Genomic DNA, 210104 nt, shown 5'->3' with positions numbered 1-210104 from the left:
ATTTGACATAAAGGAGCTGACACTCACTGTGCCTGAAAGCGGCACCGATTTACCTGCATGTCAATTTTCATTTCATTTAACGAACATGCAAGCACCTGCAGGCAAATAATTTATTGACAAATCAAAATATTGTTTCCGTCAGGATATCGATTGTGTTTTGGAAAGCGTGTTTTACTTTCCCGCACAAAAAAAGCAGTAGATACTTCAGTCTCGGATTCTTGTTGATTCCAAGCCTCAGCGCAGTAGACAAAGTATCATCACACTCCAACACTCGGCATATTTTTGTAGATAATTCATGAAACTTACAATTTTATGTTCGAATATATAAAACGACCTCCGACTTACTTCAAAATGAAAAGAAAACTGATTTAGAAAAAAAATTACCCGAACTGTGGGATGCTACCCAACATTGACAATCGTCATTTACGCAGTAAATCAATTACCTTTTTACCTTTTTACGAAGCCCCAACACCTATTTTAATGCCATCATATAAGTCCTCTACTTATCTCGAACCTATTTTGCTTTCTCTATTATTAAACAAACAAATGAATGATCGCCGCAATGCCACCTCGAACATAGTCTCCTTTTTCGTGGGGAGTATATAATGCGAACACACACCTATTCCGCCAAGTTACAACAAGGTATATAAAAGTGGAAGAACAAACTACTCAGTTAGGCCTGGTTAGTTGAAAACTTTATTTGTTACGTGTAGCACATTGGACTAGAACTTTGCACTCCAACTTCACTTTGCATGTCATTCGTACGAGCACAGCCATCAATCTCAAGTCACGAGTTTCGTGTGTTACAGTAGTATTTCAATGTCTGCATTGTAATATTTGATTTATAATAAAAAGTTTTTAAAGATAAGAAAATGAATTACATAACGACTCCGTTGACATATCGGAATGATGACCCCTGTGCACGCGTTTTGAGAAGTTGAAATTCCAACTCAGCGATCAACATCTCGTAATAAAAAAAAAGAAGATGAGCATCAACATGAAAACTAAAGTGTTTTGTAGACAAATCGTTTTCCAAAACAATAAATGATATCCAAATACCAGTCCCCCCTCTCTCTCTCTCTCTTTTGATAAAATAGTTCATCTGCCCTCGACTGTTAGACCCACCCCTTCAGCAAAATAAGTAGGTAGGCCCTACATGTATTTATTTTGAGATACATCAACTGCAAACGTTTTGCTAGAACTGTTTTGTTTACATTTGGCTCTTAAATAAAGGGATGGTACATGAAGGCCAATGGCTGAAAAGCCGTACTTTATAGACCACTGTTTTTGTCACTGATAGCATCATTATAATTGTTATTAGGTAACGGAAGTATGCTTTGATCAATATGGCTATTTTTACATTGAAAAGAGAATGAAAGGAATACGTGTTGCTGTTCATTTAGGTTAGTTTATTGACGAAAGGGGCTTACACGTAACAGCATATTTATGAAAATTTTGGCTTAGATTGACAGACAGTGTGCACTCGAAAGTTAATGAAGATATCCAGAAAATGTGGATATTGTGTTTAAAGGCGCTAGTATTCTGTGAATTGTCTCTTTAAGTGTTTTGATGGCATATATTAAGAAGGCAATATTATGCAATGTACCATCTTGCTAAAAAGACTGTTCCTACTTTCTCTTTTGTTGAAAGCCATAAGTTATTGAAGAGAATATTCTATATCAGATAAATATTTGGCAATTATGTAGACACTTAAAACGTTGTTCCCCGCTCCTAAGTTTGGTTTATAAGCAAGCTATTGCTACTTCTATTCCATCTAATAGCTAAGATACACTCCATCAGTGCTCCGAGCCTACTGGAGTTAAAAGGAATTAAATGAGAGGGATAGAATAGGGTTTCAATATGTGCTGCAGCTGCCTCCACATGCATGATGATAATGATGCCATCAATCTATTATCCATTTTATATGTATCTATTTTTTACCTTTAACATTTTTTTTACTATCATTTTCCTTCTATTCATCTTATAACCATTAGTAATTTTTTTCTTTTTAATTGTGAATTTTATAAATTCTGTAAAGTCTATTGAACATACGTTGGATTTTAGACTATAAATAAATAAATAAATAAATAAATAAATAAATAAAGAAATTATTATTATTATTATTATTATTATTATTATTATTATTATTGTGCAAGAAAACGGTAAATATTGGCCTGATCAACAATATTCATGTATGCAATGTGTCTCCGGCTTTCTGAATATTTTGTTACCTTGAAACATGTTCATCAACAATCTGACCAGGAATCATTTTGAAAAGTTGCATCTTGAATTCAAGAAAAATTGCATTATAAAAGTTGTCTTTTACTTAGAAAACGAACGGGACACTTAATATTTGTTGTTTTTGAAAAATAAAAGATTGTGAGTTACGAATAGATTAGTCCGTCGAAGAAAAGATGCTTTAATTTTGCGATACAACGAAATCGCCTTTTATAAGAGAACAAAATAATCCTTTTTAAACAACACTTTTTTCGTCATTTTGTTTACTTATAATTATGTCAACCCCTTCTGATACCGTATGCACGATGTGTGATGGAACACTTTTATTTCAAAATTCATCTTATTGACGATGGCGCTAGCAATGCACAAATCGCAGCCGAAAGAAAGCAAATATTTTCAAGCATCACTTCATATGTTATAATTTTCACCGGTGTACCAATGAAACTGCCTATAATGTAGAATAACCTACTAGTCATAATATATACCTGTTTCACAGGCCCTGAACAATCGCTACACCACAATATAAGACTCATTAATTAACACCTGGAAAAAGCAACATTGTGAAAACAAAAAAATTAGAAAACGAAAAAATTCATAACTTATCGAACTATAATTCATTCGAACTCAATCTGTAAGTCAGTCCGTGAGTTTGAGAACTATAACTAATTTTCGTTATATGGTGCTGGCTAGTAACAAGTGCACTGTAATGGCTGTGCCGGTACGTCCAGGCACATAGGCCTGTCCTGTCCAGGCCTGTCCATTAAAATCATTAATCATCTTGATTAATATACAGGAACTCAAAAATACTTTTAAAAATATCCAATGGGACGTTTTGGTAACTGGAGGGGGGGGCACTATAAAAACCTTCCTTCCCTTGTCAATGTCAATGCCTTTGGCAATCAATTATCTATTTTCGTGCAGAGTCACATTTCATGCTGTCACGTTTGATGTCCAAAAGCAATTAGAAATAAAAGAAAAAGATAATCTCAACGTTTAATCGAAGACAGTCACACTCTTCGCTGTGCTATAAAAGGCGGCGATATTTTTCAAGCAAACTGTATTCACCTTTGCTGCTGACAACGGTATCTACGCACCATTTCAACATGCTGAAGCAATTGTTCTGCCTCATCCTTATCCTCGGCCTTGCCTTCGGCCAGAAGTACGGTCACGGCTACGGTGTGGCTAGAGGCTATGGTGGCTACGGCTACCGTGGCGTTTACCGTGGTGGATATGGTGGATACAGAGGATATGGTGGCTACGGATACAGAGGATATGGTGGCTATGGATACCGTGGTGGCTACAGAAGCGGTTACTATGGTGGTTACAGACACGGTTACAAAGGCTAAACTGCCCTTTTTATATCATTGAAGGTAAGCTTCGTTTACTTTTTAATCGGGTTTGGTGCCTAAATTTTCGCCTAATGTTGGGCTATATTGGGATTATAATTATGTGTTTATGAATGTTTTATTAGATATGATTTGGCTTAGTTATTGACAATAAGTTTATTCGAAAAAAAGCAATTTTGGGTTCCAAAATGTTTTTAGGCCAAAATATTTATAAAAACGGTGTTAACTTACGAGCTGAAATATTTCTGGACAAAGTAATATTAAGAATTTTGACTTAGCATTTAATATAATGTTAAATAAGTAATGACGATATTTGACGTTTTGCTGAAGTGCATCAACCACAAAAACGAAAATATTATTGAGTTTGAAATACCAAGTTCTTAGCAAAAAAAGTCTGAATATGAAAAAATTAGGTAGATGGCATTTGCCATCAGACGACAGTTTACAGGTGACCCAAAAACAAAAACAAAAACAAGCACATTGACATCTTGACAAATTTGAGAGATGTTGCGAACTCTTTTCGATTTTATTTTATTTGTTCTCATCGGAAAAAATAAATCCTATGTTACGGGATGGATGCTTAATTGACACTTCACTGATAGCTGATTAAATTTCTTTTCTTTCTTTTTTCAGATAAATGGTTCGGAAGTGACGAGTAGATGTTCAGAAAATATTCCATGGAAACGGAGAATGATGAAATGAACTGAAACTTTGTCAACTTGAATTACCATTTGCAATGTATATAAGAATAAACGCTTTTTTAACACCAAACACTCTCTGTTTTTTACCAGAATATCGTATAATGAAAACACTATCAATTAAAGGGTCGAGTATGTATGTGAACAAATTTCGCAATTCGCGTGAGCACTATGCTTCTTCATGTAGGAAGTTCCTTGGTGTGTCTGAGCATATTTCAACTACTGTAACTCAGCAAACCTGTAAGAATATGTATTTTCTTCTCTTCGCTCTGTCAGCACGAAATAGCATACTGTAGTACAAGGGGCGGTTTTACCGTAAGAGGGAAGGCACAGGGACGACAGGTCGTTTGCTTTTTATAGATCTAGCCGAGTTTGTTTTAACAAAAAATACTATACATCCCCAACCCTTGATCCACCATTGGATCGGTCAGTTGGCCTTTTGGGAATAAAATAAGTGTGAAAATAAACAAAGAAATGAACAGACAGATGACACGCCATCGTATCAGACACTTTGGATGTTGTTCCACTGAAAATGTACCAAAAAAGAAATGGACAGCTACAACTTTTCTTGACAAATCTCACATGCAAAGTAGATAAATAAATAAGATAATATAAAAAGAAACAAAAACGTTTCAAGTCTGTTTCCACTGGAGATTATATCAAGTCATATCAGTACACAAACGTTCACTAGGACAATGACTTAGGTAATATGCGTTACTGCCCATAAAAAAATACCTAAAGACTCTGTCACACCTAGCGTAAAGAGGTATGTATGAACATAGTATGTGACACCGATTACACGCACAACTTAGAGCCTATGAAATCACCCTGTTTCCAGCATATTAAAATGAAGATATAAGCGGCGTATGGAATTGTTTTTGAACATGCTCAAAACATTTTATCTCTCGGGCATGCGAACGTACACCAACGTTTTTCTGCGTACTCGAGACATATACGGCGTAAGTCTAACGGACCGGTTGTGTTTGTCAGCGTATGGACAATTTTTGTCATGCGTTGATGCCTTACGCTAGATGTGACAGTGACCTAAGGCAAAAAAAAAAAAAAAGATACATAGCTCTGGCACCATATTCTGAGCATATGAGGGGGCGTGGGGAGGGCGAGAAATATAGTTCTTGATCATTGCCCTCCACCCCCATCCCCCAAAATATCAAACTGAATGTTTTGTTTCCAGCTTTTTAAAATACTTCAAAAATCTGCATTTTAGACTTTTTTCTTCTTGCACATAGAAGTTTTCTTCGTTTGCCTTGATTTTTTAAATATGTCACGCACCCCATTCTTCTCCCCTTTACGTACATATAGTATACATTGCATTTAAACTGAAAAAAAAAAAAAACTAATCAACTAATCACAAACAATTGTTTCCACATTTTCTATTTATTCACTAAATAATGAAACACCTATGGGGCCATAGAAGAAAGAGAAATTATTATAACATTTTTTTTAATATTCTCTCACTCTAGAAAAACAAGGCAGCAAAGCTGTCAAATGTACAGACAAAAAACAGGAAATAACTATGCACAAAATAGGCTACTGTCAATTCTGATGCAAAAATACATTATGTTAAACTGAAAATTCAACATCAAATTTTAATTATCCTCAACAGGTAATACCAATGTAATTAAAATATGTGACAAGTTTACACTTTGAAAATGTATAACTTCCAGAAAAAGAAGTTCCTTAGACTGCTTTTCCAACTCAGACTGCATTTTAGTCCTGTATTTCTTTTTTGAAAGTTTGGCAATCATAAGTAACATGGTTTTCCCATAATGGTCATCATGGCAGCAGCACCCAAAATTGTGTTTTCTTCTATTCTGATGCAATATTACATAATGGTTAACAGCATAATAACTCAATTTTAATAATAAAATATACGTATCATGGATTTTCAGAAAATGTGACTAGCATGGGTCTTCAAGCCCGTGGAACTTCAAAGTCACACCTTGAAAATGCCAATATGTGAAAAATTAAATTTTCACAAAATAACTGTTTAACTGGCAGCAAGAATTACCAAACAGACTGTATTTCCTACTGAAGCTGTATTTTAGTCCCATGTTTCTTTCCTGTAAGTTTGAGAACAGTAAATGACATGGTTTTTCTTAAATGGTCATCATGGGAGCAGTGCCCAAAATAGTTTTTTTTTTTCAAATTTTGATGCAATATTACATAATGTTTAACAGCATAATGACCATCAACTTTAATAATAAAATATTAGAATTATGGATATTCAGAAAATGTGACTAGCAAAGGTCTTCAGGCCCATGGAACCAAAATGTAAACGAGACAGCACTGTTCTGAAATGTTTTTTTTTTCCATTTTTAACAATTTTTAACATAAAACAAAATTATCAGTTTTCTGCCGTTTTTTATATGATAAACTAAGAAAATTGATGAGATGGGAAAAATATCAACAGAGCAGTGTTAAATGTCCAATCTCTTCCATTCTGAGATTCTGAACATAGTGAATGATTGAATCTGACAAACTGCAATGATATGAGTTTATTTCCATTTTTGAAACTTTATTACACAATACACGATAACAAGTTTACCATCATTTTTACATAATCAACTAATAATGTTGTAAAATTGCAGGAAATGCCAAACAAACACTTTTACGTATCTTATTAGTTCAATAATGAAACTGTTTACATGCCTAAGAATTAAATCTGAGGAAATGTGAAAAAACTGCATTTCTTTAAAATAATGGCCCGATTATGCTGATTTTTTAACTCAACCTGCGTTTTAGCAGGAATGACCACTCCTGTGAGTTTAATGACAATTGGCCTATCTGTTTTTCTTATATTGTGTTTACAGTGTTGCATAGGTGCTGAAAAGTGAAAAAAAAAGCATAACTACTAAAATAGTGGCCCGATCATGCCGATTTTCGAACTTGACCTGCATTTTATGAATATTCTTCAGCTCTGTAAATATACAGCCAAAAAGTAAAACTGCCTTCCACTTATCGTGTTTACAATGAAAGTGCATGGCGCCGGCGACAGCGACAGTGACGGCAACGACGGCGACGACAGACGCAGGTGATGGCAATATGTACAGACACATCTGTACACATTAACTGTACTGTTTGAGAACAGTTAGTGACATGGTTTTTCTTAAATGGTCATCATGGGAGCAGTGCCCAAAATAGGTTTTTTTCAAATTTTGATGCAATATTACATAATGTTTAACAGCATAATGATCATCAATTTTTAATAATAAAATATTAGTATCATGGACAAATAGTAAACGTGACTAACAAAGGTTTTTAGGCCGATGGAACTTCAAAGTCACACCTTCAAAATGCCAAAATGTAAACAAGACTGCACTGTTCTGAAATGGGTTTATTTCCATTTTTAACACTTTTTTAACATAAAAACAAAATTAATAGGTTACTGCCATTTTTATAAGATCAACTAAGAAAATTGATGAGATGTGAAAAATATCAATAGAACAGTGTTAAATGTCCAATTTCTTCCATTCTGAGATTCTGAACATAGCGAATGATTGAATCTGACAAACTGCAATGATATGAGTTTATTTCCATTTTTGACACTTTATTACACAATACACGATAACAAGTTTACCATCATTTTTATATAATCAACTAACAATGTTGTAAAGATGCAGGAAATGTCAAACAAACACTTTTACGTATCTTATTACTTAAATAATAAGGCTATTAACATGCCTAAGAATTAAATCTGAGGAAATCTGAGGAAATGTGAAAAAACAGCATAACTTCTAAAATAATGCCCCGATTATGCTGATTTTCGAACTTGACCTGCGTTTTAGTAAGATTGATTATTCCTGTGAGTGTCATGACAACAGGCCTAACGGTTTTCCTTAAAATGTGTTTACAAGGTTGCATATATGCTGAAAAGTGAAAAAACAGCATAACTTCTACAATAATGGCCCGATCATGCTGATTTTCGAACTTGACCTGCGTTTTATGAATATTCATCAGCTCTGTAAATATAAAGCCAAAAAGTAAAACTGCCTTCCACTTATCGTGTTTACAAGGAAAGTGCACGGCGACGGCATCGGCATCGGCATCGCCATCGGCGACGGCGACGACAGACGCAGGTGATGGCAATATGTACAGACACATCTGTGTCTGTACATAAAAACGACACTTGTCAGAACCTGTGGTAACAAATGGAACCTTATCTACCTGTGAAAATTAGTCAATTATTTCTTCACAGATTAAACTCAGACTTCTTATAACACTGATCTTAATGACCAAGCATACTATAAAAACAGTAACTTTGTACATTTAAGTATCCTAATCCCAGATTGAATTCCATTTCAATGCTTTATTTCAATTCACAAAACATTTTTCACATTCTTGTTTCACTCTAGCACATTTTCCTATAGAATTTGATCTTACTTAATCAATTTTTTCACTTTGCACTCGTTTTTTAACATAATTTTTGCTTTAAAACTCCATGAAACTTGTTTTCCTTTCAATTTCAATGAAACATAAATAAAAAGGTTAAAAGTGGTTTTCTTTGTTTTACTGTCATACTTCACTTTTCTGGGTAAAGTACATTTCCCAGTAGCTCGAGCTTTACCTAGTCTCCAATTTGTTTCATTTTATTTTACAATCAAAATATTCAAAGTTCCTCCTTGATGTGCTTCTTGCCCTTATGCTTTTGTTTGTGCTTTTTATGTTTTTTGTGTTTGTGTTTTTGCTTATGTTTATGTTTTCTTTTTCTAGATTCATCCACATTTTCCACATCTTTCTGTTTACTTCCACTTTCATTTCTATTTCCATCAACAAAATGAGCCTTAGTCTCACGGATTTCTTTTCCTGAGACCTTCATATCACTTGAAGTAGTTTCAATTTCTTTTTTGTCGTTTTTTGACACTTTTCTTTTCTTAGAATTTTCCACATTTTCTGTGTTCCCATGTTTGCTTCCTCTTCCACTGTCACTTCTCTGCTTGCCTCCACTTTCACTTTCATTTTTCTCTACATCATGACTCTTTGCCTCACTGATTACACTTTCAGAAACCCCCATATTGTGCTGACTTGAAGAAACTTCTGAATCAGTTTCTTTACCATTATTTTTTGACACTGCTTCTGCTTCGTTGATTTTGGATGTGGCTGCTGATCTTTCTAGGTCTTTATTATTTCTTGACTGCTCAGAGGGTGTCAAAGTTTTAACATTAGTTGCTCCATCACCATCACCTGACTTTTCTATAGTCATTGTAGAACAAGTTTCCCTCAAGCCAGATAAAGAATTTGTACTTTGTAAGCCAACCTCAGTATAAATAACCTCATTACTTCCGGCATCAGTTGCAGTCACCTGAGAAGTTTCTTCTTGAAGTGAACTTTTGGTGTGTTCTTCTATCTGTCCCTGTCCTTCTTCTAATTCAGCCATTTTTACTCTATGGTCTGCTTTATCATCAAATGCAGATTTCTCATTTGAGTTTTTCTGTCTTGGACTTCCCTGAGAATTATGATCTTTGTGACCAAGTCCACTTTCATCAACCAAGTTGTCTTTTAAGGAAACAATGGATGGCAGCTTATCATTCTCTGAATCAGGGATCAAATCAGTTTTTCCTGAAGATGAACTTTCTTTGGGTTTGTGATCTTTTTGAGAATTTGCCAGATTTTGAGACATTTCATTTTCCCTCTGATGATGTGACCTATTTTTGCTGTCCTTTTTCCAATTACTGCTGTCTTTGAGTTCTCTGTCTTTATCTCTTTTTCTCTCCCTCTTTGCCCTATAAATATGAAAAAAAATTGTCAGATGTCAGCATTTCATGTGATATTTTAACTCAAGATTGTCAAATTAATCAATCAAAAGTCTATAAAAGTTGAAAGGACGATTGGAGGTAAAAAATAAGCAGGTATCTCAAATACAATGAGTAAGCAGAGAAAAGGACAATATCCATTAGATAAAAAGGATGAGTTTTAAAATTTTCAAATCATCTTTCATTAATGAAAATTAGTTTATCCTTGAAAGTTAACAGTGGCCACCGATAAAATTTTTCGAAAATCAGACAGACTGAGACAGTTCTTAAATTTGGTTATGTAATTATGTCAAGTTCTCTGTTGGCAGCACTATCTTGCCTCCACTACCTGTGGTCATCCCTGTGATCAGTTTCCCTGCGTCCCCTCCTGTGGCCTGGACTTCTACTGCGATGTCTCCTCCTCTCGTCACTGTCCTCACTGTCACTGCTGTGTCGCCTCCATCTGCGGTAACCATTTTGATCTGATCGTCTCAGGTGAGGAGGGTTTCGGAGAGTGGACACCAGGGTATTAGCCAGAAACCTTTTGTTGGCTGGGGGAACATGGGATTTCAACCTGAGAGAGAATTTGTACTCAGTATATATCAGTATGTATGAAACCCAATACTAGTATGTATCTGTTGGGTTTGTTTGAGCCACATAATGTTCTTGGATTTTGCTGATGATATCAAAATATGTTTGTTTTTTTTTTTTTTTGCATTGTTTTGCATACTGAATTTACACCTTGTCAATGACATTTCAAAATAGTTGAATGAACTTGATCACAAATAATAATTACAGTACTAAAAAACTAACTTGTTTTGATTTAAATTTAAGTTTGACAAAATCTAAAGCATATATTGTCTTTTTTAAGGAAATTTTTGTCATAGTCTTATAATTTGGTGTTACTTACTTATCACATCAGATGTACTAGTATCTGTGTTAAATCTTCAGTGCAAACTTACCATCCAAATGATCCATAGTCCTTGGCTCTTTCTGCTCCACGTTTAGCCTCATTCATCAGTTCTTGGGTGGCAAGCCTGTAAATAATATCCAAATTATTTAGAATCCATTAATGTATCATCAAAGTTATTATAAAATTATGTATCATTGACAATAATAATTGGCGCTTTTGCAGTATCACCCCCCCCCCCACCATTTAACTGTGAGTCTGTGGTATTCAATAACTTTTCTAAATTAATTTGTTTAATTTTTTTTTTCTTTTGAGGGGGGGGGGGGGATACTGCAAACGTACCTAATAATCAAATGTAAATGATAGCTTTACACTTTTTGAGACGTACGCTACACTTGATCTCATAATAATGGAGTACATATAGTGGGATATGCCTGAGAGAATCCTTGCTGCATTTCGGTTCCTCTGGCGATTCGGAGAGCCAGTTACATATGTACAGGGCTATAATTACTACCTAACCAATCAAGGCAAAATCGACCTTGTATTGTTAAAAAGAGAGAGAAAGAGAGAGAAAAGAGGAAAAACAAGCTCACCGTTCTAACTCATCGCATTCAGAGGCTTCTACTGATTGTTCTCGTGTTCCCATCTTTCAATGCAGTTTAAAGTGGATGAAAAACTATAAATTCGCATATAAACACGCCAAGGCAACCAAATCAACAAGCAATGCATCTAAAACAGTGCTCAAAAACGGAAATAGCCGGAAGTGGGATAAATGCGCACAAAAACATGCGCAGTGATAAGAAGTAAGGAAGTGAAGGTTGTCACCCTGCTGAATGATACACTCGTGGCTGAATGAGAAGTCTAGGGAACCGATGTGGCAGGGTTACCTTAAAAATACCAGAATGCTTTCTGCTTTTTCAGTTTCTTAGACAGTTATTTTATATTTAGAATGAAATGGACTAAAGAATATTGAAATGTAGGTGAGTGCTAGAAAAATCAAATGTAACATTAACGTAAATTCTAGGAAAAAATCGTGCATGCTCGGAACTGTGCTGTGTTTGGCATTACAGCTATGATATCACATGGTAACTCATTTCTACCTGCAGCAGATAAACCTCCAAATGTCATAAATTTGTTTAGAATTAACTTGAATGCGTAACTTGAATGATTTTTTTTTTTTTCTTTTTTTTTGCTGAAAGTTGATAAGATAAAAAATCATCTTGATAATGGAAATGTTGCAAATGAATGTATTCGTGCTTTTTTCTACAACTTGTTAAGTTAATATTACATATATGATTTAATGCTGTCCAACTCACATCTTGTCTGGCTTTCACAGTCACTACCCTATAAAGAATTTTGCCAAATTGCCTCATTTTGCCCAGCAAGTAACAATAAAACAGTGTACAAAGGCACGCTCGGCTGTCACCTTGATTGGATAGTAAACGGTCGTCGTAAAATTGCTAAATGATATTAAAACCGGGTGCATAAACTTGAAAACCACCTAGGACAACCTTAGACTGCCACATTAATCCAATACAATTAATGCAAAAATAAACTATAACAAGTGGTTAAAGCCTTCAAACCGTAAATCAAAATTCCACCTCTGATGTTTATTTCGGTCCACTCTAACCTCCAATTACGAAAAAGAAGCCATGCCATTGGACAATACGACCTCTGCGGTTACGTCATTTCCTGAATTGAAGGTTAGAATGGACCGAAATAAACATCAGAGGTGGAATTTTGATTTACGGTTTGACCATGCACGGAATTTACAAACGAGCGACGGGGTGATGTAGCCTGCAGTATTTGCGGTAAGCGTGCCAAGTTTTAGGCCGCTCCGATGCCCGGCAGTATTTTATTTTGATTATTATGTTGAAAATGGTTGAGTTTTGTTTCACAAGCTGACTCTATTTTATTGTCTCTATGGAGGTATATGGGGACTTTACGACATTCGGTTTGAAGGCTTTAACCACTTGTTATAGTTTATTTTTGCATTGTATTGGATTAATGTGGCAGTCTAAGGTTGTCCTAGGTGGTTTTCAAGTTTATGCACCCGGTTTTAATATCATTTAGCAATTTTACGACGACCGTTTACTATCCAATCAAGGTGACAGCCGAGCGTGTACAAAGGCAATTTAAATAAGCATGTTGTATTCAAGGTTGAAAAAATTCTTGATTAATTGTCATTATTTCGAGATAACCCAAGGAATCCTTACATTTAAAAAGGGGCTTTAAAATTTAGTTATATTATATTGACATTTTCCATGATTAAAGTCTGTGCTCTCAAACTGCTCTTTACACTATTGCTATTTTCAGATAATAATGTGTTCTTGGCCCTGAACTCTTGTACAACACCTCAATATGGCAGCCTCGCAGCTTGTGCTGGGAAGGCAGTTACTGTTTGACCAGGTGGAGAAGGGAGATGGGGATGCTGTTGCTCATCTGCTCCTCAACACAGGGATCGTTGTTGATGACAGGGATGACAACAACCAGACCCCCCTCATGGTTGCCTGCCAACAGGGTCATGTGACTATTGCCACGATGTTGTTAGATAGTGGTGCAGACGTTAATGCCGTGGATGATGTAAGTTGGTTTAAAAAAAGGCAGTTGGAAGGATAAATATCTGTGAAATATATTCATTACGTGTGAAACTAATCCTATGTACAGTAGAATCCATCAGTAGCATGATCATTTGTTTCTCAAAAGGGCAAAGTGTGAGCTAATTCCCATTTCTAATTTCTTTGGGCCATTCAAGACCCCAGGGTCTTAGAATCTACAGGCCCAAAGAAGAAAATTATAGTGACCAGTTAATGAACAAATTGACATTTTTAATAAAGTCAGACCTGCAATGGGAGCAGTGGCAGAGGGCATGGTCTGAAATGCACCAGCTGTGTCCTTTGAACCTTGTATTCGCATGTGGTAGGGATAAACTAGATCATTGCTAAAGAAAGACATGTCATTTGACCTTTCTCCTAGGTGAAATTTCGAAATAAATTGTGTTATTTTCCACTCCAGTGCCTGGCCTTTGATGCCCCAAGTGTCCAGTGCTAGTGCATTGACCTGTGTCTTTGCGGACACTGTTGAAAGTTTGTGCTGTCTCGTTAGTTCTCACGTTAAGAACTAACTACAGAACTTCCCTTTGAACATGAACTGATGTAAAAAGTGAAAAATATATGTAGACATCTCACTTTAAAAGTCTGTCTTTGTGTGGTGGGGTAGTGGATGGGTAGGGGTGGGGTGGGTGGAGGTCACCATGATTTTAACTTAGTCCAAAACTTGGTTGTGAGGAAATATTATTGCTTTAGCTATAAAACATGTAAACACTAGCATTTAACAGTTACCAAAAGAAAGAAAGAAACAAACAAAAATGGAATAAGAAGCTCAACTTTGATTTTTACAATTGAGAATTATCAAAACCTAGGATGTATTCTTCTTTAAGCTGACAGTCTTCAGTTTAGAGTACATTTCCAGAAGTCCAAATGTGTGATGACACTCAGTGCATACTCTTTGAATAGAACAGATAAGATTATTCATTGATTGGAAAGAGTAACAATACAATAAGAATTTAATTGGATTTCTACATTTATGGAATATAACACACAGGGCTAGTTCTAGTACATTGCTTTTATTAACAGTGTCCGTTGAATTAGTCTGTGTTTTGTGCTTGACAGCTCTGAACTTTTGGTGAATGGGACGGAGGATAGGGCACCAAGTTCAGGTTACATAATCCATTGTATTCAGTTGACTAGCAGTGGACTTATTAAGTTAAGGTTATATCCAAGTGAATTTGATATATGTGGATGAGTTGCTTTATTTTCTTTGTTTGTTTTATCTCAACAAACAAGAGAAAAAGAAGAAATTTTTAATGCATTCTCTTTGGCCTCTAATAAATAAACTGACAAGCTTTGATTTCATTATTGATAGAAGGGTTTACGTAATTATTGAATAGAATTTTTTCCTTTGGAAAAGTAATTTTAGAAAGCAAATCATTTTTCAACAAAGCTAAGAAATGCAGTCATTTCACTGTGGCTCATGGGAGGAGTTTTATTTCCCTTTTTTTGAACTTACAATCCCTATCAGATAATAGCTAATATTTCTGAAAAAAAAAAAAACATTATTTTTTATAATTGTTCAGGATAATTGGAGTCCCTTGCTGAACGCAGCCAAGGAGGGTCATACAGAAATTGTCAAGGTACTCTTGGAGCATGAGGCACACATCTCACACAGGGATATGGTAAGATATGTACCTGTACTACTTAAGAATTTGTCACACCCAGTACAATTGTCTGTCACATCTAACACAATCCAGTTAACACAGCTAACACATCACTATTGGTTTTACTCAATATATGTTTCGTTTCATTTATATTCACGTTTCGTCCATTTAGCTCCTTCATTTCTGCAGTTTCCTAAGAAATTTTGCCATGCACAGCATTTGTGCACCTGCAGTAGCAAATTTGACACATTTCTCTTTTTCAGTGTTGGCATCCTCCCTCTCTCTCTCACTCTCTCAAACTTAGAATTCGAAAGTGGGTTGTAATTCTGTGAATGAATGGTTTGGGGAATGGCATACTTTTGCAATAAAGGTAGAAAGTGTTGAAATGTCCATAAAAATAAACTTACATTTCTTCTCTGAATGTCTAGTTTTCAGAATCTGTGACTTATAAGTTGTGTATTCCAGGGAGGCTGGACTGCCCTGATGTGGGCTTGCTACAAAGGACGAACTGAAATCGCCAATATCTTACTAGAGCATGGAGCCAATCCCAATGTGAAGGCTGAGGTATGGAGGAAACAGTGTTATGTTTAGGACATTTTCTATCAGATTGTTCATGGATCCAAGATCTTGAATTTAGTAAAAAATTCGATGATGGGAATCATTAACTTTGGAACATTTCTTTAACATAGACATTACACGCTACAGTTTCAAAAATATGTCTTTCAAAATAATTAATTTCCATCATCAAATATGAATTTAAGCTTAATATGTGTAGGGCAATGCTGAAAACAAGCGGATACCAGGGCAATACTGTAGAAAATAAGAGTAGATAGTTAAAGTTTATTATTATTATTATTATTATTTTTTTTTTTAGGGGGGGGGGGATAATATTTACTTTGAAATTGGAAATTTCTCTCTGGTCATTATTTTTAAATATTTTAATAAATGATAACATTTCACTTTTAAAATACATTTTAGTGCATCATAAATGTTGATGCATTTGCCATTTGGAAATAATATGATATACAAGTCTTGTATCACCAAACTGATCTTGAGATCTTATGTACCTTAGATATAATGTCATCCTTATGTTTACCTGTTGACAATTTATGCTGACAAGAAATTTAAACTAAGTTTGCAATGTAGATTATTTTCACGCATTAGAAGATTTGAATTAAGAAAATTAAAGAAAAAAAAAACTCTTGCAGATCCGCCCACCTAACAATCATGAAAGTAAATATTCAGTGGTAAGATTTGCACCCAGACCATTTGTTCCAGTAGAGTAACACATTTTCATTGCCCTTGAAGTACCTGTTAATGCTACATTTGAACCAAGTGCATCATATAACAGTGAACAGTGAAATGACCATTTCCGCATGTAACCTAGTTGTACTACGGTCTCCTGTATGTATATGTAGCTGATCAATCAAATCGCTGAATCATTTTTTCTTCTCTCTCCCCATCACCTATATTACTCTGTTAAATGTCTCTCTCTGTCTGGAACATCCTTGGTAAAAAATTATAATAATGATAAATGTACCATACCAGTTATCAGTTGAAATTAAGTTTGCTACCTGTATGCTACCTGAGACTACAACTTTTTATCAGTTCCATCTGCTAAATTCCTTTTCTTATGGCCTCTGCACAGTTTTATCAGAATGACTTTGTATTGATCTTGAATGCATAATTGATAAGGGAAATAGTTTGGCGCAAGAAAGGGTGAGCCTCTTGTTGTCAGTATAAGGAACACCATACGAACTCAGCATGCAGAATAGTTTATATTTGTGTTACTGAATTTTACTGAATGGATTGTCAGAAATGAATAATTAGATAGATGAATGAACAGACAGAACTGCTGCATTGTTGTATGAAATTTAACTTACTAACCTTACGTAATTGTTCAATCAGAGAGTAACCATGGAAACAAGACGATCCCTGAAATTGCTTCTGTTGTTGAATTATTTAATTGAAAAGATTTCTTATCATCAGCCATTGATGGTTCTTTTGAGGTTCTTTTGCTGAGGATTACCTTAAGTTTGTTTATCAAATTTGGCCAAGCAAACTTTTCTCATTAAACGTAAAATTGATTTTAAGCAGGGCTGTAGTCACAGCTGATAATGAAAATGGATGTTACTTTGAATTTGTTTTGGGATAATTGATAAAAGTTTAAATAAGTTCACAAGTTAACCTTCAGTTTTGGGTTTTGTAAATCTGTTGCATTTGAGAAATTTGGTTGTGTTAAGTGTAACTTTTTAATGGGAAGGTGTATGGTAGGAAAAGGAAATAAATGAATTGTTTATAAAGAGATTATGTGTTTTTATCTGTGTGTCATTGCATTTTTTTCCCTAGCAGCTCATATAGACACATTCACCATATGGAGGAGCCAGTTACTTGATCAAGGCCCTTTGATAAAGTGTTGAAGCATCCTGCCTCATAAAAAAAAAAACATTGAGTCTTTTCCTTTTTTTTTAACCATTGCCATATCTTATTTGAAGCATGTCTTTCCACATTTCAGCACACCATGACCTGTCTTATATGGGCCTCGGGAAGAGGGCACGTAGAAATTGTCAAACTACTCCTGAGTGCAGGAGCCAAAGTGAACACAGCAGACAAGGTAAGCGTGCTATACTCCTTGAGGCTTTTTACTATAAATTATTTGTGACTATTTGTGTGCATTTAAAACTGTCTACTTTCAATGTTATATTATTTTGCTAACCAATGTTTTTTTTTTTTTTTAATAATTATTTTTCCTAGATTTCCTTTTTTCGTGGCTTAAATATCTCATAAGGTTCTTCACAAATGTTGGTAAAATTTTCAGCATAGACAGTTATTCATGAGAGGAAAATATTAAATTTCCATCGAATCTGTATAGGAAAAAATAATTGCATTGCCTCATAATTCTTGTTAGAGATCTGCACTCTGTATTTGTTCTTTAGATTTAGATATACTTGTCTGAAATATTCTTCATAATTGCAGTATGGCACAACCCCTCTTATTTGGGCGTGCAGACGAGGCTGTCTGGAGATAGTGGAGGAACTACTACTGGCTGACGCTAATGTGGACGTGGCAGGAATGGTAATATTGGTTGCACAGGTTATAAATAAAAGTTTGAGGGGATCGGTATTGTTTTAGCAGATGTTTTGGCCTCAATTTGTGATCTTTGGGGAGAAGAAAAAAAAGAAATTCTGTAACCTCTCGGCCTGCTTTGCTGTGATGCTGGCAAAAAGATATTGTTTTGAAATGTTTCTTCTAGGGTTGCCTGGCATAATTTTTATTTGGCTAAATAGTTTTAAAGAAAAACTATAAGCATTTTGAACTAAGCCAGTATTGTATGATCAACAGAATTTTGTAGGGATGATATGTGACAAGTAATTTTTTTATTATTGTTTCACATTTTTGATCATCTGAAAATTTCAGTGTTGAGTCAGTCTGTGCTATTAATATTTTCAAAATTTTTATCCCAAAAGACATTGTTCTCTTTCAGAATGCCTGGACTGCCTTACTTGTTGCTGTTAAGGGAGGGTTTGTGGATATAGTGTCAGCACTGCTTAACCATGAGATAGTGCCCAATGTAAACTGTGTCGACAAGGTAACTTTCACTTTCATTCTCAATAGTAAGACACTTGCTTTTCATGTTGTTTTCACTCGATCACATTTAAGCATTAAAACTGATGCTGCTCAATTTAGAAATAGTGCCCTTTTCGGACTGGCTAGTTTTTCTCTTCAGCTTTTGGATCTACATGGTCAATACAGACTTTTCACATAGTTAAATTGGAAATTGAATTTGTGTACATATGATTTTTGTACATCATGTTTAATTAATAAGAAAGGAGACATTTCTGTTATTCTGGATGGTCTATTTTAGGATGGCCTCACTCCATTGTCCATAGCCGCCAAAGATGGCTACTTTCAGATAGTGAAGGAGTTGCTACAGCATGGCGCTTATGTCAACATTGTGGACAAGGTAATGGGTAGAGTGAATTTAATCAGCATAAGTTAATTTTTCATCAAAGAATGCTTTATTAGATATACTTAGATTATATAATATTTATTCAAAAGTTTTGTTAAGTTGGTTTCGTGTCAGAAAATGTTGTTTTTTTTTTCATTTAGAAAGTACAGTATCCAAAAAAATTAGGTTTTTAGAATTTGAAAGTAAAAACCCTTCTGTAATTTCAGTCTGGTGACAGTGTTTTGATCAGAGCTACCAAGAGTGGGCATCTAGAAATAGTCCAGGCTTTACTGAAGAAGCATGCTGATATTGACGTGCAGGGAGAGGTAGGTACACATAAACTGATGACATGGTGTATATATTTCAATGATGTTTTACACATGTACTGATGACATTATGCACGAGCATTGATGACATAAGAACATGCACATCTGCATATGGTTTACCACTATAACTCATGCCATTTTCTATTCATATTAAATTTTCCTTTATAAACATTATTGTGTTAAATGTGTATTTCATGATTGATTCTGTATTTGATTAAGTTAACTTCTGGTTGTTTTTCTGATACTGTTGTCACAATTGAAAAAAAAAGGTTTATTTTGATCACACGCGCATGCATGCACAAACTTATTGTTTTGCAAATCAATCACATGCTGATTTTTCTGTCGCTCCTTCTCTAGCTGGCAGTATCTGTTGTAACCTTTATAAATAAGTTTCAGACCCATATTAATGATGATGATTTTTTTTTTCAGGACAACAAAACTGCATTATATTTTGCTGTAGAGAAAGGTCATGTGGAAATTGCTAGGGCCATTCTGGAACACAAACCTGACAAAGAGCTGGCCACGAAAGTAAGAAATTTTATGATTTATATGGTAATTGCAAACAGAAAACTTTTTCTCGGCTGTGCCAGATTTTATGATGTCAACTCTTGTTTTCACAGCATTTTAAAAGTTTTACAACATTATATTTTATGTATTTTATTTGTCATTTAATTTGGTAGAAATGTAAGTTGCAAGTATTAAAAAAGTCAGTTTTGATGAGGTATGATAGGAGCATGGCTTCTGTGCTTTAAGTATTCCGTTAACAAGTGGCATTTGAGAATGTTTAGTTATTTCGAGTCTTAGCTCTCATAGGAAAATTATTCCAATACTTTCATTTATTAATAATTTTGAATAAACAAATCCTTGGTTTATTTTTTTGTAGGACGGCACCACCCCCCTGCTGAAGGCAGTGAAGAACAGAAATTATGAGATGGTGAATCTGCTGTTAAATAAAGGTGCTAAAGTCTCTGCAACTAACAAGGTATGCTTGAAACAAATGAAGTTTCTATTCACACTTAATGGAATGATATTGATGTTTAAATTTGAACAAATAGAATAAAGGGAAAGTAATTCTAAATGGCAAACAGATAAGTTCATGTCCATGTGTTATTATATGATTTGATATTTTTTGGTGCAAAAAAATTATGGCTGAATGGTTTTGTTGTAAGGTCTTGTTTTCATCATATCATATGATCTTGTTTTACCACCTCCAGACACCAGAAAACTAAACTTGGTCGTAATTTAGGCACCAAAAGGGATGGAAACAAATTAATCTTTCTCTTCTATTTTCTAATAGAACAGTTTAAATTTCATTATCTTATTCAAGAGAATATAATTGTTTATGATTTTTATATCAGAAAGGGGACAATGCGTTGCATATTGCCCTACGTGTTAGGAGTCGCAGAATAACGGAACTGTTGTTACGTAACCCTAAAGAGAGCCGTCTGCTGTACAGAACTAACAAAGTTGGAGAGACTCCATACATGATAGATGGCAACCAGCCCAAGAGTATTCTGACATCAATACTGGGAAGGAGTGAGTACTGTTAAACATGCACAAGCACATTCACCCTTCATGTAACTTAAGTATAAATTACAACATCAGGTGTGTGTGTGTGTACACATATTTTTGTTTTGTTTTGTTTGTTTTTTTTTACAAAAATGGTTTTGTTATACATATTTAGGGCTTTGTAAATATCTTAAGGTTAGATATGAATTTCTGTTACAAGGCAGCTTAAATCTAATTACTGTTTGCATTGTTGTGGTATGTAGATGATTTGTGTGTCTATATGTGAGAGAGGGGGGGAAAGAGGAAGGAGAACTGGAACTATCAATTTCTCCTACTACGCAAGTACAAAACGTTATTATAACGTTACCATTATGTTTATAAACCAAAACACGTTATGGAAACGTGGTGATAAATGTTGTAAAACATCATGTGTTTGCTGGGATAAAACAACTGTTACAAGAACTAATCTGTCTTGACATTAGTAAAAAAAAAAACTAAACTGAATCACTATATAAAGGTATACTTCAGAATTATCATATCAAGCTCTGTCAGGAATCCTATTTACAATAATTTTAATAGTATTAATTTAATACCAATACATTTAATGCATGTAGGAAACCTGAACCAGACGGAAAGAGATGAGAACTTTGACCTATACAGCAGTGCTCTGGCTGACTGTCTCAGTGAGCCCACCCTGCACACACCCATCACTGTGGGCCTCTTTGCTAAGTGGGGCAGTGGAAAGTCTATACTTCTGGAGAGACTACAGGGTAAGTGGAAAGTCTGTACTTCTGGAGAAACTACAGGGTAAGTGGAAATCCTATAAATTTGGAGAGACTACCTGTTTTAAAAACATTTTACCTTTAAAACATTCCTGAAAAGATTATATGTATCTTTCAGGTATCTTGCATATGAAAACATTCTCCTTTCAGATGAGTTAGTTCAGTTTGCCCACCGTACCTCCGACCTTGTGGTGGAGTTTTCTTTTGGTTTGTTCTTCCTGGTCTTCATAGTGAGCAGTCTGATAGGTCTGACCTTTGGTCTGCCTTTGAGACGCTGGGAGATTGGAGTCGGGATTGGAGTCGGGTTGTTTGTAATGCAGTATGCATTTTTGGGTAAGTTTTAAATGGGAGAGGGGTGGGGGGGGGGGGGGGAGGTGAACTAATTGAAACAGTTGGAGATAAGAGCCTGGTTGTTTGTGATGCAGTATACGTTTTTGGGTAAATTTCAAGGAGGCATGGACTCTACAGTTTGATATATTATCTGATGTGTGGTCAAGTAATTTTGAAGGACAATTGTTTGTTATTGATTATTTTGCAGAAATAGGAAAAAGCATGAAATTTAAAAAAAAAAAAAAATATATATATATATATATATATATATATATATATATATATATATATATATATATATATATATATGCACACTTGTAATGCATAAATAAATAGAAAAGTAGATGAGAAAATTGGTATAAGAAGTGAATAAATAAATAGGTTTAAAAATAAGGCATCCGTAATGAAACAAAGATTCTGTATTCCAGGCATTGTGTGGGTTGGTTGTAAGAGGAAACAATGGAGGTGGGCACTTCACATTAGTAGTCTGCTCGAGAAGAAACTCAGCTTCCTCTTTCTCCTCGTCAAAATGGTCTTCTGTAACCCACCCAAAAACATAGACCCTAATCAGATGCCTGGAATAAGGTGGGATATTTTCCATGCCAGCAGTATTAGAATTATATTATTTAGCTTGGTTAGTCCCTTGATGGTGTAGTCATCAGCCTGGAGAAGGGCAAGGACAATTAGAAATGTGTGAAAGGACTAGAGCTGGTTGTTTATAAACTGACAGTGTACAAAGATTTTCAGGATGAATAAGTAGAGTGATGGCTAATATCAACCAGTGTCTTCTTTTAAGGTATGTCCATTCTGTAAAGTTGTCTTTACTTGCATGTCTTCTGCTTTTTTATTGTTGTTTTTATTGATAAAAGTTTGTATCTGTTATTTTTAAATAATATGCATGATTTATTTGGAATTTTAGGTTCATGTTCAGTGACTACATGAAGCTGACCAGTGTGGGGGCAGAGAAATCAATTGCCATGATGGTGGCCTCCCTTTGTGAAGCTATGGAGGAAGAGTACGGAATGCTCATCACAAGACTTTACAGAGTTTTCAAACCTAAGGGTATTTGTCATGTTTCTCATACTTAAATTAAGTGTTTAAATCTTAATCCGGAAGTAAGATTACAAAATAAGACTGTAAATCATTCCACCTGTTTTTACGCACACCAATTAAATTCCTTTTTATTCCAGGTCACACATACGGCCGTTTCAAATCCGTTTGCTGCATCCCAAATTTCCTTATTGCTGCACTTGTCTTCACATGTCTCATTGTGGGGGTTGTGTTGGTAAGCATACACGGAATAAGTGCTAAACTCCATGACAACTTAACCATCAACGCCATCTTGATCACCATAGTGTGCATTGTTGGGGTTGTCTTGATTGCAAACATCGTCACCTGGTGGCAGATAATAACGTCACTTCTAATCTCCCAACACAAAAGAACTCTGAAGACCGCCGACAGCTTCGATTCTCTGAAACTGGAGGGAATGCTCCAGATGTTAAAATCTGAGGTGAAATTGATGTCCAAAATCGTCAACTGTCATGATGCTTTCATGGGAAACAAGACCAGGTTGGTGGTGATTGTGGACGGTCTTGACAGCTGCGAGCAAGATAAGGTTTTGCAAGTCTTCGATACTGTGAACAACCTGTTCTCGGACCAAGACTCGCCGTTTATACTCATTTTGGCTGTGGACCCCCATGTCATCATCAAGGGCATCGAGACCAACCTCAACCTGGTGTTTCACGACTCCAATATCACGGGAAATGACTATCTGCGAAACATGGTCCACTTGCCCTTCTACCTCCAAAGTCAGGGAATACTGCCGAAGGCTAGCAAGAATTTAGAGAATGGGAGTGTTAGTGAATTCAGCTCAAATAATGATGTGCGATTTAGGGTAAGTGACAGACTTTTTTATTTCAAACCTGATGTCATTAATTTTTTCTTTGGCTTAAATATACATGTGTTGCTGTTAGAATTTTTGATGATATAGTCTCTTATGCCTTGATTATTAACAGTTTATTTCAAGTGTGTCCCTTACTTCTGGAGGTTTGTTTCTTGGTGTGTTGTGCTTTTAAGTTATTTATAAGACTAAAAAGAGTGTTGGTTGAAGTGGACAGTACTAGTATAACCACTCGTGATTGAAAAATTGTTTGACTTTATTTTGCAATTTCATTTCAAGATAGAATGCATTTTCTTTTTCTCTGAGCTTAGAAATGGATTGCATGTTTGCACTAGAAAAAAATATCATTCTGTAATACAATGACCCTTTTTGGGAGAGGGGGGCAAAACTTTTTTGCCTCTGAAATAGAGGTATGCTCAAAATTGTACTTAGTTTTACAACTTGTACGACTGAATTTGACAACTATCAATCTCTATGTATACGTTCATATTATATATATTTACGTTACTAATCAGCCACAAGAAAAAATATTTGCATATCTGACCCAGAATTGAAGGTTTAAAACATGGTTACTATGGCAACTCAACTTCTGTGTGAAGCTGTTTCATGAAATATGCATCCAAGCCCATGTACTTGACCTAGCTGGGATTGCTAGCATAATGTGAATATTCAGGAAGAATTACATCAGCTGTGACATACCCTCAAGGTCACATTGAAGGTTTTTTCAATGACTGTAGTACGTAGTTAAACTCAAGTTTTTGCAATCCAATATATACGGCATTGTCTTACAAGATGCCTTCATATTATGTAACAACTGCTGGATAAAGTAAATATTGTACATGTAGGAAGTTACCTTTCTGTTTCATAATTTCATCATTATTTTGTTCTATGAAAATATACGTAGCTCTGTCATCATGGAGAAATTTTATATGACAGTTATGTGTGTGTATATATTCTAAATTATTTATCGATAATCCAACCTTTAAACAGATAAATAAAAAAATTATTTCAAAGTGTCAAACAGAGTATAAATTAAACTTACTGATTTAAAAGTTACAAGAACATTTGAGTGCATGGTACTCTGAGTAGAGCTGTTGTTTGAAGAAAATCTGACTTAGAATATGAATTTTCATCTTTGTGCTCTTATGCTGTTATAATTATTTTCATCGACTGCTACAAAAAAATGTTAGGTCAGGTCAATAATGTTGTTTGATACAGTTCAGAAAGTCTGTAATAATACTATTTGTTTAATTGCAAGTTCTGAATTAAATTGAAATTTAGAATGTATTTGATAAAATCATATGGTTATAAAACATACACAAAGGTTGATAGTGGGAAGAGAATGAAAGTCCACAGGAATATCACAGTTTTATATTTCAGTTTCAAAGCATAATAAAATTATTTACCATGATGGACAGGAACTGCCTATGAAATAACAGATCTGTTAAAAATTCACTTTCATACTATTTAAAATATTGCTATTGATGCAATGAACCAATATTTTTTTTAACTCTAAGCAGTTGTATATTCCATCATATTTTATATCTTCAGATTTTCTCATTAGTTACAACTTACAAACTTTGCAGTTTCACAGCATTTTTATCCTAGTTGTAGATGCAGGGGAAATAAAGCACGTCTTCAGTTAAACGGTCCTCCCTTTACCTGACTCACCTTTTATTATTTCAATATATTGTTTTGACTTGATTTTGTTTATTTGATTAGACTATATCTACCAGTGCATTTTCACTGTTAAGGTCCTATCTGATTTCACTTTATATTTTTAAAAATGTGTGTGTTTTGACATGATTTTGTTATTTGATTAGACCAGTTCAGTATCCAGTCAGCACCGGGTGTTTCTAGACGTTCCTGGAGTAAGTGGAAACAGATGTGGCGTCTGGTCCATGCATCTATAAATTCTTAATAATTTTGAGCCGCAAGTGAATTTAGACTTCGCAGTGCGCTGGAGATTTTTTAAAAAGGAGAAAAATATTATCTGTTTGGATTTGACACTTTTCCCTGAGAAGTTCTGTTATTAAAATTGAATGATGTTTACACAAACAAATATTTTTGTATGGTTATAATTATAGTATTTGTCATTATATTATATCATAATGAAGATTTATAGAGAAAATTGTTAGGATTTAATATATATAAGATGCGTGGACCTGCCAGTGCCAATATTTGTTGGGGTAGAATTAGGGTAAAAAGTCCTGGTAATTTTCACCTTTTTTGTAAAGCTTAATTAATAATGGTGATCAAATTGATCAAATAATGATTTTTGTTAAATCAAATAACTAAACTTTGCTTTGCACGTCCAATAATAATGAATTGTAATCGCAGTATTAGGATATTCTGTACCTTTATGAAAATGGTGGTGGCTGATTCATTATTGAATTGATTTAGTCATAATGCCTTTTTTGTTTATTTGTTTGTACATTTGTATTGCACATGCAGTAAGACCTACACCATCCCAGATATGCATGCATACTAGCATATAATAACACATGCACAGTGACACCAGCGCCCCCCCCCCCCCTTCCCTTTCCCTGCTGCCTTGTAGCTATAGGTATTCATATAATTGTGCTTGCCTTAGTCTCTGTATGTGGACTAACAGCTTTTAGCTTCAGCTGATAATAACCATTGATAACCAATAATTTTCATGATACCACTGGTTGAAATGATTCATTTTTTTCTTTAAATTCAATTTATTAATGATAGGCAATAGTTTTTGAAGTATAGTTGTCCACTTTTGTCTAATACTAAATTTGTGTATAACTTTTTGTTATTTTTTATTATGTAATTGGCTGAAAAAAAACATTATTATTGTTGTTTTTGTTCAATTTGATCAGTATACAAGGAAGCCAGTTAGGCAATGTTGGCAACATTGTTAAATTTTATTAATGGTATATGCAGAAGGACAAGAGGGTTTAGATGTTTAATAAGTAAATATTTTTAGTTGACATGAAAGTATCTTCTTATGCTTGTTGTTCAGGCTCAAGCATTTTGCATGTTAAATGATTTCCTCATGCTCTGCTTGATTTGAAGGCAAATTCTGATTTCATTTCTAAATATTACCTTTTATTAATTTAATAAATAAATTATTTATTTATTTATTTTATATAACACTACTAATGATGATTCATTTTAAAGAATTTGTAGAATACTTTTATTTAAAAGACAATATTTTTCTTGATCAGTCAGTGACCAAGGCTTGTTTTTCTGGGCTGACTAACTCATACTTCCCCCTTGAACAGAATAGGAATTACTTTACTTGTACTTCAACAGTAATTTAATTTAAAACAACCTAAATGAAAGCACTTCATATGTATCACAATCAGAATCAACTTCATTTGACTATGTAATTTTTATTTTGTTTAATATTGATGGTTTTGATTTGATCTTGAAATGCATGATTTATTTATATGACTACAGGTAGTGTAACAGTGAAGGCAATAGTATCACGAAAACAGAACACTTGCAGAGCAAATTATGACATTGACTGTTATGAATGATTTTGTTTATGGGGTTGTGTAAAATGGAATTTATAGAATCTGCTTTTATCCCCTCACTCCACCCCACCAGAAAAAGAAAGAAAAGAAAAGGCAATTTTGTTTGATGTTCAATCAGGGCTTTTCCCAGGATTGGGGTACAGGCTGTCCAAAATGATCGTCTGTAATTTCCTACAATATTTCAGGGAGTCCAATGCCATAATTTTTCAAAGAAGTTCATATTCTGCCCAGCCAATTTAGAAAATGTAGGCTGTCCAGTGATGCTGACAGCTGTCCAAATGACGGCCGAATGGTTCGGTGGGAAAAGCCATGCGTTCAGTTCAGTGAAAGTGATTACTGAATAAATTGATAAAAAATAAAATAGCAGGAATCTTTTTACTATTGATTTGAGTTTCCCCCAAAAGAATTACAAGTGATTAAACAATATATTTTTGATATTTACTGTAAATCTCTATTTGCACATAAATACTATCCACTAAAAAATCTACCTAAAATAAAGCACAGTACATCCTTGCACATACCTTAATCTTTCTATTGCTTCACACACCCCACCCCATGCATTTTGCCCCACCCACCCGGCCAAACATTGACAGTAGGGGGTGTCAGGAACATTCAATTCAAAGGGCTTTATACCATTCCATGGTGAGTTTGAATTGGTCACAATCAAAAAAATATCCTTTCAGTAAAAAAAAAAGGTTCACTAGGTAAGTGCTGAGGAAGCATTTACCCAACATGGGGCAGAGAGCAACTAAGTTCATGCATACTCATGCATATACACAAATGCATTCAAACCTGCAAATGTGAACACACATACATACACAATATGTATCATTATAAATTATTGGATCTCTAATTTCTGGTGTTTATGTGCTTAGACTGTGGTGTTATTGTCACACTGTCATTGTCATTTTACTGTGAAACCATTGTCATGTTTGTAATTGTCAAAATAAGTCATTTGCAATTGCATATAATGCAGCCTACATAAGACACAATTATGTACATTGTGTCTCATTGACAAATAGAATACAATCCATATTACTCTGTCTTTTTGAAACAGGAAAATTTGTTTGAGGTTATGCATAGATTTGCATTGTGCAGCCTCCATTAATATAAGTTTCAACTAACTCGATCCCTAAAAAGTTTGTAAATGTGGATGAAGAATAAGACTTGTTCATTGAGGAACAAGAAAGTATAATTCCTTATAAAGTGATGAGTTGTGTGGAGACTAAACTGCATATAGAATATCAACATATTTAAGAATTGTAATCATCCTATTAGATATATTATATCTTTTATATACTTTTGACCCCTCATTCTCTCTCTTTCATTATTTAGAGACAGGACTCCAGCTTCTCTCAGTTGTCAGTTCCCATGCACTCCAAGACCTCAGAACGCAGGCGGGCCTATTCTATGTCTGGCAATGTGTTCTCATCTGTGGGGAGTGTCGGTGGGGGCGGGGCAATGTCACGGCAGGGGTCCACACTAGACCTTGCCAGACCTACCATTTCGGGGGACTACTTCAGCGATATCAACCCACGCAGTATGAGAAGACTGGTGAATATTGTCGCAATAACAGGTATGAGCGCATGTTTGAAGCACGCAAAGATTTATACGTGCATGCATGTATATAGGCATGTACATAGCACATCTCCCTATGAAGTAGGAGTACAGTTGAAATGGGAGGGGGAGATTAACCGACATCCAAAAAGTGGATATAAGGCAAACTGGGGCTCATGGTCAGTCATCTGACTGTCATTGTGAGAAAGACCAGTGACAGTAATGGTTGTACATAAAATGTATGATTTTCATACCTTGGGCTTCAAGGATTCTAATTGTATTATACAAATACCAGCCTCTCCAGTTGGGAAATTCTTGTGGTTTTTATAATATAAACCTATAATTTAGCTAATAACCAATTTTTATTGAGCAGGCCTGCATCTGGTTCTAATCTATGGCATCTCCTTCCCGATGACAATTTTGACTTAAACAACATACATTTTGTTTTTTATTCATTTTTTCATCTTCGTCTGTTTCTAAAACTGATCAGACACCAAGTTGAAATGATATTTAAACAAATTAAAATTTTTTGAACCTATAACTGGATTTACAAGTGTACATTGTCATCAAAATGTTATGCAATATTTTTCAAGTGACAAAGTACTGGTAGGTGATCAATATGTAACCTGTAGGAATACTCTCAATGGGGTCTTAACATTGTCTCTGTTGTAACATTTTTCTGGCCAGCAATGAATTCAGAAACTTGTCTATACATTTGAACATCTGTCTGGTCATGGTAAACATAATGCCAGTTATCATGAGTGATAACTCAAATATGAGCAAACAAAACACTGTACTAGTAGTTATAAAACATCATACTAGCTTTGGTTGAAGAACAATAGGTGGATATTTTGTCATCATTATTGCGACATGCAAAGAGCACAAAACCCTATTTATATTATGAAATCTCAAGAAGAAGAAACCCTCATTGCACTAGCTCAGTTTCTCTCCTCCGCTTTTGCTAGGAGGGATCTAGAAGACAGTGCTGCACCCATTGGCAATTTAGTAGTACTGTAGTAGTAATAGAAACTCGAGTTAATTTTTTTAGTAAGTTAGTAAATAGTCTTACTCAGTGTAATTGTTTAATAACATATTCACTAAAATTATATTTATATTGTCTTTTTCATCCACCCTGGTAAATAAATCCACCCTGGTAAATAAATCCACCCAGTGAAGTAAGCTATATTAGCTCAGTACCTCACTAATGCCCTTGCTAGGAGAAATTGTAAAGACAGTGCTGTATCTACCAGCAATTGAACACAAGATCTAGAGTCATTCAGGCTCAATAGTAAAAATCTGCACTGTATGATTAGTAATATACTATATTGTATCTTTATTGTACATTTTCATCTTCTGGCGTAAAATTATACACTACAGTGGACAAGGTATATGTCTGGGTATGGATGCTCCTGGGGAAGGCAACATCCATTTAGGATTGAACAGGTTCATAAAGATGAGGATTTTAATCAGTTTAAAATTTGTAAAACCAACAAGCTTCAGGTTTTTATTAAAACCCACAGTTCATCGGTACCTTGCATAATTAAACTGACATCTGTTGTAATGAATATAAATCATCATTATTCATATAATTCATTATAATTATTGTCTGTTTGTTCATCAGGTCGCCTTCTGCGTGCCTACAATATAGATTTTTGTTGGTATCGCCTCTCTCACTGGGTTAATCTGACGGAGCAGTGGCCATATAGGACCTCCTGGATACTGTGGTACTTTGAACAGCAGGAGAAAACTGCCCCGCTGGATGACAAAGTCACTCTGAAGGATATATATGACAAGTAAGATCATTGTAATTTTGATCGCCCTGACTCCATGATTTTTTTCCTGATGATTGTATGATCATATGCATACTATGAAAATTACTATATTATATGTTTTTTATTCAAAGTGAATTGGTGTTTCAGTTTTAGCTGCGTTCATTGCCTCATCTTGCTTTTTTCTTTTTCATTAAAAAGCAAAGGAGAAATGTCAAAGACATATACCTAAATATATTGAATTATGGATAGCCTCCATGGCTGTTCTTGCCACAAACCGTAGTTTGTCTAGATTTCAGACTATGACTCAACATATCTACCATTCTTCAGTTTTTACGACCAGACATTCTTAATGGCTATAAATCTTCTGATTGTCTTGACTGCCCCTGACTTCACAATCACTGTAGGCATCCCTTTGTAACTGCCAAACTGCATATTCATTTTACTTCAAATTTATGAGTTTATTTATTTATTTTATTTTATTTTTCATTTTATTATTATTATTATTTGCATATTTTGGAAAAAAAATTGTCCCAGGACGACTTCTCAACCAGATTTTTAAAAATTTTACTAAGAAGCTTTATTTGATAAGGCAGACAGAGGATAAAAGTTCTGCCTCATTTCACTCAAAAAAAATAAAACTTAAGGTTTTGTCTCATTATGCTCTTTTAAGAACCCTACCCTTTCTCCCCCTGAATCAGTCATCAAAAGTTCTATGGTGAGAAGTGTCCTAAAAAGTGCCAGTTCTTTTAGTCACCCACCGAAGTAGATTTTGGTTTACTGTTCACACTTGAACTGTGCAGTGAAGTAAAAAACAATACAGTGAAGTGTGAAGAATTGTGTATTGAATTTTACTAGGATCACACCTTTCCTACCGCCAAAGGAGCTCCATCCTTTGATAGAAATTGACCGCAACCCTCAGAAGTTGGAAGTGTTCCTTGCAAGCTTCACTCCGCAGCTGACCGTTGGCGACATCAGAAGACTACTGCCTTGTAGCATTAGTATAGACCCCTACCTCAGGAAGCTGATCAAAGGTAATTTGCAATTGGGGGAAAGATGATTGCCAGGGAATGTTGGAGTTGGTTATGATGGGCGTGTCTAAATAGATCTGATCCAAGAGTGTGTCTGCATATGTTTGAGTGTGTTAGTGTGCATAAAGATTTGGGAGTGTTTCATATAAAAATGCAGTTATGGTGAAGACCTTAACTCCCAATATGAATTTTTTTAAAGTTTATTTTTGAGTAAACAGTTCCAAATACTTGCAATTTCTGTTGTTATTTGTATAGATGAAGGTTATGATTTGGCCAGTGAATTTTTATTTATAGATACAGCATAGTCCATACATAATATCGGCACCTGGCTCTGTCCTAGTGACCAGAGTTGATGACACTGAAATATCTGTTGTGGGAGTCAGAGCTGGAGCCTCACACATTTTTATTTATTTATTTAGTGCTACCGCAGGCACTAATGTCATTCTGTTTCAAATTAATGGTGATTACTCAGTGTTTTTAAATACAGGTCAATTTTGAAAGTGGACATGGTCTGGTGACTCAATGATTTTGGCCTTGTGGACAATGTGTTATACAAATGGTGACCCTGTTAAAGCTGGAACCCTTTTTTTTCTGTTTCTTGTGGCCCTAAAATGTTGGCCAAGTTCAGAACTAGGCACGATGCGATCATTTCTATTTTAATTTTTTTCTTCTTGTTTCTCCTGATATCAAAATGGCAATTTTCCTTTGTTTACGTTTTCAGAGTTCAAAGAACAACAAGACAACATCCAGACGGTCAACATGGACTATTCAGTTCCTTTTCGACCACTGGCAACTGCATGTTCAACACCCCAGCTATTGTCTTCCTCCGACCCTCGAGCTACACAAATAGGGCAGCTCCGTAAACGTAACAGAGCTGCCACAGTGGACCCTGGCAGCCAAGTATCCCCAGGGCCCTATGGGTACCCAGTGATGCCTTATGGGTACCCTAGTCCCTTTGGCCCCATGCCAGCCATGCCTTATGGCATGCCTGTGCAGTATGGGAACATTACCCCATGGCAAAGCACATCCAAAAGGACCCATACAAAAGTACCTCAAGGGGTAAGTGTAATGGTATAAACATTGGTCTTTGGGATTTATTGAGAGCATTGATATTAAAATTGTTTAAGTTTGTTTTTGCAATGATATTGGGTATGAACATTTGTTTTGAGCTGCTATTGTTTTCCAATTAAATGAATAAACACTACAGGTAAAACTATTGCTTTAATTAGATTGATATGTGGATAGCAAATTTATACCATGTTGTTGGCATGGTTCTTAATGTGTACATTTAACTAAGAATTTTTCTTTCTTTTTGGATTTTTAGATCAAATTAGCAGCATTAACAGTGGAGGGTGTGTGTTTGTTATTGGAAAAAATAGAGGGATTGAATGCAACAGCACTTCCAGAATACCAGGACAGAATTAGAGGAAACAACATCACTGGTATAGTCCTCATCAACTGTGATCTAGATGAGCTAAAACTGGTCATGGGAATGACTTTCGGTGACTGGCAGCTGTTTAGGGCAGCCATCATGGCAATGCGTGACCAAGAAATGTACTCTTCAGATGAAAATGAGGGTGGAGCTGAGGAGCAACTGCAGACACAGTACAGAGGAGATGTGACGGACACGGGGCCAACAAAAGAGCATGCAAAGCTTCTCCACCAGAAACTTCAGAAAGTGAAGTATGACTTGGACAACAACCCAGGAAGTCACCTGACAGCGCCACTTCCATCCATCTTGGTTGATCAGGCCAGCAGTGTAGACAGTTTACCCAGGAGTAGCACAGAACTAAGTCCAAGGGCCCTCAGCCCTACCAGAGACTTCCCTTCTCATCAAGGAAAACTGGAATCTGTTGGGGAAGAACCAAACGAAGAGGAGGAGGAAGAAATGTCCAAGACCCCATCTGCCTCTTCACGCCCCATCCTGGCAGAGACTCGGCAGGATTCAGTGACATCAAATAGCATCAGTCCCCCGAGTGGCATGCGTAAGAACGACAGCCTCCTACAACAGTTGGTGAGGGAGAATCAGATGCTGAGGAACATGATGGATGAAATTACTGAGGGAGATGCTGCAGAGACAGAGTGGATCCAACAAGATGGTCTCCTCGATCCCATCCTTGAGACTGAATTGCCGCCCCAGCGTGGGCGTTCAGCATCCCGAGGCTCTACTGATTACAGCATGGTGAGTTTTGATGCTCGTCGTCATAGTGATACCAGTGATGCTGTCCTAGCTCTTCCTCCACAACGTATGGTGACGTTTGCCAGCAGGGACGAGGTGCACCAACTGAGCAAAGACAATTCTTTAGAAATGACCAGTAGTATATCAAAAACAGATGGCAATAGCAGTAGTAGATGGAATGGCAGCCCAGAAGTAGAAATGGGTAAAACGGAAGTTACCGTTGGAAAATCAACTTTCTTTAGAACCTTGTCTGATGATCCTGCTGATTCTGAATCCTCTTCATCAGCACTGGCTTGTCATGACAATATGGTCATTACTACCACCACCCTTGGCGAACAATCCGTAGAAACATCCAAAACATCCCAGCAGCAACCTGTAATGGATGATGAACGGGTGTTCATTGAGACAGAGGCTGTGGAGAAAAGACAACCGAAGAAAACATACAAGAAGAAAATGCGTGCTGTAACCATCGAATCACCATTGCTGCGCCAGAAAACTTTTGATGACAGTGATGACGACTGGGAGCCCGAATGGGACTCCATGGATTTTGCCAGCAGAGACTACACCCCAAAAAAGAAAAAGCCTAGAAAGCTTCGCAAAGGAAACTCCTCAACACCCGTGAGAGCAAGCTCAAGCATTGAGAAGTTGACCAGCAAAATCACTGCAGCTGTGTCAGGCCACAGGCATCACCATGCACAGGTGGAGGAAGATGACTCAGCAGAATTGGCCGCTGGCCAAACCAGGAAGAAGAAGCTGAAGAAGATCAGAGCCTCCCAGGATAACAGGGGAGAGTATGTCACTGTGAAAGATGGGAGCCTCTCCTCTAGTTGTTCCAGCACTCCAACAACAGATGGCCCAAAATATTTAGATGCTTTGCAACTGTCTGATGGCTCGGATGTTGCTCTCTCTCCTGGTTTGGAATCTCTGGGCCTTTCTCAGATTGATGTGGGCAATGGTGGAGAGGGCTCTCCTACTGATGTGGCCTCATTAAAGAGTGGGTTGGCATCACAGCCAATTGTTATTGAAAACTGTCATGGCGAAAGGGGCAGCAGTAATACTTTGATCGATCTAAAACAAGCGATTGGTGAAAATGACTGTTATGTACAAGTGGAAGATGAAAAGGAGGTTGTAGACAGAGAGACGAATGTGTAGAAAAGCAATGCTCTGGAGAAAAGTATTTTTTAATGTTAAAGAAATAATAATGAATAATGCATCCATTGACAACTGAATCTAGATGTAATAACGATAATGATGTTAATATTAACATTGGGTATATTAAAAGAATATGCAGTAATTTTCATAATTATTTAACCTTAATGATTTTATTCCCGATCCTAACTTTTGAGATTAATTGTGATAAATTTGAGACACTATACATAAGGTACTAACATATTTTGTCTCCAGGTATTTTCTGTTGTAATAAACTTTTCTTCAAAATGTACTAGCTAGAATGTGAAGAGGAATGTTTCCGTGAATAGTGAGTCTATAAATCCCTGAGATGACCTCACCCAAAGTCAATATTTGTATATTATTATCAAAACTCCATGTTTTTTAATTCGGCATATATCTGTATAACAAGGGTGTTTGAAAAATATAAGTAATAATGATATCAGCTAATGATACAATAAAAACTGAATGAAGCCATTTGTTTGAATATATATTGTTTGAATATTATATATTGTGTGCATGCACCACCCCACCAAGGGGGGCATGGAAAAATAATAAAAATACTGAAAAAATATAAATGTGTTTTGCTATCACCAATAAGGTGGTACTACAGTGGGTTACATTGTCCATGTATCACGCCGTTCACGTTGTATCAACTATCCAAAGAAAGTCCCCCAAACTTCAATTTGTGAAGTCCACTTGGTATCCCACATTGTCTGTTACAGACTGTGGAGCTTACGGGCCATTCGCAAACGGTTTCTCTACTCAAAATGGTCCGAGGCGTATTTAGGCTTAGGTTGTTATTCATCCTATGGAAGAACAAAAGGCCTGTCAACGGAATTGAAAAGACGGCTCTCCTGTCCTTGAAATGCATTCCAAAAAAGGGGGGTTCCCTATCCTTTTTGCCAATTTTGATATCTTTTGACTCTAATATTATACCAGAATATTACCACCAATCGGAGTATATAAGGATCCGTGTGATATAGGGGGTTGTTAATATTTTTGTTTTATTATTTATCTGGGTTAAACATGGTTGCACAAAAAGGCCTATCCGACTGTTTCGATTGAGTTTAGCCATTCAAAAGAAAGCGGAAAACGGGTTAAATAAGGCATGCGAAATTCATCAGATTCCATCACCAAGCAATTATCAGAGTGACTTTAGACATGGACAATAATCTAGACTAAACATTCTTCAAACAAAAAAGTGTTTATGGATCGTAGTTTTATTTATTGTTGAATATGGTGCATTAAGGAAAATTGTTGAATATGGTGCATTAAGGAAAATTCCCAGAAAATTTTGAAACCTGCAAAATACTGGTTCCTTTGACCACTACGACCAAACTCTCTTCAACTCAAATTTATTCATTTATTGTCGGTCTAGTACCGAAAACACCATTCATGGACCGTGGAGTCTGAAATAAGTTTAATCATGTTAAAATTTTTGAGTCTTTATGCTGTCAATGAAGCTGAGGATGGCCTTGACCTGTAAATTGGTTTATGTAATAAAAAATTAACCAGACTGTAAGTCCCTAAATGTATTTCCTTAAACTAGTTCTTCGCATAGACCATCGCCTCTATGATATCTCAGCGGCGCCAAGTTGAAATAAGTGAATTATTTAACATTTCTATATGGCAAGCGAGATCGTAGGCGCAGTAGGAAAGCAATGAAGGGATCCTGAGTTTAAATAAAATATGACGCAGCTGGTGCAGCGCGTGTCACGCAAATTAGCACGCTGCGAAGGTAACGAAAGAGAAAACTGATTAGAAAACTGCACATTGGGACGAATCTCCGAGGCTGAAATATTGTAAACATTTGCAGGTATGTGTGCTAAGTTCAACTGCAAGGTTTGTGCTTGAAACCTTTACTGTTGACATTTTATAAATATTATACAATTATTGAATTTGATGGAGGTTGCCCAACGGCGATATTCGACTGACGCCGAAGGCCGAAGGCGTCGGTCAATTATTTCAGCTGAGGGTCGAATATCGCCGTTGGGTGACCGAACCACAAAGTCTATAACTGTTTTATAACACAATCAGCAAATTTGAAATTAAGACACAAGAGTTTGCCGCTGTACAGGTTCAGGTATCTTTATTCATCATTCTCTCTATGCATGCCTTCATGCAACAATTTTCGATTAATTTATTGTCGATATCCACCATATCCTATGATGTATTAATTTTAATAAACCTTCATAGAGGGCCTGGTTTATCTTTTTTATGTATCTGGTGCAGCACTGAAACCAAGTACGATCATGGGACCTTCACTTCAAAGCGTCTTGATTTTGGGCTTTGTATTCGTTCAACTGCTGGGCAATACCCAGGCTCAAGGTATGTAATTATATATATTTCACTTGTCCATGTTTTGATTTTTCTATTTATTTGTTTGTTTGTTTGTTTATTTGCTCGTTTGTTTATTTATTCTCGTTCGAGAATAAATAAACATTTTTTCAGTGACTATGGCATATGTATTTAAACTATTGTATCTACCTAAAAAACTACATTAACAATTTACAAACAGATATTTACATGGGTTATATTCAAAGATCATTTCTATGGTGTTGGTTTAGTTAACTAGATGGTGTTGGCATTATGCACCTTTTTGGTGATTGTGAGTATTGGTCTTTTTGTGGTATTAAAATTTTAACATAATAATAATAATAATGATTCTCAATATATAGGTACATTTAGCTTTACATTAATTAAACATTAATTAAATCTTCAATTCAGTTGCATTCATGATTAACTAGACGATGCATTATCAGAGAACACTGATGATGTTTTACACGAAACACGACAAAACTGCGTTTTCTTAGAAAATAATTTTTAAAATCTTCGTTACCCATCATTGTGAAAATATTTACTCGAAGTTGAGGACAAAATGTTAGTCTATAATATAGATTCAAACTATTTTCATAATTGGCATTGTTATTTATGTTTATAGATTTTGTTTAAAAAGTCTAAAATAATAAATATTGAAGACGGCTAACCACGCTAAATGTGCCAATTTTTCGCAAGTAGTCAGTAGCATAATAAAAAGCACAACTTTTTGTCCTTTGGGAAACAATTTATACTTTCTAACCTTGCCAACTCGCCACGTTAATGGAGAAATTTTTCCAGTCTAGATGTTCAAATCATGGCATATTAGCAAGGAATATGAAGTAAGTGGATCGAAAAGTAATTACTTTGGGACATTTGGGGTGTATAACACTCCAAATAATATTTTTACACTCACCAAAAAAAAAAAAAAAAAAAAAAAAATGGAATAGCGTGCTCATTTCTAAACGTATTTCCCGGCCAGACCTTATGGACTATATATCCGTTCAATAAACGTGCATTTCGTAACATCCCTTTAGCGCAGTCTAATTTTTGTAAGTGTTAAAAACGTGCAAATGTTAACTGAAAGGGTTGCTATATTTAAAACTTTGGTTACTCAAACCTTCTTTACCGAATACGAAAACTGTGCATACCAACAAGGCATGAAACGGAGAATGTTTGCATGTCGTGCACAAAAAGCTAGATTTATCACTTTCTGTCACTAGAGTTTTAGAAAAAGTAGAATTCGCAAATATGTCTTTAACTTCATTTTCTGGTTTTTTAAATGAACCTGCTGGGGTATATATTGAGAATCTCTGAATAATAATTATGATTATAATAATAACATACATATACATATATGTAGCCTATATGTCTATGTGTGTACATAAAGCTTTCATGTGGCACAGAACTATATTGCACTCAGCATACACTCAAATATTCGTTTTTAAATGAAAAATGTGTTTAAACACTTTGCTTAAAACAAGATGATAAACCGGCTGTATTCATTTGAATAATGTATAAACCAATGATATCTAATCATAATGACAGCAATGTTATACATGTATTAACCAAAATCAAACTTTAAGACTCCAACTTTGTGGTATCAATATTGGTTTGTATTGTACATTTTAAGTCTTAAACGTAATATACTTCGCTTGGTTAATGTATGTCATCTCAAGTATATTTCTAAAATATATGGATGGTTATATAGTCTAATGGATAGCCTTTTTCTTGCTTTTAGACTACTCCTCGTACTGCGAGGAAATAGCCCTGAGGGTAGATGAGACCAGATGCTTGACACGCCAAAATTCCGAGAGGCCCCAAGTATGCGATGTTGCCCAATACTTGGACAATTGTATAAGTTGTGAATTGGGTCAGCAGTCAGACCAGTCTATCAAGACCTGCGTCCAGCAAGTACCTACTAGTACAGGAACCATCCGAGCCTCTTTCCTTATGTGTTGTGAAGAACCAGGTAAATCTCGCCTATTATTAGCTATTTTTAGTGTAAAAAAATGGAAATGGATAAATACAGTTTGTTTATTTGAATGATGTTGAAATGTTGTGTAACTACAAGAGGGGTTGCATGTATACATAGTTCTAAAATATTTTACGGATATTAGTAACCTTATGTGACGATTCTCGCTTCGAAGCAGGATTGAGAGTTTTTTAATTTTCCAATGCGTTTTGGGCTCTCAGTTCCTCACCTTCCGGCTTCCCCTTTCCTCATATTGTTTTTGTCCTCTGTAGCCCACTGCATATTCAGTAACGCTGCTCTAATTCTGAATTCTGTGAATTCTTTTGTTCGCCGTTGATTCGCAACATGGTACAGTTTGGTCGAAAGTAAATTTGTTTAAAATTTGGTACGCCAAAGGGTTAAACATATAGTATAATGCAATCATCTTAACAAAATACAGTATTAACACTTTTTACGCTCATTAAACAAGCAGGTGTCCGAATACTGAAAATCAATATTAATAAATCTTAATATTCGTTCTTTGTTTGTGCAGATTATACAGGAAAGGCCGACTGCTGCAACGCAGGAAAACAGGCTACCAACTGCGATGAAGATGCTGAAGCTTACGGCGATGAGCAACGTTGCAAGTCGACATTTCTAACCTGCTGTTACTGTTCCCAGAGGGCGGCATTGTCTGATCCGCTTTCTCGATCATGCAGCGAACGAGCAGATTTTGGGAGTAACCTATGCCAAAGTGCCTTCCTTGAGACATGTGAAAACCAATAATTTTTTTTTCAGAAGAGGAACCAAAAATACAAAATTTTATGGGAATTGGTTTCAAAAAGGTTCCAACTGGTTCCAGTCCATATTCTTTTCTTCAAAAACCAGTTTTATCTCTATAGGTCAGGATATTAAGCCTAGTTAAACCTGTTCAATCATACATTAAGTAATAAAACAAGCATGCGGTACTTACCTGTCCCAAGTATATAAATTTCATAAGTGTATTTTATGGCCAGCGGTAATAAAAAGATAAAGTCTTTTTTTTTTTGTTACATCTAATTGAAAATCCGGGATTTAATAGGCATATGGGTGACTTTATGTATCAATGCATGTTGAGCGTTATTATAAAAATATTGACTCAGATACACCATATAAAAAGTATGTGTAGTTGTTAAGAAACACTGAAATTCGTTATTTCAGACACAGGTTTAGCTATTGAAGGGCAACTACATTTAAAACCGTTTACTTTTATATAGTTATCATAATTCAGTTATTTTGTAAGACCAAAAAACTTCATGCAAAAAAGTTTGGATGCAATGTTTTGAACTAATAAGTGAGATGGAACTGGCATCTGGAGGAAAGTGTCCAGAAACGTGGTCAAATATAGTTTCAATAATTCTCTCTCTCTCTCTCTCTCTCTCTCTCTCTCTCTCAGTTATAGCCGCAGTCATTCAAGTTAATGTTTTAATTTTAATTTTAAATTGAAGATTGAACGCTTGAATGTATCATTGGTTAAGATTTGACAGTAGATAAGACACGGTGTGTAAAAAAAATTAAACTGATCGGTAATAAAACAAAATATTGATATTAAAATGAACAAAATGATCAAAGAGGTGTCCGTTCAAGTTTAATACCTGTGACAAGCAAAGAAAAAGCGTGTTTGTACCAATAACAATGCAAAATGTATATCAATCTGTTTTGAATCGTAGCTATTGCTAAACGTTAATCATGTGTTACTGATTAAGATTGGTATGCGATTTATGTGAAATTAACAAAAGTTATACCACTGGGTAACCAAAGGATTTATATTCGACTTTTATTAAATTATTTCATGGGTTAAGGGTTTTTGTTCCAATAGCACCTCTATGTCGTTCTTGCGGGAAAATAAAATAATTGCAATTATTCTAGAAATGTTATTTATTCTTCTTTTTTTCTTATAACACACTAAATAAGTTACTTTTGTAGCAACCAGGTGCCCTTTCTTAGAGATTCAAACGTTATCAAATGTCTTTTCAAGTTGAAATAAACACAAGTGCACCGGCTAATTCAGGATGCAATATCTCCCCCCCCCCCTTTAATTCTTGCTATCTCCCAATTTGGCCACTGTTGGTCGTACCCATTACTAACTTCAAATAGCTGAAATATGCTTTATCAAAAAAGTAATTTTAGCGATTTATCCTAAAATCCATACAAAATTCTAAAATAAGTTATGTTCTGATCTGTTTATTCAAGTCTTGTCAACACAAAGTGAAACTTATATAATAATTTTTTATATCCCATTTTTGCTTTGAATTAAGGTGATTATGCCCATAATATAAGTTTTTGGTCTCCTTGTTATTGTGTTATTATCCCAAATATTTGCATGCTCATAATATTAATCAATTAGTCTCTTATACATTATTGTGTCTTTTAAGTCTTACGTAATGTGTGTCCCTTCTTTAATGTGTATTGTCCTTGCCAGTTTTATTTCTTTTCTTATATTTTAATGCGATATTGGCCTGTGGCTGAAATAAATTATGTATGAATTTGAAACGTAAGACGACAAGCCCCTTTTGGCAGCATAATCAAAAAGGAAACATTTCTTTGTAGGTTGCATTGCAAAGGAGAATGCGTGGCTTGATCGATTTTTTGAGGGAGTGCTCCAGCACGATAGAAGTGACATCTATACTGAATTCTTTAAAGATGGGTCTATTAACGTGGTGGAAAGAAGGTTCTTATTAGAACGTCTAGATTTTTTTTTCAAATTATATCTAAATCACATTAAAGGATTTACATACGTTTGAAATATCGAAAACTGGATATTTGATTATTGGTCACATTTGAACCCGCGAGAAGTAAAGAACTGTTTCTAATATGCCTCCCTTTTACCCCTTGATTAAAAATATGGAAAGAAATGTGGCTAGAGATATGACCTATATAACTTCATGAATATTAACTGTTATCGCTAATACCGCACCTGTTACACGCAGATATATCTTACGACGTCGGCGACACAGTAGCTCCACAACTAATCCTATCCATTGACGTTATAACAGAGGAAGAAGACTCGTTCTTGAAAGGTAAGCAGATTGTTTATGTATACCATGTAACTGCTACAGAACGATTATAACTGTTCCAAATATTAAATGGTTTAGGTGCAGTAGGATCCGTTTTTAAGATATTCATTTGAGTGGTGAAATTCGCGAAGCAAGGATTAAAAAACCTGGTTCATGCAATTTTAATATTTTTGAATGTTTTCAAAATTATTGCAACTGTTGTCGCAAGTCAATCTTGGGTTTCAGACTTTCAAGTGCGCTTTAAACGAGACAATTTTGGGTTTTAAATTTTATACAGACACCTTGTGTTTGTAATATAGGTCTCATCGTGAAGTTAATTTTTTTCTGCAAAAGATCCCTTTAGATAAATAGTTCAATTATTCAGTTAGATAAGATTTTTAAGATTCTTTACAATCATTTCACGGTGGATAAAACAGACTCTCGTTGAAGTCAACGGAATTTTGAAACTAATATGAATTCTAAAAAATAAATGACCCGAGAAAGAAGCTGACACATTCGGTTCTTTGCTCTGCAACGTGGCATTTTTTCAACATGGCGCATTTCTAAATATTTTCAAGAGCTCAGGATTCCACAAAAATGCCAAGTAGTCAATGCATTATTAATGGAGCGTTGGTGGTATACAGTGTTACCCCTATTTTGAAGTCCAAGACAAAAATTTTAACAGAAGATATAATTTACGTAGCGTTTCTGTTGTGGATTTTTTTATAGAAAGCTTCAGGATATTTAATTTAATGTCATAATGAGTAGTGGTGTTATAGGAACCGGGGTGTCCAGCATTATGCTACAGGGAAGGGGTATACTGTTGATGAAACTGTTCCCAACGGTTTTCGAGAGTTTAAATCCTTCTATTTTTCAACCACTGATCGATGAATTTTGCTTTTTAATTGTTTGGATAATTTCAAAATGCACCTTAGCTACTTTTGTCACTCCTTTATAGTGCATGTACCACCCGACTTTAAGCTGCAAAACAGAGCTGACATTCAATTACTTCAAACTTTACGTATTTTTCTGCGTAATAAATGAAAATAAAGACTTGAATCATATTTTAAAAAAAAGCTTTTATCATCTTTTCAGTGTTATTGTGAATTCAGTTTCTTAAGTGAGTTCATCGGCAGAGCACTGCAAGAATACATGACTGATTATAAGTTTTAAACAACCATTAAAAGCCTTATTTGGATTTCCATATTTTTCAAATTATCAGCTGTTAATGAGTGCCACGCCCCACCATATGGATGTCTTTATCTAACAACCGTCAGTACCTTTCTCTCGTGGCATTCCTTCTGATAGGTTTTGGTATGGAATAGCATTGTTGGCATCGGTCGGGGTTTGTTTAATTATGTTCGACTTTTTTTTCGTTGGGCCCTTTATTCGGAGAGACATTAATCCCAACAGATTCTATAAAGTGTTTATATGTGGCGATCTTTATGGTCGTTGTAGGGGTTTCAACCAAAGTAATCTGCGATTGTGAGTGCTCTTTGTGAAAGGGCATTATCAATTTGCAAAATAAAATAGGGTGCCCTTTTGCAAATGGGAGGTTGGTGGTTTCCGAAATATTTGCTCCAAACGTCCTCTTTTTCCTTTGGAGCCTCTTCAGCAAGCCTCTTCAGGAAACCTGTGAACTTTAATTCGACCCTCTCGATAATTCGGTAAATTTATAATCAGGCCATCGTCATCTGTGAGAGCCACATGGCTCCAGTGTTGAACCCAAAAACGTTGATGGTTTCCAGCTCGTTGCATAATAGACGACGGTGTTTAGAGAGGCTTCCCCAGATATATCGAAAACTGTGAAATCCAAACTGGTGGACACCCTTGGGTTTTTAATCGATTTGTTGATTAATTTGACTGTAGCCTGTGATTCTCAGAATAGGTGGACATATTGAAGACCATTCCACCGATGCTTCTCTATTGTTTTGAATTTTTGATTCTCTGAGGGTTTAAATTTTTTGTTTATTTGTTTTTCGCTAGCTGTCATGGTGAATGGATGATATGAAGTTTATATATATATGTATATGCCGTTTTTATGAAAGCTACATTAAAGGTGCAAAAATCTGTATTGGAATTGTAGTCCTTCTCAATAATCTTTTATTTCTATATATTTGTATTTGTTTTTTTAGGTAAAGTCTACTGAACATTTTAAGGGGCTTTAAACTTAAGATAAATATATGATTATATTTTTATAAAACTTATTTCATCAAAATTAAAATCGGTCGAATTCTATCCATCTCATCAAATATGTCTAGTCTTAAAAATAAGCTCCTGACATGTGCGTGAATCTGTATTCCCTATGGTATGAGAGTTGCGTGAATGCGAACCGTATGTTTGTTTGCATTGGTGTATTTGAATTATGAACAGCACAGTTCCATTAATCTACTCCCATGCATTTGTCAACTTCTCAGAGTATTATATCAACAAGTTTTATCACGTCGACATCTTTTTCAGGAACTAAAATACGACGAATGTCGAAAATGGCTGACAACATTAGACTGGTACTAAAGCTCTTGGTACTCTTTGTTCTTATTGACGCAGTTGGCGCCGTACATCCCGAGCATCCACGTAATTATAATCTTTTATTTAATTTAGCATAAAATGCTACTCCGTTCAACAATGAATCTAAAGTCATATATTTTTTTTACAAATGCTGCATGTAGTTTTTCTCTGAACTTGCATTGTGATACCAATGCTAAACTAAATTTTAGCATAGTGATGCAAACATGCAAGCAAGCAAAGAACAAGATGCAACATCATAAGCCAAGAATGATCATCAAAGAGGTGCATGTACCCTTTGGCATTTTAGTGTAAGTGGCGGTGGGGGGGTCCCTAGGGGTAAATGAATTTATTCATCACTACTAAAACATGTACATGATGATATAGCCAGCACCTGCATTTGTCGTCGCCGTCGCCGTGCGCTTTCAGACCGAACGCGATTAGTGGAAAACCCTTTGATCTAATGTTTCCAAACTTATATGAATTCCACGAATAGCTAGGAATTGATACAATTTAGAGATAGCGAGGAATCGTGTAATTTTGCACCTTTCCGGTAGATATCTTGTCCGGATTCAGTTACAAATTTGGACTTATAGGCATACTTCAGGAATATTAGGATTCAGATAAGAGAAAGCTAAGTATCTGCCGAATGCACCTACGACTAATGATGTAATCTTGACTATTTTTGAAATTTCGAGGGACTATTGTGCCCCCAGGACAGGTATAAAAAGTCCTTCACCGCTGCTTTACAAACTCGTAGTCAAATCGTGATCAGACGAATGCTTCATGTTTCCAAGATCCGTTACAATATCTAAGAATATACCAAGGATTTGTTAAGAATTAAACAAGATTTTTTACTTTCGGGAGTTCGGGACCAAAATTTTGAACAACTCAGAACTTTTGTCCAGATTGCACGATCTCTCAAAATTGTAAGAACTGACTGAGAAAAAATAAGAATCAATTAAGAGCTTAAAGAATTTATCACGATTAAACGAAGAACCCTTGGATTTATCAATTCCTGGCGGTTCGTGGAATTCAAAGATGTTGGATATAAGGGCTTTGTTTATAACAGAAACAGAAGTCATATATTAGATAATGCTAAACTTAATCATCATTATTGCAGAAAATGTTTTTGTATATCGTTTTTATAATAATATTGAAAAGTACTACATAACAAAAGTTTGCATTGCATAGAAAAGACAAACATGAAATTTATGGAACGTATCAATTAAATATATTCAAATTTTTTTAAAGTCAAACAGTTTGTTTTCAAAACCAATAGTATTTACACGCCATTTTTGGATATGGTAGTTGTGCGGTGAGAGTGTGGGTGTGGGCTTGTCTTGAAATACTGATGATACATAATTGTGCAATCATGTAGGGTCTATTCAAATATACTTGTACGTTTTTAGGGTGGGTGGGTGAAGGGGTGGGTGGGATGGGGGTAGGGGGGTAAGCGTATAAAATATTACTGTAAGGGAAGGGAAAATTCCTTAGTTCCCTGCCCGCCGTCCTTTTTAATGACGTTGTTGGAAAAAAGTGTGGGTGGGATAGATTCCTACAGCCCCTACCCCAATGATATTGTTTCGGATTAAGACAATTACTGGTCATTGCTGACCGGCTGTCATCCGTTTTCTCCATTTTATGAGCCCGGTCACCAATACTGATGATACTCTATGTTTGCGCTCATTTCTGCTTTCTCAAATTCAGCCGACTGCGGCGAGTTGGGAGCAATACCGTTGCTAAACCACTGTAGCATGCGTGGCGCTGCTCTCGGCAATAACAGTTGTGCAGATGAATACAGGGAACATTGTACCGGTGCCGGTAAGTGATATATATATATATATATATATATATATATATATATATATATATATATATATATATATATATATATATATATATATACTTCAGCGTTTTTAGGGTGGGTGGGAAAAGGGGTGGTTGGGATATATATATATATATATATATATATATATTGACACAACCACATACGAAACATCGCGTGAAATAAGTCATAATGGACATACAATATTGTCTCAGGGAACATATCAATTTAGACAACATGTAAGAGTATCTGCAGCGAAACGTTGAAAAACCAAATTAAGTAGTTATTCGCTATTTACTATCTTGCCTGGTTTTCAGAAATCTATTTATTTGATGTTTGCTATGTATGTTTTTTTCAATTTCTTTTCAATTGCAAGCCGCAATTCTGCGAGCCGCGTTGCCTTACGTATTTGTTAGAATTAATTAAGTGGAAAATAAAGTCAGTAGTAATGTTACAAGAACAACTTACATAAATCTGTTTAGTTGCAATATCGTGGTGTACTCAGCACCATAAATTGCCAATCTGCATAATAAGCATTTGTACCATATCCCCACGTTGCCTCCCAAAAAACTGGATTGACCTAGATTTAGTAAAAATCCACATCAGAACAAATTGCAAATGGGCAAAAATGTTCATTAGCTTAATGTTCATAACTGACCACCTAGCGGTCAGTGAGTGTCGACATCTACTCACATCAGTCTGATGAAGGCCTACGTCCAGGTTGGCCGTAAGTGAACGGTATGAATGTTTTTGATAAATTTTATTTATAAAATTGCAAATGGATTTCCTCTGCTGTTTTGTGTAGAAGACCATACCATCACATTACAGATTTCTCTAGACACTGGTATCGTGTCTTACCTTATCACAAGTTTTTAACACTTACAGAGGAACTTTGCTGCGAAATGGGACTGAAAATTGACAGTACTAGTTGTGATGCGCGAACTTCTTCCCAGGCACCTTCATACTGCTCCGATAACAATACCTTCACGATATGTTGTGAGTGCTGTGAGACTGCGCAGACTGGCCAAGGAATATGTGCTGAGAAGGCTGCAGCGCATCCAGATTGCCCCAGAGCTACCATCTTAGCTTGCTGTGAGGACGACACTTCAAACTTAAGTAAGTGAACAAAAATACTGGTTGATTTAAAAGAAAAGGAGAGCAATTGAAAAAAAGGTGTTTATGACTAAATCCAAAAACGTTGTCACCCCCAACAGCTAAGCCAAAACAGATGTTCCGTTATTGATCCAGCCTGAGCGCTGGTGATACTCATTGTTTTAGTCCCGACCCGTCTCGTGCGGCTTAAGTCGGCTTCCGCTGGCTCCGCGTCTTGTCGGCGGATACAAGTCGCCGTTACCGCTTCTTTTCTTACACTACAAATGCCTGCGTCCCAATTTCTGGGATTTAGGCCACATATAATCTCAACTTGATCCCCCTAGATTTGGAGTTCTGTCGGTGCATTGGCCTAGGTGTGACGCTCGTCGCAGTGCACCCTTGTCAAAATTTTGGAAAATTAAATGCCAAATATCTCCTGAACCGAAGTATTTATGGGAAAAATACTAGAGAAATCTGATTGAAAGTCTTATGTACATATTTTAAATATGATCTTGAATTTGACCTCTGATCGTTATATCAAGGGCAAAGGGGCCAAAAATTGTGTACAATTTTTTGCAAAGAAAGATTTGTTTGTACCACTTTTCAAAAACAACAAAAACAAGACTTCTATGCTTTCATATTATGGTGAGAAGGTGCACTTGGGGCACCCTGAGCTTCAGAGATAACTTGACACTAACCTCTTCACTATAGCCTATCTTCGTCGTGTCAAGTAACTTTGACCTTTGACCTGCTTTTCACTAAGAATTGTACTTTTCAATTTGCAGCCCGCACATTTCCATTACAGACAAAGATATACCCATAGTTATTATTGAACTTGAATAAGAAGTCATATAATGGCAATTTGAATTTTGCTTTACTTTTCACCATAAACTGAATTTTACAAAATTTCAGACCCTCCTATCGCCAAAACTGGCAGAGATACACCCATAGTTACTATTGAACTTGGATAGAATTTCATATATAAGAATCTTACTGTGGCCTGGAATTTGACCTCTGACCTACTTTTCCCCAGGGTTTTGTAAAAAAAGCATATTCCATAAACAATCACGCATTTAACATGCTAATCTACATTTGATTTGACCTTTATTCTACTTCTCCCAATCCCTATATTTACCCAACCCTACTTCTCCTCAACTAATACGCTATCATCCATACCTTCCTTCCTACTTGAAGCGCCTACTCCCGCTGGTGGTACAATACCAGGAGGAGGTGGAGCCTCTCTGATCCTCTAGTTTTTAAGTGTAAGTGTGCGGTTGTACGTGTGCATAAGTGTGCATATTAACTGATAAATTGAAGGACTGGGTGATGGTGAAAGTACAGGTATATAATATCTGTAGAATAAGTTTCTTTTAACCAGTTCCCATTTATTTCAGCGGCCAGTGATATAGAGGCAGCTCACACAGCAGGACTCACCGAGGCATTGAACGCCGGAAGCTGCACCGACGATGGCACCATACAGCCTATTCTGAATTCGTTAAGTCTAAAAGCTTGTGAATGTTGCCTTTTGGGAATGATACCGTCAGAAGAGCCTTGCTCGACGCGCATACCGAGAATTTCCGAAGATAACGACTGTAGAACGTACTTCAGTCAATGCTGTGTGGAATACCGTAAGGATATTTTTGTTTTGTTGGAATAGCTTGTATTCTAGACCAAAGCAGATTTTATCTAAAGTGCGTTTTCAAACTACAAATCATTTAATCCATGGTTAGATTATATCGTTTAGCATTTTTTACGCGAGTCTTCATTCTTCTAGAACGGATGATGTATAGATTTGTTACAATGCCATTGCACCTAATCTGACCACTCAGGGCAACCAAAATGGGATTGATCTTGAATTATTACTGAAAGATATACCCAATGAAATCACCGCAAATTACATAATTTAGCAGTGCTAAGTCCACAGAGTACTGTGCACGTACTGTAGGTTCCAGGGGCGGATCCATGATTATTTGAAGGGGGTCCAGTTTTTTAAGAGAGACTAGGCCTCGGATGAGAAGACGACACTTGCCCCCTTGGTGTGGGTTTCGGTGTTTTGGTGGGCAAACGGCGCCATTTGGTGCAGTTTAGAACTATGATTCAGATCTTCAAAATTCTCATATCAAAAGGAGAATATAGTGGTGTGATTTTTTTCCAGAAACCGAAGGGGGAGGGGTGTCAAGACCCCCCTGACCACCCCTGAATGCATATTTTGGACAATACAACAGATTTCGTTTGTCCGTTAATTATTTATTTTTTGTTTGTTTGTTTGTTTGTTTGTGCTGTCATCATAGCTGTACATTCTGTCGCTATATATATTTTGGAGTATACTAATATTACAAAAGCTTTCACTACGCTATTATTAGTAACAGTTTATCGACATGAGCTTTAACAGATATCGGTTGCATACCGTTACACCGTACCTGTGCAATTAAAATCGGCCGCATTCCCAAACTTCATTCTTGTTTTCATTTCAGCCATAATAACGATTAACTATGTCAAAGGCTTGGGTTCAAGTGATGAACATCGTGACTGTGCAACCCGGGCACAAGCACTGGTGGAGGAGGGTTTTAATGAGACTGATCCTGCTGTCGAGTCGTTCATTGACGCCTGTGAATGTTGCGAGGAAGGGCGTGCTTTTATTGGCACCCACAGCGCTTATGTAGCCCATATGGACGCCATGACAGATAGTTGGTGCAGAAGGGCTTTTGAGATATGTGCGTCTCCAGGATGTAAGTTGTAGTGGAGCATCTGTTTAAAATGCATTGGTTTCAGTAACAGAGGATTTCATGGCAAACTCACACGACTAAAGATCCTGTCAATCTAGCAACGTATGAGTATTGTGTGTGAAACCGATTATACGCCCAACTTTGAGCGTGTGCAATCTCCCCTTTTCCATCATCTAATGGTTTACATTAGAGTATAACGTTTACAACCGTACGTATACATTATTTCAATGTACTCATGCGTTGATATACAGTGCATACGATACAATTACATTTACGCACCTTAATCACCCATACGGTATTCAAACGCACGGTATACGCTATTTCTACACTGCTTATTCGTTCTTTCTTACTAAACGCCCACAATTTGTGTAAAGTATAAATACTGACTCAAGTTGATGCTTAAGATTTCGATAGCTAGCCAAGAGGGACTGTATGCGATTTTTTGGTCAACTGTTTATTGTGTTTAATAAATATACATGTATAGGTAATGAATTCATTGTCGTTTTGTCTATAATTTACGTCGAGTAACAAATTAAAATGAATTTTAATATTGTTTTAGCCGATTCAACACAAGATGGCGACCCTCACTTCGTTACCTTTGATGGAGCTAGGATCACTTACAATGGACCTTGCCGTTACACGCTCACTCAAACGGATCCCCGCTACGCGGTAAGTTCCAAGTGTTATTGTCTTTACGACAAACGACCGTATGATACATTAATATAAAAGGTTCTAAGCAGTGACAAAATGAAAACAAAAGGAGCAACAATTTACTGAGAAAACATGATGGACGTGAGATCCTTTGTGTCGAATCAGTGCTGCAGTTATCGAAGTGAGTGCATTCGAAATCCAAACAAGACTGATTATAAACTCTTGCATTTACGATGGAAAAAGAATGTCAAAACGAAAGGAAAGTTTATTTCTTAATATCTGTGCAAAACATGATGACTCTCATCACTGTTGATAGCAGTAAAAGCAAAGACACGAGTGTTACATTATTTAAAATTAAAATTTTATCTTTTTTTCTTTAATTCCAGGGTTATCTTACACCTTTTACTGTCACTGCTATGAACGCAATCCACAAGGCTGACCTTGCTAGCTATCTGGATGACGTCGAAATGACCATTGGTCAACGACGAGTAAGGATGAATGTTCGTGGCGAATTATTTGTAAGTAATCACGTTAAACCTGCTCCTTTCCCCTGTGGTTTATAATCGCGCCGATTTGGCATTCGAACTAATAAATTTATTGGTATGCAGTTTGCTGCTTAATGTATTTTTAAACCAGTAAAACTTACTGTCATAGCTTATGCCTTCAAACATTCACTCAGTCGCTATTGGTTGTATTCAAATTGCAAGATAAATGTAAAGAAATTAAATAATAGTATGTAGCTTATCTTTAATTGGTACGGGGCGAAACTTACAAAGAACAAATATTTCGGCTATGAAAGTATACAATTATTAATGTTTAAGTTATATTACTTTTTTTTCTTCGTGGGTTTTGAACAGGTTGATGGCCAGCCTCAGACAGCCCCCATATCAGACGGGATGTTCAAGGTCAAGCGAGACGTTTTGGCCAACGTCCTTCCTTTTGGTCCGAAAAGGGCCCTTGGAGAACCAGTGCTTCGTCTTGAAACCGGCATCTTAGTTAACCTGACGGTAACTGTGCAGCGCCCTGACGGCAAGGGGAGATATTATCTTAACATTGAAGTGCCCAAGATGTACCGAGGAAAGCTGACTGGTCTCGGCGGGAACTTCAACGGAGATCCCATGGACGACTATAGACTGTCTGATGGAAGAGATGTCAGGAATATTTGGCCAGAAATTTTCAGAAGTCAGATGATTGCTGATAGCTGGCTCGTGAAGGACGACCCTGTCAACCTGAAAACTGGGTAAGTGCATAGTTACAGTTTGATAATTGAATCAAATCAGTTTAGCTGTTCTCTTCCTAGTGTATCGTAGCATTTCATGTCACAGTCTGACGATTTTTAAACTTATTAGAATAACATAGCAATCCCTGGGTTGTTATCTATTGAGATTAAAGCTTTATGCTTTGATTTTCGGAGTACATGGTCCAAAAGAACTCGTAACACAATGCAGTTAAATTAAACGATTTTTAAGTAAGCGTATTCCATGTATAGGCTCAATCAACATGTGAATATGTAAGATATAAATATATTGCAAGCACAATATGTTTTTTCTTTCAGATACCCGTGCTGAGGTGTCCGATGATTCGCTTAGATTTGTGTAGAACTACCGGAATACGGACTTATGATACACGGATATAACGCAATACCGCTTGATCTACATAACCTGCTTGGGAACTGTGTGGATAGTGTTTACATTTATGCTTGATTATTATTCGCGAATACAAAATTGCAATGCATCTTTGGTGTTGTTTAAGGACAGTGGTATAAGGGATATAACGTATGAACTCGGCAAAATTCTTTGAACGGATTTGAGCACCTTTGAGCATTTCCAAATGCTCGCGGACAATTATGATATCTTTAAGGACTATACTTGAAGCTCAGCGGACAGTTTCATGCATTCATTGCATTTGATAATTTTTCTGCCTAAAAGTTTACACCTGGGGTTTGGATTTTGTTCATAAACTGATGTTAACGTTAGTTGAAAAGTGAATTGGAAGAATTCTGTGAACTATTTAAAAAGCTGTTATATCATAATGACACTTATTGTTATTATCACTGATATTGAAATATTGCTATCTGGGGGATTCTATGGGGTTTTTTTTAATGTGATGGTTTTTTCTTTACCTAACAATCACTGTTCTTACTTGGTCTGGATATTAGGAACATTTCTGTACAAATTGCTGTAGAATTATCTGAATCGTTATCAAGGAACTGCAGCTGGTATTATATTGCAGAAGGTTATTGATAATTGATACTTGAGAGCATTCCAAACAGCTATTCAGGTTTCTTACAGTTACAGTGTAATACGCATTACATGTACTTTATTGTTTCTTGAATTAGTATTATTTTCTGGTGATGGGAAAATTGTGTCTATGTTTCATTGTTACAGTTAATAGATCATGTAGCTGGTATGGGAGTACATTTTTTGACAAAATTGCCAAAAACATCAGGTCTGATTAATGCAGAATTACAGTTTGATAGAAATAACAAAATTAGAATTTTAAAACAAAAACGGTACTTTAGATACCATTTATGCTGTCAGGTTTGTATAAAAAAGATAATTTTGTGTAAATTTTTATAGACAAAATTTTGAAATTTCACAGTACAGACAAACTGTGACGCCAAAATCCGACATCAGTGTTGCGGGTTAATCCATTTTCATTGGAACTGATTTTGAATATGCAGAAATTATTGTTGTTAAATATTCTTACAATAAAATATTTGGCTGACAGTTATTCGCCTTGTTATTTGTCTTCTGATGCCAGGTGGTATTCAATCGTGCTGGCATTTTTTTTCACTGCAGTGTTCACATTCTTTGTGGGTACCCAGTACGCAATCCTTCCTTACGTTTTGAGGTGCATTTTTTCACCACCCTCTTCTCCGTTAAAATAAAGAAGAAAGTATAACAACTGAAACTAAACAAATTTTTCATTCCTGTGCCCTATAGATTATAATATTCTTTCCCTCAACGAAATTGGATCCGCCGGTGTTTATATATATGATTATCTGTCTGTATATCTTTCTTTATTATTCTAACTTAATATCATGCAATTGATTCTATTTTCATCAATATTCAAATGATTAAGATATGCTAAGGGTGTACTAGATTTTCACTCCAAATTAAATTTCTTTGGAGAAAGCAGTTTTATAATTACCTTTTCACTAATAATTGCTCGATCTGTCTCTGTAAGTGGACTTCTTGTTTTGTAACATTTTTTACTAACCGTTTCTAGTCACACCGATCGTGGAATTGCAAAATGGGAATGCAGTTTGTTAAATGGGACTAAACGAAAAACTACAATTAAATTTCCCATTCTTCCCAGGGAATCATCAAATATCAGCATAGCCTAAAGCAAAATTGCAATAGCTTCTTGCGTCATTGTGCTTGTCATATCCTTTAACGATACAGCAAAGCAACACGCTGGTCAAATAAACCGTGCGATTCGACCCATGTGGAGATTAATAATTTCTCAGCAAAGAATCGGGTAGACAGATCAATGTCAGCGTAAAGAATTAACCGCGTCTGTCAAACAAACTGCGCCTCTTGTTATGGGTCCTATCATTTTCAAGTGTTTTTACCCATTCATTAAAATTTGAGACTAGAGACTATTTGCTTGTGGTGCACTTAGATATCCTGATTTTCCCTTTCGACGAATAATAAAGGGTTTGAAAGCAAGTGTCACCACCCATAAATGCATAACGTTAATCAAATTAAAAAATCAAAATGTGGCACGTCCAAGGTGGAGAAATTCTTTTCACCATCTGGGAATTGGCGCATATGCCTTAATTGGATAATACGTTGCAAACAGATGAAATGAGCGAAATTGGATTCGGCTCTGCAACTTAATACTCCTAATTGTATATAAATATGCATTACACAAACATAGGTATACCGTGTCATAAACCAAAATATTTGTCGAAGAGAGAGACACTGTGAATAAAGATAATAACATCAAATAACTGATAATGTCACAGTGACCTAGAAGTGGTCATTTTAATTCAGCATGTACCAGTACCAATGAAGTTGGTTTGGGAGGAACTATACAGTGGTGAATTCTTCTATGACAGCATCACAATAAGCCTGGCACATGTTATGATTCAACGTTGACTGGAAAGTGGCTAAAAACATGGTATCCGTTCGTGTATGTTTTTTGGGACTCCTGAAAGCTGCAGGTAAGAAATGGCCGACAAAACTAATGATTAAAAATAATTAAAATGATTAAAATCTTTTCAAAAGAGATTTTGGTGGAAGTCATTTTTTCTTAACAGAAAATTAATCAAATTTTCGTCTACACATATTAATAACATATACCCACTCGATTCCAAACTATTTGCGAATCGAAGAAAAACGCGCGTAACAAAGTGTGGAGAAGTAAAAAATGGCAAATCGAGAAAAGCACATTGCGGTGACTGTTTTTGACTGTTTTGATTAGAATATTTCATTTGCAAGTCATCCTGTGAGGTACCTTAGACAACAAAACAGAGATGAGGATAAGGATGAGGAATCCTCACGTTTGTTTTCTAAAATTTCACATCCCTATTTGCTGTATTGCTGGTGCTCATGCAACCAGGTGTGTTTTTAGCACTAATTATTTTCCTTGTGTGTGTATACATAAACCAGTTTTTATCCTCATTAAAGAGCCTTTTTTCTCCAAAATATTTTTTTTATTTTTTTATAGACGCTCTGTTGTTACATTATTTTAACGTAGACTCATTGTATATAGTGAGCGAAAAGGACAATTTATTACATTTGTGCGTTCCCCTGGAGCATCTTTTCATTAGAGTTCAGTGGTTGGCTCACGTAAAATATAAGAACAAATACAAATCGTATACATCTCCAGTGAGATACAGAGGGCGCTTTTATCTTACATCCTTAGAAAATCTTTAAGAAATTTGTAGAAAGTGAAATGAAGGTGAAATCAACCAACGGAGAGAGTCAATGGAACTTATGAAGCACGTTTATTTTCCATATATGTTATTATTTTGAATAACATTTTCTTTTTTCTGACAAACTTTGTTGACTGCAAGAGGGTATAGTCTTTAAAAGTATTTCAGTGAAGCCTTTCCTACATTTTAATGTTAAAACGTTCCATTGAAGAGGTAGTCAAATGAGGCCAGAGACACCAAGACCCAGTTTCATCAACACTAAAGCAGTGCAATAAGATACCGCAGACCAGTGGATATAATTGTTATCCTCTGGACAGTTATCATGAAGATAAAAGTTATTTTCAACCACTGGCTACCAATATCAGAGATAAAATTAAAGAAGTATCCAGAGTTTGTGAAACATTACTATTTTCACAGAATAAGGCTTCGTTCACATGGAAAGTCTATTTTCTAAAAATCTATTTTCTATTCGCGGTATATCTTGTGATCATGGTCTGTGCCCTGAATATCCCGCGGCGTAATTACTGGCAGCGCGAGCCAGTTACTTCCAAAGCAATTCTCGGCTGTGCTCGGAGGAGATCCTGATACCTTGACGCATGCGCAGTACATGTAGGAAGTTAGAAAGTTAATGGTGGTCGCGGTTGCTTTGAAAAATGTGTTTGTGGATTTTGTGCAACAACAAGACGAAGAAGATGAAGAAGCTATACACACGACATATACGAGTGCGACCGTCATGATCCGATGGCAAGCGATGCGGCAACGGAGGATGAGATTTTATAGAATGCGAGCACAGCCGAGAATTAATTTCAGCTTTGTAAAAGTAACTGGCTCGCGCTGCCAGTAATTACGCCGCAGGATATTCAGGGCACAGACCGTGATCATAAGATACCCCGAATAGAAAATAGATTTTTAGAAAATAGACTTTCCATGTGAACGAAGCCTAACTGTCCACCGAATATCAATTTTATCTAGCGGATATTGGTATCAATAGGATAGTGCTATCCAGTGCTGATGAAACCTAGAGTCTAAATCTCTCTAGTAAGTTGGTGACATATTACTAAATTTACCTGTATGAATTAAAAATAATACTAGCGAGTTATTTCAAGTTTTAGGCTCATGTACTACAACGCAGCCTCCAGTCCCTGTTGGTTTATGGCCGATCAACGCTGTATCTCAGGCAAATGATGTATCTGGAAACAGCAACCACATACAATTCCACGGTAGTGTAGATTTCAGCACCGGTCAGGACGGTAATGACATGGAGTCGTTACAGTTTCCCCTCGGTTCTTATATCACTATACCTAACAATAACGGCGCCTTAGATGTCGGAAGGAGTTTTACCATCATGGTGGACTTGTATCCGACGACTGGAAACAGGTTTCCTATATTTGAGTATGATTACCCGTCAGGTTCTGTACGGAACGGCCTAATGATTTGGCAGTACAGTGGGTTCCGCGTTTATCCCATTGCGCGTGGCGCACCAGGTTATGCCACTTCTCTTGGAACAAGTTCACTGCCAACAGATCAGTGGACGAAATGTGCGGTCACTTTTGACCATTCGTCCAGGGCACTCAAATTATACGTCAATGACATACACGAGGCTCAAAGGACAGTGAGTCACGACGATATTGAAACGACCTATGGTATCCACATTGGAAGGCGATTAGATGGCGCCTGTTGCATGAGCTCCTCCAACTACTTTGAAGGCAAAATTGGATGCATTCAAGTTTATGACGTTGAGCTTGATCAGCAAGGTATCTCTGATGCATGGGAACGATGTGCTTACACTGGAGGCAAGTCGACTGTATTTATTTATTTATTTATTTATTTATTTATTTATTTATGGGTAACTAGTATTTAAGGACTACAACTTGCTTTAGACCTTTCTATTGCAAAAATTTAATTTTTTTTGCAAAATTGCGATATATGAACCTTTTGTCTAATTTTGAGTCACTCTCGTAATGTTTATTGGAACCAGTGAATTTCACATTGTCGGTAAAGATAATTAATCAAGAACTCTTTAACGAGTTTGTAAATCATAATTTTGTCCATTGGGAAATGTAATTTCCCAAATTATCCATAGAAAAGGAATTTTATCGATTTCCGCTTTATAATAATGTTACTGACACACCATGAATGTTTAAAAGCTTCACAACACGAAAATGTAATACATGCAGTGAGGTAGTTGGAATGGCCACAGTGCTAAACCCAGAATATCACTGAAAAAAAGCAGGGGGACGGATGCAATAAATATGGGTTTTTCGCCTTGCTCGAGCCACGGCAAATACATGTACGATATAACAGAAATGTCCAAGTGCGCGATCCCCACCACCCACTCACCCCTTGTATCCAGTAATCTTCATTCTAGTCTTGTCTTAACTGACTCTTGCAACTTGGAAAACTGTGGAATGCAGCATATTGCACCTTTTCAGTGACTGATAGTTGATTAATATTGAAAGGAAAAGGTGTTCTAATCTATGGTTAGAGATTACCAAATTCCAGTAAACACTTTTTTGTAGATTATACACCAGCGGTATCTGGTGACAATGTACAGGCGTTGTATATATTGATGTTTTTACCGTTTCTGCTGTTCATTATACAGCACTAAGGTCATATATATGCAGTGTGTGTGTGTGTGTGTGTGTGTGTGTGTGTGTGAATAAACTGATTTCTTTCAAGCACATTATGCAAATAAAGAGCATAAAAGCGGATGCGTCTAGAGAGACCAAGTAAATAAAAAAAATGAAAAAAAAGCCATCGATAAACATAAAATTGCACTGCGATTTCCTCTCACCAAAAATACTTTTATAATATTGAATCACGCTGTACAAACTGTAATTGTCGCTTTTCTTGCAGATGCAGCAATAACATCATCTGCACTTTCAAATCCCTCATCGACGTCAACAACAGCGCCATCTAGCGTCACCAGTTTGGTCACTCACTCATCAATTGGCAACGTCTTCTCGGTTTTCCAAAATCCAACACGGCCTGTGTCGTCACGCACGCTAGATGTCGAGCAAAGTCAGCCACTTGGAGGCAATGCGACAGCTTCGAGCAATGATAGCCTCATGACGTCAACAGTTGTTATGAATGGTCCAGATTCTTCTGACACACCCGGTCATTCTTCTGCCACACCTTTACAACCACATTTGTACGGCATCTTCACGACATCGTTACGTCTAATGACCAGTGCATCAGTCGCAGGGAGTTCATCGGAGAATGCTCTTGAGCCCGAGTCTCGGTATTCTTTTACATCATTCTTAACCCCTCAGGTGATAAGTGAGGGGGCATCAGAAACATCCAGTGGAAGCAAAGACTCTGGTCTGTCATCGCCAGTAAGTGGTGTGGCCACAGAAACATCCAACGGAAGCCAAGATCCTGGTCTGTTATCGCTAGTAAGTGGTTTTACCATAGGAACATCCAGCAGAAGCCAGGACCCTGGCCTGTCATCGCTTAACACATGCTGTGGAACAGCTTACGCACTGGAGAGCGTGCAGATGACCCTTCCCTTGAGCCAAGGCACATTGGTAGCCGTGGAAGATCACTCCTCTTTTACCGGTTTAACCACCACCTCCATCGACTATACGCTTAACTCTGTTGCAGGAACGGGTTTAGAAGGTTTTTCGCACATCCAAACAGTCGTTGCGTCAGACTCGTGGACGCACCATGAATCGCAAGCTGGGAATCAACACTCCAACACCGCAGACGATATAAGCACGACACAACCTACATTCTCTTTGAACCCTTATTCGGTATCTTTATCTTATGAACCAATTTCGCCAAGTTTTTTACAATCAATTCATGGCTGGTCCAACGAGATTACACCCAGTTTAATGTCTGAAAGTGAAAGGGTTTTAACCGTGTCCTCGAATGGTGTAAGCAGAATGACAAGCACCAGTTCTGTAGCTTCAACGGAATTTCATGCTTCAAGCTCGTCAGCGGCAGTTCACCAAACTCACTCCATAGTTGGTAATTCCGGTGTACAGGAAAGTGAAAACAGTTGGTATGCCACAACTGATGTAACGGTTAACCAAAGTAAGTTTGCTATGTAATTAGAGGTCATGTTATGTGTTCAAAATAACCAAGACGTTTTTGCGACGTTGGTTAAGTCTTTTTCGAAAATGCAAACATGTATTCCTTTAACATTGTAGGATTTGCCCTGGAATGTGAATATGGCGTTTCTTGCTAAATACACAAATAAGGACGGACTTTTTAAAAAAATTTAATTCAAGTGTCAAATATCAATTATATGATTTTTGACAAATTCTTGCATAAAGTACAAAGCATAAAACATACTGCGGAGCATTAAAAGTTATGAATGTCCACAATACAATTGTTGATTTTAATTCATACAATGCCATCATCATTATCATCATCATACATGTACAAATGCTATTAATGATGCCATCATTTTCATCGTCGTAGCGACCAGGTGCAAACTCCCAGAACAAAGTACTCTGGAAACACTGAACATGACAGCCGACGTGCTGGAAAGCAACAATACTATTGCATTCAACTGCGACAACGGAACTTTCTTCCCAGATGGCGCCACCGTGCGAAGAGCCACATGCCTCGATGGCGGGAAATGGTCTGTCTTTGACATTTCAGGATGTACAGGTATTCCATACCAACTACGAATTGATTAATCTCAGGGTTCTTAGTTTAATCTTTTTAATTATTTTAAGCTCTTACCTGACTCTTTTTCATTCTCAGTCCGTTCTTGCAATTCTAGAGAGATCGTGAAATCGGGACAAAAGTTCCGAACCAGTGAACTATTCATCACCAGTTCTACTCTAGCTGATCTGTGGTGAACATCCGTTTTGGAAGTGAGCAGGGAAAAGATTTCTACCAGAAATGTGCGAAATTCCACAATTCTTCACAATTTCTAAAATCTAAAAATACTCAGCAGGAATGCCAACTTGACAGTATTTACAGTATTTCCATGTGTAGAACATATGTTAAATAGTCTTCAATATTGATAAAAATTGAAAATAAGAGGAGGCAACACTAAAATGTATAGGATAGTTTGAATGGGCTAGCCCCTGTCAGAAAATGAACCTTCATGCACGTGGCATGCTGCAGTTATTAAGTATTGTCGCTTGTGTAGTTGACGAAAGGAATCGAGGTAATTTTTGTCTCTTTGTCCCCGACCCTTTGCACCAGTTACCACCAGTTGTATTATGATCATTTAAAGGTCTACGGCGTTTGAATGGACATTCTCCATTACTTTTCTTGACTCATAGCAATGTCCCACCTTTTTTATCAAGAGTGCATATTGCAGGGATGCAAAGATGTGAAAACCATTGAGAAAGAAACGCTTTAAATAACGGCCAATCCACGCAATATGTAAAAAAGCAGCTAAGGCAACCTGACCATTAATCATCTTTACAATTTTTCTTTTAAAACTATCAAATGACATGGTATTGGATTGTATGTTTTAATCGTCCTTCCTATACAAGTGGTCTAGTTTTTAACATTCACTGAATTTCATTTATCACCGCAAAAAATTATTTTGATTATTCCCCTTTTCCAGGCGCTATACCAGCAATAGACCTTAAGAGCGCACGGAAACGCCGCCAACCAAAAGAGGCACCGTTGAGCGTCCTTATTACTGCCGGCTCATTTGCAACCTTTGTACTTGTGGGAATGGGAGCAGCAGTAGTGGTGTCAGATATCCCCGTGTTATATAAGCAGCTTCGACGTGCATGGACAAACGTTTGCCGTGGTCTTAAGAGCCGGCTTTCGAGAAAATCAGCAAAGAAGAAAGCTTACAGAGTCGACAAATAAGTACTTGATGCTTTTGTTACGAGAATGTTTTGACACTATTAAAAATGCTTATAGTGTGGCATGGATGTTTTTTTAGATTGGAATGTAAGAACAGGGAATTGTTTGTAATAGATAATATTTGATATTCTTTTAACTAGTGAACTGTAATACGAACACCTACTCGATAAAAAAGTAACGACATCTAACTCACGAATCATTAATCTCCCCATCCTTGCACTTGAATTCGGTGCCTGATATGAATTCTAATCAAATAAATGCAGTAAGCTTTTGGTGTCTGAGCAGGCATTTAAAACGACCTGTATTTTTAAAAGGAAATATCGATCGATAATTTGAGTTTTATCATTTTCATGGTCTGCATTAGGAAAGATACGGTTAAGTAACTTTGGTTATTTTATAAAAAATGACATTGAGTGAAATATTCAATACTAGTATGTTTTTTATCAAGTCACATAGGTTCAGTTGGTATCTTGTTACATGTAAGTGTTAAGTGGGAATAGCTGTTTGGAATGTTCTCAGGTATCTATTCAGATTTTAATGTGAATTAAAACGTCTTGCAATATATCACTGGTCGCAGTTCCTTGATTAACGGTTCCCGAATATCCAGACCAAGTTGGACCACTAATTGTTACGTAAAGATACATCATCACATTTGAAGAAAATGTCTAGATAAGAATTCAGTCCTATAGAAGTCCAATTTTCTTTTCAGATAGCAATATCTCAATATCCAGCTTAAGTTGCTGTATTTTCTATTATTGAAATATATTCAACTACACTTAAAGAAAGTCCACAAAAGTCTTTAAAAAATATCAGTTTACGTTTAAAGAACAATTACGTTTTTTTGCGTACCGATAAAACCAAAGCCCTCGCCAAAGTGAACATTATAAGCAAAACGAATAAACAATGAATGCGTGAAACGGCTCACTTGATTTCAAGTTGTGTATTATAAGTTAGCATAGCGGTCCGCAAACACCCAATTCTTTAAGAAGTTAAAATGCGTTAAAAGAATTCTGTCGAGCCAATCAAGTCCTTAATACTGCTCCTTGCATCAAAATTCCATTTTAGCTTATATTGACCAACTTCCCAGCTCGAGATAAACACCAAGCAAGTCACATATATAGATTCATCTGTATATGGTTTTCTCCGTGATTCATTTGTCCATATTCAGGTAGTTCTGCATAATTTTATGCGAATCGTTCCTCTTCTGTACATGGGTGTCTTGAAGGAAAAAAGGTTTAGTCTTAAAATATGTGTATAGTGCATGTTGGTTTTATCGAGAAGATATACGTTATGTGAGGAATATTCTGAATACTATTGGACCCTGTACAATCGGAGTTTAAGGGGTGCATCACATTGTGTGATAGCCCGGTATATATAGAACAAATGATCATGAATTACCAGGCTGTGAAACAATACAACCACAGAAAAAGAACAGTTGAATTCTAATTTGATTAAATTATTACCCTGTAACTATGCACTTACCCAGTTTTCAGATTGACAGGGTCGTCCTTCACAAGCCAGCTATCAGCAATCATCTGACTTCTGAAAATTACTGGCCAAATATTTCTGACATCTCTACCATCAGACAGTCTATAGTCGTCCATGGGATCTCCGTTGAAGTTCCCGCCGAGACCAGTCAGCTTTCCTCGGTACATCTTGGGCACTTCAATGTTAAGATAATATCTCCCCTTGCCGTCAGGGCGCTGCACAGTTACCGTCAGGTTAACCAAGATACTGGTTTCAAGACGAAGCGCTGGTTCACTAAGGGCCCTTTTCGGACCGCGAGGAAGGACGTTTTGTAAAACATCACGATGTACCTTGAAGGTTCCGTCTTGGAAGGAAGCACTCTGGAGCTGACCGTCAACCTGGTCAAAATATATGAATCATTTTATTAGAAATTTACAAAAAAAAAAAGAAAATTGATTAGGCTTTATTATTTTTACAAATCTGCAAAACAAATCTGCCTATCCTAAAATATTTGTCAAAAATTGTGGAGACATTTCTAAGACAACATGTCCGTTAAGACAGACAAACGGTCGCCGGTTATATCACAACTGCAACTTTCGTTTGCAAAATTAAAAATAGTCACGGTTATATAGTTATATCTTTCATTCATTAATGAGCCTGTCCCAGAAGAACACATCAGTGCAATGCGTTAATTTACTCACGAATATGTTCCCACGGACATTCATCAGAAGACTGCGCTCCCCAATGGTCACTTCGACGTCATCCAGATAGCTGGCCAGGTCAGTGTGGATAGAGTTCTTTGCAGTGATAGTAAAGGGCGGTACGGATCCCTGTGAAAGCAAAAATGGAAATAATGGTGTTTATCATTTTACATTAAGGTTGTGTATGATAAAGTCACTGTATTTTCAATTCAAAGTATGGTCGAAGTCAGCAATGGCAGCAAAATAGTTTACATTTCAAAGATTACATTCACATTCGCATAATTTCTGCTTTTTGAAAATTCTCCTCACTTGTCCTGCAGCCTTTTGAGTGATATGAAACAAGTACGGTAAAATAGGTTTTCGTTGTTTCTTGTGTTAAGGTGGTAAAGGGGTACTCATTTCTAAAGAGACTGCACGTATTTTTACCTCTGTGACATGGTGCTACAATATTCCAAGAAGTGTTAACAAGGTCGTGGCGCCATGCATCACAGGTAGAAACATGTTTAATCACATTAGAAGTGGTTTCCCGTTTTGCCAAGACAAAAATATAGTTCATTAATATTGGAATAACAGCCGGACCTCTTCAAGAATGAATATCTTGAATTTCGCACATATTCATTCACTAAGCACTTTTATCAAAGTCGAGTAATACCACATTAAAATTGTAGTCACTACCATGGGCAATTTTATTCATTTGTAGGAGATTGTTAACCTTCCACTTCACTGATATTTAAATAAGGTAATAGAAATACTAGCAGAAGGTAACAATCCACAAACGCTATTTTGTTGATGACAATGGCAATGATTTTAGTCTCATAAACAAAATCACACTGTTGAGAAAAAATGATAAATTACAGTTTGATATGTCTGCCTGCTGTAGAAATTATAATAGTTTATAATAGTCGAATTTTTACCAAGTAACGTGGATCCGTTTCAGTCAGCACATAACGGCATGGTCCTTGGTAAGAAATTTTAGCGCCATCAAAGGTGACGAAGTGAGGGTCGCCATCTTGTGAGCTTCTACCATCGGCTGTGAAGTTCAGTAAATAGGGGTTATGTTTATTAAACACGTTTCCTTCATGTTAATGAATTATAGAATAGAATATACATGTATATCAGACGGGTCCTCAGTATTTTTTTTACAATTTGAAAAGCGCCCATTATTTTTTCAATCAGATCCCACCATATACAATACCAGGGAATTGCAGGTGTAGCCTAAAAGTACTGGCATAATGACTTTCGTAGTATGGTTGAATGGCCCACCACAGAGATACTACGAAAGTCATTATGCCTGTACTTTTATGATGCACCTGCAATTCCCTGGTATTGTATATGATGGGATCTGATTGAAAAATATAGGCAAAAACCACACGTTCAAGACACGTTCGCTTTAATAATAACAGATTGTTAGGAGGCCAGCACAGTCGCTCTGGTAAAAACAGGCCGTACGATCAGCAAAATCGCTCTAGTCAGAAAAAAAAAGCGTAAGGTAACAATACGATCAACACAGTGGCTCTAATGAAAACAGAGGGCAAGGAAATTATACGATCAACGCAGGCGGTCTAGTAAAAATAAACCAGAAAGATAAAGAAATCTTACCATTGCTGCAACAGGCCTGAAAGGCTCTTCGGCACCAATCATCTTCAATAGACGCCATCTCCTCTTCACAGCTTGGGGATATGTCATTCGGTTCAAAGGTTCGGCCACGCTCACAACAAGAGCAAGCGTCGATGAAAATTTCAGAACATGAGGATGTCAGCCCTCCTAGAGCTTGGGCTCGAACTTCGCAATCGCGATGCTCGTCAAAACCCAACAGCCCTTTCAAAAAGCATTGTGTTGATTCGTCTGAAATGATACACTGTTTAACAAGCAAATGGTTCATAGGCATATCTTATAGTCGAGTTGTCAACAAAAGCAAATTACCAACCATTGCTGCAACAGATATATAGACGATAGATTTAATTTTGACCAGGCATTTTTTCTGTATTTGATTTGTATGCGCCCTTGATGAGGCCTCCGGGCAGCTGTAGGGTAGTATTAAACATGGGGAAAACAGACTAACTTAATTTGTTCTCTTTATATATGTTTGTATATATGGTTTTATGTTTCTTCGTTCCGTTTTTAAAACAGAAGCTGAAAAATCAAATCTAGGAAATAGGAATTTTATTGTTTTCCAATTCAACATACAGGTAAAAATTATTTCATTTACATGTAAGTACCTACCCGGGTCTTCACAACAAGACTCGAAAGCCGTTCTACATCTGCTGTTCTCCGTAATACGAGCGACACGAACAGTACAAGTTTCCTCAGACCGTTGCTTCGCATACAAGCAACACTCACAGTAGGTTCCTGTTATTGAGTCGGTGTCCGAACCGCAGTTTCCCGTCAGTGCCAGGTTGAGACCCGCCGTTCTATACGCCGCTTCTGTCGCTATATGAAAAATAAGCACAATTCATAATTTTTACTGGACCTAATAAATGTGTTGGGGAAATAATTGAAACCATCAGATTCTTAGATAAAATAATCCATTTTTTTTTTTTGCTCACGTCGCGAATGCTATAGCTAATGAGCCAAACCAGCACTTAACAGTTTTTTGGTTTAAGAGAAAGAGGGGGAACTCGCCTATGTTATATCACACCATTTAAAACTGCGATCCTAAGAGAAATTTATGACTGCCAAACAAAGCATGATATAATTTTTAATTTTCCTTAAAAATACTGTTACCGAGTTAACATACAGGAATCCACTGGTAAATTTTCATCTGCTGTGCAACAAGCTAGGACGCTAGCTCTTGGACATCGAAGCTCTGAGTTCTCTGCCACGAGAGATGCCTCAAAACAGTTGGTCGATTCCACGGCCTGTCCAGTTTCGCAGCATTCACAGCAAGACGTAAAGGTATTGTCAATAAGGCAATAGGAAATGGCGTCGGAAGTGACCCGATCTTCACAAGTAGAACCATCAACTAGGAATCCCCTCTCACAACACATGATCTCTGAAATTAGATTTTACATTTTTTTAAAAGGACCTTAAAACGTACACAGCTGGCCAGACCTTTATGTTGTTAAAATTTAATTCTCCTGAAAATACAGACCACCAAGTTTCTGTTCGAAATGAAGAAATGGTTTCTGTTTGTCACCATGACAACCCTATCCTTGAATCCTTGAAAGACGTACGACCTGTAAACCCATTTCATCTTCTAAATTTCTCACTGTTGGCGTCACTAGCGAACTTCATCAGTTTATAACACTATTACAAGAGTGGCCCACAAACTAGAAACTTAAAACTAAAAAATGGGATGACGAATATTTAGCCGATATGCAAATAGTTTTGTACGTGGTATAACTTGTTGACTAAGAACAGAGTGTCTGTATATATGTTTATATTCTGATTGTTTTATGTTCTGACAAAGGAAAAATCAACATGATACCTGAATTTTGACAGCATGTTTCGTATTCGTCTGCACAGCTGTTATTCCCAAGCGCTTGTACACGGGTGTCACACGTCTGTATAAGCGGTTCTTGGCCCAGTTGGCAACAGGTGGCTTGAAACGAAGTATAAGAAATACCATGTTAGATCGCAAAATCTCCGCAATTATTTGATGATTTATCTATACATGTATACGTGTTAATTTTTATACATTGCTACCTTATTACGAAATGGACAACAGAAGTTATATTATTTTAAAAAACATGATCTTTGACTTAGAATAAGTAAAAAGTAGCTCTTTCTAAACTAGGACCTACATAACATAGATACACATGTACGTTGTTTAGATTTAAATACAATGCAGTAGATTTAATTTGTGTATGATTCATAGATCTGTTTCATTTTGTACTCTGTCTTATTTACAGTATTACACATTTTGTTGACAAAAAAATAATAAAAAGCGAAAGAAATGAAATTGGACTTTACGAGCTGTTGTCAAATGATTATCGGCTACGGCAACATAAACAAGGAGGAGCAATGACCACATCTTCAGCGTGTTGTTTCTCATTTTAGCGCCGTGAATCCAAGAGTCCTAGAACAAAATGAACACGAACGTTTATATCCACCGGTTTAAATATTGTTTATTTCTCCTCATTAACCCAATCGAAAGGAAGATTAAAAGACAAGCACAAATATAGTGCTCGAAATTTGGCCGATAGCGGCCGCTTTTATTGACAGGTCCCTCTAGTAGAAAATGGTGTTAGTTAATTTATAGCATTAGATAATGTCTACTTAATTAAAATTACGTAATATTATATCATAAAAATAAATATCAAAACAAATAGTGCACATATTTTCATTTGTGGGGTTGCAAAGAGGCCAACAATGGCAACCAGAAAGAGAGTGAAAAATTCAAACCAAAATAATGCAATTGCAAGCCAAAATATATGTATGTTAATATGCGTATATATATATACAAACAGAAGCCAAAAAACAAAAATATTTTACATAATGAAGGAATGAATTAAAGAATGAAATGAAAAGTTTACTTCAACACTTAAATATATCTTGACAATGTATATGTCGACACTAGTCGTGCTTTAGGCCCCGGCCTACTCTCAAATCAGTACGATTGCACATGCATGCAAAGTGTGTGCTCATAAGAGACCATTTGGGCCTGACATATACTGATCTTGTAAATCTGTGGATCATGTGGACCATGCGATAAATATCTAGACACCAGCGTAGAACAAAGAGCTTGTCTAAGTATCTCAATACACAGTTAACTTGTGCATCAACGCACTTTGACGCCTACCTTTCTGTTGCTTGTTATTCTCACTGCACTTCGTCTGGCTGTTATGAAGTTTGTGTATTTGGAATCCGGTTCTGATCAGCTTACCTGTTGTCAATAGATGCACGATTCGTGATGGTGATTGCTTATTTAAATAAATATGCACCGCCTTGGCACTTTTGCTATAGGGGGAACAGGGCGTCACCGAAACACGAATTTTCTTTCCTAATACACCGCCTTTTGCTATAGGGGGAACAGGGCGTCACCGAAACACGAATTTTCTTTCCTAATACACTGTATTTTCTTTCCTAAGTGCACACAAAACTAAGATGATGTATTCAATTTTATTTTCTCTGGATCGCTATTGTTCTTAAAATATTAAGGGGGAATATGTTGAAATGAACTCAACCGTACACGGCTATACTTCCTGCACTAATGCTGTACTAGTGAGCCCTTTTGATGATATGGACCATAGATGGCGCTGCTGGTACATTTTAGCACGCCCTCGTTGCAACCGACTAAAGTCTCATTCCATGCAGCATTATTTGCCTCTTTTTTGTAATAAGAAAGTATGCACTTTCATCCCAAAGTGAATTATTGTTGAAATAGTTGCAAATTCTAAATGATTCTGCAATATTTAATTGGTTCTGGCTATTGCTTTTCGGAAATGGACTTATCTTTTAAAAACACTCGTGAAGTGTGATGTGTAGTGTGATTTCTTAGTAAATACCCGTTATAATCTTTAAATATAATAATACTCAGAGAACAATACAGATATAGAATGTCCTCTCTCCTTCTACACCTACTCTTGATAGAATCTTTTATCGTCCGTTTGGAGTTGCTGTTTGCCTTAAACTTTCCGTTTTCAATATACCGTAAACATAAACAGAATGATTCAATACAATTTTCTGACATTCCATTCTAGCTATATGATAACCGTTTCATACATGCCAAGTAAAGTCCGTTCTTTTATTTATTTATTACAATTTGAATTATTAACAACGATTTTTACATAACTGAGGGATGGCGCCGTGGTCAGAGAATCAGTCCATGACCAGTAGGTCCGATGATAACTGCTGGTATATGTGTATATGTCTGTTTATTATTTATGATTTAAATATCTGTTCTTTCGAGCCATGAATATTTCATGCTATATTTTATATAACTTTGAATTTTTATATAACTTCGTGTCTTACGTAACAAAACCCTGGTGGAGAAATACGCTTTTACTTGACTCTCGTCTACAGAAGAATTCTTGTATAAAAGGTTTTCATAACACCCACAGCAAGAGAGAGAGAGAGGGTTTGAGAGTAAGGAACGCACACACACATTTTGAATAGAAACACGGTGGAAAATTTAAATGCTTGACATTACAGACTTTTTTGGTTGACTTAAGTTTAGAATTCGGAGCGCATTGCATTCGTCCACTCAATATTTTATTAATTACTTGCCCCCGTTCCAGCCAGCGTCACTTTATAATAGGGACGTGCGTGTCTCTTGCAGTGGAGAAAATGAAATGTTTGAACTCTTGGATTCACCCTTTTTAATACCTTTAAAATTATCTGAACAAACATGTACCGTATATGCACCGACTTCGACAGTTTTCACAAAGCGTTTACCTTTGTATTTACCTTTATATTTAGAAACAATGTTTACGCTTCGGAAGGGGAACAAATCCGTCGATTAATGCTCAACAGGAAACTGGAGTCGTATTCTCTGTGATGCAGAGTTGAGCAGAATTAATGGTTACACGTACATTTATACTTCACTGAAATTTAGAGGTCAAATATACCCCAAGAATGAATTATGCATTTTGCCTATAAGTACTAGTACATGTATGACCCAATGGCAAAACAGATAAAAACACCACTGGCTAAATATATCTAAAAACACTTCTAGCAAGGATGCATATTAGACCATTTTAAGACAGTTATCCAATATTTGAATGCTCTCTGATCGAAATACTACTCTATATACTCTTCCTGTGCATTATAATATATTGGTGATTATATTTATTTAAAAATGTGTACGTTGTTTATTAACGTTTTTTCTCTTGAAAGAAATTGCACCATACTACGGTTATTGAAAAAACTATTTCTTCAATGTTATATAGTTGATCATGATTCCCTGAGATAATGTCAAAAACAAGATAAGATGAGTGATTCACAATGTTTAAACTGATTAAATTTGAAAGATGCACAAACAGGCAAAGAGACTAAGAGCTCTACTACAGACGTTTTATTAATAAACCATAAACTATATACAGTTACCTTTTTTTTAGATGCTCCATCTTTCATCTTTACTTACCCCCCCCCCCCCCCAAAAAAAAAAAAGGAAAAAGAGGGGAAAAGAGAATTTAAACAATCATGTGTGCCACAACCCCCCTCCTAACCCTCCTATCTGGATCCTCCCCAGGAACTGAATGGAGAATCGGTCACCTTAAACTCTTCTTTGTACGGCTGCACTCTTATCTTATTCATCAAGTGATCAGAGCGGGGCATTAAGAGACGATTCATTTGCTTCACATGAAAATGAGAGATTCTGCGAAGTTTAAACAGTAGACTTTTAACTTTTAAAGGCAGTAAACGCTTTTTAATCAGCTTTTATCCAAGTGCAGTGACGCATTTCAATTTGATCTCAAAACCAAATTCTTAATTTATTAATTGTATTATTTTACTATTTATATTATCAAACTTGCTCCAGAAGGAAAATGATTTCCGATTTTTATAATTGGCTAAATAAACTCTTATCTTATCTTATCTTAACCGCCAGTTTAAAAATCAGCGTCTTACACCCAAATATTCCGAACAGTCTTTATGTGACGTCACGCGCAATCGACCAAAGGGTTTACTTCCCAGTATGACGTAGTAAAGAACCTGCAAACACTTAAACTTTGAGTCCAAACAGTTTCCATAAACTCACGCCCAGAACAAAGTCCACTATTTCAGCAGCTGTCATCAAGGTGCTCCCCAGCACGAGACCCAACGCTCCCCCGATATCTGCGAAGAGGGTCAGCGCGCTGTACGCCTCCTGTTGCACAACCTCCTCGACGCTGATGTCAGAATAGAATATATTAAGAGCAATCAGGTTTTCCGCGTAAAACGATGCAGGTACGTTGTACTGCGCCACCATTGTGTTCATAAACAGTACTGATAATTTACTATGGGAGATAGAGGTTTCGTAATGAGTTCTTCTACAGGCCTCAGTGCAGCCGCAATTGCGTGCTTTGATTTCTGCGGTTGAATTCACGGCGTCACACACCCTAAGATCCCTGGGGTTACAGACACGAACATCACTGACGTTAGCAAAGTGATGCATTCGGCACTCACATTTCTCAATGGTGCGGTTAATGCTGTAAAACAAAATCAATGAAGAATTAATCGAACTACAATTCCATGTTAAGGTCAATTTAACATCTCTTATCCCGTAAATGGAATAATTCACTCTGTAAAGTTGAGATGATAATGTATAAATTAAAGAGTCACAAAAACTAAGGAAAGGTGCGGTTAATGTTGCTGTTGTTGAGATTTGATAACCAAATGTGTCAGAAATAGTGACATGATCTTTAACATGATTTTAGCAACGTTATCATTCAATTTCTTGTATAGATTTCTCTTCCAGTATTTCCAACCCGTCGCATAAATAACAAGCATTGGTATTCTTACTTTTTTATCATTGGTATTATATCTAAAGTAACACAATGGGCGTTAGACCTTTACAATAGCTATAAGTGAAAATTTTAAAAATTATTACAAAAATAAAGACGTAAATCATAGTCTACAATGTTTAAAGAGAAAAAGAGGCCGAGTTTATAGAAATGTTTTAATAATCTACTTACCCGCATTCAGCTTCACAATTAAGTTTGGTATATTTGGGAAAATATTTTAGTGATTTGTCTTGACACTGGCCATGTGGGGGAGGGAGGTTCGACACCTATATAATATAATATAATATAATATAATATAATATAATATAATATAATATAATGTAGTTCTTCGTGAACTACGAGAAAAGAGACCCAGTGTAAGGAAATAAAACCGTGGCAAAGCTGTGTCTTATTTCCTCTCGCTGGCCCCTATTCTTTGTAGTTCATACATATACCTGTCAAGAATATACAGTCATTCGAGGGGGGAGGGACAACGTAAGTACTAATTCTGATGTGCATGGCATCCTTCTGTAGACTTAAACTCACACAGACTCCTAAAACCCATAAACACGACAGTATCAAGCTGACGTGCTTGCTATGTACGCCCCGTAACTCAGACCGTACCTCGTAGTGTGCGTGGGCCCAAGGAAAACGTACCTTAAATTGCTTCATGGCGACGTTGACGCTTTCTCCAGGCGCTATCTGCAGTCCCAGACGAGACAGTTGCGGCACTTCGCCCCGGTCGTGAAGCAAAATCTGGTAATTGCACAATATTTGAATTTATAAACAAATTAAACGTATTGGACTACTTGGCACAAAACACCACTATACTGACAAACTGGAAATATCCGCAGGGGCACATTTTTCTAGGAAGACGATAGAATAAAAATGTTTATGGGCACATATTCGTGAAGTAATGTTTCGAGCTAGCGAACATCAAAAGTGAACGGTTCCAAGGTTAATGTCAGGGAATCATTTAGGGACAGTGTACATGAGTTGCTCTTCGCGGGAGGACATGGGGTAAATAATTTTAAGAAAAAGTAAATGGACGAGGGTAGATCTTGTCATTCATGTGTTGTCATGGCAACTAGACTTACTGTGAATCCAGCAGTGACAGTGAAAGGAACGTATTGGTACTGATTGGCGAGAAGAAACGTTGTTAAACCATGGTGGATTCCTTCTCCGTCAACCATCTTCAATTCACCCTCTAAAAGTGATAAGAACAACACAAAATGGCAATTAATATTTTTTCTTCAGGAAGAACAGAACACTGTAAAATAAAATTGAGAAACTTTTAAGGTAAAACAAAGAAAAGGTATTAAAACAAAGAAGAAGGAAATAACAGTAAATTCCATTGCTACTTAAAAAGATAGCAAGCCATTGATACCTCTTTTTCAAATAGCTCTGTATATGCACGCATCTTTATCAGAAATAATTTTAATAGAACCTTCGATCTGAAGTTAAAATGGTGATCAAATATCAACGACAAAGCTGTTTATTTTGAAAAATGTTGAAATAACTGATTAAATCAACACTAATTATAACGAAAAAACCTGAAGTTGTAAAACATTCTACTCTCGCGGACCTACCTCCGTTAAACTGGAGACAGGTCCCCATTTCAGTTTCGACCAGAGACAGGTTAGATAAACACGGTTCGCTATTGAACGTACAATACTGAAAGGAAACCGAAGCTTCGTGAGAGGTTAGGGGCCTAGTGCAGTCGAGTACGGGGCCATGGAATCGAGACACTTGCTTACGTGAGCACGAGCGCAACATAGCGAACCTTTCGAGATACGGAACCCTGTTCACCTTCACCTGAACAGGTAATTCAGTTGTGACCAAGTCTGTCAGAGTGAACAGACGAAACAGTCAACAGGTAAATCAAATTTCAGGATCTAGCATAAATGAAACCTTTCTGACTATCAAAACTAAGATCCAATGAAACTATTTTCACACAGGAATTGTATTTCTTGCATACCATGAATGGTCCTTAGAACATGTTTTTACCTCTGTTTAAAACCAAGCGTGTATTTAATATAGTATTTCGTTTTCAAATAAACATTAAACTCACCGATGGTGCAATGTCCACCATTGTGTATTGGTTATTAATGTAAAACGCTGTCCAGTTGTATGCGTCCATGTCGTACCCAGTGAAATTGGGCGTCACCGCATAGTCGAAGAAACTTGCCAGGTTGTATTGACCGTTCTGAGAAAGTTTTGCAACGTTGAATCTGTTGTTATTGCAGATAGTAAGCGTGGGGAACGGAATAGTGTCGTTATAGTTAAACCTCACGTCCACTGAGGCTGGGTTCTCTAGGTAATAGGCAATCCGGTTCCAGAGATGGAAAACTAAGAATGCTGACCCTGTTAAAACAAAAGCTAACCAAATGAGACGTCGGGCAGGCGAGTATTTGGTATTCACAATTTGCTTCATCCCAAGTATGCTAACGTTGTTGGCAAAATCAACCATCTCTTCTTTCAAAGTTGGGACTACTTCGTCTTTGTGCTTTTCCGGGCCATTGGTCCAGCCGTGCTCCTTTTGTGTATCTCCAATGCTTTGTTTGTTAAAGGCTGGTTTTGTCTCCGGGTAATCGAGTGGGAAAGGGTGGACAGCAGACATTCTGATTACCTTTGCAACCCTGTTTGCGCCGGTTCTGCAAAAAAGCATAACACGGTGAGTTTTATGGTAGAAGTCGTAAAAATGCAACATTTATCCACCAATATGCATTCATGGACCCTTAATCTCTGCTTAATAAAAGACCTAGATCGAACTATTGAGCCAAAAGCAACTCAGAAAATGTCCTGGGTAAATTAGCTAAAAATACACTTTAAATCCGACCCTAACGACAACACCACAAATGCAAGCGATTCAGAATCTGTATCAAGTTTCAACTTCTCGTCGTCCGTAAAACTTGTACTTAATCATGGCAGCTGTAAGGGGTAGACCGTTTCATGTGATATAGGCCTTTACCAAATTTCAAACAAAGCTGTTCATGTAATGTAAATCAATTATTTCCTCCTCTCTGAAATTATCTGTCTACTACATTAGTTTATGACTGATTATATTCCCATCTTGCCCTAACAAAATCTGACGTCAGTTGTCTTTTCAACGTACTCTAGGTATTGATTCAATCAGTTTTGAAAATCCTTTTTATACCTAATCTGTATGATATGTTTTTTCTCAAAAAAAAGGAAACACTGATTTTAATATTTGAAATCCAGGAGAAGCCCTTTGTAAAAAAGGGGGTAAACATATGATTCCCGGTGTAATACAGCACGTCACGGCGCTGTGGACCTATCTCTTCCTACATGTAGGAATCTACACCAAAATCATCACTTATCTAATGATTGAGACACAACTGTAACCTTCCAAATTTAGAATTTTTAATTTTTTTAAAACAGTTTATTTTACCTTATTTCTTGTACCTCTCTCTACTGCTAACGCTGAGTATAATAACTGCCGCACACCATGTATAAAGGTAAAACCATTAAGTTGTCGACCCAGCATTTAAACTATATTGATTTATTGACGATTATAATGTGTAAAACATTTACAAAATCGACCTCTCTCTGTGTCAATAAGATGACAGTCGCAAATGTGGTGCACTGTTAAATGGTAAGAAACAAGATGATGGTCGGCTTGTCAAGTACGTTGAGCCTACGCTTTATTGAGATTTCTTGTAATGTTAGTAATTGACAGCCACGAATGAATGAGGAGCGGAGAGTGTTGTAGAGTAACTTGAGTTGATCGACATGCTCTTATAATATTTATACCACTCCGCGTTATGTGAACAGAGAGAGAAGGCCGCTAGAGATTGCATGAGGTACAAATAGAAATGAAGAAAGCGGCGCGGGTAACAACTGGAATGTAGTTAAATAAATAATAAGAAAGATTATAGCTGAGTTGTATTTGCTACTTCGCGTATCAAAAGATGTAGTCAACAACTTCGAATTCGTCACACACCCTAGATGCCCTCGAAAATTCAACGGTAATTAACGTAGTCAAAATGTGGAACCCATTACTTATGCAGGCCACCTTCCATTAGTCATTATGTAAAAATAAATCGAGACGATTGAATTTATGAAGTTCATTGGATTACATAAAAGTTTCCTCGAGGATTTGCTGGGGGTGGGGTAATGCAGCGGACCCCTAACGTGGATATAAAGTCCCTTTAATACACGACTTCTTCTTGATAGATGTGATGCATTTAAAAATAAGAATGCGAATGGTTTTTGAGACTCGGTGGTGAGAAACTGTGAAAGAACATCCTTGCGGGACTACATTTTGCACTATATACATGCATATGCATACATCGTACATTTATAACCTATTTTTCAATTGAGTTTACGTTGAAGGTTTTAATTCTGTGGGACGTCTTCTCTAAGTCATTCAATCTACCTCAGCATAAAAAAAATGTAAAGGCATTTATCAGGGGCGGATTGAGGCCGTCTTCTGGGTCTTCCAGAAGACGGCCAGGTTTTCAATTTTAGATTGACGGGTTTCTAAATTTTTCTGTCGGAAGACGGTCAGAAAAGGAGAATGGATCAACAAAGATAATTTGGAACACTTTCAGAAAATACATGTATCTCTGGATCTGCCCCTGTTTATTTGATATGGAAAACAGCGTCAGAGCAAAGGTAGAAGTAGCAAAAAGAATATAAGTGTAAACTAACACGGATGGATGAAAAGCACTATCCGCTTTTGAAAAAAAAACTACAAAAAATAACAAACCTCTAGGCCTAACACGTATTGGGAAATTGCATATCTTACTTCCTCGATGTTATAATGAAATGAGTATATAATTATTTACTGCTAGGATTTAACCACCATTATGTAATAAATTCACTGGATTTGTTTTAAGAAATGACCGCCATTTAGTCCTATCGACTTGTCTTCAAAGTGACCATTAATTTGTTTACTTACAGCGACGACTAAATAACGTGAGTAGAGCAATTAATGTTCACACACTATAAATAAACTAGGCTTAACGGCACCAAGATATAAATATCAATAGTTTCCTTCCCATAGAACACGACAATCACTAATCCAGGTGTGGCAATATCGAGGAAAACCTGCAAGGGCGCATATGCAGCGATGTGCCTTGGTCATCTAATTAGTACCGATAGCCCCGTCTTCCTGGCGACTGCAACTGTTTCACATCAATTCTTAATTCCTGTTGATTTCTTTCCACACTGTTAGTTATAATACAAAAGACAGCAAAAATAATGGGGCAAGTCAGAATTATGAAAGTATTGAACAATATGTGAACGCCAGGGTCACTTTTTGTGAAATGACACTTAAATCGATGTCATCATTTTGAGCCTATATCCGTCCAGGTTGGAACATAAATTGTTCCGGACGTGACGTCTGGATGCTTCCCTCATTTCCGCCCTCCCCATTCCCATTCTTTAGGAGTGCTGGATTAGGTCAATTCATTCCCGTTTAAACACACAATTAGTAGCCAAGTAAACAGAGATCTATGCATTAATATGGTCGATAGAGTAAAAACTTAAGTGCGATATCTCATTTCATTTTAACTTCATCGTCGAAGTGTCCGAGGTTGCTAGGTAAGTGTATGCGTATGTCTTCGGATCCGGAATGATGCAAATTTATTTTATAATAACGTAAAGTGCACTGGAATTGTGACTCTTATACAACTTTACACACAAATGACAACCTGTCGTACTGGTTCATTTTTATTGACGAACACGGTACACAAAATTACTGCAAAACTATGCAAAATATTAGTTTATTTTGTTCATTTAAAGTTTGATGAAATTACATGTCACTAAGTCAAAGAATGCAAGTACATGTCAAATGGTACGACTAATATTTTAATAGAAAAAAGTAAAAGTATAAGAAAGCAACAAAAAGGTATTAAAAAGTTATCATTCTATCACAGTGAGATCATCTGTATAAATAGCACTTGTAAATCTAGGTCAATTATTAAACCATTTCCTTATAAAGCAATTGCAATACTTTGATTGATATATTATAACGGAGAGTTATGGGGGAAAAGTGACTAATTTTAGATATAACGCGACAGTACAAAACATTTTTAAACTCAGGTAAGAGGATGGTAATATATATGGATAGATTCGGATAGAATATTACAGAAAATCCAGAAAATCTGTGTGATGATTCATCGTATTGTAATGTGATGGTTAAGTTGCAATCAACAATTATAAATGTAAAATACACAAAAAATGCTCATTAAAAAGAAATTACATTACTGTCTTAGGCATAAAAGAGACTGATGGAAGAAAAGGTAAAACAACAATGTATTGAAATGTCAAAAACCATGTTTAAAAAATTCGAAACAAAGGAGTAAGATTTCAATATCCATTTCGTGCAATTACGTGGTTTCTCTTTGTAGGTTGCAACCAAGAAGAAAATGTCTGGCGTATATCCATTTTTTGTTGAAGAAAAAGGAACAGAATTTATAAAACAGAACAACAATTTTCGTGCCGACTTAAGAGACAAGTCACACCATTCTGGCACCAACATTACCAAGCGTAAGCCAAACCAGCATAAGGATGAAACCATCCCAAATATAAAGGATGAGATATCTGAATTTGCCAATAACGTTAGCATTCTCGGAATGAAGCAGGTGGCAAATCCTAAATTCTCACCTGTCAGGCGATTAATCTGGCTAGCGTTCGTTTTATGTGGGTCAGGTTTCTTAATTTTCCATCTTTGGAACCGCATTTCCTATTTCCTCGAGAACCCAGCGTCGGTGGATATAAAATTTCATCACAACGACTCAATTCACTTCCCCACAGTAACCATCTGCAACAACAATATGTTTAAGCTGCCGTATCTCAAAGCGAACGGACATCTTGAACAGGCAAACTACTTTGATATTGTCTTCAATCACCCAAACTTTACTAATATCGAGCAATACAACTGGACAGATTTCCACACCAGAAACCAATACAAAATGGCGGATCTTATGCCGGCAGTAAGTAGAAATGCATGTGTACATTATTCTAAAATTGTACAATACCCCAGCATATCAGAAAAGTCTTTTTAATGTTTATCAAGGGCTTGATCTTCAGCACGTTTTAAGTATTCCATACATGTGACATATAAAAATAGTTTTTAAAGGACATTAATAACATTATCATTTCAGTATTACTGAGATTGATAAAAATTTTTGTTTCATTAGAAAAAGAGTCATAGGCTGTAGTCGTTTTGTCAACATTATTCTTAAATATATTAAGTGATACGCTTTCTTGTTGCAGGCTATTTGGCGTTAATTGTTTCAGTATCTTCTCACTAAATCCCTACAAATTTAAAACTCAATGTTCTTAATTTTCTTCAATATATTGTTCTAAACCGACACCAGTTTTAGTGCTGCTGATGGTTTTGGGGCCTTTTCAACACGAATGACACGAAGCTTCTTCTAATCCTTACATTCCATAAAATTCTATTACAGCATCGTAAAATGCATTACATTTTTCCTTGCAGCTTTGCTACTTCAAAAATGTGATGTGTACAGATGGCGATTTTTCAATGATCGAAACTGAGATGGGATCTTGTATTCAATTTAACGCAGGTAAAGCAAGGTTAATGCTGCCACCTCAAAATAGAACCAGCCCTGATAACGTAAAACTACGACGTTTCAGAGCATATTACATTAATGGTGGGAGCGTCCATTTTGGGGCACTATGATATGTTTAACATCAATAAAGCGGGGAAAACCGGCATCGAAAAATGATTATCATGAAAAGCATTATTTGTTTTTTTCTATGTTTCCTGATTCAAAGTAAATAGATTGATAAAACTATGCTACATGTATGTTTAAATATGCACAGATGATGAACAAGACCAAATGCGTGTTGTTTTGAATGCATTTATTGGGGCATTTGGATTCTGAGGTAGTGCATTGTAGTTGTTCTTGCTGTTGTTCTTGCTTCTTTTTTTTTAAGAAGGTGAATTGAAGAGTGTTGAAACAGAAGGCAGCGTGTTTGGATTAAAGCTGTATCTTTTTGCACAACAGAGTGATTATGCATCTTTCACCACAATATCCGGCTTCACGGTAAACCATGCTACAATAGCTTATACATTTTATATTAACGCTTTTAAGCGTTATTAAAATTGGAAGTACATGTGAACAAAAGGTTTCATATAGAAATAACCAGAAGATAAGAATATGTTTTAAATGTATTTATTAGTATCACATTTTAATTGCTAGACAATAGTCGTAATGATTTTTATATTTATTGTGGCCAATTTATAAAAAAGACTTGTTTCACACACACACACACACACACACACACACACACACACACACACTGTATAACCTTTAATGAAAATTCTCTTCACATTTTGGACTGATATATTATCTTGTATCAAATTATATATATATATATATATATATATATGGTAATGAATTTTAAAAAATCAAGCATTATCATTGAAACATTTTATGTCTAATTTGTATAACTTTTGTCTAATTCCCAGGTACTGATGCACGAGCGAGGCGAATTCCCCGATATGTTGGGCCTAGGGTTACAAGTGTCACCGGGAGAAAGTGTCCACATAGCTATGAAACAGAGACGAGTATGTCCGTAATTATACATAAATATTTATAGACACCATTACATTTTCTCCAAGATATAATGCATATCTAGCTGATTAAACAGAATGTATGACTTTTAAAAATATTCTTTGATTAAGTATTGCGCCGTACATTGTCGTCGTCGTTCACACTAATTACTTTGTTTATTCCGTATTCTAAATATGAAAATCGATGCGTCAATAAATTTTGAACACAAGGGTTGATAACTCACCTAACCTGTGGTGACATCTAGATGTGCCTGTCCATGAAGTAACGGATGCAACGCACCTCACATCTTTATATTATATTATATTATATTATATTATATTATATTATATTATATTATATTATATTATATTATATTATATTATATTTGCAGCTGTCGAATCTCCCTCCCCCACACGGACAGTGCAAAGAGAGAACTTTGAAGTACTTCCCCAAATATACCAAACTTAATTGTGATGCTGAATGTTAGTAAGTGAATTTTTAAAACAATGATATTTTAATATTTAATAATAATAATAATAATTTATTCAGCTTTGAATGTTACAATTTAACATTGTTTGCTGTCTAGTCTACTACAGAATCTACCATATTGTACTTACATAAAAAGAGAGAAAGTGATATTTCATCGTGTTGCTAACTGTATATACTGTGATAATGCTTTTAGTGATTTCTGATCTTGAGGGTTGAGGAGGATGAATAGTTTCTGATCACTGCCTGCTAATTCATAATTTTGTCTCACAGTGTTTGGGAGGGAACTGAGCATATTTTGTCGCTCTATTTGGTATTTACTACATGTGAGGAAGAAATGTTTCTCATCCTCTATTTCCGTTTTACAGCTTGTGCAGGTTCTTTGTTCCAGGGTGATTTTCATGTGCCTGCCTTTCTCTATCGCTAGCTCGTGGTCACTAATTCTCATTTTGGCTAAGTATTTTTTGTCTGAGCTTGTGGCGTTCATTTTTAAGTAATTTTCAAGATCGTATGAGTTTTTTATTTTTCGATATGTACGCAGTTTATTGTGGTTCTCCTTGTTCAATTCTTTCCAAAAAAGGTCTTCGATTTTTAGATTAATTTCTTTTTCTAGGTCTGATGTTTCATCCCAATGTTGAATTCCCCAATTCAGTCTAAATGCCGCCTCTGTTTTAGTCCAATTATCTATTTTCAGGAGTTTTTCTTCGCTAAATGTTTGTTTCAGTATTCTTGTATTCGGGAGATTTTTAAGTCTGGTGTGGTATTTTTGCATGGATTTAATTATATCTGTAAGGATTGGGTATCTACCCAATTCTGCTCTGCAGGCATTATTACTGGCAGTTTTTCTCACTCCTAATACCCATTTGCACATTTTTAGGTGAATTTGCTCGAAGGACGTGTTATTGATTTTATCTAGGCTTAGTGATTTTTCTTTGAGAATTTCCTGACCCCATACCTCGCTACCATATAGTAAAATTGGTTTTACAGTTTTATCAAATAGTTTCATTTGTAATAGTGGATTAGATATGTTTTGGGAGGATAAATACAAGGTTATCGCAAAGCTATAACCGACTTTATAATACACAGAATTACTTTCGGGAGTCATCGGGGTATTTCGTTTATACGCGATTATAACACTATCAGTACGTGACCTCTGACCTACTATGACGATGCGGAACCAATCAGTAGCTAGTTTCCATAACACGTGACCAAAGGTGAGTCTCACTATTGCTGTCAGGAAGAACAGACATCAAATTTCATCGTTAGATTTTTATTCCGATTTCCTGAACGAATCACAAGTGACAACGTCAGTACTATGGAGCACTACGACAGGAGACGGGTCTTACTCATGGGCCACAGCTTTGTAAAGCGCTTACAACAGGAGCCATCTCTACCAAACAATTTTAGTATTGATGGTCTCACCACTGATTTTTATTGCTCAGGGGGAGCAACACTCACTAGTTTTTTATACGACCCCAATTTTTGGCCTCGGCTGCCCAACTTCGATGTAGTTTTTTGTCAACTGGGAGAAAATGACGTCAGCCCAGCAGTTACCTCACCAGCATCCATCGTTTCTGCCGTCCTTCGAGCCATCCACATGATCCTCGATTACAATCCTCATATTCAGATTTTTTGGGGTCAGTTGTTTTGCCGCTCTCAGTCTCCTGGTGGTCGAATTCCCACCCTGCTCTACCAGGAAGATTTTAATGATCAGGTTACAGCCATCAATAGCCTACTCCAGCAGAGACTGTCCACCCACCCGCATGCCCAATTTTGGAGATGCCCTGGAGCGGTAGATGCCTGGCAGGACATACTTTCTCGGGATGGTGTCCACTTAAATTCTCGAGGCATGGTCAAATTTTGGAGAGCCATCCGAGGGGCAATACTTTATTCTCGGCCTACACCCCAGCAGACACGTAAGTTCACAGCTATGAGGCACGTTTTCATGATTATACACTCATTCAGTTTTGGCCAATTTTCTCATATTAAGAATGTCGTTCCGAGTATGCATTACATGGATACAGTTCTCATTCTTATGGGATTTCAAACATTCCCTTATTTCATATTAGAGACGCTAAAACTTCCCCGTGGGCTTTACTCGTGCCCTTCAGGGCTGGTACACATATATACTACTTTAGCCTTCCCAGGCTCAGATTTTGTGCACTCACGTTACGTTGGCCTTCCCAGGCTGTTCACATCATTTCATTTGCGTATCCTCTTTATTACGTGGGCGCCTTCCAAGGCCCCCTCATTTATTTTCTCCGTCACAATGTCATACTGCAATACAGAGCCCAACAGTGGCGATTTGCGCCTTACAAGGCCTTCATATTTCTCATGGGTCTTCCCCTATGACATGCGTTAGTTTCTTCGACGTTTCTGCCTACTCATCCTTGTGCCTTACAAGGCACTAATCCAATTGGGTCTTCCCAGACTCCAGGTATGCATATTCTATTTATAAGGTTGTTCCAGCTATTAAACCTCCACATCCATTTTAATTTGTTGCATGTTTGCATGTGCATTTAGCATGTTCTGTAGTTATCTCATTGCTTTCCTAGTAGTAATATGTATTTATCCCATATCCACATTTATCCATATAATTTTATTATAAAAAAAAAAAAAAAAAAAAAAAAAAAAAAAAAAAAAAAAAAGGCTGGCAGGGCCTACCTCTGCTCAGGGAGTCACCTTATTATTTTCGATTTTCAGGTCATGAGTCAGAGTCACATACCCTCTCTCCCTCCCCCAGGAGAAGGCTCCTCCAGGGAACCAGTTCAGGTGGTACAAAGCGGGAGAGAACTCGTAGATCCCCCTACAATGCACAGTGCCGTCGCCGCACCTCCTGCTCTGACCGATGCGGCAACTATCAACACCACCCCACCTGCCAGGACCGCTAGCGCCGTTTCGTATTTGCCAGCCATGTCTCACTCAGTGAGCTCCCATCTTCCAAGCACCACCCTATCTACTGCCGCTGTTGGTGGACCGTCCAACCTTTCGGCTACCACTTTTCCCAACCTGCCAAACTTCTCTGGTTACTTGGGTAACCCACCACCAACCAACACTCTCACAGCACCATCTGTGGGTTACATGGGTAACCCCTTACCCCCTGGTACTTTCTATTCGGGTTACATGGGTAACCCCTCCCATGCTGCACCCTCCACGTATACTCAAGGACTGCCGCCATATGGGCACATGGGTGTCCATCCTCCCTCTATGCCACAGTCATCCATGGGTCACATGAGTAACCCAGCTTTGCATGGTTTCCCTCCACAGCCTATCCCAGGACATGGAATGCCAGCTGCCTACAGTTTCTCGGCTGTAACTGCTCCTTCAGGTAATGTCTCTACTCCGCTTGACCAACACGTTCCACGCGCCACAAAAGTAAAGATCTGGAACAGGGAGCCAATTTCCATTAAAAGTCTTATCCCCCCTACCTCCAACACCTTGTCCAGAGCAGAAAAGCAGGACGAGGAGCACTTCGTTCACAGGAAACAATTTGATGAGGATGGCCAGTTCTCCATTGTCATGGCACCTGCTAGTAAAAAGACTGATGCCATTTCACCTAATCAGTGGCAGTGTGCTTTTCAAATATTTTCGGCCATTTACCTCCAACAATACCCCCTTCAGGCTGTTCCTTTGCTACAGTATGCTAACAGAATTGGAGAAATGCAGGCCAATCGTCACGCCAACTGGCGTCTTTATGATGAAAAATTCCGGGCCACACAGACTGACCCCAATTTTCGTTGGGAAGATCCTAATGGCGTGCTTCTGGCGGAATTGACCTATATCGCAAGACCCCCCTCTCAGGACATGGCCTCAACTTCCCACAGGGGTATCTGCAACAGATGGAATGAGGGGCAGCAGTGTGACGCCTCCACCTGCCGCTTTTCCCATCAGTGCTCAAGGTGCAGAGGTTCACATCCCAGTATCTCTTGCTTTCGCAATCGACAGAAATCCTCCTTTCGCCCTTACAACCGAAACCCCTATTCCAAAGGGCTTCGGCAACAACGTAAGTTCTAGTGAAGGGGCCTCTCCAATCACTCGTTTCATCCAGGAAAACCGGGAACACCAGTCGATTGACACTATCATTGTTACGCCGGTGGATTACATCAGATTATCCCACTACTTACAGGATTATGACTCCTCTCTCTCATCATTTTTGATTTCTGGTTTTAGGGACGGATTTACCATTCCTTTTCATGGCCATCTTCCGCTTCAGTCCCATCAAAACCTGGCTTCGGCGAAGGACTGGCCCCAACAGCTTCAGGACAAAATTAATTCAGAACTCCAAGCACGACGTTTATCAGGTCCACATTTAACCTCGCCTTATCTACATTTTACAGTCTCCCCAGTAGGAATAGTGCCAAAAGCATCCCCTGGAAAATTTCGCTTCATCCACCACTTATCTCACCCAGCGGGATTTTCAGTCAATGATGGCATTGACGAACGATTTTCTTCTGTTCAGTATGCATCTGTTGCTGATGCCATTAACTTAATTCAACAAGCAGGACGGGGCTCATACCTTTGTAAAACAGACATTGAAAATGCTTTTCGCATTATCCCAATCCATCCAGATTACCGCTTCCTGCTGGGCTTCCAGTATCAGGGTATTCTATATTTTGACCGAACACTACCCATGGGACTGTCATGCTCTTGCAATATCTTTGAGACATTTTCCTCCGCTCTACAATGGATCGCTACCTCGCTGTTGGGTATTCCATACATGACACATTTGTTGGATGATTTCTTGATCATCAGTCCATCCGAGGACAGTTGCACACATGCTCTCCAACGTTTCCTACTTGCCTGTTCTGATATGGGAATTCCTATATCAAAGGAGAAGACCACCACTCCAGCTACTACTGTCACGTTCGCGGGCATAGAGCTTGATACTGTCCTCCAAGAAGCTAGACTGCCACAGGACAAAATTCAGAAATGCCTAAGTCTCATCAACAGTTATTCGCAGCGCAAGAAAATAACTCTCAAGGACATGCAATCCATAGTAGGTCTTTTAAATTTTTGTTGCTATGTAATTCCAGCAGGGCGTCCATATTTGCGACGCTTAATTGATCTTACCATGGGTGTTTCCAAAGCACATCATCATATACGTCTTAATAAGGAGGTTCGAGCGGATTTGAATATGTGGCGGACATTTCTTCTCTCTTTCAATGGCAGGGGCTTCTTCCATGAGGAAGAGTGGACCAACCCCAATGTATTACACCTCTACACTGATGCATCTAGTACGAAGGGATTTGGCGCATGTTTTGGCAATTTATGGTTTTACGGACATTGGCCTCCGGAGGCTGCCACTTTGCATATCACGATCTTGGAGTGTTATCCTATTGTTGCTGCTTTTTTGCTCTGGCAGGACCACTTCCGGGATAAGAAAGTGCTTATACATTCTGACAATGGGGCTCTCATTTTTATTCTAAACAAATGTACAACTAAAGATCCAATTTTGCTTAAACTTTTACGCAAACTAATTCTCACATGTCTACAAAAGAATATTCTACACAAAGCGGAACACATACCAGGAGAACACAATACCGCCGCTGATTCCCTATCTCATTTCGATTTCCAGACGTTCCGGCGCAGTATCCCCACGGCACTGCCCCAGCCAGAACACCTGCCCAGGTGTCTCATGCCAGCCACCTTAATCTTCGACTAAGACAGACACTGCAGTCTGCACTGACACTCAACACCAATAGGACGTATCAGCAGATCGAACGACACCTTCAAGAGTTCTCCCACCTTACAGGACTATGTGCCTTTCCTGCAGACGCCACTGTAACTGCTTTGTTCACCCAACATTTAGCCGAGAAGTATAGGGCATCGTCAATCAGAACTTACATGGCTGCACTAAGCTACAAGTATAAAATGGACAGTTTACCAGACCCCACCAAATCTTTCATTGTTCAACAAACCTTGAAGGGTCTAGTGAGACAGATGCCTTCTCAGGATACAAGATTACCCATTACAGTGCCCATCCTCCATATCTTACTACAAAACCTGAGATACTGCCTTCCAGATTCCTATGAAATTTTATTGTATCAAGCGATGTTCACAACAGCCTTTTTTGGCCTCCTACGCGTGAGTGAAATTACAACGGATGCGACCACTAATCACACCCTGAAAGTGGAAAACATTGACTGGGATTACTCAAGCTCTGCATTTACACTCCGGTTTACTTCCTTCAAACATTCTGCGCCATCTTCCATTCATAGAGTGCGGTTAGTTGCACAGCCGGTTATTTGTCCGGTGATTTCTTTGACCAACTTCCTACACATACGGCCGACAGTATCTAATGCACCCTTGTTCATACACCGCGACGGCAGTCCTGTTACACGGTCGCAATTCACCAGAACCTTGGATGCATGCCTGCTTCAATCAGGCCTGAACAGTGCTCGCATACGGTCACACAGTTTCCGCATTGGGGGAGCGACTTTGGCAGCGCAGCGTGGACTGTCTGATCAACAAATTCGTTCACTTGGCCGATGGCACTCCAATGCGTTCCTTAAGTATATTCGGATGGCTTAATCTTGGTGTTTACTTTTAGCACTTGTTCATAACATTATATGGGCTTATACCAGCCCCTTGGTGCATATACATCAACAACTTATAATTTGCCCTTACCAGGGCACATACGACATTCATGTCATATTAAAAATTTTTTTTGCCAAGTACGCTTCGTATACTATTTTTACATATGCCACTTACTGGCTCATATTTGTTTGGGCGCACATTGTGGGCTGTCAGACCTATGACTTCTTTCACTTGGCTGCTGGGACTCCAATGCCTTCCATAGTATTTTTATATGATTTGTTCTCCGTTCCTACCTACTGTACTTTTTTCATGTTCCTAACCAGCACAGTATGAGGGCTAATTGCAGCAACTTTTTACATGTACCTTACTCCGTATACCTTGCCATTCCCAGGCCTCTTCTACCTGCATGTCTCACGTAAGAGGTACTTGACAGACAAGCAGTACATGAAAGACTAAATATATGTGGACTATATTTCGTTCACTTGCGTGCTGTTTCACGGAATTCATAAAAACACGCATATACGTGTGCCATATATTACATATGTCTTTTGTTTTTTGTTCACCACTCCCACCCTCACCTGCCCTTGGTCATTTTTTGGGTGGGGGGAAAAAACCTAGGTTTTCAGTGGAAACCCGGTTTTTTGTGGCGCATTTGCACCCCCACCTTTAATAATTACATGTTTCATTTTTGTTAATGTTAATTGTGCCATTATAATATATTAGCCTTATTGCATAATTATTTTTTAAATTCCATTTCAAAACATCACGGTGACTCCCTTCGCCACATAAGTTTTCCTGTAATTATTAAACAGAGCAAAAAATGTCCCTATTTCTGTAGTATTATAAATACAAGGTTATCGCAAAGCTATAACCGACTTTATAATACACAGAATTACTTTCGGGAGTCATCGGGGTATTTCGTTTATACGCGATTATAACACTATCAGTACGTGACCTCTGACCTACTATGACGATGCGGAACCAATCAGTAGCTAGTTTCCATAACACGTGACCAAAGGCCAGTCTCACTATTGCTGTCAGGAAGAACAGACATCAAATTTCATCGTTAGATTTTTATTCCGATTTCCTGAACGAATCACAAGGTAAGCACTCTAAATTTTACGCGTACTCTTATTATTACGTTTATCGTCTCTTGTTTCTGCTTCCCTTCTCTTTGTTTACTTTCCTTTTCTTTCCACCTCCCACCCTACAGCTTTTCCTACGTGGGGCGCATTTGCACCCCCACCTTTAATAATTACATGTTTCATTTTTGTTAATGTTAATTGTGCCATTATAATATATTAGCCTTATTGCATAATTATTTTTTAAATTCCATTTCAAAACATCACGGTGACTCCCTTCGCCACATAAGTTTTCCTGTAATTATTAAACAGAGCAAAAAATGTCCCTATTTCTGTAGTATTATAAAGTGCTTTTAAGCGCAAACATGGCCTTCATTGCTTTTTGTTTTAGATTGTGTATTGCTTTCTTGAGGTTACCTGTATTGGTGAAGGTGATACCTAGATAAGTATATTCTGTAACGTTTTCCAGGATATTTTCATTTATTGTGAATTTTAGGTGCTGTTCTGTTTTTCCAGCTTTGTTGAAAATTAATATTTTGCACTTTTTCTCGTTTACCTGGAGCTGCCATTTTTTGCAGTATTTTTCAAGGCGTGACAATGATTTTTGACATTTTGACAATATTTAACATTAAAAAAATCAACTTCTTTACCTAAGAATATATATATAGAGAGAGAAAAGGGAATTACCTTTTGTAAAAGAGAAAATGACATTACTTTTTATATCGTATAATGTATGTTTAGTTGCATTCTCCGTTATAACACATAGGGTTGATTAATTACCATACATTACACGCGTCTTTGCAGTTATGCATACGTGCAACGTTAAGGAACATATAACGATTTTTGACCATGTGTGTGTGTGTGTGGGGGGGGGTCATGGTCTTCCGGAAAATGTCCAGAAAAAAGCAAACATCCATGTTTACTGTGTTAATGTGTTTGCAAGTGGTGTGTGAAATGAGATGATTCGCGCACGATCAGTAGTTACAAATAATTCAAAACATTAAAAAAGTCCCTAAATAGTTTTTGACTTGAGAATGAATAATATGAGATCGAAACTGTGGAAACTTATTCTAATTAGACACTTAAATATTTCTTTTCAGTCTAAATCACACACAAACATGTGGTTGCCGCATGTTTTATCAACCAAAAACGGGCAATCAAACAATCGATGATCAGCGAACATGTAACCTCAAAGATATCATGTTTGAATGTTTCAATATTAGCACAGAACAGATGGCTGGTTACAATGGCTGTGATTGCATGGAGGCTTGTCAAAGTACCCTTTATACGCACTCAATTTCACACACCAGAATGTCTGAAGTATTCATAAACAGACTGATCGCGATGTACAACAACACCGATACATCGTTCTTCCGTGAAAATATCATCATGCTGAATATTTTCTATTCTGACATCAGCGTCGAGGAGGTGGTGCAACAGGAGGCGTACAGCGCTCTGACCCTCTTCGCAGATATCGGGGGAGCGTTGGGTCTCGTGCTGGGGAGCACCTTGATGACAGCTGCTGAAATAGTGGACTTTGTTCTGGGCGTGAGTTTACGGAAACTGTTTGGAAAGAGAGTATAGAGTTTAACAAACGCCGTTTTGGCTACAAAAGTTCAGTCACGTCTTTCTCCAATTGGGTAAATTGAAGTATTACAGGCTCCCCAGCATGACACAAATTTCGATAGCAATCAAGCCGTCTACTTACTGCAGTGGTTGTTAAAGCATCAATTAACACAGCCACAGATGTCTTTACGCAGGCAGATGTAAAACAAGTTCCCAACCATCCCACTTGGGATTTTTTGATCGATGGTCATTTGGGCATTTAAAACCCTGCAAAGCAACGGGCAGGGTTTCAAAGACATAATAATTTGGAAACTGCATAGTGTGTTTATGTCATATGTATATGGCGAAGAGATGTATCTATTAGGTGTGAAGAATCAGTATAATATGTTTATGATATGTTTTGCTCAACGAATTATTACCTCCGCCAGGGAGGTTATGTTTTCACCCCTGTTTGTCTGTTTGTTTGTTTGTTTGTCTGTCACCAACATAACTCAAAAAGTTATGGACCGATTTTGATGAAATTTTTAGGAACTGTCAGAAGTGGGCCAAGGAAGAGATGATTAGTTTTTGGTGGTGATCCGGATCAATAATCAATCAATAATCAATAATAATAATAATAATAAATTGCTGCCTTGGCGGAGGTCTGCGCTCTCGGAGTGCTTTTCTAGGTTTCATATATGATATCTGGAATACTGGAGTGGTCCTTTGCAAAATAAAAGGGGAAATAACTTTTGATTCCCGGTTTAATAGCCTGTCACGGTGCTCGGTACCTACGACAAAACTTAACCTTCCCAGGAATCTTCACCAAAAATCATCACTTATCTAATGATTGACCCACAACTGTTACCTTCCAAATTTACAATTTAACAGTTTATTTTTCCTTATTTCTGGTACCTCTGCCTACTGCTTACGCTGAGTACAATTACTGCCGCACACCATGTATAAACCATCAAGTTGTCGACCCGGCGTTTAAAATATTGATTTATTGACGATTATAATGTGTGAAACATTTACAAAATCGACCCCTCTCTGTGTCAATAAGATGACAGTCGCAACTGTGGTGTACTGTTTGATGGTAATTAACAGGTTGCACTGGTAAATTTGACGATCAGTTTGTCAAGTACGTTGAGCTTAAGTTTTATCGATATCACTCTAGATTCCTTTCAAATCCAACGGTAATTAACGTGGTCAAAATGTGGAACCCATAACTTATGCACGTCACTTTCCATTAGTCATGACGTGTTAATAAACAGATACAAGTGGCCTTTTAAAGTGCATTAGAGCATTAGATTACTTGAAATCGCCCTATGTTTTAGCTGACACCAATTTAAGTATAATTAAAATAGCACACATGATAAAACGCTAAATTGCTTCCTTTTATATTCGTGCGATTGCCAGGGGGTGTGCACCGGACCCCTAGCGAGGAGATTAATTTATATTAGAATAGTCCATTATAATATTGTTACCTTAATGCTTTATCTTACGCCTATATTTTATATAGTGATTCGATCTACATGTATAGTGATTCAGAAGAGTCCCTATACATATACAGCCTAGTCAATACCACGAGCACATTGGGGTGAAGACTAATTGCTGGCATTAAGTAGAGCTATTGTGCCTTTACAGTTAACAATAATTAGCGGTTCGATTTCTTCTCGTCTGCCACAAAGTCTTTGTCCTGTGGGTTTACTAACTTACCGGCTGACTAATTCGTAGTTATTCTCACATAAACCTCCTCATATTCGATCTCTCTCCGCTCAGCATTACAGGTAAGCTTACGCAGTGGCTAAGTATGTCATAAACTAGTTTTGGCCAATTTGAGACCGTCACAAATAAAACGTGACTCTTCCATATTTTGTGTTATATTTACGTCGCGTTTTTTAAATAAACTTAATAATTGTCAATTTCTTTCTGTATTGGAGGTAATAATCCGAAAGAGAACAAAAAATAATGGGAAAAGTCAGAATTACGCAAATATTACACAATATGTGAAAACTACAGACGTCACTCTTATGAGTCACTTTTTGTGGATTTTGCTTTAATCGATGTCATCACTGTGAGCCTATATCCGTCCAGGTTGGAACACTAATGCCCTGTTTTTGTTCCGGACACGACGTCTGGATGCTTCCCTCATTTCCGCCATCCCCATTCCGAGTCTGGAGTGCTGGATTAGCTCAATTCATTCCCGTTTAAACACACAATTAGTAGCTAGGTAAACAGAGAACACGTTTATGTCCATTAATATAAGTCGATAGCTGAAAATGATATTGTGATACAGCATTTCGGTTGAACTTCGTCGTCGATGTGTCCGAGGTTGCAAGGTAAGTGTACGCGTATGTCTATAATCGTTCCTTAATTTTGATTCGGAAAAATCAATTTTTTTTATGATAATGTAAACTGTACAGGAATAGTAGGATTAAGAATATCATTTTGGTTTAGACACCCTCACCCTCAAACACTGCTTCTTTTAACCGACGAAGACACGTTCAAAATACTGCAAAGCAATGCAAAAAAACCATGTACAACGAAAATTATACTACTATATGAAGTTCAAAAGAGAGTGGAAAAAGACTGTCACCATCTCTCACTCCCTATGCACTGGTATTGCAGATGTTTTGGCTTTTGGACGTTGAGACCTGCTTCTCTGCTTTTATTCATCATCGCCTCTCATCTCCTTGCATTCTATTCTTTTCTTTACTTAGCCGCCATTGTCGTATCATAAGCATATTTTTTCTTCCCGCAAGGACTTTACCAGATCGGTCATGGAGCCTTTCTGGGACTTCTTGCATGATTCCCTCTGCAGTGGCGCTGAAAAGAAGCAATGATACCAGGCATCCCTGTCTCATTTCAATTTCAAACAAAAAACTATTCTTTGTACTGGTTGTTTACCCGCATCACTCCTTTGTCATGATCCTACAAACTTTTCAGCAGCCACGTTAGGTGTTTTGGGGCTTCGAAGCCATTGATGGTCTTCCAGAGGGCATCGTGGTACAAAGAATCGAAAGCCTTGGAGTAATCAAAAGAACCAGACTTGATTCTCTTATTTTTTTAAATTAATTTTGGAATGATGTTCCTCGCCACTAAGATGCCTCTGCTGTCCTTTTTCCCCCGCTATATACCCAAATTGTTCTTCTGCAATAACAGTGACGAAAAACAGATTTTAATCTTTTTTCAAAGACATATGTGACTTAACGGCCTGCTTTTCTCGTTGTAGATTCTGGCACATCATAACCTAATACAAACAAAAACAAAATGTCTAGCGTCCACCCATTTTCTTTTGAAGAAAAAGGAACAGAGTTTATAAAACAGTACAATAATATGCATGGCGACTTTAGCAACAAGTCACCACACCGCGGTACCAATATTACCAAACGTAAGCCAGACCAGCCTAAGGATGAAACCATCCCATCCCTGAAGGACGAGATATCTGACTTTGCCAATAACGTTAGCATCCTAGGAATGAAGCAGGTGGCCAATCCAAAATTTTCACCTGTCAGGCGATTACTGTGGCTAGCGTTCGTTTTATGTGGGTCAGGCTTCTTAATTTTCCATCTGTGGAACCGCATTTCCTATTTCCTCGAGAACCCAGCGTCGGTGGATATAAAATTCCATCACAACGACTCAATTCACTTCCCCACAGTAACCATCTGCAACAACAATAGGTTTAAGCTGCCGTATCTCAGAGCAAACGGACATCTTGAACAGGCAAACTATTTTGACATGTTTAACTTCAATCTTACCAATATCGAGCAATACAACTGGACAGATTTCCACACCAGAAACCAATACAAGATGGCGGATCTTATGCCGTCAGTAAGTAGAAATTCACGTCTTATCATTCTAAAATTGTATATACTACTTGTAAAAATTTCCATAAATGTTTTCAACCAGGTTGATCTTTAGATGCTAACGCTGTCATAGGTGACATATTGTAATTGTTTAAAAAATAAGACTTAAAAAATATCGCATCCAATATCATTGTCAAGACTCATTAAGGTAAAGTGACGTAAAAATATTTTTTGTTACATATGGAAAAGACATTGACTGTAGTCGTTTTGTCAAACGTGCCATTATTCGCAAATTCTTTATATATCTATCTAAATACATTGCCTATTTGTTTCAATTTTGTTTTTAAAATTAAAAATTATACTGAACAAAAATATAAACACACGAAACTAAAATGGTCAGTTGAAATGGATAATCATGAAATATGCCCAGGTTGATGGTTTATTTGTGAACTGACAGATTTGTTTTGATCAATTATAGTGGTCTGGTTTCACTTGGCCGCTCCCCGTGAGTATACTCAAAGGTTCAGTTTTTTTTACACCCATAAGACTAATGGAGCATGACGGAGTAGATGTCAATCTGCAAGACCAATACTCGGACATTCTCTACCGTCTAGGCAATAAAAGGACACACCAAAATGTGTATTTCTGCCACTTGTCAACATGCCACAGATGTCTAAAAACCATTAGGGAGCATGCCATCAGCATGCTCAATGCTGGCTTGTCAGTAACAGAAGTTGCAGAAGGTGCATCATTCCACTGTCAGCCGTCTGGGAACACACCTCAGAGACACTGGTAGCATTAGGAACCACCCTCATGCACCATGTTGCCCAACAAACACCTGTGGAATGTTCTGGATAAGAGTTTTCAGCTATCATGTTCCAGCTCTCGAAAATGTTCGCCAACTGCAAGAAGCACTCCAGGAAGAATGGGATAATATCCCTTAGGCCTCTATTGACTACTTAGTGATGTCCATGCGCCGCTGGTGTACTGCTCTGCACAAATTTAATTGTGTCTGTGACTCAGGATGTTAACCCCCATGGTGTATTTGATGCCGTAACTCTTGGACTATGCATTTAAACTTCCCCTAATGCTCTCAAAGTGATGTCTATTTGTCAAGAAAAATATGCTGTTATTTTTGGCTATATACTCTAGTTCCATATATAAAAATAAATCAACATATTCTTTCGTGCATTTATATTTTTGTTCAGTATAATTTTCGAAAATTGATCGCTTCCATTTTTAATGTTGATTCACAGGGGGGCTACTTTTATTTTGATCCCTGGTGGATGTGCACATTTTCAACACGAATGACACGAAATTGCTTCTTGTAATCCTGATATTTCCATACAATTTTATTATACTAGCTTGTAATTCAGCAAGTTTTTTTTTCTTGCAGTTCTGCCTGTTCAATCAGGTGATATGTACAGATGCTGATTTTTCAATGATAGAAACTGAGATGGGATCTTGTATCCAATTCAACGCAGGTAAGGCCAATTAAACGGGACGCTGCCACCTTAATATGGGACCAGCCTTTTTCGCCGTTTTTCCCATCAGTTGACCGTTGCTAGTGCATGTAGGTGGCTTTATTGCTGAGACGACAACCGTTTCAGCGTCGTACGTTACTGATGACGCCAAATTACGACGTTTCAGAGCATATTACATTAATGGTGGGAATTTTCCTGTTGGCTCATTATGATTTGTTTAACATCAGTTAAAACAGAGGGCTACCTAAAAAAAACAATAACAAATGAATATAAAGAATAGCATAATTTTCTTTTTTCTATGACAATTATTTATTATTAATTATGTTTTAAATCGGTTATTCTGACATCGTGGTTAATTAAGTTGATTGATTTATTATCTTTGAAATGACGTTAAAAACTATTATGGCATGTTAAAAATTGTGTATAGCCAATGGACCAGACCACAGGCGCCATATTTTGAATGCATATTTTGGGGCACCTTGGATCCTGGCACTGCCGAAGTATTGCCTTTTTCGTTATTTTTGTTTCTTTAAGAAGGTGAATTGAAGAGTGTGAGCAGAGCAGGCAGCTTAAGTGGATTACAGATGTGGCTTTTTTCACACCAGGACGATTATCTAAATTTCACCACAAAAGCCGGCTACACGGTATGTCATGATTTAATATATACTGTATTAATTAATGGTAAATTGAAAGTACAGGTATCAGATGCATGTGATAAGAAAGGGTTTCGTATTGAAATAATGAGAAGTCAAGTCCATATAGTGTTCGTTGAATGATAAATTGTAAGGCATTTTTTCGACGTTTGAAAATATTCCGTCAACTTTAAAAGTAGTTTGCATGGCACTGCATTTCAAATTACAAAATGCTAACCAAATTAATGACTAGAAAATGCTGCATAGTCTAAACATCATTGTTTGTGTACAAGCAAAAACGTTTTGAAGCCCACATGATAGCTAACCTGGATGAAAACGTCCATCAGCAGTTACTAATTTAGTTAGCAATTAGTATTATGGCGGTCACGGTCCTGTTATAACGTTTCCACCACCTTGTGCCTTCCTAGGACCCTCTAAGTGACTGTCAAGAATCTCATTTTTGAAAGGTATTACAGTCAAGTTTATGGCTTGTGTATAAATTTCTATCTTTGGACTATATCTTGAAAAAACAGAAGGATACTTTTGCTTAGAATGTGCTCCATGTGTGTGTGTGTGTGTGTGTGTGTGTGTGTGAACACTGTATATATTTATATATGTGCAACCATTGCATGCCAATTTTTAAAAAAGCCTTTGTCTAATTCCCAGGTACTGATGCACGAGCGAGGCGAATTTCCCCATATGATAGGCCTAGGTTTAAAAGTGTCACCGGGAGAAAGTGTGGACATAGCTATGAAACAAAGACGGGTATGACCGCTGCTTTAATAAACCCATATTTATAGATCTAATCGCAATTTTGTCCAAAGTAATGAATACCCGAGGCTAGGGTCACACTGCGCTTGCAACCAAATGGCAACATTTTAGCGAACTCAGTCGCAAGGAGGTTGACATAGGTTTTAAAGTGGTCGCATAAGGTTGCTAACAGGTCGCCAGCGACCGTTGACACATAAAGGTCTTTTTTGTGTACCGACAACCAGTGCGACTAAAGATGAAAAATATCGGTTTCCTAATGCCAGTAGGTCGCTATAACCAGATAAGACCAGTCGCATACCACTTGCAACTGTCGATTGACCGTCTTTAGTCGCGTGGACCCTCCTGCCGGTCGCAAACAGTCGGCAGCAGGTCACTAAAAGGTTGCAGTTGCAACAGCGTTGTCGATTGACGCTTTTTAGTCTTGGTTGCTAATAGGTTTCTTTCCGGTTGCAAGCATTCGAAAACATGTTGCTGAAAGGTTGCCAGCAACCGCGGTAAAATAGGCGTACGATGGTGGCCTATTTGAGCATAGACTATATTTCATAATCATGATCATAAATCATAATATTTAATAGAAATGAAAAATAAATTGCATTAGTTGGCAAGATTTTACATTAACTGAGAAGTTTTGCATACGCCACGTAGATTCCATACGATGTAAGTACCAGTGTGCTTGTTTTTGATGCTATGTTTATTTCTTTTATTATTTTGTGAAAATCGTTGGTTGATATCCTGATATCCTCAATGTTTCATCGCTTTATCTCATTTAAAATTTGGAAAGCCATATTATCTGAATAAACACTGGAATAAATAGACAGATGCAAGAAAAACTAAAAAAAGCAATGTATAATTCCTATTTATAATCACATTTTAACCATTAAAATTATCTACAAATAATTTAACAGATCGTTAAAAATGTCCAATCATTTCTAAAAAGATTGTTTCAGTAAATACAGTTTAACATCTTTCCAGTGCTTGGTATTCTCACCTCAAGGATGAGAATGTAAAAGAAACGCGATGCGCACGACCTTCACGATTTAATTACGTTGTGTTGTCAGAGGTAAACGTTTGGGGCTGAAGAAACAAAAGGAATACCGTTCAATCAGTTGCATACCTGTGGTAAATCAATCAGCGACCTATTGGCAATCACTTGGATATTATAGATATAAAAAATCTGTTTGACAGCTAGCGTTATCATGATACCAACATACCGCATCCACCACCAAGACCGGGAAATTCCATTGTTTGTGGATAAAGAAGTATAATATATATAATAAAACGACAATACATGAATGATACCCTATCTGCATACACTTTCTAACTCTCGTTCACACTTAAGTACTTGACGAAGTCATTATTTTAAATAAAAAATTCACACCATCAATGTATATTTGAGTGTATTTCACAATAGGTGTAAAAGCTACTAAGAGCTCTGGAAACATATGGATTTGCTTAGGGGACACAACACAACACAACTCATCTGTTTATATTATAACATTATATTAGATTACTCAAATACAAAACACAAGAGTACTATTACAGGGGACAATTTGGTCTGAGTTACTTCTCCAGCAGGTAACACAACAGCAGTGCTCTGTTTTCCAGAGATCAACTACAAACTGACTGATCTCTACGTTTATTTCTCTGGCTGACAGATCTGGAGTTTCCAAAGACAGCAGGGACAATCTTGCTATCGGTTCGACTGACCAAACTCACTCTGAGCTCTAACCTACAATCTCTCTGATCTCCTCATATACTCATACACACAAAATACATCACAGTGAATCATAAAACAATTCAGAGATATTGAAGCCAATTTACAGAATTAAGGCATATGACATAATTAAACTGACACTGACTTTAACTTCAATTAGGAGATGAAGCCATAAATAAAGTTGTTCAATTTTTCTAAAACTGGAAATATCTTTTTAAAACTTGGTTACAATTCTTTCTAACGAATAAAATACGTAACCAGATTTATGTTATGTCATTATAATGGAGGCATTTGAACAATCTTTATCAAAAGTTGATTTAATTTGATTTAAATGTGAAAGTTTCTAAATAGAAGTTTGGCCGTGAAATCACCACAATAACAGAACTATTCGAAATAGCACACTGTCACTGGCCAATGTAGGTTAAAGTAAGGCAGAAACTGGCCAATCCAAGACCTACAATTCTACAAGCGTTATATTATATTATATTATATTATATTATGATTTAACTCAAAATTCTACCACAGGATCCTCAGAATCAGATTCATTACGAAGTGAATTTCAAGACAGGTGTGCCAGTCAGGGTGGTGGGCCCCAACTGAGCAATTTCCTACCGGTCTCGGAGAATGATATTATCTCTGTTATAAAGGGGATGAATTCTAAGTCTTGTGCTCTGGATCCCATGCCAACATATATAGTGAAAGAGTGCATTAGTGTGTTATCTCCAGTTCTCCTGAGATTAGTAAATCTGTCTTTCTCAAAAGGTATCTTTCCATCAAACTGCAAAACTGCAATTGTTAGACCATTACTTAAAAAGCAAGGGCTGTGTAAAAATGTCCTGAAAAACTATAGACCAATATCAAATCTACCATTTTTAGGTAAATTTCTTGAAAAAATGGCATGTTCCCAACTAAGCAGCTATCTATCTGAAAATAAACTCTTTGGGAAATTTCAGTCTGCCTATAGAGAAGGCCACAGCACTGAGACAGCTCTACTTCGAGTCCACAACGACATAATGCTTGCCCTAGATAAACAAAGAGATGTCATTTTAGTTCTTCTAGACCTTTCAGCGGCTTTTGATACCATAGATCATAAGGTTCTTCTTCACAGGTTGCAGCATCGTTTTAGAGTAAATGGACTTGCACTTAGTTGGTTTACCTCATACCTGAAAAACAGAACACAAAGGGTTTCAATAGAGTCGGTTTTATCTCAGCCAGTTAACTTGGAGTATGGTGTCCCACAAGGGTCTGTGTTAGGTCCGATCCTATTCTCATTATACATGTTACCTGTAGAAGATATCATACTAAAGCATGGTCTGAACACTGTTATTTTTGCAGATGACACACAAGTATATATTACATGCAAGAGCAGCCAGTCTGCAACAATCACTTCTATGGAGACTTGTCTTGCAGAGATTCGAGAATGGATGGAAGTGAACATGTTGGCTTTAAATGATAGTAAGACTGAGTTGATATGGTTTACATCAAGGTTCAAGGCAAATAGAAAAAATGTAGCAAATGCCAACATTTGCATAGGAGATGTTCTTATAAAACCATCTAGTTCTGTAAAAGATCTGGGAGTTACCCTCGATGAAAATGGCACTATGGGCAAGCGTGTATCTGAAGTGTGTAAATCAGCATCTTATGCACTATGGCGCATTGGAAAAATAAGGAAAGTGTTAGATAACAAAACCACTGAAAAATTAGTACATGCATTTATATCATCAAGATTAGATTACTGCAATAGTCTCCTCTTTGGTATTTGTGACTATCAGATTAAAAAGTTACAAGTTATTCAAAACTCAGCTGCAAGACTGGTTTGTCAAATTAACTACAATATTACACACCATATCACTCCCATTACGAAAGAATTACACTGGCTGCCTGTGAAGCAGAGGATTGATTTTAAAGTACTTTGTATTATTTTTAAGGCGATCCATTCACAAGGACCATTATATTTATCTGATCTCATCTGTTTTAACTTACCACGGCGGTCCACACGTTTTAATACTGAGAATGATTTTATTTTAGAACATTCTGTTTTAGAGAAGGGATGCCTCAAAAGTTATGGAGATCGTGATTTTATAATCTACGCCCCAAAAGTGTGGAATGGTCTCCCAAATTTTATTAGAAAAACAGAAGACTTTGAAAATTTTAAATCTCTTTTAAAGACCCACATTTTTAATTCTGTCTATATCTCTTAGATTTTTTTAAAAAATATATATATATTTTAATAAGATTGATTTTTAGTAGTGTAAATTTTAAATGGTTTCCAATGAAAGTTTATGATTAACATATTGTAGTCATTTTAATGATTTTAGTATATTAGCTATTATTGTAAGGCGCCTTGAGATAGAATGTAAGGCGCCATATAAGAATCTTATTATTATTATTATTATGTATTTTTCCAGCGAACGAATCTCCCTCCCCCACACGGACAGTGCAAAGAGAGAACTTTGAAGTACTTCTCCAAATATACCAAACTTAATTGTGATGCTGAATGCTCGTAAGTAGATTTTTGAAACAATGATACAGAAAATCACCGTCTTTGCCAGTGAGTATTCAAAATGTGACAGGGAGGAAACAGCGTGTTCTTAATTCATCTGTTAATACATGTGTAGTTGTATTATCCGTTATAACAAATGGAGCCGGTTGCTAACTAACTGGTTCTCATGTAGTGCGTTACGAATATAGTTACTTTATTCCCACATTAAATGAGCAAAGCAATCCACATTATATTATATACAGGTTTAAAGATGCGTGATACCCAAATTTATAGGGAGCATCTTGATGACAGCTGCTGAAATAGTGGACTTTGTTTTGGGCGTGAGTTTATGGAAACTGTTTGGAAAGAGAATATAAAGTCTACTCCACGCTGTGTTGGTTAAGATATGTACTCAACTGCAATATGTTTGCAAATGTGAAATGAGATGATTAGCACACGTTCAGTGCTTGCGAATTATAACCTAAACCATTTGAAAAGTCACTTATGTCTTTGACTACAGAATGAATAATATGTGATCGCCGTGGAAACGTCTTCTAATCAGAGATGATGTGCATTTCAAATACATATTTCTTTTCAGTTTTATTGCTATGCAAGCATGTGGATGCCGCTTGTTTCATCAACCAAAAACGGGCAACCAAACAATTGACGGTCAGCGAACTTGTAACCTCAAAGATACCATGTTTGGATGTTTCAATATCAGCAAAGAACCGATGGCTGGTTACAGTAGCTGTGCTTGCATGGAGGCTTGTCAAAGTACCCATTATACACACTCAATTTCACACACCAAAATGGCTGAAGCACTAATAAACAGAATGGCCGCGATGTATAACGTACAAGCATCGTTTTTCAAGGAAAGCCTTGTTGATCTTAATATTTTCTATTCTGACATCAGCGTCGAGGAGGTGGTGCAACAGGAGGCGTACAGCGCGCTGACCCTCTTCGCAGATATCGGGGGAGCGTTGGGTCTCGTGCTGGGGAGCACCTTGATGACAGCTGCTGAAATAGTGGACTTTGTTCTGGGCGTGAGTTTATGGAAACTGTTTAGAATAAGAGTTTAGAGTATGATCCACGCTGTGTTGGCTAAAACAGTTCCGTCACCCCTTTCTCCAGGAAGCGGTCAATTGGGTGAATTGAAGTGTTACACACTCCCCAGCATGACCAAAATCACCGATGCTATTACGCACGAAACGAGTTCTGAACCATTCCACTTGACGTTTTTTTGGTCAGAAGTTGCCTTTCCAGTAGCTTGTCACTAGTGTGTATTGCAGGCCTATATTTGGTCTTTTTAAAAGCAGCAAAACGGTCAGCGTTTTAAAGACCATTATTTGGAAATTGCATATTATAGAGTGTTAATGTCCTATGTAAATGACGTAGCGATTTATCTATTAGGTGTGAAGCAGCAGCATCATCTTGCAGGATATAAATCGATGTAACGAACACAAAACAACCACTTTTAAACGATGTCTTTATGTTTCGGATATTTCCAGATATCCACAAAATGGTACATAGGGTGTTCGTGCCAGGTTCGTCGTTTCTGGGCCACTTTTAATGGGGTTCTCGTGAATTTTGAAACACATGTATACAAGCCAATTGTTGTTCTTAAATAAATTTCTTTTTGTTTTGATGGAAACGTATGCAAAATATGGGAATATGTTATTATCAAAATATGCGGAAATATGTACTTGTAAATACCTGCAATATGGACAAAGATTAGTTTATTGTATTTGAATGATATATAGTATACAACAAATGGGAACAAAATCGTGTCAGACTTTTCCAGAACTATTATATAAAGGTATCGAAAGACATAAACAGGAAGGAGCATACTTATACTCTATACTACAGGTCAGGTGTGGGAGGAAGCCAATTCCATATATTCTTGCAATAGCAGAAGTGCACAGAATTAGCTAGAGACATTTCTGTGAATATTAAAAAAAAAAAAGTGCCCCTGTTAGAGGATGCCAAACTAGGTTGTCAAGCCGCGGCGGCAAATATGGACATCGAGCAGATGATGCCGTCATAGACGTTTGGAATGATGTAATTTGAAGGGGCAATGGATTGCAAATAAGCTACGTTTCAGAAATTCAGGTAGATATTACTTTATAGAATTTGGAGCAGAAACGTTGATAACTGGGAAATTCATACTTGGTCCACTACAGATCAAAACAAATGATTAGTTTTATCGTCCTTGAAACTGATTCCATTGCGAGTTTTTTTCCCAATGGAATTTTACTTATGGTAATTCATTGGATCATTGAAATTTCACGTAAATTTTCAGCAAACATCCTTTTTTTCAATACTCTAATTTGTTGGATGTTCAGAAGTTGTCAACAGTAAAAGATCCAACAGTTTAAATAATTTAATAAATTTCCAAAATGAATATTTTTTCAAAATCAAATATGTATAACATGCTCACATGACAATGTACCAAAATCCATCTTTTCACTGTATATTAATTAGAATTTCTATTGTTATAATGTTGATTCTTTCTTGGAAATGAACCATTAAGGTGTAAAATAATACCACGTTTAAATTTTTTGGTTGAAAAAAGAATCCATTCAACATATCTTGCTGAAAGTAAAATAATTTATTTATCGCATTTTTATGACAAAAATATACAAGTGCACAAGTGTTACCTTCTTCATGAAATAGTAAAACAATAAAAAAACCACTTGCTCTCATTTTTTACCAATTACTTCTTTAAAACAGATTAAAAATGTAGGAATAAAAAAAAAATTGAAATGATATACACGTCAAATTGCCATGAAATGTGTCTGCAATTATTGAGTAATTTAAAGATCTTTGCCTCTGTAAAATAATTAAAAAATAGATGAACCAAGCTTACAGTGCTTTTTGTCAGCTCCATTTCAATACATTTCAAAATGAAATACATAAATTCATAAAAATACAGCATTAGAAATCTTTTGAGTATAAGTGTTAAGGCCCTGCGATTGTGAAAAGAGTTCAGGATCATGGGATCAGAGTAGTATTTCAATTTTCACTTCAACTACTGGCCCCAGACTAAATATTCACCCCATAGTCTCCATTGGTCACTGCTTCAAAAGAACTTTCAAAAGGCCTTGTTGGGGCTCAGTAAAACTGAAAGTAAAAAAAAGTCCAGTTTCATTTTTGTTTCCAGTCAAATAGATATTTCAGTTTACATTATTACAAATAATACACACACACACACACAAAAAAAAAAAAAAAAAAAAAAAAAACATATGCATATATCTGCTTTTTTCATATTCCACTGGTAAATAAATAAATAAATAAATAAATAAATAAATAAATAAATAATCCAATACATAAATGGACCCATGTAAACATAAATAATAGATGTAAAAATTATACGAAAACACCATTGGGAATAGGTCCCCTTACCTGTAGTTTTTTCTTTTAAATAAGTCTTTGACAGCAGGCCTTATCTTAGCTAACCCTCCCTGGCTGTGCTTGCCGCGCCCAGTTATCACGGACAGGTGAAACTTTCTGGCATCTGGCTTTTCTCTTAACTCTGGAAACAATGAAAAAGTTACATCACACACAAATATCAACAGGCAGACAAGGAAATATCTTTCTTTGAGAGAAAACGTAAATGAAAGACCAAGTGATGGTCCAGCCATTGTCCCAATGCATTAATTGAATAATGGCCAAAATTGGGCTTTGTAAGGACTGCAAAAACTTTAAGATGTCCAAGTTACATGTCATCGCCCTCACTGGAAATCCAGCTCTCCACCATGGACATGCCTCTGCCACAATACCCTCTCATCAAATATTAAAACACTACACCTCTTAATTTCTAAGCCAATCAGATATATAATGCTTTCAAAAGTTGATGGGGAGGGAAGAGGCACTCTGATACTGGATGGGTAAAATGTAAGTACCAGTAGACAGGTATCATTTTGTTCTGAAACATGATCCAGTTCATTGTGATCTACAAAGTTTTTTTTATATCTTTCAGGCAAATGAGCATGTGTGTGAGAGTGTCTGTGTGGATACAGGCCTACTGGTGAACACAGACCTGCTTCCCTGGTCTGCATCTCTCTCTCCAGTAAAGCCAAAGCCTCAGGTACATGCAATCCATGGAGATCTAACACATTGTCCTGCAAGCCAGCATTCCTAGAAAACAGAGATAATTTTATAAGACCTAACACCTTGTCCAGTAGGCTGGCATTCCTAGAAACAGCGATATTTTTACAAGATTTAACACTTTTTCCAGAAAGACTGCATTCCTAGAAAACCTTGATATTTTTTATGATATTTAATGCCTTGTCCAGCAAGCCAGCATTGCTAAAAAACCGTGCTGTTTTTATAACATCTAATACAATGAAACTTTAACCAAATGTAACGTAAAGTTCTGCAAGCCAGCACTCAGAATCAATGGGATAATTAACCAGGTTACTCTATACTACTGTTCAAAAGACTTTAGTTCTGGAAAGGTTCATTTACTTACTTGTATTCTATGATCTTCTCAGAGGCTCTCCTGTTAGCCTCCTTCAGATACTGAGTATGAAGATGACCCTAACAAGAGAGAGACTACAGTATTACTACATTTGATATGGTTAATAAAACAAAAATATATCCTTCAATATTGAATGTGGGGTAGAAAATAACTTAAATGTGAAATATCTCTTGAATTTTAAACCCAACTTTCAGCCTTCTATGACACATAATAAATCAAAGGTAGTTCAATTAAATAAATAAATAAAAAAAGGTGACTTATGCTTCAGACCAATACTTCCCTCATCTAAATGGACTACTGTAAAATTCTCATGAAGCAGAATAAATAAATGTTGATTAAGTTTAAACCAATTTCTCTGCTAAAGTTTTTTGTGTGAAACAAGTCCCTGCTCCCATAAATATCCATCTACATGCAGACTGACCCCCAACTGGGCCTCTCATTCATACCTGCTGAGAATAATACACAGCCACTTGCTGCATGCCCCTTCTGTGGGCCTCTTGGGCTTTCTGAAAGCACTCTTGTCTTAGGGCATAGTGCATGTCTGCCTCTGCCCTGAAGTCTTGGTATTCCGGGGTTTCATAGTCCTGGTAGTCCTCTGTGTGCTTAGAGGCCAATTGACGCTGAAATTAATGGGAAATTGAGCATGGGGTTGAATTTCAAACAATAATTTACGTAACTGCCTTCATACCATATTGGATACTAATTGGAGATTTTATTTTGTTTTGAAAAAGTCTTTTCAGTTCTGTTGCTTTTTTTTCATGACAACCATTCTATGCAGCAATGACAAACTTTTTTCACTGGTACATTTTAAGCATAAGTTTGCATAATAAAAACATTCAATACGAAATTACAAATAACTAATGTGTGTATGTATGCATGCATGCATGAGTGTAAGAGCGCACACGTGTGTACATGTGTGGCATATTCAACAACAAACCATAACAATTAAAGGAGGCTAACCTGGTCTTCTAGACTTTCCTGCTGAGCTCTCTCTATAAGCAATCTCTCATACTCTGCCAAAGCTTCTGGTGCCATCACGTCCCTAGGGGGCGCAGTTCTCCCCTGGACTTCTTTCACTACTTCTATGGTTGGCCCCAGCTCATAGCTGAAAGGACAAGAAACTGGTTGGTCACAAGGGGAGGTTTTGGTTAAGACCATAGACCACTTTATATCTAAATACATGAGCTAATGAATAAATGAATGCACTAGTGACTTGATGAATTTTTTTCCTTCTTAAAACAATTTTTTTAAATTATGAATTTGAAAGAAAGGGAACAAATTGGGAGATTACAAAAACAAAAATGCAGAAACTGTTGCAATTCACAAGTGTTCAATTAATTGAATAATGTGCTAAATGACGTGAAGATGAAAATGTGACTTCAATAAGCCATAAGAATTGCTCTGGTTCATCCGATAGTGTGTCACATAGAGGGCAAAAGTATATTGGTGGTCAAGATCTCAATGTTTGATTATAAGTTTATCATTTTGTAAGTCCAGTATTAGATTTAATTTCCCTTGCATAAAGATATCCTTAAACTACACTCTGCAGATTTCTTACAAGAGTATCATAAAGATGACAATTTTGATATTTGGCACAAAACCTAAGAATACATTATTTTCCACGATCGCCTCACTTCTGCTTAATTTTCTGTGATAACAGGATATTTGGGGACTGGAAGTTTCAGAGGGCAAGTGGAGAGTATGAAAAGAACACAATATCAACCAGTGCTCATTTCGATCTAAGTTATCTACAGTTTGTATGATGGTAACCTGTAACTTTTTAATGAAAACATTTATTACTAATCTCCATATTTTATAATAGTTCAAAGTCAACCAAAATCAAGTAACCACTGGTCTATATCATTAGCCTTATCTTTTTTTTTTTTGATAAAACAGGTCCACCAAGTAGAGAAACATACATCCACTTTGGATCCAAGCAGACTAAGAAAACTGGTCTAAAAGTTAAGACCAACTTGTGTTCTACAGTTCTTTCCTGAAGCTAGGCCATGGATGGGGTCTTTCCTTACTTTTTAGCAGCAAACAGCTCATCTAGTGGTTTCTCATCTATATTTGGGAACATCTCAGCTAACTGCTGACGCTTGATCCTTGTAGCTATACTATTATCTGAACTGTTCTCTGCTAAATGGAGCTGAAAGATGAGAAAAAATGGAGATAATTACTAGATGCAATCAAATAATTGTGTTATCATAGAGAATAATCTTCAAAATGAAGCTTAAACATAACACATCATTTGGAAAATGTTATTAACTGATCAAGTGATACTGTCATAAAGTGAAAGTAATAAAAGAGAAGTTGATAAAACAGTTAATCTTGACTAAATAACAAGACTTATATACAGCATTTCAACCCATCGTCTGTAGAAATAGGTGCCCCATTCATTTGATCAAAGTCCACAGGAGGTGGATAAAAATGTTGTGAATGACTTCAGTTCTTTAGTAATCTCTAAGCCAAGAATATCATACTATCAAGATACCATGAAAAACTTTTTTCATTAAAGACAGAAGTTGCAATTACATCTTTGGAATATATTACCAGGTTAAATATTTGCCAATCAAAGAAAATTATAATGGCAGTGAAAACTTATCTATATATATAATGAAAGCTGCTTCATAAAAAATACACTGGTAACAGGCCATACAAATGACTATAAGTATTCCTTACATTTCTTTCAACCTGCAGTGCCTTCTGCTGGTCCATTATTTCCCTCAGCTGTACAGGCAGGGCTTTGGCCTTCAGCTTTCTCCTCTGGGCCTGGGACTTTCGCGGCTTTTTCTTCTTCTGTGACCCATCCATGCTGTCAGAATCACCTTTCAGTAGCCTGTCTTTGACTGAACTGCCATCTATTGGGAAGGAGAACCAGTCTACATTTGGATGTACCCCGCTGTATCTGGAGTTTTCAGCCTCTTGCAATTGTCTTGCTAATTCTTCATCTGTAAAAAAAAAAAAAATTGAAAAAAGTTACACGCGTAGTTCTATTCATCTTGCATTCTCCTTTGCAATAAGCAAATAAATTTAAAATAAAAAATATCACAAATAAAAAGGATAGTAGAGCAGTTGAAACATTTGATAGAAGCCTTCTTTGTGATCAGAATGTTGAATGTAAAAAGATAACAAACAAGGGGGATCACAATCACTTCTGCTACTAGCTACCTTCCTTGCACAAACATGTACACACACACACACACACACACACACACACACACACACACACACACACAATAACAAATCAGGTAATTATGTGAGCTCACCTTCTTTCTCCATTTGTGCAATGTCTTGTGTCTCATTCCACATGGCTCTCTGCAGTGTCTTCAGCCAGCAGTCATGTAAACTCTTGGCAACCTCATAGCTGAGGCTCACCTTTAAGTCTGCTGGAGTGTCTGGAGGAATAAATAAAATAAAATAAATTTGATGGTTAGGAAATAATTATCAAACCTAAGATGGAATGTTTTGTGTATATATCTTAAATTTAGACCTAAAAATGCCATGTCTGGGAAAAATGGAGTGAAATTGTATATTTGACCAGAAAAGTTAAAAAGTTTGCCCACACCCCTAAAAAGACTTGAAAAGTCAGACTAAAACAACTTCATTTACATCCCTGGGTTCAACTTTGATTCATTTAGTTCTCTAAAAGAAGGATTCAGATTTAACTGTGTCAAATGCATTCTTTAAGCCTACCTGCAATTTTCTCCCCTACTACTCCAAACATTTCTTCCAGTTTCCTAGCAAAAGATTTTGGCAGTTTCAGGATCAGTCCACTGTCTTCCTCATCTACCAAACTTTCTTCACTCTCACTATCACTATTGTCACTGTTGTCACAAACAGATGTCTCTCTGATAAAATCTTCTTCATAATTTGAACCAAGAGGAGGAAATCCTTCGCCAAGCCTGTCTTGTGATAGTGAAAGAGCCCCTCTGCTTGAAAAACTACCTCCTATAACCTTGGTGTTGGTTTCTCTTTTTGTTTGTAGAGCAACCCCCTCTGCTGGGGAGTCATCACAAGCAGAGGCTTGACTCAAAGCAGCTCTCTTGTCTAAATATCCACTGCACATTTCAGCAAGTGAGAGTGGTTTAGGTAACCCTGGGGGAGTTGGAACAGGGTTGACCTTGGGGGTTAGAGTTATGGACTCCCTGTTTGAGTCCAGTAAAATATTAACCGCCCAGCCTAAATTCTGTTCACATTTCTCCAACAAATCTCTCAAATCTTCCACTGGAACAGTAGGAAATAAGACCTGAAGCTTTGCCAGATTTGATTTCTCATCTCTCTCAGCCACTGGCACCTCTTCGTCTTCCGTCATGCTGCTTTTATCCAGCATAAGTCGTAACTGCCTGCTAAGTGTGCTCTCTCTGGAGTCCATACTACCAGAGTCACTGTCTGACACAGCTATCACTCTGGCAGTTCCACGTATAATGTGGACACCGTCCATTTCTTGACCAATGGCCAAGTTTGAATTAACCCTCTGCAGAAGGGCCTTGTCCTGGGCAGTGGTCTGAGAGCCTGCACTCAACATATCTAGTTGTTTTGTGTCTCCAGGCTGTAGTGCGTCTGGGGACAGCTGAAGTTTCTGTAAACCAGGTAACTGTGTATCAGTGGGGATCTGGGAAGTATCGAAGCTGGGAAGGACCCAGTGCCCCTGAAGAAGTTGTTGCTTGGTGTTCGAGTCAAGCTTGGGTGCATTCAATCTGGCAGCAAGCCTCTTCTTGCTGGGCATCCGTTTGGGTTTCTGGGACCTTGGACTGGACGGTGTGGAGCCGACTGAACTGCCCTCTGACTGGACACCATTGGTCACTCTGGTCTGAATCTCCAACTCTTTGTCACTTGATGGTACCACAGTATTCTGGGACTGGGAATTACTACTCACATCAACTTCTGAACTTTTTTGTTGCAGCTGTCTCATGTTCTTCTGTTCTTCCAGTTTTTCTCTCCTAGTCTTTGGCATGTGCCAGTTTACTGTGCTGTGGTCCTGGCTGGTACCAGGGCCTGTAGATAGCGGGTCAGGTGCTGGAGCTTCACAGGGGGACTGTTCTTTTGATGTTGGTGTTGACCAGTAGGCAGCTTCTATAGCTGAGTTAGTAGTAGTATATGTAGTAGTTGTTATACAAGTGCCAGCACTATCTGATTGTGTGGAAGTATTCGTCTCCAGTGTAGCACTGGAAGGATCCAGTCGTTTGTCTAAATTCACTTTTTCATCTGTTACAGCAGATTCAGCCTCCAAAAACCTTTCAAACTCCTTATCTAAGTCAACAGAACTATCTCTATCGTCTAACACTTGCACGCTGAGATCTGTTTTATCTGATTCATGAGTTTTGATTTGTAATGTATTGTATGGGTCATTTGAAACTGCCTGTTGGACCATCAAATCTGGGTCATTTGGAGTTGCCTGTAGTTCCCCTAAAACAAGCTTGTTTGGGTCTTCTTTTCTTGGAGCTTCTAGGGTTAAACTTTCATGAGATGAAAGTGAACTGACATGGTCAGCCTCATTCAGTTCAGCATTAATAACAGACTCCAGATCTGTGTCAGTTTCAATACTACATATATCCCCATGCATTTTAAGATCATTATTGCCTGACTCTGTTGGGGGAACATTGTCCTTGTTTATTCCCTGAGCTGCTGCTGCTGTCTTATCAGACCGGTTGGTAGTTTTTACTGTATCAGTCGAGTTGCCCTTAGAACCTGTGGCTGCTGCACGGGTTCGACCTTGCCTCTGACCATGACCTTTGCCTGGCTTTGCTTTAGGAGACTGCTGTTGCTTCCTGCAAAGGCAAATATGCAATTAACTTCTAACTTTTGACATTTTATATTAAAATTTCAACTAATATCCAGGTCATATGACAGATACATTCTTCCACTGTTTTTATGTTAAGAAAATTAAGGTTGAATAATTAGTACAGATGTGTAATACAGTTTTTAGTTTTCACAAATGCAGAATTAAGATTACAGTGTGGTCTTAGAATTATATATATATTATCAACATTGCAGCTTAAATGATTGAAGTATTTCATGTGCACATATAATCATGTAATGTAAAGGATTCTCAATAACAATTTGCAGAGAATAAAATCATATCAATGGAATGGAAATTACAGTTGCTCCATTTGGTGTAAAACTATTAAGCTAAGCCTTTTGCTAAAAGCACACCATTATCTACAAATAAGACAAAATTATAACTGAAAACAACCTTTTGAGCTTTTAAAAAGACATATGCACAGAAAATTGACATTTGGTGTATTTCAATACTTAAACATTTCTTTCTTTCCCTAGTATCTTTTATGACAAAGTCCTCTGGCCACTGTTCCATACAACTCACCCTGTTATCTTGGCTGGCATCTTTGACCCCAAAATAGACTCCACTGTTACGTTCTTTTCATATCTCTGTAACATACTCTGAATTCTTTCCTTGGGGACACCATGAGTGTTTCTTCTGTAAGTCAGAGATATAGAAGATGATGCAGTAGAACACAAATAAATGCATAGTACTACTGCATTACACAGGGGAAATTGAAAGGTTCCAAATAAAGAAAACCACAAATTAGAAATTAAAGGCAACTCTGTTTCTTTGTCAATTTTTATCATTTGCAGACACACCAAATATACCTTTTGACACAGTACAAAACCAGCTAATATTCTGAATTAGCACTTTGAGTTTTAATAACATTCAAATTTAAATTTTAGTAGAAAATAATTCATAAATGCTGTTCTAACCAATTGAGTCCATACTGTATACAAAGTTTAAAGAACAGCAGAACTTGTGGAGATACAAACAATTTGACATACATTATAACATACAGCGTGCATATATCTCTACGAAAAAAACAATTCACGATGCCATAACTCACAGTAATGACTAACTAAATTCAAATACTTCAACTATCCAACTCCTTATTCATAACTTTTATCATTTACTGCTACTGTTAATAAAACACTGGTTTGACAAGTCAATATGTGTGTGTGTGTGTGTGTGTGTGTGTGTGTGTGTGTGAGGTGTACTTACTTTGCTAATTCTTTCACATTAAACTTCCATGGCGTGTTGGGTTCCAAGATCTCCACATGATACCCATATTTCTGTGCCTGCAATATAAATATTTCAGCAGTTTAGTCTGTGCCATTAAAAATACATGTTGAATTTATGGTTGGAAATCCAGAAACAGCATTTATTATAACAAAATTTCTCTAATTACAAGTTCCTCTGAAATTCAGAAAACCATATTAAGCTTGCAATGCTGAGTCTGTTTCAGACTGGAGACACTAAATGTAGAAAATCCTCATATTACTTAACATGAAGAATATAAATATTGGTGATTGAAGGTGTGTAAAATTATGGTCCAATTTAGACCAATGAAAATATGGTTTTGAAAAAAGTTTAAATATCTTGTTTACCCCCAAATGCTATTCATCAACTTAATTGAAAAAATATTTTCACAAGTTATGTTGATTCTCTTGTTTGTATGTTTATTTGTGGATTTGTCTACTTCTTTGCATGCTACAGACCATATTTTATTTATTGATCATCCTAATTTTAGGTAGGATGATTTGACATGGGCTATGGAGGAAAGTACTTGTTAACTGGTTTTATCTGGGTCTGTATCCAGATTTTGCACCATTTTATATTTTTCATTAACATTCTGAGACAAGACCATTTTTTTTACATAACTGCTCATAACTTAAAAAAATAGCTGGAATTTTATGAAAACTTAAGAGTATATAAAGGGGAATACATTCTGGGGTTTTTGTTGAGATCAGGGTCAAAGAACTCTTGAGTATCTTTGCATGACAATTTTAGACACAGTCACTTGAAATTTTGTGTAGCATGTCAGTTCACAATTACTTGACGTAAGTTGTATATTAGAAGATTTTCAAGATCAAAAATGACTCTTGGGACTTTTTTAATGGATGCACACTACCTTTAAATAAAAGTGCCTGTTGGCGATATTTCCTTCAGACATGTCAGTAAAGCAAGGTAGTCTAAAATGTAATGAACATGTATCATGGATCCATATAGCTCTTACTTATTAAATGTGAAAAGAGTAGGAAAATTACTTTTCTTGGGGAAAATAAGATTTGGTGCAAAAAAAGAAACTTCAGATCAATGACTCTTGGAGCCAATTTCTTTCTCAACGGAAATCAATTTTTTCAACTTGCTTAACACCTGGCAAAAACCCTGAGGGCACTGTAGGCTCAAGCTGTTGAAATCTAGAGATTTTACACACAATCTGAAGTATGTATTAGAACCACACAGAGAATTGCTGAACCCAAAACATGATTTGCTTGGTTATGGGACAGAATCCAGCTAGACTGTTCAAACCTGTAATATTTCATTCTATTTATATGTATGTATATTTTTCATTATAAATGATCAATGCACTACTGGACTCATGACCCCCCCCCCCCCCTTTTCATGGTCAAACATTTATTAATAACACCATTTTACAGATTTTAAATGAACCATTTTCTTATGCAAACATTTTCACTTTCCATGTACTCACCAATTCCACATAAGCCTTCATCTCCCATCTCATTGAATTAGTATTGTCAATTACCACTGGGTTGAGTCCCTTTTCCATTGCTTCTTTTGCTACAAAGCCAATGGAAAAAAATCCAAATACATTTTTTGTAATATCAAGTACGTACTAGTAATGAATTACATCAAATGGTGTATTTGAAAAGTAGTGAAATACTACGCAGTAAAATACAATACAATACATTCTCATTAACGAGAAATTCTATTTGCAAAATTGACAAAAATTTTGACACCAATATGCATTATAATAAAGAATATTTTGCTATGGGCTAAGTTACTTGTGTGACAACACTTTTAGGTATGGTAATTACTTGTTTCAATGGGGGGAAAATTTGGAATTTTTCAGATACTGAATTTATAAACTTTAGTCAAAATTTCTTAAAATCAGAACATTCCTATTGAGTGGTAGCAACAAAGTTTAAAAGCAGGCTACTCTTTTGTTCTATACTATGCAAAATTACACCTTAAAGTTTGATAATTTTTGCCCATTGCAATGATCAAGTAAATATGGAACATTTCACAAAGAGTGCTAACTTAATGTACTGGAACAGACTGCATTGCTTTAGTATACTGATCAGTGTATAGACTGCATTGCTTTAGTATACTGATCAGTGTATAGACTGCATTGCTTTAGTAAACTGATCAGTGTGAAAAAGGTCTTAACTAACCCAGCAGTTTGTTTTTGATATGGGCTTCTCCGAGCTCTTCAATCTTGAAATCATACACCCCATTTTTAAGGAAGTAGTCGTCTGAAGACAAAATTTTTCCTTCAAAGCAAATCTCTCTGAAATATGAAGGTGAAACATTTTAATTAAAGCACTGTTAAAAACAATTGAAACTTACCATGTAATTTTTGTATATCATCATTTGTAATAATACGTTTGAGCTCAGTGCATGTTTGTGTGTTTGTTTGTGCTACTTGCTTAAGGTAAGCTTTAAAAAGAATTCACTTCTCCAAGGTTATAACAGGGGTCTGTGTCACAAGATAATTATTACTCCAAAATACATCTAATCTTTTAGACAGAAGTTTAAGTCTACTTTCAAAGAAGATCAATTAGAAGTGTTCCAATCAAATGAAACACTTGCCTGATTCCTTTAAAAAAACATGTGGGGAATGTTTTACACCAGCAATTAATAATTATATATATAATCCTTTTAAGTTGATTACCATGAATTTATCATGAAATGAGGTAGTAGTAAACCAAAATTTAGACCAGTTCTGACCTAGAGGTATTTTGTGAAACTGTTCTCCAGACAGGTATCTTAGGGTCTGATGAACAATGGGGTTTCAGTCTCTCTGCACAGGGAGGGGAGGATAACAAGGACATCATGATACACCCCCAACCCCCTCTGTTGTCAGTCACAAAGGTAAGTCACTCAAAGGTTTACAGATTTGTCCTGCATCACTACTCAAAATTTAATGCCTACTAGTACGAGTATGCTGTATTGGCAATTTAATGCATACATGCAGTATCATAATATGCCCTAATAAATAGCTGCTGTATCAGCTTTTACTGAAGAATCCATAATATCAAAGACACACTAGCACTTAATATATATATGTATATATATCAGATTGTTGAATCAGATTGTTGTGGTTATCAGAATATTAAGTGCCTTTAAACTGTGTGTCAGATATATTGCATCAGCCTGTACTGACACTTGGCTAACAACAGGTGTCTTTATTTCCTATTTCCTTATCTACTTAACAACACAATGTAGGTCATTATCATTTTAACTGGCAAAATTTTGTTTTTAAAACAAGCCATGAATATAAAAACATTCACTGTTGAAATAAAGCTTTATTTCAATTTACTGGTACTATTTTAACAGTTTTGTAACTGAAAATACTTGTTATAAATTTCTCAAACCATAATTGGCCATTTTCATAAATATAATTTGGTTTTTTATCATGAATGTCTCCCTTATGTAAAAAAGGAAAGAGAAACAAAAAGAAATAGCTATACTTCCTTCTTTCACATGACAAAGGAAAAAGAATCAACCAGAATTTCTCCTGGTTAAAAGTAATATTAGTTTGTTAAATCAGTTGTATTGTCGGAAGAAAAATTTAAAACACTGTTATCAGTATAAAATACAATGTTATTTTAATATAAATAAGAAATAAGGTCCCATATTTGTATAAGCCCAAAGTTCAAATGCATCCATGTAGATATTGTTGTTGACCTTTAAACTGTCATGATGTACATAATTTATATCAATGATTTATCTATATGACATATGATATTACTATGAGTCTATAATTGTGAAGATTTGTGGCATGATAATACTTCTTGTCAGGTGATGTAAACATTAAGGAGTTTAAGAAGCCAGTGTGCTGTCTGGGTTGGTATTGAATATATTATAAAATATAAATAAATAAAATGAAATAAGTAAATAAATAGATAAATAAAATTGTTGGCTAGTAAGTGCCAAAAAATTTTCTGCTTTATAAAATTCCTATCAAACTTGAAAAACAAACTTGGGTACAACCATTTAGATTTCTGACAGGTGCACAAATTCTGTAACACTAACTAGGTTGAGCAAACCTCATATTTCCATATCTGAACATTATCTGACCAGTCAAAACCATCTCGCAACTGATGATTGCCAATTAAAGAAAGGCATAACCTTGGCTTCAAATGCTTACTAGTAAACAAACCTATCTAGCATTTTTTCAGGGCAATTTCAGTGGCAAGATCCAGAAGCCAGCCCTCCCAGTCCCATATCTCCCCACCACCAAACTAAAGGGCTTGCTTGCCTGAACAACACTTTTACAAACTCTGCTTACGAACTTGAAAATCCCCAGTGTTACCTACCTTGCCAATGTCGACTTTCCACTCCCAGATAGACCTCTCAATATAATCAGCACTTTTTTGCCTTGCTTCAGATGCTCTGCAATTGTATTCCTAATCGCAGCATAACCTGGGCGTTGCCTGGAAGGTGAGCGATCATTTTCATGGAATTTCTTTCTATTTACTTGTACAGGTGCTGCAGGCCTACTTGCCACTGCAGCAAAGTTTGTGACTTTCGAGTCCATATTTTGTCCTTGACCCTGACCTTTGAAAAAACCTCGACCTCTGACCCCTTTTGGAGTGACCCAATTTCTTGAAGGTTGAGAGGTTGGTGGAAAAGTACCTTCTCCACTTTTTATTTGGAATTTTGGTACAGTAAAACCTGCGTGAAAAGCAACGTTTTCAGAATTGCCAAATCCTGGAAAATTTTGTGCCTGGAAAATTGGTTTTGTCCATTGACCAGATGGCACAAATTCCTTTGCAAATGGGGAAAACACGCTATTATTTCCTATTTGTTCCCTTTGACCACAATCCTGTTTTCCTAGCAGCTGATTTGAATGAGCTGGCAGTACTTTGCCCTGTTCCCTGTGATCAGACAATATTTGCTGTCCCTCAACCTGGTCCCTGTGACTGAGCACTTGTTTGGAGAGAGATGACAAAGTCTGTATCCTTCCAACAGCTGGAGGATCATGAAAAACATCCCGTTCTGTTGGCACACTTTCAGGAACTGCTACTTGTCCTGACTCTGACCTTTCCTCACATTTATTAGCAGCTCCCTCCTGCTCATTATGAATTCCTGGTCTGCTTTCATCATTGTCTTTGTGGCATCCACCCATTGTGCTCAATGCATGTACATCACATGATGGCAGATCTGAACCCCCTTTAACTGTCACATCCCCTTCATGATGGCCTCTTATTAAATTCTGCTGTTCCAAATTAAAAGAGCACTGATCCTCATGACTAGGTGCCATTAACACTGCAGCATTGCCACTGGAGTTTGTAATTTCGTGGAGACGACTCAAACTGTCATTGTTTCCATCGTTGGCATGATATCCATTCACATGACTGCCTTTAGAAGTACAGTGCAAATCGAGTGACTCTAAAGTTTGGGGATAATTAGACAAGTAATGATCAATGTAATTAGTTTTTATTCGTGATAAAGCAGGTTCTTGAAAATTCAAATAAGAATCATCTTTTGAATTTTGTCTTTTGAAAGAAGGCACATGAGCAGAACAATTGCTTCTTTGAACACCACCATTACCTGGCATGTTATTTGAATAAAAATCCAATTTGGCCTTCTCCCAATTAAACGAGCCACTCATTGCATTATCCTTAATTCTTTTAAACTCAAGGTCTTGGACCTCAGTTTTTTTCCTAGTTCCTGCAACACATTCTAGATTTTTTGACAAGCCTGGTTGTGCTCCACATGGTAAATGTTTTTTCTCACTTTCAATACAGTCCATTTCTAAATCAGATTCTATTTGCTGTCCCCTCTTAATCCCCACAGGCGATGTGTCAAAAGCCAACACCTCTCCCTCTGGGCTTAAAAAAGAATCCAACTCGTCTAAATTGCCATGTGATCTCTCCTCTGAGGGTACCACAGAGGTTGACCAGCTGTCATCTTGGTAAAAATCCCCGGAAGTTATTTGTTTACAGTGGTTCTGAAGGCTTTGCTCTTCGAAATTTTCCAATTGCTGTGATTTTTGACTTTCTTCTGAGTTTTGTAAGGACTGTGCTATCATCCTAAATGGAGAGGCTGCTGCTATTTTTGGTGGGGTGGAGGTTGTGCTGGACAAATTGAAGAGAGCCTCTACAGCTTGCTCAACTGGAACAAACAAAATCATATGGTTATGACATGGCACAGTAAATATGCAATAACCCATTAATCATAACTGAGTTTTGTTTGGGTTCCTGGGAGCACAATTATTAAATTTTGTCACTACCTTTGTTATACATGTCACTCAAACTCATATTCAACACAAAAATAAAATTACTTCACCTCTGTCAAATCAAATAAAGTACATAAAGATGTTACTTACACAACCTCCATGGCAAATCACGCAGACACAGATGAATACTAGATCATTTGAACCCGACTGATACACTAAGGCCATTCAATGGGAGATACATACTTAATAACATCTGTTCCGCATTATTCTTGTTCTATTGATAAGCCTAGATCTAACCTATATATATATATATATATATAAAGGCCAATTCAGACATAACTAGGAAGTCAGACTGATTCTATACTGTATTAAGGTCTATACTGTATTAAGATACATGTATCAGTCAGACATATCAATTAATTAGGGCCTGGAGGCAAGGGGGCGGGGGGGGGGGGGGCGGGAAGGGTTATAATACACTGTCATTTTGGTTTGAAAAATGTGTCTTTTGTGTCAAAATTTCCTGTGCCATTATAGTTAAAAAGTCCACTTTTTCACACACACACACACACCCACACACACACACACACACACAAAAAAAAAAAAATGAAATTGCTGGCTACAGGCATGAATGACATACTAGTAATTAAGCAGTCTTTGGCACAGTGGTATATCTTTTTAGACTGTCCTCTTCTCAGACCCATTTCAGACTGACTTAATGATGGTGCGATAGCTGGTAACCCATGAACTGCTTTGGTTTTCTAGTGATGCAATGTAGACTGACAGGAATAGATGCATCTGTCTGTTTACTAGTCCTAGTAAATGCTCCTTGGATTATAAAGTCTTATCTACAGTGGCCTAACACTGCACCAGTTCTCACTAAGAAAACTTCCCACCAGGAGAAGTCAATTGGGTTACGACTATGTATTACAGTGGTTATACAATCAACTTTTGACAATCCAAACCCCTCAACACTCCTGATCTTGTTGGGACTCTCCTGATTTAGGGACATATCTCTTCGATTCAGACAAAATCTCCATATCTATCAGACTTTTCTCTCTTTCCTTTCCTTAGCATGTGCAGTGACTTCATTCACGAAAATGTGCTGTCACACAATTGCTTTCTTAGATTCACTTACAGAGGGTAGTGACTGCTATAAACAATTGATTAAATAATAATAATAATAAAAGCCAAAGACAAAACCACATCAGGTCTTTGTGTGAGTAACATCCTGAACACTATGTATGTTAATGTTGTCATGGGACAAAGCCTGTTCCTTAAGGAATCAAGATACTGATCATTTAAACACTGGACACTGTGTGTAATAATTGCTTTTACAAGCAGACTTCCTCAGTTAATGTTTCAGGATACTGTTAGGGTGAATGATCATCCAGATACTGAAAATGAGGTTTTTCCTCTCTGTTATTATTCAATAATGCATCTACATTTGTGCTGACAAAATATAATTAAAATCCATCAAAAAAAGATAGATAGATAGATAGATCACCAGTAATATAAAATTGGCATAGGTGAAGACAAGTGTATGGTCTTCAATCCTGTGCCAACATTTTGGTGTAAATGTTTTCGTCATAGAGTTATGAGCCCCTGATATAAGGTGAAAATTTTTTAAGCTTACTTAGCTCTACTAGGTACACAGATGATGCAGTAAATTTGCAATATTTAAAAGATTTGGCTGATTTCTAAAATGTGCAATACACACGAGAGAGTAGTATTTCTCACCAATAATTCAAAAAGCACTATACCAAGCAGAAATAGCATTGGAAAGTAATAAACATCCACTTATTGATTTTTTGTGGTTTACTTCAGTACATGCAAACCCTTGGAACACATTACAGTGTAGCAGTAGTGGCACATGATAGCTGCCTGATAATCAGCATGCAATTTATATCTAGGGCATATGAACCTAATGACATAAATAACTCGCATTTAGCCGACCATATTAAGCCTACCAAGGATAGCATATAAAAATTACTTCCAAATATCGAAAGATAATTTGCTTTGGTTAAATAAAATGAGAAAATTAGAGTATTCATCCTGTATGAAATAGAGGCACTGAGAGATGGGGGTGGTCCCCACACATGTACCACCAGCCGTATATTTATAAGGATGATAATGGGACAATGCTACAATAAAAAGCGGTTCAGTTGTTAACTCCGTGTTTCCAGTCAAATTTTGTCCACTCAAGTTGGACCTTCGTCAAGGACTTAGCACAGTTGATAAATTGATCAATAAGATTGGTGGTTGAAAGCACATTCATTGCACAGTGACCTATTAGCACCTTTCCTGATTTAGGGGTCAGCGAAATTGGCCCTAAGTCGCAATGGTGAAGTATCCTATAAAAAATTCATGGATCATATATCACGACCAAAATCTAACAAATGTAAAGTCAGCCCATTTATCACCTATCCTGAAAGTCAATCAAAATCATTCATAAGTTTTTGAGTTAGGCTGGTGACAAAGAGGCAAAGAGACTATGAGATGAAAACATAGCCTCCTAGGCAAAGGTACTAGTAAATATTTATAGTACATGTATTATATACATTTGCCAATTGTGCAACTCCTTCACGACATCCATACCCTCTGAGCTTATAGATCTGCAAAGTGCAATGCATCCCTCACCTACCACTCTCTGATGGCTAAAATATAGATAATTTACAGGGCAGTCATATAATGGATGCAGAATCTATGAAAATTCAGCAATTCTCTCTCTCTCTCCCCCTCCCCCCCCCCAAAAAAAAAAAAAATAATAATAATAATAATAATAAATAGATAATCCTAAAAGAGGCAGGCTCAAACAGATGGCCACGTGTGTACATATAGACTACATACATATATTATCATTATAAATAAATTGATCCAAGCAGTTATTGAAAATTGCCAGCAAGATATTTTTACAGCAAAGCCACCATAACTGTATCATATGGCCATGAAATATGGATGCACAGTCAAGGCCAATGCAAGTTTTGACATCTCCATTTAGCATACAATTTTAACTGTAACGCCATGTAAATATCCACTTGCTAATACTGAAATATTATATACGGTTACCTGATGTTGACAGATTTTTGACCAAGAAAATTTGACATAAGAAAAAGACAAAATAATGATCTGTGCATGAACATCACACAAATTGCTGTATTGCCAATACGTTGACTTTTCCTTTCTGACTGGGCAACTAATTCACTTATTTGAATAGCAGAGACACTTCAGCTGTCGACAAAGGTGTAATGGAGAAGATCAAATTAAACTTTTGGAGAAAAAATATATCTCAGGATTAAACAGGTGAGCAAAGGTATATGTAATGGTCAAACCAAACTCACCAGCTGACATAAACTAGTAAGGATTACAACATTGATAAGTGCACTATTCATCACTGTAAGATCCCATTCCCATAAACATTTAGATCGATCTATCCCCCTGGGGAGTCTCACTAGATTGGTGTCAGCTTAACTGGCTTAAATGTCTGTCCTGTCTACTAAAAGGTGTAATTAACTGCCGTGCGCGCTTGGTTGACAGCAATTTAACGTGAACCCTCAGGGAGTTAGGTCGATCCAGATGGATCGATCTCTGGGAATGCACTCTTAGTGATAATAGTTAGCTACTGATCTGCAAAATTATCTGAAACTTGGTGAAGTTGATGAAATCACAAGAGCCTACAATAGAGTAGAATGTAGTATTTTTATAGTGACTGGGCCTTGAACCTATTTGTCACTAAAAGACATCATGTTTATTAGGACAACAATCCATTCCACATTGCAGTCAGTCAGTGACAACATTGCAGTCAGTCAGTGACAACATTCACTGTGATATGGCTTCTGATTAGGTTGTCCAAAAGTTAACAGTGAGAAGAAATCTACCTTGTGCCCAATAACCTTATTATTATTTTATTTCCAATGATTAATGAACCTTTTTCCTTGACAACAATTATTATTGAATAAAAATAAATTATAGTAGTAATAACAGATCAACTGTCAATTAGCTACTATAATTATAAGACAGATTGTACCTGCTTACTGATGGGTCCGTATCCACCTATAAAATGTTTACTACACATGTGAGTGGCCTTTGAAACCTTTTCTATATTTAACTTCTTGCTAAAAGTTTTCCACATCAAACCACCTGTTTTGCATTTCTGTAGATATGCTTTTTGCATAGGAAATCACACACACACACACACAAAAAAAAAAAAAAAAAAACGCCATATCTGATATGCACCCTGTCAGCATGCCGAGAGTCACTTTTGAATGTGCCATAAACAATGCTTATTTCTCACTGAGGTACCTACCAAATTTGTGAATGACATGAAAAATAATTACAGTTATGGAAAAATATTTGGAGGTATATATGTCACTTTTGCCACTCTTCCAGGTAAATGTATATACTGTGTCTACATATTAAATAAATTAACACATAAAAATTCTAAACTGTATTCTAATTCCCAAATATACGGTTGGGAAATCATTATATTATGAGCAATAAAAAGCTGCACACTAGAAAGGGCAATTATATCTAGGCATAATAAATCACAGCATAGAAGTCAAAGTGCAAATCAATTGGCTGTCAAAATGGTTGATGATAAGGCAAAACATTTCAGTCGGGACCCTAAAATAATGAAAGAAGCAAACTTAATCATCCTTTAGTTTAAAATTAGTACCTCTTAGTATCTGAATAACTGATGTTCTCTGGAGGTCTCAGATGAATTTGCAATAACTTAAAGATGACTGTCACTTTGATTTAACCATTAAACCTGCTCTTTTCAGGTGAGTGAGGTCACTCCAACAAAAATATCTTAACCAGATAACTTGAAAAGAGGAATGAGCAGGGACCACAAAATTGAGAAATGAAGTGTCTTATTGAACTCTTCAATAACTTTCAATGTCACAGTTTTTTTTATGTCACATGGCTAAAGATTTTGTCACCTTGTATCTTAAAAAAAAAAAAGCCTAGAGAGATATGCCCACATATGTTGCATCCTTTGCAGGTGATTAAACTTCTGTCCCTTGTACAAATAATAAACACAAATATCAAGTCCAAAGGTATTATAGACACAGCACACCCCATATGAAATCACCTGATTACCAGGCCAGCATCCTAAGTCAACAGTCTTTAATAAAATGCAGTATATGGAATCCAGAAAGCATTATGCCCCACAGTATTCATTAGAAAGCAAAGTAATCAAATGTGCCGAAACAATTAATACCCCGTTCACACTACGCTCAGTTATCCGGATAAGTTGCGAATTAGGTCACAATTCGAATAAATGCAGTAGTGTGAACGCAAGAGGATTTTGAAAATGCGCATTTTCAAAATCCTGCAAGCGAGGTGGATTTCTAAGTGCGATCCGGATAACTTACCGGAATCGACACCTGTACAGATCTTACTGCGCATGTGTGCAGATAAGTGCGGGTATCTATGAACGCTGGTTTATTACTTTAGCGATTGCACCAAACGTATTTGGCGGTCACCACTCACTACAACATGAGGAAACAAACTTATTTTGCCACCTTATACTTCTCAAGAATGCTGGAATGTCTTTTGAGTTGCATTTGTCGTCACAAATTTTTGTTGATATTTTAAGATTTCCTGTGCGGCGCATGCCCGAGTGTTCAAAACAGGAAGTTTAACCTGAAATTTTCAACGTGGGATTCGGATTCGCTTAGCAAGTGTGAACGCAATACCGAATTGGATTCCTTACGAAAAATCCGAATTATAGAAATGCGCATTTTGGCAACTGTAGTGTGAACGGGGTATAAGATACAGCTCTCACAATATTTGATGAACAAACTGAATAAACTGAACAAACTGAATATATTAATCAAGAGCTTTTTAAAGTTTCTACGATTTTAAAGTACTTATTATTTATTAATAATTTGCAAGTCATTGACTTTGCTCTGTGAGCAATTATATTTTAATATAAGGCCACACTTTTTAATTTTTATGGATGACTTCCTGCGTCCTGCGCGCGCACCGCTCTCCAAAAAAAAAAAAAAAAAAAAATCACCCCCAACGAAGTCGGTTGTCGCAAACGCCGTTATTGAATTTGCCAGAAAATGAGTTTTCTGCACATGCATATTATTGCCATGTGGAAATGTGGCGGCTTTGCTGTTGTAGCGATTTGGGGTGAGTGCAGAAAAATCACCGACCAGACCAGGAATCGAACCCGGGACCTCTCGCTAACAGGGCGACTGCTCTACCGCCTGAGCTATCCGGCCGGTTCTACCTGCCCTTGGCACTACACTCCTCCCCCCCAAATGCCGAAAGCTGTGAGCCCTATCTCGCAACACCGCTGCCACCACTGTAGCGATTTGGGGTGAGTGCAGAAAAATCACCGACCAGACCAGGAATCGAACCCGGGACCTCTCGCTAACAGGGCGAGTGCTCTACCGCCTGAGCTATCCAGCCGGTTCTACCTGCCCCTGGCACTACACTGTCAAAGTCATCTCTAGGATTGCTGTCAAATTACACGACAATTAAAGTCATAAAGGGGACGGGGGCCGTCGTTTTGGATTGGTATGCCATTGATATTGGGCATGGATATATCACCTTTCTACAATTATACAAAAGGCTGGCGATTGTTGCCTGGAAATTTTCAGTGACATTCTGTCCAAAGCAGCACGTACCAGTTTTTTTTTTTTTTTTTGTAGCGAAAACAAGGTCGACAAAGGCGTCAAGGTATTTGGTGTGCTGAAGGTCGGACAGGCTACCCGACAGTTTGGCTGCTTCGTGCGAGTCGAAGTAGACAAAACAGCTTTGACTGAAATGACCTTTAATGGATTTGGTAGTATTAAGCATATCTTTGCATGATTTTTAAACATTTCTGTGAAGTATTCACAATGCTTTAATATTTTGAGAGCATAGATAAAGACATATTGTTAGTTTGATACGCGTTTCTGTGATAAATTTGTGTTTCCAGCTGTGTACTGACAGCATTCCTTTACTAAGGCAGTATTTTTTTTTTGGGACGTTTTTTTTTTTTTTTTCTCGCCCTCTGGCACAGATTTCGGGTCCCCAGAGGATGTCATCCATAAAAATAAAAAAGTGTGGCCTAAGTACAATAAAAAACACTTTAGAAGTTAAAACACCCCTTTTTGTTGCTTTGTTTGCCACCCCAAAAAAATTTGACTGATCTGAAACTGATTTCTTGTCAAAACATAGTCTTCTGATGAATTTTTCAAGGCCAATGGAATTTTTAAATTTTTACCACTGATATATATTGTACCTGCCATATTGGTCCAAGATCTTTAAATGAACAGATGGCCTTCAAAAAATTTTGCCGACATATTCTAGGATGGGTATTGTCATCATTGGTTGTAACAAAATGTTTCATGCCAAGATAAACTTACACAATACAATAATCCAATGTTGGGATAGTTACCACTGATCTTCAACAGGGAAAATATTTTTTGTAGGCAAGGGGTTTCAAGACATTAAGAACTGCCATTTTGGCTACCCTCTACCAGGGCCACAGATTGACTTTTCACAGGGTATTCACAGGTATGCCTTTAGACAAATAGAAAGTCATTTTACTATCTCTGACCCTGTGCTGAAATCTCTAGGTTGATTACATGGTTGGCAAATGTTTGCATATCTGCTTAGGCACTGCCACTTATCTGACCCAAGCAAAGTCCCCTTGACAGCAATCAAGACTGTTAATTGCTCTGAATTTAATATTCTTTCTTTATTCATTGTATTGTATGCATCTACATGTGTAGATGAAAATGTACAATAGGAATGCACTTATAAATAAGTATGAATTATATCAAGTAGTGAAATGATACGACTATATGTAAGAAAAATACAAAACATAATTGGCAGAGCCCAAGTGGCTTTACCTACTCAACAGCCAGTACACTTGTTGGTAATGGGTGCAGCACAGTCCCTTTTTTTGAAAGGCTAACCATAAATATTTGGCAAGAGCAATCATCTGTTCATTCTTCTTACCAGTCATTAGTGTTATAAATTTATCCATTCTGGTAAGATGCTCAAAGTTACTATCTTGTTTTTTGTACACTGAATAAAGATCATATAGGAGATCTGTATAAAGAGGGCACGACACAAGGAAATGGATTTCATCTTCTATTTCCCCAGAATTACACTTTTTGCAAATTCTGTCTGCTTGAGGAATTTTTTCATGTCTACCTGTTTCAATACCTAGGTTGTGTGCACTTTAATCACTTGCTCTTTTGTGACAGATAAAAATAGTCCCTTCTGAATAGCTTGTTACTACAGATTGAAGTCAACTGAGGCATCTGCTGTAGTAGCTCCCTACAGAGCAATACTATGCCATCTGCATGTAGATTTAATTGCTTCCATCTGGCCAAAAATAACAGGGTGGCTTTTTCACATTTTCCCTGTAATATTTGCCAAACTGATAATAGAGGGTACATTTTGGCTATCTGAGAGTGAGCAACGAATGACCAATTGTCTTTTGAAGGTTATGAGTCACTACCAGTGCGTGTGAGTGACAGGGGTGGTCTGAAGATAAAAACTAATTCAAATTTTCTCAGTTTTTCCTGTACCTTAATTGTGCTCACCTAGCTGTACAGAGGTGAGAAGAACAGCAACTGGACATGCTTTGTAACTTAAACATATTTGTTTCGGGGGGGGGGGATTGAGGGATAGAGACACATCATTGCCTTGGAATTTATTTGGAGAACTGATGGTCCTGGCAGCTTGACCAAAGGGGGGGGGGGGGGAAGGAAGAGAAATATTATTATGCTGGAATTTGTTTGGAGAAATGATGGTCTAGGTACATGTAGCTTGACCATCAAAAATATGTTATATTTTAATAACAGGTGTTTTAACTTAAAGCGTCTGTTACTAAATTAGTAAATAATTATTATTAAGGGTATCTATAGTACTGAGCATATCAAATTAGAGTATTGGTACAACAATTAGTCAAAGCTACACAAATAATGAACCCTACCATTCCATTCATACTCCGAGAGGACCATGTGTATCACTTCAGGTTCAACACTCCCTTTAAACATATCCTGGAGGTTCTCGAACGTAGAATCACGGCTCTGTAACTGTTCTGCTTTCTGATTCATATTTTTCTATTTTTTTCTGGACCTGCAATAAATATCCTGTTACTGTACAGTAGCTATACTTGTCACATGCGGGTTACGAAAAGGCTCGATTTGTAGGACAGTCGGCCCTAGTAGTAATCAATGTTGCGTTATCAACAGATCATAGTAAGAATGGTGGCCCCTGGGGTTCAAGTAGTGGGGTAGATTCACACATGTAAATACATAAAAACAATACAAATGTTCTGTTCTCATTCGAAAAAATGGAAAATTACTTTTCCTCTAGTGTAACTGATAGAAGAAAATTGAAGTGTTAAGGAGCACTCTTATGATTTTTTAAAAGAGTTTAAATAGAAAGAAGCCGACACGCAATAAGACCACCCCTTCGACTGCCCCTTCATTGCCTGTGGTACCGGGGTTTGTGCACTTGAGTACATCCACGCATGTGCAGACATACTTTAAATTTCCAAATGGTAAAAGTAGCTTCAACTTGATTGGTCAATCATTCAGTAAACCCATCTACTTTTTATGAAATAGATTCTTTAAATAGCACCTTATATAAACATATCATGTACGACACTGAAAAAGATATGTATTATAAAGAAACGCATTTACCTAAATTAAAATTCAGTCGAGAATGGCAATTATTTTAAGAATATCTTTCTAGATATTTGACCAATAGCGTGCAAGTTTGCAAACGTCAATCACTTGGAGCCCAATAGGTTTGGCGCCATTTTGATTCAAAGATTGTTTTATTGACATTAATTACTGAAGATCTTTCAACATAGGTACCTTTAAAAAATAATCGCATTATTCTGTTAACATAATCAACCGACCTGCTAGAGCTCAGGGGAGTAAAAGTGCGCAATACACTGTACTTCACTTGATACAAGTGTTTCAAGGTAAGCGGTAGTCGGCTGCATGTGAGACATCCAAGATGGCCGTGAAATGAAACTTCCCATTTTGCATGGTGATTGCGGCAGACCCAACAAACAAAATTGCTGTGGTTTTTACACCGATTGCTCCTCATTTGTGTCTGTTGGTTTGATAGGTAGTGTATGTTAACCATGTGAGACTATTCTTATGTTGAGTGTAATATTTCGGAGCAAAGCACCGTTTTGGGCGCCTGACTTCACAAATAAAGTACTGCAGGCTGGCTTTGCATATCAAATTTTTCATTTTGGTCTCATTGGAATTACAGGGATGATCATGGTAGAATCACTTTGAGGAGCTATAATATTTGATTTGGTCGTATTCATATTGCCAGGAAGTTAGTGCTTGCTGTCAAATAGTGGATCGATTGAATGATATTGTCATTGAAGGGCTTTGTTGAAATAGGTGGCATTGATTGATTATGAAGTCAAACTGCAGTCTTTTTATTAAAAATAGCTTGGTCACATTATTATAAATTTGTAGCAAGATTTCAAACACTCAGAAATGCCTTGAAATAAAGGTGAGACAGCATTATTCTGTCCAAGTTGATTGTGTTCCATTTGCAAGAGCTGATAACTTGGTGTTACAGACATGTTTTTAGTTTCCCAGTACGTGTATTTGATACAGGTATTTTAAATTGAGAAAATATAGGCTAAGCACACACTTGATACTTACTTTAGAATGCACTGTGACTCAGGAAAATGCAAGGACTTTTCTTTGCTTCAACAAGTTTATCATTGATGTACATAATTCAGATTTGGATTTGGTTGGCACAACCCAGTTATTTGACCAAAAGAAAATGTTTTAGAAGTTTGAGGTTAATAAGTATGTGGCTTTGATTGGAAAAAAGAAATCAGCTTGATCACATTCAAAATTATCTTTTCAGTTTGCTTGAAATATGTAGATCTGTTCATACTTGATAAGTTGATTGTGTGTTTTTAATGCTGCAGTTCAGTTTGACATACATCTTTGCTTTAATTTCGTCTTTTTATGTTAGAGTGCACTTCCAGATAGTAATTTAAATGTTGATTTGAATCAGTAGATGATATTAAGATCATATCAACAACAAATGGTATATTTTCATATTTGAAGTTTTTATCTGCCTCTTGATTCTCAGGGTGTTGACTGTGGCCCCCAAGATGCCTAAAGCTGCATCCAAGGGAGCCAAGCTGGTGTACCCTGCAGGGTGCAAGGAAGTCTCTGGAGACATGAACAAGGAAGAACTGGTCAAGAGACTGAAGGTCAGTTGTGGTCATTTGGAGTCTGTATGATTCATTTTTGGGCTGATTGTAACATGGCATGGATGGAAGTTATTGTTAATTTTTTCTCCTTGTTGAATAATAAATTTTGAAAATATAAGGATGTATGTGAAATTTTGAAAACATTTTAGTGGAGAAATATACATATATATTTTTTTCATGTAAACATTGTGTTCTCATTTCTGATTACAGTCATTGGGTTGTTTTGTGTTGATCTTTTTGTCCTTGTTAACTCTTTGGTCACTTCATATGACATTTTCTTTAAATGATACTAAGGCAGAGTTCCTACCATTTCTTATGGCTTTGTTGTAATTCCAGGCATTGGCTAGGGCCTTTCAGGACATGGGACAGGATGATAATGAGAAGTACACGGAATTGGCCCTCCACCTTGCCTCGGAGTTCTTCATAGATCACAGCAGCAAGGATGTGCGCCTGCTTGTGGCCTGCTGCATTGCGGACGTGTTCAGAATTTTTGCTCCAGAGGCACCGTACACCAATCAGGATCAGTTAAAGGTTGAAAGAATTGATTTGTTTGTTTAGGATTATTCAGATATATATTTGAGATAAATCGTGTAGAGATAAAAAGACTTTCTGATTTATCTAGATATTTTGGGTGTTGCATTTATACCCCCACCCCACCCCTCAATGATCTTAAGAAACTTTTGTCTTCCAGGAAATTTTCTTGTTCCTGATCAAGCAGCTAAGGGGACTGGATGACCCAGAAGCACCACAGTTCAAGAGATATTTTTACCTGCTAGAGGTATGAATTAAAGGCTTTTCATTCATTTCTCTGCCAAATAATTAAAAGTGATATGTTGCAGAGTTCTAAGGCCTTTTTGTGGTATTTGTTTATAGGAGGGAATTCTGACACTTATGTAAGGTTCACTCTCCTGCTTTAGCATTTATCATTAACTTGGGTGAGAGCGCCTAGAAGAAAAGAAATGTGTGTCATATGTCAGACTTTTGATCATTTGATTGTGATATCCTGTGTGCTGTTCTGTACTAATCAAATGTATATAATCAAACATTAATAGGGTCCTTAATCTTTCCTTATGGTTAAATCAAATTATGGAATTCTTCATTTTTTCATTCTAAATTTTTTTGTTTCAAACCTTATGAAATGACGTCTTTTCAGAACCTTGCCTGGGTTAAGTCATTCAATATCTGCATTGAACTGGAGGACAACCAGGAAATTTTCTGCAGTCTCTTCAAACTGATGTTTGACATAATCAAGTAAGGGAAAGTTGTTGACCATATTCAGGATATAAGTGTGTTTATTTATGAAAAATATTCAAAATAAATCATTGGACTGACTATAAATAATTTTGTTTGAATCAAAAAGCTTAAGAATTTCAGTCCGGTTTTGTGAAAAAAATTCAATTATTTTATCACAGTCATCAGCAAGTACTGATTGTCTGTATATTTTTCATTACTATTTTAGTGACAAGCACACGGCCAAAGTGAAAAACTTTATGTTGGACATGATGTGTCCACTCATAGCCGAGGCGGACAGTGTGTCCCAAAAACTTCTGGACATCATTTTAGTTAACATCATTGAGCCTTGGAAGGTAAATTAAAGTTATTTGATTTTTTAAAGCTTTTGGGTTCCGGCTGAGAATGTAGTAGGACTATGTTTTTGCTTTTTACAGTTTATCTCTTGAAATAGCTTTGCCCTTATCAACTTGTTGTAAAAGACTATTATCATGTATCATTATTGATATCTTGGAAGTTAGAATAATTTTATATAAATATGCTCCTTTTGGTATATTATATTATATTATGTTCAAAAGAAGCACAATATGCCATGTACCAGCAAAATAAGTAAAGCACTAAAGCTTCATTCAGTAAAGTCACAGCTCATCTTGAACATCAGGTTTGCACAGAAGATCTTATTATTGTTTAGCAGACAACCATTGATCCCAAGTTTTGCTGCAGTTTTGTTCTTGTTTACTGTACAAATTATTAACATTACACCATGGTCCCATATTTAGTGTCATGTGATTTTAGGCAGAAAATTGCTCATGTGGTACGAAATAAGCAATGGAAACCTAAATGTAGCTGGACTAAAAATAGTAAATTACATTTTGTTCTTATTTTGATAGTTACTGCTGTGTAAATAACAACTTCCTTACTGAGTTTTTATGTCATTGTTTGTATAACTTTCCAGAGTCAGAACCGCCAAGCATATGACTTAGCTAAAGACTTGATCAAACGCACATCAAATGCCATTGAACCCTACATTCAAACTGTAAGTTATAGAAGTCTTTTTATTTTAACAGTTGCATATTACAATGTTAACATTATTTTTGAAAAAAAAAGTGCTGTTTGTTGGGTTATCCCTTTTTTGTTTTTTGCAAACACACCTGTATGTTTGTAAGCAATGACTTAGCAATTTTAAAAAATATTTACACCTGGTGTACATAATCACTTTTGCATTTGGTACTAGAAAGTTCTTCATGCTATGTGTGAACTTAAAAATTAATACTCAGCAACTGTGCTTGCACCACATTTCAGTTTTTCAACAATGCTTTAATGCTGGGCAAGACCTCGGAGAGTGAAGTATCAGATCACATCTTTAAGCTGATCTATGAACTCAACATGATATCCCCCAGTATTCTTTTAGCAGTGTTACCACAGTTGGAGTTCAAACTTAAGGTAGGATTGGCAGGGTGATTATGGAAAAATAAAAAGAAAGAACAAAAACCACTGGCTTAGTAGAAAAATGAGAAAAAAATTGAAATCTTTAACCATTTTAAATACCACGTGGATAACATTGGGCTTGCAATTGATCAGACTGTGTAACACTTTTATAACAAGAAATCTGCGGTTAGTGTTTCAGACCATTACTTCATTTATGTGGACTTGAAGAAGGCCAGATTTTTTTATCTGAAAGATCTAACTAATTTTTGTGCAATATTTCTTTTTTGAAACTCTGCCTAGTTTAAGTAAAATGAAAAATTTCAAAGTAACTAGTCTTATTTATTAATTGTAAGGTGGTTTTGATTATTTTCCATAATCTGTAGATTTCATCTTGCCACTAATTTTGATATGGGCCAAACACTTTATCAGGCCCACTAGTTCAAGTAACCTTTGCAATGGTGACACAGACTGTTTATGTTGTAATTATTTTCTATCTTTCAGAGTAATGATGAGGGTGAAAGAAAGGCAGTCACCAAGTTGTTGGCACGTATGTTTTCAGACACAGACTCGGACCTTGCTGTTCAAAACAAGCCACTGTGGCTGTGCTTTCTAGGGAGGTACGATCTCTCTTTTGTGTCATTCATTCCCTTGTTTAGTGTCTAATCATGATAAAACATTGTATAGATATGGTTTTTGTAAATTCTTATTCATCTGTAAAATTTTATTGCATTATATGTAGCCTGTCATGTCTGTGCACTAAATAAAGCAATTTGTAGCTTACAAATGGCCCAAGTTTCTTGCCCCTTTGCAAACTTCTTGTCCATGTGCAAGGTTGCTGTGACACCTTATGTAGTCACATCTATGCTGAGCAAAATAATATGTACATAATATGCAAAAGTATACAATTATATGACAAATTTCTTGTCTATTTATTGAATGTTGCTAAGAAATATTTTGAAATGTGTTTTTCATTATTTTATATATTGAAGCAAATATGTTTGGCTTAATAACTGTTCAGGTATATTTCCCTATTACAGTCTCTCACAACAGGTTATATCTCCATATCATGAATGTTTTTAATTCAGGATGACTACCAGTTTATCTAAATAAATCACATTTACATATGATCAAAATGATTATAGTTTTTTAGGCAGTTTTAAATATTTCAAGTATTTTGTTTTATCCACATTTAGATTTGTCAAGTATTTTGTTTTTTTTTCCACATTTAGATTTAATGATATCAGTGCGTCAGTGAGGACCATATGTGTGCAGTACAGCCAGCAGTTCTTGATTAACCACCCAGCTCTGAGGGGAGACATGACAGGTAATTTAACCTTCCCACATATTTTATGGCATGTAATGTGACCTTCAGGTCCACCTGTTTCATGTCAGGTAATGTGATCTTCAGGTCTGACAGGTCATGTAACCTTACTGCCATTTTCATGGTCAATAACGTGATGTTCAAATCTTTATTAACTTAATGTTGGGAATTGAATAGGTGACAGCATGAAGAATGTATATATCCACTTCTTTACTGCCTTTCAAAATAAAAAGAACCTGGAGAATACATGTCTTTGAAGTTAACAGTGCTTAATTCTTTCTCACTTTATTGTAGAAAACTTGAAGCAGCGTCAACATGACCAGGAGGAGAATATCCGCTATGATGTCGTCCAGTCCATCATTGCCGCAGCCAAGAAAGACTTGCCTGGTATCAATGATGAACTGCTGGGTTTTGTCAAGGAGAGAACACTGGACAAGAAAGTAAGAGAAACATGTTCATTTTATCAGACTGAAGACCTCTTTCGAATAAATGAATATCTTTTTCTCCAATAAATAAATAAACTTAAATACTGCTCTTTTAAAATCGTATCATTCTCTTAACATTCAATTTCAAATAATCTTTTCTAGTAATTTTGATTATATTCAGAACACATATTGAATACTGAACAACACAAGTAGGTTTAGCGTTTATAATTGTTACTAACCGCCTGAGTTAAAAAACATTAGGCATTTTTATGAAAACAATTTCATTAAAGAACTTTTACTTTGTTATATGCAGAGCATTGTACGTCTTTACCAAGCCAAATATTAATGTTTTCTAATGGTAAAAAGGTTTTTCAATTCACTGTGAAGGAGGTTCTTGATAGTCCGAGTAGGGATTTTTCTGATTTTTTATGGCTGAATGCAACACCCAGGAAATGAGCTGTATGACTTTTGTTATAAAGTTCTCACCCATGAATAGCTGTTTCATAAAATGCATTTGGTTTGACTTGTAGTTCAAGGTGCGCCGTGAGGCACTGTTGGGGCTGGGGCACCTGTTTAAGAAGGTAATGTCCAAGTCTGAAGACACTGAAGAAAACAAGGAGCTGCGTAAGAGGGTGGACTGGATGAAGGACAGAGTGATCAATGGGTACTACCAGACCAATATAGAAGACAGGTAAGAGTGGGGGTAACACTGATGAATTAAATAATTGGGAAATATAATTCTCCACTTTTCTGACATTTCCAAGGGCTATCAGGTTAACTTAAATTTAATCCATCTTCAAAATACATGATAATTTATTTATCTGCAGTTCTGTAATTGTCGGAAGTTATGAGCTAGGTATGAATTGTAATAGAGATGGTAGCCTTATTAAGGAGTTGGAGTTGATAACAGTTAAGTTGTAGTTTTAGTGTGTATTTTCTACCAGTGCACGTGGCTTTTACTCTCCTGTATTTGGAGTCACTCTAAATATATTTTATTGTTTCTTTTCCAAGACTTGTTGTGGAGAGAATCTTCAACACATGCCTTGTGCCATACATGCTGGATGTGAAGGAACGCATGAAGCGACTTTATTACTTGTATGCAACTCTAGACCAAAGTGCCATTAAGTGAGTGAAGAATGCCAGATATGGACAATATATAGATATGATAACGATTATGAAGTCATTTTTAGTGCTGACATTAGATTATATGCAGTTAAGATAAAGATAATTACCAAACAGAAAAAGTGCAAAATTCTTTAAGGATTTACTCCCAGTTAACTTATGAAATATTGATGGTATTGATATTTTTACCTCTGTTTGTGCATTTTTCATTGGGGGGTTTATCCAAAATTATTTTCAGTAAAAATTTTGCAGAATTTTTTTTCAGTACTTTCACTTCAAATTATCAAGTCTGGGCTAACTCCAGCATTGACGAAATTGAACAATAAAAAAAAAAGGAAGAAAAAAGTCATTTTCTTAAGTCATTGTAAAGTATGTTAGATGTTGGGGGAAATTTCCAAGGTTTCTGTATTACAGAGGGATTACAGATTTAATCCACTTGTCAACTTTTCCAGAGCACTAAATGAGCTGTTGAAGATGCAGTACAGTTTGAGGTGTCATGTCCGCGGCTTGTTAGACTTACACAGTAGAGATCTGCAGACAGCAGACAGTGTCAGCCTCATGATGTCCAAGGTTTATTTTCTATCAAGTAAGTAGAATATTAATATCAAAAGTACAAAAGGAGTGTAAGGCCTTGATATAAAAATATTAATATTCAGAAATGTCATATCCAGAAACATTAGTTCAAAATTTTCAACAAAAATGTTTAAGCAATATGTCAGTGGACACATTATATAACCTTCATTAGGCAAATTTTTACTTTATTTTGTAATTTGACATCACATGTATTAATACACCCCAGCCACCTTTACAGAAATAAACAAAAAATTGAAATTTTTCAAAAACATTTTCTCTGGGATTCTTTAAAAAGTTACACTATGTTATTTTTCAGGAAATCTTCCTGACAGCAACAAAGCCCTGGAACATGTAAAAAAATTTAACCAAATTCTGAGGGATGACAAGAGGATCAGGACCCACTTACAGGACTTGGTCTCTCCTGGCTGCCCATGCAAGATGGCAGAGGAACATGTGGTCAGTTTACTGTCATGGATATTATGTCCTGATAATTCTTAATAATTGCCTAAAGGCTGTGTCACAAAAAGTTGGATGCTGATTTTTAAAATTTTTTTCTTTAATTTTTTTTCTTTTTATTAAGTTGTTTGTAAAACGGGTCTTTTTTAGTTTCAGAAAGATATAATACTATGATAAATTCTATAATCTAGTACCTCTTTCAAATTTACAGTAGCTGTTTAAAAAATTTATCATTGATTTTTTAGAATTTAACTTATTAATTTTTAAATGAATTTTTATTAAGATGTACTGGAATGAAATAGACATGCCTTCATTAAAATGCCTCTCTTAACCCCCGTCTTTTACAACAGAAAGAAATCTTGAAGAAGATTGGAGGTCAGGGCCAGGTCCCCGCGGCACAGCAGGGTATCTACGGCACAGTAAAGGTGCTGCTGGAGAGAATAGCGCCTGTCCTCATAGACCAGGAAGCCATCTCCCACCTCATGACCCTGGTGGACGAAGCCATCAGGGGGCTGGGCGAGATGAATGATGAAATCAAGTCGGCATCACTGGCAGGGATGAAGCTGTTATATGTGAGTTGAGGTTAATGCAGGTGGTTTTACTGCACAGGTGAAAAATAATTTAGTTGTTTACAATGTGTTTTTGAAGTGCATTGCCTCAAGATAAATATTCCACAAAAATTATGCTGGGAAAAATGAAATAGCAAATGCTGATTTCTGTCTAGGGCTTTTGAAAGGAATCTCAGTGTAAAATTGGGTTGAAGTCATATTTGAATTGACCCTTTTACCATTATTTTACTATACATCCCCTTTTTGCCAGTGCCTTTTGCATGTGTGTATCTAAATCTGAAATAATTTTGGCTTGCTTTTTTAGTCAGTTGATAGTCATGATAAAATTGTTATCCCAACATATTTTTGTAAGTCCATAAACAGCATGGTTTGTTATTCCAGACACTGTCATATGTGTACCCTGGAGCTTACCAGACAGAAGCCACTTTTACACATTTGATAGCTCTACTAAAACATGAGGATGAGGGAGTCTGTGAGTATACTTACCATTATTTAGCTTACTAATATGCAGCATGTTTTATAGGAAGCAGCATGTATTATAGGAAAACAACTGTAACTGAATATTTATTATTCTTATTTTCCCTCTCTTTTTATTTATTTATTTCTGTGGTGTTAAACAGTTATGTTACAGTATAATACAAAACCACAGGAGAGTGATACATTTATTTTAACTGTCAGTGGATATTTGAATGTGTTAAAAATTAAGACTTTAATATCTGACATGAAATTTAAGCATTTTCTTTTTAAATTTTCAGCCGACCTTACCCTCCAGATATTTTGCAACACCGGTTATGCATTGCAAGAAAAGTTCCCAAACATATATTCGTAAGTATTTTATTTTTAAGTGTTTTTTATGTCCGAAAATAATACTTCATCAGAATATAGATGAATTCATGCCTACTGAAGAAAAGGCACACGGTGCCTACAGGCCCGTAGCCAGCAATTTCAAAAGGGGGGTTCTTTTTCTGAAAAAGTGGACCTTTTCCCATAAACCTTTTCCCATGTACCTTCATCAAATTTTACCCAAAGTGGACCTTTTTCCAGCAAAAGGGGCGGTTCTTTCGAACCCCCCGAACCCCCCCCTGGCTACGGGCCTGGCCTAAAAGATTACAGGACAAAATGCCTTTTTTTGGTGGGACAAAAGGAGTTCAGTGACATGACTCCCAGAAGTAGACCCAATTTCACATTTTATAAATTTCAGGAGCTTGCTGCCTGTGTTGACAAGCATGGTGAAGATCGGGTCCCCAAAGCAGGCCAAGCATGCTGTCAAAGGGATAGCAGTATTATGCTCAAACAAAGAAGTGATTTATGCTCAGATGATGGAGGTGAGAAAGGGGTCACACTGTTGTACTCATAATCTGCCAAGGATTTTTTAAGGGGTGGGGTGCGACATATTTCTCATTTTCTTTTAGTCAAAAGTATGTGTTAATTGTTTTCTAAGACAAGATGCTTGCTTTCAACTCCTTGCGAATGACAAAGATACAAAGATACAGGTTTATATGTAAAAAATTCTCAACTCGAACTTTCTATCCAGCACCTGAAGAAATCTCTGAATCATGAATCGGTGAACTTCCTGACAGCATTAGTTGCCATAGGTCATATAGCGTTCTACTGCCCGCAGCACGTCGCAGGAGACCTGAGGAGCATCGTATCCAAATTTATTGTCAAAGACTTACTGATGCAGGACAGGGTAAGACAGGAGACTGGGGATGCTAAGCTGTGTATTTTGTGACTAATACAGTTTGAATTAGCCTTAGATGTTTGATGATAATTCTGTAAAACGGAGTCGATGCTCAGAGTAATATGTGCTTCATAATTGTTTTCTTCATAGGGCAAAGTATTTGATAGAGGCTACATGGTGGGATTTGAAAATGTGTAATTGTTGTACGTTAGTTTTATTTTGTTTGGTCTATGTATTTGACTGTTATTAATGTTTATTTTATTTTATTTTACCTTTTATTTTAGAGTAAACCAAAGTCAAGCTCAGAAAGTTGGTATGGTGATCATATGGTGTCAGAGGAAACACAAGCTAAGGTGGGCATGTTTGAAATTTTTGGAGTAATAAACGCATTCAAAAATGTCTACACCATTAGGGAAAGCAAGTTGAGAGATAACTTTTGATAAAAAATTTCTTTTCACTGTGTTGCAGTCACATATAGCTTGACTTGTGGCTTGTACTTTTTTATATGCAGAGACAGAAGTGACTGAATATAGCTACCACTTGATTAGTTTTAGGTGGAGCAGTAGGTGGAATTTGTAGGAGTCTGCCACTTCCATTTTCAGACAATGCAAAGTCAATTAAAATATGTCTAAACTATTTGTGTCATGCTGCACACACGCGATGAAATGACTTCAACTCTATTCACTGTTATTTCAGATCCATGGCATGAAGCTGATCTGCCGGTGGCTGCTTGGGTTAAAGACCAATATGAACAACCTGGGCCAGTCTACACTCAGGTTATTACACACCTGTATCATACATGACGGAGATCTCATGGAGAGGGGAAATATCAAGTAAGTAGCCTTGAACATTGAACAGTGTATACAATGACAGAGCAGGATTGCACACTGTCAAGCATGTAATGCAGGATTCTGAATGAGAAACGAGTCAATAAAAGTTCAAATAGAACTCTGTAGCCATTATAAAGGTTTAAATCATCGAAAGATAATCACTGAAGAAATGATTACTCAAGGTGGACGTATTCTTACATGAGCCAAGGTTGATGATAAGGATTTCTTGTGTGGCAAATTATATGTCCCGTCACTTTACAGTTATCAGTATATGCTCTAAAAAGATTTAAAATTCTTAAATATTACAGCACTATATTCTGAAAAATGACTGTTCTTAGATTTTATGCTGAGGTGTAATTGATCACTTCACATGATTTTTGTAGCAAACCAGAGACCAGTCGGTTACGTCTAGCGGCAGGATGCTGCATGCTGAAGCTGGCCCAAGAGAATGTTTTCGCAGAGCTAATCACTCATGAACAGTTCCAAGCTTTAGCTTTGCTTATAAATGTAAGTATTCGTTTAGGTTGTTCTAATTCAGTAGACTAAGCAAAATTGGCCAAATTAATTGGCCATGAAGCCACAAATGCTTTCCAAAGAAAATCATTGTACACAATGGTCACATTATTTTTTCCTGATTCTGTTATGGTGCAAGAACTAAATAATTTCATAGAAATGGAAGTATAATGCTCTCACAAGTTTGTTGTCTTGCTTCCTTTAAAACCTGTAAAGTGGATAATCTCTTATTATCGTTATTGTTGTTGTTGATATTATTATAACTATATTTAAATTTCAAGACTGTTTCATGAGGGTGTGCTCTTTGTTACAAAACTCCACATTTTTCTCCTATATTTTACCATCAGGATAGTTGCTTTGAAGTTCGAGCGAGGTTCGCCCAGAAATTGCACAAAGGTCTGTTTTCCATGAAACTTCCACTTCGCTACATGAGCATCTTCTCCCTGGCAGCCAATGACCCATTCAAGGAGAGAAAACAGGCAGTAAAACAATACATCTCTCTAAACATACAGAAGAGGAGGGAATATATAAAGCAGCACTCGGCAGCCGCAAGTGAGTATAAACAGATGCTTCTCTGACTTAGTTGGGAAATCTTTTTATTTATTTTTTTTCTGGTTGAGAGTTAGGGGTCTTCATATCTTCACTATTTGAAAAAAGGGAGATTTTAAAAATATACTTTTTGAAGATAAAGCACTTAATACTAAGTGACAGCAAAGTTACAAAGGAGTTTTTCATTTTTACTTTAATATCTGAAAGGTCATTGCAAAATGAGAAAGTAAATAGTAATGGAAAGTGAAAGATGAAATAAAATTATTTAAATCTTGTGGGTATATTTTTATCATTGAGCCCGTTTTACCTGTAATAAAATTTGTTAATTTTTGTTTCAGACAAGCTGTTCTCCCTCTTGCCAGAGTATGTCTTACCTTATACCATACACCTGCTAGCTCATGACCCAGATTTGACAACTTACAAAAATGTACCAGCTCTCATTAACATCAGGGAGTAAGTAGACTAATAGTACTCTGAGTGTGTGTGTGTGTGTGTGTGTGTGTCTGTGTGTGTGCCTATGTGTGTGTGCATGCATGTGAGAGAGAGTGGGTTGGTTTGTGTACAAATTATGAATTTCTGCTAGAAGTGATCCTGCTTCTGTTTGTGTTTGGGCGCATGTGCATGTTTACACATGCACAGTGTACAGGATGTCAGTTTGTAAGCTATTAGCTATTGAACAAGTCTAATAGTTATGTACCATTTAGATGTATGTGGTCTGTCATGAAACTACTGAATAAGCCTTGTTACATGCCATTTCAGATGTCTGTGGTTTGTTATGGAACCTCTGATTAAATCGGAGAACCAGAGCTATAACTTCTTCAGGAAAATCTTCGAGATGATCAAGCAGACAAGGGATGCACAGGGACCCACTAATGAAGAGATGAATTGCGTAAGTGATTTTTTAGAATTCCCCTAAATAATATATTTTTAAAAAACTGATAGCTTTAGATTTTTTTCTAGTTTCAAATTTCTGGTGGTGTACAAAAGCATGTGAAAAAATCGTGAATTGTTTGATAGACTTACAAATTATCATGGTGTTTCAAAGTGAGCTAAATTTGTTTTTAAAAGAGCTTACTGTTTTCTTTTATTTTGTATTAAAATTTATTGGTAATGATGATGATGATAGTAATGATATTTATTTATTTATTTTTATTTTATTATGATTTTTCAAAATTTATTTCATCCCACAGAAATTGTATGCAGTGTGTGACTTGGGCCATGGGCTCCTAATTTCCAAGTCCACCAACTTTGTGTTCAAAGATGGCCCAGCCAAGCCAGTTCTGCCAATGAAGCTGTTTAGTCAGGCAGATGAGGTGAGACAAAATTTAAGAAGAAAGTTACTTTCCTTTAATCACCAACCAGTATTGAATTGTAGTTTACCTCCAATATTTCACTGTCTAATTATCATCTAATCCTCTGATGGAATTGCTCTAGATAGACACTTTATATCCAGTCCTTTTAAAGTTAACAATCACTGTACAGGAGTTCATAATATTTCAAAGGTCTGCAGTTTTAAAATGATACATTCCGTATCAGATTCTGTGGTATTATTTATTATCATTGAGCCATTTTCACAAGTGATACTTAGCGTGAGGATTGGCTTTACCTTAAGACCCAAAATTGAGTCCACTTTGATGCAAGATAAATCTGTTAGTTCAATTAAAACGAGTATTTTACCTGTTTTATAACATTTTTAAAGGAAAATGGTCAGTGGTACTTACTGCTTCATTTCTGTTGTTCAGGACTAGTTATTTTAGAATTATCTAGAGTAGACCCAAATTTGTAGTCTTAAAGTCAATTTTCAAATTCCTTTCTTAATCTGGTACTTACTAATATTCCTATAGGTTAACTTAAATTAATACTTCATTTAATTTTTATTGCAATTTAACTTGTGCAATTTGTTCTTTTTTTAAGCCTTTATGATATCCGAATATTTTTTCTTTGACAGAACTTCCACAACACCAAGATTTACCTGCCAGATGAACTTTTGGTCACTGAAGCTAACAAGGTTAGGGTTTTGGCAATTATGATTCAAAGTTAATAGTGTGTGTGTGTTTATTTGTGAGTGTGTGTGTGTGTGTGTGTGTGTGTGTGTGTGTGTGTGTGTGTTGGATGATAAAGATCTATAAATACAAATATGCATGTGTATGTTGATGCATGTTCAAAGAATCAAACAAATAGATGAATATAGTTTACAGAAATATTGATTAGGATCAATCGTTATAATAAAATGTTTCTTATTTGTGTACTGAGCAATACATGCCATATATATTCTAAACTTGGACTTTCATTTGTAACAGCTTTGATTTCCCATGCTGTATTGCCAGGAGTCCTATAAGTGCTACAAATTGTGTCTTTTTCTTATTTGCCTCCCTCCACCATATGTTTAGTTTACAGCATATCACAATATGCATGGCATATGTTTTGATGCTGATATTCAGAATGACTGTAGAAGTTCTCACCTCCCAGGGGAGGATACAGGCAATGAAAAAGAAGCTTCTGGTTATGTTTAAAAAATATCCGTGCTATTATCACAGCAGAAACCAATGAGTTGTTCTTGGTCATTGCATTCAAATATTTCTGTCATTGCAGAAGAAACCAGCAATTGCCCTGTCAACAACCCAGGACAATAAAGTCCAGTCACCAGTGGTCAACAAGAAGGCCAAAACAAAGGCCAAAGGTGACAGTAAAGCTTCCCCTGTCCCCAATGTGAAGGAGAACAAGGAACCAAGCAAGAAAGGGAATGCCAAAAAACAAACACCTAGCAGCAAAGGTGGTGGAAAGAAGGGGGCCAAGAAAAAGGTTGAAGAGGATGAAAAGGAAGTTGAGGAAGAGGAGGAGGATGAAGATGAGGAGGAAGAAGAGGATGTTGAAGAAAAGTCACAGGAGACTGGGACAAGAAGTAGAGGGAGGTTGGTGCTCGTTTTTAAATTGAACTTAGTTTTGGTGGCTTTTCAGTAAGTGAGGAAAGCAATTGTAATGTAAATGAAGTGACAGTTAAATGGACTCTCCTTCTCTAAAACTCAATTTTGAAAAAAAAGAGAGAATTAGATGATTTTGTTTGTTTGAACTAAAAGAAAAGGGGGGGGAGAAAAAGTTATTTGTTGAATAAATTGAGTATTTATCTGAATGAAAGGAAGAAAAAATTATAACTTGTTATTTTAACTTACAGGAAAGCAGCAGTCAAGTCGCCTGTTAAATCTCCTGTGAAATCAGTCAAGAAAATGGACAACACAAAAGGGAACACAAGTATAAAATACAAACAAACAAAACTGACAGACTTGAAAAATAAAAATCTTCAAAATAAGGGAGCACCGTCTCCTGCCAAGAATTTGTCACCAGACAAAAAAACTGTCAGGTCACCCGTTAGAGGTAGACCGGCAAAAACAAATGCAAACAAGTCCCCAAACAAAACTTTGAAAAAGACACCAATAGGGGCAAAACTTAAACGGAAAGTGCCTGCTAGTCCAGCATCTAGTTCAAGGTCATCAAGATCATCTCCAAGGTCAGAGGGCCCTGGAATTAGGTCATCTCGACGTGGTTCGCCTGCTTCCTCACCTAGTCCAGTGAAAAGATTAAGAGGAGCACCTGCTTCATCGCCAAAACCAGCAAAAAAGATAGCAATTAACAAAAATATCAGGTATGTTACAATACTACCAGGTTTCAAATGGTTTTGTTCGAACTTGTTTTGGGAAAGAAGATATGATAAGATAAAAAAAGACTGTTATTATATATATATGTACTAAATATAAACCGCTATCTCTATGTTATTGTCATGTTGCTACAATAACTTGAGAACTAGACACTGTAGTACTTTCTACTTGCTGGAGTAATTTCCATGGCTGAGATAGAGCTTCTAAAAGTGGATCTCATTTGATCATTACCAGAATATATACTTTTGCTATGATTCTTGCAAATTGCATTGTAGCTGGGAAATTTGAAGAAATATCTCCTTGCTATCACAAAAAATATATGATATATATTTTGATGTGAAACCAATTTCATTAAATATCCATGTTTGTGTTTGTGAAATAACTTATTGTATATCCAGGAAAGTAACCAAGAACTTGAGTCCTGATTTTACTGTTAATTCTGATGGCAAAGTGTCGTCGCCATCAGAGGTCAGCAGCACCAGGTCTTCGCCAAGAAAAGCCCCTAGTGACAGTACCAGGTCATCGCAACGCAAACGTCAGGCAGATTCTTCTCCAGTGAAAGGCTCCCCAGCAAAAAGGTACGAACAGGTTGCACTCGGAGAAGTTTTTATTATGTTGATTTGATTTTTAAAGGGATCCCTCTTGAGATTTTGAATTTGCCAATTTGAAATTGCATTTCCTCCAAAAAAAAATTTACACACAAGTTTTTGCTTTAAAGCTGAACTTGGATTAATAACGATTTTCATTAAATAGTTTAGTTTACAATATATGGCTGTGTTTTTACACCACGTCTTCCTGTACATTTTTGAAAGAAATATTGATATCAGGAACTATCATTTTGAGGGTTTTATCATTTGTAAGATATGAATTGGGAAAGATTATTGATTTGCAGGATATGTAGACATAGAAAATTTGAATTTGGGACATTTTCTAATGCATATATTATACCTATAAGTTTGTGTTAAGTTATCTATATTACTCATATAACAGGTATTATATTATATGTATGCTATGTTGTACATGAAGTGCAGTGCTGTACACTAAATCAAGTTTATAAAGTTTACATATTTTGTAAAAAGTGGCCCAGTTGGTGTGTAGTGATGTAGATCAGTTTATCTTTTGATTAATTTTTTACTTTTTAAAAAAATTATTTGATTTTTTTACCCTTTTGAAATAGGAGCCGCAATGCAAAGACTGATGATGATGATAATGACATTCCGTCCTCCGGTTCCACCTCTGCTTCTTCCCCAAAGAAGAAACTTCCCAAGGCGCTGGCCAGTATGCCCAAGAAGTCCTATCCAATGAGAGGCAACGTGTAAGTTTACATTGCAGTAGCACCTAAAGTGAACTGATTTACAACTTTTTTAATGTGCAGTCAAAAACGGATTCTTTTGAAATCTTGCAAAGATTTTAAAAATGGGGAAAAAAATCTGGTTGATATTTATGGCAGATCATGCTTTATCTCACAGTGCAGAAAAGACATACTTAACTAAGGTTCTTGCATGATATTAAATCATTTTAAACCCCTTTCATTACCCACCCTTTTTTACCTCCAAAGTCCATGTTTTATGGTTTTCAATTTAAATGTATTCCTGTGTCACAGCGCAGCAAAGATGTGCATTTTAACAGGATTTTTGTCATTTTTTATAACAATCCTGTCTTGGTTTGTGTATGTTATCAGTTTTTTTAAAAATCATTTTCTATACCAATTCTGTGTTGGTGTAGGCGGAGAGGAGCCAGGCTTCCTAACGGCAACACCTCAGATGGGGAGGAGCAGGGCACCCCGTCCACGGACTCCACCCCTTCTCCCAGGAAGAGGAGTGCTCAGCTGGCCAAGGCTATAGAGACAGCTGCGGTGGAGAACGGCACCAGGTCTCCCAGGGTAAATGTTCATATATATATATATATATATATATATATATATATATATATATATATACATACATATAGCATGAGTATTGGGCACCCCAGGTGCTTACATTATCAGTATTTTGTGAAAAGTTCCACTTTCATTTCTGATGCAATTGTTCTTGTCATTATTGTGTGGTTTTCATAATTAGACATAGAGATAAAAGCTTTGGATACATGCAGGATATCATTGATCTAGCTGTTTTAAAGAATATGTGACAAATTTGAGTTGTTAAGTGGTGTCTGTTGTTTTCCAGGGCTTGCGAAGGACAGCGGCTCAGAAAAGAAAGAGATGAATTTATGATTAAGAAAAAAAAAGTCTGGAAGGTTATTCACAATAAGAAACAAGGATTATCTTTGGAGAGAGATGTTTTGACGTCCACAAGCAGTGATTATACAAATAGATTGAAGATTTTTTTTCCAAAAGTGAAATGAGACAGAAACGAAAACCTGGAAAAGAAGATTGAAAATGGTTCATTGGAATAGCAAAGAAGTGTTTGTTCATCTTGGGGAAAAAATAACAGAACATGTAAAAGATTGTGGTCATAAGCACTGGACCTTAACCATTGTCCAGGACATTGTAGTTCCACTAAACTCCTGCTTTATCCAACTATGTCAGAAAATTTTTTCCTAGAATTTAAGTTGGGTGCTTTTTATACTCGTATATATTTGACATAGAATATATATTCTGAACAACCTGGCTTACATTAAAAGTGGAGATAGCTTTCTCGGCTTGATTTGCAGTTTTGGATATACCTATGCCCAACTGCACAATAGACATCATTTTTTTAAATTTTAGTCAAATATGTAGAAATAATCTCAATCAAAATAAAAATTTAAGCTACTTCATTGGCAATAGCCAAGTGTTGGGAATTTTATTCAGTCACAAAGTGTTTATGTTATGCAAGAATGTGATTTGTATTTCTTCCAAGTTTTGTTCCTGTTACTGGTTATTCTTGTCTAATGCAGGATTCACTGCCTAAATGAAATTGATGCACCAATTTAGTTATATGCACCTATTGGCCAAGATAATGTCTTTTATAGTGCCAGGCTTCATAAAAAAATTACTCATTGAACAATAGTATAGTAAACAGTAGCACCTTTTCCTTCCAAAGAAGGTAACAGTATATGAAAGTTATCGAAACCAGTAGTCGTTATTTACAAAATGCTTTTCGAATTTTCTTGGAGCTGCAAAATTCTCCTCGATTTCCAAGTTTGTACCCATAGCATGCATTCTGACATACCTGGACAAATTCTTGGTGTTTTGAAAAATGCCCTCAATTAGAAGCGTGATATTCTGATGCTTAAATTGCTGAGAAAATTAAACCAACAGATCAAGAGGATCCTCTGGTTAATGTGTCTTCAATTTAGCTTTCCAGTAGTTTTCAGGTTAGGTGTCCCCACTTTTATGACATGAAAAAGGAGTATATGAATTTGTGGAAAGGCCACTGTAATTTGTGCATATGTTTGTATATATGTAAATGTTCAGATTTTTATTACACAAAGTACGTTTGTATGCAGTTTTATAGACTCTTCTTACAAGTTGCTGATTTTAAACATTTATTTCATAGTTATTGTCAGTAGTTACAACTGAATTAAATATATTTAGATATAGACTACATGGCCCAGTGTCTTACATTTACGAAGAAAAATTTTGTCAATTTTTTTTCCATTTGGGTTCACAAATTGGGCTCATCTTCTTGGGAAAATCTGTGAATTATAAGCTTTCATAATGTGCAGCCGTAGTTGTGTTAGTTGTGACAATGCTCACTACCACGATGTACTAATGTTGTTAAGGTTGGCCATTTTTACTGATAATAAAATTCATATTTGCAGTATTCTGCCTTGGTTTTCTTCATTTACCCAGCATTTCGTGCTCAACTGTTTTCTGGAATGATTTTGCAAGTTTAATTTGTATGTACAGCTAAAAAGTTTTTTGGAAGCTCTAAATTACTAGTATGGCAAATTTTTATACTGCCAAAGTTTGCTCCACACTACTTTATATGAGACAAACTACCGATACTCGTTCACAAACCACTATCAGAAGTTTGAAAATTGATCCACTTTACTGTGTGCCAACTTCATAGAAAACAAATATGCACAAATGTCTGCAAAAATTATCCTCGATTGAAAGCCAGTTTATTGAAAACCACTCATTCTTGTCCAGGTCTCCTTCAGGCAGTAAGCATTTTAATGTAACTATGAAAGGATTCATCATTTATTATAAAACAAAACACCACAATTGTTTCTAACATAGAAAATGTGCACACATTTATTTGAGAATTCAAGATGGAACACATTTTTGTGTGCGCTATATGTACAGACATGATTCATTCTATATTCAACTAGAATTAACAAAAGCTGCATGGAAGTCCGAAGAGGCACAATAATAATAAAATAAAAAGAAAAAAAGGGAGGGGCAGAGATTCAAAATAATCACTGGCTAAACATTCTGCTAAAAATTATAGCTACTATCTGCCATAAACTCATCAAATAATAATAATAAAATCATTTTTATTCAACCTAGCTAAGCTAATTTTCGTGAAAAATATTATAATCATTTACTTACATTACAACATGCCTTCGGTACAAACCAACATTTTAGACTGCCCAGAAGACGGACCGGACCTTCCTCCTTATTTCATGCACTCACATATATTAATATTTTTTCTTACAAAACATTTTATATCATATCTAAATGATGGTTGCAAATGATGGGGGGCATATACAATCCAATATCTTACAGCCTCTTTCATCATATCCATGCCTGTCTTTTTTATTATTATAAAATAAAATATTTGTTATGCAGTAATAAAACATTTGTTTTTTGAAAAAATTCATCTTGAAAATGTGAATAGTAAACTTTGTACAGAAACACAACGACGTCCTTGTGTTTTTTTGACTTTCTACACACTTTGTACATAAGTTAAAACATCTCTTACTATGTGGGGATTTGGAAGTTGCTTTTTTCTCTCTTATTCGTCTCATACTAATAGGACCTGCTATAAACTCTCCACGTATCTCTGTAATTTGTCCTGAGCCGTGAGCTCAGCCATGTTATTGTCCTGTTGTCCCATGTTCACATTAATGTCCGGGTTGGGGGGACTTTGTAACTGTGACAAATTGCCATGCTGTGACATTTGCATCTGTGGAAGCATCACCTGATCCGTGTTCATTTGGTCTAAGGGGCCCCCCATGTTGGGGTGAGGGGAATGGGTGGGTGGAATATGATGTGGGGATGGTTGCGCCCCCCTGGGAGAGGGTGTGGGTTGGGGGTGGGGCGACAGATTTGGCTGTGGAGAACGCACTGTCTGTGGCAGGGAAGAAGGGGGAGAGCGCACCTGCTGCATAAGCTGAGCTGGGTTCCCCTGTTGAATCAACTGTTGCTGTGCTGGGCTCATAGGCCCTAGCTGTTGCTTGTATTGCACCTGCTGTTGATGTCTCGCTTGGAGCATCTGGTTTTGCTGGTACTGTTGCAGCATCTGCTGACTCACTTCTCCCTGAAAGCTGTTCTGTTGGGGGTAGCCCATCCGTGGCCTCTGGGGCTGAGCAAACTGTGGAGGCTGGGGCTGCTGAAACTGTTGTTGCTGCTGCTGTTGCTGTTGTTGTTGCTGCTGTTGCTGCATATGCCTCATACGCACCCACTGCTGTTGTTGTGGTATTGATAACCCTTGAGGCGGACCTCCAGGCATCGTTTGCATTTGCTGCTGTTGTTGTTGTTGCTGCTGCTGCTGTTGTTGTTGCTGCTGCTGTTGCTGAGCACGCTGCTTAATTACAGCAGCCATAAGTTGAGGGTTTGATTTCAGTATGGCCAGCACCTGCTGCTGCTGTTGCGGCGACGTTGGCGACTTCAGCGTCTCTAAAAGTTTCTGCAAAGCAGATCTCTGTGGGTTTTGTGTGAGCCCTGCTTGCCCCTGCATGTTGGGGTTTTGAGGATGCATCATTCCTCCTTGAGCTCCCTGCTGCATGGGGCCTGGTTGTGGCTGTCGCGCCCCTGGATTCACATTGTACATCGACCAGCGATTTATTGAAGGCAATCCCTGCTGCTGCTGTTGCTGCTGTCCTGGCTGTGGCTGTTGAGGTTGCTGTTGTGGTTGCTGTTGAGTTTGCATTGGGCTGGCAACTTGCTGCATACCCATTGGACTGGGTTGGTTCATCTGACTCACTTGAGGTTGAGGCGGGGGCATTCCAGGCTGACTGATGGTGGTTGGCTTCCCAAAAGGAGGGACCGCGGCCTGGCGTTGGGCCTGCACCAGGGCCTGTTGGGCGGCACTCATCGCCCCTGGTGGAGGGCCACTGGGTTTGCCTCCCCCTGATCCATTGTAAGTGGTTTGAGGTATAGGGGCCGGGGCGGGTTGAATACTTGGAGTCTGACTTACGGACTGCTGCATTGTGGATGGACCTCTGTTCATTAAGGCCATTCTTCTTCTCATCATCTGAGCTTGTTGTAGTCTTTGCTGAAGTTGTTGTTGTTTTAGTTTGTGTTTGATATTCAAACAGAATGGCACAGGGCACTTTGTTTCCTGGCAATGTTTGGCATGATAACAACAGAGTGCAATAAGCTGTTTACAAATAGGACAGCCCCCATTAGTCTTTCTTTTGCAGCTTTTTGTGTGTGCCACCACACGCTTCATTTTCTGGCAGCTAGGGAGGCGACAGTTTGCATCTCTGCACTGACAAGCATGCACCAGTGACTGAATACACCTCTGAATGGAGAGCCTGCGTGACTCCTGGGGATTCTGCTGCTTTCCTGAATCACCTGGACCATCATCCAAATCCAAGCCCAACTTGTCCATCTTGTGTTCATGACCATCTTTTTCATAGCACTGTATACACAAGTCATAGTCCTGAAGATGGAAAAAATACAGAAATCCATGAGTCATGGAAATAATTGACTATTACACAATGCAGATATTTGTTGTTTGTGTTTACAGTTAGAAAATGATAAATAAAATAAATTCAAATGTCCAAATAACTTTTTAATTGCTGCAAAATCTTGCATAAAACAGGATAACACCACTCAAACCTTTGACACAAAAACCAGAGCTAACAATAAAATTTAAAATGAAATAAAATGCACAAATAAATAAATAAATAAATAAATAGAACTTTCATTTATTTTTTCTTTGTTTAGCATAATTCATATAAGTAGGGCACTTACATCACAAATGCTGCAATGGTATCTGGTTTCCACCTGTGCCTTGCAGTTGTTGCAAGTGTACACAAAGTTATCCCTGCCTGTGTTATGGAGTTCATACAACAATGCCATGGTAGAGTATTTGGCTCTCCTTAGCGAGGAGAATTCAAAGTGCTTTTCCCTTGCCATGGTCAGGAAGGCATCGCGTCCATCCATTAAGTCGCAAGAGCTCATGCCATCAGGGTCGACAATCGGACCCAATGTAGCTGCCACTTGGGCGGAGTGGAGACGGATCACAAAGAACACCTGATATTAAAGAAATAAGATCTGTCACCTCTATATCTTCACTAAACTCAACATGCATACTAAAATAGAGCATGCCAAAATTCTTCAAATCTCCATTCATGAAGCAATAGGGAAAAAGTATTTCAAGATTATCTACTTGAGACCTCTGTTAATTTTCTTCACAAGCCAGTCCGTATAGAACACACCCACCCACTGTTATGTGCTGCTTGAGTATCAAGTACTTTTATTTTATAGACTGCATGCGTGTACATATCTATGTTACTGTTTGGCCGCCATATACATACATGCCACCCATAATTCTACATTTCTTCAATTTCAGGGCATATTTCATTGGCACTCTTGTCCTCCGGTATAGAGTTACAGTAAAATACAGCAATGCCAAAACATTCTAGCCATACCTCCTTATGCTTTTCCATTGTCTGGAACAGCTTGGCGGAGAGATCGCTGCCACCTTGTGGGTAGTTGGACTTCTTCACATTTTTGCGTTGGTTGCTCTTTGTGTTCTTGGCTTTCTTCTTCTGGTTCTTCTGCCCCTTTTTCTTACCCTGAGCACCCTAGGGACAGAGCATTATATATCACATTAAAATGGACAACTTAAATCTGTTGTATGAAAAAGAAGCACTAGTGAAATTCATCTGTGCAGCAGAGATTATAGTCCCAGGCAACTAACAAGATCCCCACTAACTCTGGGACAGAAAGTAATTGAGCAAGAAGCTTAACTGCACTCAATTTAAGTGCCAAGGTTTCTCAAAAGGACTGGACCACATCACTGATACTCTGATTCCAGTGTCACAGACTGTAAAATGTAAATTAGGTGTATCATCCCTGGGTATTACCCATCTACCTACCTCAGCACCGTCCCCATCTAGGTCAAGATCCACGCTATCTTCAGCTGCTGCAGCCGCCTCCGCCGCCTCTCTCTTCACCCTTTCCTCTTCCTCCTGGTCCAGCTCCTTAATGCTTTCCTCCAGCACGTTGGGCCAGAAGTCTCCCTCAAAGTACGGGATCTCAGTGGCACTCTGAATATTGTTTTCTATTGCATCCTTTAGTATATCCTATGTAAAAACAAGCAAATGATTACCAAAGCAACTCCATTATCTCCTATAATTACTGTGACATGAAAACATGAAATAATGTACATTCATTGCTATAAACAAATATTTTTTTAACTGTTTTTTTTTTCACAAAGAAAAAAATCAAAAGAAGTTAAAAAGAATCTGAAGTTGAGATAAACACCACCAACAATAATCCCATTGTTCTTACTTTGTAATCTATGACCACCCTCTCAATGATGGCTTTGTCCAGCATCTTCTTATACCACTCTTGCAGCCTCTTGGGTTTGGGAATCTTCTGTTCCGCCGGGTGGCAATGGAAGATGTAGTCATCCCCCTCACTTGGCGGACATGCCCAAATGTGGGCCATGGTGTACCTGGAAACACACACCCAGCTCACTTCAGTCTAAATAGGCTAAATAATTCCCAAAAATTTTTAAGTAAGAAGTTTTTAAGATATCTAATAACCTTCTGAAAAAGAGTACAGTCTTGTTGTTAAAGTGAAGACTATTTAGACCTCCAAACAAAAGCATTTCAAAACTGCTGGCAAGCAAATCTTTCTTTATGTCACTCACCCCAGACTCTTCACATAATCTAGGTATCCGATTAGGATTTCATGATACACCGCGGTCCTGAACTGGCGAGGTTGGAAGAAATGAACACTGTCAAGGTAAGATATGTACACACGCCTGGAAAAAAAATGTATTCCCATTAAATTGTTATATTTCTAAACAGTTGAGTCACAAATGACATGACTAATGACAAAACTTTTTGAGATGTTTTCAGCTCGTCTTGTACATGCAGTTCACAACTCATATTTGTATGATTTGTGATGATACAAATGAATTTATTCAAAATTGTTTTGCTTTTCAAAAGAAAATTGATATGATTGCATAGGGCTTATAACTTAATGCCAGGCACTTCTGTTTATTGGCTTTTACACTAGTCTCTTTCAACTAGCTTCAGAAAAGCTGCATTTTACAAATTGTTCATCTTTTCTTCAGTTCTTTTAAAAACCATATTTATGCCAAAGAATGACCTCAGCATGGTGTCCATATCAAACCATGTGTCAAGCTTACCTTGTATTTGGCTGAGGACAGTCAGAGGAGTATTCCTGCACGTGCATCCCAAAAAAGCAGACATCGGTGCCATCGATTTCTTCAAATGCAAACATGGCTTTCGTCCTGTATGGGAAGGAATCTGGGATATCATTCCCAAACCTAGAACAAAGAAGACAATGAAAAGTAATACAGACAATATATCAATGCATCTTTATATCTTTGTTTGTTTGTTTGTTTGTTTATATGATCAAATCAGAGGAGGGCCCTCACTTCTGAATAAAACAGATATTTCTTCAACAAAATAAACTCTCAAACACGAAGTTAATTGATCCATACTAAATCCCACCCCAAGGCATTCTTCTTACACTAAAACACTGCACACTCATCTCAGCACTGATCATGATAAAAAGGTTAAATTAATGCCTAAACTAACACAGTCTGGAGCAGCACTCACCTGGCCTTCATTCCTGGCTTCACTTCCACCACTTTGTCCAATGCTGACAGCACCCTAATGGTCACCTCACCCGCACCAACATCTTTCTTCTTTAAGAAATTGTTCACTCTGTTCTCCAGGTAAAAACCAAGTTTTGTGTTTGGAAGCTCTAGATATGGGGGAAAGAGAGAGAGAGAGACAGGTTAACAAACAGCAGACGTGTGTACACAATATGTGCATAACTATCAATAAACAAATATATAAATAACATTTTATCCAATCTACATAAATTTTGCTATTAAGGTTCTTAATAGGCTATAATTTCTATAATGCTTGTGACTAACAGGTATTTATGTTTGCAAAGCACAGAATAACACTTATACAACATTTTAAGTGTAAGTATTTATGAGGATAAGAATGATTTTGTCTCATTGTTTGAATGTGTACAGTCATGCTGAACAAATCCAGAGTTCAATCTTATTTAAGGCAAAGAAGTAAACATCTAACCACAGATAATGTTAAACACTGCCCCCACTCCCAAATGCCAGTACAAATGTGTAAACTTGCACAGTTACTTGTCACTATTACTACTTTAGACTACCAGTTCCTTGGACTGTTTGTGGCCCAAACTGTAAGTAACTTACTTTTGGCGCTATATTTGTTTTCTTTTCTCCGTGTCCCCTTAGCTTTATGACAGTTGTCACATGTGTATCCATTCGGCCAGATTGTGTCCATGTGAGTAACACAGATTTGGTGAACTTTCCGTCCACAGTCATTGCACTCAATAAATCTGATGTGGAAAATGAAAAATGGCAATTAACATATTACTAATAAGATTAACAAATTAATATATCTTTAATAGATTGAGGATGGCAGCCCTCCCTCCCCCATTGTCTAATCATTACATTGATACATGAGCACACCCCCAAATTTCATCATTCAAATTGATGTAATCATCGCAACAACAAAATATATTCACGTTAAACCTTTGGATAATGTCAACTGGTTAAAACAAAAAACTTTAACTCTATCATTCCTTATAACTTTAATAGAAGGGCAATTTAATTACATACAATACACTGTGTCTGGTAATAACAACTCTATAGTCAAGACATAATGAGATATCTCAGCATTAATGTTACTACAGCTATCTGTCATGGAACACTCACGGTTCATAATCTAAATTGTCGTTCTTCAACTTCACAAATTGATCCTTCTTGATGCGACTGAAAATGTAATGGTTTATTATAAAATAAATGTTCTCTGTTGAAGCATGACACACTAAAACACATGCCCTACTGCACTAGGTTGTTTCTTTTCATCACAAAGGAAAAAGCATACTACATGGCATTTAGAACAGTTCAAGCTATGGAACTTTGCAGTTTCTTCAAAATATGGAATAAGTTAATCCCGATATGATTGATAAAGTGGTGCATTTTTCATATGATAAAGGTGTTGTTGACCATCATTTGGCAATTCCAATAAAAACGTTTAAATTAACATAAATGGGCTTAAAACTTGCGTATTGCCAAGTCAGAATTAATTTGGTATAAATCAGAAATCTTTGAAAAAAAATATTCCACCTACTCTCCATTTTATAACAATAATCAAACTGTATAACAAATGCAGAAAAAGTGAATGAGAAGATAAAACAATTTCTACTCACATAATTGGCTGTGATGGGTCGTCAGAGAGCTCGACATCTTCACCTTGAATCTCATTGAAGCACTTCTCGCAGAAAGTGTACCTAGTGTTTAAAAGTCCAGATTTGAACTGACTGCTTGGGCAGCAGAAAGGGCAAACGTGAAGGACACCACAACACATAGGCACAAGACAAACATGGGAAATAAAAGAGAGGGAGAAAAAAATAATAAAATAAAACGTTAGTATTTGCAATAAATAATGGTCATTCTGAAAGTTATGTTAACTGTCACCAATGAAAAAAATTGCATTTAAATTAAATAATCGATTAATAATAATATATTTATGCATAATCATAATTGCACTATATGGGGCAAAACTGAAATATTTGCTTTACATATAATATATCTCATTTCATTAACAGAAGGGTTAACTGCTGTTTTCATTCAACCTTGCCATAACCCAAGCATTCTGAAGTTCATTATGTAACTTTTTTCTATATACTGTCAATATTAAATCAGCAGAAGAGACCTGTCACCAAAGAGGGATAAGTATAGATTTGTTACCAAAAAGTGATGACATCCCAGTGACTTGGTGAGTCATAGAAATCAAATGTGTTAGTTTAAATAAAGTACATTCACAAAATTAGTTTTAATATGATCTAAGATAAGAAAAAAAAAAAGACAGAACAAAACAAGACAGAACAGATGACAAGCAAACCACACACAAGGAAAAAAGAATTAGTTTCCATAAACACATTAAAAAAAGCCTATATGCATACAATTAAAAGTTCACTTTAATCATGTTAAACAGAAAAAGGGAGCACACCAAAGGAACAGAGAGGGAAAAAAGCTACTGAAGAAAAACATGTTACTTATTAACAGAAATATTTACAGACAGGCAACATTACAATATTCATCTTAGGAATCTTAAGAATAACTTTTACCTGTCTGAAAAATTTCATTTTTTTTTAGTACTACAAGAGTGTTATGATGCCATCAAGGGAAACTGGTAGTTTCTGATGCTTCAAAATGCAAAAATCCATAAGACCAACTCCCTTATCTAAAACTATTAAAAGCATTCAACTACACATTGGAAACTTTTTTTATTGCCTAAATGAACTAGAGGATCAGAGAGGCGATACCGCCTCCGAATATTGTACCACCAGCTGGAGCAAGCGCATTCGTATAGACCCCCACATACACAAAATAAGGGACACAGCCACCAGTTTTGTGCTTGACAAGCTGTAAAAATGCAATCAACAAGAATTTTTAAACTATTGCAAAAAATATATATGGTACAATCAAATTTAAGTTCTTCGTAAGGTAGGTCAAGGGTCAATTTCAAGGTCACAGTAAATTGCCAGTATATGACTTCCTATTCAAGTTCAAGAGTAACTATGGACCTATCTCTGTCAAGTTTGAAGTTAAAAGAGAAAGAAATTAGCAGAGTTCAGTTCATGATAAAAAGTAGGTCAAAGGTCAATTTCAAGGTCACATTTAGATTGCCAGTATATGACTTTCTATTCAAGTTCAATAGTAACTATGGACCTATCTCTGCCAGTTTTGGAGATAAAAGGGAAGCAAAATTTGCAAAGTTCAGTTTATGGTGAAAAGTAGGACAAAGGTCAATTTTAATGTCACATTTATAATGCCAGTATATGACTTCCTATTCAAGTTCAATAGTAACTATGGACCTATCTCTGCCAGTTTTGGAGATAAAAGGAAAGCAAAATTTGCAAAATTCAGTTCATTGTGTAAAGTAGGTCAAAGGTCAATTTTAAGGTCACATTTAGATTGCCAGTATATGACTTCCTATTCAAGTTCAATAGTAACTATGGACCTATCTCTGCCAGTTTTGGAGATAAAAGGAAAGCAAAATTTGCAAAGTTCAGTTCATGGTGAAAAGTAGGTCAAAGGTCAATTTCAAGGTCACATTTAGATTGCCAGTATATGACTTCCTATTCAAGTTCAATAGTAACTATGGACCTATCTCTGCCAGTTTTGGAGATAAAAGGGAAGCAAAATTTGCAAAATTCAGTTCATGGTGTAAAGTAGGTCAAAGGTCAATTTTAAGGTCACATTTAGATTGCCAGTATATGACTTCCTTTTCAAGTTCAATAGTAACTATGGACCTATCTCTGCCAGTTTTGGAGATAAAAGGAAAGCAAAATTTGCAAAGTTCAGTTCATGGTGAAAAGTAGGTCAAAGGTCAATTTCAAGGTCACATTTAGATTGCCAGTATATGACTTCCTATTCAAGTTCAATAGTAACTATGGACCTATCTCTGCCAGTTTTGGAGATAAAAGGAAAGCAAAATTTGCAAAATTCAGTTCATGGTGTAAAGTAGGTCAAAGGTCAATTTTAAGGTCACATTTAGATTGCCAGTATATGACTTCCTATTCAAGTTCAATAGTAACTATGGACCTATCTCTGCCAGTTTTGGAGATAAAAGGGAAGCAAATTTTGCAAAGTTCAGTTTATGGTGAAAAGTAGGTCAAAGGTCAATTTCAAGGTCACATTTAGATTGCCAGTATATGACTTCCTATTCAAGTTCAATAGTAACTATGGACCTATCTCTGCCAGTTTTGGAGATAAAAGGGAAGAAAAATTTGCAAAGTTCAGTTCATGGTGAAAAGTAGGTCAAAGGTCACTTTCAAGGTCATAGGAAGATTGCCAGTATATGACTTCCTATTCAACTTCAATAGTAACTATGGACCTATCTCTGCCAGTTTTGGAGATAAAAGGGAAGCAAATTTTGCAAAGTTCAGTTTATGGTGAAAAGTAGGTCAAAGGTCAATTTTAAGGTCACATTTAGATTGCCAGTATATGACTTCCTATTCAAGTTCAATAGTAACTATGGACCTATCTCTGCCAGTTTTGGAGATAAAAGGGAAGAAAAATTTGCAAAGTTCAGTTCATGGTGAAAAGTAGGTCAAAGGTCACTTTCAAGGTCATAGGAAGATTGCCAGTATATGACTTCCTATTCAACTTCAATAGTAACTATGGACCTATCTCTGCCAGTTTTGGAGATATAAGGGACTAAATGTTATAATTTTGGAGTTACCATAATGTGCCTTAAATTTCGTACAGAAAAAATTAATTAAAATAAAGAAAATGTCATTTTGGTCAAAATTCTTGAAATAGGAGGTGCTCTGAAGTTTCAGAAGTTCAAATTTGATGAAATAATGTCATTTTTGAACACAAGTTGTCTGCTTTGCCAAGCCTTATGTTTTATTTTTCCAGAGTTCAAAATTTATTATCCATTACCGTACTGCACATTTTGCTTTTACCACTAATATGTACTTTTTGATACAGCGTAACTCGAAAACCGTATGGAATACAAAAAAACCGAGACCACCTCCAGTGTTGGGCTTTACATGCTCTACAAAATGCAAAAAAGAATGGGTCTCTAGCATTAACGGTTCCCGAATTAGAGACAGTTTTCAGTTTCGGTATCTTATGGCCGCTACTCCCGTGAAAATGCACCGATTGACCCCAAATTCATGGAGATGAAAGATGACCTGAAGGGTAACACTTTCCAATAATATTATTGGTTAAGTCTGTGTGGTGTCTGAAAAACAGGGCAAAAAAATTTTTTTTCGTAAAAAATTTCATTTTTTTGAAAATTTTGGCCCATTTGACCTTGAAGTAAAGGTCAAAGGTCAAATCCAAGGGTATATTTGAAATCTACACATATGACTTTTGGAAAGCTGTCTATAGAAATTTTTCCCATAACTCCTTCCGTAGGGTAGATAATTAGCATTTAATTTTGCCATTTTTAGACAAGGGTGCATTGCAATGAGTGCCACACCCAGACCCCAATACCGACAAAGCCCAAATTTTACGTGGAACGAGTTGAGATTATAGGTGACCTAAATCCATGAGATGGGTATGGGGGCCCTTACCGTCTAGGAGGAGAAGCGGTAACGGTAGCTGTCCGGCGGAGCCAACGGAGCCGGCGGAGCCGGCGGAGCCGGCGGAACGATCCGGACGGGACCGAAACCATGTGTACCGCCAGCGCTAACGCTGGTGGTACAATAATAAAACAGCAAAGGGTCTGTTCAGACCCGAACTATTTCAGATTGGAACTTGGTCTTTAACATGCTATCAGGAGACCAAACTCAACATCTCCAATCTAAAATAACACTGGTCTGAATGCTGCGAAATAAAAAAAATGATGATCTCACCTGTTTTCATAAGCATAATACACAGCATCTCTTGGGATTGTGCAGAGTTGTTTTCCATAGCAACACAACACTTGGGGACAGAAGACATACTTCCTGCCACAACAATAGCCCAATGACTGCATCACCCCATCAATTTCATTTTCAAACACCTCGGAAAGCTAAAAGAAAAGAAAATGAAAAAGGTTATTATCAGAGCCCTTTCCTTATATGGTTCCTGATAATGTAAAAACTTTTGTTTCATTTACATTTAAATGATATATATTTCAATTCTCACAAAATAGATTTTTTGCTATCATGACACATACATTAATGCAAGTTTTTAAATCTTTCTTGGCAATAAGAAAAAAAAAAGGCAAAATATTCTGTAAAAGAAAAATAATACTATAATCCTTACTGGGGGGAAAATCAAATATAAACAGCAGTGAAGACCTGAAACACTAGACTAAGTACTTGATGATGTGCCATGAAAATCAATGTGCCATCAACCCCAACACATTTCCCACCCCACTACGATACTTGAGCACAGGCACCGCTTACCTTGGAGCAGTATTTATATACCCGGGAGGTCTTCCTGTTGTAGAGCCAGGCATTGTTGAACATGATGTAGACGTCTTCCACATACTCCCAGGGGTCCTGGTACTGACCAGTGTCCAGCTTGCGCTTGATAGTGGACAGGTCCATGGGTTTCTTTACAATATCGTAGTAATCCTGAAGATAAAGGGAGACACTTTAGACTGAGGCACTGACAGCTAAGTCAGTTAACTATTAAAGGCTAGAATTGGCCTACCGTTTCGTGTCTGTGATGAGAATATTTGGGGACAGTTCCACAAAATAACTTATGCCCAAAAATTAGTGTTACATTAAGAACAAAATTCAGGTCTACTTCCATTTAAGATTATATATAGCAGTCAAACTAAATATGACAAAATTCAATTATAAACAGTCAAAAATAATTGAGTTACAACAAAAGATGAAGTGAACTTACTGGTATTTGTAAAAGTATAGGATCCACAGGTTGCCTAAACGGCAATGATTCAGGGTCTTGCCTGTATAGCTTCTCCAGTGTGGGCATTAATGCCTGCCTCAGTTCATCAGGTTTGAACACTTAAATGAAAGAAAGGTTAAATGTTTTGTCATGTTTTCTCTACACATCTATCATATTCCTGTATTATAAAATTTGTTCCAATGCTTTATTACTATCTACTTTCTAAACTTTTTTTCACAAAAATTTCAACAATTTCTCATTCACTCTTCAATACATCTCCAAAACTATTATAACATCAAGTGCATGTCTCGACAACCTTTTCTAGCTAACCTCACAGAAAAATGATCATTTAGCAAACATTTTTTATCCCCCCTTGAAGATGATGAGTAACCCCCGTACCTTTCTTTGTCTTGGGTTTGGACTGGGGTGCTGGAGAGGGGGCCACACTGGGGGGTTTACTATCATTACTGTTCTCCCCACCAGTTGCACTGGCTGTTGACTTGGGAGTGGGCACCTCTTGGGAGCTAGTGTCCTCTTTCACAGACACAGAGGTGGCGCCACCTCCTCCATCCTCGGGCTCCATCTTTCCAGTCGACTCCTGCTTCAGCTCCTTCTTGATCTCTATGTTGCTGCTGTCTGCGTTTGATGCCTGAGACAAGGGGGTTCCTTTCCCACCCTGAGCTGAGGGGGGTTTCTGTCCTGGTTCCACCTTGACTTGTTGGTTTGACTGTAGAGGGGTCTGGCCTGCCTGCATCCCCTGGCCCATCTGTTGCAGTCCTTGTACTAACTGCTGCTTCTGTTGCTGCTGCTGTTGTTGTTGCTGCTGCATGGACTGGTTAGAGCCAGGTGGTTGCTGCTGCTGTTGTTGTAAAGATTGTTGATGTTGTTGGTTTTGCTGCTGTTGCTGTAGCTGTTGCAGCTGCTGCTGCTTGAACTTGAATTCATAAAACAAATTCCCATCAAATAAGTACAGGAAACAAAGACAAATAGAAAGAAATACTTCAGCTTAAAATTTCGATCACTTCAGTTAACAAGCAATATTTCATCGTAACTTAAACATTTCATAAAACAACATGAAAAAAATGATTATTTACCTGCATTTCATTTTTATGCAAAGAAGCTTGTAAAGCCTCCCTTGATTCCTTCAGTGCTGCACTCAGGGTGTTGGAATTGGTCATCCCGCCTTGCATTACCTGTCCATTGTTCCCCTGGGGTCCTGCCAGGGGTGGCCTGGGACCCCCTAAGCTGTTCAGACCCTGCAGAGACCCTGTTCTCTGGAAGGGCGTCGCTGGCGCCATGGAGTAGGGGTCGTTCTGAAGGTTGGGGTTGGACATCCTAAGGTTGGTGTTCATCAGCGGCGGACCGTCTGTAAAATCAAATATTGAGCCTGTGCCCAACACCGAGGTCGATATTATTTCCAAGCCACAACTATCACTCTCACTTTTTTTAAACTCTTGGAACTATAATTTTTTACATTTTATAAAGGCAGTTTAAATTTTCGTCAAATTCTTCTTTTGCAATATTTGGGCAAAGATAAAAATTTTCCATTTACAAGCAACAGGAAACTTTTAAAAGTTTCATCGCCCATGGCAAAGCAACACACACACACAATGCAATATACTTAAATCACAGTGTCTATTTATTCTTACTTTGACTTGACAAGCCCAAGGCTGAATTCAGACTGCTCTGCAACCCTCCACCTTGCTGGTTATTTTGATCTTTGCCCTGCATCCTGGCTTTTCTTTTCTCCTCAAGTTCCTTTTGGATCTTGTAGATTTTCTCAGCTAACAAGTGGTAATACTCTTCTCGGCTGTTTGCTGTTTCGTACATGTCTCCCTCAACTTTACGGGCGTAGGCGACTAGATTATTCATCCTCCTGTCCTTTAATGCTTGGGGATCTGGGGTAGGGAATATTGCTTGAACCCTGGAACACAATGTAGAAAACCTGTTGAATAGAATTGTCAACTTTTCACTTTACCTCTTCAACATTGTTCTTCAAACCTTTATTTAAATGGGCATACGAAATCAAGTTTTAAACTATGTACAGTACACCTATTAAGATGAAGTGAGGATTTATCAATTGATATGAAACTACAGTGACTAAAAATGGATAACAAATGACACTTTATGTCAACAATAACAACAACAAAAACAGCAACAAGGCATACAGGCTACAACTTACAACTTATGCACCAGGTGATTTCTCAAGTCCTGTGTCACATGGTTGTGCCAGTCTTTTGTTCCTTTATTTGTCATGGCTATATTCTGATTTGGTCCAGTCCCCAAAGAACCACTCAGATTACCAGTGCTTCCCATCTGCAGCTGCTGTGAGATAAGGTTGGTGTTTTGGTTCATACGAGCAGCATCCATGGGAGGAGACATTATGCCACCAGTTTGCTGCATTGGACCTGGAAAAATTTCTACAATGAGACACCTTAAGAAAGGAAATTTATCCCCCCTTCCCCTAAAATAATAGATTTTGTTCCAATTCAAATATCATAAGGGTCTAAAAAATAATTATAATTAAAACAATTTCTAGAAATCACAAAACCAGAACTTGTTCAGTCGCTTGCCAGAATCTTTCAAGATCTTCTGTTCTGTCAATATTTAGCTGGAAATATATATGCTGACCATTTCATCACAGCTTGGGATTAATTTCTCCATAACCAACTAAGTAAAAGATTCAACAAAATTCAATATGTCCCAACCACAAGTTCATATTATTCATTAAAAGAAATAAGCCTTCTTTTACCTTGAGAAGTATTGAGAGATGGCCTAAGCTGTGGCTGACTGTTGGGTCCCTGTGAGGGATAGGGGAGACCAAGTGCAGCATAGGCCTTCTGCATCTCAATAGGAGCTGGGCCTTGACTGGATCCTAACAGATTTTGACCTGAATTAGGTCCTGCAAGAGCAGCAAGAACAGATGCTGAAAGAAATTGGGAAGAGTAAAATATGGAAAACATACCTACAATCTGGAAAGCAAATGTATGTCATAAAATGAGTATCTTATATTAAAACTCACCTGTAGTTCTCCTATCTGCTGAAGCATGCTTCAGCGGCAAGCAAACAGGACAATCCTGACGAGTACAATTTTTCCAATGAGATATAATCTGGCGTGAAGATGCACAGTGAGCAACTGAAAAAGAATATTCCAAATGATTCCACAATATCAAAAAGAGTCGGTTGAAAATGTCAGCACTAAAAATCCCTCAATTAATTGTATAAGCATAAAGTTCCATAAAATAAGATGATGCATTTACCCTGACAGTTCTTCCCTGCATTGCAAGTTGTCATGTGATTCAATACATTTTTCATGGTACGACAATGTGGCAGTGTACACTGGCGAACTTCTCCATTGGCTTGTTCACGCCTCTGACATTTGTGTGCATGAAGCAGCAGCACCAACTGTTGTTGGATAAGTTTCCGTTTCTCTGGGTCTGCATGTGCAGTCGGTGGTGCCTGCTGGGTCAAGCCTGGTTGGGGAGCCAGCTGAAATGAAAAGTCAGATACAAATATCTTTAACATAAATACTCAATTACTGTGAGGAATGAAGTTTTAATTGCTTTTTGGTTATAGGCACAATTCTTATAGCTAAGCGAGTATATCTACGGTACACACCAAATTTGTGCCACAAATTAGATGTTGCAGGGAGATAGAAAACTCTTGTTATTCCTAAATTTACAGATGAAATAAAACTGCCTAATAAACAATATGAAACAGCATCAATAATTCATCAAATCAGTCTGCTCTAGAAAACTGTTTGCAGTAGTTGCAATAATTTGAAAATTATCTTTTGTATAACTTCTGTGACCTCTCAATATGAACTTGTCAGTATCATCTGCCTCAACCTTTCACATTTAACATGAATATAAAGAGTAAGGATGTGATCACATTACGTAAATTTCACAAGAACTAATTTCAGAATCTTTTATAGTGTACCTAAACTAAAAGCTTTGGAAAAAAAAGGGGGATTGAAATGTCCCGCTCAGTGCTAGGCCTCTCAACTTTCAACTGATGAAACAAGTTTACTCTGTTGTTTATGACCAATTAATCCAATGAAATGCCCCTACTACAGAGATAATCAATAGAGTGAAATGCCTCGCCTCCTCCTGACATTAAGTATAAAACGGCTCTTACAACTGACAAAACAACTGGGAAAATCACCCAAGGACACAAGCTTGGTGTACATATAGACACACACAAAATTTAATCTCAGTTAGCCAAAAACAGACTTTGGGTCTATACCACAAATTACAAGACTGCCATACTTACTACTCCTACATTGCAAAATAGTAAGCCCAGTCTTACAAAATTAGCTTAAATTGCAAACACACACTTCAGAAGCATTTTGCCTTGCTGGCTCCTAACACCTCTTGTTGAAATTACAGGTCAATTACACCCCATTTCCATAGATTTTTAGATAGATCTATCCCTGTGGGGAGTCTCACAAGGTTACTGTCAGCTTGGCCGGCTTAAGCCTCTGTCCTGCCTACTAAAAGCTGTAAGGGGGTAATTAACTATGGTGTCCGCTCGGCTGACTGCAATTTAGCCTGAACCCCCAGGGAGTTAGGTCGATCTAAAACTTAATCTTTAGATCGATCTAAATCTCTGGGAAAGCACCCTTTGATTGCATTCATTTGACCCTCTACAAAGTCAATACCATACAATAGAGAACCTAACCCTCTTTAATGGAATTAACAGTATGGGGACAATCAAGGCCGCTTATAACACCTTAGTATGCAATATCAACCTAACTCTGATTATTCATATTAACATTATTAACAAATGTCCTTCTATGCCCTCTCTCCATCAGAGCCCTATCAAGGCAAACATTCTCATTTTAGCTGATTTTTGTCCATTAAGTAAATGACAAATTGACTTAAAAACATAATTATTAATTTATTCTTAAGCATTTAGTTTAAGTCCTCAATCTGCAATCTTTGAGTTTAATCATACCTAAGACCAGAAGGTGGTCTACCACACCTTTTCAAAACCCACTAGTCTTAGGAGGAAACTGAAAACAATTGGGCATCTTCCTACTTCATATAACATGCTATACTTATCTGTACAAAATAATTTTACTAATATATATTACTCACATGCAGCAGTACAGTTAATTGACACAATATATTACTTATATTATTTATAAATATACTTTATTTATAAATCACATTAACTATCAAAACATAACCTTTTCAATATATATATTTCATATAAATGCCAGTCAATCTTTAACTTTCAATTCATTATATTATTCACAGTTTTTCAAATTGTCCAAAAGTTAACAGTATCAAGAGTCACAACAACTGAAAATCAAATATGTATACATAACCTTTTTTTATTTAAACCACAGGAGTCAGAGTTTTTCTTCATACAACCTACATGTATTGTCTGAAGGGTTAATGTCCGATTAAAAATTAAAATAAAATAATTTGGCTAAATATTGGAACAATCATATGTATATAAAATGATTCCTGATATAACCCTGAACTAAAGAGACTATTCTCCATAGATCTCATGCCATGTGAGCTACTGCCTTGTCTCACCATTCACTTCCACATGAAAACCAATTCACATGTAAATTCTCAAGACCAACAATGCCTAGTATTAATATGTGGAAAATAAGAACAAACAGTACCCATCCTAAAATGAACTGCCTTTACAACATGTGCTCAGGACAAAGAACAAAGGAGTTTCCCACAGTCAGACACACCTCTTCTATAAATGTTCAAATTAAACAGCAACATAGTTATGAAAGACCCCTTTTGACATTCACATATTTCCATGTTAACATCAATAAGCCAAAGCTATTCCTTTCTTTAGGAAATGCCCCAGATTTAAGAATCTTCTGGGTCTTAAAATACCCAACTACTCTTGCTACAACTATAGTTAGGCTATTCAGTGCAAAGTAAATAGACCTAACATGGCTTCCCCATGCAGTGACCTAGTTTCTCCACACACACCAACTTGGAGTGGGACAGTGGCACAAACAACTTCAAAAACCCATCTTCTGCTCACTGACATTTATCAAAATGAAGATTTTCCACCCAGGAATGAAGTACAGTATCCACTTCAGAAAAATAAACACAATATTCATTTATAATATTAATCTGATGCAGCTTTGGCAAGAATTTTTAATGTCAGCCCCTCCCCTTTCTGCCTCTTGTTCTTCTAGTCTGAGCAAAAGGCAAAAGGCTATTGCTTGCAAAATTGGTCTCTAAATGTTCTGGGTTCCTGACAGCATATACGTTTGTTAAGATCTGATTGAATCTATACCAAAAGCATTGTCCAACTTCAAATTAGATAGGAGACAAAGCAACAAATGGCCTCCAGAAAAAAGCATGACATCCACAGCAAACTCTTAGTTTCTAACAAGTCATTTACCCAAATATGACCCATGCTCCCACTCATATTCTACACTGCCTTGTTTTTTCAGTGTCGGTGAATTCAATACAATTTAAATTAGAGAAGACAAGAAAAACCAAGTCAACAACTACTCCTCTGTACAGTTTTGACTTTTTAGAAAATAATGCTTGGAAAATTACCACAAGCATTTTCCAAAATCCAGCAGAATATTGAAAAAACCTTCCCATAAATGGCATCTAACATTTTAGTAAAGAATATCATCTAACATTAAAAAAAGAACAGAGCAGTAATGAGATAACAAACATGACCTACCTTGAGCAATGCATTTGGCACTCCTCCTCCCGTGTTCATCCCAGGTCCTCCGGGATGTCCCATGTTAGGCTGGGAGGCATTGAGTTGTGTCCCAAGCAGGTTTCCTCCAGAGCTGGACATGACGTTACCCATACTGTTCATAGTATTCCCCATTGAGGATGGACCCATGTGGTTTCCCATTGCATTGGGTCCCCCCATCATATTGCCTTGTGAATTAAAATTTGGATTCATCTGCTGTGGCCTGTTAGGGCCGCCCAGTGATATAGTGCTTGGCCCATTCATCAATGGATTTAAATGCTGCATATTTCCACCAGTGTTCATCATTGGTTGTGAAGTCACAAGTTTTGTATTCATGGAGTTGACTGAATTAATAGAATTTGCCATTGACATACTTGCCATGCTCATAGAATTGGACACAGACATGCCTCCCATTGAATTAGCCACTGACATGTTATTCCCAATGCCCATATTGTTAGCCATACTGTACATAGTGCTATTCATAGAGTTCATGTTTGAATTCAAGGAATTCAAGTCATTGCCTCCCATACTGTGGGGTGTTGAAGTTGCCACCCCTCTGTTTGGAGGGGAAGATAAACTGTTTGATAATGGACTTTTCATGTTGTTGGCATTGGAGTTCATGCTATTGGCCATGCTACTGGCCACAGATGCCTGTCCTTGGATGTGCCCTGAACTCGAATGCTGTGGGCTAGAGCTATTGCTGGTCTGTCCGGGAGTGGGAGAATCTGAAGAGAGGAGCTGTGACAGTTGCTGGTGCCTCGAAGGATTGTTGGGGTTATCATCCAGAGCTTTCTGTGCCACTGTAGGCCCATTCTGGTTCTCCGTTGATGATCCAACAAGTTCGTCTGGCAAGTCATTTTCCAAGTCGTCCAATAACTTGCCGAAGAATTCTAAAATTAATTTAAAAATTAAATATTAAACAAGGAAAGACAATTTTATTTTTTGACCAAATACACTTTATATTCATATGATTTTTAACACATTTTTTAAAAATTACATCTATTTTAATGTAAAAACATGAATGAAATTCAGCATGCATCACATAATGCTTGTTCTCAAAATACCTTGCAAATGCAGCAAAGAGCATACGCATCCAAAATATTAAACCTTATACTGCTAATATATAACATATAAATATGTGCAATATGGGCTGGTCAAATAAACAACCATGTAACCATTTTATAATTTAGATTAACTGTTTATTTCACCGGCCCATGCCGCATTGCAAAAGTCGTTGGATTCGAAAAATTAAGACTTGAACATTTTCACCAGTATCTTTTTTACAGATGCAGCACTTAAACATCTTTACACTTGTTCAAACTTAAAACTGGTACTTACCGACATTTTCGCTGGGAGTAAGAGCCGGGGATTGTATCTTTTGCCTCTTGTTAGGAGGCCCGTCCACAAGTTGGTCGGCCATGTTGTGATCTCTTCTTGCGAATTTTGCAAATGGTTCACAATTCTCGAATAAATACTGAATAATAACGGTCTAAATACATCCTATCGTTGTCTGCGAATGCTCACAAAGCTTTGCAGATCAAATCCAAGGTGCCATATAAGCAGTTAAGATAATTTCGCCTGATGTCAAGTCATAATTTCACCTGGAATTGCCGCACAAAGCAAATTACCCCGTATCTCCGCTGAACTTTGACTACTCCAGATCCACTCTAAAATCACACCTGTCGATCTCAGTGAGTTCCGTGTGTCATCCTAGATATGTTCAATGTGAAGCGATCCGTTCGAATCAGAATCTGAACGGTATATTAACGCTAAAAAAAGGAAAATTTAGGATCTAAAATTACCCAAAATGGCGGCTGTTGATGAAAAGTTTTACGCTTGTCACAGAAAACAACGAAGATTGCCGAGCGGAAATTCTTTACCCGGAAATTGATTATTCATGGGGATTCCCTACCATGTGATTCAATACAAGTAATCTGATTGGGTAGTTTTTCACAATTTGATCACATGACCAAGTGACGAAAGGATCCGAAGAGTAACGAATGGTATTCTGTTGCATTGTGGGAATGAATTAAATCCCTATTCCCTCCATCCACTGAAGAGTTTCTTCGTGCGCGTTGAGAGCTGTTTTTGGAGTGTTTCTAAAGCAGTCTTTGCCTGTGCAGCAAACAAAAAATTGCAGAATTGGCAACCATAGCGCATTTTACAAGTATGTGCGTGTTCACTTAAATATTTTTTTTATTTAAAAACGGTATAATTTTCTATGGTTTTTATGAAAAATATTTGGAAAGGGAATCTGGGAAAACCCCTTTCCGTAGATCGCGTTTACCATTATATGGTGCATTGCCCTTTGTACAGTTGTAGACTTTCTAACCGACGCCACACTTCTACTATTACTTTGTTATATTTACTTAACGTTCTACTGATAATAAGGAACACGCTCGGCTGTCACCTTGATTGGATAGTAAACGATTGTCGTAAAATCGCTAAATGATATAAAAATCGGGTGCATAAACTTGAAAACCACCTAGGACAACCTTGGACTGCCACATTAATCCAATACAATGCAAAAATAAACTATAACAAGTGGTTAAAGCCCTCAAATCGAATGTTGTAAAGTCCCCATATACCTCCATAGAGACAATAAAATAGAGTAAGCTTGTGAAACAAGATTCCACAATTTTAAACATAATAATCGAAATAAAATACTGCCGGGCATCGGAGCGGCCTAAAACTTGGCATGTTTACCGCAAATACTGCAGGCTACATCATCCCGTCGCTTGTTTGTAAAACCCGTGCATGGCATACGCACAATCAAACCGTAAATCCAAATTCCTGCTTTGACGCTTGACTTGGTCCTCTCCACAATCCAATTCAGGAAATGACGTAACCGCAGAGGTCGCATTGTCCAATAGCATTCATCACTTTACAGTTGTACATCGACAGGAAACTCGAACTGCATTGTGGGGAGGGGAAAGAGCGTGAACTCATGGCGCGAAGGCTCTTGAACACAAAATAATGACTACCTGCTGTGTTTCAAGTTGCAGAAATGATAGAAGGTATCGAGAAAGGTAATTTCCCGCTAATTTTACAATCATGGACCAGAGTGTGCGATCGTCGAGGTTATTCCCCATTATTCGGATACTCGCTGTTTTTGTTTTGCTCTATTTTTTCCCACAATGCAATTCTCACGCATGCGCGCAGCGATTTTGTAAGTATCTGTAAAGTGGTGAATGGCTTCTTTTTCGTAATGGGAGATAAGAGTGGACCGAGTCAAGCATATTATACCTACTAGTAGATAAATTTAATATTTCTCATACTCCTAGAAATAAGAACAAACTTTTCACTTTCTTAAATTATTATTTGTCATTTTATTAAACTAAGTTTTAACAGGCAGCTGTATTTTTTAATACTTGGGTGCAAAAATAAATTGGTTATGGTTTAAGAAAGGGAATTATTCCATATTTAAGCCACACATGTGCATACAAAATAATATTTGCAATTCTCAAACCTTTTAATGCAGGTTGTGTGGGTTACCTAGAAGCATAATAGAAGCATTATATGCTTTCTGTCAGATACTAGAAAATTAGAAAATTCACATACACACGCGCGCACACATGTATGTATGTATGTATGTATGTAAAAGAAACAACAAAAAGATGAATAGAAATGGTGAAAACAAATTAACATAATGCTGATTAACAACTAAGCAGAATGATGAAATAAATTAGTCATATCACTTACACACAAAAAACTAAGCAAAATACACATATAAAAATATTTTATATTAAAGGAAAAAACTGACTATATTCCAAACTGCTTTGTCATTAGAAATTTTACTAAAAAATAAATTTATTTCTCCTTTGGATTTGAAAAAAAATTGTAAACATGACTACATTCTGGTCCGACATTAACAGAAATGTCACTAAAAGGGGAAGTTTTGCCTTGGGACCTTGGGAGTTTGAAAGACGATATAATAAATCAATGATATCTGTGTTATATTATTTTAAGCATTATCATTTCTGTCTGTGACTTTGCTGCCTTGTTATACATATATACAGTCCCAGCTAGGTGTGGCCCAGCAGAGTCGCATGGCAAAATAGACAATGTCAACAGTGGATTGAATACTGTTCAATGAGTTGACCTTATACATCAAGCATTTAACAAAATATAACCAAATTGGTCAGACATTACATAAGAATTTGGTGGGAAGTGACCAGCAAACAGGACAAGTTTATTCCGTATAATATCTCTAAGGCTGTATTTCCAGAGCTTATAGATCGATCTATCCCAGCGAGGAGTCTCACTAGATGACTGTCAGATAATCTGGCTTAAATGTCTGTCCCGCCTACTACAAGCTGTAAGGTGGTAATTAACTTTCGTATCCGCTCGGCTGACAGCTATTTAGCGTAAACCCCCAGGGAGTTAGGTCGATCTAAAGTAGATCAATCTAATCTCTCTCTGGAAATGCGGTCTAAGCGTGATATCGGGTCACTATGACATTATTTTTTATGGTATTTATGTCAAATAATACACTGTCACCCTCTCGCAATATGTGCCTTGAGCACCTCTCTCTGAAGCTCAGGATGTTCTGGCATGCATCACTCTGGTTACAGTGTATTATCACACATATACCCATACATGAACATACGTTCATGCATACGTTTACTTAATGTAAAGGCCCCTTTACACTGTATGGCATGCTTTCTGCGTCCCGTGGTGCGGCCTTGTTTAGGAGTAAAAACAATAATAATAATTTACATGCTGACAGCTGGCCAATCATTGAGCATGCATTTTGCAACCAAAGTGATGCTCGTGCCCCTTTTTACGACCATAGTGATGCCAGTTTCATGGACGCAGAAAGGAAGCCGCCCAGTGTAAAGGGGGTTTAAGTGCATAAACTGGAATCACACAGAGAAGACTGTCGACATGTAATCAGTATGTTTCCTTTCTTCTCTTTCTGTCCAGGTAAAGCTTGAAATCTGCAGGATATATATTCTAGTGAGTTGATTGTGATATACAGACTGGAGAAGCATGGCTGGTCAACCAGAAGAAATAACATCAGAGTTCCAACAAGATGATTCCATGTCTCAACAAGTATATATATATATTTTTTTCAATTTATTTTTTTCCCAAAAGCAACCTGGCTCTTTACCAAACAAAGTCACTCAGTAAATTTAAAGTAAGACAGAAGTACAGTTTGGCCGTTACGGTTCGAAGGTCATGTGTTGGCCAGCAACAGTGACAACACAACTAACAGTGTCTGTATATAATAAAAAAAAAGAGGAAACTATTCAAAACAGTCGATGGCAACTGATCAATAAACGGCCGGAATTGTATGAGGTATAATAATATGTAATTTGGCATCAAAATTGACAAAATGCTTTTCCTATTTTTGCCATTTTGAGGTCAGCAGAGTTTGAAAAAAAATATAATAAAACAATGAATATCTGCATTTTATTATTCTGGGTGTTGTATTTCTGATTTTTGTCGGTAGCTTTGCTGCCTTGTTATACGTATAAATTCACTGTTTGTCTCTCTGTGTATAATCTGATAACTGTGTCTGTCCATATCATAATTACAATTGCCATCTGACACATCTGTTCTTCAACCTATTATTGCAGTATTTTTGTTTAACCTTACAGAATCTCCATAACACAGGCAGGGATAACTTTGTGTACACTTGCAACAACTGCAAGGCACAGGTGGAAACCAGATACCACTGCAGCATTTGTGATGTAAGTGCCCTTCTTGTGTGAATAATGCTAAACATAAACCAAAGAAATAAAAGAAAAAGTTAGGTGAACAAGTCTGATATTCATTTATATATTTACTCTTGAAAATCAGCATTGAGGATAAAATTTTGTTTCTTTTTCAGAAGGTTCATTTATGATAGTTTTATTAGTCAAATTGAAAACTTTTTTTTTGTTAAAATACATATTTATTTTGTTTATTGCAAGCATGAAACAAGGATGCTACTAAGAAGGGGGTCGATTTAGTATGACAGAGGTTATGAATTCTGTTAACTATTTATGATAGTAAAAATACCATTTTGTTTCTGATTTTATCGTGAAATAACACATTTAAATGGCTATGGTTTGAAGTACAGTATCTTTACCTGATTTATGTAACTTGTCAGTTGATGCATTTTTATAGTAGAAACAGCCATTAGAAGTCAAAACTGAAAACTCTATAATTCTAGAACTGTAAATGGTTGAGACCACTTGTTTTGTTGCATTTTGTAGAGCTTGTCAAGTGCAATACTGGAAATGGTGTCTGTTTTTTTTTTCCATACAGTTTAGGAGTTACACTGTTTCAAATGGTACAACGTCACAATGCTCATAGGTGAAAATAAAATTTGAAATACTGGAAAATTAGCAGAGGTATGTCCATATTGAACATAAATAGAAAGTTGTATATTGGCAATCTTCTGGTGGCCTTGAATTTGACCTATTTTTAACATGAACTGTACTTTATAAATTTTCCAACCCTCATATCTCCCAAAGTGGCAGAAATACACCCATGTTACTATTGAACTTGAACAGGAATTCATATATTGGGTATCTTACTGTGACCTTGCAATGAATTTGACCTTGAATTACTTTTCACCATGAACTGAACTTTGCAAATTTTCTTGCCCTTATATCTCTGAAACTGGCAGAGAGACACCCGTAGTTATTACTTAACTTGAATAGGAAATCAATTTTTTTACCCTTATATCTCCAAAACTGACAGAGATACACCCATTCAATAAATATGACAAATATAATAAAATATAATGAAATTTTGTCATTTTGGGCCAGTAATTGTATGTTTGTTGCTAGGCCTCACTTTTTCCCGATGATCACTGTGTCAGTTACCATATTGTACAAAAGGTGAGTTAGCAACCCAAGAAATAAATTTACTTTAACTTAAACACTATGTGTGCCACCCAAGGTGAGAGATAGTGATCGCTATAGTTGGCTTTGGACGCAAAACAGCATCATCATCACCATTATGGGGGGTTTCATTATAGGAAAATGCTGCACTCTTGCTAAAGCATATTTTACCTGACTTTTCGGTGTGAGATAGGAGGGGCACTGAAATTAGTGTCTAGTTTCCAGGTTCATTTTTCAACAATAAGCCTGACAACCAAAAACTAGTGATGTATTTAAAAACAATACTGGCATATAGAAAGTAGTGTCATTTTTCAAAAAATTAATCTGGCATCTAGAAATTAGAGTCGTGGAAGTGTAACATGTTTAAGTATCTCTTCACCTTGCGCTGAGACCTAGAAGGCCATTATTGTTTATGGTGAATGGGTAGCTTTCACTGTAGAAGCCACCTGGGCATTACTGTCTCTCCGCCTTGTTGGGAGACCAAAATGACAGCAGATCAGTGTCTTTGGCGCACAGGTAGTCCTAACTGTGAAGGCTGAGCTGGGCATAGGTCGGTGTGTACAGGACACAGCCTTAGAAGAAGCAGCTGTGTATTAGGAAAAATGTGTGTTATCATCTCTCTCCACTGAGATTACCCCTGATTGTTTTCATGATCAAATATACTAGGTTTAAGGGAGAGATCACCTGCCATGCGGTAGACTAAGTAAGAGCTTGGATGGGAAGTCCTATATTCACAATGATACTGCAACCTTGGATTTGACCTTTTACTTTTCCTCGTGATTTTGTTATACATTGTAGTTTTCAACAAAAACATTTGAGAACTTTTGAGAACTTTTTATTATTGTATTCGTAGAGCTTGTCAAGCACAGCACTGGGGGTGGTGTCCCTTATTCTCATATGAATGCGTTTACTCCAGCTCCTGGCACAATACTTGGTATTGCCTCTCTGATACTCCAGTATTCTGTTTTTAAAAAATCTATTCTGGCAAATAAAAACTAGTTATCACACTTCAAAAAGTGAAAAGAAAAGCCTCTGACACATGTAAAGTGATTATGATAAATATTTCTGTTAACCAGAAACTACAGAAAAATTATACAAATGCCCAGAAACCAGAATCATGTTTTTGGAGGGAAACAGGAGTGGAAGAATGGAGGGGTGATTTGCGATAAGCAGCTACCACAAACAGCTAACCCTCCAGTCTCTCTCCATCTTGCACTGAAACAGGGACAGCCACAGGTCAGTGTTTATGGTACACAGGACGTCTTACTGCAAAAGCAGGTCTGGGCATTACAGTCTCTTTCCTCTGTGCAGTGAAGCAAAGAGACCACAGAACAGTGTCCACAGAGCACAGGTTGCCTTCACTGCTGAAGTTGGAATGGGCATTACACTTAATGTTGCTGGTGGTACAATACCTGGCAGCGGTATTGCAACTCTGATCCTTTAGTTTTAATCCGTAAACAAAGAACAATTGCCTGCATTGTGTAATAATTAATTATTTCCATGACTCATGGGTTTTTTTTATTCTGTCTTCAGGACTATGGCTTGTGTATACACTGCTATGAAAAAGATGGTCACGAACACAAGATGGACAAGTTGGGCTTGGATCTGGATGACAGTCCAGGTGATTCAGGAAAGCAGCAGAATCCCCAGGAGTCACTGGTGCATGCTTGTCAGTGCAAAGATGCAAACTGTCGCCTCCCTAGCTGGCAGAAAATGAAGCGTGTGGTGGCACACACAAAAGGCTGCAAAAGAAAGACTGATGGGGGCTGTCCTATTTGTAAACAGCTTAGTGCACTCTGTTGTTGTCATGCCCATCATTGCGAGGAAACAAAGTGCCCTGTGCCATTCTGTTTGGATATCAAACAAAAACTAAAAGTACAAAAACTTCAGCAAAGACTACAACAAGCTCAGATGATGAGAAGAAGAAAGGCCTTAATGAACATTGCACTATCCACAATGCAGCAGTCCATAAGTCAGACTCCAAGTATTCAGCCCGCCCCAGCCCCTATACCTCAAACCACTTACAATGGATCAGGGGAAGACCATATCAAATACATAATACTACAACAACAACGACTTCATCAAAGACAGCAACAAGCTCAGATGATGACATCCACAAAGCAGCCCGTAAGTCAGACTCAAAGTATTCATCCCGCCCGAGTCCTTATACCTCAAACCACTTACAATGGATCAGGGGGAGGCAAACCAAGTGGCCCTCCCCCTCAACAGCCACAGCCAGGACAGCAGCAACAGCAGCAGCAGGGATTGCCTTCAATAAATCGCTGGTCGATGTACAATGTGAATCCAGGGGCGCGACAGCCACAACCAGGCCCCATGCAGCAGGGAGCTCAAGGAGGAATGATGCATCCTCAAAACCCCAACATGCAGGGGCAAGCAGGGCTCACACAAAACCCACAGAGATCTGCTTTGCAGAAACTTTTAGAGACGGTGAAGTTGCCGACGTCGCCGCAACAGCAGCAGCAGGTGCTGGCCATACTGAAATCAAACCCTCAACTTAAGGCTGCTGTCTTAATGCAGCTTGCCCAGTGGCAGCAACAACAACAACAGCAGCAGCAGCAGCAACAGCAGCAGCAAATGCAAATGATGTTTGGAGGTCAGTGCCTGCAGCAACAACAACAACAGCATATTCCATCTGCTTTTATCAAGCAAAGTACTAAAGATCAGAAACTACCAGGGGTCTCTGCGGCCTGCAGTCATCCAGAGCATAGTCCACCCCTCAGTACTTCCCAAGGTAAAAGAGTGCTTATTTCTTTTACTTAATTAATTGTACCACCAGTGTAGGCACTGGCAGTACACATGGTTTTAGCCCGACTCATCTTGTCCTACGTATCCGCCAGCTCCGCAGCTATGTCACAGTTACCGCTTCTCTTACACCCCATTCCCAAAGATTTTAGATCGATCTATCCCTGTGGGGAGTCTCACTAGATTACTGTCAGCTTAGGGGGCTTAAGCATCTGTCCCGCCTACTATAAGCTGTAAGGGGGTAATTAACTATGGTGTGCGCTCGGTTGACTGCAATTTAGCGTGAACCCCCAGGGAGTAAGGTCGTTCTAAATCTAAATCTCTGGATTGATCTAAATCTCTGGGAATGCACCCTTAGACTCCATTCCCAGAGATTAGATCGATCTACTTTAGTATTTGAATGGTAATAGAAATTAAGACAATTTTTATTTCTGATTCAGTATTGGAACTTGAAATTTCTATAAATTTTGACTAGTTGGTAGAATTGACTAATATACAATTTAGCCCACATTTTTAGCACACCATTCTTGTCATAATGGGCAGAAAAAGCCCATGCTTTTGGAGTTCCTGTACATATTCTGACCAGTCTTTCTCTGTCCATGTCATTGCTGTTGCTGTTCAGCACATGGTGTTTGCCCCATAACTGCCAAACGGTATTTTTGTTTTACTGTAAATTTAATGAGTGGCTTTGTTTAGCAAAGAAGCAGTTCATAATTGTACCACCAGCGTTAGCGCTGGCGGTACACATGGTTTTAGTCCCGTCCGGTCCGTTCCGCCGGCTCCGCCGCCATGTTACCGTTACCGCTTCTCCTCCTAGACGGTAATGGCCCCCATACCCATCTCTTGGATTTAGGTCACCTATAATCTCAACTCGTTCCACGTAAAATTTGGGCTTTGTCGGTATTGGGGTCTAGGTGTGGCATTCATTGCAATGCACCCTTGTCCAAAAATGGCAAAATTAAATGCTAATTATCTCCCCTACGGAAGGAATTATGGGAAAAATTTCTACAGACAGCTTTCCAAAAGTCATATGTGTAGATTTCAAATATGCCCTTGGATTTGACCTTTGACCTTTATTTCAAGGTCAAACAGGCCAAAATTTTCAAAAAAACAAAATTTTTGCCGAAAAAAAATGATTTGCGCTCTTATTCAGACACCACACAGACTTAAAAGGACACAAAAGAGGATTTTCGCGCCAAAATTGATTTATCCCGATTTATCCCGAGGTTAACACTACTTTTCCGTGATTTACCAACCTTTAATCTATCATTCCCGGCACTCGCCATCGCTCTGTAACATTTTTGGAAAATACAATAAAAAGAAAACCTCCGCTTAAGCGGAGGTTTACCAACAACCACCTCCATTTTCATTATTGAGCTCTCTAGCCTTCCGGATATCGCGAGATTCTCGTATTGCGACCTAGTTACAACCAGTTCAAGCTGCCGGGAAAAGCCAACATGGCACAGGAGGCTCAATTATGCTGGGAGTCCTTCGAAGAAGCGAAGACAGATAACAAAAAGAAAAAAGAAACAGCCTTTACAAAAATCAGCACCAGAAAAAACATGCGTAAAACAGTGTATCAGCAAATGAACGACAGGCAAACAATAAACACCGGCGAGGAAGAAGGCAGATGAAAACCTGCTTGGGTGGCCATGCGGATACGAAGAATCGCCTGGCCTGGCCGCGAAGTATTTACTGGATTTGTGAGTACCATTTACAATAATGTTTGAGATAAGACACCAGTGAAAATATTTATTAAGCACAGAGATTTATGTTTATTTACGTGTGTTCGTTGTATTTCTTAACGATTGTCAGGCTCGTCTGTCAAAATATGCCATGAAATTGTAACTAATATGAGTGGTATCGATGACAGAAATTGCAAGTGTTGCTCATATGTCGACTCTGACAGGGTTTGGGTTAGTTTATAGAGCAAAGAAAGTTTAAATAGAAACGGACATGGTGGGAGATACTAGTCTCATTACATGTACATTACAATGACCGGGCGAATTTTTGACTTACCGAGGGCACATTTCTTGTGCCTCTAACATCTAGGCATACCACAGTAATTAAGACATATGACCAAGATGCTATTTCTTTAGGCATCTAAATCCCAAAATGAATGTGCAGAAGCTGTTATTGTATCTAAGTTTAACTCAGTGTTAAATGGCATGTTAACTATAATTGAAAATATCTTTGAGTAGTATTTTAAAGACAATTTGTCTCCTTTTTACATTAAAAATAAATAAATCAGAAAGGGGATATTGCATGTTTATGTTTGGTACATCTCTCTAATGTATTAAATAGTCCAGAGTAATAATTTAGATCATACAATTTTAACTTTAGAGTCCAACCAGTATTTCGGAGATTAAACCAATATGAAATGATCAAGAAACTTCAAAATTAAGTTGTAGTTAATACTAGTGCAGTTGAAGATGACAGTCTAGATATTTTAAGGTGATTATATTGAGAAAAATGGCATTTATACTTATTTCAGTTATGTTTTTACATGATTTTTCTCAAACTTGATTATCTTATTTTATGTACTGTTGCTTTTTTTTTGGTTGCAGTATCAAGGTAACTTTTTCCTATGGGATGCCTGAACTGGAAGAAGTGCAGATGGAGGAGGAGGATGATGCTGAAGAAGAGGGAATTAAAGGATCCTGATGATCCAACATGGGACTAAAACATGTCTTTAGAGTAAGCAGAATTTTAATAAGCTGATATTCACTCCTCATATATTAGGCATTATAGGTGCATGATTTCTCTTTTATCAATTTTTTTTCCAAATTGGCGACACATAATGTAAACATAATGCAAGACTATTTTCTCCGTCAACTGAAACGAGCTAAGCTTTACCAAAGTATTGTGCACTCAATTCTAGAATATGTCTGCCCTGTGTGGCATCCAGGACTAACTATAGAGCAATGCAAACTCTAAGAGGCTGACCAAACTCGTGCTTTGAAGATTATTTTCCCTGACCTACACTATGATGAAACCCTGAACCTGGCAAATATGTGTACTTTAGATAAACGAAGAGATCTGTGCAAAACTTTCTTTTACAAAATAACTGAATCCTCTGACAAACTGAATCACATCTTTATTGATCAATCCAATCGTCTTTTAAGATCAAACAATAGTAACAAAGTGCCACAATTTAAGATCGACAGATTCTGATGCTCTTTTATTCCGTATGCACTTTTAAATTTCCAATAGTATTATGTTGTCTTTTATCCTAAGTACAATAATTTTAAAGTTCAATTAGCAGTCTTTTAACTCAGTTTTATTCAAGCAAATATTCACTTTATTTTCATTATAATTTTCTTAACACTATGTACAACTTCAACCCACTGGGTTGCAATCTTAATAAATTATTATTATTATTATTTTGATTTGCTTTTTTAGACCTTAAGGTTATGAGCAACTGCCAGTATGATGTCCTGAAGAAGAGTTTTTTACATGGAAGAGGAACTCCATGGCTCTCCACCAAAAAAAGAGGGACTTTTCTTGAGGGTCCAAAGCGGGGACGAGTTGGATAGTGAGAGACTTTTCCTGACTTTCGAGTGCTGCTTACAGGATATATTCAGTGAACTCATCTTGCCACTGTGACAAAAGCATAATCTGTTGACTTCAAACCATCTAGCACTGGAATTTATGCTATAATGCAGACAGATTGGAAGTCAAGGTGGTCTTTCCTCCCAAACCTAAGTCATATGCCTGATATTGAGAATAAACCATTTTGGTCCAGCATTTACTTCTTAAATCTAAATGACATCAAATGTATTATGGAATATGGTACTGGTGGCATATTGTGATTTCTACTTATTTTAAACCAGTGTGTTGTTAGATTTTGTAAGATCACCAGTTGCAGTTTTGTGACTTTGTTACAGCATAAAATTCTGTATTTGGCAAATGACTGCATGTCATTTCTTTTAAGACCTACAAAAATGGTTTGAGTGAACACTTGTGCCTGTATTCAATTCTCCACTCAGCCAATATTTAGAATTCATGCAGGGAAGCCATGCCTGTATTTTGTAAAGAAATATTTATACCTTTCTATTTATTCCCTGCACATCTTGGAAAAGTATGTGTGAATATCTTACCGATGAAACAATTTATGTTTGTGTAAGTTGGGTTGGTCCTTTCTTATGACACATCCCTTTGCATGGAGACTTTTGTGTCAGCTCACATGAGTCAATACGCTGACAGAGAGGGGGATAATTTGTTGATCTGCAATCCTCATGGGTCTGCATGTACATCAGACTCTTAACATGATAGCCTGGCTAGTAATAAGTCTCTCTCAAAAATGTAATCATACTATAATGTGTACTGCACAATGTGAAAGTTTGTGAATGCTTGAGTAGAAGGCTTATTTATGAAGATGGCATTAATAAGTATGAAAATAATTATGCATTCTAGCTTCCAAAATCTGTGTATGTCTTATTCATTACATGTGACAGGTAATAATAAAGATGATTTGGCCAAATTCCAAACTTATGTAGCAAACTTTGTTTATTCTTCTATTTTTGCCAAATATAAATAGAAGATGTTTCAATATTTAAACTTTTATTTCATTCATAATCTCTACCCAGTTAATGCTACATTGATACTGCAGCTTATGCTTTGTACATAACAATATGTTAATTAATAATAACAGTTGGATAGTACATGTTGTTAATTTACTAAAGGGCTAGTTCTTAGAAAAACATGTTCGACATTGAAATATATTCTAAAAAAGTTTTCAAGAATTGCATTAGAATTGAATCTTTGGATGTATTTGACAAAATTATAAAATTATTGAAGAGTTGACGATGCCCAGAAAATAAAGGCCTTGAGGCTCTCGCTGATCTCAGTCTTGTCACTTTAAATACATGTACATGGGCATTATAATATAAAACTGTTCACTCGGTTTTGGTAAAAGGTGGTGGATCGTGGTCATCGCTGCAAATTTTTTGTAGCAGTCTTTTCCACAACTTGTCACACCGACATTAAAGTGATGCAGTATTGTAAGATTGAAGTGCGTCCTGGTATGAGTTTTCCAGATATAACTTGAGGCACTGTAATAGTAAAATTACATAAAATGGTTATAAAGAAAAAAATGTATTGATATTATCATAACAGCACTATTCTTTAACAAAAATCAACAAATTAGAGGGCATGATCACTACATGATAACAAGCTTATAATAAAGAAGCAAGTCTGATTATGGCAAAAAAAAAATAAAATTAAATTTCAATATCTGTAGCTGCATTAAATCATAAAGGCCACAAGAAGAAATAACATAATCACACATGGTTTCAAAGAACTGATGTAAAAAAATCACACTAATATTTCCCACTTGGAATTAGAATTTTGACTAGCTAATTTACTACAGTATAGTGCTAAACCATACCAAATGGCACTGTTCGCCCTCTAAAATACCAAAGTTTTAAGCAGGCCCAGAACCCCACGCCAACTAGGGGGGGGGGCTTTGCATCCGCGGACCCCCCCCCCCCCGTCCCCCCTCCTTTCAAATAATCCTGGATCCGCCCATGTTATACTGCTAAAATTATTAACATACCTGACCTCTTCACTCGTGCTTGAAGGGGTGTATCACCCAATTCCTCCTCTGAAAGGCTAAAAAAATCATTCCTTATAATCATATTCATTGACAATATTATTAAATTTACGGGGCCGTAGCGATAGTCCGAAGGTTCAATAGTCCGAAGGTTCATTGGTCCGAATGTTCACTATAGAACCTTCGGACCAATGAACCCTTGATTAAAAGATCGATGAAAATGTTACCCCTTTTCGGACCAATGAACCTTCGGACCAATGAACCTTCGGACTATCGAGACGCCCCCAAATTTACAAATAAGTTAACGTAGTTACGTGATGTACAACGAACACCCTCTAACCCCACTAGTACTCGAGTCACATCGTATATCTCATGGGATTCCCCTGCGAGAATATGGTGTGAGGTTAGTCTGTAAGTACTGGTAGATGACCACATTGAGCAGAAAAGGGTATTCCTCCTGCTTTACAGACCTATACACCTCAGGGGTAAAGTGCACTATCTCGCTTCATAATATAACTACTAGTCTAGTAGTACGTACCCAGTGCTAGTGATTTGGCTGACCCGAGGAAACGTTAATTATTAACAGTTATCTACGCTTTTTAACTTCCTCTGCCAGATATTTTGATTTCCACTGCCATCTTCCCATTTAAAAGTACTTTTGGTAAATATAACTCGCTTACCTGCAAAGATTCGGTGAGCAATTCCTCTTCTCCTTCACGTCCACGCTCACCTTCGAAACGACATGCTGTCTACATTGTTTACATCTCGTATCTGAGTCGAGAAGCCGCGTTATTTCAAACTGTGTCAAGATGGCTGACGCCCGGGGTTCGAAAGTGGACGGTGAATATGATTCTTTTTTTCGATATTGATTAAGGCCATTTACCTGCCATTTTATGCTTTACCCATAGCAATTGTTCTCAGATAAGTTAAAAAAGAAGCAATCCATGCACTAAAAAGGCGTTTTAAATCCTATTTTTTGTCCCTTTAACTAACAATATTAATGGAAAGTGTTACATTTCGGGTCATCTTTCATCTCCGTGAATTTGGGGTCAATCGGTGCATTTTCACGGGAGTAGCGGCCATAAGATATCGAAACTGAAAACTGTCTCTAATTCGGGAACCGTTAATGCTAGACACTCATTCTTTTTTGCATTTTGTAGAGCATGTAAAGCCCAACACTGGGTGTGGTCTCCGTTTTTTTGTATTCCATACGGTTTTCGAGTAACGCTGTATCAAAAAGTACATATTGGTGGTGAAAGCAAAATGTGCAGTACGGTAATGGATAATAAATTTTGAACCCCGGAAAAATAAAACATAAGGCTTGGCAAAGCAGAAAACTTGTGGTCAAAAATGACATTATTTCATCAAATTTGAACATCTGGAACTTCAGAGCACCTCCCATTTCAAGAATTTTGACCAAAATGACCTTTTCTTTATTTTAATTAATTTTTTCTGTAGGAAATTTATGGCACATAATGGTAACTCCAAAATTATACCATTTAGTCCCTTATATCTCCAAAACTGGCAGAGATAGGTCCATAGTTACTATTGAAGTTGAATAGGAAGTCATATACTGGCAATCTAAATGTGACCTTAAAATTGACCTTTGACCTACTTTTCACCATGAACTGAACTTTGCAAATTTTGCTTCCCTTTTATCTCCAAAACTGGCAGAGATAGGTCCATAGTTTCTATTGAACTTGAATAGGAAGTCATATACTGGCAATCTACATGTGACCTTAAAATTGACCTTTGACCTACTTTTCACCATGAACTGAACTTTGCAAATTTTGCTTCCCTTTCATCTCCAAAACTGGCAGAGATAGGTCCATAGTTTCTATTGAACTTGAATAGGAAGTCATATACTGGCAATCTACATGTGACCTTAAAATTGACCTTTGACCTACTTTTCACCATGAACTGAACTTTGCAAATTTTGCTTCCCTTTTATCTCCAAAACTGGCAGAGATAGGTCCATAGTCTCTATTGAACTTGAATAGGAAGTCATATACTGGCAATCTACATGTGACCTTAAAATTGACCTTTGACCTACTTTTCACCATGAACTGAACTTTGCAAATTTTGCTTCCCTTTTATCTCCAAAACTGGCAGAGATAGGTCCATAGTTTCTATTGAACTTGAATAGGAAGTCATATACTGGCAATCTACATGTGACCTTAAAATTGACCTTTGACCTACTTTTCACCATGAACTGAACTTTGCAAATTTTGCTTCCCTTTTATCTCCAAAACTGGCAGAGATAGGTCCATAGTTTCTATTGAACTTGAATAGGAAGTCATATACTGGCAATCTACATGTGACCTTAAAATTGACCTTTGACCTACTTTTCACCATGAACTGAACTTTGCAAATTTTGCTTCCCTTTTATCTCCAAAACTGGCAGAGATAGGTCCATAGTCTCTATTGAACTTGAACAGGAAGTCATATACTGGCAATCTACATGTGACCTTAAAATTGACCTTTGACCTACTTTTCACCATGAACTGAACTTTGCAAATTTTGCTTCCCTTTTATCTCTAAAGTTACGCTGTATCAAAAAGTACATATTGGTGGTGAAAGCAAAATGTGCAGTACGGTAATGGATAATAAATTTTGAACTCTGGAAAAATAAAACATAAGGCTTGGCAAAGCAGACAACTTGTGGTCAAAAATGACATTATTTCATCAAATTTGAACATCTGGAACTTCAGAACACCTCCCATTTCAAGAATTTTGACCAAAATGACCTTTTCTTTATTTTAATTAATTTTTTCTGTAGGAAATTTATGGCACATTATGGTAACTCCAAAATTATACCATTTAGTCCCTTATATCTCCAAAACTGGCAGAGATAGGTCCATAGTTTCTATTGAACTTGAATAGGAAGTCATATACTGGCAATCTACATGTGACCTTAAAATTGACCTTTGACCTACTTTTCACCATGAACTGAACTTTGCAAATTTTGCTTCCCTTTCATCTCCAAAACTGGCAGAGATAGGTCCATAGTTTTTATTGAAGTTGAATAGGAAGTCATATACTGGCAATTTACTGTGACCTTAAAATTGACCTTTGACCTACTTTTCACCATGAACTGAACTTTGCAAATTTTGCTTCCCTTTTATCTCCAAAACTGGCAGAGATAGGTCCATAGTCTCTATTGAACTTGAATAGGAAGTCATATACTGGCAATCTACATGTGACCTTAAAATTGACCTTTGACCGACTTTTCACCATGAACTGAACTTTGCAAATTTTGCTTCCCTTTTATCTCCAAAACTGGCAGAGATAGGTCCATAGTTTCTATTGAACTTGAATAGGAAGTCATATACTGGCAATCTACATGTGACCTTAAAATTGACCTTTGACCTACTTTTCACCATGAACTGAACTTTGCAAATTTTGCTTCCCTTTCATCTCGAAAACTGGCAGAGATAGGTCCATAGTTTTTATTGAACTTGAATAGGAAGTCATATACTGGCAATCTACATGTGACCTTAAAATTGACCTTTGACCTACTTTTCACCATGAACTGAACTTTGCAAATTTTGCTTCCCTTTTATCTCCAAAACTGGCAGAGATAGGTCCATAGTCTCTATTGAACTTGAATAGGAAGTCATATACTGGCAATCTACATGTGACCTTAAAATTGACCTTTGACCTACTTTTCACCATGAACTGAACTTTGCAAATTTTGCTTCCCTTTTATCTCCAAAACTGGCAGAGATAGGTCCATAGTTTCTATTGAACTTGAATAGGAAGTCATATACTTGCAATCTACATGTGACCTTAAAATTGACCTTTGACCTACTTTTCACTAGAACTGAACTTTGCAAATTTTGCTTCCCTTTTATCTCCAAAACTGGCAGAGATAGGTCCATAGTTTCTATTGAACTTGAATAAGAAGTCATATACTGGCAATCTACATGTGACCTTAAAATTGACCTTTGACCTACTTTTCACCATGAACTGAACTTTGCAAATTTTGCTTCCCTTTTATGTCCAAAACTGGCAGAGATAGGTCCATAGTCTCTATTGAACTTGAACAGGAAGTCATATACTGGCAATCTACATGTGACCTTAAAATTGACCTTTGACCTACTTTTCACCATGAACTGAACTTTGCAAATTTTGCTTCCCTTTTATCTCTAAAGTTACGCTGTATCAAAAAGTACATATTGGTGGTGAAAGCAAAATGTGCAGTACGGTAATGGATAATAAATTTTGAACTCTGGAAAAATAAAACATAAGGCTTGGCAAAGCAGACAACTTGTGGTCAAAAATGACATTATTTCATCAAATTTGAACATCTGGAACTTCAGAGCACCTCCCATTTCAAGAATTTTGACCAAAATGACCTTTTCTTTATTTTAATTAATTTTTTCTGTAGGAAATTTATGGCACATTATGGTAACTCCAAAATTATACCATTTAGTCCCTTATATCTCCAAAACTGGCAGAGATAGGTCCATAGTTACTATTGAAGTTGAATAGGAAGTCATATACTGGCAATCTTAAAGTGACCTTAAAATTGACCTTTGACCTACTTTTCACCATGAACTGAACTTTGCAAATTTTGCTTCCCTTTTATCTCCAAAACTGGCAGAGATAGGTCCATAGTTACTATTGAAGTTGAATAGGAAGTCATATACTGGCAATCTAAATGTGACCTTAAAATTGACCTTTGACCTATTTTTCACCATGAACTGAACTTTGCAAATTTTGCTTCCCTTTTATGTCCAAAACTGGCAGAGATAGGTCCATAGTCTCTATTGAACTTGAACAGGAAGTCATATACTGGCAATCTACATGTGACCTTAAAATTGACCTTTGACCTACTTTTCACCATGAACTGAACTTTGCAAATTTTGCTTCCCTTTTATGTCCAAAACTGGCAGAGATAGGTCCATAGTCTCTATTGAACTTGAACAGGAAGTCATATACTGGCAATCTACATGTGACCTTAAAATTGACCTTTGACCTACTTTTCACCATGAACTGAACTTTGCAAATTTTGCTTCCCTTTTATCTCCAAAACTGGCAGAGATAGGTCCATAGTTTCTATTGAACTTGAATAGGAAGTCATATACTGGCAATCTACATGTGACCTTAAAATTGACCTTTGACCTATTTTTCACCATGAACTGAACTTTGCAAATTTTGCTTCCCTTTTATCTCCAAAACTGGCAGAGATAGGCCCATAGTTACTATTGAAGTTGAATAGGAAGTCATATACTGGCAATTTACTGTGACCTTGGAATTGACCTTTGACCTACCTTACGATGAACTTAACTTTGATTGTACCATTTTTAGTTATATATATATTTTTTGCATATTTTGAAAATTCTTGTTGATTGCATTTTTACAGCTTGTCAAGCACAAGACTGGTGGCTGTGTTCCTTATTTTGTGTATGTGGGGGTCTGTACGAATGCGCTTGCTCCAGCTGGTGGTACAATATTCGGAGGCGGTTTCGCCTCTCTGATCCTCTAGTTAAAAGCTGGTGGTGATTATGCTGTTAAACATTATGTAACATTGCATCAAAACTGACAAAAACCCTATTTACTGCACTACCAATGCAAGCAGTATGAAAGGAGAACTATGTTACTCAAGCTTTCAAGAATGGTTTTTAGGATGATTAAAATACAGCTTTAGATGTAAAAGCAGCCAGATTAAATTCTTTTTCTTGAAGCCATGCAGTTTTTTTCTTGTAAAGTGTTCACAAAACTATTAAAAGCTACCATCTGCACTAGATGACAAATTTGTCAGTATACATGCTGCTGCACTCAATTATTCTGTTAAGAAAGAGGCATGTTTTGGTAAAGAGTCAAATTTGACATGCGCATAGGGTAGTTAATGCAAATTGATACTGAAATACTTAACATAATTTGAATTCAAGGGAATAAAAAATCTGTCAAATTCTCTGTTTTCATCATAATGCAAATTTCAGTTATAGAATACATGAGGTAAAGATTTCTGCTAAAATAATGATCAATACCCATTGTCAAGTTTCATTTTTCATGTTTAAAAGATTATTCTTTTCATATATATGTGCTGCATTAAAATTAATTAATTTGTGTTTGACCTTACAGGAATTTGTGTTTGATCTTACAGGAAATGGTCCAAATGTTCCATTTGAAATTCAAAATTTAGGACCACAATTCCTTAAGTTGTATCACAAAGCTCTGAAGGAAGGTAAAAGTAAAGTCTGTCGTATAAGACTCATGGTGCTGGGACACTATGGAGCAGGAAAAACGAGACTTCGAAAAGCACTACTGAAACAGTGTTATTATCCAAAAAATGACCGTGAAACCAATGGCGTCGAAGTTGATCCTAATGTATCAACCGTGTCCATAAACAGGTGTTTGTCTTGGGATGCTAATGGTATGTAAGGTGACATGTTTTATTTTATCCTCTCTCCAAGCAAACACACTCACAGGGTAACACACACACACGCACACGCACACACGAACCAAAAATAGGGCTGCAATTGTAGGAATGTGAACAATTGTGTATCAATTATTAGCAATTTCTTAAAATAGGTGCATGAAATATAAACATATACAAGCTATATTATATATGTTACATACATATTTCAGATGAAGAAGATGACTTTAAGCATTCACTTATAGCTGAAGCCATTATAGAAAGTAAGTTTTTTTGTGAAAAGACTTAAAATTATAAAAGGAATTTTACAGGTGTGCTTTTAAGATTGTTCACAGTACACATCAATAAGTGTATACATTATCAAGTAATGAATTAGCTTCTAGTAGAAGATTTAATGTGGATAGCAGATATTTTAAAAAATTGACATTACATTTCATTTTAGTCATCTATAATAGTCATATATAAAAATTTATATAATTTATATAATCTATAATATATAATGGATATTTTCATTTTCACCAAATTGAATGTAATGTGTATTAAAATTGTTTACAGGCCTTCAGGATGATACTTGCAGTGAAAAAGATGACATTCCTGTATTGAGTGATGAGTATATTTTACATGACCAGGCACCTGAATTGGAGTCTAATATTTCAAGACTACCTCAAGAGTCAGAAACCTGTGTGATGGCACACTCTGCAGAGATGGAGTCAGGTGAAAATCCAGATAAAAATTTGTCAAAACAGGCATCAAGTCTTGAATCTGATCTTGAATTTGACATTGATCAGATTGACATTTCAGAAGATACTAAGGAGATCCATGAAGCAGTAAAGAGATTATTTGCAAGCCAAGGTAGTGTGGAAAGAGATGAGTGCAAAGTTCAGCTTTCAATTTGGGACTTTGGGGGCCAACATGTGTATTACACTACTCACCAAACTTTCCTGTCCCAAAAAGCAATATATTTAATGGTATTGGATGCCAGCAATGAACTTGATGAAGTGATATCTACCTACAAACAGTCCTCTGAGGGACCAGTGCTTGACAAAACAGTGCCACAGACTGTAAAGGGTAAAGATTGATGTTTGTCTATTAATGGATTTTTATGATGTTGGAAAAATCCTTTGTGTCAGTGTTTAAATTCAAGAATTAAATATATGATTAAAAGTTATTTATTTGAAATTTCTTACATGATAACATACATATAATCATGGCCCTAATCATTAATGACGTAAATTGATTTGAAATTTAATGAATTTTTATTTTAAGGTCTTCAGATATGAAGTTCCATAATTTCTGTATTGTGTACCAGTTCTGTTAATTCTGGACAATTCTGTCTTCCTCAGAACACAGCGACTACTGGTTGGATTCTGTCCACAGCTTTACCACTGGTCAAACTGTGGACGAAAGTGAATGTCCACCTGTGATTATTGTTGGTACCCATAAAGATGAGCTTACAGAAGCTGAGGTAATGGTGTAAATATAATGAAAATTTTTAATGTTCATCATATTAGAACCTTATATAAATGCAGTTTGTTGTGTGTAGATGTATACATTTTGGTGCTATCTAGTCTTGTATTTATATTTGTGTGTGTGTGTTTTCTTTTTCTTTTCTTTTTTTCCCTGTCTTAGGCATACTTCAGAATTAAGTAAATAGTAAATCATTGACTTGTCTGCAAATGTTGACAAATGCTTAGACTATGGTAGTAATATTGTCTTGTGGACACTGTGTCATTGACGTGGGTACTCTGTTTTATGTAGAACCCTGGGGTTGCCAAATATGAAACTGGACATGATCAAATTGTTATTTATATTCATATTTATACCCAAGTAAAACATTAGTTTTGATTGTACAATTCTTTTTTTCTGCAGGAAGAACCAACTGCAGTGTGCTTTTTTATGAAAATATTTTGAGCTAAATTTTGATATCTTATACTTATTTCCAGGTTGAAACATTTTGCAAAAATGTACGGCAACATTTGAAAGGGAAGCACAGCCACAACCATCATGTTTATAACAAGAAATACTTCGTGGTCAACGCTACTGATGAAAATGATCCTGAACTGAATGCCCTCAAAGAGTGTATAATGGACATTGCCAGAGAACAGCCTTATTGGGGAGAAGACCATCCTTGCAAGTGGCTAGAATTAGAGTCTCAACTGCGCAAACAAAGCAAGAAAAAGGTTATGAAGCTGGATGATGTCTTACAGTTAGCAGGGAAAGAACCCATATCCATGACAGACCTGACAGAAGTCAAAGCATGTCTAGTGTTTCTTCATGCTTTGGGAGAGGTGATCTATTTTGATGAAAAAGGACTTGAGGACGTTGTAATTTTAGATCCACAGTGGCTTGTGAATGCTTTTCGCTCCATCATAACTTTACCTAGGTATGAGGATCGCTCTCACAATACACATGAATTCTGGGATAAGCTCCATGAAGAAGCCATCTTGGATGAGAAATTGGTCAATGCAGTTTGGAGAAACATGGTCCGTTGTGACCCTGCTCTTTATGAAAACAAGATGGCAATTTTGCATGTCATGGAGAAGTTTGATATTATCAGTAAACATCCCAAGTGCAGCAAGTCTGGTTCTGCCCAGTATTTTGTCCCCTGTCAAGCCAAGAAGGTCCAAGAGGAAACACCAATTTGCAGCCAAGATAGGGATGTTCTTCAAACTTCTTTATGTTATGAGTCCCAACAGAAATTTTTCCCAAACTGTCTATTTCATAGGCTAGTAGCTGCTTGTCTACACAGATATGAACTATACAATGGTTGTCTACATGCCAACTGTGTGCGACTGCAATTGGATCCTGCTGCCATGCTTGTGCTCACCTTGTGGAAAAGACCATACAGCATCCGTCTTGAGATGGAGGATTCAAACAAGCCCCACTCCTCTAAAGATTTGTATGTTGCAGCACGGAAATTCATTGAAGAACAACTGAAGAAGGTGGCCAGATTATATTGTCCCAATCTTTGCACCAGTTGTCTTATCTATGATCCAGGTTGTAAGAACTGGGCAAAGTTAAGTCCAAGTATGGTGGACTCCATGTGGAAGTGTCCTTGCATAAGATGCTCTGCCTGCAATCGTGTATTTTCTGTGGAACATTATCACATATGGTTTGAAGAACCAAAGGAGGAGGTTTGTATACAAAACTGATCATATAAAATCAATGTATAAAATAAACTGTTTTTTAAAGAATTTTTAGAAATAAAAACCAACAGTACAATCTGTAAACTGTTTAAGTGATTTAAGTCTCTAGTTTTAGAGTCAATATTGCTTTGGAGGGAGAAACTAAAGGGTGTATGTTCTTAATTTAAAGAAAATAAATGTTATAGTTAAATATATTTTTCAGGCATATTTTTGCTGGAGGTTCTAGTGTAAATTTATATTTCTTTTCCTCATTTCATGTGTACTTTTGACCAATTTTTTTTCAAATTGCTTTTACAGAAAATAGCAGGCTCTTCTAAACCAACTAAACGGCTGCACTTTGGCCAGGATTCTCAAATTATGGGAAATGCTCCTAAATGTGCTTGCTGCAGCAGTCAAAAGTCCCTGCCACTCTCCTCCGGGTCCAGCAATTCAGAAACCACTGCCAACTCTTCAAAAAAGCCCATAAAAACTGGTAGAAAAAGGTCTGAAGGAAATACCTTGAAAAGAAGGGGAAAAGAACCAAACCCCAATCCTGTTCATAAAATAGGAAGGTTTTCTTCTAGCGAGACAACAGGACAGGACAGAAATACAGTTAAAGATGCTAAAAGAAAACGAGTTTTAAGTGCCGAAGATGCAGAAGAAGAACATTGTGTCCCATGCAAGAAGAGACAGGCTACATCAACTGGTACCAGCAGGTACAAAAGCAAGAGGGTCTCCTCTGGAATAAGTGGGCGTTTGAAGAGAGTTGTATCTATGAAACAAGATAAGACAAAGAAGGAGTCAACACCAAGAGGGGGTAGTTCTGGCAGGCGAAGAACTGCTACAGTGACACAGGAGGGTGGCCCCGAGATTATTCCACCTGTGAAGTATGCTTGTAAAACTACATCAACAGCAAGCCAAGGAGGTACATCTATACAGAGGGAAGTCTATAATGAGAGATATACTGTTGAAACCCCAGTCCATACTCAGGTACCAGTTCAAGGGCATTTTCCTCAAGTTCATGGTCAGTCACCTTTGCTAGTTCAAAGGTCAATTTTCCCGCCAGGTCAAGGGCATTCCTCTCTTCAAGGTCAGTCATACCCACAAATGTTCCAAAGTCCAAGTCGACATGAATTCAGAGAGCATAGATATCAACCACCAGAAGAATTGAAGAACTATAAATTTATCAGTAAAAAACTTTCAGATGAATTAAATGCCGCATTCCAGCAAGATGAAGTGTGGGACGCAGTTTTGGGATATACCCATTATCCAGAACCAACCATCCCCAGTGCTGAGGATTTGTTTAGACCAGATGGGCCATCCAGATTTGACATTGTCTTCTGCAAGGTGAACTGCTCTCTGAAACATCTGTTGAAGCTGGTGAACTTCTTGAGTCAAGAGTGGCACGTTTCTTTGGCTGTTGTCATGGAGACAAAGGTTGGTATTGCCTAATTTGCTGTATTGGTTAATTCCAGTTTTTATGTGCAGACACAGTGTACTTTATCAGTGATAACGCAATAAGTGAAACCCCTTAGCCTCTTGTCTTTGAACAGGACTGATGAATATTAAAAATCAGATCAAGTTTGAAATTCGGCTTTATCTGACAATTTTTGAAAAGGGAATGCCTTTTTTTCCTTTTTTTAGCATATATTGTACTATGACATTGTGCAATTATACAGTTAACACATTTAACAATTGTTTGACCAATTGTTCTTCAAATAAGACTGATGAATATATTGTAAATTGCAGCTTGATTTTGAAAACCAGTCTAATTCTAATCTATTTAAATATTCTACCTTTTTTTTCATTTTTCATAAATTGGCAATTAATTATTTCATTGTGTGAATTTGGGCCTATGAGTTACATTTTTGTCATGTTTACATTTACAGTAGACAGCACATAAATTGGTGTTGATCATGTTGTTAATGTTATATGAACATTAAGAAAAACCGTAGGACCTGTTTAACTAAGCTGACGTTAGTTATTCAAACTAAAGACAGAAGTATCTCACTGACAAGAAGACTTAGTGATTTTCGAGTGGTGTTTCATGAAGCTATCATTGTTAAATTGATTGGTTGTAAGTGGCAGTAGTATTAGGTGCGCATGATTTTCCATTTCCATGTAAAAGAAGCATCATGGTGTTTGCTGAAAGTGATTTTAATCTGTTTTTCAGGTATGTAATAATAGGGAAGCCGAGTTTGGATGTCTACGTAGGAACAAAACATTTGTCAAAGAAAATATCTGCAACCCAGTTCGTTTGTTGGATTATTTGTATGAGAAGGATGTAATAGGTGAAAACCAGATGGAAGAAATTAAAAAGGCTGATGAAATATCACCTCAAGAAGCATGTGATGCTTTGATCGAGGCACTATTGTCCTGTGACTGTACTAAGGATCCAACGTGGCACTTCAAAGTGGCATTGAAAACCACAGGTCAAGGTCACATTGCAGACAAACTTGTACCTAAGCGCGATTCTAAGGAGAATAAAAAATCAGTGGATGCAACATAATCAATCAGCTTTAATGCAAGATTATTTATGTATTTAAACATTATGTATTTATACAAATATATAATATATGCACTTTTTTTTAAAGCAAAGTACAATCCAAATTGTATGTGTGATATTTAAATAAAGCCAATGTGCCAGTTGTTTCCATCCATAAAATTTGTATAGTTTGGTAAATCATGCATTTTTTTTTAATGTTTATATTTTTGACTGCTGTCATTTGAAGTTATTTTTAGTGGTAACATTGATCACCAAAAGATGATTTTGGTATAATTTTGCATTTTTAGAAAAAAAGGTTAAAATTTTAATAATGATATAAACTTTATTTTTTCATGCAAGTTATTTGAGATTCCAATTAAACCAATGCATTTTAGAATTAATTGTGCCATTAGGTGTGCTTTTTGCAATTTTGCTGATGGATTAATATATTAATATATAAATGTTCTTTTTTAAACCGTACTTTATTTCTATTTTTAACCTATTCCAGGATTTATTTCATTAAATGAGCTTTTGTTTATTTGCTGATGGATTATATAATGTGGCTGTACCTTATATGCATATATTTAACCCATTTCAGAATTAATATCATTGGATGCACTTAATTCACTGATGGATTGTTTGTACTATGAACTGTGCATTTGTATGTATATAACTATGTATTTATGTATAATTGGGTAGATACAGCAGGTGTATCATCCAGTTACAGTTTGAACGCGATATGTAAATTTATAGAAAAACAATTGGCATACCAGAATTATATAGAATGACTCCATTAAATTTCGGGACATTGCGTCCGCCTATGTCATCAGGTGACTGGAGATTCTACACGCAAGGACCCTTAATTTCTTTGTGCAGTCGCAGTGACCGCTATCGGAGCAAACAAGCGACTCCTGGATAAAGAACATATTGTAAACTGCAACTGCTAAATAGCTAGAGAAACTAAAACTTACCGCATTCATGTAACAGTCAGCAATTTGTACTGTTGATCCTTGCTTGAAGTTGTGCAGAATCTGTCACTGTACGCTTCAACAGATCGAGTGAACTGCTGGAAAGTTCTCATAGAGGTGAAATGAAATTTTTGGAACTGAAGATTTCAGTTGCAGATTTGAGATAACTTGTAGCTTAATTGTATCATGCTCGTGAACAGAATGAATCAAGCAAAATGAGGCCAGGCAGTGATGCCCCATGGTATAAGTAGCAACATGTGCCTCTAAGGAGATTACCCCTCTAGGGCACAATTGAGCATGAGCAGAATGCACATGTGCTTAAATAAGCTCTCTGGAGATTGTTGTCGCCATAAAATGTCGTTTGACTACGCCAAACTTTCCTTTATGTATAATTGGGTAGATACAGCAGGTGTATCATCCAGTTACAGTTTGAACGCGATATGTAAATTTATAGAAAAACAATTGGCATACCAGAATTATATAGAATGACTCTGCTCTGAGAAATGTGCATGTAAAAGGCATCTTTTTTATTTCAAAACTTAGACTGCATTTCCACAGATTTTAGATCAATCTATCCCTGTGGAAAGCCAGCTTAAATGTCTGTCCCGCCTACTAAAAGCTGTAAGGGGGTAATTAACTTTCGTGCACACTCAGCTGACAGCAATGCATTTAGCGTGAACTCCCAGGGAGTTAGGTAGATCCAGATGGATCAATCTTAATCTGTGGGAATCCAGTCTTAAATATTAACCTTTAACTGTTAGTATAATAATTATAGGAAATAGTAACAAACTTTCTTCATTTATACATGTAGCTACATTTATTCCACATAGAAAATTACATAAGATATTTTAAAAACAATTATTGGTTTCACTGTGAAGGGAAAATTAGTTCAAGGCATGATCTAGTAAAAAATTGGTCTCGGGTAATCTGATTACTTCCATTCAACTACATGCCATTGGTTAGTTATTCAATACCATTCAATACAGCAGCAGCATTGTACAGACTTGTTACACATAAACTAAGAGACCATTCCCAGAAACTGTCATACTAACTTAAGATCGATATGTCTCCAAAGGGATTCTCACTGCTAATTGCTATCAACTTAAGCGGCTTAAATGTCCATCATGCCTACTAAAGCTGGTAGGGGGTATTTAACTGAGCATACACTAAAGTTAATTAAGTTAATTACCCCCTAGTTGATTCAGTAGGCTTGACAGCTGCTTAAATTGATAACAATTTAGTGTGAATTCCCATGGAGTTAGAACGATCCAGTTGGATTGTTCTAGGCATGGGAACCCAGTTTAAAATCTGAATTAGGGAGCATCCCATGAGTGCAAACCTCTGCCAACAAAAAGGCAATGAAAAACTTTTAAAAATATCATCAAAACAACTCTTTTAGGTATCTTGTCCTATTACAAATAAAGCAATGACTGTTAAAACAGCTTTTTCTTTAGAGGATGTAATGAAATTAAATCTAGCTCAATCTTGGAATCCACACCCTTTGCATTTCCTATTTATCTGAAAGTCTGTACAATTTAATTTGAATTGTATACATGCCATTTAAGTGTTAATTGCTTTTCATTACTAGACCAATGGGATATTTTGTTTTCTTTGCCCAGGTCCATCAATTTTCGGCATTGGTTGATCATGGCCCTTTAATCCACGGTCAGGGGAACAGTTGCTGTGAAAAAAATGAAAATAAATTCTATATTGAATATACAACTGAATACAATTTGGCCTTAGTTATTACTTTTTGTAGAAACTGAACTCCTTCCATTTTGAATATTAATTTTTTTATTGGGGGGGGGGGGGGCTGTCTACAGATGAATTAATCAATGGTTGTATTGTACTGTATCAGGACATGATCATGGTATAAAAATTACAAAATGCATAATTCTATTGGAAAAAGTAAAAGTGCTCAACAGGCCTACTGAACTTATGTGGCATCTCATTCAACCTATCTTTCCTATTGAAGGTCAACATGATGAGTCGGGCTGGGAGGTCAACATAACATACTTGGCACCACAGCAAAGCAGCCTCAGACCTTATAAACAGATTAGGCATTTACAAACACTACCCACAGATCTTTTAGCACTAACACCCATATTAACCACATAAACCACAAATTAACCAGCACTACCAGAGCAAATGAATTTTAGTGCTAGGTGTCGCTTTGTTGGTGGTAAATAATTGTATGGTGTGCTGGTTAATTTGTGTTTTGTGGTTAATATGGGCATTAGTGCTAAAAAATCTGTAGATAGCGTTAGTAAACACAGGGGCGGATCCAGAGATTTTTTCTGACAGTCTTCCAAATTATCTTTGTTGATCCATATGGGCGGCCAAAAGGGCAAAAAATCATGTCGTCGATTCAGTTAGGTTTCGTCGATTCACTGCCTTCCTATCGATTCAGTTTCAAGTTTAAACGATCCTGTCATAAATTCAACATCTACTTTCGTCAATTCAATTGTCAAACATTTCTCATCTATGGTGTATTAAAACCAATGCTGTCACTATTTTCGTCGATCGTGTAACTATTCTCGTCGATCGTCAAACTATTTTCGTCGATCGTGTAACTATTCTCGTCGATCGTCTAATCTCGTTGATCGTGTAACTATTCTCATCGATCGTCTAATCTCGTCGATCGTGTAACTATTTTCATCAATCGTCTATTCTCGTCGATCGTCTCATCGATCGATCGTCAGAGGGCGCTGCGGTAGCAACACGTGCTTCTGTCTGTCAATCACGCAAATTTTTTACTCAGCCAGCCATGGTCAGAGTTGAAAACAACTAGAAAATAATGTCCCTACAACCGAATAGATTTTAATTATTAACAACTAAAATTGAAATTGTTGAGAAAATGTTCTTATTTCACTAGCTATCATTTTGTTGTCTGCCATTTTGATAGTCATGTGATAGGCCAATGTGCTACCGCAGCGCCCTCTGGCGATCGATCGATGAGACGATCGACGAGATTAGACGATCGATGAGAATAGTTACACGATCGACGAGATTAGTGGGACGATCGACGAGATTAGACGATCGACGAGAATAGTTACACGATCGACGAAAATAGTGACAGCATTGGTTTTAATCAAGGAGTTATAACAGAAGGAGATTACACGCAAGCCTCTCTATTGTCTGATGTCTGTTACGGTGGGCGGAGCTAGCTATGGGGGGGGCCTCCTGTCTCAAGGTTTCGTCAGGGTCGCTCTCCTCCGCTTGGAGATTGATTTTATATGCGTTATTTCGCGTTAGAATTCGAGATCAGTAGTGTCAAAGCGGCGCTGTATGCTGACGATTTTTTTCACCGGTAGTTATCTGGACGATGTGCTGGGAGAGAACGATATCATAGAAAGCGATTATAAGGTGGTGACTGAGGATGGTCGCCATGAGTTTTTTTGAGTCGGTGATAGATGGCTTTTCTTTTGCACAACACAGTGAAAAATCACCAAGGATAAGTCAAAAGAAAACGTCCCAACTGTGGTTTGTGAAAATGACATTCAAGTGAACGTCTGTCCTCACTGCCAAAGGGCATAATATTAATACATAAACGTTTGGACCCCCCTGCCCTTTGGTCCCATAAACATATATATTGAGATAGAGCCTAAGCTTTGTGACTGGTTTTTAATTTCTTTAAGTATTTTTTTCTCTCACTCGGTATAATTTTAATATCATAATGCATTAAAGTGAAATTTTAATCAAAGGTTGAGGCAATTCCATGACATGTCAGTTTACTAAATACTCGTTATAAATTTCTTTATCTTGGAAATCTCCCTTTTTATTTTCAGGATTATTTTGACACATACTAACACTTCTTATTTGTCGGTAAACAAGTGCACAGTGCTAAACATTAAGTATAATTTTTATTCATTCATAAATATATTTATATTCAAAATATATCAGAAATTTTAGTATTAACTGAGCTCTTTAAAGTGAAACAAATAAAGATGAGAATTTTGAATTTCAAACTATTATTTACTATATTAACTTAAAATATCTTTTAAGTCAACTCTATACTCAAGCATCATGATAGTAGCATCTGTGAGTAAAACCATTTTATTATATCAATAGAAGAACAAAAACAAAATTTTACACATAAGCAGTAATTAATGAAGTCATAAGAATGATTAAGTTGCTATAGTTTTCCAGTTTTATGCAGTGTGTTAAAATTTTTTTCAACCGTGCAAATAGAAATAATTATATTCTTTTTTATCTGACTTGCTGATACCAGTCTGTGCCAGATACTATTCCACTCACAGGCCAGCAAGGTCTGAGAATCTAATGGGCTGAATGAAAAAAAAAACCTAGAAGATAAAGTGGCTAATTCTTACAAATAGGATAAAAAACATGGGATTTTCAAAAGGTTATTATAAATCAAGAGAACACTTAGTAATTACATTTATAAAATGAACTGGAGTACATGTTACAGCTGAAGAAATTAACTGGGCCAGTAAGTGACTGCTTTAAAGAAATTTCACTGAAACAGTCCAAATTTTACTGGCAATCAAGTAGACTGTTATACCATGGCACTCAGGTTTTGATTTTTTTCCACGTGACAGTAACATAAAATTTATGTCAACTTTTGAAATGTATAGAGTCAGTGAGGTGACTGAAAATATTTTAAAATGTCATGAAGGAGCACTATTAATTTAATGCAATCTCTGTTGGCCAGTCTTATCCAGTTTCTTCTCCAAAAAGGACAAACCAAGTGAGAATTTCTTCAGAGCCTTTTCTTCTGCCTGCCAATGCCATGCCACTCAGAAAAGAGAGAAACCTGTAGGTTAGAAAAAAAAACATAATAATAGCATTATGAACTACTAGTATCCATGTAGACATTATGGAATTACGCAGTGAAGTTTAATGTGTCTTGTTATGACTTGACTGAAATAATGTTCACCACATAAATGAACAATTTACAACTAAATTTATGTAGAATATCAAGATTCATGATCACAAGCTAATAACCCCAAGAAATTGAAAGAAATTGTACTTATTACAAGAAATTATTTAAATCCGCCCTGGTTCCTACTCTTCTGACAGGACAAAAAGGGGATTTCAGAGAGGCCGGTTGCTAAAAGGAAAATGCCCAAGGTTGTTGTACAGGTATTTTGAAAAAAATTAAAAAGTGTACTGTTGTTAGTGAATGTTTAATGCATCTTAGGCATTATGACAAAAGTAACTTACCCCAGACACGCTGACCTCCTTTTTTCATTGACATTTTTAAATTTTTTTCCAGCCTGACCATAATTCATATATTCAATGCAGCTTTCTCCCATGTCTATAATAGAAGAAAAAAAAACTTGAGTAGTGTTAAGATATGCATGTAAAATTCATTATCAATTTTGAGAGAATTTCTGTTTCAACACTGCAAGATGAAATATTTACTTTCAAGTAATGAATAAACCTTTATAGAGTTCTATTCTTTTGTAACCACCAAGGCAAAGCTTCTTTCTTAAAATGAACTGAAACATCCAAGCTTGCCACCTAACATGCCAAAGTAGTGAAGTATAATTAAAGTAGAGAAGCAAGTACCCCTTAATTATAGAGGTGTCTTACACAATAAGGTGTGTCTTACACACCTTGACTCAAAGGGAGATGTGTAGTGAGATAACAGGTAAAGTAATTGGTGGAGCCTAGGTGAACTTAAAACCTTAAGACTTTAAATTAAAAGCACCAGGATTCATGTGTGTTCTTTTTTCAAAGGTTTAACATGAATTAAAACATATATATGTAAAAAGAAGAAGTTAAAAATAACTATGCCATGAAGTCAAACTTCCTGTTAGACCGCCATGATGGAAAATATGCCGGGTGGAGGCAAAATTTTCCAGTCAAAAAAACTGAGCACTTTACTTTAACAACAAAGTTACCACTCCAAAGCCACCCACCATGGCGAGAAGAAAAACGATGACCAACTGTCATGATAAGTCTTTTTAGATTTAAACATGAAAAAGGTAAAGGCCAAAATGGTACATTTACCCATAACACTAGAGTAAAAAATTGGTATTCTGAACAAATCAGGTTATTTTTTTCAAGAAATATTGGAGCAGTATCCATGCAATATATACCACGCCACGACCAAGATGTTCAAGAATCTAAACACACCAAATTCTTTTATAATCTTGCATTTGAAAAGTACAAAAAGCAGTAAGGCTTTTGGCCGTAACAAGCGTAACACTTTTCGATCGGAACTCATGAAAATTGTCAATTGTCGTATCCAAGCTAGACCAAAAGTAAAATCGCAAAAAAAAAAAAAAAAAAAAAAAACAATCCCAGACAGCCTCAGTGATCTGGCCCACATCTGGCCCAGATCTGGCAACGTCTGGCAATGTCTGGCAAAAGGTATGGCCCATGTATGGCTTGCCAGATGTGGGCCAGATGTGGCAATGTTTGGGCCAGATCTGGCCCAGACATTGCCACATCTGGCCCAGTCCACATTTGCTCATATGGCCAGATGTCGGCCCAGATCTGGCAATATCTGGCAAAGGTATGGCATGCCAGATGTGGACCAGATGTGGGCCAGATCATATTTAAATGGGCCAGATTAGGGCCAGACATGGACCACATATGGCCCAGATTGTTTTTTTTTTATTATTTCACATTTGCTCATGTGGCCAGATCTGGCCCAGATCTGGCAATATCTGGCAAAGGTATGGCATGCCGGATGTGGGCCAGATTAGGGCCAGACATGGACCACATATGGCCCAGATTGTTTTTTTTTTTTTCTTTTTTTAATTATTTTTAATTATTCAATAAGATAACTATAAAAAAGACATACAAGATTCAAGATTCAAGTATTTATTCTGTGCTAAAACCCTAAACAAAATTATTACACATTATATTAATCTTGCTGGCAACTAACATGCAACAAATTAAGGGCCACTCCTTGTCTTTTTGTACAAAACAATTTGTATGTTTGAAAAAAAAAAAAAAAAACCACACTGCAAAAAGGCAAATATACAGACACTTAACAGGAGGAAATGTCACTTACATACATGTAAAGAATACAGTTATAACAACAATTTTTTTTTCAACACAAAGCTGCTCATCGAATCTGAATTAACACAAATTACAAAAATTGTAAAATTTAATTATGCATGTACATGGGGGGGGGGGGGGGGGGATTTGAGGGGGAAATATTTTTGCACACCTCAACCTAAATAATATTATACATTGTCATTTTTAAACTAATTCAAACATATCATTAATAATAATAATCACTAATGAATATAGTTTTGTAATGAATAAATCTTGAATAATGAATGAAAAAACATTCTTTTTTAGATGATGGAGAGTTATAACAAAATTATAAATAACCATGCAGTAACTGTTTCAATTCAACTTGCATGCTGGCTACAGTACTGTACATACATGTAAATTCTGAAAAAAAAAATATGTATACTCCAGCACAGATATAGATGTACAATTAAAAGAGAATTACATGTGCACAAAAACAAACCCCAGTATCAATGCTTTTGAATTAAATCACATCACGAATCAAATCACTCAATGAATTGAACCAGTTTGCAATGCTTGCGCTTTTTTCAAATCCATAACACTAAGAAATGATACACCCGCCTCCTTGACAAGCTTATAATTATTAAAGGAATCAACAATGGAACAAGTAACTCTACCAAGTTAACAAAAGTTCATTCAAATGTCAAGTCCAAACACAACATCCCTTCCTTTCTTGGAGAGAAACGGTCCTTTCAAAACATGTTAATTGACAGTTCAATCTTTAAAATGTCTTTTCAAACATTTGCAGAATAGCATATGAACTCCAACTTTTATTCCTTAAACCAAACTGAAAATTCTCAAAACTAATCAACTCATATCAAATCCCATGTCCTTTCACTACTACTGGTCTCTTCCTTTGCTTGCCTTTACGTCATATTCAAATGTTCCCTTCACTTTTAAAGGTTTCTCAGACGTGTATGAATAATACTGTTTGTTTTCTGGTCCTCCACAAGAGCCACATTTATTTTTCTTGGATTTCAGCATTCTCCATGTATTTTCATCAATGATATTACAATATGCACCTGAATCTGGTAATACACTGAGATTAACACCTCCTCTATTTCCTCCATGTCTTCTGTGCATTGGTTCCCACACCAAATGTATATGCACTCCTGGATTATCATGTTCAAAGCTGTCATTTACATGAATAATAGTTTCAGTTTTGCAGAGTTTTGCAAAGTGATCCAACGTTCCATGTTTTCTCAGTCAGGGAGTTTCTACTTCGTTTTTCATGTCTAAACTCGTAATGTTTAGACTGGCTTGGTTTGTCAAATGACTTCAGTTTCATCATACTCAGTTTCTGGTGTTCCAATTTCATTCAAAGCGTTAACTGTCTTATGTATATTCATGTTTCTAACCTGTGTTTGGGAGAGTCCTGAAAATATCTTGTAAGTTGTACACCTGTCCCTGCTGAATACAACATAAGCGCGCGTCTCCTTTGTCATGTATTTTTAATTTTCTATCTTTGTTCATTATTCATGCCGTTCGTTGGTTTTGAAAAGATCAATCTTTTCCGTCAGCGAAGAGTTTAAACTGTCTAGCCATCGCGTCGAGCGTGACCATAATGTCTCCGGACTTCTGTACGGTTCGAATTCCGTAATTTCACATTTTTTCTCCATTTTTTTCAAAGAAACTTGACTCACAGTTTTGCACTAGTGTTTATCCTCGTCGCCAGTGTTGATGCCTTCGAAATAAATCGCACCACGAATCAAATCACTCAACGAAATTGTATCAGTTTGATACGCTTGTGCTTTTTTTCATATCCATAACTCTAAGAAACGCTACATCCGGGTCCTTGACCGGCTTAGCATAAAAAGCGGAATCTTACAACAGCGGAACGAGTAGTCCAAAAAAGTTTTAGATCAGTGAATTCATTCAAATGTCAAGTCAAATTAAACAAATAGCACACTTATGAGGGGACTTTGAAGAAAAAAGAGAGAGATAAATTAAATCAAAATTTATCAAATGACGTCAGTTCAATGCATTCAGCTCACTGGCCCAAGTCTGGGCAGCATCTGGCAAAATGTGGCATAAATGCCAGACTTTGCCAGACTTGGCCCAGATCTGGCAAGTGTCTGGCAAAATCTGGCCCAGATATTGCCAGACGTTGCCAGATCTGGGCCAGACGTGGGCCAGATTACTGAGGCTGTCTGGGAATACTGCTCAAGCAAGTGTGTTGCACACATAACAATTAGTTAAATTTTATGACTGTCATGTGACACAAGTTTCAAAAAGTAAGAGGAAAATGTCTTTAGGAGTAATTTTTTTTCGAAATATTAACAAGATGGCGGCTTAAGCATCTGCTTATTCGGCTACTGAAAGTGCACCTAAGTTTTATTCTTTGCTATTGCCACAAATTACTTAACAATTGCAACTGTATAAAGACCAAACTTTCTTCATCTGATACTATATTTATAAGCACTTGTTATGAGTGGGAAATATTTTTCGTGCAATATTTATGCTCCACACACCACCTCGCGAGATCGATGTGGAGCTGGACACTTACACAGTGAGACCCCACGGCATAAAAGTTGCAATTTATCTTCATATTTCGAGTAGTTATGCATTTAAAAGCACCTGTTTTTTGAAAACCTTGTCCAACGTAATATCATATAAATTCTGTATTTCTCTCATTTTTTAGAAACTTGGGGCTCCGTTTCTGTTTCTGTCCTCAAAAATCAACAGACGAAGGCACAGATACTAACAAACGAGATTTAAACGAGGGTAACAATTAAGCGTAACAGAGATAGGCATCCATTGTTCTCTGGGTTCTATTCATTCCGACCAATGAGAGACCGTAATACGGGCTCCGCCCCCACGCGTGTAATCTCCTTCTGTTATAACTCCTTGATCATACTGATTAGTCCACACAATGAAGCACCGATAACAGGAAAACAAATCATATTCTGAATAGATAGATTATAAATAGATTATTGACCAAGGCCACGATAAATATACACTCCAGTATTCAAAATTAGCCAGGTGGTGACATTAAAATGTAAATGAGGTCTTATGCTTGCCATTGTGTTCCCTATCTTGACAGCAGACTGGAGGAACATGCTCGCTGTCATGTACATGGGAATAAAATTAATGCAGTGAACGTGACTTCCCCAAACTTGTTTAGCTGGTCCTAATCCAGTGACTCAAGGCCCAAACATGAACATATGTGAGCACATACATATGAATATTCTGAGACTGTATGAGTCAAAATTGGGCATTCTTTGATCCTGGCACAGGTAATTGAACTAGACACTTATTTCTAGGGAAGAGCACTTTCATCAGATAGTAATGCTATTCAAATAACCAGGTATATGGAAGTGGAGCAGAAAACCAGCACAGGTGAAGAAAACACTCTGTGCCATAATTCTCTTGCATTTTGGATTATAATACATGTAGTACCAAAAACTCGGTGCTTCATCACAAGAATACCTAATGAACTGAATATGTGCTTAGTCTGACCAAGGAGTTATAACAGAAGGAGATTACACGCGTGGGGGCGGAGCCCGTATTACAGTCTCTCATTGGTCGGAATGAATAGAACCCAGAGAACAATGGATGCCTATCTCTGTTACGCTTAATTGTTACTCTCGTCGTCGCCAGCTTTTAGGGAATTTACCCAGCAGGCACACAACGTTGATTCAACGTTGAATCAACGTTGAATTTATGTTGAGACGTTGATAAACGTTGAATCAACGTTGATTCAACGACCATAATTCAACGTTGACATTTCAACGTTGAATCAACGTTGATTCAACGACAACAAATTCAACGTTGGCATTTCAACGTTGATTCAACGTCAACAAATTCAACGTTGGCATTTCAACGTTGATTCAACGTTGATTCAACGACAACAAATTCAACGTTGGCATTTCAACGTTGATTCAACTTTGATTCAACGACAACAAATTCAACGTTGGCATTTCAACGTTGATTCAACTTTGATTCAACGACAACAAATTCAACGTTGACATTTCAACATTGATTCAACGTTGATTCAACGACAACAAATTCAACGTTGGCATTTCAACATTGATTCAACTTTGATTCAACGACAACAAATTCAATATATATATATATTGCCATCAAGCCAATATTTGGTGATGTCATTTATTTTATTTTTTTATTTATTTTATAATTTTAATTATTTAATTTTTGTCTATTTTTTTTTTTATTGACAAGTGAGTTGAATGCATTGAACTAACGTCATTTGATCAATTTTGATTTATCTCTCTCTTTCTCTCTTTTCTTCAAAGTCCCCTCATCATATTTGCACTATTTGATATAAATTGGACTTGACATTTGAATGAACTGTTAACTTTTTAGAGCTAAGTACTCGTTCCGCTATTCTTAAATTCCGCTTTTTATGACAAGCCGGTCAAGTACCCGGATGTAGCGTTTTTAGAGTTGTGGATACGAAGAAGCACAGGCGTATGAAACTGATACAATTCGTTGATTGATTCGATTCGTGATGCGATATAATTCGAAGGCATCAACACTGGAGACGAGGATTAACTTTAGTGCAAAACTACGAGCCAACTTTCTTTGAGAAAATGGAGGAAAAACGTGAAATTACGAAATTCGAAGCGTACAGAAGTCCGGAGAAATACGGGCCACGCTGGCTAGACAGTTTGCAGGATGAGAAAGATAGAGATAAATCATTTGCTGACGGAAAAGGTTTGATCGTTTCAGAACTAACGGACGAAAAGAAATAATGAACAAAGACAGAAAATTAAAAAATACATGTCAGAAGAGACGTGCGCTGATGTAGCATTCAGGGGGACGTGTACAAGATATTTTCATGACTCTCCCAAACATATTGCAGGTGTGAAACATGGATACACATAGACTGTTAACACTTTAAATGAAAGTGCAACTCCAGAAACTGTGAGTATGTTAAAAACCGAAGTCATTTGACAAACCAACTCAGTCTAAACACCACGAGTTCAGACATGAAAAAACGAAGTAGAAACCACCCCGACTGAGAAAACATGGAACGTGCAACAAGTCTGCAAAACTGAAACTAATATTCATGTATATGACAGTTATGAACATGATAATCCAGGAGTGCATATACATTTGGTGTGGGGTAACCAATGCAATATACACTGAGACTTGGTGGAAATAGAGATAGACGGCATTAATCTCAGTGTACTAGCTGTATTACCAGATTCAGGCGCATATTGTAATATCATTGATGAAAATGCATGGGGAATGCTGCAATCCAAGAAAAAAAAATGCGTCTCAGGCTCTTGTGGAGGACCACAAAACAAACAGTATTATTCAGACACGTCTGAGAAACCTTTAAAGTGAAGGGAGCATTTGAATGTGACTTAAAGGCAGACAAAGAAAGAGACCATGTGGAATTTGTAGTATTGTAGTGAAAGGGACATGGGGTTTGATTACCCTCTACCAGGGCGACTGATAGATTTTTACGGATATTCACAGATATGTCTCTAGCTAGATAGATTGTCATTTTAAGCTCCAAGTGACTAATCTAGCTAAAGACATATCTGTGAATATCCGTAAAAATCTATCAGTCGCCCTGGTAGAGGGTAGGGTTTGATATGAGTTGATTAGATTTGAGAATTTTCAATGTGGTTAGAATAATTATAGTTGGAGTTCATATGTTATCCTGCAAATGTTTGAAAAGACAATTTAAAGACTGAACTGTCAATTAGCATATTTGAAAGGACAGTTTAATTCTCTTTAACAAAGGAAGGGATGTTGTGTTTTTACCTGACATTTAAATGAGCTGTTGTTAATTTGGTAGATGTACTTGTTACATTGTTAATTCCTTTAATTATTATTAGCTTGTCAAGGAGCCTGATGTATCATTTCTTAGTGATATGGATATGAAAAAAGCACAAGTGTTCCAAACTGGTTCAACTCATTGAGTGATTTTATTCATGATGTAATTTCATTCAAAAGCATCAACAATATACTGGGGTTTGTGTTTGTGCACATGTAATTGTCTTTTTATTGTACATCTATATCTATGGGGTTTACATAATTCTTTTTTTCAGAGTGCATGTATGTAGACAGCATGCAAGTTTAATTGAAACAGTTACTGCATGGTTATTTATAATTTTGTTATGATGAACTCTCTGTCATCTAAAAAACAATGTTTTTTCATTCATTATTCAAGATTTATTTATTACAGAACTAGTGATTATGATTATTAATGATATGTTTGAATTATAATTTACTTTAAAAATGACAATGTATAGTATAATTTAGGTTAAGGTGTGCAAAAATCCCTCCCCCCCACTATGTACATACATAATTAATTACAATTTTTGTGTTAGTTCAGATTCGATGTGCAGCTTTGTTTTGTAAAAAAAAAAAGTGTTGTTCTTAGTTTTTTATTTATTATTGCTATGTTGTAAACTATGTATATTTTAACTACTTAAATTAGCAGCATTTTTCCTTTTATGCAGTGACAAAATAAAGACATTGAAAATGCTATTTGTCTCAACTTTTATTTGATGTTAAATCAAGATATAATCGATGCTAAATCAACATATAATCAACGTTAATTGAGATTTCTAATGTTGAAACAACGTTGAATTGCCAACGTTGATTCAACGTTGAATTTTCAACGTTGATTCAACGTTGACTTTTCAACGTTGATTCAACGTTGACTTTTCAACGTTGACACAAACTTCCGTTTTCAAACATAAATTCAACGTTGATTCAACGTTGAGAATCAACGTTGATTCAACGTTGAATCA

The 210104-nt window shown here is 36.8% G+C and overlaps 15 protein-coding genes and 3 long non-coding RNA genes across 30 annotated transcripts; 11 read left to right on the top strand and 7 right to left on the bottom strand.

Moving 5' to 3' along the window:
- Positions 1-3288: 3288 nt before the first annotated feature.
- On the top strand, positions 3289-4355 carry LOC147762858 (uncharacterized). The gene is made up of 2 exons (XM_087007956.1): positions 3289-3608; positions 4218-4355. Exon 1 carries the CDS (start codon positions 3342-3344, stop codon positions 3582-3584), a length of 243 nt encoding a protein of 80 aa, XP_086864082.1. The 5' UTR covers positions 3289-3341; the 3' UTR covers positions 3585-3608; positions 4218-4355.
- A 2428-nt stretch (positions 4356-6783) lies between these two features.
- LOC106170336 (uncharacterized) lies at positions 6784-11717 on the bottom strand. The gene is made up of 4 exons (XM_013550179.2): positions 11536-11717; positions 10995-11069; positions 10382-10606; positions 6784-10023 (listed from the first exon to the last, which is right to left on the bottom strand). The coding sequence occupies exons 1-4, from the start codon at positions 11586-11588 to the stop codon at positions 8910-8912; spliced, it is 1467 nt and encodes a 488-aa protein (XP_013405633.2). The 5' UTR covers positions 11589-11717; the 3' UTR covers positions 6784-8909.
- A 24-nt stretch (positions 11718-11741) lies between these two features.
- LOC106170330 (uncharacterized) lies at positions 11742-35643 on the top strand. 4 transcript variants are annotated; one of them, XM_087007952.1, is made up of 24 exons: positions 11742-11922; positions 13259-13525; positions 15078-15176; positions 15624-15722; positions 16367-16405; positions 17674-17772; positions 18135-18233; positions 18643-18747; positions 19024-19122; positions 19335-19433; positions 19863-19961; positions 20317-20415; positions 20792-20969; positions 21557-21712; positions 21875-22057; positions 22483-22639; positions 22974-23116; positions 23245-23948; positions 25778-25825; positions 28799-29039; positions 30642-30813; positions 31648-31823; positions 32542-32879; positions 33145-35643. In XM_087007952.1, exons 2-24 carry the CDS (start codon positions 13304-13306, stop codon positions 35149-35151), a joined length of 5661 nt encoding a protein of 1886 aa, XP_086864078.1. In that variant the 5' UTR covers positions 11742-11922; positions 13259-13303; the 3' UTR covers positions 35152-35643. The 4 variants fall into 4 exon arrangements, with proteins under 4 accessions (XP_086864078.1, XP_013405623.2, XP_086864080.1 ...); XM_087007953.1 differs by having other exon boundaries at positions 11743-11918; XM_013550169.2 differs by lacking the exon at positions 16367-16405.
- Positions 35644-36812: 1169 nt separating this feature from the next.
- On the top strand, positions 36813-41350 carry LOC106170340 (uncharacterized). The gene is made up of 4 exons (XM_013550183.2): positions 36813-36985; positions 37402-37497; positions 39227-39457; positions 39993-41350. Exons 2-4 carry the CDS (start codon positions 37422-37424, stop codon positions 40223-40225), a joined length of 540 nt encoding a protein of 179 aa, XP_013405637.1. The 5' UTR covers positions 36813-36985; positions 37402-37421; the 3' UTR covers positions 40226-41350.
- A 1013-nt stretch (positions 41351-42363) lies between these two features.
- LOC106170339 (uncharacterized) lies at positions 42364-54005 on the top strand. The gene is made up of 10 exons (XM_013550182.2): positions 42364-42498; positions 44935-45048; positions 46690-46803; positions 47693-47923; positions 49294-49527; positions 50374-50628; positions 51185-51294; positions 51663-51794; positions 52134-52516; positions 52832-54005. Exons 2-10 carry the CDS (start codon positions 44952-44954, stop codon positions 52842-52844), a joined length of 1569 nt encoding a protein of 522 aa, XP_013405636.2. The 5' UTR covers positions 42364-42498; positions 44935-44951; the 3' UTR covers positions 52845-54005.
- Positions 54006-59018: 5013 nt separating this feature from the next.
- On the top strand, positions 59019-62713 carry LOC147762857 (uncharacterized). The gene is made up of 3 exons (XM_087009361.1): positions 59019-60196; positions 60587-60778; positions 61695-62713. The coding sequence occupies exons 1-3, from the start codon at positions 59230-59232 to the stop codon at positions 61946-61948; spliced, it is 1413 nt and encodes a 470-aa protein (XP_086865487.1). The 5' UTR covers positions 59019-59229; the 3' UTR covers positions 61949-62713.
- LOC147762856 (alpha-tectorin-like) lies at positions 62520-67100 on the bottom strand. Its single transcript, XM_087007904.1, has 7 exons — positions 66851-67100; positions 66337-66543; positions 65713-65958; positions 65028-65143; positions 64114-64242; positions 63428-63810; positions 62520-63163 (listed from the first exon to the last, which is right to left on the bottom strand). The coding sequence occupies exons 1-7, from the start codon at positions 67098-67100 to the stop codon at positions 63130-63132; spliced, it is 1365 nt and encodes a 454-aa protein (XP_086864030.1). The 3' UTR covers positions 62520-63129.
- Positions 67101-71231: 4131 nt separating this feature from the next.
- On the bottom strand, positions 71232-73678 carry LOC106170322 (acid-sensing ion channel 2-like). Its single transcript, XM_013550161.2, has 4 exons — positions 73574-73678; positions 73134-73232; positions 72669-72763; positions 71232-72182 (listed from the first exon to the last, which is right to left on the bottom strand). Exons 1-4 carry the CDS (start codon positions 73667-73669, stop codon positions 71717-71719), a joined length of 756 nt encoding a protein of 251 aa, XP_013405615.2. The 5' UTR covers positions 73670-73678; the 3' UTR covers positions 71232-71716.
- A 3668-nt stretch (positions 73679-77346) lies between these two features.
- Positions 77347-90717, top strand: LOC106170323 (acid-sensing ion channel 2-like). Its single transcript, XM_013550162.2, has 7 exons — positions 77347-78044; positions 78854-79438; positions 79948-80035; positions 80409-80518; positions 80944-81042; positions 81420-81514; positions 90234-90717. Exons 2-7 carry the CDS (start codon positions 78872-78874, stop codon positions 90715-90717), a joined length of 1443 nt encoding a protein of 480 aa, XP_013405616.2. The 5' UTR covers positions 77347-78044; positions 78854-78871.
- LOC106177917 (uncharacterized) lies at positions 82580-88589 on the top strand. Its single transcript, XM_087008683.1, has 3 exons — positions 82580-83430; positions 84218-84842; positions 87090-88589. The coding sequence occupies exons 2-3, from the start codon at positions 84221-84223 to the stop codon at positions 88043-88045; spliced, it is 1578 nt and encodes a 525-aa protein (XP_086864809.1). The 5' UTR covers positions 82580-83430; positions 84218-84220; the 3' UTR covers positions 88046-88589.
- A 3232-nt stretch (positions 90718-93949) lies between the features above and the next one.
- LOC147762855 (acid-sensing ion channel 1C-like) lies at positions 93950-104772 on the top strand. 2 transcript variants are annotated; one of them, XM_087008685.1, is made up of 6 exons: positions 93950-94512; positions 95884-95971; positions 96509-96615; positions 97270-97368; positions 101497-101591; positions 102169-104772. In XM_087008685.1, exons 1-6 carry the CDS (start codon positions 93952-93954, stop codon positions 102647-102649), a joined length of 1431 nt encoding a protein of 476 aa, XP_086864811.1. In that variant the 5' UTR covers positions 93950-93951; the 3' UTR covers positions 102650-104772. The 2 variants fall into 2 exon arrangements, with proteins under 2 accessions (XP_086864811.1, XP_086864810.1); XM_087008684.1 differs by having other exon boundaries at positions 93952-94512; positions 96506-96615.
- On the bottom strand, positions 104164-128714 carry LOC106170333 (NEDD4-binding protein 2). Of its 2 annotated transcripts, none has more exons than XM_013550174.2 (16): positions 128212-128714; positions 117403-119203; positions 115255-115370; positions 114552-114640; positions 113060-113136; positions 112376-112489; positions 109747-111821; positions 109320-109448; positions 108733-109001; positions 108078-108199; positions 107011-107155; positions 106497-106670; positions 106042-106109; positions 105610-105707; positions 104973-105102; positions 104164-104690 (listed from the first exon to the last, which is right to left on the bottom strand). In XM_013550174.2, exons 1-16 carry the CDS (start codon positions 128333-128335, stop codon positions 104642-104644), a joined length of 5580 nt encoding a protein of 1859 aa, XP_013405628.2. In that variant the 5' UTR covers positions 128336-128714; the 3' UTR covers positions 104164-104641. The 2 variants fall into 2 exon arrangements, with proteins under 2 accessions (XP_013405628.2, XP_013405629.2); XM_013550175.2 differs by lacking the exon at positions 128212-128714 and adding an exon at positions 119418-119584.
- Positions 128715-129001: 287 nt separating this feature from the next.
- Positions 129002-148581, top strand: LOC106170331 (sister chromatid cohesion protein PDS5 homolog A). 3 transcript variants are annotated; one of them, XM_013550172.2, is made up of 34 exons: positions 129002-129213; positions 130362-130485; positions 130822-131016; positions 131177-131263; positions 131639-131736; positions 131945-132071; positions 132671-132751; positions 133018-133158; positions 133645-133760; positions 134373-134467; positions 134759-134904; positions 135420-135580; positions 135901-136014; positions 136464-136597; positions 136901-137040; positions 137391-137612; positions 137991-138081; positions 138365-138434; positions 138811-138934; positions 139144-139299; positions 139575-139643; positions 139987-140123; positions 140504-140627; positions 140981-141185; positions 141521-141635; positions 141942-142071; positions 142373-142495; positions 143131-143190; positions 143775-144094; positions 144355-144822; positions 145234-145413; positions 146013-146150; positions 146561-146717; positions 147001-148581. In XM_013550172.2, the coding sequence occupies exons 2-34, from the start codon at positions 130384-130386 to the stop codon at positions 147037-147039; spliced, it is 4665 nt and encodes a 1554-aa protein (XP_013405626.2). In that variant the 5' UTR covers positions 129002-129213; positions 130362-130383; the 3' UTR covers positions 147040-148581. The 3 variants fall into 3 exon arrangements, with proteins under 3 accessions (XP_013405626.2, XP_086864808.1, XP_013405627.2); XM_087008682.1 differs by having other exon boundaries at positions 129002-129215; positions 130365-130485; XM_013550173.2 differs by having other exon boundaries at positions 129002-129362.
- A 364-nt stretch (positions 148582-148945) lies between these two features.
- LOC106170324 (CREB-binding protein) lies at positions 148946-170101 on the bottom strand. Of its 5 annotated transcripts, none has more exons than XM_087008676.1 (23): positions 169582-170101; positions 168226-169133; positions 164808-165036; positions 164570-164683; positions 164300-164473; positions 163730-163955; positions 163197-163492; positions 162642-162934; positions 161947-162481; positions 161548-161666; positions 161100-161270; positions 160563-160720; positions 156399-156509; positions 155902-155958; positions 155377-155522; positions 154754-154901; positions 154318-154458; positions 153814-153927; positions 153450-153615; positions 153035-153241; positions 152585-152740; positions 151905-152186; positions 148946-151590 (listed from the first exon to the last, which is right to left on the bottom strand). In XM_087008676.1, exons 1-23 carry the CDS (start codon positions 169661-169663, stop codon positions 149746-149748), a joined length of 6678 nt encoding a protein of 2225 aa, XP_086864802.1. In that variant the 5' UTR covers positions 169664-170101; the 3' UTR covers positions 148946-149745. The 5 variants fall into 5 exon arrangements, with proteins under 5 accessions (XP_086864802.1, XP_086864805.1, XP_086864804.1 ...); XM_087008679.1 differs by having other exon boundaries at positions 156399-156479; XM_087008678.1 differs by having other exon boundaries at positions 162642-162913.
- A 184-nt stretch (positions 170102-170285) lies between these two features.
- On the top strand, positions 170286-198625 carry LOC106170327 (uncharacterized). The gene is made up of 11 exons (XM_087008681.1): positions 170286-170410; positions 173170-173298; positions 173847-173939; positions 176613-177831; positions 189509-189778; positions 189994-190044; positions 190337-190849; positions 191125-191246; positions 191725-192915; positions 193225-194343; positions 195080-198625. The coding sequence occupies exons 2-11, from the start codon at positions 173236-173238 to the stop codon at positions 195413-195415; spliced, it is 4977 nt and encodes a 1658-aa protein (XP_086864807.1). The 5' UTR covers positions 170286-170410; positions 173170-173235; the 3' UTR covers positions 195416-198625.
- LOC106158932 (uncharacterized) lies at positions 179008-181802 on the top strand. The gene is made up of 3 exons (XR_001237972.3): positions 179008-179545; positions 180410-180539; positions 181245-181802. It is a non-coding gene; the product is annotated as an uncharacterized LOC106158932 (long non-coding RNA).
- Positions 182389-184391, bottom strand: LOC147762854 (uncharacterized). Its single transcript, XR_015333561.1, has 3 exons — positions 184077-184391; positions 183400-183455; positions 182389-182896 (listed from the first exon to the last, which is right to left on the bottom strand). It is a non-coding gene; the product is annotated as an uncharacterized LOC147762854 (long non-coding RNA).
- A 1578-nt stretch (positions 198626-200203) lies between the features above and the next one.
- Positions 200204-206746, bottom strand: LOC147762853 (uncharacterized). Of its 2 annotated transcripts, XR_015333460.1 has the most exons (4): positions 205951-206746; positions 201544-201637; positions 201357-201430; positions 200204-201133 (listed from the first exon to the last, which is right to left on the bottom strand). It is a non-coding gene; the product is annotated as an uncharacterized LOC147762853 (long non-coding RNA). The 2 variants fall into 2 exon arrangements; XR_015333459.1 differs by having other exon boundaries at positions 200204-201430; positions 205951-206741.
- Between the last annotated feature and the right edge of the window lie 3358 nt (positions 206747-210104).

The sequence above is a fragment of the Lingula anatina genome, chromosome 3 (genome assembly GCF_051362555.1).
Source record: "Lingula anatina isolate TDL-2025a chromosome 3, LinAna3.0, whole genome shotgun sequence".
Taxonomy (NCBI): domain Eukaryota; kingdom Metazoa; phylum Brachiopoda; class Lingulata; order Lingulida; family Lingulidae; genus Lingula; species Lingula anatina.
The sequence above is the reverse complement of the archived record's forward strand: the minus strand, read 5'-3'. Positions and strand labels throughout refer to the sequence as shown.

Bases quoted from the DNA above. Each gene is read 5' to 3' on its own strand.
- LOC106170339 (XM_013550182.2), top strand. From the start codon at position 44,952: ATGTCGAAAATGGCTGACAACATTAGACTGGTACTAAAGCTCTTGGTA. The intron at 45,049-46,689 runs GTAATTATAATC...TCTCAAATTCAG, and splicing joins CGTACATCCCGAGCATCCAC to CCGACTGCGGCGAGTTGGGA. The intron at 46,804-47,692 runs GTAAGTGATATA...TAACACTTACAG, and splicing joins GGAACATTGTACCGGTGCCG to AGGAACTTTGCTGCGAAATG.
- LOC106170330 (XM_087007952.1), top strand. From the start codon at position 13,304: ATGGCAGCCTCGCAGCTTGTGCTGGGAAGGCAGTTACTGTTTGACCAG. The intron at 13,526-15,077 runs GTAAGTTGGTTT...ATAATTGTTCAG, and splicing joins ACGTTAATGCCGTGGATGAT to GATAATTGGAGTCCCTTGCT. The intron at 32,880-33,144 runs GTAAGTGTAATG...TTGGATTTTTAG, and splicing joins ATACAAAAGTACCTCAAGGG to ATCAAATTAGCAGCATTAAC.
- LOC106177917 (XM_087008683.1), top strand. From the start codon at position 84,221: ATGAGTCAGAGTCACATACCCTCTCTCCCTCCCCCAGGAGAAGGCTCC. The intron at 84,843-87,089 runs GTAATGTCTCTA...TTCGATTTCCAG, and splicing joins GGCTGTAACTGCTCCTTCAG to ACGTTCCGGCGCAGTATCCC.
- LOC106170323 (XM_013550162.2), top strand. From the start codon at position 78,872: ATGTCTGGCGTATATCCATTTTTTGTTGAAGAAAAAGGAACAGAATTT. The intron at 80,519-80,943 runs GTAAACCATGCT...TCTAATTCCCAG, and splicing joins CCACAATATCCGGCTTCACG to GTACTGATGCACGAGCGAGG. The intron at 81,043-81,419 runs GTATGTCCGTAA...TTATATTTGCAG, and splicing joins TAGCTATGAAACAGAGACGA to CTGTCGAATCTCCCTCCCCC.
- LOC147762856 (XM_087007904.1), bottom strand. From the start codon at position 67,100: ATGTGTTGTGAGAGGGGATTCCTAGTTGATGGTTCTACTTGTGAAGAT. The intron at 65,144-65,712 runs GTAAGATTTCTT...TGAACTTCACAG, and splicing joins TCAGGCCTGTTGCAGCAATG to CCGATGGTAGAAGCTCACAA. The intron at 63,811-64,113 runs GTGAGTAAATTA...TATTTTGACCAG, and splicing joins ATGTCCGTGGGAACATATTC to GTTGACGGTCAGCTCCAGAG.
- LOC106170327 (XM_087008681.1), top strand. From the start codon at position 173,236: ATGGCTGGTCAACCAGAAGAAATAACATCAGAGTTCCAACAAGATGAT. The intron at 191,247-191,724 runs GTAATGGTGTAA...ACTTATTTCCAG, and splicing joins ATGAGCTTACAGAAGCTGAG to GTTGAAACATTTTGCAAAAA. The intron at 194,344-195,079 runs GTTGGTATTGCC...TCTGTTTTTCAG, and splicing joins CTGTTGTCATGGAGACAAAG to GTATGTAATAATAGGGAAGC.
- LOC106170322 (XM_013550161.2), bottom strand. From the start codon at position 73,669: ATGGTTGACGGAGAAGGAATCCACCATGGTTTAACAACGTTTCTTCTC. The intron at 73,233-73,573 runs GTAAGTCTAGTT...TGCAATTACCAG, and splicing joins CTGTCACTGCTGGATTCACA to ATTTTGCTTCACGACCGGGG. The intron at 72,183-72,668 runs GTAAGTAGATTA...TTTGTTTTACAG, and splicing joins AATTGTGAAGCTGAATGCGG to CATTAACCGCACCATTGAGA.
- LOC147762858 (XM_087007956.1), top strand. From the start codon at position 3,342: ATGCTGAAGCAATTGTTCTGCCTCATCCTTATCCTCGGCCTTGCCTTC.
- LOC106170331 (XM_013550172.2), top strand. From the start codon at position 130,384: ATGCCTAAAGCTGCATCCAAGGGAGCCAAGCTGGTGTACCCTGCAGGG. The intron at 134,905-135,419 runs GTAAGAGAAACA...TTTGACTTGTAG, and splicing joins AGAGAACACTGGACAAGAAA to TTCAAGGTGCGCCGTGAGGC. The intron at 145,414-146,012 runs GTACGAACAGGT...CTTTTGAAATAG, and splicing joins AAAGGCTCCCCAGCAAAAAG to GAGCCGCAATGCAAAGACTG.
- LOC106170324 (XM_087008676.1), bottom strand. From the start codon at position 169,663: ATGGCCGACCAACTTGTGGACGGGCCTCCTAACAAGAGGCAAAAGATA. The intron at 162,482-162,641 runs GTAAATAATCAT...TATGAATTCAAG, and splicing joins TGCATAAAAATGAAATGCAG to TTCAAGCAGCAGCAGCTGCA. The intron at 154,902-155,376 runs GTAAGTTACTTA...CCCCATATCTAG, and splicing joins AAACAAATATAGCGCCAAAA to AGCTTCCAAACACAAAACTT.
- LOC147762857 (XM_087009361.1), top strand. From the start codon at position 59,230: ATGACGTCAACAGTTGTTATGAATGGTCCAGATTCTTCTGACACACCC. The intron at 60,197-60,586 runs GTAAGTTTGCTA...TCATCGTCGTAG, and splicing joins TGATGTAACGGTTAACCAAA to CGACCAGGTGCAAACTCCCA. The intron at 60,779-61,694 runs GTATTCCATACC...CCCCTTTTCCAG, and splicing joins TGACATTTCAGGATGTACAG to GCGCTATACCAGCAATAGAC.
- LOC106170336 (XM_013550179.2), bottom strand. From the start codon at position 11,588: ATGGGAACACGAGAACAATCAGTAGAAGCCTCTGAATGCGATGAGTTA. The intron at 11,070-11,535 runs GTGAGCTTGTTT...TATTATTTACAG, and splicing joins GAATGCGATGAGTTAGAACG to GCTTGCCACCCAAGAACTGA. The intron at 10,024-10,381 runs GTAGTGGAGGCA...TCATATTTATAG, and splicing joins GATCACAGGGATGACCACAG to GGCAAAGAGGGAGAGAAAAA.
- LOC106170333 (XM_013550174.2), bottom strand. From the start codon at position 128,335: ATGAATCAGAAAGCAGAACAGTTACAGAGCCGTGATTCTACGTTCGAG. The intron at 113,137-114,551 runs GTGAGTACATGG...TTTATATTGCAG, and splicing joins TGAAGGCTTATGTGGAATTG to GCACAGAAATATGGGTATCA. The intron at 104,691-104,972 runs GTAAGGGGACCT...TTTTACTTTCAG, and splicing joins TTTAAAAGAAAAAACTACAG to TTTTACTGAGCCCCAACAAG.
- LOC106170340 (XM_013550183.2), top strand. From the start codon at position 37,422: ATGGGACCTTCACTTCAAAGCGTCTTGATTTTGGGCTTTGTATTCGTT. The intron at 37,498-39,226 runs GTATGTAATTAT...TCTTGCTTTTAG, and splicing joins GGGCAATACCCAGGCTCAAG to ACTACTCCTCGTACTGCGAG. The intron at 39,458-39,992 runs GTAAATCTCGCC...TTGTTTGTGCAG, and splicing joins TATGTGTTGTGAAGAACCAG to ATTATACAGGAAAGGCCGAC.
- LOC147762855 (XM_087008684.1), top strand. From the start codon at position 93,952: ATGTCTAGCGTCCACCCATTTTCTTTTGAAGAAAAAGGAACAGAGTTT. The intron at 94,513-95,883 runs GTAAGTAGAAAT...TTTTTCTTGCAG, and splicing joins TGGCGGATCTTATGCCGTCA to TTCTGCCTGTTCAATCAGGT. The intron at 95,972-96,505 runs GTAAGGCCAATT...TGTTTCTTTAAG, and splicing joins TTGTATCCAATTCAACGCAG to AAGGTGAATTGAAGAGTGTG.